The 264,491-nt window shown below is 46.7% G+C and overlaps 1 protein-coding gene across 1 annotated transcript; it reads right to left on the bottom strand.

Annotated features, from left to right (window-relative positions):
• Positions 1–60,760: 60,760 nt before the first annotated feature.
• On the bottom strand, positions 60,761–236,453 carry LOC141073709 (tyrosinase-like). Its single transcript, XM_073561070.1, has 4 exons — positions 235,655–236,453; positions 143,745–143,958; positions 77,619–77,757; positions 60,761–61,396 (listed from the first exon to the last, which is right to left on the bottom strand). The coding sequence occupies exons 1-4, from the start codon at positions 236,438–236,440 to the stop codon at positions 61,189–61,191; spliced, it is 1,347 nt and encodes a 448-aa protein (XP_073417171.1). The 5' UTR covers positions 236,441–236,453; the 3' UTR covers positions 60,761–61,188.
• Between the last annotated feature and the right edge of the window lie 28,038 nt (positions 236,454–264,491).

The following is a 264,491-nucleotide window of genomic DNA, read 5'->3' as shown; positions in this document are numbered from 1 at the left end:
CTAAGTGTGGTCGCACTAGTGACTTATATAGAGGTAAAATTATGTTCTCCTCATGAGCATCTATGCCTCTTTTAATGCATCCCATTATTTTATTTGCCTTTGCAGCAGCTGCCTGACACTGGCCACTAAATGTGAGTTTGTCATCCACCCATACACCCAGGTCTTTTTCAGTGACTGTTTTGCCCAGTGTTTTACAATTTAGCACATAATTATACATCTTGTTCATTCTACCCAAGTGCATGACCTTACATTTATCCCCATTAAAGCTCATTTGCCATTTATCAGCCCAAGCTTCTAGTTTACATAAATCCTCCTGTAATATAAAATTGTCCTCCTCTGTAATGATTACCCTGCAGAGCTTAGTGTCATCTGCAAATATTGAAATTCCACTCTCTATGCCCCCTACAAGGTCATTAATAAATATGTTAAAAAGAAGCAGGCCCAAAACTGACCCCTGTGGTACCCCACTGCTAACCGTGACCCAGTCTGAGTGTGCTCCATTAATAACCACCCTTTGTTTCCTATCCCTGAGCCAGCTCTTAACCCACCTACACATATTTTCCCCTATCCCCATTGTTCTCATTTTATGTATCAACCTTTTGTGTGGCACCGTATCAAATGCTTTTGAAAAGTCCATGTACACCACGTCCACTGCATTCCCTTGGTCCAGTCCGGAACTTTCCTCTTCATAAAAGCTTATCAGATTAGTCTGACAGGAACGGTCCCTTGTAAACCCATGTTGATATTGGGTCATAAGGTTCTTCTTCTCCAGATACTCCAGTAGAGTATCTCTTAGAAAACCCTCCAGGATTTTACCCACAGTTGAGGTTAAACTTACTGGCCTATAATTTCCAAGTTCAGTTTTTGTCCCCTTTTTGAGTATTGGCACCACATTTGCTATACGCCAGTCCTGTGGTACAGACCCTGTTATTATGGAATCTTTAAAGATTAAAAATAATGGTCTATCTATGACTGTGCTTAATTCCTGCAGTACTCGGGGGTGTATCCCATCCGGGCCCGGGGATTTGTCAATTTTAGTGATTTTTAGACGCCGCCGTACTTCCTGCAGGGTTAAGCAGGTGACATTTAATGGAAAATTTTCATCCCTGATCATGTTATCTGTCATGGGATTTTATTGTGTAAATACTGTTGAAAAAAGTCATTTAGCATATTGGCTTTTTCCTCATCCTCATCCACCATTTCACCCAGACTATTTTTCAGGGGGCCAACACTATCATTTTTTAGCTTCTTACTATTTATGTAGTTAAAGAATATTTTGGGATTATTTTTACTTTCTCTGGCAATGAGTCTCTCTGTCTCAATCTTTGCTGTTTTGATTTGCTTTTTACAGAATTTATTTAATCTTCTGTATTTAGTTAATGCCTCATCACTCCCTACTTGCTTTAATTCTCTAAATGCTTTATTTTTATCTCTTATTGCGCCCCTTACAGCTCTATTTAGCCATAGTGGTCTCCTCCTATTTCTAGCATGTTTATTCCCATACGGTATATATTGTGCACAGCTCCTATTCAGGAGGATAATAAACGTCTCCCATTTTCTTTGTGTATTTTTAAGTCTCAGGATATCTTCCCAGTTAATTGCACCAAGATCATCTCTCATCCGTTGGAAATTTGCCTTCCTGAAGTTTCGTGTCCTTGCAACCCCTCTACTACACATCTTATTAAAGGATACATGAAAACTTATTAATTTGTGATCACTATTACCCAAGTGACCCTCAACCCTTAAATTTGAAATGCGGTCTGGCCTGTTGGCGTAGTCGGCAGGATGCAATCCAATAGTCGCAAGAAAAGATTAAACTGATGTGACAAGAGGCCTGCACCGTTGATGTTACTGATCCAGCGGAGACCGGAGGTGACATCAGCCCTTGAGGAACCCAGACCGGAATTCAGGGATGAGCCGGATCCTGATGCAGTAGAGGCGGTGCTCACTGCAGAAGGATACAGCGATCACGAGTCAGTGTGGCTAATGTGACCGGAGCGGTGAGTGCACCCCAGCCCCTGTACTTGGAAAGATGGTCGTTGCCACGGGCCTTGGTTGCAGAGGCTGATGTTCAGCCCCTTAACACAGAAGTAAGGTCCATGCCACAACTCTGTGTCGACGATATCAGGAGAAACCGCCAGGTGGGCACTTACAGGCAGTTTCAGCAGCCCTGACAGTGAGAGCCTGGAACTTCAGACGGCCTGTGACAGCTGTACTCACAGTGTCCAGAAGCTGAGCAAGATGACAGCAATACAGCAGGGCTGGAGTGAGCAGAACGCCAGGTGGTGAGTGTACTGACAGGACCTGCAGCATGTGACCACAGGGGGCGGGGCTTAGCATCCTGCTGCAGTAGATGAGTGCAGGATGCTACAGGGACCCTGGAGCAGAGGAGAGGGGAAGGGGGCCACCAGACACCAGGTAAAGACGGGGCACCAGAAGGAGATGAAATCCAAGACAAACCAAGGTCAGTAAACGAGAGAGGCAATGCGGTACACAAGGGGCAGGCTAATCAGGAGTAGTCAGGGACGTAGCAGGAATCAGAAAACCAGAGAAGCAGATACACAGTACAGAATCAAAAGGCAAAATCACAACGGGGGACAGAACCGGGTCAGAACCATACAAGCAAGCTAGAACACTCATCCAAGGGCAAAAGTATAACTGACAGGGATTGGAGCTTCCCAGGGCTGTAAGAAGCTCTCCTTGAACCAAAGAGAGGCCACAATAAATAACTCCAGGTGTGCAGGTCAGAGCCTGCACTGGGATCAAGACATTAACCCCTGGTGTGCAGGTCAAAACCTGCACTGGGATCATGACACACGAGGCCCAGTCTCCCCCTGCCACTGTGATGTCCTTGGGTACCTCCTGTTTCCACCAACTGGGAGAGGGCCACTTTCCTTCACTTAGCCAGGCTGCCTGGATTGAGGGTGTCATCAGGCGTAAAAAGCAACAGGTGCGGGAGGTCTGGGCGGAGTTGCGCCAACGAGGGGAAGGTGCTATGGCAGACCGCCACAGCAGTGAGCAGCTAGTTTACACCGACGTGGGCCGCGGGTACGGTTTTATCCGTGAAACGGAGACCAATGCCAAGGTGCACGTCAATGCTGCCTTGGTCAAATTTGGTCGGCACTTGCGTGAGGGATACGGGGTCACCTTCTTCAGGGAGGATGGCCCTCGTGGCTACTACGCTGTGGCCGTCAAAATACAAAATGAGGAGGACTTGGAGCTGTGTGCAGGCTTGAAATGGGCTCATTCGGATCCTAGTGCCATGGATACTGCCCAGCCATGCCCTACATCTAGTTTTCCCTGGCAAACTGCGACATCTGCGGCAGCAGAGTTGTTGACCCGGGCACGGTGCCCAAGACATGATGAACCGGCACGGGATGAGTGCCAATGAATTATTACTGCGGAATGGGACTGTTCCGCGTCCCTATTAATGTGCTCCTTGCACCAACTGAAATAGAGACTGTTCCGTGTCCTTAGGGGCAGAGGAGCCCCGATGCGCCCCCATAGCCGGGTGCGGTATGGCCGGACGGCCTCAAGTGAATGTTGATGGATGTTTTGTTTGCTTTTTTTTGTTGCGCCTGTTGCGCCCTTTCTGCTGGAAAGCAGAACCATGCCCTGGGACTGTTTCCCAGATCACATGCGGCTGCGGAAACAGACAGTTTTTAGGACATGCAGCGCACATGACACAAAGGGCAATGCCACCCTCAAAGGAAGGGGGACGTTTTCCTTCCCTCAAGAACTGTTGATATAACTGAATATACGTTTGGTCCTAAATATGCGGGACCATGCTGCCCTTAACCCCTTCACCCCCAAGGGTGGTTTGCACGTTCATGACCGGGCCAATTTTTACAATTCTGACCACTGTACCTTTATGAGGTCATAACTCTGGAACGCTTCAATGGATCCCGGTGATTCTGACATTGTTTTCTCGTGACATACTGTACTTCATGTTAGTGGTAAAATTTCATTCAAATAACTTGCGTTTATTTGTGAAAAAAATGGAAATTTGGCAAAAATTTTGAAAATTTCGCAATTTTCCAACTTTGAATTTTTATGCCCTTAAATCACAGAGATACGGCACACAAAAAACTTGATAACTAACATTTCCCACATGTTTACTTTACATCAGCACAATTTTGGAACCAAAATTTTTTTTGTTAGGAAGTTATAAGGGTTAAAAGTTGACCAGCGATTTCTCATTTTTACAACACCATTTTATTTTTAGGACCACATCACATTTGAAGCCACTTTGAGGGGTCTATATGATAGAAAATACCCAAAAGTGACACTATTCTAAAAACTGCACCCCTTAAGATGCTCAAAACCACATTCAAGAAGTTTATTAACCCTTTAGGTGCGTCACAGGAATTTTTTTGAATATTTAAAAAAAAAATGAACATCTAACTTTTTTTCACAAAAAAAATACTTCAGGTTCAATTTTTTTTATTTTACCAAGGGTAACAGGAGAAATTGGACTGCAAAAGTTATTGTGCAATTTGTCCTGAGTACGCTGATACCTGATTTGTGGGGGGCAATGACTGTTTCGGCGCATGGCAGAGCTCAGAATGGAAGGAGCGCCGTTTGACTTTTTCAATGCAAAATTGGCTGAAATTCAGATCGGACGCCATGTCACGTTTGGAGAGTCCCTGATGTACCTAAACAGTGGAAACCCCCTACAAGTGACCCCATTTTGGAAACTAGACCCCCCAAGGAACTTATCTAGATATGTGGTGAGAACTTTGAACCCACAAGGGCTTTACAGAAGTTTATAACGTACAGCGGTACAATTAAAAAATCATATTTTTTCCACAAAAATGATCTTTTCACCCCAATTTTTATTTTCCCAAGGGTAACAGGACCCTAAAAGTTATTGTGCAATTTGTCCTGAGTATGCTGATACCCCACATGTGGGGGTAAACCACTATTTGGGCGCATGGCAGAGCTCGGAAGGGAAGCAGCGCCATTTGACGTTTGTGGCTGGAATTGAGATCGGACATCATGTCGCGATTGGAAAACCCCTGATGTACCAAAACAGTGGAAACCCCCCACAAATGACACCATTTTGGAAACTAGACCCCCTAAGGAACTTATCTAGATGTGTGGTGAGAACTTTGAACCCCCAAGGGCTTCACAGAAGTTTATAACATAAAGCCGTACAATTAAAAAATCATATTTTTCCACAAAAATGATCTTTTCACCCTCAATTCTTATTTTTCCAAGGGAAACAGCACCCTAAAAGTTATTGTGCAATTTGTCCTGAGTACGCTGATACCCCACATGTGGGGGTAAACCACTATTTGGGCGCATGGCAGAGCTCGGAAGGGAAGCAGCGCCATTTGACGTTTTTGGCTGGAATTGAGATCGGACACCATGTCGCGATTGGAAAACCCCTGATGTACCTAAACAGTGGAAACCCCCCACAAATGACACCATTTTGGAAACTAGACCCCCCAAGGAACTTATCTAGATGTGTGGTGAGCACTTTGAACCCCCCAGTGCTTCACAGAAGTTTATAACGCCCGGGCGTGAAAATAAAAAATTCGTATTTTTTCCACAAACATGATCTTTTAGTCACCATTTTTTTTATTTTCCCAAGGGTAACAGGAGAAATTGAACCCCAAAAGTTGTTGTCCAATTTGTCCTGAGTAAGCTGACACCCCATATGTGGGAGAAAACTACTGTATGGACACACGTCGGGGCTCGGAAGGGAAGTAGTGACGTTTTGGAATGCAGACATTGATGGAATGGTCTGCGGGTGTCATGTTGCCTTTGGAGAGCCCCTAATGTACCTTAACAGTGGAAACCCCCCACAAATGACCCCATTTTGAAAACTAGACCCCCTAAGGAACTTATCTAGATGTGTGGTGAGCACTTTGAACCCCCAAGGGCTTCACAGAAGTTTATAATGCCAGGGCATGAAAATAAAAAAATCGTATTTTTTCCACAAACATGATCAATTAGTCCCCAATTTTTTCATTTTCCCAAGGGTAACAGGAGAAATTGGACCGCAAAAGTTGTTGTCCAATTTGTCCTGAGTACGCTGACACCCCATATGTGGGAGAAAACTACTGTATGGACACACGTCGGGGCTCGGAAGGGAAGCAGTGCCATTTTGGAATGCAGACTTTGATGGAATGGTCTGCGGGTGTCATGTGCGTTTGGAGAGCCCCTGATGTACCTAAACTATTGAAACTCCCAACAGGTGACCCCATTTTGGACACTAGACCCCCCCACGGAACTTATCTAGATGTGCGGTGAGCACTTTGAACCCCCAAGTGCTTCACAGAAGTTTATAACGCTCGGACGTGAAAATAAAAAAATTTTTTCCACAAAAATGATATTTTTGCCCCCAATTTTTTATTTTCCTAAGGGTAACAGGAGAAATTGGACCCCAAAAATTGTTTTGCAATTTGTCCTGAGTAGGCTGATACCCTACATGTGGGGGTAAAACACTGTTTGGGCGCATGGCAGAGCTTGGAAGGGAAGGAGCACCATATGACTTTTTCAACTCAGAATGGGCTGGAATTGAGATCAGACGCAATGTTGCATTTGGAGAGCCGCTGATGTGCCCAAACAGTGGAAACCCCCAATTCTAACTCCAACCCGAACCCCAACACACCCCTAACCCTAATCTCAGCCTTAACCCTAGCCCTAGCCCTAACCCTAACCCTAGCCCTAACCCTAACCCTAGCCCTAGCCCTAACCCTAGCCCTAAAGGAAAAATGGAAATAAATAAATTTTTTTAATTTTATTATTTTTCCCTAACTAAGGGGGTGATAACGGGGGGTTTGATTTACTATTTATGGCGGTTTTTATTTTTGGCAGCTGTCGCACACTAAAAGACGCTTTTTATTGTAAAAATAGTTTTTGCATCACCACATATTGAGAGCTATAATTTTTCCGTATTTTGACCCACCGAGTCATGTGAGGTCTTATTTTTTGCGGGACGAGTTGATGTTTTTATTGGTACCATTTTCGGGCACGTGACATTTTTTGATCGCTTTTTATTCCGATTTTTGGGACGCAGAATGAACAAAAACCAGCATTTCATGAATTTCTTTTGGGGGAGTGCGTTTACACCGTTCCGCGTGCAGTAAAATTGATAAAGCGGTTTTATTCTTCGGGTCAGTACGGTTACAGCAATACCTCATTTAGGTCGTTTTTTTATGTTTTGTCTGTTTTATGCAATGAAAACTATTTTATATAAAAAATAATTATTTTTGCATCGCTTTATTCCTGGAGCTATAACTTTTTTATTGTTTTGCTGATGATCATAGAATCATAGAATCATAGAATGGTAGAGTTGGAAGGGACCTCCTGGGCCATCTGGTCCAACCCCCTGCTCAAAGCAGGATTCGCTAAATCATCCCAGTTAGATGTCTGTCCAGCCTCTGTTTGAAGACTTCCATTGAAGGAGAACTCACCACTTCTCGTGGCAGCCTGTTCCACTCATTGATCACTCTAACTGTCAAAAAGTTTTTTCTAATATCTAATCTGTGTCTCCTCCCATTCAGCTTCATCCCATTGCTTCTAGTCTTTCCTTGTGCAAATGAGAATAAAGTTGATCCTTCTACAATGTGACAGCCCTTTAGATATTTGTAGACAGCTATTAAGTCTCCTCTCAGTCTTCTCTTTTGCAAACTAAACATTCCCAAATCCTGCAACCTTTCCTCATAAGACAGGGTTTGCAGACCGGTCACCATTCTGGTCGCTCTTTTCTGAACTTGCTCCAGTTTGTTGATGTCTTTTTTAAAATGTGGTGCCCAAAATTGGACACAATATTCCAGATGAGGTCTGACCAAAGAGGAGTAGAGGGAAATAATTACTTCACGTGATCTAGACTGTATGCTTCTGTTAATACATCCTAGAATTGCATTGGCCTTTTTTGCTGCTGCATCACACTGTTGACTCATATTCAGTCTGTGATCTATTAGTATACCCAAGTCTTTTTCACATGTGCTGTCACTTAGCCCTATTCCTCCCATTCTATATATGCTTTTTTCATTTTTATTGCCCAGATGTAGTACCTTGCATTTCTCCCTGTTAAAAACCATTCTGTTAGTTGCTGCCCACTTCTCCAGTTTATTTAAATCTTTATGAATCCTCTCTCTCTCTTCTCTAGTATTAGCTATCCCTCCTAGCTTTGTGTCATCAGCAAATTTAATCAGTTTACCCTCAATTCCTTCATCTAAATCGTTGATAAAGATGTTGAACAATACAGGGCCCAGGACAGAGCCCTGTGGTACCCCACTTGAGACATTCTTCCAACTGGATGTGCAGCCATTTACGACCACTCTTTGGGTCCGATCACTAAGCCAGTTATGAATCCACCTAACAGTTGCCTTGTCCATTCCATACTTAGTCATTTTTTCAATAAGGATTGTATGAGAGACTTTGTCAAATGCTTTGCTGAAGTCAAGATATACTATATCTACAGCATTTCCTTGATCCACCCAATCAGTAATACCGTCATAGAAGGAAATTAAATTAGTCTGACATGACTTATTAGTTACAAACCCATGCTGACTCTGTTTAATCACTTCATTCTTATCCAGGTATTGACATACATGTTGTTTAATAATTTGTTCAAAGATCTTTCCTGGTATAGAAGTCAGACTCACCGGCCTATAGTTGCCTGGGTCCACCTTCTTCCCCTTTTTGAAGATAGGAACAACATTTGCTCTTCTCCAGTCTTCTGGCACTTCTCCTGTTCTCCAAGAATTTTCAAAGATTATGGAGAGGGGTTCAAAAATTTCTTCTGCTATCTCCTTCAGTACTCTGGGGTGTAATTCATCTGGACCTGGAGACTTGAATTCATTTAGGTTAGCTAAGTGTTTCCTCACTATCTTTCTGTTTATAGATATCCTGGATTCTTCTATTCCCTTAATAGGACAGTGAATAACAGTTGATGTTACATTTCCTTTCTGAGAGAAAACAGATGCAAAATAGGAATTTAAAAGTTCAGCCTTCTCAACATCCTGTCTTACCATTTCATCATTTTCATCCTGTAAAAATCCTATAGCATCTTTGACTTTTCTTTTACTTTTGACATATCCCCAAAATCCTTTATTATTGCTTTTGACATCTCTTGCAAGCCTCAATTCATTTTCAGCTTTAGCTAATCTGATTTGTGCCCTGCAGGTTCTGCAGACAGCATTATATTCTTCTTTAGATATGCCTCCCTCTTTCCATTTTATAAACATTTTTTTCTTCCTTTTTAGCATGTGCTTAAGTTCTGTGTTCATCCATCCTGGTTTCCTTAAATGCTTCCTATTCTTCCCTCTTTTCGGAATTGTTAACAACTGTGCTTTGAGAATTTCATTTTTCAAGATTTCCCATCCTTCCTGGACATTTTTGTCTTTAAGGATATCCAGCCATTGGATCCCTCCAATTCTCTTTCTGAATCCCTTAAAATCTGCCTTTCTGAAATCTAACCTTGACGTCTGAGTCTTCACAGGTCTTCCGCCTCTAGTTATCCAAAATTCTAAAATAGCATGGTCGCTACCTCCTAGGGTCCCAGCCACTTTTACCTCCTCAACCATTTCCTCCCTGTTTATAAGGATTAGATCCAAGGTAGCAGTTCCCCTTGTTTTCTCCTTTACCTTTTGGAAGATAAAGTTGTCAGCAAGAGAGGATAAGAATTTCCTTGACCTGTTAGTTTTGCCTGAGAGAGATTCCCAACAAATGTCTGGATAGTTGAAATCTCCCATGACAACTATGTCATATTTTTTGGAGAACTTGGCCATTTGATGCATAAAGAGTTCATCCATATCTTCAGCTTGCACAGGCGGCCTGTAGTAAATGCCTACAATGGTGTCCTTTCCATTGTTCTGTCCTTGTATTCTTACCCAAACAGTTTCCACAGAACTCCCATTCTCTGAAGCTTCAATCTCTGTGCAGATATACGCATTTCTAACATACAATGCGACACCCCCTCCTCGTTTATCAAGTCTGTTTCTTGCAAATAAGTTGTAACCTTCTAGTCTTGTATTCCAATCATGTGTATTGTCCCACCAAGTTTCAGTGATTCCAATGACATCATATTTCTTTTCCTGTGTTAGTAGTTCCAATTCTCCTTGTTTGTTGCCCATGCTTTGTGCATTAGTATAGAAACATTTTAGTTTGTGATTGGTTTCTCTTTCTCCAATATTTTTATTAATTAGATTCTTTCGTCTTTGTTCTTCCTTTCCACTTCTAATAGCAGAGTTCTCAATAGCATTTGTCAGGTGTATGGCTTTTTCTGGTCTTTTGCTTCCCTTCCCATGTTGTTCTAGTTTAAAGCTCTCCTTACAAGTGTAGCAAGGCGACTTCCAAATACCTGCTTTCCAGTCTTCGTAAGGTGCACCCCATCTCTAGCAAGTAGTCCATCGTATAAGTAGTTCACTCCGTGATCCAGAAATCCAAATCGTTGCTGACGGCACCATCGACGTGGTGGGTGCTGTGTGGTGGGTCGTTTTTTGCGGGAGAAGATGACGTTTTCAGCGGTACCATGGATATTTATATGCGTCTTTTTGATCGCGCGTTATTGCACTTTTTGTTTGGCGGTATGATAATAAATCATTATTTTTTGCTTCGTTTTTTATTTTTATTTTTTAAGGGGTTCACTAAAGGGGTTAACTAATGGGACAGTTTTATAGGGCGGGTCGTCACGGACGCGGCGATACCTAATATGTGTACTTTTATTGTTTTGTTTTTTTTTATTTTCAAAAAATGAATTTATTGGGGAATATTTTTTTTTTTCACTAATTTATTTGGCGATTTTTTTTTTTAATTATTTTTACACTTTTTTTTAATTTTTTTTTTACTTTATTACATAGTCCCAGGTGGGACATCACTGTCCTGTGACAGATCGCTGATCTGTCACATCACAGATCACTGTGACAGATCAGCAATCTGTCACAGGCAGTGCACAAGGCTTCCTCATGCCTGCGCTTTGCAGGCACTGAGGAAGCCAGCTTCCTCCAGGCCCCCGAAGGCCCCCGTCGCCATCTTGGATCCGGGGGCCTGGAGGAAAGGAGTCCCCCGCAGCAGCGCTGCACATTGCGCTGCCGTGGGGGGCTCAGGGAAGCACGGAGGGAGCCCCCTCCCTGCCGATGCTTCCCGTTAACTCCCGGTACACCGCGATCATGTTTGATCGCGGTGTGCAAGGGGTTAACGTGTCGGGGGCGGTCCGTGACCGCCCCTGACACATAGTGCCGGGTGTCAGCTGTGATAATCAGCTGACACCCGGCCGCGATCAGCGGCGCTCACCACGTGGGTGCCGCTGATCGCGCTAGACGTACTATCCCGTCCATGGGCATAGGGGCCCAGGTCCCATGGACGGGATAGTACGTCTGATGTCAGGAAGGGGTTAAAGGAAGGGGGAGCCCAACCCCAAATACTGTGGGCCTCATACATGGAACACTTTTGTATATATGTTTACGTCCTGAGAACAGACGGGACCAGAGTTCAATGAATGTTGTCGTGGAATGAGACTTTCCTTACCATGGATAGTTTTATTGGACTGCAGGTGACCTGGAGGACTGTGAGCTAGGCACCTCTGATAAGAAAAATGTAAGAGTTTAATAAGAACATTGCTCATGTTGAGCTAAGTTGAATTATTTTTAAGTGCCTCCCGTGTCGTGTGGAGTATTGACTGTATATTATAAAGTGGGTATGGAGTGGTCAGGAATGACCATTGTTAAATGAAGAAAGAATGTAAGGGGCACAAGGAGGTGCATGATACTGTAATGTCTGATGTTGTGCATATTCATGGTATGTAAATGCTATGTATAACTAGTGTTATAGTTGTAGGGAAAGCGTAGTACCACAGTTAGTCCACTAGATGGGGGTGGAGTGCATATTCAGCTTGTATATAGTTAAAAATAGGAGGGGCTAACTGTGGTTAAGCTGGGGAGCAACCAACATTTAGTCAGTTGGGCTAAGTAGCCCTGTCAGGGCAGGTAGCCCTGTAACGTGGAAGGATATGAGCACAGCCATTCAGGGCCTGAGGGCCACTGATGACAGCAGTGCAGAACATTGCAGTACAGAGCACTACACCTTAGATGGTAGTGAGGCAGTTGGCAGCAGTACGGCAGCACAGATCACTCATTATGTTGCAGCTTGCTACGTAGGCAGACACCCTTTTGTCTGGGGCAAAACAGACAGGGGAACTCCCAAAGATGTTAAAGCTGGATAGAGAGGATGCTGTGATGCTTAATGCGATGGGACGTCCTGGGAATGTTCTGGAAGAGGACAGTGAAAAAATAGGGAAAGAGAAGAAGGCAAACTGTGTGTTACCTGATGTGCAGGCTGTTATTGTACTGGATGGACTGAGAACACAAATAAGTAAAGTTCCTTGTTCAAAGTTGGAATTGGACCGTGTCTCTGTTTTTGCCAAAAGAGTTGAGAAAGATGCGCTGCCACCTGGAGAAGGCCCTGACGGTGAGAAGAGTATCGCTGCAGATATGCTGACAGAAAGCAGTCATGTCTATGTGAGAGGAGGCCAGGACACCATTGCCCGGAGTCCTCGGCCATGACTACGGTCCAGGCTGAACCTTACACATGCATACAACAGGGGGAGTCACACATAGCAAGTAAGGACTGGGGGAGCCTTACATAGCAGGACAGGACTGGGGGAGTCACACATAGCAGGACAGGGAAGGCACACATAGCAAGACAGGACTGGGGGAGCCACACATAGCAGGACAGGGAAGGCACACATAGCAAGACAGGACTGGGGGAGCCTTACATAGCAGGACAGAATGGGGGAGCCTTACATAGCAGGACAGGACAGGGGGAGCCACACATAACAGCACAGGACTGGGGGAGCCTTACATAGCAGGACAGGATGGAGAAGGGGCAGGATGGATATGGGGGCAGGATGGAGATGGGTCAGGATGGAGACGGGGCAGGATTGGAGATGGGGCATGATTGGAGACATGGGGGCAGGATGGAGATGGGGCAAGATAGAGACATTTGGGGCAGGATGGAGACATTTGGGGCAGGATGGAGATGGGACAGGATGAAGACATTGGGGCAGGATGAAGACATTGGAGGCAGGTTGGAGACGGGACAGGATGCAGATGGGGGCAGGATGCAGACGGGGCAGGATTGGAGACTTGGACAGGATTGGAGACATTGGGGCAGGATTGGAGACATTGGGGCAGGATTGAAGACATTGGGGGCAGGATGGTTTTGGGGCAGGATTGGAGACATTGGGGGCAAGATGGAGATGGGGCAGGATTGAAGACGGGACAGAATGGGGGCAGGATTGGAGGCAGGGCATGATTGGAGACGGGGCAGGATTGGAGACAGGGCAGGATTGGAGACGGGGGCAGGATTGGAGATGGGGCAGGATGGAGATGGGGCAGGATGGAGACGAGGCAGGATTGGAGACATTGGGGGCGGGATTGGAGACATTGGGGGCAGGATTGAAGATGGGGCAGGATGGAGACTGGGGCTAGATGGAGACAGGGCATGATTGGGGTCATTGGGGCAGGATGGAGACGGGGGCAGGATGGAGATGGGGGCAGGATAGAGAAGGGCAGGATTGGAGACATTGGGGGCAAGATGAAGACAGGGCAGGATTTGAGGCATTGGGGGCAGGATGGAGACATAGGTGGCAGGATGGAAACATTGGGGCAGGATTGGGGGCAGGGTGGAGACGGGGCAGGATTGGATACAGGGGGCAGGATTGGAGATACAGAGGGCAGGATTGGAGATACAGGGGGCAGTATGGCAGACACTGGGGGCAGGATGGCAGACACTGGGGGCAGGATGGCAGACACAAGGGGCAGGACTGGAGACATGGGGGACAGGACTGGAGACACGGGGCAGGATTGCAGGTACAGGGGGCATGATTGGAGACAAAGGGGGCAGAACTAACTAAGCTTAAAGCAAGAAAGGTGAAATCTAAACTGCCCCGGAGTAGAACCCCAAATAAATAGCCCCCAGACATATATTGTCAGTGAGACAAGATGAGGCACAAACACAGGCAGAAAATAGACTGAGCAAATGATGAAGCCCAAACTGTCTAGATAGGAAAGGAAAGACACTGTCTGCAATCACGCAAAAACCCTAAAAAAATCCAACACATCTGATCTACAAAAAACACTGAGGTCTCACGACCTCTCCCCCACTATATCAGCATTCTGGTGTGAACTGGCATCAAAGCAAAAGATACTAATATAACAGGGGACTGAACAAACTGACACAAGCTGTAACATATGGAGCGGGATCCAGCACAGTCCCAGTAGGGAGCATGCTGAACCCACACAGCAAAGCAGAAAGAGGCAAAACCAGATCAGATGCAAAGGATTAGCAAATGAACAACTTAACTGAAAAATGCAGGATCAGGCAGGAGACAGCAGACCTCAAAATGCACAGGAAGAAACAATCACCAGCAGCAACTGAGGGAAGCCTGGTCACTTATATCCTCCCAGCAGTCAGTAACCCCTGATTTCCAATCATCATCATCAGGTGGCAGACTTCTGTCAACCCGGCCAGCTCCACTACCCGCAGTAACCACCAGAGGGAGCCACGACTCAGAAGTAAGATCAAGAGAATTCACAACAGAGGTGGACTGGACCGTGGGTACCTGCATGCCTGGTCCGGAACTGAAGGGGCTGCATCCTGTTTCTGGGGGGAAGCCTGAGGAAGGCGGACCTTCCCCTGCTGCAGGAGGGAAGGAGAGGAGAGACGGAGTTTCCTGCTGACAGAAGGGGGTGGGGTGAGCCCAGGGAGAACGCTGACACAGGGGGTCTAAGGAGGAAAAGCGCGCACTGCAGCAGGAGTTGGCGCCAAGTAAGTGCAGCACGCAGAGCAGAGGAGAGCTCGCTCTGCTTCCCCCTCCAGAGAGAGACAAGCCATGCTGCTGCTGCCCGGAATAGGAGCTGTGGTGCTGGGGGAATTAGCCGTATCAGCAGAGCGGAGTGTGCAGAGCTGTGCCAGCAGAGCAGAGTGTGCGGAGCCGTGCTAGCAGAGCAGGACGTGCGAAGATAAGCCAGATGCCGTACACTAGGAGACAATGAGTACTGCGCCCGCTCTGCCCAAGAGTGACTGTATACACAAAAGAGACCTTCTGCTGTAGACTGAGACAGACCGACAGTACGCAGTGAGCGCCCTCTGTGTAAACGTGGACCCACCAGTCTGATAAACCTGAGACAGTCGTTGGTGCGTGCACGCCCGGCATGTGCAGTGACAGATCTGAGCCCCTGAGAGTAGTAGCTGGACTGGACTGACCAAGGAGTGTGGCACTGTCCCTGCGGTGACATGTTCTGAGTGTGGACTTGTGACTAAGAGTGGTGAGAACAGGACCCCCGCTCGCAGCCCAGCATCCTGTTGTTTTCCCCAGAGGCTGTTTCTTTGACAGAGACTAGAGAGACTGCATGTGCCACTGTTGTCGGTGCCACCGTTGGATTCCCGCCTGACAGAGACTGCGACGAGACAACCCGCGCCGCTGTTGCCGGTGCCACCGTTGAAACCCTGTACTTCCTTGCAACAGAAGACTACAGTCCGATAAGTTTGTACTGGATTCTGGAGTGGATGGGTAGCCAGTATAAAAACTGGCACAAGGTAGAGGCATCGGTATAACGATTGGTGAGGAATATGATCCTGGCTGCAGCATTCAGGACCGATTGGAGAGGGGAGAGTTTGGTAAGAGGGTGACCGATTAGTAGAGAGTTACAATTGTCCAGACGAGAATGAATAAGAGAAACAGTAAGAGTTTTTGCAGAGTCGAAGGTAAGAAAAGGTCGAGTTCTAGAAAAGTTTTTGAGGTGCAGATAACAAGAGTGAGCTAGTGATCGGATGTGGGGGGTGAATGAAAGCTCAGAATCAAGTATGACCCAAGACAGCGTGCATGTTGCTGAGGAGTAATGGAGGAACCACACATGGAAATGGTAATGTCGGGCATAGGTAGGTTAGTAGAGGGAGGAAACACAAGGCGTTCAGACTTTGACAGGTTCAGTTTCAGATAGAGGGAGGGCATGATGTTAGAGACAGCGGTAAGACAATCACTGGTGTTTTCTAAAAAGGCAGGCGTGATATCAGGAGAAGAAACGTATAATTGGGTGTCTTCAGCATAGAGATGATACTGGAAACCAAATCTACTGATTGTTTGACCAATAGGGGCAGTATACAAAGAGAAGAGGAGGGAGTCTATAACCGATCCTTGAGGAACTCCAACAGTAAGAGGAAGATGAGAGGAGGAGGAACCAGCAAAAGATGCAGCAAAGGAGTGTTCAGAGAGATAGGAGGAGAACCAGGTGAGAACGGTGTCCTTGAGGCCGATGGAGCGGAGCATAGTGAGGAGGAGCTGATGATCTACAATGTCGAATGCTGTGGAGAGATCCAAGAGAATTAGCATGGAGTAGTGACTAGAGTTGAGCGACTTTTGGTTTTTAAGGGTGGCGTTTCGTTTTGTGAAACCCGACTTTTCCAAAAGTCGGGTCGAGCAAGATCGTCCGATTATAGGGAAAAGTCGGGGTCGTCCCGAAACACGAAACCCAATGTAAGTCAATGGGGAATAAAAGTCGGCAGTGAGAGGAGGACAGGAAACACACCTACAGTGCCCATTTGAATGCCAAAAGCATCAATTCTTCTTACTTAAGCTTGTCAACCTTAATTAACTTCATAATACAAGTTACGCACTGAAAAATGGGGGTTATTTGGCTAAAGTTGTGGGGGGGGGAGGGCTGGCTGCAGGTTTTCATGTGCCCTGGGCGAAAGAGCGCCCCTTTAACACATACCACAACTCATCATGCTCCGATACGGCAGATAAATAGCGGTATAGTACAATGAAAAATACCTCACTTTTTACATCTCATGACGAGGCCCATCTATTTCTCCATACAGAATCATTGGTCCCATATAATGTTTGAAACAGTATATGATGAGCTCCACATAATGCTACAGTATATGTTGGTCCCCATGGATGAAGCTCCACTGTCTTATGGGCCCAAATAATGCTCCAAACATAATGGGCCCCATTTCTAATGCTCTAGTGTATAATGGGCCCTGTAAATGCTGCTCCAGTGTCTGATGTCCACCTTTGGAATGTTCCAGTGTATGGTGGGCCCCATCTATCATTCTCCAGAGTATAGTGCTCCCCAAAAATTGCTGTCCCAACATTGAAAACAATCAAATAAGTCTCCTCGCTAGGGAATCCCTGTACTTGTCTGGACAGGTGCTGTAGCTTGCTTAACAGCTCGCCAGCCGTTCTCACGCCCAGTATGGATTGCACGTGATTGCACAAAGGTTAGAAAGGGTACCGTATCCCTGGATAACATGTATGGATAGCGTACACATTCAAAATATATGTCTCAGGAGGCAGGCTCAGACGGTGTCAGGCCCAGTATGGATTGCACGTGATTGCACAAAGGTTAGAAAGGGTACCGTATCCCTGGATAACATGTATGGATAGCGTACACATTCAAAATATATGTCTCAGGAGGCAGGCTCAGACGGTGTTCAGGCACAGTATGGATTGCACGTGATTGCACAAAGGTTAGAAAGGGTACCGTATCCCTGGATAACATGTATGGATAGCGTACACATTCAAAATATATGTCTATACAGCATGAGGCAGGCTCAGACGGTGTTAGGCCCAGTATGGATTGCACGTGATTGCACAAAGGTTAGAAAGGGTACCGTATCCCCGGATAACATGTATGGATAGCGTACACATTCAAAATATATGTCTATACAGCATGAGGCAGGCTCAGACGGTGTTAGGCCCAGTATGGATTGCACGTGATTGCACAAAGGTTAGAAAGGGTACCGTATCCCCGGATAACATGTATGGATAGCGCACACATTCAAAATATATGTCTATACAGCATGAGGCAGGCTCAGACGGTGTTAGGCCCAGTATGGATTGCACGTGATTGCACAAAGGTTAGAAAGGGTACCGTATCCCTGGATAACATGTATGGATAGCGTACACATTCAAAATATATGTCTATACAGCATGAGGCAGGCTCAGACGGTGTTAGGCCCAGTATGGATTGCATGTGATTGCACAAAGGTTAGAAAGGGTACCGTATCCCCGGATAACATGTATGGATAGCGTACACATTCAAAATATATGTCTATACAGCATGAGGCAGGCTCAGACGGTGTTAGGCCCAGTATGGATTGCACGTGATTGCACAAAGGTTAGAAAGGGTACCGTATCCCTGGATAACATGTATGGATAGCGTACACATTCAAAATATATGTCTATACAGCATGAGGCAGGCTCAGACGGTGTTAGGCCCAGTATGGATTGCACGTGATTGCACAAAGGTTAGAAAGGGTACCGTATCCCTGGATAACATGTATGGATAGCGTACACATTCAAAATATATGTCTATACAGCATGAGGCAGGCTCAGACGGTGTTAGGCCCAGTATGGATTGCACGTGATTGCACAAAGGTTAGAAAGGGTACCGTATCCCCGGATAACATGTATGGATAGCGTACACATTCAAAATATATGTCTATACAGCATGAGGCAGGCTCAGACGGTGTTAGGCCCAGTATGGATTGCACGTGATTGCACAAAGGTTAGAAAGGGTACCGTATCCCTGGATAACATGTATGGATAGCGTACACATTCAAAATATATGTCTATACAGCATGAGGCAGGCTCAGACGGTGTTAGGCCCAGTATGGATTGCACGTGATTGCACAAAGGTTAGAAAGGGTACCGTATCCCCGGATAACATGTATGGATAGCGTACACATTCAAAATATATGTCTCAGGAGGCAGGCTCAGACGGTGTCAGGCACAGTATGGATTTGACGGCCCAGATTACACAGAGGAGGAGCAGGGAGAGGTAAAGATTGCAAATGCTGGGGCCCTGCCCAAGCAAGGGGGGCCCACTCGTGGGCGTCGGTACTGGCACTGGGCCCCTCATAGTACAGCGGTGTGTCTGACGGCGGGTGTGCACCACCACCGTCAGAGACACTTGATTGCACTATGAGGGACCCTGTGCCAGTGCCGGCGCCCAAGAGTCGGCCTACCCACCTGTCCAGGGCAACGGCACTCGCACGGTGTCGTGCGGTAGGTGTTGACCCCGGCCATGGGGGGGGAGGCAGCACAGTTAGGGAGTTTTAGAAAGTGGCATATGTTGATGTTGGACATTCAGCTGATGCAAAAGGCGAAATAGGTGAAGTACCAGGAAAAGGTGGACCAAAGCAAGCCATTTTTCTGTCACCCTATGTGTCATCAGGGGAAGGTGGGACAAAATCCTTCGAAACCCATGCGTGGTTCATTTTAATGAAGGTTAGATCATCCACATTTTGGGTTGACAGACGGGTCCTTTTTTCTGTCAGGATTGATCCAGCTGCACTGAAGACTCTTTCTGATAGCACACTTGCAGCTGGGCAAGCGAGCTCCTGTAAGGCATATTGGGCCAATTCAGGCCAGGTGTCCAGTTTAGCGGCCCAATAGTCAAAGGGGAATGACCTGTGTGGGAGAACATCGATATGGGAGGAAAAGTAGTTTGTAACCATAGTTGACAACTGCTGTCTCCTGTCACTTTCCATCGATGCAGTATTACCAGTTGTGTGCACCACGAACACCTCTGCCAAGCTGCCCCCGGCCCGTACGGCTCGTGTGAGAACCATCACCGCTGCTGTGTGCTGGGAATGCCTCAAGCAACCGATTTACCAGAGTTGCTTGTTTATTAGCCAATATTAGGTCAAGGTTCTCCTGTGGCATGATGTTTTGTAATTTGCCTTTATAGCGTGGATCCAGGATGCTGGCCAACCAGTAGTCGTCATCGTTCATCATTTTGGCAATGCGGGGGTCCCTTTTTAGGATCCGCAAGGCATAATCTGACATGTGGGCCAATGTTCCCGGTGTCAATGATGCACTGCGAGTGCTGGGTGGAGGAGCACTTTCTGGCAAATCCACATCCCTCCAGTCACGCACAAACCCTGTACCAGACCTTGCCACGCCAACATTTTCACTTGCCCCACGAGATGCATCCTCCTCCCCTAAGTAATCATCCTCATCATCCTCCTCCTCCTCCTCTTCTTCCTCCACCTCGTCCAGGAGAGGTCCCTGAGCAGACAATGGCTGAATGTCATCAAGGATTCCCTCCTCCTCTTCCTCCTCATCAACATTGGCTGCAGACGCCTGCTCCTTAAGGTGCGTCAAAGTTTGCATGAGCAGACGCATAAGTGGGATGCTCATGCTTAGGATGGCGTCGTCTGCGCTTACCAGCCGTGTGCATTCTTCAAAACACTGAAGGACTTTACAAAGGTCTTTCAGCTTCGACCACTGCACGCCTGTCAACTCCATGTCTGCTCTCAAAGTGCCTGGCCGTGTATCCTCCCACAAATGCATTATGGCCTGCCTCTGCTCGCACAGCCGCTCCACCATGTGCAGGGTGGAGTTCCACCTTGTTGCAATGTCGATAATGAGGCGGTGGTTGGGAAGGTGGAGCAATCGCTGCAGCTTCTGCATACGAACGGAGTGTACAGGCGACCGGCGGATGTGCGCGCACAGTCTTCGCACCTTCTGGAGCAGGGCTGTTAACTCCGGATAATTTTTGAGGAAGCACTGCACCACCAGGTTCAAGGTGTGAGCCAAGCAAGGTATGTGGCTGAGTTTTGAAAGGGCTATGGCTGCCACAAAATTACGGCCGTTATCACTAACTACCTTGCCTGCCTGCCTCAAGATGTACACTGCCCAGCCATGACTCAGTTTGTCGCTTCAAGTACTCGGCCAGCACCTCGGCGGTGTGTCTGTCGCCCAAACACATCATCTGCAACACAGCCTGCTGACGCTTTCCACTAGCTGCTCGATAGGGGGACACATCATGTGCAACAGTGGCAGCTGCAGATGGAGTGCTCGTACGACTGCGCTCTGTGGACGAGCTTTCGCTTCTGGAGGAGGAGGAGGGTCGAACACCTACAGCCAACTGTTTCCTATACCGTGGGCTAGGCAGCACTGTCACACCACCGCTGTCCCCTGTGGACCCTGCATCCACCACATTAACCCAGTGCGCAGTGATGGACACGTAACGGCCCTGGCCATGCCGACTGGACCATGCATCAGTTGTGAGGTGCACCTTTCCGCTCACTGACTGCTTGAGTGCATGGACAATGCGGTCTTTCACATGATGGTGGAGGGCTGGGATGGCTTTGCGAGAGAAGAAGTGGCGACTGGGTAGGTCATAGCGTGGTACTGCATAGGCCATGAGTTCGCGGAAAGCTGTGCTTTCCACCAACCGAAAGGGCATCATCTCAAACGAGATTAGTTTGGCAATGTGGGCGTTCAAACCCAGTGTACGCGGATGAGAGACTGAGTACTTTCTTGACCTACTCATAGTGTCTGGGAGGGTGAGCTGGACTTGAGAGCTGCATATGGTGGAAGTAGCGGTGGACAGGGCGGACTGAGAGAGGGTTGATGATGGTGATGGAGTTGGTGTTCTTTCTGATGGCCTAGAATCAGTCTTTCGTTTATATAACAGTGGTATTCCCTGACTGCTGTGGTCTTGCAACGACACCTCAACATTTGCTGCTGTGCTAACCGGTGGGCTTACAGTGGGGGAAACAATGTAGCGTTGCTGACTACCTTCGATGTGATCAGTTGCACATGTGGCACTTGAGGTTTGGTGTTGTGTCCACGCTTGCAAGTGCATGCTGGTTAAATGTCTAAGCATGCAACTGGTATTCAAATTTTTCAGATTTTTCCCTCGGCTAAAGGTCTTTGCGCACTTCTTACAGATAACCTTGGCCTGATCATGAGGATTTTGTTCAAAAAAGTGCCACACTGCACTCTTCCTACTTTGGCAGACATTTTGTGGCCTAGCACGCTGTGATCTTTTGACCCTCTGGACAAGCTGTCCAGCAACTCTTTTGATGTTTGGAACCTGTCTTTGGAGTGCTCTGGGCCTGCCAGATAACAGCTGTTGCGATGTCGATGTCTGCTGTGGATGCTCCTCATCTGAGCTATTGGAAGCAGCACCCTCTTCCCCCAATGGATGCCAATCTGGGTCAACAACTGGGTCATCCATCACCTCCTCTTCTATGTCATGTGCACCTTTCTCTGTGTCACCGTGTATGGTGGTATAGTGTGCGGGAAGGGGCACCTGAGTCTCATCAGGGTCAAAATCTGGCTCTGTACACTGCGAAGGACAATGTAGTGCTCTGAGTGAATGTACCAGTAGAATCATCCATCAGCGGCTGTGCATCAGTGCACTCCATGTCAGATTCATCTTGGCCTGGGTAATTCACCATTTCACTTGATAATCCAGGCATGGTATGTGAAAACAGCTCCATGGAGTAATCAGTAGTATGGCCTGCATCATCCTTCAATCTTGGTTGGGGTGAAGGACACAAGGAAAGGTGTGGTTCATGAACATGAGCCTCCAATGACGACTCAGTGCTTTTACTTTTTACAACTGAAGAAGAGGAGGCGATAGAGCTGGAGGCTGAGTCAGCAATGTAAGACAAAACTTTTTCCTGATGCTCTGCCTTTAAAAGCGGTTTGCCAACTCCTAGAAAACTAAGCCTTCGAGGCCTTATGTAGCCAGACGATGACGCAGGGTCAGCACCTCCTGCATTCGGTCCTATTTTGCTCTTGCCACTACCATCAGATCCACCACCAACACCATCATTACCAGCTGCCAACCCCCGCCCAATTCCACGGCCTCTTCCACCAGCCTTCCTCATTTTTGGTAGAAATGTAGACAAAATCCAACAAACTATATAGTAATGTAAAACAAGGTACAAGGTGTCTATAGGACAGGGGAGATTTAGAATTTCTGCACACACTTGTGGACAGTGGACACTTTTGGATTGTGTGAGGCCCACTGATATCTGAGCGCTATGTGTCAGGCTCGATGGCACAGCTGCCTGTGACCAAAGTGACGAGAGGATAATGGAGATTTTGAATCTCTGCGCACACTTTTGGACACTGGACACTTGTGGATTGTGTGAGGCCCACTGATATCTGAGCGCTATGTGACACGCTCGATGGCACAGCTGCCTGTGACCAAAGTGACGAGAGGATAATGGAGATTTTGAATCTCTGCGCACACTTTTGGACACTGGACACTTGTGGATTGTGTGAGGCCCACTGATATCTGAGCGCTATGTGACACGCTCGATGGCACAGCTGCCTGTGACCAAAGTGACGAGAGGATAATGGAGATTTTGAATCTCTGCGCACACTTTTGGACACTGGACACTTGTGGATTGTGTGAGGCCCACTGATATCTGAGCGCTATGTGACACGCTCGATGGCACAGCTGCCTGTGACCAAAGTGACGAGAGGATAATGGAGATTTTGAATCTCTGCGCACACTTTTGGACACTGGACACTTGTGGATTGTGTGAGGCCCACTGATATCTGAGCGCTATGTGACACGCTCGATGGCACAGCTGCCTGTGACCAAAGTGACGAGAGGATAATGGAGATTTTGAATCTCTGCGCACACTTTTGGACACTGGACACTTGTGGATTGTGTGAGGCCCACTGATATCTGAGCGCTATGTGACACGCTCGATGGCACAGCTGCCTGTGACCAAAGTGACGAGAGGATAATGGAGATTTTGAATCTCTGCGCACACTTTTGGACACTGGACACTTGTGGATTGTGTGAGGCCCACTGATATCTGAGCGCTATGTGACACGCTCGATGGCACAGCTGCCTGTGACCAAAGTGACGAGAGGATAATGGAGATTTTGAATCTCTGCGCACACTTTTGGACACTGGACACTTGTGGATTGTGTGAGGCCCACTGATATCTGAGCGCTATGTGACACGCTCGATGGCACAGCTGCCTGTGACCAAAGTGACGAGAGGATAATGGAGATTTTGAATCTCTGCGCACACTTTTGGACACTGGACACTTGTGGATTGTGTGAGGCCCACTGATATCTGAGCGCTATGTGACAGGCTCGATGGCACAGCTGTGACAAAAGTGACTAGAGGATAAGGGAGATTGGATTGCTTTTAAAAAAGCAGTTTGCGGAGCAGTGGGTAAACAGCAATGCCAGCGTGTCAGGAAGCCTTAAAAGGCAGCCCAACAACCAACACCACTGATACACCACAATATAGCCTCCCCTTGCACTGCACACACAGTGACTTGTGTGTTGTGCAGGCCAAATCGCTAGCAGCAGAAACAGTTTTTTTTTCTTCTTCCCTGCCTAACGCTCTCCCTACAGAATCAGCAGCAACCTCTCCCTATACTAAGATCGGCAGAAGTAAGATGGCGGTCGGTGTGCACGCCCTTTTATACCCCCTGTGACGCCCACCAAAGCAAGCCAATCACTTGCATGCCCTTCTGAAAGATGGTGGTGACCCGTGCCTAGGTCATCACGTTGCCCACAGTGTCCGTGGATCCTGATTGGCTGAAAAAGAGCGCAAAACAAACTTTTGAAACGCGACTTTGGCGCGTAAGTCGCCGACCTCGTGGCCGACCTCATCCTAGGGTCGGGTTTCGTTTCATGAAACCCGACTTTGCCAAAAGTCGGCGACTTTTGAATTTTTTCGACCCGTTTCGCTCAACTCTAGTAGTGACCATTAGATTTAGCTGTTAGAAGATCATTAGAGACTTTAGTGAGGGCAGTTTCATAGGAGTGTAAAGAGTGGAAGCCGGATTGTAGAGGGTCGAGAAAAGAGTTATCTGAAAGACAGCGGATAAGATGGGCGTGGACCAGGCGTTCCAGGAGTTTAGAGATGAAGGGAAGATTAGAGACAGGTCTGTTGTGAATTCTCTTGCTCGGAGTTCTGAGCCGAAGCTCCCTCTACTCCCTCTGGTGGTTGCTGAGAGTAGTGGAACTGGTCAGGTGGATGGAAGTTCCCCACCTGACGATGATAATTGGAAACCTGGGATTTCTGACTGGGAGAATATAATTGAGCTGGCTGCTTTTGGAGGTTGCTGATTTCCTCAGTGTGCATTTGGAGCTCTTTTGTCCCCTGCCTGATCTGCATGGTTTAGCTAAGTGATTATTTTGCTAATCCTTTGCATCTAATCAGGTTGTCTTTTTTTTGCTTTCTGTTTTGCTGTTAGGGTTCAGCGTGCTCCCTGCTGGGGGCAGCGCTGGGCCCTGCTTCATATGTTGCAGCTTGTTCAGTCCCCTGTTATGTTAGTATCTTTTTGCTTGCTGCCAGTTTATACCAGAGTGCTGATCTAACGGGGGTGAGATCGTGTGATCTCAGGTTTTTTTGTATATCAGTAGTGTTGGACTTTTTCAGGGTTTTGTGCGTGATTGCAGACAGTATCTTTTCTATCCTGTCCTGTCCAGACAGCTTGGCCCCCAACGTTTGCTCAGTTTGTTCTCTGCCTGTGTTTGTGTCTCATCTTGTCTCACCGACAATATATGTTTGGGGGCTGTCTATTTCTTTTGGGATCTGCTCCGGGGCAGATTAGATTTCATCTTTCTGTTTTTAGGCTTAGTTAGTCCTCCGGCTGTGATGAGGCGTCTAGGGCATCGTAGGAATGCTCCACGGCTACTGCTAGTTGTGCGGATAGGATCAGGGGTCTGCAATCCGCTTAGTTACCAACCTCTCTGGTCTTCTGGTGGCTTAGCCTGTTCCTGCCATCCTCCTCGGTGACCCATTCATAACAGAATCACCAGCCAAACCGCAGACTCTAGGGTACTCAAAAGAAGGAAAGAATTGTAAAAAAAAAAAAGCGTCACAATTTTTTAAATATATTTTTTCCTCTTTTTCTCTGGGGCCGTAGGAGGATTTTTTCTTTAATGGAGACTAAGCAATTATCCAATCGTGTTGAGCAGCTTGCTGCTGAAGTGTGGGGAATTTCTGCCTGTCTTGCTCAATCATCTGCTGTAGAAACAAAGATCCCTACTCCTGATGTGTTTTCTGGGGATCGGTCTAAATTTTTGAATTTCAAGAATAACTGTAAACTATTTCTTGCCTTGAAGCCTAATTCATCGGGGAGCTCGGTGCAGCAGGTTAAAATTGTCATCTCCCTGCTGCGCGGCAATCCCAAGGATTGGGCTTTTTCTCTGACACCAGGAGATCCTATTCTGGCTAATGTGGATGCATTTTTTCAGGCCCTGGGGTTGTTGTATGATGATCCTAATGCTATTGATCAAGCTGAGAAGACCTTATTGGCATTGAACCAGGGTCAGGATGCTGCGGAGTTATACTGCCAGAAGTTCCGAAAGTTCCTTACTAAATGGAATGACAATGCCCTAGCAGCTCTCTTTTGGAAGGGTCTAGCAGAAACCGTAAAAGATGTTATGGTGGGATTTCCTGTCCCCTGAACGTAAAAGTACGCGAGAGGTGGTGCTGCTTTTTGAACAAACTTCTGAACCCATGCAATGTGATAGGGTTTTGTCTAGGACGCAATGCCAAGAGTTTAGAAGGCGTAATAAGTTATGCTTTTTTTGTGGGGACGCCTCTCATGTTATTTCGGTCTGCCCTAAACCAGAAAAGCATTTTGCTCACGCATTTGCAGTGTGCAGTGTACAGCCTAAGTTCCTGTTGGCAGTTACATTGATCTGCTCCTTGTCTACTTTTTCTGCGAAGGCCTTTGTTGATTCAGAAGCAGCTTTGAATCTGATGGATCTTGACTTTGCCAAGCATTATGGTTTCCCCATGGTGCCCCTGAGAACTCCTATTGCCTTGAGGGGGATTGATGCTACCCCTTTGGCGGAGAATAAACCCCAGTTTTGGACCCAGGTGGTAATGCGGGTCACCCCGGACCATCAAGGGAATTGTAAATTTTTGTTGTTGCACAATTTACATGATACTATTGTACTGGGTTTTCCTTGGTTGCAAACCCATAATCCTGTTTTAGATTGGAAATCTCTGTCTGTGGTGAGTTGGGGTTGTCAGTGTGTTCTTAGGGACGCTCCTGTTTTCTCCACCTCTCCCCAGTCTCAAGACGTTCCTGACGATTTAGCTGATTTTTCTGATGTATTTAGTGAGAGTACGTCTGCGTCTTTGCCTCCTCATAGGAGTTATGACTGCGCAATTGAGTTAATGCCCGGTTGTAAATTTTCCAAGGGTCGGCTTTTCAACTTATCTGTACCTGAACATGATGCTATGCGATCTTATATCAAGGAATCATTGGAGAAGGGTTATATTAGACCATCGTCTTCGGCTTTGGATGCTGGTTTTTTCTTTTTCAAAAAAGATGGCTCATTAAGGCCTTGTATTGACTCTCGTTCCCTTAACAAAATCACTGTTAAATATCAGTACCCATTACCCCTGATTTCTGATTTATTTTCCAGAGTTAAAAGTGCTTATTGGTAGAGTTGAGCGAAACGGGTCGAAAAATTTCAAAAGTCGGGTTTCATGAAACGAAACCCGACCCTAGGATGAGGTCGGCCACGAGGTCGGCGACTTAAGCGCCAAAGTCGCGTTTCAAAAGTTTGTTTTGCGCTCTTTTTCAGCCAATCAGGATCCACGGACACTGTGGGCAACGTGATGACATAGGCAGGGGTCACCACCATCTTTCAGAAGGGCATGCAAGTGATTGGCTTGCTTTGGTGGGCGTCACAGGGGGTATAAAAGGGCGTGCACGCCGACCGCCATTTTACTCATGCTGATCTCAAATCAAACTACGGAAAACCGAACTAGTATTCAAAATTGTATTATTAAAACATATACAAAAAATATATAAATGCATACGTGTATATATATAAAAAAGGGGGGTGGAATCCCAATACCCAAATGGAGGAATACTGGAAAGCAATATGGCATCAATAAATTTACACTATAAATATAGTTGTAATAGAGTGTCCTCAATGAAATGCAAATATAGAAATTATTGGGTATGAAATAGCGCATATCATGATGAAATTTTTTTTAAAATGTATACTGTAGTTTAACCAAATGTGTACAACATAGCGTGATTAGCTTAAATGGTATAGTAACAAATAATGTGCAACAAATACCAGTACTAAATAATATGAGCATACATATTTCACTGCAGACTAGTGCCAATATGAAAAAAATAAGTACACAATTACATAATGCACATTTATATACTGTAAACTAATGGCACTCTATATGCACCAATGTGCTGCAAGCTAAATAGCCGTGCCATATTGCATACAATTGAGAGAGACACATGTTAAAAAGAAAACAATAAAGTGTACAATACCACAATGCACTTTTATATACTATAAACTAGTGCCACTCTATATGCACCAATGTGCTGCAGGCAAAATAGCCGTGCCATAATATATACAATCATGAGAAACACATGTTCAGGAAATAGCTGTAAATACCTAATGTCTGTTAGTGCCAGGTTCCCAGTACACGTCCGACCCCGACGCGCGTTTCGGCGTCTGCCTTCATCAGGGGGTGATCATGCTGATCTCAGAATAGGGAGAGCTGCTGCTGCTGCTGATTTTGTAGGGAGAGCATTAGGCAGGGAAGAAGACAACAAAAACTGCTTCTGCTGCTAGCGATTTTGCCTGTGCAACACACCAGTCACTGTGTGTGCAGTGCAAGTGGAGGCTATATTTTGCTGGATCAGCGGTGTTGGTTGTTAGGCTGCCTTCTAAGGCTTCCTGACGGCTGCATTGCTGTTTACCCACTGCTCTGCAAACTGCTTTTTTAAAAGCAATCTCAATTTTTTTTTGTCCTGTGAGGTACTGAGCGTGTATTTTTTCACACCATACAGCGGTGCACACTCCTCACACAGTACCGTGTAACGGCTGTTATCACAGCCACAGTGAAGCTATCTGTGTGTCACTCTGTAAGAATAAGTCGACGACATGTTCCGTTCTTACAGACCTGCACCTTCTAGTTTTGTCTAGCTTTCAAACAGTTAAATATATTTGCTGTTTGATCACATTCAAAACTATAGAGAGACAGCGTGTGTCAGTCTGTATACTTAAAAAACACGGAGCTTGACAATTTTACGTACACCAGACAGCCGTGTATGTGCACGCTCCTCTCTCAGTACCATGTAACGGCTGTTATCACGGCCACAGTGAAGCTATCTGTGTGTCGCTCTGTAAGGATAAGTCGAGGACATGTTTCGTTCTTACAGACCTGCACCTTCTAGTTTTGTCTAGTTTTCAAACAGTTAAATATATTTGCTGTTTGATCACATTCAAAACTATAGAGAGACAGCGTGTGTCAGTCAGTATACTTAAAAAACACGGAGCTTGACAATTTTACATACACCGGACAGCCGTGTACGTGCACGCTCCTCTCTCAGTACCGTGTAACGGCTGTTATCACGGCCACAGTGAAGCTATCTGTGTGTCGCTCTGTAAGGATAAGTCGACAACTTGTTCCGTTCTTACAGACCTACACTCTAGGGAGATTCCTATTCTGCCCAATTCTATATACATCTTGTAGTTTGTCATACACTAGCCAATTTCTGCCTGTGACATAGTGCTGTGATATTCAGTGGGCCTCACACAATCCAAAAGTGTCCAGTGTCCACAAGTGTGTGCAGAAATTCAAAATCTCCGTTATCCTCTAGTGACATTTTTCACACCTGCGACATCGAGCCTGTGACATAGCGCTGTGATATTCAGTGGGCCTCACACAATCCAAAAGTGTCCAGTGTCCACAAGTGTGTGCAGAAATTCAAAATCTCCGTTATCCTCTAGTGACATTTTTCACACCTGCGACATCGAGCCTGTGACATAGCGCTGTGATATTCAGTGGGCCTCACACAATCCCAAAGTTTCCTGTGTCCACAAGTGTGTGCAGAAATTCAAAATCTCCGTTATCCTCTAGTGACATTTTTCACACCTGCGACATCGAGCCTGTGACATAGCGCTTTGATATTCAGTGGGTCTCACACAATCCAAAAGTGTCCAGTGTCCACAAGTGTGTGCAGAAATTCAAAATCTCCGTTATCCTCTAGTGACATTTTTCACACCTGCGACATCGAGCCTGTGACATAGCGCTGTGATATTCAGTGGGCCTCACACAATCCAAAAGTGTCCAGTGTCCACAAGTGTGTGAAGAAATTCAAAATCTCCGTTATTCTCTAGTGACATTTCTCACACCTGCGACATCGAGCCTGTGACAGCGCTGTGATAATCAGTGGGCCTCACACAATCCAAAAGTGTCCAGTGTCCACAAGTGTGTGCAGAAATTCAAAATCTCCGTTATCCTCTAGTGACATTTCTCACACCTGCGACATCGAGCCTGTGACATAGCGCTGTGATATTCAGTGGGCCTCACACAATCCAAATGTGGCCAGTGTCCACAAGTGTGTTTATGAAATTCAAAATCTCCCCTGTCCTATAGACACCTTGTACCTTGTTTTACATTACTATATAGTTTGTTGGATTTTGTCTACATTTCTACCAAAAATGAGGAAGGCTGGTGGAAGAGGCCGTGGAATTGGGCGGGGGTTGGCAGCTGGTAATGATGGTGTTGGTGGTGGATCTGATGGTAGTGGCAAAAGCAAAATAGGACCGAATGCAGGAGGTGTTGAGCCTGCGTCATCGTCTGGCTCCACAAGGCCTCGAAGGCTTAGTTTTCTAGGAGTTGGCAAACCGCTTTTAAAGCCAGAGCTTCAGGAAAAAGTTTTGTCTTACATTGCTGACTCAGCCTCCAGCTCTATCGCCTCCTCTTCTGAAGTTGTAAAAAATAAAAGCACTGAGTCGTCATTGGAGGCTCATGTTCATGAACCATACCTTTCCTTGTGTCCTTCACCCCAACCAAGATTGAAGGATGACGCAGGCCATACTACTGATTACTCCATGGAGCTGTTCTCACATACCATGCCTGGATTATCAAGTGAAATGGTGAATTACCCAGGCCAAGATGAATCTGACATGGAGTGCACTGATGCACAGCCACTGATAGATGATTCTGCTGGTACATTCACTCAGAGCACTACATTGTCCTCGCAGTGTACAGAGCCAGATTCTGACCCTGATGAGACTCAGGTGCCCCTTCCCACACACTATACCACCATACACGGTGACACAGAGGAAGGTGCACATGACATTGAAGAGGAGGTGATGGACGACCCAGTTGTTGACCCAGATTGGCATCCATTGGGGGAAGAGGGTGCTGCTTCCAATAGCTCAGATGAGGAGGAGGAGCATCCACAGCAGACATCGACATCGCAACAGCTGATATCTGGCAGGCCCGGAGCACTCCAAAGACAGGTTCCAAAAATCAAAAGAGTTGCTGGACAGCTTGTCCAGAGGGTCAAAATATCACAGCGTGCTAGGCCGCAAAATGTCTGCCAAAGTAGGAAGAGTGCAGTGTGGCACTTTTTTGAACAAAATCCTCATGATCAGGCCAAGGTTATCTGCAAGAAGTGCGCAAAGACCTTTAGCCGAGGGAAAAATCTGAAAAATTTGAATACCAGTTGCATGCTTAGACATTTAACCAGCATGCACTTGCAAGCGTGGACACAACACCAAACCTCAAGTACCACATGTGCAACTGATCACAAAGAAGGTAGTCAGCAACGCTACATTGTTTCCCCCACTGTAAGCCCACCGGTTAGCAGAGCAGCAAATGTTGAGGTGTCGTTGCAAGGCCACAGCAGTCAGGGAATCCCACTGTTATATCAACGAAAGACTGAATCTAGGCCATCAGAAAGAACACCAACTCCATCACCATCATCAACCCTCTCTCAGTCCACCCTGTCCACCGCTACTTCCACCATATGCAGCTCTCAAGTCCAGCTCACCCTCCCAGACACTATGAGTAGGTCAAGAAAGTACTCAGTCTCTCATCCACGTACACTGGGTTTGAGCGCCCACATTGCCAAACTAATCTCGTTAGAGATGATGCCCTATCGGTTGGTGGAAAGCGCAGCTTTCCGCGAACTCATGGCCTACGCAGTACCACGCTATGACCTACCCAGTCGCCACTTCTTCTCTCGCAAAGCCATCCCAGCCCTCCACCATCATGTGAAAGACCGCATTGTCCATGCACTCAAGCAGTCAGTGAGTGGAAAGGTGCACCTCACAACTGATGCATGGTCCAGTCGGCATGGCCAGGGCCGTTACCTGTCCATCACTATGCACTGGGTTAATGTGGTGGATGCAGGGTCCACAGGGGACAGTGGTGGTGGGACAGTGCTGCCTAGCCCACGGTATAGGAAACAGTTGGCTGTAGGCGTTCCACCCTCCTCCTCCTCCAGAAGCGAAAGCTCGTCCACAGAGCACAGTCGTACGAGCACTCCATCTGCAGCTGCCACTGTTGCACACGAGGTGTCCCCTATCGAGCAGCTAGTGGAAAGTGTCAGCAGGCTGTGTTGCAGATGATGTGTTTGGGCGACAGACACACCGCCGAGGTGCTGGCCGAGTACTTTCAGCGACAAACTGAGTCATGGCTGGGCAGTGTACATCTTGAGGCAGGCAAGGTAGTTAGTGATAATGGCTGTAATTTTGTGGCAGCCATAGCCCTCTCAAAACTCAGCCATATACCTTGCTTGGCTCACACCTTGAACCTGGTGGTGCAGTGCTTCCTCAATAATTATCCGGAGTTAACAGCCCTGCTCCAGAAGGTGCGAAGACTGTGCGTGCACATCCGCCGGTCGCCTGTACACTCCATTCGTATGCAGAAGCTGCAGTGATTGCTCCACCTTCCCAACCACCGCCTCATTATCGACATTGCAACAAGGTGGAACTCCACCCTGCACATGGTTGAGCGGCTGTGCGAGCAGAGGCAGGCCATAATGCATTTGTGGGAGGATACACGGCCAGGCACTTTGAGAGCAGACATGGAGTTGACAGGTGTGCAGTGGTCGAAGCTGAAAGACCTCTGTAAAGTCCTTCAGTGTTTTGAGGAATGCACACGGCTGGTAAGCGCAGACGACGCCATCCTAAGCATGAGCATCCCACTTATGCGTCTGCTCATGCAAACTTTGACGCACCTTAAGGAGCAGGCGTCTGCAGCCAATGTTGACGAGGAGGAAGAGGTGGAGGGAATCCTTGATGACATTCAGCCATTGTCTGCTCAGGGACCTCTCCTGGACGAGGTGGAGGAAGAAGAGGAGGAGGATGATGATGGGGATGATTACTTAGAGGAGGAGGATGCATCTCGTGGGGCAAGTGAAAATGTTGGCGTGGCAAGGTCTGGTACAGGGTTTGTGCGTGACTGGAGGGATGTGGATTTGCCAGAAAGTGCTCCTCCACCCAGCACTCGCAGTGTATCATTGACACCGGGAACAATGACCCACATGTCAGATTATGCCTTGCAGATCCTAAAAAGGGACCCACGCATTGCCAAAATGATGAACGATGACGACTACTGGTTGGCCAGCATCCTGGATCCACGCTATAAAGGCAAATTACAAAACATCATGCCACAGGAGAACCTTGACCTAATATTGGCTAATAAACAAGTAACTCTGGTTAACCGGTTGGTTTAGGCATTCCCAGCACACAGCAGCGGTGATGGTTCTCACACGAGCCGTACGGGCCGGGGCAGCTTGGCAGAGGTGTTCGTGGTGCACACAGCAGAAGTGGCATTGGAGACAGGGGTTTCATGACAATGTTGTGGACTGGTTTTTCACGGACCGCTCACACAACTGTTAATACAGCATCGATGGAAAGTGACAGGAGACAGCAGTTGTCAACTATGGTTAACAACTACTTTTCCTCCCATATCGATGTTCTCCTGCACAGGTCATTCCCCTTTGACTATTGGGCCGCTAAACTGGACACCTGGCCTGAATTGGCACAATATGCCTTACAGGAGCTCGCTTGCCCAGCTGCAAGTGTGCTATCGGAAAGAGTCTTCAGTGCAGCTGGATCAATCCTGACAGAAAAAAGGACCCGTCTGTCAACCCAAAATGTGGATGATCTAACCTTCATTAAAATGAACCATGCATGGGTTTCCAAGGATTTTGTCCCACCTTCCCTTGATGACACATAGGTTGCCAGAAAAATGGCTTGCTTTGGTCCTCCTCCTATTCCGCGAACTTGACCTATTTCGCCTTTTGCAGCAGCTGAATGACCCACATCTACATATGCCACTTTGTAAACCTCCCTAAGTGGGCGGGCCCCCCCATGGCCGGGGTCACCACCTAGCGCACAAAACCGTGCGAGTGCCGTTGCCCTGGACAGCTGTGTAGGCCGACTCTTGGGCGCGGGCACTGGCATAGGGTCCCTCATAGTGCAAACAAGTGTCTCTGACAGTGGTGGTGCATACCCGCCGTCAGACACACCGCCGTACTATGAGGGGCCCAGTGCCAGTACCGACGCCCACGAGTGTGCCCCCCTTGCTTGGGCAGGGCCCCAGCATTTGCAATGTTTACCTCTCCCTGCTCCTCCGCTGTGTAGTCTGGGCTGTCAAATCCTTCACTGGGACTGCCACTACAAATTGATTGAACTGAAAGATGATGGTTAAGATGTAGCTATGCCCTGTCCTGCTGGCCGGGCTCTAGCTCCATATGATCAGTGGCTTTCATTTCTTATGGACGTCGACTCACAATTACATGCAGTGGTGGTTTATCATCAGCTTTCACAGTTTTCCTACTCACAAACGTGTGACATTCCGGCGCACATTTCAAAATGTGCCCTCTCATGCCAATCAAATAGAATCGCCTACGGCCTGTGGCTTCTGTCTTTTGCACTCCAAAGTTACGTGACAGATCATGATAGCCAGTGAGCACCATGTTTACATCGCTCCCTGTGATAAAAATTGGATTGAGATGAGTAACAGTGATGGAATCAACGGAAATGCGATACAGCAAGACTTTATTCACAAAAAAATGTTTTCACTGTCTCAACACACAAATTAATTGAGGGTCAGCATCACCTATGAGAATTGTGACGGAAGTTTTTCCCGTGAATAATAATTCCTAGGTTTCTGCAATCAATAGCCTTTATGTCACTAATTGTATGCATCTCATTTCCTATTGCGGAGAGGCTGGACTGTATTACTGAGACAGAAATATATATGAAGATTTAAAAATAACACCAAAAGTATATAGTTGTGTACGCCTCAAATGCATTTCCTTTTTTCCACTTTTTAGATTGCTGTGTAATCCATACTGAGAACACGGAGATTTTACATGTTTAAACTATGCTATATATACCTGCTATCCACTCATAAAGTACCCTTTCTCAACTTTGTATAATCTGGTCAAATCCATAGTGGGCCTGAGTCTGCCTCCTGATCTATAGACATAAATTTTTAATGTGTAAACTAGGCTACATATATACGTGTTATCCGGTGAAACTGTACCCTTTATCAACTTTCTACAATGTTGTTGAATCCATACTGGGCCTGAGAACGGCTGCCGAGCTGTTAAGCAAGCTACAGCACCTGTGGTTTGGACACGTAATTTTTTCAGGAAAGACGGTTAGGCCTAACTCCGGAATTGCGGTTGACCTGAACTTACTGGGAAATCATCGTTCGCGGGGAATAATCTGAATCCCAGATCCCCATCACTAATGGAGTTCAGCAGGTTATCTGCACCTGTAAGCTACAAAAGCTGGTCCTTTCAGTGTAGCGTGCATGCAGCCCTGGACATGTACGGGAATGCTAGACCTGTTATTGCTCGATCTCACGTGCCAGAGCCTCACTTATCCCTCTAGTAAGCTTGATGCGTACCGTGGGGCCATGCCGGAGTCTCGGTCGTTAACAGAATACAGCTGAGAAATTGCTAGCACAACTACAAACGGACATACCACACCACACACAGAATCGACAAAGCTTGCAATCTGTCCATCTTTTCTGTAGCTTGTATGGTAGTTGTTTCCCGGGTGCAGTCCAATTAAGCCACAGGCTCCACTCCTGGTGGTGCCCTTTTGGACATTCCTTTAAGGTTCAGCTTTGCAATCATACTGCCCCCGGAAACCAAAAACTTTGCCTTCAGGGGCGCTGTTTGGAGGTTCGTGGGAATAACGCCGCCCGATCAGCAGTCGGCATATGGGTCACCCTCCCAGGACTGTGGGGTACTCGGTACCGGGCCGGTGTCAGTGGGATGTGTCACAGCAGCGGTGACCCGGACGGTGGCCCTGGGCGCCCATGTAAATGGCGTGGTATAATGGTAAAGAGTTTATATAGATAGTTTGACGCCACCTGTGGTGTTCGGCAACATAGATGTTAGGCCGACGCTGCATGCAGATCCTCTGGGACTGATGGTGTTGTGCAGCAAAGATGGTGAAGCTCCCCACAGGTGGAGCTGGAGTCACAGGGAAGTGTAGATGTAGTGATGGGGGAAAGGCACAGGCTGTGTAGGTGCTGGTACCCAGATGTAGCGGTGCTGGAATAACTGTAGGACACGAGAGCGTACAGTTCCAAAGCTTTACTCACAGTCTGCAGGTTACACAGATGCCTGCGTCTGTGCTGTGTCCTCCGGGTCAGGACCTCTGCCAACCTCCGGGACCAGAATGGAAAGCTACCTTCCAACACTCCGCCAACATGTACCTTCCTGAATGTCTCCTTTCTAGCGCTTGTGGGGGAAGCACTCACAGGACCGTGGTTCACTGAAACGCCTCCTGTCTAACAGATGTTCCTCAGACTTTACTTGTATGGCAGACAGCTGTAGCCTTTTCCTTCTGCCTCGCACACGTCGATGCTGGGGCCTCTGAGCCTTAGTTGGGTACAGAGCATTTATAGCTGCTACTTCCCCCGGTTTCTGCTGCAGGAACGTCAGTGTCCCTACAAACTCGGAGACCGGAATCCGGACCATGCGCTCCAGCTAGGAGTGAGCCTTAACTCTGATCATCCTCCAGCTCCCCTTCTCACGTCCACACACTTCCCCTTCCCTGCACAGAGTGCCCTAACTTACCTCCTCCCGACCACAGAGAGCAGCTCCTCAGCAGTCAGGTTCAGAGGTCTCCCTGCTGGCCTGGAGTGGGAAATGTGTTGTGTGTTGGTTTCACTGCTAGAGAGATCCTTTGTTGATCCCAAGCTTGACAACACACTCCCTAGGAGGAAGGCAATGCCACAGTGGCGACCGTACTCTTGGGGACGCCACAAGTGCACTGAGGCCCAGCCACTGCTGGATGATGCTGCTGGTACATTGACCCAGACCACTACATTCCCCTCGCACTCTACACAGCCAGAATCTGACCCAGAGGAAACTCAGGTTCCCCTTCCCGCATACTATACCACCTTACACGGTGACAAAGAGGAAGGTGCAGATGAAAGTGCAGGTTCCTTGAGCAGGTGGGGGGGCATACTCATGGGCGATGGCACTGGCACAGGGCACCGCATAGTATGCAAAAGTGTCTCTGCCTAAACAGCCAAGTGCAGTGAGATGGAAGATGGGGACGACAAGGAGTTCAGAGTAGTGCAGGGATTCCCTAGCAAGGAGACTTATGTAATCGTTTTCAATGTTGGGACTGCAATTTTTGGGGAGCACTATACTCTGGTGAATGATATATGGGGCCCACCATACACTGGAGCATTTCAAAGGTGGACATCAGACACTGGAGCAGCATTTACAGGGCCCATTATGCACTAGAGCATTAGAAATGGGGCCCATTATGCACTAGAGCAGTAGAAATGGGGCCCATTATGTTTGGAGCATTATTTGGGCCCATAAGACAGTGGAGCTTCATCCATTGGGACCAACATATACTGTAGCACTATGTGGAGCTCATCATATACGGTTTGAAACATTATATGGGAATAATGATTCCGTATGGAGAAATATATGGGCCTCATTACTCTGTATAGCGCACTAAGCGCTGGCCATAATACTGTATGGAGTTATATACTGTCCGTTTTTGGAGGTATTGGAGAATTTAAAATGGATATCAGTCATGAGATGTAAAAAGTGAAGTATTTTTCATTGTACTATACTGCTATTTCTCTGCCGTATCGGAGCATCATGAGTTGTGGTATGTGTTAAAGGGGCGCTCTTTGGCCCTGGGCCCACGAAAACCTGGAGCCAGCCCTCCCCCCAACAACTGTAGCCAAATAACCCCCATTTTTCAGTGCGTAACTAGTATTATGAAGTTAATTAAGGTTGACAAGCTTCAGTAATAAGAATTTATGCTTTTGGCATTCAAATGGGCACTGTTGGTGTGTTTCCTGTCCTCCTCTCACTGCCGACTTTAATTCTCCATTGACTTACATTGGGTTTCGTGTTTCAGGACGACCCCGACTTTTCCCTATAGTCGGACGATTTTGCTCGAAACGAAACTCGACCCTAAAAAAACAAAAGTCGCTCAACACTACTTATTTGTTTACCAAACTTGACCTCAGGGGGTGTATAATCTTGTTCGCATCAAGCACGGGGATAAATGGTTGCGCTCTTATATGATGATTGTCAGTTGCTCTCTGTTATGGTGACTGCTGGTTGTGCTCTCTTATGATGACTGTCGGTTTTGCTCTGTTATGGTGACTGTTGGTTGCGCTCTCTTATGATGACTGTCAATTGCGGTCTTGTATGATGACTGTTGGTTGCGCTCTCTTATGATGACTGTCGGTTTCGATCTGTTATGATGACTGTTGGTTGCGCTCTCTTATGATGACTGTCGGTTGAGCTCTTGTATGATGACTCTGTTGGTTGCGCTCTGTTATGATGACTGTTGGTTTCGCTCTGTTATGATGACTGTTGGTTGCGCTCTTATATGATGACTCTGTTGGCTGCGCTCTCTTATGATGACTGTTGGCTGCGCTCTTATATGATGACTGTCAGTTGCGCTCTGTTATGGTGACTGCTGGTTGTGCTCTCTTATGATGACTGTCAGTTTCGCTCTGTTATGGTGACTGTTGGTTGCGCTCTCTTATGATGACTGTCGATTGTGCTCTTGTATGATGACTCTGTTGGTTGCGCTCTCTTATGATGACTGTCGGTTTCGCTCTGTTATGATGACTGTTGGTTGCGCTCTCTTATGATGACTGTCGGTTGCGCTCTTGTATGATGACTCTGTTGGTTGCGCTCTCTTATGATGACTGTCGGTTGTGCTCTGTTATGGTGACTGCTGGTTGTGCTCTCTTATGATGACTGTCGGTTTTGCTCTGTTATGGTGACTGTTGGTTGCGCTCTCTTATGATGACTGTCAATTGCGGTCTTGTATGATGACTGTTGGTTGCGCTCTCTTATGATGACTGTCGGTTTCGCTCTGTTATGATGACTGTTGGTTGCGCTCTCTTATGATGACTGTCGGTTGAGCTCTTGTATGATGACTCTGTTGGTTGCGCTCTGTTATGATGACTGTTGGTTTCGCTCTGTTATGATGACTGTTGGTTGCGCTCTTATATGATGACTCTGTTGGCTGCACTCTCTTATGATGACTGTTGGCTGCGCTCTTATATGATGACTGTCAGTTGCGCTCTGTTATGGTGACTGCTGGTTGTGCTCTCTTATGATGACTGTCAGTTTCGCTCTGTTATGGTGACTGTTGGTTGCGCTCTCTTATGATGACTGTCGATTGTGCTCTTGTATGATGACTCTGTTGGTTGCGCTCTCTTATGATGACTGTCGGTTTCGCTCTGTTATGATGACTGTTGGTTGCGCTCTTATATGATGACTCTGTTGGCTGCACTCTCTTATGATGACTGTTGGCTGCGCTCTTATATGATGACTGTCAGTTGCGCTCTGTTATGGTGACTGCTGGTTGTGCTCTCTTATGATGACTGTCAGTTTCGCTCTGTTATGGTGACTGTTGGTTGCGCTCTCTTATGATGACTGTCGATTGTGCTCTTGTATGATGACTCTGTTGGTTGCGCTCTCTTATGATGACTGTCGGTTTCGCTCTGTTATGATGACTGTTGGTTGCGCTCTCTTATGATGACTGTCGGTTGCGCTCTTGTATGATGACTCTGTTGGTTGCGCTCTCTTATGATGACTGTCGGTTTCGCTCTGTTATGATGACTGTTGGTTGCGCTCTTATATGATGACTCTGTTGGCTGCGCTCTCTTATGATGACTGTTGGCTGCGCTCTTATATGATGACTGTCAGTTGCGCTCTGTTATGGTGACTGCTGGTTGTGCTCTCTTATGATGACTGTCAGTTTCGCTCTGTTATGGTGACTGTTGTTGCGCTCTCTGATGATGACTGTCGATTGTGCTCTTGTATGATGACTCTGTTGGTTGTGCTCTCTTATGATGACTGTCGGTTTCGCTCTGTTATGATGACTGTTGGTTGCGCTCTCTTATGATGACTGTCGGTTTCGCTCTGTTATGATGACTGTTGGTTGCGCTCTCTTATGATGACTGTCGATTTCGCTCTGTTATGATGACTGTTGGTTGCGCTCTCTTATAATGACTGTCTGTTTCACTCTGTTTCTGCGCTGTTGCGCTCTCTTATGATGACTGTCGATTTTCACTCTGTTTCTGCGCTGTTATGATGACTGTTGATTGCGCTCTTGTGTGATGACTCTGTTGGTTTCGCTCTCTTATGATGACTGTTGGTTGCGCTCTTATATGATGACTGTCGGTATCGCTCTGTTATGATGACTGTCGGTTTCGCTCGGTTATGATGACTGTCGGTTGCACTCTTGCATGATGACTCTGTTGGTTGCGCTCTGCAATGATGACTGTCGGTTTCGTTCTGTTATCATGACTGTTGGTTGCGCTCTTATATGATGACTGTCAGTTGCGTTCTGTTATGCTGACTGCTGGTTGTGCTCTCTTATGATGACTGTCAGTTTTGCTCTGTTATGATGATTGTCGATTGCGCACTTGTATGATGACTCTGTTGGTTGGGCTCTCTTATGATGACTGTCGGTTTCGCTGTGTTATGATGACTGTTGGATGAGCTCTCTTATGATGACTGTCAGTTGCGCTCTTGTATGATGACTCTGTTGGTTGCGCTCTCTTATGATGACTGTCGGTTTCGCTGTGTTATGATGACTGTTGGTTGAGCTCTCTTATGATGACTGTTGGTTGCGCTCTTGTATGATGACTCTGTTGGTTGCGCTCTCTTATGATGACTGTTGGTTGCGCTCTCTTATGATGACTGTCGGTTGCACTCTTGTATGATGACTCTGTTGGTTGCACTCTCTTATGATGACTGTCGGTTTGGCTCTGTTATGATGACTGTTGGTTGCACTCTTGTATGATGACTCTGTTGGTTGCGCTCTCTTATGATGACTGTCGGTTGTGCTGTTATGGTGACTGTTGGTTGCGCTCTTGTATGATGACTCTGACGGTTTCGCTCTCTTATGATGACTGTCGGTTGTGCTCTGTTATGATGACTGTTGGTTGCGCTCTCTTATGATGACTGCAGTTTCGCTCTCTTATGATGACTGTCGGTTGCGCTGTTATGGTGACTGTTGGTTGCGCTCTTGTTTGATGACTGTCGGTTGCGCTCTGTTATGATAACTGTTGGTTGTGCTCTCTTATGATGACTGCCGGATTCACTCTCTTATGATGACTGTCAGTTGCGCTGTTATGATGACTGTTGGTTGCGCTCTTATATGATGACTGTTGTTTGCGCTCTCTTGTGATTACTGTCGGTTTCGCTCTCTTATGATGACTGTCGGTTGTGCTCTGTTATGGTGACTGTCGGTTGTGCTCTGTTATGATGACTGTTGGTTGTGCTCTCTTATGATGACTGTCGGTTGTGCTCTCTTATGATGACTGTCGGTTGCGCTGTTATGGTGACTGTTGGTTGCGCTCTTGTTTGATGACTGTCGGTTGCGCTCTGTTATGATAACTGATGGTTGCACTCTCTTATGATGAGTGCCGGATTCGCTCTCTTATGATGACTGTCGGTTGCGCTGTTATGGTGACTGTTGGTTGCGCTCTTGTTTGATGACTGTCGGTTGCGCTCTGTTATGATAACTGTTGGTTGCACTCTCTTATGATGACTGCCGGTTTTGCTCTCTTATGATGACTGTCGGTTGCGCTGTGATGGTGACTGTTGGTTGCGCTCTTGTTTGATGACTGTCGGTCGCACTCTGTTATGATAACTGTTGGCTGCACTCTCTTATAATGACTGCCGGTTTCGCTCTCTTATGATGCCTGTCGGTTGCGCTGTTATGATGACTGTTGTTAGCGTTCTTATATGATGACTGCTGGTTGTGCTCTGTTATGAGGACTGTCGGTTGTGCTCTGATATGATGACTGTTGGTTGCGCTCTCTTATGATGACTGCCGGTTTCGCTCTCTTTTGATGACTGTCGGCTGCGCTGTTATGGTGACTGTTGGTTGCGCTCTTGTATGATGACTGCCGGTTACACTCTGTTATGAGGACTGTCGGTTGTGCTCTGTAATGATGACTGTTGGTTGCGCTCTCTTATGATGACTGCCGGTTTCGCTCTCTTATGATGACTGTCGGTTGCGCTCTCTTATGATGACTGTTGTTTGCGCTCTCTTATGATGACTGCCGGTTGTGCTCTCTTATGATGACTGTTGGTTGGCGCTCTCTTATGATGACTGCCGGTTTCGCTCTCTTATGATGACTGTTGGTTGTGCTCTCTTATGATGACTGTCGGTTGCGCTGTTATGGTGACTGTTGGTTGCGCTCTTGTATGATGACTCTGCCGGTTTCGCCCTCTTATGATGACTGCCAGTTGCGCTCTGTTATGGTGACTGTCGATTGTGCTCTGTTATGGTGACTGTCGGTTGTGCTCTGTTATGATGACTGTCGGTTGCGCTGTTATGGTGACTGTTGGTTGCGCTCTTGTTTGATGACTGTCGGTTGTGCTCTGTTATGATAACTGTTGGTTGCACTCTCTTATGATGAGTGCCGGATTTGCTCTCTTATGATGACTGTTGGTTGCGCTGTTATGGTGACTGTTGGTTGCGCTCTTGTTTGATGACTGTCGGTTGCGCTCTGTTATGATAACTGTTGGTTGCACTCTCTTATGATGACTGCCGGTTTCGCTCTCTTATGATGACTGTCGGTAGCGCTGTTATGGTGACTGTTGGTTGCGCTCTTGTATGATGACTCTGCCGGTTTCGCTCTCTTATGATGACTGCCGGTTTCGATCTCTTATGATGACTGTTGGTTTCGCTCTCTTATGATGACTGCCGGTTTCGCTCTCTTATGATGACTGTTGGTTGGCGCTCTCTTATGATGACTGCCGGTTTCGCTCTCTTATGATGACTGTTGGTTGTGCTCTCTTATGATGACTGCCGGTTTCGCTATCCTATGATGACTGTCGGTTTCGCTCTCTTATGATGACTGTTGGTTGGCGCTCTCTTATGATGACTGCCGGTTTCGCTCTCTTATAACGACTGTCGGTTTCGCTCTCTTATGATGACTGTTGGTTGTGCTCTCTTATGATGACTGCCGGTTTCACTCTCTTATGATGACTGCTGGTTTCGCTCTCTTATGATGACTGCCGGTTTCGCTCTCTTATAATGACTGTCAGTTTCGCTCTCTTATGATGACTGTTGGTTGTGCTCTCTTATGATGACTGCCGGTTTCGATCTCTTATGATGACTGTTGGTTTCGCTCTCTTATGATGACTGCCGGTTTCGCTCTCTTATGATGACTGTTGGTTGGCGCTCTCTTATGATGACTGCCGGTTTCGCTCTCTTATGATGACTGTTGGTTGTGCTCTCTTATGATGACTGCCGGTTTCGCTATCCTATGATGACTGTCGGTTTCGCTCTCTTATGATGACTGTTGGTTGGCGCTCTCTTATGATGACTGCCGGTTTCGCTCTCTTATAATGACTGTCGGTTTCGCTCTCTTATGATGACTGTTGGTTGTGCTCTCTTATGATGACTGCCGGTTTCACTCTCTTATGATGACTGCCGGTTTCGCTCTCTTATGATGACTGCCGGTTTCGCTCTCTTATAATGACTGTCGGTTTCGCTCTCTTATGATGACTGTTGGTTGGCGCTCTCTTATGATGACTGCCGGTTTCGCTCTCTTATGATGACTGTTGGTTGTGCTCTCTTATGATGACTGCCGGTTTCGCTATCCTATGATGACTGTCGGTTTCGCTCTCTTATGATGACTGTTGGTTGGCGCTCTCTTATGATGACTGCCGGTTTCGCTCTCTTATAATGACTGTCGGTTTCGCTCTCTTATGATGACTGTTGGTTGTGCTCTCTTATGATGACTGCCGGTTTCACTCTCTTATGATGACTGCCGGTTTCGCTCTCTTATGATGACTGCCGGTTTCGCTCTCTTATGATTACTGTTGGTTGCGCTCTCTTATGATGACTGTCGGTTGCGCTGTTATGGTGACTGTTGGTTGCGCTCTTGTATGATGACTCTGCCGGTTTCGCTCTCTTATGATGACTGCCGGTTGCGCTCTGTTATGGTGACTGTCGGTTGTGCTCTGTTATGATGACTGTTGGTTGTGTTCTCTTATGATGACTGTCGGTTGTGCTCTGTTATGGTGACTGTCGGTTGTGCTCTGTTATGATGACTGTCGGTTGTGCTCTCTTATGATGACTGCCGGTTTCACTCTCTTATGATGACTGCCGGTTTCGCTCTCTTATGATGACTGCTGGTTTCGCTCTCTTATGATTACTGTTGGTTGCGCTCTCTTATGATGACTGTCGGTTGTGCTGTTATGGTGACTGTTTGTTGCGCTCTTGTATGATGACTCTGCCAGTTTCGCTCTGTTATGATGACTGCCGGTTGCGCTGTTATGGTGACTGTTGGTTGCGCTCTTGTATGATGATTCTGTCGGTTGTGCTCTCTTATGATGACTGCCGGTTGCGCTCTGTTATGGTGACTGTCGGTTGTGTTCTCTTATGAGGACTGTCGGTTGTGCTCTGTTATGGTGACTGTTGGTTGTGTTCTCTTATGAGGACTGTCGGTTGTGCTCTGTTATGATGACTGTCGGTTGTGCTCTCTTATGATGACTGTCGGTTGTGCTCTGTTATGGTGACTGTCGGTTGTGCTCTGTTATGGTGACTGTTGGTTGTGTTCTCTTATGAGGACTGTCGGTTGTGCTCTGTTATGATGACTGTCGGTTGTGCTCTGTTATGATGACTGTCGGTTGTGCTCTCTTATGATGACTGTCGGTTGTGCTCTCTTATGATGACTGTCGGTTGTGCTCTGTTATGATGACTGCTGGTTGTGCTCTCTTATGATGACTGCTGGTTGTGCTCTGGTATGATGACTGTCGGTTGTGCTCTGTTATGATGACTGCTGGTTGTGCTCTCTTATGATGACTGTCGGTTGTGCTCTGTTATGGTGACTGTCGGTTGTGCTCTGTTATGATGACTGTCAGTTGTGCTCTCTTATGATGACTGTCGGTTGTGCTCTGTTATGGTGACTGTCGGTTGTGCTCTCTTATGATGACTGTCGGTTGTGCTCTGTTATGGTGACTGTCGGTTGTGCTCTGTTATGATGACTGTCGGTTGTGCTCTCTTATGATGACTGTCGGTTGCGCTCTGTTATGGTGACTGTCGGTTGCGCTCTGTTATGATGACTGTTGGTTGTGCTCTCTTATGAGGACTGTCGGTTGTGCTCTCTTATGATGACTGTCGGTTGTGCTCTCTTATGATGACTGTCGGTTGTGCTCTCTTATGATGACTGTCGGTTGTGCTCTGTTATGGTGACTGTCGGTTGTGCTCTGTTATGATGACTGCTGGTTGTGCTCTCTTATGATGACTGTCGGTTGTGCTCTCTTATGATGACTGTTGGTTGCGTTCTTGTATGATGACTGTCAGTTTCGCTCTCTTAGATGACTGCCGGTTGCGCTCTGTTATGATGACTGTCGGTGGCGCTCTCTTACGCCTCTCCCCGTGAAGCTCCGCCCACTTCTCTCAATGTCGTGGCTGCGGACAGGATGGTGACAGACGGGAGACGTCACATTCTGGTGACACTGAGCAATCAGCGCTGAGCGGAATTATTTACATTTCAGAAAGTGATAAGAAAAATGGAAGAAAATCAGAAAAAAAACGATTTTTACCCAAATTTATGAAATATAGAACAGTGTAATGAACCTTCCTGTCTGACTGGTGACGTCTGCGCCATTAACCCCTACCCGTCTGACCAGTGACGTCTGCGCCATTAACCCCTTCCCATCTGACCGGTGATGTCTGCACCATTAAAACCTTGAGAAATTCCATAAAAAAACAGAAGAGTGGACAAGAATGGAGCCTATATGAGGAGCTCCAGGAATCAACTCCGATCTAGTCACTTCAGCACTGATCCGTCTAGATCGAAGCGGCTAAAATGAGGATCACAAAAAATCAACTCAGATCTAGGCGCAACGACCACTGCCCCATGGCAACCAGTCTGGTGCCAATGCCCAAGCACCGGTCACTTCCGGTGTCGCGTTTCCGGTGCGCCGATATTTATATTCCCCCGCTACTCAACATCATCATGCCAGCAGCAAGACGCGGGAGTGCCGCTCTAATCGCCAACCCAGGTTCATCAGCTGGGCCCCATGCCACCTTATTAATAATATGCCAGGACTGACATGCTTTCTGACCTTTTTCTACCAGCAGCCCACTAGACCCATTATACTCTGCTCCATGTTCTGTCATGTATTTCCGGTCAAGGATCACACTCCTTGGATATTAACATATTGCTACACTCCATTGTTAGGTTATCTGCATCAGCACAGTTTTTAGTGCTATACCTCTAACTTCCCCTCTCTTTACAGCAACTATTTGCGCTACCTCATACTGGGAACGACTTCTACCCATAGTTCTATTCCTACCCTGCAACAAACAAGTAAGCGCTCTCCTGCACAGCGTTTCCTCCTATCCTGTACCTCTGTTCTTGAGTTCATACCTGCAGGTCGGCCACATTCACCAGCTAAACCACCTCCCCTTTATCTGTAGCTTTTTTCAGCATTAGACATATATATTCTACTTTAAACCTTTCCTTACAACCCCTCTTTCTCCTCACCCTTTTCTTGTACATACTAATTTTGCTCTACATTTTATTGTTGCACATATCAACATTATTATGCTAACCATGCATCACCTGGGCTTTTTCTTTGTTTTTTAGTTCTTTTCTTCTTTGTCCCTTTGCCTATTATTGTATCCATGTTCTGTGAACATTTCACTTTTGTATTTCTCTCTCTTACAGTGACGTAATGAGTAAGACCCAGGACGTGTTGAAATGTCTGCAATAAAATACAGTCACCTTGTAATGCTATTATTTTTCTGTACCTTGCTATTTCCGTTTCACGGACTGAAATAAAATGAGCTGTTTTTGCATCACTTGAACCATAAAGTGTGCAATGAATTTTGACTACAGTGATTAGCACATGTGAGGTCTGAGGACAAGCAGTTGTGATCGGCAATTGTGAACGCTGAGAAAAAGCAGTTGTGATTGGCACATGTGAGCTCTGGGGACAAGCAGTTGTGATTGGCACATGTGAGCTCTGGGGACAAGCAGGTGTGATCGGCACATGTGAGCTCTGGGGACAAGCAGTTGTGATCGGCACATGTGAGCTCTGGGGACAAGCAGCTGTGATCGGCACATGTGAGCTCTGGGGACAAGCAGTTGTGATTGGCACATGTGAGCTCTGGGAACAAGCAGTTGTGATTGACACATGTGAGCTCTAGGGAGAAGCAGTTGTGATTGGCACATGTGAGCTCTGGAGAGAAGCAGTTGTGACTGGCACATGTGAGCTCTAGGGAGAAGCAGTTGTGATTGACACATGTGAGCTCTGGGGACAAGCAGCTGTGATCGGCATATGTGAGCTCTGGGGACAAGCAGTTGTGATCGGCACATGTGAGCTCTGGGGACAAGCAGTTGTGATCGGCACACGTGAGATCTGGAGACTAGCAGTTGTGATCGGCACACGTGAGCTCTGGGGACAAGGAGTTGTGATCGGCACATGTGAGCTCCGGGGACAAGCAGTTGTGATCAGCACTTGTGAATGCTGGGAAGAAGCAGTTGTGATTGGCACATGTGAGCTCCAGGGACAAGCAGTTGTGATCAGCACTTGTGAATGCTGAAGGAAAAGCAGTTGTGATCGGCACATGTGAGCTCTAGGGACAAGCAATTGTGATCGGCACACGTGAGCTCTGGGGACAAGCAGTTGTGATCGGCACATGTGAGCTCTGGGGACAAGGAGTTGTGATCGGCACATGTGAATGCTGGGAACAAGCAGTTTGATCTGCACTTATGAACGCTGGAGACAAGCAATTGTGATCAGCACATGTGAACGCTGAGGAAAAGCAGTTGTGATCGGCACATGTGAACGCTGAGGAAAAGCAGTTGTGATCGGCACATGTGAACGCTGAGGAAAAGCAGTTGTGATCGGCACATGTGAAGGCTGGGGACAAGCAGTTGTAATCGGCACATGTGAGCTCTGAGGAAAAGCAGTTGTGATCGGCACATGTGAGCTCTGGGGACAAGCAGTTGTGATCGGCACATGTGAGCTCTGGGGACAAGCAGTTGTGATTGACATATGTGAGCTCTAGGGACAAGCAGTTGTGATTGTAACAACCCTGCTGGCATCACTCATGGCCTCCCATCCCCCGCACACCAACTTACTTTCTGCTTCAAGCCATGCTGTGAATTCTGTCTGTTGCCAGCTCTGTGCCTCTGCTCTCCATGTTTCCAGACTGTGTGTATAGGGGGGTGGCGCCTGAACTCTCTGGTTCTTATGCAGTCAGGGTGCACCTGTCTAATCTGTCCCTGACCAATCACCTGGAGCCCTTGACTATTTAGTTTCGCCACTCCCACTGAAACATGGCCTGTGCAATGTCTAATCTCAGTTAGTATCTTGCTACTGAGGAAGCCAGGCCCTGTTCTGTGTATCTCCTTCTCTGGAGGTTTACTCCTAGTCTTGCTTTGTACCTTGTCTGCCTGCCAGGAGGCTGTATATCCTGGCCCTTGAGTCTTGTTCCCAGTGCCTTGTCTGTTCTCTGTCCGCTTGCCAGGAGGCAGAATATCCTGGTCTTTGTGTCTCTGTCTGAACTCAGTCTTACCTCTGTCTGTCAGTCTCCTTGTCTGTGGTTCCTTCTCTGCCGTGTCTTTCCTTGTGTCCTCCCTATCTGCACGGCTCCTTAGCCGCTCTGTCTGCACGGCCCCTTAGCCGCTCTGCTTTGCTCCATTCCTGCTGCCGCTGCAGAACCCCTTGCTGCAGCTTCTCTCCACAGACCTTGTGGTTCTGCTTTGCTCCACCACTGCTGCCGCTGCAGAACCTCTTGATGCAGCTTCTCTCCACAGACCTTGTGGTTCAGCTTTGCTCCACTCCTGCTGCAGAACCTCTTTCTGCAGCTTCTCTCTCCACTCCTGCCTTCACCTGCACCTCCTGTGTGAACAGGTCCAAACCTGTTCCTTCATATTCCATACCTGCACCTCCTGTGTGAACAGGTCCAAACCTGTTCCTTCATATTCCATACCTGCACCTCCTGTGTGAACAGGTCCAAACCTGTTCCTTCATATTCCATACCTGCACCTCCTGTGTGAACAGGTCCAAACCTGTTCCTTCATATTCCACTCCTTCCTGCCTATATCCATACCTGCACCTCCTGTGTGAACAGGTCCAAACCTGTTCTCTCATATACCACTCCTGCTTGCTCTGTGTCTCCAAGCCGTCACCTACCTGCCCAGTGTCTCCAAGCCGTCACCTAACTGCCCAGTGTCTCCAAGCCGTCACCTACCTGCCCAGTGTCTCCAAGCCGTCACCTACCTGCCCAGTGTCTCCAAGCCGTCACCTACCTGCCCAGTGTCTCCAAGCCGTCACCTACCTGCCCAGTGTCTCCAAGCCGTCACCTACCTGCCCAGTGTCTCCAAGCCGTCACCTACCTGCCCAGTGTCTCCAAGCCGTCACCTACCTGCCCAGTGTCTCCAAGCCGTCACCTACCTGCCCAGTGTCTCCAAGCCGTCACCTACCTGCCCAGTGTCTCCAAGCCGTCACCTACCTGCCCAGTGTCTCCAAGCCGTCACCTACCTGCCCAGTGTCTCCAAGCCGTCACCTACCTGCCCAGTGTCTCCAAGCCGTCACCTACCTGCCCAGTGTCTCCAAGCCGTCACCTACCTGCCCAGTGTCTCCAAGCCGTCACCTACCTGCCCAGTGTCTCCAAGCCGTCACCTACCTGCCCAGTGTCTCCAAGCCGTCACCTACCTGCCCAGTGTCTCCAAGCCGTCACCTACCTGCCCAGTGTCTCCAAGCCGTCACCTACCTGCCCAGTGTCTCCAAGCCGTCACCTACCTGCCCAGTGTCTCCAAGCCGTCACCTACCTGCCCAGTGTCTCCAAGCCGTCACCTACCTGCCCAGTGTCTCCAAGCCATGCCTGCTTGCCCAGTGTCTCAGGCTACCTGTTAGTGACACCGGTTCAAGTGACTTGACCCCCGACAGCTACCTGCCGCACAAGCCTGACCTCACCATCAGAGGCTCCAGTGAAGACCGAGGTAGCTGTCGTAGTCACGCCCCTTCCAGGGTAGTCTGGTTTGTGGCACAGTGGGGCCACAAACCCCCCCGGCTCACGCCAGTCAGCCAAGGCGCAAGCGTGACAGTGATCGACACATGTGAGCTCTGGGGACAAGCAGTTGTGATTGGCACATGTGAGCTCTGGGGACAAGCAGTTGTGATTGACACATGTGAGCTCTAGGGACAAGCAGTTGTGATTGGCACATGTGAATGCTGGGAACAAGCAGTTGTGTTTGGCACACGTGAGCTCTGGGAACAAGCAGTTGTGATCGGCACATGTGAGCTCTAGGGACAAGCAGTTGTGATTGGCACATGTGAATGCTGGGAACAAGCAGTTGTGTTTGGCACACGTGAGCTCTGGGGACAAGCAGTTGTGATTGGCACATGTGAGCTCTGGGGACAAGCAGTTGTGATTGGCACATGTGAGCTCTGGGGACAAGCAGTTGTGACTGACACATGTGAGCTCTGGGGACAAGCAGTTGTGACTGACACATGTGAGCTCTGGGGACAAGAAGTTGTGATCGGCACATGCGAGCTCTGGGGACAAGCAGTTGTGATCGGCACATGCGAGCTCTGGGGACAAGCAGTTGTGATTGACACATGTCAGCTCTGGGGACAAGCAGATGTGATTGACACATGTGAGCTCTGGGGACAAGCAGATGTGATTGGTAGAGTTGAGCGACTTTTGGTTTTTTAGGGTCGAGTTTCGTTTCGTGAAACCCGACTTTTCCAAAAGTCGGGTCGAGCAAGATCGTCCGATTATAGGGAAAAGTCGGGGTCGTCCCGAAACACGAAACCCAATGTAAGTCAATGGGGAATAAAAGTCGGCAGTGAGAGGAGGACAGGAAACACACCTACAGTGCCCATTTGAATGCCAAAAGCAAAAAATTCTTCTTACTTAAGCTTGTCAACCTTAATTAACTTCATAATACAAGTTACGCACTGAAAAATGGGGGTTATTTGGCTAAAGTTGTGGGGGGGTAGGGCTGGCTCCAGGTTTTCATGTGCCCTGGGCGAAAGAGCGCCCCTTTAACACATACCACAACTCATCATGCTCCGATACGGCAGAGAAATAGCGGTATAGTACAATGAAAAATACTTCACTTTTTACATCTCATGACGAGGCCCATCTATTTCTCCATACAGAATCACTGGTCCCATATAATGTTTGAAACAGTATATGATGAGCTCCACATAATGCTACAGTATATGTTGGTCCCCATGGATGAAGCTCCACTGTCTTATGGGCCCAAATAATGCTCCAAACATAATGGGCCCCATTTCTAATGCTCTAGTGTATAATGGGCCCTGTAAATGCTGCTCCAGTGTCTGATGTCCACCTTTGGAATGTTCCAGTGTATGGTGGGCCCCATCTATCATTCTCCAGAGTATAGTGCTCCCCAAAAATTGCTGTCCCAACATTGAAAACAATCAAATAAGTCTCCTCGCTAGGGAATCCCTGTACTAGTCTGGACTCCTCGTCGTCCCCATCTTCCATCTCACTGCACAGTATTTCAACCTTGCAAGTGCTGTGATCCTGAGCAAGCAGGGGGGGCCCACTCATTGGCGACGGCACTGGCACAGGGCCCCTGATAGTACGGTGGTGTGTCTGATGGCGAGTGGGCCGAACCTGCACTTTCATCTGCAGCTTCCTCTTTGTCACCGTGTAAGATGGAACTGTATATGGGAAGGGTAACCTGAGTTTCATCAGGGTCAGATTCAGGTCGTGTAGCGTGCGAGGGGAATGTAGTGGTCTGGGTCAATGTACCAGCAGATTCATCGAGCAGTGGCTGGGCATCAGTGCACTTGTGTCGCCCCCAGGAGTACGGTCGCCACAGTGGCATTACCTTCTTCCTAGGGAGTGTGATGTCATGCTTGGGAGCAACGAAGGATCTCTCTAGCAGGTTAACTGATTGGGCGGCGTTATTCCCACGAGTCATGACCCTCCAAACAGCGTTCATGAAGGCAAAGTGTTTGTTTTACGTGGGCAGTATGGTTGCAAAGCTGAACCTTAAAGGAATGTCCAGAAGGGCACCACCAGGAGTGGAGCCTACTGCGTAATTTGACTCAACACGGGCAACCTCAACCATGCCAGATACACAACAGATGCACACATTGCAAGCTTAATTCCGTTAACGAACGAGACTCCGTCATGCCCCGCGGTCCGAGTCCGGCTTACTAGAGGGACACATGAGGCTCTGGCACATGAGATTGGCCAATAACTGGTGTGTCATGCCCTTACATGTCCGTGGCTGCATGTGCGCTACACTGAAAAGGCCAGCGTTTGTCGCTTACAGGTGCAGATAACCCGCTGAACAACGTTAGTGATGGGGATCTGTGATTACAATTATTACCCGCGAACGATGATTTCCCAGTAAGTGCAGGTCAACCGCAGTTCCGGAATTAGGCCTAACCGTCATTCCTGAAAAAACTAAAAACTTACGTGTGCAAACCACAGGTGCTGTAGCTTGCTTAACAGCTCGCCAGCCGTTCTCACGCCCAGTATGGATTACACGTGATTGCACAAAGGTGAGAAAGGGTACCGTATCCCCAGATAACATGTATGGATAGCGTACACATTCAAAATATATGTCTATACATCAGGAGTCAGGCTCAGACGGTGTTAGGCCCAGTATGGATTGCACGTGATTGCACAAAGGTTAGAAAGGGTACCGTATCCCCGGATAACATGTATGGATAGCGTACACATTCAAAATATATGTCTATACATCAGGAGGCAGGCTCAGACGGTGTTAGGCCCAGTATGGATTGCACGTGATTGCACAAAGGTTAGAAAGGGTACCGTATCCCCAGATAACATGTATGGATAGCGTACACATTCAAAATATATGTCTATACATCAGGAGGCAGGCTCAGACGGTGTCAGGCACAGTATGGATTTGACGGCCCAGATTACACAGCGGAGGAGCAGGGAGAGGTAAAGATTGCAAATGCTGTGGCCCTGCCCAAGCAAGGGGGGCCCACTCGTGGGCGTCGGTACTGGCACTGGGCCCCTCATAGTACAGCGGTGTGTCTGACGGCGGGTGTGCACCACCACCGTCAGAGACACTTGATTGCACTATGAGGGACCCTGTGCCAGTGCCCGCGCCCAAGAGTCGGCCTACCCACCTGTCCAGGGCAACGGCACTCGCACGGTGTCGTGCGCTAGGTGGTGACCCCGGCCATGGGGGGGGAGGCAGCACAGTTAGGGAGTTTTAGAAAGTGGCATATGTTGATGTTGGACATTCAGCTGATGCAAAAGGCGAAATAGGTGAAGTTCCAGGAAGAGGTGGACCAAAGCAAGCCATTTTTCTGTCACCCTATGTGTCATCAGGGGAAGGTGGGACAAAATCCTTGGAAACCCATGCATGGTTCATTTTAATGAAGGTTAGATCATCCACATTTTGGGTTGACAGACGGGTCCTTTTTTCTGTCAGGATTGATCCAGCTGCACTGAAGACTCTTTCCGATAGCACACTTGCAGCTGGGCAAGCGAGCTCCTGTAAGGCATATTGTGCCAATTCAGGACAGGTGTCCAGTTTAGCGGCCCAATAGTCAAAAGGGAATGACCTGTGTGGGAGAACATCGATATGGGAGGAAAAGTAGTTTGTAACCATAGTTGACAACTGCTGTCTCCTGTCACTTTCCATCGATGCAGTATTACCAGTTGTGTGAGAGGTATTTGAAAAATCAGTCCACAACATTGTCATGAAACCCCTGTCTCCAACGCCACTTCTGCTGTGTGCACCACGAACACCTCTGCCAAGCTGCCCCCGGCCCGTACGGCTCGTGTGAGAACCATCACCGCTGCTGTGTGCTGGGAATGCCTCAAGCAACCGATTTACCAGAGTTGCTTGTTTATTAGCCAATATTAGGTCAAGGTTCTCCTGTGGCATGATGTTTTGTAATTTGCCTTTATAGCGTGGATCCAGGATGCTGGCCAACCAGTAGTCGTCATCGTTCATCATTTTGGCAATGCGGGGGTCCCTTTTTAGGATCTGCAAGGCATAATCTGACATGTGGGCCAATGTTCCCGGTGTCAATGATGCACTGCGAGTGCTGGGTGGAGGAGCACTTTCTGGCAAATCCACATCCCTCCAGTCACGCACAAACCCTGTACCAGACCTTGCCACGCCAACATTTTCACTTGCCCCACGAGATGCATCCTCCTCCCCTAAGTAATCATCCCCATCATCATCCTCCTCCTCCTCTTCTTCCTCCACCTCGTCCAGGAGAGGTCCCTGAGCAGACAATGGCTGAATGTCATCAAGGATTCCCTCCTCCTCTTCCTCCTCATCAACATTGGCTGCAGACGCCTGCTCCTTAAGGTGCGTCAAAGTTTGCATGAGCAGACGCATAAGTGGGATGCTCATGCTTAGGATGGCGTCGTCTGCGCTTACCAGCCGTGTGCATTCCTCAAAACACTGAAGGACTTTACAGAGGTCTTTCAGCTTCGACCACTGCACACCTGTCAACTCCATGTCTGCTCTCAAAGTGCCTGGCCGTGTATCCTCCCACAAATGCATTATGGCCTGCCTCTGCTCGCACAGCCGCTCCACCATGTGCAGGGTGGAGTTCCACCTTGTTGCAATGTCGATAATGAGGCGGTGGTTGGGAAGGTGGAGCAATCGCTGCAGCTTCTGCATACGAACGGAGTGTACAGGCGACCGGCGGATGTGCGCGCACAGTCTTCGGACCTTCTGGAGCAGGGCTGTTAACTCCGGATAATTTTTGAGGAAGCACTGCACCACCAGGTTCAAGGTGTGAGCCAAGCAAGGTATGTGGCTGAGTTTTGAAAGGGCTATGGCTGCCACAAAATTACGGCCGTTATCACTAACTACCTTGCCTGCCTCAAGATGTACACTGCCCAGCCATGACTCAGTTTGTCGCTTCAAGTACTCGGCCAGCACCTCGGCGGTGTGTCTGTTGCCCAAACACATCATCTGCAACACAGCCTGCTGACGCTTTCCACTAGCTGCTCGATAGGGGGACACATCGTGTGCAACAGTGGCAGCTGCAGATGGAGTGCTCGTAGGACTGCGCTCTGTGGACGAGCTTTCGCTTCTGGAGGAGGAGGAGGAGGGTGGAACGCCTACAGCCAACTGTTTCCTATACCGTGGGCTAGGCAGCACTGTCCCACCACCGCTGTCCCCTGTGGACCCTGCATCCACCACATTAACCCAGTGCGCAGTGATGGACACGTAATGGCCCTGGCCATGCCAACTGGACCATGCATCAGTTGTGAGGTGCACCTTTCCGCTCACTGACTGCTTGAGTGCATGGACAATGCGGTCTTTCACATGATGGTGGAGGGCTGGGATGGCTTTGCGAGAGAAGTGGCGACTGGGTAGGTCATAGCGTGGTACTGCATAGGCCATGAGTTCGCGGAAAGCTGTGCTTTCCACCAACCGAAAGGGCATCATCTCAAATGAGATTAGTTTGGCAATGTGGGCGTTCAAACCCAGTGTACGCGGATGAGAGACTGAGTACTTTCTTGACCTACTCATAGTGTCTGGGAGGGTGAGCTGGACTTGAGAGCTGCATATGGTGGAAGTAGCGGTGGACAGGGCGGACTGAGAGAGGGTTGATGATGGTGATGGAGTTGTTGTTCTTTCTGATGGCCTAGAATCAGTCTTTCGTTGATATAACAGTGGGATTCCCTGACTGCTGTGGCCTTGCAACGACACTTCAACATTTGCTGCTGTGCTAACCGGTGGGCTTACAGTGGGGGAAACAATGTAGCGTTGCTGACTACTTTCGTTGTGATCAGTTGCACATGTGGCACTTGAGATTTGGTGTTGTGTCCACGCTTGCAAGTGCATGCTGGTTAAATGTCTAAGCATGCAACTGGTATTCAAATTTTTCAAATTTTTCCCTCGGCTAAAGGTCTTTGCGCACTTCTTACAGATAACCTTGGCTTGATCATGAGGATTTTGTTCAAAAAAGTGCCACACTGCACTCTTCCTACTTTTCAGACATTTTGCGGCCTAGCACGCTGTGATCTTTTGACCCTCTGGACAAGCTGTCCAGCAACTATTTTGATGTTTGGAACCTGTCTTTGGAGTGCTCCGGGCCTGCCAGATAACAGCTCTTGAGATGTCGATGTCTGCTGTGGATGCTCCTCATCTGAGCTATTGGAAGCAGCACCCTCTTCCCCCAATGGATGCCAATCTGGGTCAACAACTTGGTCATCCATCACCTCCTCTTCTATGTCATGTGCACCTTCCTCTGTGTCACCGTGTATGGTGGTATAGTGTGCGGGAAGGGGCACCTGAGTCTCATCAGGGTCAGAATCTGGCTCTGTACACTGCGAGGACAATGTAGTGCTCTGAGTGAATGTACCAGCAGAATCATCCATCAGCGGCTGTGCATCAGTGCACTCCATGTCAGATTCATCTTGGCCTGGGTAATTCACCATTTCACTTGATAATCCAGGCATGGTATGTGAAAACAGCTCCATGGAGTAATCAGTACTATGGCCTGCGTCATCCTTCAATCTTGGTTGGGGTGAAGGACACAAGGAAAGGTGTGGTTCATGAACATGAGCCTCCAATGACGACTCAGTGCTTTTACTTTTTACAACTGAAGAAGAGGAGGCGATAGAGTTGGAGGCTGAGTCAGCAATGTAAGACAAAACTTTTTCCTGATGCTCTGCCTTTAAAAGCGGTTTGCCAACTCCTAGAAAACTAAGCGTTCGAGGCCTTATGTAGCCAGACGATGACGCAGGGTCAGCACCTCCTGCATTCGGTCCTATTTTTCTCTTGCCACTACCATCAGATCCACCACCAACACCATCATTACCAGCTGCCAAACCCCGCCCAATTCCACGGCCTCTTCCACCAGCCTTCCTCATTTTTGGTAGAAATGTAGACAAAATCCAACAAACTATATAGTAATGTAAAACAAGGTACAAGGTGTCTATAGGACAGGGGAGATTTTTAATTTCTGCACACACTTGTGGACACTGGACACTTTTGGATTGTGTGAGGTCCACTGAGTATCTGAGCGCTCTGTCACAGGCTCGATGGCAGAGCTGTAACCAAAGTGACTAGAGGATAAGGGAGATTTTTAATTTCTGCACACACTTGTGGACACTGGACACTTATGGATTGTGTGAGGCCCACTGAGTATCTGAGCGCTCTGTCACAGGCTCGATGGCAGAGCTGTGACCAAAGTGACTAGAGGATAAGGGAGATTTTTAATTTCTGCACACACTTGTGGACACTGGACACTTATGGATTGTGTGAGGCCCACTGAGTATCTGAGCGCTATGTCACAGGCAGAAATTGGCTAGTGTATCACAAACTACAAGGTGTATGTAGAATTGGGCAGAATTGGAATCTCCCTAGAGTGCAGGTCTGTAAGAACGGAACATGTCCTCGACTTATTCTCACAGAGTGACTCACTGATAGCTTCACTGTGGCTGTGATAACAGCCGTTACACGGTACTGTGTGAGGAGCGTACACCGCTGTATGGTGTGAAAAAATGCACGCTCAGTACCTCAGCAGGACAAAAAAAAAAAATTGTGATTGCTTTTAAAAAAGCAGTTTGCGGAGCAGTGGGTAAACAGCAATGCAGGAATGTCAGGAAGCCTTAGAAGGCAGCCCAACAACCAACACCACTGATACACCACTAAATAGCTTCCCCTTGCACTGCACAGTGACTGGTGTGTTGTACAGGCAAAATCGCTAGCAGCAGAAGCAGTTTTTTTTTCTTCTTCTCAGCAGGACAAAAAAAAAAATTGGGATAGCTTTTAAAAGAGCAGTTTGCGGAGCAGTGGGTAAACAGCAATGCAGGAATGTCAGGAAGCCTTAGAAGGCAGCCCAACAACCAACACCACTGATACACCACTATATAGCCTCCCCTTGCACTGCACAGTGACTGGTGTGTTGTACAGGCAAAATCGCTAGCAGCAGAAGCAGTTTTTGGTGTCTTCTTCCCTGCCTAACGCTCTCCCTACAAAATCATCAGCAGCAGCAGCTCTCCCTATTCTGAGATCAGCATGAGTAACATGGCGGTCGGCGTGCATGCCCTTTTATACCCCCTGTGACGCCCCCCAAAGCAAGCCAATCACTTGCATGCCCTTCTGAAAGATGGTGGTGACCCGTGCCTATGTCATCACGTTGCCCACAGTGTCCGTGGATCCTGATTGGCTGAAAAAGAGCGCAAAACAAACTTTTGAAACGCGACTTTGGCGCGTAAGTCGCCGACCTCGTGGCCGACCTCATCCTAGGGTCGGGTTTCGTTTCATGAAACCCGACTTTGCCAAAAGTCGGCGACTTTTGAAATTTTTCGACCCGTTTCGCTCAACTCTAGTGATTGGCACATGTGAGCTCTGGGGACAAGCAGTTGTGATTGGCACATGTGAGCTCTGGGGACAAGCAGTTGTGATTGGCACATGTGAGCTCTGGGGACAAGCAGTTGTGATTGGCACATGTGAGCTCTGGGGACAAGCTATTGTTATCGGTATTTGTGAATGCTGGGAATGCCATTGTGATTGGCACATGTGAATGCTGGGGACAAGCAGTTGTGATCGACACATGTGAGCTCTGGGGACAAGCAGTTGTGATTGACACAAGTGAGCTCTGGGGACAAGCAGTTGTGATGGACACATGTGAGCTCTGGGGACAAGCAATAGAGATTGGCACATGTGAATGCTGGGAAGAAGCAGTTGTGATTGGCACTTGTGAGCTCTGGGGACAAGCAGTTGTGATCGGCACATGTGAGCTCTGGGGACAAGTAGTTGTGATCGGCACATGTGAGCTCTGGGGACAAGCTATTGTTATCGGTATTTGTGAATGCTGGGAATGCCATTGTAATTGGCACATGTGAATGCTGGGGACAAGCAGTTGTGATTGACACATGTGAGCTCTGGGGACAAGCAATAGAGATTGGCACATGTGAACTCTGGGGACAAGCAGTTGTGATTGGCACATGTGAGCTCTGGGGACAAGCAGTTGTGATCGGCACATGTGAGCTCTGGGGACAAGTAGTTGTGATCGGCACATGTGAGCTCTGGGGACAAGCAGTTGTTATCGGTATTTGTGAATGCTGGGAATGCCATTGTAATTGGCACATGTGAATGCTGGGGACAAGCAGTTGTGATTGACACATGTGAGCTCTGGGGACAAGCAATAGAGATTGGCACATGTGAACTCTGGGGACAAGCAGTTGTGATTGGCACATGTGAGCTCTGGGGACAAGCAGTTGTGATCGGCACATGTGAGCTCTGGGGACAAGTAGTTGTGATCGGCACATGTGAGCTCTGGGGACAAGCTATTGTTATCGGTATTTGTGAATGCTGGGAATGCCATTGTAATTGGCACATGTGAATGCTGGGGACAAGCAGTTGTGATTGACACATGTGAGCTCTGGGGACAAGCAATAGAGATTGGCACATGTGAACTCTGGGGACAAGCAGTTGTGATTGGCACATGTGAGCTCTGGGGACAAGCAGTTGTGATCGGCACATGTGAGCTCTGGGGACAAGTAGTTGTGATCGGCACATGTGAGCTCTGGGGACAAGCAGTTGTTATCGGTATTTGTGAATGCTGGGAATGCCATTGTAATTGGCACATGTGAATGCTGGGGACAAGCAGTTGTGATTGACACATGTGAGCTCTGGGGACAAGCAATAGAGATTGGCACATGTGAACTCTGGGGACAAGCAGTTGTGATTGGCACATGTGAGCTCTGGGGACAAGCAGTTGTGATCGGCACATGTGAGCTCTGGGGACAAGTAGTTGTGATCGGCACATGTGAGCTCTGGGGACAAGCTATTGTTATCGGTATTTGTGAATGCTGGGAATGCCATTGTAATTGGCACATGTGAATGCTGGGGACAAGCAGTTGTGATTGACACATGTGAGCTCTGGGGACAAGCAGTTGTGATTGACACATGTGAGCTCTGGGGACAAGCAGTTGTGATCGACACATGTGAGCTCTGGGGACAAGCAGTTGTGATTGGCACATGTGAGCTCTGGGGACAAGCAGTTGTGATTGACACATGTGAGCTCTGGGGACAAGCAGTTGTGATCGGCACATGTGAGCTCTGGGAACAAGCAGTTGTGATCGGCACATGTGAGCTCTGGGAACAAGCAGTTGTGATTGGCACATGTGAGCTCTGGGGACAAGCAGTTGTGATTGACACATGTGAGCTCTGGGGACAAGCAGTTGTGATCGGCACATGTGAGCTCTGGGAACAAGCAGTTGTGATCGGCACATGTGAGCTCTGGGGACAAGCAGTTGTGATCGGCACTTGTGAGCTCTGGGGACAAGCAGTTGTGACCGGCACATGTGAGCTCTGGGGACAAGCAGCTGTGATTGGCACATGTGAATGATGGGAATAAGCAGTTGTGATTGGCACATGTGAGCTCTGGGGACAAGCAGTTGTGATTGACACATGTGAGCTCTGGGGACAAGCAGTTGTGATCTGCACATGTGAGCTCTGGGGACAAGCAGTTGTGATCGGCACATGTGAGCTCTGGGAACAAGCAGTTGTGATCGGCACATGTGAGCTCTGGGGACAAGCAGTTGTGATCGGCACTTGTGAGCTCTGGGGACAAGCAGTTGTGACCGGCACATGTGAGCTCTGGGGACAAGCAGCTGTGATTGGCACATGTGAATGATGGGAATAAGCAGTTGTGATCTGCCCTTTAATTAAACAATAATCCACATTGAATTTTCCCTTTTTTATTGGACACCACAAATGATACGTACATTTCTTATAGACGCAGAATACACATAGTTAACTGTGATCATTCCGGGTTACTAACTAAATGCACCAGAAAGACTGCCTTACTGTCCTCGTACCAGGATCATTAGATGTTTTATAAAACAATTTTTTTGGCTCCTTCCTATTGTGAAAAATTATGGAAAAAGGGGGTGATGCTAAGGTAAGACAATCATGAATGAGGCGTAAAAAAAAGTGTAGCAAGATTTACTAAAGCTCTCCTTAAAGTAGAGTCGCTGTGATAAATTTGCACATTCCTTGTATGGACACTATAAACTGCAATAATCTCCCTCTTGGATCTGAGCAGCACTTCATGACAGACATGAAGGTGTAAGAATGTTTCTCCAATTCCTGTAAATGAGTTCATGATTAATTCAGCATCTTATTGATAATTTTTCCTCTTCAATGGCGGCTTCCAATGGAAATCGGAATATTCATATCCAAACTCTATAGACTTGTGGACAAGATCTTTGTTCTTATAACATGGAAAATATGGAGTACAGCAATCATTTGGGCCCTGACCCAGCTCACTGTTCTCAGGGTAAGTCTCCGGGGATCCGTTATATTTGGTAATCCATGTCTCAAAGATCCTATATAGAATATGGGAAAACAATGATACACAGGTTAGTGAAAGTGTGCAGGCCACGAGACAATTCTGCAGAATACGGTCATCATCAATGTCAGGTGAGGCTATAGACCTAGTCGCTTCTAGGATAATGGACAAGATTTGAAATGGTGAGTTCTATGAAAATATGAATGATCCAAGTAGCAGGGTCAACATGAGTCCAATGCACATACAATGATCTAAAATGGGCATGCAGGGCGTCGTGCTTTCCCAAGAAGATCCGGCAGCTCCGGGTCGCCTTTCAGAAACTGTTGAACAATGAGGTTAAGCACATGGGCCAGGTATGGTACGTGTGTGAGCTCGCCTCGCCTCAGAGCCGCGACCAGGTTCTGCCCATTGTGAAACACGACCAGGCCTGGCTGTAGGTTCAGCGGTGTCAGTCACAGAGCTGCCTGCTCTTTAAGAGCTGTCCACAACTCTCCAGTATTGTGCGGTTTGTCACCTAAGCTTATTAAATTCAGCACAGCCTGTTGCCCGCATGGCTGAGGCAGTGCTGCAGTGCTTCCAGCTAGTGATGTGCGAGTATACTCGTTGCTCGGGTTTTTCCGAGCATGCTCAGGTGTCCTCCAAGTATTCTGGCGTGCTCGGAGATTTCGTTTTCGTCATCTCATCTGCATGATTTGCGACTGTTAGACAGCTTGAATACATGTGTGGAATGCCTGTTTGTTAGGGAATTCCCACATATATTCAGCCTTTCTGCAAGTCGCAAATCAAGCAGCTAAGACGATGAAAACTAAATCTCCGAGCACGCCAAAATACTCGGAGGACACCCGAGCATGCTCAGGAAAACCCAAGCAAGGAGTATACTCACTCTAAAAGGCAATATTTCTAGCGCAAGCAGTCAAGAAATGTGTGAATTTAGCAGTGTGGCCTGTGGTGCCTTGGCTGCGTATTTCCACTTGCGTTCAAAGCACTATGGTATGGACAACTGAACGTTGCGCTTGGACAAGGACATTGATGTGCTTCTTGATGGTGGTAGTTAAGTTTGTGTGCGATGACAGGTGCAGGGCAGGAGGCATCTTTGCATGTACCATGGACAGGGGATTGACTTGCACGCACAACAGTGGAAGAAGCAGTGGTGTCACCCGCAGACACTGTTCCTGGAGCCTGCTGTTCAGCCCACATAGTTGTGTGCTTTGCTGCCATGTGTCTGATCATGCTGGTGGTGGTCAGGCTGGTAGTTTTGCTACCCCTACTGATGCGGGCATGGCCGGTGGTGCAAATGGCCTATTTGGGGTTATGGGCAGAGACTTTAAAAAAAACAACCAGACTGTTACGGGGACATCATATCTCATCATATCTAACAGATCGAATATTCAGTGTCTCCCTCTCCCACACCACCTCCTCACCTCGAGCCCTGTCTTTTGGTGTTCCTCAAGGCTCAGTTCTACGACCCCTACTCTTCTCCATCTACAACTTTGGCCTGGGACAGCTCATAGAATCTCACGGTGTGTAATATCATCCCTACGCCGATGACACGCAGATCTACCTATCTCGACCTGACATTGCCTCCTTACTGACCAAAATCACACAATGTCTGTCTGCTATTTCATCTTTCAAATTATATAGCGGGGGTGTCTCAAACCAATGTCAGATATTTAGAGGTAGCAAATTGGTATATCATGAACAATAAAACATAACCTTTAATGATTCTTTAAAAACCATACATCAAATCAAAACAAACATGTGCCAAAGTGCAATTGTGCAGTGTTCTATTAAAAACAAACCGTTTTGTACTAAATAAGGTACCATATGGCCCTGGACATTAACGTATTTCTTGTCCAGGTGTTTCAAAACCTGGAATCTCCGACCATATGAGCCTTGTATATTTGTAATTGTGTGCCGACCAGGCCTTTATGTCATCAGAATTAATATTACTTAATAGACATATATCCAGCCCGTATATAAATTAGCACAGCATATGTACAGCATCGGTCAAATGCATAAGCATAAAATCACCTCATGAGCAAATTGTATCCATTTATGATACCACTATAGAAACTGAGACCGCTGTACTTATCTTTAAACGCTTCTATAAAGAACGGATGATCAGGTAAGGTCCATCTGAAAACCCAAAATCGTGACCCGATCTCCAGACTTGTCACCCAACGCGTTTCGTCGATGCCTGACTCATCAGGGGTATTGTGACACCTTCTGGCGCTAGAAGAAGGTGTCACAATACCCCTGATGAGTCAGGCATCGACGAAACGCGTTGGGTGACAAGTCTGGAGATCGGGTCACGATTTTGGGTTTTCAGATGGACCTTACCTGATCATCCGTTCTTTATAGAAGCGTTTAAAGATAAGTACAGCGGTCTCAGTTTCTATAGTGGTATCATAAATGGATACAATTTGCTCATGAGGTGATTTTATGCTTATGCATTTGACCGATGCTGTACATATGCTGTGCTAATTTATATACGGGCTGGATATATGTCTATTAAGTAATATTAATTCTGATGACATAAAGGCCTGGTCGGCACACAATTACAAATATACAAGGCTCATATGGTCGGAGATTCCAGGTTTTGAAACACCTGGACAAGAAATACGTTAATGTCCAGGGCCATATGGTACCTTATTTAGTACAAAACGGTTTGTTTTTAATAGAACACTGCACAATTGCACTTTGGCACATGTTTGTTTTGATTTGATGTATGGTTTTTAAAGAATCATTAAAGGTTATGTTTTATTGTTCATGATATACCAATTTGCTACCTCTATTTCATCTTTCAACCATCTCACTGTACCCCGCCACCAGAACTATCCATCAGTATTAATGGCTGATCACTTTCCTCAGTCCCACATGATCGGTGCCTAGGGGTGACCCTCGACTCTGCCCTCAAGCCACATATCCAAGCATGTTGTGAATTCTCTTACTTCTGAGTCGGGGCTCCCTCTGGTGGTTACTGTGGGTAGTGGAGCTGACTGGACTGACAGAGGTCTGCCACCTGACGATGATGATTGGAAATCTGGGGTTACTGATTGGGAGTATTTAAGTGAACAGGCTTCCCTCAATTGTTGCTGGTGATTAGTTCTTCCTGTGCAACTTGAGGTCTGCTGTCTCCTGCCTGATCCTGCATTTTTCAGCTAAGTTGTTCATTTGCTAACACTTTGTTTCTGATCTGGTTTTGCCTCTTTCTGCTTTGCTGTGTGGGTTCAGCGTGCTCCCTGACTTTGGGCCCCATCATTTGCTCAGTCTATTTTCTACCTGTGTTTGTCCCTCATCTGGTCTCACCGACAATATATGTTTGGTGGCTATCTATTTATTTGGGGTTCTACTCCGGGGCAGTTTTTATTTCACCTTTCTTGCTTTAGGCCTAGTTAGTTCTCCGGCTGTGTCCAGGCATCTAGGACATCGTAGGTACGCTCCACCGCTACTGTTAGTTGTGTTGTTAGGATTAGGGGTCTGCAATTCGCTAAGTGACCAACCTTTCTGGTTTCCTGGTGGCCTAACCTATTCCTGCCATCCTCCTCGGTGACCTGTTCATAATACAAGCCCTTGACTCCTGCTAACTTCAACTCAAAAACATTTCCTGGATCCTTACATTCCTTGACCAAGAAACTGCAAAAATCATTTTGCACGCCCTCATCATCTCCCGCCTCAACTATTGCAGCCTTCTTCTCTCTGGCCTCCCCTCTAGCACATCCACAAATCTGTGACATGTTCTCTCTGTACTTACCTACATACAACTCTCGATCCTCTCAACATCTTTTTCTCTACTCCCCTCTTATCTCTTGTCCCCCCAACAGCATATAAGTCTTCTCCCGTGCTTCATCCACACTCTGTAACTCTCTACCCAAACACATCAGACTACACGGAAACATTCAAAACGAACCTGAAGAACAACCACTTCCGACAAGCCTACAACCTTCAGTGATCCTCATAGTAACATAGTTTTGAAGGCTGAACGAAGTCCTTATGTCCATCTTGTTCAGCATATTTTTAGTGCAGCTGTTCTGCATTGTTGATCCTGGGGAAGGCAAAAAAAACCCACAGAGTAGAAGCCAATATTCTCCATAGGGAAAACAATTCCTTCCCCTAAGCTGGGTCAACCATCTACCTATAATATTCTGTTATTCGTAACCTTCTATACTGTTACTCACAAGAAAAGCCTCCATTCCTTTCTTACATTCATACAGTGAGTTGGCCATCACCACTTCCTCAGGAAGAGAATTCCAGAGCCTCACTGCTCTTACCGTGAAGAACCCTCTTCTATGCTGGTGCAGAAATTGTCTTTCCTCCAAACGAAGAGAATGCCCCCTTGTCCTTGTCACAGTCCTTGGTACAAACAGTTCATTGGAGAGATCTCTGTATTGCCCTCTGATATACTTGTACATATATATTAGGTCTCCCCTAAGTCTTCTCTTTTCTAGAGTAAATAGACCTAATTTTGATAACATTTCTGGGTATTGTAGTGAACCAATTCCACTTATCATTTTAGTAGCCCGCCTTTGAACCCTTTCAAGTTTAGTAATGTCTTTCTTGAGCACCGGCGTCCAAAATTGCACACAATACTCCAAGTGTGGTCTGACGAGTGATTTGTACAGAGGGATAATTATGTTTTCATCTCGTGTCCCCAGACCTCTTCTAATGCATCCCATGACCCTATTTGCTTTGGTGGCAGCTGCCTGACACTGGGCACTCCAATTGAGCTTCTTATTGACTAAGATGCCTAAGTCTTTTTCCATGTCTGATTTCCCCAGCAGTTTCCCATTTAGTAAGTAATTGTAGCATCTGTTTCTCCTTCCCATGTGCAGAACCTTACACTTCTCTGTGTTAAACCTCATTTGCCATTTTTCAGTCTACAGAACCGCACGACTAGCTCTACCCTCTCCTAGTGTATCCACACCCATCCCCTGTAGACTGTGAGCCCTCACGGAAAGGGTCCTCTCTCCTTCTGTACTTGCATGTGCCTTGTATTGCTCATGTTTAGTGTACTTGTCTATGTATGCTCCTTTTTCACATGTAAAGCGCCATGGAATAAATGGCACTATAAAAATGACTAATAATAATAAAAATAATAGTTAGTAATGATAACACTTCTCAAAAGTACCTTCTAGCATCTAAAAATTCTTCTTTTTGCTCTGTCCCTGGTTAGTATCAGTGCTTAGTACACAGTAACCAGAAAAACTCAAAGCTATCAGTCAGTCACTGGCATGCATCAGTGGCCACAGTGCTTAGTCTCTGGCTTGCATCAGTGGCCACAGTGCTCAGTCACTGGCGCGCATCAGTGGCCATAGTAGTCACGATCCATTTTTGACTAGACATCTTTGAGCCTGTTTCAGAAGAAGAAGTTTCCAAGCTCCTCGCTTCTGCTCGGCCTACAACCTGCAACAGTGACCCTATTCCTTCACAGCTCCTGCAGTCTCTCTCACCAGTGGTCACCACTCACCTGACTAAAATATTTAACCTCTCTCTTTCTTCAGGTATATTTCCCTCCTTATTTAAACATGCCATCATAACCCCTTTACTTAAAAAGCCATCCCTGGACCAGAACTGCACTGCTAACTACAGACCTGTCTCTAACCTTCCCTTCATCTCTAAACTCCTGGAACGCCTGGTCCACTCCCGTCTAATCCGCTATCTCTCGGATAACTCTCTTCTCGACCCCCTACAATCTGGTTTCCGCTCTTTACACTCTACTGAAACTGCCCTCACTAAAGTCTCTAATGATTTAATAACAGCTAAATCGAAAGGTCATTGCTCCCTGCTGATTCTCCTGGATCTCTCTGCCGCATTTGACACTGTGGATCACCAGCTCCTCCTCACTATGCTCCGCTCTATAGGCCTCAAGGACACAGCCCTCTCCTGGTTCTCCTCCTACCTCTCTGACCGCTCCTTCACTGTATCTTTTTCCGGCTCCTCTTCCTCTTCTCATCCCCTTACTATCGGGGTCCCGCAGGGCTCAGTCCTAGGCCCCCTCCTCTTCTCTTTATACGCTGCCCCTATTGGACAAACAATCAGCAGATTTGGGTTCCAGTATCATCTCTATGCTGATGACACCCAATTATACACTTCTTCCCCTGACATCACCCCTACCCTAATTCAAAATACCAAGGATTGTCTGTCTGCTGTCTCTAGCATCATGTCCTCCCTCTATCTGAAACTAAATCTCTCTAAAACTGAACTTCTTGTGTTTCTCCCCTCTACTAACCTCACTCTACCTAACATCGAAATAACCCTGGAGGGTTCAACCATAACTCCCAAGCAGCATGCCCGCTGTCTTGGGGTCATATTCGACACTGAACTTTCCTTTACTCCGTACATCCGATCACTCAGTCGCTCTTGTCACCTGCATCTTAAAAACATCTCCAGAATCCGACCTTTTCTCACCTTTGAAACTGCTAAGACTCTTACTGTCGCTCTTATTCATTCTCGCCTGGACTACTGCAACTCTCTTCTGATCGGTCTCCCTCTTACCAAACTTTCTCCTCTCCAATCCATCTTGAATGCGGCAGCCAGGGTCATATTTCTGTCCAGCCGCTTCACCGATGCCTCCATCTTGTGCCAGTCATTACACTGGCTACCTATTCGCTACAGGGTCCAGTATAAACTCATCTCTCTCACCCACAAAGCTCTCCACTGTTCTGCACCGCCTTATATCTCCTCTCTCATCTCTGTCTATCGCCCTACACGTGCCCTCCGTTCTACAAATGACCTAAGACTAACATCCCCCGTAATCCGAACCTCGCACCTCCGCCTCCAAGACTTCTCTCGTGCTGCTCCAGCTCTCTGGAATGCACTTCCCCAGGCGATCAGACTGATACCTAGCCCTGACCTATTCAAGCGCGCTTTGAAAACCCATCTCTTCAAACAAGCCTACCACATCAACTACCCAGCAAGCTAACTTTGCCCTGTTCCCTCCTTCCAAATATTATTCTGAATCTGCACCCTACTATTCATCTGTCTCCACACCCTTCATGCACATGATAACTGCTCTTGATACTTGTCTATTGCACTTAAACACACGGGCTGATGACCGGATCATGCAGCTTTATATGAAATTCCCTATTATAATTGCCAGACCTGAATTAACAAGCATTTTTCACCTACTGTGTCCCCCCATTTCCTTGTAGATTGTAAGCTTGCGAGCAGGGACCTCACTCCTAATGTCACTGTTTGAATTGTCTTAACTTGTATTGAATTTATTGTCTGTACATGTCCCCGCTTAATTGTAAAGTGCTGCGGAATATGTTGGCGCTATATAAATAAAAATTATTATTATTATTATTATTTTTGGATTTGTGGCAGCTCTGGTTCCGCTATGTTTTAAATGTAGCTGTGGCGCCCCTGAGGCTCAGTCGCCACAGAGGTACTGCACCTGCTCCTAAGGTGTGGTGCCCCACCATCCAGGTAAGTGGAAGTAATGTGCAGTCTGTGGTCAGTATTAGTAGATGTAATGTGCTGTCTGTGGTCAGTATTAGTGGATGTAATGTGCAGTCTGTGGTCAGTATTAGTGGATGTAATGTGCAGTCTGTGGTCAGTATTAGTGGATGTAATGTGCAGTCTGTGGTCTGTATTAGTGGATGTAATGTGCAGTCTGTGGTCAGTATTAGTGGATGTAATGTGCAGTCTGTGGTCAGTATTAGTGGATGTAATGTGCAGTCTGTGGTCAGTATTAGTGGATGTAATGTGCAGTCTGTGGTCAGTATTAGTGGATGTAATGTGCAGTCTGTGGTCAGTATTAGTGGATGTAATGTGTAGTCTGTGGTCAGTATTAGTGGATGTAATGTGTACTCTGTGGTCAGTATTAGTGGATGTAATGTGCAGTCTGTGGTCAGTATTAGTGGATGTAATGTGCTGTCTGTGGTCAGTATTAGTGGATGTAATGTGCTGTCTGTGGTCAGTATTAGTGGATGTAATGTGCTGTCTGTGGTCAGTATTAGTGGATGTAATGTGCAGTCTGTGGTCTGTATTAGTGGATGTAATGTGTACTCTGTGGTCAGTATTAGTGGATGTAATGTGCAGTCTGTGGTCAGTATTAGTGGATGTAATGTGCTGTCTGTGGTCAGTATTAGTGGATGTAATGTGCTGTCTGTGGTCAGTATTAGTGGATGTAATGTGCAGTCTGTGGTCAGTATTAGTGGATGTAATGTGCAGTCTGTGGTCAGTATTAGTGGATGTAATGTGCTGTCTGTGGTCAGTATTAGTGGATGTAATGTGCTGTCTGTGGTCAGTATTAGTGGATGTAATGTGCTGTCTGTGGTCAGTATTAGTGGATGTAATGTGCAGTCTGTGGTCTGTATTAGTGGATGTAATGTGCAGTCTGTGGTCAGTATTAGTGGATGTAATGTGCTGTCTGTGGTCAGTATTAGTGGATGTAATGTGCTCTCTGTGGTCAGTATTAGTGGATGTAATGTGCAGTCTGTGGTCAGTATTAGTGGATGTAATGTGCTGTCTGTGGTCAGTATTAGTGGATGTAATGTGTAGTCTGTGGTCAGTATTAGTGGATGTAATGTGCAGTCTGTGGTCAGTATTAGTGGATGTAATGTGCAGTCTGTGGTCAGTATTAGTGGATGTAATGTGCTGTCTGTGGTCAGTATTAGTGGATGTAATGTGCAGTCTGTGGTCTGTATTAGTGGATGTAATGTGCAGTCTGTGGTCAGTATTAGTGGATGTAATGTGCAGTCTGTGGTCAGTATTAGTGGATGTAATGTGCTCTCTGTGGTCAGTATTAGTGGATGTAATGTGCAGTCTGTGGTCAGTATTAGTGGATGTAATGTGCAGTCTGTGGTCAGTATTAGTGGATGTAATGTGCAGTCTGTGGTCAGTATTAGTGGATGTAATGTGCAGTCTGTGGTCTGTATTAGTGGATGTAATGTGCTGTCTGTGGTCAGTATTAGTGGATGTAATGTGCAGTCTGTGGTCAGTATTAGTGGATGTAATGTGCAGTCTGTGGTCTGTATTAGTGGATGTAATGTGCTGTCTGTGGTCAGTATTAGTGGATGTAATGTGCAGTCTGTGGTCAGTATTAGTGGATGTAATGTGCAGTCTGTGGTCAGTATTAGTGGATGTAATGTGCAGTCTGTGGTCAGTATTAGTGGATGTAATGTGTAGTCTGTGGTCAGTATTAGTGGATGTAATGTGTACTCTGTGGTCAGTATTAGTGGATGTAATGTGTACTCTGTGGTCAGTATTAGTGGATGTAATGTGCAGTCTGTGGTCAGTATTAGTGGATGTAATGTGCAGTCTGTGGTCAGTATTAGTGGATGTAATGTGCTGTCTGTGGTCAGTATTAGTGGATGTAATGTGCTGTCTGTGGTCAGTATTAGTGGATGTAATGTGCTGTCTGTGGTCAGTATTAGTGGATGTAATGTGCTGTCTGTGGTCAGTATTAGTGGATGTAATGTGCTGTCTGTGGTCAGTATTAGTGGATGTAATGTGCTGTCTGTGGTCAGTATTAGTGGATGTAATGTGCAGTCTGTGGTCAGTATTAGTGGATGTAATGTGCAGTCTGTGGTCAGTATTAGTGGATGTAATGTGGAGTCTGTGGTCAGTATTAGTGGATGTAATGTGGAGTCTGTGGTCAGTATTAGTAGATGTAATGTGCTGTCTGTGGTCAGTATTAGTGGATGTAATGTGCAGTCTGTGGTCAGTATTAGTGGATGTAATGTGCAGTCTGTGGTCTGTATTAGTGGATGTAATGTGCTGTCTGTGGTCAGTATTAGTGGATGTAATGTGGAGTCTGTGGTCAGTATTAGTAGATGTAATGTGCTGTCTGTGGTCAGTATTAGTGGATGTAATGTGCTGTCTGTGGTCAGTATTAGTGGATGTAATGTGCAGTCTGTGGTCAGTATTAGTGGATGTAATGTGCTGTCTGTGGTCAGTATTAGTGGATGTAATGTGCAGTCTGTGGTCAGTATTAGTGGATGTAATGTGCTGTCTGTGGTCAGTATTAGTGGATGTAATGTGCTGTCTGTGGTCAGTATTAGTGGATGTAATGTGCAGTCTGTGGTCAGTATTAGTGGATGTAATGTGCTGTCTGTGGTCAGTATTAGTGGATGTAATGTGTAGTCTGTGGTCAGTATTAGTGGATGTAATGTGCAGTCTGTGGTCAGTATTAGTGGATGTAATGTGCAGTCTGTGGTCAGTATTAGTGGATGTAATGTGCAGTCTGTGGTCAGTATTAGTGGATGTAATGTGCAGTCTGTGGTCAGTATTAGTGGATGTAATGTGCAGTCTGTGGTCAGTATTAGTGGATGTAATGTGCAGTCTGTGGTCAGTATTAGTGGATGTAATGTGCAGTCTGTGGTCAGTATTAGTGGATGTAATGTGCAGTCTGTGGTCAGTATTAGTGGATGTAATGTGCAGTCTGTGGTCAGTATTAGTGGATGTAATGTGCAGTCTGTGGTCAGTATTAGTGGATGTAATGTGCAGTCTGTGGTCAGTATTAGTGGATGTAATGTGCAGTCTGTGGTCAGTATTAGTGGATGTAATGTGCAGTCTGTGGTCAGTATTAGTGGATGTAATGTGCAGTCTGTGGTCAGTATTAGTGGATGTAATATGCAGTCTGTGGTCTGTATTAGTGGATGTAATGTGCAGTCTGTGGTCAGTATTAGTGGATGTAATGTGCAGTCTGTGGTCAGTATTAGTGGATGTAATATGCAGTCTGTGGTCTGTATTAGTGGATGTAATGTGTAGTCTGTGGTCAGTATTAGTGGATGTAATGTGCAGTCTGTGGTCTGTATTAGTGGATGTAATGTGCAGTCTGTGGTCAGTATTAGTGGATGTAATGTGTAGTCTGTGGTCAGTATTAGTGGATGTAATGTGTAGTCTGTGGTCAGTGTTAGTGGATGTAATGTGCTGTCTGTGGTCAGTATTAGTGGATGTAATGTGCAGTCTGTGGTCTGTATTAGTGGATGTAATGTGCAGTCTGTGGTCAGTATTAGTGGATGTAATGTGCAGTCTGTGGTCAGTATTAGTGGATGTAATGTGCAGTCTGTGGTCTGTATTAGTGGATGTAATGTGCAGTCTGTGGTCAGTATTAGTGGATGTAATGTGTAGTCTGTGGTCAGTATTAGTGGATGTAATGTGCAGTCTGTGGTCAGTATTAGTGGATGTAATGTGCTGTCTGTGGTCAGTATTAGTGGATGTAATGTGCTGTCTGTGGTCAGTGTTAGTGGATGTTATGTGCTGTCTGTGGTCAGTAATAGTGGATGTAATGTGCTGTCTGTGGTCAGTATTAGTGGATGTAATGTGCAGTCTGTGGTCAGTATTAGTGGATGTAATGTGCTGTCTGTGGTCAGTATTAGTGGATGTAATGTGCAGTCTGTGGTCAGTATTAGTGGATGTAATGTGCTGTCTGTGGTCAGTATTAGTGGATGTAATGTGCTGTCTGTGGTCAGTATTAGTGGATGTAATGTGCTGTCTGTGGTGAGTATTAGTGGATGTAATGTGCTGTCTGTGGTCAGTATTAGTGGATGTAATGTGTACTCTGTGGTCAGTATTAGTGGATGTAATGTGCTGTCTGTGGTCAGTATTAGTGGATGTAATGTGCTGTCTGTGGTCAGTATTAGTGGATGTAATGTGTACTCTGTGGTCAGTATTAGTGGATGTAATGTGCTGTCTGTGGTCAGTATTAGTGGATGTAATGTGCTGTCTGTGGTCAGTATTAGTGGATGTAATGTGCTGTCTGTGGTGAGTATTAGTGGATGTAATGTGCTGTCTGTGGTCAGTATTAGTGGATGTAATGTGCTGTCTGTGGTCAGTATTAGTGGATGTAATGTGCAGTCTGTGGTCAGTATTAGTGGATGTAATGTGCTGTCTGTGGTCAGTATTAGTGGATGTAATGTGCAGTCTGTGGTCTGTATTAGTGGATGTAATGTGCTGTCTGTGGTCTGTATTAGTGGATGTAATGTGTAGTCTGTGGTCAGTATTAGTGGATGTAATGTGTAGTCTGTGGTCAGTATTAGTGGATGTAATGTGTAGTCTGTGGTCTGTATTAGTGGATGTAATGTGCTGTCTGTGGTCAGTATTAGTGGATGTAATGTGTACTCTGTGGTCAGTATTAGTGGATGTAATGTGTAGTCTGTGGTCAGTATTAGTGGATGTAATGTGCAGTCTGTGGTCTGTATTAGTGGATGTAATGTGCTGTCTGTGGTCAGTATTAGTGGATGTAATGTGTAGTCTGTGGTCAGTATTAGTGGATGTAATGTGTACTCTGTGGTCAGTATTAGTGGATGTAATGTGCAGTCTGTGGTCAGTATTAGTGGATGTAATGTGCAGTCTGTGGTCAGTATTAGTGGATGTAATGTGCAGTCTGTGGTCAGTATTAGTGGATGTAATGTGTAGTCTGTGGTCAGTATTAGTGGATGTAATGTGTAGTCTGTGGTCAGTATTAGTGGATGTAATGTGCAGTCTGTGGTCTGTATTAGTGGATGTAATGTGCTGTCTGTGGTCAGTATTAGTGGATGTAATGTGTACTCTGTGGTCAGTATTAGTGGATGTAATGTGTAGTCTGTGGTCAGTATTAGTGGATGTAATGTGTAGTCTGTGGTCTGTATTAGTGGATGTAATGTGCTGTCTGTGGTCAGTATTAGTGGATGTAATGTGTAGTCTGTGGTCAGTATTAGTGGATGTAATGTGTACTCTGTGGTCAGTATTAGTGGATGTAATGTGCAGTCTGTGGTCAGTATTAGTGGATGTAATGTGCAGTCTGTGGTCAGTATTAGTGGATGTAATGTGCAGTCTGTGGTCAGTATTAGTGGATGTAATGTGCAGTCTGGTCAGTATTAGTGGATGTAATGTGCTGTCTGTGGTCAGTATTAGTGGATGTAATGTGCTGTCTGTGGTCAGTATTAGTGGATGTAATGTGCTGTCTGTGGTCAGTATTAGTGGATGTAATGTGCAGTCTGTGGTCAGTATTAGTGGATGTAATGTGTACTCTGTGGTCAGTATTAGTGGATGTAATGTGCTGTCTGTGGTCAGTATTAGTGGATGTAATGTGCAGTCTGTGGTCAGTATTAGTGGATGTAATGTGCAGTCTGTGGTCAGTATTAGTGGATGTAATGTGCTGTCTGTGGTCAGTATTAGTGGATGTAATGTGCAGTCTGTGGTCAGTATTAGTGGATGTAATGTGCAGTCTGTGGTCAGTATTAGTGGATGTAATGTGCAGTCTGTGGTCAGTATTAGTGGATGTAATGTGCTGTCTGTGGTCAGTATTAGTGGATGTAATGTGTTGTCTGTGGTCAGTATTAGTAGATGTAATGTGCTGTCTGTGGTCAGTATTAGTGGATGTAATGTGTAGTCTGTGGTCAGTATTAGTGGATGTAATGTGCAGTCTGTGGTCAGTATTAGTGGATGTAATGTGCAGTCTGTGGTCAGTATTAGTGGATGTAATGTGCTGTCTGTGGTCAGTATTAGTGGATGTAATGTGCTGTCTGTGGTCAGTATTAGTAGATGTAATGTGCTGTCTGTGGTCAGTATTAGTGGATGTAATGTGTAGTCTGTGGTCAGTATTAGTGGATGTAATGTGCAGTCTGTGGTCAGTATTAGTGGATGTAATGTGCAGTCTGTGGTCAGTATTAGTGGATGTAATGTGCTGTCTGTGGTCAGTATTAGTGGATGTAATGTGCTGTCTGTGGTCAGTATTAGTAGATGTAATGTGCTGTCTGTGGTCAGTATTAGTGGATGTAATGTGCAGTCTGTGGTCAGTATTAGTGGATGTAATGTGCTGTCTGTGGTCAGTATTAATGGATGTAATGTGCTGTCTGTGGTCAGTATTAGTGGATGTAATGTGCTGTCTGTGGTCAGTATTAGTGGATGTAATGTGCTGTCTGTGGTCAGTATTAGTGGATGTAATGTGCTGTCTGTGGTCAGTATTAGTGGATGTAATGTGCAGTCTGTGGTCAGTATTAGTGGATGTAATGTGCTGTCTGTGGTCAGTATTAGTGGATGTAATGTGCTGTCTGTGGTCAGTATTAGTGGATGTAATGTGCAGTCTGTGGTCAGTATTAGTGGATGTAATGTGCTGTCTGTGGTCAGTATTAGTGGATGTAATGTGCTGTCTGTGGTCAGTATTAGTGGATGTAATGTGCAGTCTGTGGTCAGTATTAGTGGATGTAATGTGCAGTCTGTGGTCAGTATTAGTGGATGTAATGTGCTGTCTGTGGTCAGTATTAGTGGATGTAATGTGCAGTCTGTGGTCAGTATTAGTGGATGTAATGTGCTGTCTGTGGTCAGTATTAGTGGATGTAATGTGCTGTCTGTGGTCAGTATTAGTGGATGTAATGTGCAGTCTGTGGTCAGTATTAGTGGATGTAATGTGCAGTCTGTGGTCAGTATTAGTGGATGTAATGTGCAGTCTGTGGTCAGTATTAGTGGATGTAATGTGCTGTCTGTGGTCAGTATTAGTGGATGTAATGTGCTGTCTGTGGTCAGTATTAGTGGATGTAATGTGCAGTCTGTGGTCAGTATTAGTGGATGTAATGTGCAGTCTGTGGTCAGTATTAGTGGATGTAATGTGCTGTCTGTGGTCAGTATTAGTGGATGTAATGTGCTGTCTGTGGTCAGTATTAGTGGATGTAATGTGCAGTCTGTGGTCAGTATTAGTGGATGTAATGTGCTGTCTGTGGTCAGTATTAGTGGATGTAATGTGCTGTCTGTGGTCTGTATTAGTGGATGTAATGTGCAGTCTGTGGTCAGTATTAGTGGATGTAATGTGCAGTCTGTGGTCAGTATTAGTGGATGTAATGTGCAGTCTGTGGTCAGTATTAGTGGATGTAATGTGCTGTCTGTGGTCAGTATTAGTGGATGTAATGTGCTGTCTGTGGTCAGTATTAGTGGATGTAATGTGCAGTCTGTGGTCAGTATTAGTGGATGTAATGTGCAGTCTGTGGTCAGTATTAGTGGATGTAATGTGCAGTCTGTGGTCAGTATTAGTGGATGTAATGTGCAGTCTGTGGTCAGTATTAGTGGATGTAATGTGCTGTCTGTGGTCAGTATTAGTGGATGTAATGTGCTGTCTGTGGTCAGAATTAGTGGATGTAATGTGTACTCTGTGGTCAGTATTAGTGGATGTAATGTGTTGTCTGTGGTCAGTATTAGTGGATGTAATGTGCAGTCTGTGGTCAGTATTAGTGGATGTAATGTGCAGTCTGTGGTCAGTATTAGTGGATGTAATGTGCAGTCTGTGGTCAGTATTAGTGGATGTAATGTGCTGTCTGTGGTCAGTATTAGTGGATGTAATGTGCTGTCTGTGGTCAGAATTAGTGGATGTAATGTGTACTCTGTGGTCAGTATTAGTGGATGTAATGTGCTGTCTGTGGTCAGAATTAGTGGATGTAATGTGTACTCTGTGGTCAGTATTAGTGGATGTAATGTGCTGTCTGTGGTCAGTATTAGTGGATGTAATGTGCTGTCTGTGGTCTGTATTAGTGGATGTAATGTGCTGTCTGTGGTCAGTATTAGTGGATGTAATGTGCAGTCTGTGGTCAGTATTAGTGGATGTAATGTGCAGTCTGTGGTCAGTATTAGTGGATGTAATGTGCTGTCTGTGGTCAGTATTAGTGGATGTAATGTGCTGTCTGTGGTCAGTATTAGTGGATGTAATGTGCAGTCTGTGGTCAGTATTAGTGGATGTAATGTGCAGTCTGTGGTCAGTATTAGTGGATGTAATGTGCAGTCTGTGGTCAGTATTAGTGGATGTAATGTGCAGTCTGTGGTCAGTATTAGTGGATGTAATGTGCTGTCTGTGGTCAGTATTAGTGGATGTAATGTGCTGTCTGTGGTCAGAATTAGTGGATGTAATGTGTACTCTGTGGTCAGTATTAGTGGATGTAATGTGTTGTCTGTGGTCAGTATTAGTGGATGTAATGTGTAGTCTGTGGTCAGTATTAGTGGATGTAATGTGCAGTCTGTGGTCTGTATTAGTGGATGTAATGTGTAGTCTGTGGTCAGTATTAGTGGATGTAATGTGCAGTCTGTGGTCTGTATTAGTGGATGTAATGTGCAGTCTGTGGTCAGTATTAGTGGATGTAATGTGCTGTCTGTGGTCAGTATTAGTGGATGTAATGTGTAGTCTGTGGTCAGTATTAGGGGATGTAATGTGCTGTCTGTGGTCTGTATTAGTGGATGTAATGTGCGTTCTTACAATTACCTGTAGTAGTTATGTTGTTTTCTCCACATTTAGATGTCTTTGAGTCTGCTTTGAATAGAATGTTCAGAGAAAGTTGTTTTTCACTCACTTGTCTATGAAGCCGTGATGTAAGATGAAGAATGGGTCATTGCTGGAAATTGGAATCTGTGACATAGTTCCCCCCATGTAGATGTGGACAAGGTTATGTATGCTCCTCTTCAGGGTGATGCCGTCGGGTGACAGATAACCTGGAAATGGATGATAACGTGATGTTGTAGCAGCTACTTCACAATTAATAAATCTTTTCCTTCTTTTCAAATATATTCTGAATTTGCATATGTTCTGCACTTATATATTTTTAATTGTAGAACTACTTTAATCGTTTGTCAGGTAACCTGAGTATCACACAATGCTGCTCAGCGTAACTAGATTTATGTGAAAATTAATGTACTTTTAGACATAAATACAAGCTGTTAGCAAGACAGAGTAAAATGGCAGCACATTTCAGTACCCTGACCTACTACAGTATGTTGCAAAGCTTTTCACCCTTCTTGGCATTTTTTGTTTTGCTACCTCACAACCTGGAATTTCAGTTTTTTTGAGGGGGGGCATTCTCATGAGTTCATGTAAAGAACATGCCTACAACTGAACATTTGGTTCTCTTTTTTCGTGAGGCAAACAACAAATAGAACAAAACAACTGAAAACTTCAGTGTTCACAACTATTCACTCCCAAAAATTCAGTATTTTGAAAGGGCCTCGTTTTGCGACAATTACAGCTGCAAGTCGCGTTGGATAAGTCTCAATGAGCTTTCCACATCTTGCCACTGGGATTATTGCGCATTTATTAAGGCAAACTGCTCCAGCTCCTTCAAGTTTGATGGTTTCCTCTGGTGAACAGCAATCTTCAAGTCTGACCACATTGTATTAAGATCTTGGCTTCACTAGGCCACTCCAGAACATTTACACTTTTCTTCTTAAACAATTCGGGTGGTGCTTTAGCAGTATGCTTTGGGTCATTGTCTTGTTGTCTTGGGGTCATATTCGACACTGAACTTTCCTTTACTCCCTACATCCGCTCACTCAGTTGCTCTTGTCACCTGCATCTTAAAAACATCTCCAGAATCCGACCTTTTCTCACCTTTGAAACTGCTAAGGCTCTTACTGTCGCTCTTATTCATTCTCGTCTGGACTACTGCAACTCTCTTCTGATCGGTCTCCCTCTTACCAAACTTTCTCCTCTCCAATCCATCTTGAACGCGGCAGCCAGGGTCATATTTCTGTCCAGCCGCTTCACCGATGCCTCCATCTTGTGCCAGTCATTACACTGGCTACCTATTCGCTACAGGGTCCAGTATAAACTCATTTCTCTCACCCACAAAGCTCTCCACTGTTCTGCACCGCCTTATATCTCCTCTCTCATCTCTGTCTATCACCCTACACGTGCCCTCCGTACTACAAATGACCTAAGACTAACATCCCCCGTAATCCGAACCTCGCACCTCCGTCTCCAAGACTTCTCTCGTGTTGCTCCAGCTCTCTGGAATGCACTTCCCCAGACGATCAGACTGATACCTAGCCCTGACCTATTCAAGCACGCTTTGAAAACCCATCTCTTCAAACAAGCCTACCACATCAACTACTCAGCAAACTAACTTTGCCCTGTTCCCTCCTTCCAAATATTATTCTGAATCTGCACCCTACTATTCATCTGTCTCCACACCCTCCATGCACACGATAACTGCACTTGATACTTGTCTATTGCACTTAAACACACGGGCTGATGACCGGATCATGCAGCTTTATATGAAAATCCCTATTTATTATAATTGCCAGACCTGAATTAACAAGCACTTCTCACCTACTGTGTCCCCCCATTTCCTTGTAGATTGTAAGCTTGCGAGCAGGGACCTCACTCCTAATGTCACTGTTTGAATTGTCTTAACTTGTATTGAATTTATTATCTGTACATATCCCCGCTTAATTGTAAAGTGCTGTGGAATATGTTGGCGCTATATAAATAAAAATTATTATTATTATTTATTATTAAGGTGATCCTCCATCCCAGTCTCAAATCAACGACAGACTGAAACATATTTTGCTCAAGAATATCTCTGTATTTTTGCACATTACATTTTCCCCTCAACTCAGACCATTTTCCTTGTCCCTGCTGCCAAAAAGCATCCCCACAACATGATACTGAAACCACCATGTTTCACTGTGGGATGGTGCTTTTGATTTGATGAGCTGTGATGGTTTGTCACCAAACAGAGCATACATTTGGGGAGTCTCCCACTTGTCTTTTGAGAAACTCAAAATGAGCTTTACAATTTTTGTGTGTATGTAAAAGCTTTTTCTCCTTCCCCCATGACAGCACCATGGAAAGTGGGGATCTGCCCTTCAAGGACAGGAAACCTGCATATAAAAAAGGATGATACCTCTCCATCACATCAGTTGGTTTCCTGTCCTTGATGTGGAACCTTCAGTTGTGGGTACAGTATGTATCTCAAGAATAGAAGACTGAAGATTGGAGTCCAGGCCTGGCCAGACTGGTACAGGCAGCGGGGATGCCTCTGCTGGTGTGGTGTCCTGAAACTGCCACCGCTGGGCCGAGAGTTTTTCAGGGTGTGCAGGGGGGGCGCAGCTGTCACGCCATGCTCCAGTGCTGGCTTACAGGTGTCCGGTCCTGCGTATGTGCAAGGAAGTGCTGGAGTCACCACCTGATGACGCGGCCAGTGGGTCACATGACCGGAAGGAACTTCCGTTGAGGAAACCGGAAGGAGACGGGAACGCGCCAAGGCTGTAGTGATGGGAAATCTAGTTCATTTTGGTGATTAATTCACCATGAACTAGTTCACTGAAAAGATTAGTTCAAAAGATTAGTTCCTTTAGTTCAGTATTTCTCTGGATTCTGCTGAGAGGAGATTGATCAGTTCTAGTTCGTTACACAGAAGCTGCGGCTCCTAGGATGAGTTATAGTTTTGTTAAAATGATCAGAAATAGTTAATCCATCTGATCATTATATAACAAACTCTTGTTAAAGGGTTACTACTCAGTCTGGAGAAAAAAATTCAAAAGTTATTTATTCAAGTCAGTAATTTCCTTTTTTGTCTTTTGTAAATCTTCCCGCCTCCCTGTCCTTCCCAGCTGCTGTGTGTCCCACAGAATGTCAGGCTGTGAGGAGCTTGGTGTCAGACGGGGAAGATGACATGGCCTCCGGCACACAGCAGCTGAGCAGGACTGGAAAGCTTATTCCTTTTTTTTTCTTTTGTAAATCTTCCCGCCTCCCAGTCCTTCCCAGCTGCTGTGTGTCCCACAGAATGTCAGGCTGCGAGGAGCTCGGTGTCAGACTGGGAAGATGACATGACCTCCGGCACACAGCAGCTGAGCAGGACTGGAAAGCTTATTACTTTTTTTTCTTTTGTAAATCTTCCCGCCTCCCAGTCCTTCCCAGCTGCTGTGTGTCCCACAGAATGTCAGGCTGCAGGGAGCTCGGTGTCAGACTGGGAAGATGACATGACCTCCGGCACACAGCAGCTGGGCAGTACTGGAAAGCTTATTACTTTGTGTCTTTTGTAAATCTTCCCGCCTCCCGGTCCTTCCCATCTGCTGTGTGTCCCACAGAATGTCAGGCTGCGAGGAGCTCGGTGTCAGACGGGGAAGATGACATGGCCTCCGGCACACAGCAGCTGAGCAGGACTGGAAAGCTTATTCCTTTTTTTTCTTTTGTAAATCTTCCCGCCTCCCAGTCCTTCCCAGCTGCTGTGTGTCCCACAGAATGTCAGGCTGCAGGGAGCTCGGTGTCAGACTGGGAAGATGACATGACCTCCGGCACACAGCAGCTGAGCAGGACTGGAAAGCTTATTCCTTTTTTTTCTTTTGTAAATCTTCCCGCCTCCCAGTCCTTCCCAGCTGCTGTGTGTCCCACAGAATGTCAGGCTGCGAGGAGCTCGGTGTCAGACTGGGAAGATGACATGACCTCCGGCACACAGCAGCTGAGCAGGACTGGAAAGCTTATTCCTTTTTTTTTCTTTTGTAAATCTTCCCGCCTCCCAGTCCTTCCCAGCTGCTGTGTGTCCCACAGAATGTCAGGCTGCAGGGAGCTCGGTGTCAGACTGGGAAGATGACATGACCTCCGGCACACAGCAGCTGGGCAGTACTGGAAAGCTTATTACTTTGTGTCTTTTGTAAATCTTCCCGCCTCCCGGTCCTTCCCATCTGCTGTGTGTCCCACAGAATGTCAGGCTGCGAGGAGCTCGGTGTCAGACGGGGAAGATGACATGGCCTCCGGCACACAGCAGCTGAGCAGGACTGGAAAGCTTATTACTTTGTGTCTTTTGTAAATCTTCCCGCCTCCCGGTCCTTCCCATCTGCTGTGTGTCCCACAGAATGTCAGGCTGCGAGGAGCTCGGTGTCAGACGGGGAAGATGACATGGCCTCCGGCACACAGCAGCTGAGCAGGACTGGAAAGCTTATTCCTTTTTTTTCTTTTGTAAATCTTCCCGCCTCCCAGTCCTTCCCAGCTGTTGTGTGTCCCACAGAATTTCAGGCTGCGAGGAGCTCGGTGTCAGACTGGGAAGATTACATGGCCTCCGGCACACAGCAGCTGAGCAGGACTGGAAAGCTTATTCCTTTTTTTTCTTTTGTAAATCTTCCCGCCTCCCAGTCCTTCCCAGCTGCTGTGTGTCCCACAGAATTTCAGGCTGCGAGGAGCTCGGTGTCAGACTGGGAAGATGACATGACCTCCGGCACAAAGCAGCTGAGCAGTACTGGAAAGCTTATTACTTTGTGTCTTTTGTAAATCTTCCCGCCTCCCGGTCCTTCCCAGCTGCTGTGTGTCCCACAGAATGTCAGGCTGCGAGGAGCTCGGTGTCAGACTGGGAAGATGACATGGCCTCCGGCACACAGCAGCTGATAAGTAATGGAAAGCGTATTACTTTTTTGTCTTTTGTAAATCTTCCCGCCTCCCGGTCCTTCCCAGCTGCTGTGTGTCCCACAGAATGTCAGGCTGCGAGGAGCTCGGTGTCAGACGGGGAAGATGACATGGCCTCCGGCACACAGCAGCTGAGCAGGACTGGAAAGCTTATTCCTTTTTTTTCTTTTGTAAATCTTCCCGCCTCCCAGTCCTTCCCAGCTGCTGTGTGTCCCACAGAATGTCAGGCTGCGAGGAGCTCGGTGTCAGACGGGGAAGATTACATGACCTCCGGCACACAGCAGCTGAGCAGGACTGGAAAGCTTATTACTTTTTTGTCTTTTGTAAATCTTCCCGCCTCCCAGTCCTTCCCAGCTGCTGTGTGTCCCACAGAATTTCAGGCTGCGAGGAGCTCGGTGTCAGACTGGGAAGATGACATGGCCTCCGGCACACAGCAGCTGAGCAGGACTGGAAAGCTTATTCCTTTTTTTTCTTTTGTAAATCTTCCCACCTCCCAGTCCTTCCCAGCTGCTGTGTGTCCCACAGAATTTCAGGCTGCGAGGAGCTCAGTGTCAGACTGGGAAGATTACATGGCCTCCGGCACACAGCAGCTGAGCAGGACTGGAAAGCTTATTCCTTTTTTTTCTTTTGTAAAACTTCCCGCCTCCCAGTCCTTCCCAGCTGCTGTGTGTCCCACAGAATGTCAAGCTGCAGGGAGCTCGGTGTCAGACTGGGAAGATGACATGGCCTCCGGCACACAGCAGCTGAGCAGGACTGGAAAGCTTATTACTTTTTTTTCTTTTGTAAATCTTCCCGCCTCCCAGTCCTTCCCAGCTGCTGTGTGTCCCACAGAATGTCAGGCTGCAGGGAGCTCGGTGTCAGACTGGGAAGATTACATGGCCTCCGGCACACAGCAGCTGAGCAGGACTGGAAAGCTTATTCCTTTTTTTTCTTTTGTAAATCTTCCCGCCTCCCAGTCCTTCCCAGCTGCTGTGTGTCCCACAGAATGTCAGGCTGTGAGGAGCTCGGTGTCAGATGGGGAAGATGACATGACCTCCGGCACACAGCAGCTGAGCAGGACTGGAAAGCTTATTCCTTTTTTGTCTTTTGTAAATCTTCCCGCCTCCCAGTCCTTCCCAGCTGCTGTGTGTCCCACAGAATGTCAGGCTGCAGGGAGCTCGGTGTCAGACTGGGAAGATTACATGGCCTCCGGCACACAGCAGCTGAGCAGTACTGGAAAGCTTATTCCTTTTTTGTCTTTTGTAAATCTTCCCGCCTCCCAGTCCTTCCCAGCTGCTGTGTGTCCCACAGAATGTCAGGCTGCGAGGAGCTCGGTGTCAGACGGGGAAGATGACATGACCTCCGGCACAAAGCAGCTGAGCAGGACTGGAAAGCTTATTCCTTTTTTGTCTTTTGTAAATCTTCCCGCCTCCCAGTCCTTCCCAGCTGCTGTGTGTCCCACAGAATGTCAGGCTGCGAGGAGCTCGGTGTCAGACGGGGAAGATGACATGACCTCCGGCACACAGCAGCTGAGCAGGACTGGAAAGCTTATTCCTTTTTTTTCTTTTGTAAATCTTCCCGCCTCCCAGTCCTTCCCATCTGCTGTGTGTCCCACAGAATGTCAGGCTGCGAGGAGCTCGGTGTCAGACGGGGAAGATTACATGACCTCCGGCACACAGCAGCTGATAAGTAATGGAAAGCTTATTCCTTTTTTTTTCTTTTGTAAATCTTCCCGCCTCCCAGTCCTTCCCAGCTGCTGTGTGTCCCACAGAATGTCAGGCTGTGAGGAGCTCGGTGTCAGACGGGGAAGATGACATGGCCTCCGGCACACAGCAGCTGATAAGTAATGGAAAGCTTATTACTTTTTTGTCTTTTGTAAATCTTCCCGCCTCCCAGTCCTTCCCAGCTGCTGTGTGTCCCACAGAATGTCAGGCTGCGAGGAGCTCGGTGTAAGACTGGGAAGATGACATGACCTCCGGCACACAGCAGCTGAGCAGGACTGGAAAGCTTATTACTTTGTGTCTTTTGTAAATCTTCCCGCCTCCCAGTCCTTCCCAGCTGCTGTGTGTCCCACAGAATGTCAGGCTGCGAGGAGCTCGGTGTCAGACTGGGAAGATGACATGACCTCCGGCACACAGCAGCTGAGCAGGACTGGAAAGCTTATTACTTTTTTGTCTTTTGTAAATCTTCCCGCCTCCCAGTCCTTCCCAGCTGCTGTGTGTCCTACAGAATGTCAGGCTGCGAGGAGCTCGGTGTCAGACTGGGAAGATGACATGACCTCCGGCACACAGCAGCTGAGCAGGACTGGAAAGCTTATTACTTTGTGTCTTTTGTAAATCTTCCCGCCTCCCAGTCCTTCCCAGCTGCTGTGTGTCCCACAGAATGTCAGGCTGTGAGGAGCTCGGTGTCAGACGGGGAAGATGACATGGCCTCCGGCACACAGCAGCTGAGCAGGACTGGAAAGCTTATTCCTTTTTTTTCTTTTGTAAATCTTCCCGCCTCCCAGTCCTTCCCAGCTGCTGTGTGTCCCACAGAATGTCAGGCTGTGAGGAGCTCGGTGTCAGACGGGGAAGATGACATGACCTCCGGCACACAGCAGCTGAGCAGGACTGGAAAGCTTATTCCTTTTTTTTCTTTTGTAAATCTTCCCGCCTCCCAGTCCTTCCCAGCTGCTGTGTGTCCCACAGAATGTCAGGCTGTGAGGAGCTCGGTGTCAGACTGGGAAGATGACATGGCCTCCGGCACACAGCAGCTGAGCAGGACTGGAAAGCTTATTCCTTTTTTTTTCTTTTGTAAATCTTCCCGCCTCCCAGTCCTTCCCAGCTGCTGTGTGTCCCACAGAATGTCAGGCTGTGAGGAGCTCGGTGTCAGACTGGGAAGATGACATGACCTCCGGCACACAGCAGCTGAGCAGGACTGGAAAGCTTATTCCTTTTTTTTTTAAATGTATAACTTTCATCATTCTCCAGTTGATTTGAAAACCTTTTCTTTCAGCCCACTGGCAGCCTTTGAACAGATATTGGTGGCCTATTGGGTGTAGGCCATTAATATGCCGATTTCACATACCCCTTTTACAGGGGTCAGCCTGGATTTAAAATGTTATGAATGTTGGTGTGGGTAAAAGAAGAAACTGAACTTGCTGCCCCCAGTCCCCCAGAGCTCCGCTAGTTGCATCCAGGACAACCTGTCTCAGAAAGACCGGCCTGCTCAGCAGAACCCTGGCCACTGACTCTAACCTTTTGGCAAGGCCCGGCTTTGATGTGTTGCCCCAGATAAAGCTAGATGTTAGGGACAGATTGAGTGCTGCAGGGACCATGGTAAGTGCAATGTATTTTTTGCTTTTAACCCCCCCCCCCCCCCCCCCACCTACATAGATTACAACCCCTGTAACTTTACTGGGTGCCTGCAAATACCTATATTGTTACCCTCTACACAATATTCCCCTGTTTAACTATATGTCTGAGTGGTGAGCGCTGAGATCCTAAGTGCTATCATCTGATCTCAGAGCGCACCAGTCTGCCCACAGGGACAGGATACACGTAGAAATTTATCTGTCGAAGACAGAGACTGTCTAGTTTTGCCCACAGCAACCAATCACAGCTCAGATTTCACTTGCAAGAGCAATATCAGAAAGCTGACCTGTGATTGGTTGCTATGGGGCAAAGAAAATCTTCCTATAAGACAGCCTGATAATTCTCCCCCCTGTGAGGAGCTGATAGGAAACGCATCCTGTGACCTGTGACCTGTGAGCTGTGACCTGTGAGCTGTGACCTGTGAGCTGTGACCTGTGACCTGTGAGCTGTGACCTGTGAGCTGTGAGCTGTGACCTGTGACCTGTGAGCTGTGACCTGTGAGCTGTGACCTGTGACCTGTGAGCTGTGACCTGTGACCTGTGAGCTGTGAGCTGTGACCTGTGAGCTGTGACCTGTGAGCTGTGACCTGTGAGCTGTGACCTGTGACCTGTGAGCTGTGACCTGTGAGCTGTGAGCTGTGACCTGTGAGCTGTGACCTGTGAGCTGTGAGCTGTGACCTGTGAGCTGTGACCTGTGAGCTGTGAGCTGTGACCTGTGAGCTGTGACCTGTGAGCTGTGAGCTGTGACCTGTGAGCTGTGACCTGTGACCTGTGAGCTGTGACCTGTGAGCTGTGACCTGTGAGCTGTGAGCTGTGACCTGTGAGCTGTGAGCTGTGACCTGTGAGCTGTGACCTGTGAGCTGTGAGCTGTGAGCTGTGAGCTGTGACCTGTGAGCTGTGAGCTGTGACCTGTGAGCTGTGACCTGTGAGCTGTGACCTGTGAGCTGTGACCTGTGACCTGTGAGCTGTGACCTGTGAGCTGTGACCTGTGAGCTGTGACCTGTGAGCTGTGACCTGTGACCTGTGAGCTGTGACCTGTGAGCTGCTATATGAACTGCTGAACTAAATGTTCTAGTGAGAATGAGTCAGCACAGCCTAGTTCAAGCTGATGCCTCTCACTGAGCCCAGCAGCGCCACCTGTGGTAGTGTAGAGTACTGACTCCTATTGATTGTGTATGAGGAGGAGCAGTGCAGCATCCACCATTGTGAGAACAGGAGCCAGTGGGAAGGATTTTAGCAAGGCTGATCTTCTAGGCTGCAGGAGGCCGATCCTCTACCGAAGGCCGATCTTATCACAAAGACAGGTGAGGGGCATGAACCACACAAAGAAATTTCAGTTTTTATTAATAATATTACTATTATATTTGCATTTGATGTGTGGTATAGTGTTTTACTACCTTCTTTTCCAGCATCAGGAGCTATAATAGTGAAGTGTCGTTCGTGAGCGATCCGATACAAAGAGCCGGCTCCCTGCTGCGAACGAAATGAGCCGGCTCTGCAGGGTGAAGGCGCCTGGAAGCAGCGAATCCTGACTGTGACTCATCTGGGGGGAGGAGCAGTCAGGAGAGGAGGAGATGTGAATTATGCACGTGAGTTAACCCTTCAGTCCCAAATATATCCTGCCAGTTCCTCCATGGCATATATAGTGTGTGACTATGTGTAAGAGGAGGGACGCAGCACATTGTCATCATCATCTGCAGTGATCTGTGCGTTACCTTTAGTCCCAAATAAAGATCCACTTTCCTGGCCCCTCCCCCATGGCGTATACATACAGTATATGGTCTGTGTAGGAGGAGAGGCTCCGCACATTGGTATTTCATCTTCTCATAGTGTTGGGCCGGGTTCACATTGCGTTTATGGCCCTGCGTTCACCGGGATCGTTACATAGCGGCACTAATGCTGTAACGGATGAGGTAACGCCCCCATTGGCCGCAATGATACTAACGCATCCAAAATCGGCCCGATGCGTTACTTCATGGCGCCCCCTGGAACGCGGTCTGCAGCATTTGTGGGGGCACCATGAAGTAACACATCATGCCGATTTTGGATGCGTTAGTATCATTGCGGCCAATGGGGGCGTTACCTCATCCGCTACATGGCGTTAGTGCCGCTATGTAACGGATCCCGCTGATCGCAGGGCCAGGAGGATTCAGGACAACAGGGAGGAGGATCAACGACGGGAATTGTTGCTGCTAACGGCTTACACTCACTTGTGAGAGACGCACGTGATTCTCGTGTGAGTCTCACTCATGAAAACCCGGCACTGCCACCAGCACTCGGACCGGAGTGTGCGGTTACATGTACTTCTATGCAGCCGCCCCCTCCGGTCCGAGTGCCGGCGGCAGTGCCGGGTTTCCATGCACAAGAATCGTCCGAGTCTCTCGCAAGTGAGTATGAGCCCTAAGGGTGGGGGAAGTAATATAAAGTGATTTTAGGTAAAACCTGTGGAGAGATCAGGTCCAGCCCCAATCATTATATACGGTAAGCTGGTGTCACACTCGCATATTTTGGCTGCACACGGATCCGTTTTCGTCTCCATTGACTTTCAGTGGTGACGGATGGGACTGTGCATCCAGGTGTCACCGTTTTCCCACAGATCCGCATGTCTGCATATTTTATCAGATGCACAAAAACGCAACTTGTTGCAGTTTTGTGTCATCTGAAAAACACGCAGGCGCAGGGAGACGCACGGATCCGCGGCTACACGTCTGGAATTAACATGGAGCTCTATGGAGCACGGATCCAGGACAACACGGATCCATGTGCTTCCGTGTGCAGGAATCCGTTTTGCGGCACTGAGCATGCTCGGAAGCGAGGGATGTGCTGTATGGGACCAGTCTGCAGACATAATATAGACTATGTCCGCCTGCTGCTCTGTCATACAGTGATCTTTCCTGCCTCACTAGAAGGGCTTGTGCCCTGTGTTACAGTGTGGTAATGATAATAAAATGTATTGGGAGCCTGTATGGGGGCTCCTGGTTAGGGGCTGCATGAGTGGGGCTGCGTTCACACTAGTGCAGGGGCGGACATAGAATGTAGTGGGCCCCTGTGCAAGAAATTTTTTACCCCCCCCCCTTCATAGGGCAACAAAGTTATTTGTTATTGTTATCTAATATTGAGTCTATGCAGGGCTGGATATAATATCTGTATAGAATATAATGTAACCCCCCATAAAATATAATGCAGTCCCCCCATATAGTATAATGCAGCCCCTCCATAGAATATATGGCAACCCCCTCATAGGATATAATGCAGCCCCTTATATAGTATAATGTAGCCCCTCCATAGAATATAATGCAGCCCCCATAGAAAATAATATAATACAGCCCCCCTATAGAATATAATGTAGCCCCCCCATATTATATAACACAGCCTCCCCTTATAGAATATAATGTAAAATGTATACGCATGGTATATAACACAGCCGCATAGTGTATAGCCCAGCAACACATGGTATACAACCCACCATGGTATATAGCCCAATATGATATAATACAGCCCAGCATGGTATATGGCCTCCCCAGAATGGTATAATACAACCCAGCATGGTATAATACAGCCCAGCATGGTATATAGCCCCCCCAGCATGGTATAATACAGCCCAGCATGGTATATAGCCCCCCAGCATGGTATAATACAGTCCAGCATGGTATATAGCCACCCAGCATGGTATAATACAGCCCAGCATGGTATATAGCCCCCCCAGCATGGTATAATACAGCCCAGCATGGTATATAGCCCCCCCAGCAAGGTATGATACAGCCCAGCATGGTATATGCCCCCCCCAGCATGGTATGATACAGCCCAGCATGGTATATAGCCCCCCCAGCATGGTATAATACAGCACAGCTTGGTATATAGCCACCCAGCATGGTATAATACAGCCCAGCATGGTATATAGCCCCCCCAGCATGGTATAATACAGCCCAGCATGGTATATAACCCCCCCAGCAAGGTATGATACAGCCCAGCATGGTATATGCCCCCCCCAGCATGGTATGATACAGCCCAGCATGGTATATAGCCCCCCCAGCATGGTATAATACAGCCCAGCATGGTATATAACCCCCCCAGCAAGGTATGATACAGCCCAGCATGGTATATGCCCCCCCCAGCATGGTATGATACAGCCCAGCATGGTATATAGCCCCCCCAGCATGGTATAATACAGCACAGCTTGGTATATAGCCCCCCAGCATGGTATAATACAGCCAACATGGTATATGGCCTCCCCAGAATGGTATAATACAACCCAGCATGGTATAATACAGCCCAGCATGGTATATAGCCCCCCCAGCATGGTATAATACAGCCCAGCATGGTATATAGCCCCCCAGCATGGTATAATACAGTCCAGCATGGTATATAGCCACCCAGCATGGTATAATACAGCCCAGCATGGTATATAGCCCCCCCAGCATGGTATAATACAGCCCAGCATGGTATATAGCCCCCCCAGCAAGGTATGATACAGCCCAGCATGGTATATGCCCCCCCCAGCATGGTATGATACAGCCCAGCATGGTATAATACAGCACAGCTTGGTATATAGCCACCCAGCATGGTATAATACAGCCCAGCATGGTATATAGCCCCCCCAGCATGGTATAATACAGCCCAGCATGGTATATAACCCCCCCAGCAAGGTATGATACAGCCCAGCATGGTATATGCCCCCCCCAGCATGGTATGATACAGCCCAGCATGGTATATAGCCCCCCCAGCATGGTATAATACAGCACAGCTTGGTATATAGCCCCCCAGCAGGGTATAATACAGCCCAGCATGGTATATAGCCCCCAGCATGGTATAATACAGCCCAGCATGGTACATAGCCCCCCCCAGCATGGTATGATACAGCCCAGCATGGTATATGCCCCCCCCAGCATGGTATGATACAGCCCAGCATGGTATATAGCCCCCCCAGCATGGTATAATACAGCACAGCTTGGTATATAGCCCCCCAGCATGGTATAATACAGCCCAGCATGGTATATAGCCCCCCCAGCATGGTATAATATAGCCCAGCATGGTATATAGCCCCCCAGAATGGTATAATACAGCCCAGCATGGTATATAGCCACCCCAGCATGGCATAATACAGCCCAGCATGGTATATAGCCCCCCAGCATGGTATAATACAGCCCAGCATGGTATATAGCCCCCCAGCATGGTATAATACAGCCCAGCATGGTATATAGCCCCCCAGCATGGTATAATACAGCCCAGCATGGTATTATACAGTCCAGCATGGTATATAGCCCCCCAGCATGGTATAATACAGCCCAGCATGGCATATAGCCCTCCCAGCATGGTATAATACAGTCCAGCATGGTATATAGCCCCCCAGCATGGTATAATACAGCCCAGCATGGTATATAGACCCCCAGCAAGGTATAATACAGTCCAGCATGGTATATAGCCCCCCAGCATGGCATAATACAGCCCAGCATGGTATATAGCCCCCCCAGCAAGGTATGATACAGCCCAGCATGGTATATGCCCCCCCCCAGCATGGTATGATACAGCCCAGCATGGTATATAGCCCCCCCAGCATGGTATAATACAGCACAGCTTGGTATATAGCCACCCAGCATGGTATAATACAGCCCAGCATGGTATATAGCCCCCCCAGCATGGTATAATACAGCCCAGCATGGTATATAACCCCCCCAGCAAGGTATGATACAGCCCAGCATGTTATATGCCCCCCCAGCATGGTATGATACAGCCCAGCATGGTATATAGCCCCCCCAGCATGGTATAATACAGCACAGCTTGGTATATAGCCCCCCAGCATGGTATAATACAGCCCAGCATGGTATATAGCCCCCCAGCATGGTATAATACAGCCCAGCATGGTACATAGCCCCCCCCAGCATGGTATGATACAGCCCAGCATGGTATATGCCCCCCCCAGCATGGTATGATACAGCCCAGCATGGTATATAGCCCCCCCAGCATGGTATAATACAGCACAGCTTGGTATATAGCCCCCCCAGCATGGTATAATACAGCCCAGCATGGTATATAGCCCCCCCAGCATGGTATAATATAGCCCAGCATGGTATATAGCCCCCCAGAATGGTATAATACAGCCCAGCATGGTATATAGCCCCCCAGCATGGCATAATACAGCCCAGCATGGTATATAGCCCCCCAGCATGGTATAATACAGCCCAGCATGGTATATAGCCCCCCAGCATGGTATAATACAGCCCAGCATGGTATATAGCCCCCCAGCATGGTATAATACAGCCCAGCATGGTATTATACAGTCCAGCATGGTATATAGCCCCCCAGCATGGTATAATACAGCCCAGCATGGCATATAGCCCTCCCAGCATGGTATAATACAGTCCAGCATGGTATATAGCCCCCCAGCATGGTATAATACAGCCCAGCATGGTATATAGACCCCCAGCAAGGTATAATACAGTCCAGCATGGTATATAGCCCCCCAGCATGGCATAATACAGCCCAGCATGGTATATAGCCCCCCAGCATGGTATAATACAGCCCAGCATGGTATATAGCCCCCCCAGCATGGTATAATACAGCACAGCTTGGTATATAGCCCCCCAGCATGATATATAGCCCCCCAGCATGGTATAATACAGTCCAGCATGGTATATAGCCCCCCAGCATGGCATAATACAGCCCAGAATGGTATATAGCCCCCCACATGGTATGATACAGCCCAGCATGGTATATAGTGTGGCGCCCCTGAGGCTTCAGTCGCCACAGAGGTACTGCACCTTCTCCTAAGGTGTAGTGCCCCACCATCCAGGTAAGGTGGGAACTCCTGACCATGCTCCACACCTGCACCCCACACACAGGATAGTTCAGCAGGGACCCATCCATGCTTTAATCTGGAAAGGTCATAGGGTGCCTTTTGTGATCCCTGGCTTCGTAACACGAGAGGTGCTGGGGAGGCGGGTGGAGTTAGATATAAAAGAGAGGGAAGAGTGAAAGTTGTTGGTTAGTTGGTTAGAGGAGAGAGAAGATGGGTGTCTGAGGGACGTGCTGCAGCAGGTCCCAGTGATCTGGGCTGCTGGCACGAGAAAGACCAGAGAAAGAGACTGATAAGATTGATAACCTAACCTTCCGTAAGAGATAGAGAGAACAGATCGGAACGAAGGAGAATAGAAGGACGGTGGGAAGCAAGTTGAGGAAGTGAAAGAACTCTTCCAGTCCAGAGAGCGCAAAGGCCGGGGTCCGGTACCCGAGGTTGATTGGATCTTTATGTCCGGCAACAGACACCGGAGGAGTAGTGAGCCACTAACGCCTTGCTCCCATCATAGACTTGGGACACAACAGCAACTGAATAGAGAACCGGGACACAGAGTGGAGTCCCCGAAGCAGGCTACAGCTGTCTGTCATACAAGTAAAGACTAGGAACACCTAGAGAGAGGCATTCCAGGGTAACTAAGTACAGGAGTGCTTCGCACCTAAAGGCGCATTGGAGGAGTCGTTCAGTAATGTACATGTTGGCGGAGTGTGGAAGGGAGAATCCTATCCTGCCTGGAGGTTGACTGGGGCCCTGACCTGGAGAACACAGTATGGAGGCAGGCAGTTGAGTGAACTGCAAACAGTGAGTAAAGCTTTGGAACTGCATACTCTGGTGTCCTCCAGTTATTCCAGCACCGCTACATCTGGATAACATCATCCATGCCATTCTGCGCCTCTCCTCATCCATTGCACCTACACTGCCCTGGGACTACAGCTCCACCTGTGGGGAGCTATACCATCTCTGCTGCACCACACCATCAGTCCCAGCGGATCTGTGTGCAGCGTTGGCTTACCATCTTACTTGCCAAACACCACGGGTGGCGTCACAAACTATTCATATAAACTTTAACACCATTAACATCACTGCCATTGATATTGGGCGCCCAGGGCCATGGACCGGGTCACCGCTGCTGTGACACATTCCCGGCTCGACACCGGCCCGGTACCGAGTACCCCGCTGCCCTTGGTGTGCAGGGGCGGCCCAATTTTGGCGTCACGAACAGGATGATGAGACCCGATGCCATCGGGTTCTGTGTGCCTTGGATTTACAACTTTTGAAAATGTGTAGAAGACCAAATTTAATAGACTGTAAAATGGACATTAGAAATGGCCGCTGGCGCGGAGAAGAAGGGCGTGAAGAGATGGGAGGTCCTAAGAAAAGACTGCGAAGAGTCTTGGGCCGTCCCTGCCTGAATTACTATGTGACCGATGCATGGCCCACCCCCCGAGGGGTTCGTATACTGATTCATCCTCAGCTGCGTCCGCCACCGCCTCACAACCGATACTGTCATTGGGTGAGCCCCGTCCAGAGGAGATACATGAGGGCTCTGGAACAGAATGGAGGACCGGGACCGCGTCTCCGCCTGGACCGGGCGCGGTGGCAGCGGCCTCCGCCGACAACCCCAACTGAGACCAGCCTGGTCCCGGCATGGATCCAACTGCGGCCTACTTCACCAGTCACCTCCGGGAGTTGCGGCTGCTGCCATCCACCACCAGGAACCGGAGCCGGAACAGCGGCCGGAAACGCCAGGTATGATCACTACCCCCGTTCTGACCCTGGTTTTGGGAGCGGAACCCACAGATAGGAATGGGCCCACTGACCTCCGCCGACGACCCCTGGCTGCAGTGCCTATGGGGGAGGATGATCAAGTTGATCTTGGCTGGCGGCCTCGGGCTGCGGCACCATCTCCTGAACTTCCTATGGATCTGGAGGGACCCATATCCCCGCAGACAGTAGAAATCTCCATGGCCCTTTCCCTGGGCCCCACCAATCCCTATCCCTCTCTATGGGAAGTGGAGTACATGCGCTTGGCAAGAAATCAGCGGGATCATGAAGAACTCGACTTCTTGGTGGCAGAACAACCAACCTCAACCAGTATGTCACCTCTACCCCAAGATGAAGATACCCAAAGTGTTACATTAGGTGATGAGAACAGTTCCAGTTCAGCTTCAAGAACCCCAGGAGGGGACCACAATTGAAATTCACATTTCCTAAATCTCGTTACCCAGGAGGGTTTGTTTGCACCAGTTGTGCCTTTTTCTATTTTTCTTCTTTTGCTATCATGTTTTTCCGGTAGCACTTTTGTTGCCTGTTTCTACAAATGGAACTGTGGAGATCATAGACGCTGATTGATCCAAAAACTTTTATTGTAAATAGTTGCACCTCTTTAGGTGCCCTTTCTTGGTTTTACATATAAAGAGACTCTTTGCGAAGATAATGTTTTTGCATGGACACTTTTGAAAGAATGATGTCTACCTCAAGGGACACTGCAAGAAAGCCCGGCTGGGAGCAGTGTTCAGCACCTTACAAGAATTTCGAATGTTTTATGATAACGTATTTGATAATGCTGTGTCTTATGAAAAGTAAATGTCTTTTATAGAATATTTGATACAGAGAATTAGAAAAGTTTTGAGATAGAATGTGAGAATTGAATAAAGACTGAAGAATTGAAAGTGACAGGTGACAGGCCAAGAGTAGATGGTCAGTGTCTTGCATCCAGTAGAAGAAAGAAAAAGAGAATGTCATGTTCGCCATGTCTGTCATGTCCGCCCTGTCTGTTTTCTCTCAAGAACTCCTGGAGCGATGTGCATGCGCATATCTTGTCTGCTATCCTGCTCATTCCCTAGAGCAGTGTGCACACTCACCTCCTGTCTGAGCTGCAGGATGCCTGCGTTTCTGCTCTGTCTTCTGTGATCTTCTCGTCATGTCTAGAATCTCTGATCAGGTGTCCCTGTCTGGATCCTGCACTGTCTGGTTCTGCAATCATCTCGTCATGTCTGGAACGCTGATCATGTGACCTTTCCTAGGATCCTGCACTGTCTGGTTTGGTAATCATCTCGTCATGTCTAGAACTCTGATCATGTGACCTGTCTAGGGGCATGCGCAGGCCACCGTTCTGTGAACCTGACAAGTCCCTGGCATGCCCCTTGGCATGCGCAGGCCACCGTTCTGTGAACCTGACCCGTCCCTGGCATGCCCCTTGGCATGCGCAGGCCACCGTCCTGTGAACCTGACCCGTCCCTGGCATGCCCCTTGGCATGCGCAAACCTCTGTCCTGTGAACCTGATCCTGGCGTGTCCGTTGACACGCACCATGTCACTAACTCTATCTTGTTACCTTGCATGGAACCCTGGCTGGCTTCTGGATGTCCGGATCCTGCCGATCACCCTCTGAGCTACAGACCCTGATGCCCTGGTTGATCGTGGACAGTCGTCCGGAGTCCGAGGTCGGTGTACCATCTGCTCGTTCCATGCCTGGACCTCGGCGTGCCATTGCACGCACCCTGTTCCACGAACTCTGTGTGTTCACGTTTGCTCCTGTTGCACCCTGAAGAGTTCCTCAAGTCTTGGACCTCGGCGTGCTCTTGCACGCACCTTGCCTTATGTTCTGTGTGTCCACGTTTTGCACCTGTTGTACCTGAAGTCTTCCTTAATGAAGTTTCTTTGAATTAACGACTCGTCTTGCCTTGTCTTGTTTTCCTGAGCCGGCCGTCTGGTCCAGCTGCCGTGGTGGCTCACCCCCTTGGTCTTGCCCCTGACACTCCCTGTATAGGGGGTGGTTCTCATTAGGTCAGCTCGCCCTAGGTGGGTGGGTGCCACGGCCCAGAGGGTCCACTCTTTCTAAGAAGAACGACTCAGCGTAAGCTGACACTCGTTACAGAGAATAATTGATAGAAAAAGGAATAAAGAAAATGTGTTGAGTATAGCACTTTGAACTAGGAATTGCACTTAAGTAACTTTTTGATACTAAGATAGGAAGTTAACCTGTTTGTAACGTTTAAGAAATGTACCTCCTACATTAGGAAGATTAGATAAGTATTGTTGATTAGCATTTAAAACATTTTTGTGTGTCCCTGTATTGTACTTTTGTTGTCTTACAGCCCACGGACGTGCTGTGTTTAACGGGGGGTATGTGGCGCCCCGGAGGCCTCAGTCGCCACAGAGGTACTGCACCTTCTCCTAAGGTGTAGTGCCCCACCATCCAGGTAAGGTGGGAACTCCTGACCATGCTCCACACCTGCACCCCACACACAGGATAGTTCAGCAGGGACCCATCCATGCTTTATGCTGGAAAGGTCATAGGGTGCCTTTTGTGGTCCCTGGCTTCGTAACACGAGAGGAGCTGGGGAGGCGGGTGGAGTTATATATAAAAGAGAGGGAAGAGCGAAAGTTGTTGGTTAGTTGGTTAGAGAAGAGTGTCAGATGGGTGTCTGAGGGACGTGCTGCAGCAGGTCCCAGTGATCTGGGCTGCTGGCACGAGAAAGACCAGAGAAAGAGACAGATAAGATTGATAACCTAACCTTCCGTAAGAGAGAGAGAGAACAGATCGGAATGAAGGAGAATAGAAGGACGGTGGGAAGCAGGTTGAGAAAGAGAGAGAACCCTTCCAGTCCAGAGAGCACAAAGGCCGGGGCCCGGTCCCCAAGGTTGATTGGATCTTTATGTCCAGCAACAGACACCGGAGGAGTAGTGAGCCACTAACGCCATGCTCCCATCATAGACTTGGGACACAACAGCAACTGAATAGAGAGCCGGGATGCAGAGTGGAGTCCCCGAAGCAGGCTACAGCTGTCTGTCATACAAGTAAAGACTAGGAACACCTAGAGAGAGGCATTCCAGGGTAACTAAGTACAGGAGTGCTTCGCACCTAAAGGCGCCTTGGAGGAGTCGTTCAGTAAGGTACATGTTGGCGGAGTGTGGAAGGGAGAATCCTATCCTGCCTGGAGGTTGGCTGGAGCCCTGACCTGGAGAACACAGTACGGAGGCAGGCAGTTGAGTGAACTGCAAACAGTGAGTAAAGTTTTGGAACCGCATACTCTGGTGTCCAGTTATTCCAGCACCGCTACATCTGGGTAACATCATCTATGCCATTCTGCGCCTCTCCTCATCCATTGCACCTACACTGCCCTGGGACTACAGCTCCACCTGTGGGGAGCTATACCATCTCTGCTGCACCACACCATCAATCCCAGCGGATCTGTATGCAGCGTTGGCTTACCATCTTACTTGCCAAACACCACGGGTGGCGTCACGAACTATTCATATAAACTTTAACACCATTAACATCACCGCTCTTGATATTGGGCGCCCAGGGCCACGGACCGGGTCACCGCTGCTGTGACACATTCCCGCCTCGACACCGGCCCGGTACCGAGTGCCCCGCTGCCCTGGGTGTGCGGAGGCGACCCATATAGCCCCCCCCAGCATGGTATGATACAGCCCAGCATGGTATATAGCCCCCCCCCAGCATGGTATAATACAGCCCAGCATGGTAAATAGCCCCCCAGCATGGTATAATACAGCCCAGCATGGTATATAGCCCCCCAGCATGTTATGATACAGCCCAGCATGGTATATAGCCCCCCAGCATGGTATAATACAGCCCAGCATGCTATATAGCCCCCCAGCATGGTATAATACAGCCCAGCATGGTATATAGCCCCCCCAGCATGGTATAATACAGCCCAGCATGGTATATAGCCCCCCAGCATGGTATAATACAGCCCAGCATGGTATATAGCCCCCCTGCATGGTATAATACAGCCCAGCATGGTATATAGCCCCCCGAGCATGGTATAATAGAACATAGCTTGGTATATAGCCCCCCCAGCATGGTATAATACAGCCCAGCATGGTGTATAGCCCCCCAGCATGGTATAATACAGCCCAGCATGGTATATAGCCCCCCAGCATGGTATAATACAGCCCAGCATGGTATATAGCCCCCCAGCATGGTATGATACAGCCCAGCATGGTATATAGCCCCCCCAGCATGGTATAATACAGCCCAGCATGCTATATAGCCCCCCCAGCATGGTATAATACAGCCCAGCATGGTATATAACCCCCCCAAGATGGTATAATACAGCCCAGCATGGTATATAGCCCCCCAGCATGGTATAATACAGCCCAGCATGGTATATAGCCCCCCCAGCATGGTATATAGCCCCCCCCAGCATGGTATAAAACAGCCCAGCATGGTATATAGCCCCCCCAGCATGGTATAATACAGCATAGCTTGGTATATAGCCCCCCAGCATGGTATAATACAGCCCAGCATGGCATATAGCCCCCCCCAGCATGGTATAATACAGCCCAGCATGGTATATAGCCCCCCCAGCATGGTATAGTACAGCACAGCTTGGTATATAGCCCTCCAGCATGGTATATAGCCCCCCCAGCATGGTATATAGCCCCCCCAGCATGGTATGATACAGCATAGCTTGGTATATAGCCCCCCAGCATGGTATAATACAGCCCAGCATGGCATATAGCCCCCCCAGCATGGTATAATACAGCCCAGCATGGTATATAGCCCCCCCAGCATGGTATAATACAGCCCAGCATGGTATATAGCCCCCCAGCATGGTATAATACAGCCCAGCATGGTATATAGCCCCCCCCAGCATGGTATAATACAGCCCAGCATGGTATATAGCCCCCCCCAGCATGGTATAATACAGCCCAGCATGGTATATAGCCCCCCCCAGCATGGTATAATACAGCCCAGCATGGTATATAGCCCCCCCAGCATGGTATAATACAGACCAGCATGGTATAACCCCCCCAGCATGGTATAATACAGCACAGCATGGTATATAGCCCCCCCAGCATGGTATATAGCCCCCCCAGCATGGTATATAGCCCCCCCAGCATGGTATGATACAGCACACTAGTGTTTTGGTACGGTGCGTTGTGATGTGTAGCAATCCTGATGCATCCTGATCCAGATTACATCCCTATACTTAACATAGGGACGCACGGACCTGCGTTTGCATCAGGATCAGGATGCATCAGGTGCACCAACACATATCACAGCACTAATTCACAAAGGACATTAACAAAAAATGCCACAATACATGGTAAGACTACACACGAGGAGGAGCCGGGGCCTGATCACAAGAGCTGACAATCTGAGGAAGCATCAATGCTGAATAACAGTCTACACTGCGTCACACAGGGGGAGAATGATGCCCTCACGATAACTGCGGAAAACGGTTTTCTATTTAAAAAAAGAGCCGTTTAAAGAGCCAAAAGAGCCGGCTTAGTTCATAATGATGGTGATGAACGAGATGAACTAGTTCACTCTGAAGATTAGTTCATTTTGAACTACTCACTCACGAACTACCCATCACTACAAGGCTGGATGAATTATAAAAGGAGCGTTTTAAGATGCTCCGTGCAGCACAGCATAGGTAGTCCACTGTAGGAGTGGAGGCACAGGATGAACCACCCCAGCAGCATTGAGCGCAGCTGCAGGAATCGAGGAGACAGAGGAAGGAGGTGCGGCAGCATGAATCCTCATTCCGGCGGAGTGGACGTTCCAGCAGCATCCCTACCCAGCAGAGCAGGAGCTCTGGCATGGTGGATAAATCTCCAGAGGTCCATCAGTGGATCCCATTCCTCCTTCTAAACCGGTACACGTGGCCACATCTGATTGGGGAGTGATCCTTGTGAAACTTCACTTTTTAATTGGGGTCCCCCTTTTTTTCTTTATTTAGGGAGGAAAATGCTTGACTAAGACCAAGCATAGGAATTGCCCAATGAATAGCGAGGATTTACCTATCACCTGGGAAAAGAGACTCTGCCAATCAAGCATAGAGCAGGTGGTATGTGAGGACACTAGATCTGATGTCGAAAGCACCTACAAATCCATTTCCTAGGGGTTCAGTATCAAGAGGCAAAAGACCAGCAGGAGATGTCCTGAATCCAGGACCAATAGTTCAGAGGAAGAGCAGAGAAACTCGGGTTCTTCGGACTCTTCCTTATCCTAAGAGGGAGAGATGGGAGGGTGCCATTGTTTCCTATTAGAAGAAATAGATGGGCTGGTCAAAGCGGTAAGGGCCATGAAGGGGGTGATGGACCCTCACCCATAAAAATCAGTACAGTATGTTATGTTTGGGGGACTGAGGCAGAAAAAGTGTAGGTCTTTTCCTCTTAATGAGAATATACAGTCTCTAATTAAGGAGGAATGGAATAGACCTGAAAGAAAAAACTCCTATGTGCTGTCCCTCATAAGGAAATATCCATTTGATCCAGCATCCACGACCTGGGATAAAGACCCAAGTTAGATGTACAGTTAGGTCCATATATATTTGGACAGAGACAATACCAATGATACCAATGATACCAGTCATATGAATGAATCATAGAATCATAGAATCGTAGAGTTGGAAGGGACCTCCTGGGCCATCTGGTCCAACCCCCTGCTCAAAGCAGGATTCGCTAAATCATCCCTGTCAGATGTCTGTCCAGCCTCTGTTTGAAGACTTCCATTGAAGGAGAACTCACCACTTCTCGTGGCAGCCTGTTCCACTCATTGATCACTCTAACTGTCAAAATATCTAATCTGTGTCTCCTCCCATTCAGTTTCATCCCATTGCTTCTAGTCTTTCCTTGTGCAAATGAGAATAAAGTTGATCCTTCTACAAGGTGACAGCCCTTTAGGTATTTGTAGACAGCTATTAAGTCTCCTCTCAGTCGTCTCTTTTGCAAACTAAACATTCCCAAATCCTGCAACCTTTCCTCATAAGACAGGGTTTGCAGACCGGTCACCATTCTGGTCGCTCTTTTCTGAACTTGCCCCAGTTTGTTGATTTCTTTTTTAAAATGTGGTGCCCAAAACTGGACACAATATTCCAGATGAGGTCTGACCAAAGAGGAGTAGAGGGAAATAATGACTTCACGTGATCTAGACTGTATGCTTCTGTTAATACATCCTAGAATTGCATTTGCCTTTTTTGCTGCTGCATCACACTGTTGACTCATATTCAGTCTGTGATCTATTAGTATACCCAAGTCTTTTTCACATGTGCTGTCACTTAGCCCTATTCCTCCCATTCTATATATGCTTTTTTCATTTTTATTGCCCAGATGTAGTACTTTGCATTTCTCCCTGTTAAAAACCATTCTGTTAGTTGCTGTCCACTTCTCCAGTTTATTTAAATCTTTTTGAATCCTCTCTCTCTCTTCTCTAGTATTAGCTATCCCTCCTAGCTTTGTGTCATCAGCAAATTTAATCAGTTTACCCTCAATTCCTTCATCTAAATCGTTGATAAAGATGTTGAACAATACAGGGCCCAGGACAGAGCCCTGTGTTACCCCACTTGAAACATTCCTCCAACTGGATGTGCAGCCATTTACGACCACTCTTTGGGTCCGATCACTAAGCCAGTTATGAATCCCAATGCAAGCAAGCAGGACTGCATATACCTATTCACAGCACCATATTGAAAATACTCATGCAATTATTATGCCAAAATGGGCTGATCCACCGTGTAACCACAAAATCAATAAATATAATGTATAAAAAGTATTGAGTCTTGCTGTGATTTTTGCATGCGCTGTTAATTGTTCAATAAAAATCAATTTCCTTTTTACTGAATTTTGGGTGTTCCCAATTTTGTAGGCATTTTTCTTTGTTCTTTTGCTCTCCCCACTGCGTCATCAGGAGGCGCGTCAATGATGAGATCCGGGGGGCGTGGCCACAGGATCCCTGGACCAGTCCGGGAGCATGACGTCTGGCACTCTGTATTGTCAGGGGCGAGCCGGGCCAAGGCCTGGGGACATGTCTTCAGTATCACCAGGAAAACATGGCGCAGGTGTTTCTATGCCAGTCGGCGTATGTTCCAGATGGAGCATGTGCATCTCGGCCGAATACTTGCAGCACCGGGATGGATAGCAGCTGCCCTCAGAAGGAAAACGAATCAGATGTCTTGAAGCTGGGTAAGACAGACTACTTAAATACGGACAGCTGACAGAACAATTAACTTAGTAAAGATGGAGAGTGCTAGCCATCCTGACATCCAGTCCTTAGAGCCATCCCCGGACCATGTAAGTAAAGTGTAGTAGGGGTCTCTTAGCTGGGCACTAGATCCAATAGCTGCAGGGCCTTCTTTATATGTTGTCTTTTAGTACAAGGGGACGCCTACGTCCACTTCAGCAGTCAAAAAGAAGGCTAACAGATGCCCCTTATGCATGCCTAGACTTCCAGAGGGAATTGAGAAAAAGCTATGTAAAGCATGCATTGCCTAATTGCTTTAGGAGGAGCAGACCTCTTTACTGGCCAATATAAAGACCATGATAAGAGAGGAAGTACAGACTACGGTCTCAGCACTAGTACCATCCCAATCTCCCGTCCTAAGAGACTCAGATGGGACATGGATCTGAGTTCAGATGAAGGAGAAGTATCTGTCTATTCTGATCCGGACTTTGGTGAAAGCGAGGGTTCCTCGGTAGTGCTCCCAGAAGAAAGGAAAAGATATCTATTTTCATCCGAGAACACAGGCATGCTCCTGCAGGCTGTCAGGAGTACCATGAAGGTTGAGGACTCCACGGAACCATTGACAATTCAGGATGAAATGTTTGAGAGCTCATAGAATATTTCCAGTTAATTATATAACGGCAATGATACTGGAAGAAGTGGGGGAAAAGCTTGTGGTCCCAAGGGATTTCAAGTACCACCTTCCCTTCGATCTGGAAGAGACCAAGGTATGGGAAACAGTACAATGAGTGTTTCGGTTGATGAGCTAGAGAGCCACATCAAGAACAGGACTCCCAGGGAGATAATCCAGAAATCAGTACGGTTGTTGAGAATGGCGACCGACTTTATGGCAGATGCCTCAGCAGAATCAGTCCGTTTTGCAGCAAGAAGCAATGTGCCATCAAACGCAGCAAGGCGGGTTCTGTGGCTAAGATCATGGACAGGGGATACCCAGTCAAAAAACAAGCTTTGTTCGATACCATTCTCTGGTCTACACCTATTTGAACCAGTTGTAAACAAGTTGCTTGAGAAAGCATCGGATAAAAAAAGGGTTTCCCTGAAGGAAAACCAAAGAGTATGCTGTCTTTTCGGAGGACTTGCTCTCACCCCAGGCAGGACTATAAAGGAAAGGGAATGTCCAGCAGATGGAGCTACCTCAAGGGTGGCAAGAATAGAGGCTACCTTTCAGGACCAAGGGCCAAGACCCGGCAGACAATGACGCCAGAGGCATCCGGGGAGACTTCTTGGAAGGTTGGCAGGAGATTACCCAGAATCCGTGGATTCTGCAAACAGTCACTCAGGGGTACAGGATAGCCCTCACCCGGTTACCTCCCAAAAGATACTGCCTAACCCATACCCAGTCTCCAGCGATCCATCAAAGACTTCTAAAAGATATACAGGAGCTTATAGAATTCCGGTTCATAATTCACGTGCCTCATTCCCAACAGTTCCATGGACGTTATTCAAGTCTGTTTTCCATAAAGAAACCAGGAGTGGAATACCGAACAATAATAAACCTGAAATCATGAAACTGGTGGGTAATCTACAAGCAGTTCAAAATGGAGTCTCTCAGATCAGTCATACCATTGATAAGAAAGGACTTGGTAATGATCTCAAAATTGCTTATTACCATGTACCTATCCATGCCTCGCATCAAAAGTACCTCAGGTTCGCGATAAAAGACCAAGGGAGGATACATTTCCAGTTCCGGTGCCTGCCATTTGGTCTCTCCTCCACTCCCCGAATCTTTGCAAAACTCATGGCAGAAGTTATGGTTTTCTTAAGAGGAAAGAATTTTCTCATCATCCTGTACTTGGATGACCTACTGCTAGTGGCAGACTCACCACAACAGATTGAAAAATCTTTAACAACAACCATGTCACTCCTGGGGAGGCTGGGGTGGTTAATAAATGTAAAGAAATCAAGTCTCAGGCCAGAAAGAAAGAAAAGGTTTCTGGGGGTACTCCTAGATTCAGAACAGGGGCATTCATTCCTTCCATTGCACAAACAACAAACAATCAGACAAGAGATACAGACGCTAAAAAAAACGAAAATACAACTCCATCAGGAAAGCCATCAGAGTTCTGGGTCAAATGACTGTGTATTCCCAGCATCCAATGGAGTCAGTTTCATTCAAGGATCCTACAATGGGTGGTCCTTTCAGCATGGGCTGGCAAGGAGGCATCATTGGACGACAGGATGTTAATATCTGGAGAGGTAAAACAGTCTCTGTCATGGTGGACCAGTATAGCAAACCTTGAGAAAGGAAGACCCTGGAGAGTATTCCAGTGCGTAAACATCACTACGGATGCAAGCCTCAGGGGTTGGAGAGCCAACCTAGAAGGACATTACCTCCAGGGAACATGGCCCATATCAGTGCGCAACAGTTCCTCAAACCAAAGGGAACTCAAAGTAGTTTGGGAAGCACTGAGGAGATGCCAAGAAGAGCTACAGAATCGTCATGTCAGGAACGTCTGGGACAACTTGACCACAGTATCCTTCCTACTACATTAGGGAGGTAGGGAGGTCCGAGGTGCTGTCACTTGCAGGAATTAGCAGAGACAATATTTTCCTGGGCAGAACTTACGGCAAAATCCATCACGGCAGTACACCTGAAAGGCTCAAAAAATCAGGTAGCAGACTTTCTCAGCAGGGAGAATGTGCAACCCTCGGAATTGTCTCTAAACGAAGAAGTCTTTGTTCAGCTGACTCGGCACTGGGGTACACCAGAAATAAACTTATTCGCCTCAAGGAAAAATACAAAGACAAAAGAACTCTTCTTGTTAAATCCAGGAGACAATCCGACTGGGATAGACGCCTTGGCACAGAGCTGGGATATGGACTTGCTTATGCTTTCCCACCACTCGCTCTAGTACCAAGAGTTCTAAGGAAGATACAGGAGAGTCGTGCATCGATAATCCTAATAGTCCCCTACTAGCCCAAAAGGAGCTGGTTCTCCCTATTAAAGCAGATGGCGTTGGAAAAGCCAATTCTCCTACCATCAAGATGGGATCTTCTGATGCAGGACTCTCTTGTTCATCAAAATCTAGAGATGTTAGCTTGGATCCTGAGAAGGAGACCCTGAGATTAAAGAATTTGTCAGAACCAGTCATCTCTACCTTGCAAAAGAGTAGAAAACCAGTTACCTCAGCTATATATCTAAAGGTCTGGAAGAAATTCTGTTCACAAAGCATCCAGTATCCATCACTCAGGGTCCAAATCAGGGCCGGCGTCAGCACCTGGGCAAGTGCCGGGGCCCTGGCGAGACGTGGGGCCCACTCACGCTGTCTGGGATACCTTCCGCCACGCCCCCCATGCACCGACCCCCACCGCAGCCAGCAATGAGTCATAGCTGGGTTGTTCTCTTCTGGCACAGGACCTGTGATGAGGTCACAGGAGGGGAGGAGTCAGGAGTCACATGATCAGAGGCCTCAGTGCCTGCAGGACTCTGCTGTACTGGTAGTCGTCATGTGGCTGGATGAGGGAAGTTTATGTGTGGGGTCAGGAGGGGTTTACAGGGGGATGTATCAGAGCCATGTGTGTACGGAGCAGAGCTATGTGTGTACGGAGCAGAGCCGTGTGTGTACGGAGCAGAGCCGTGTGTGTACGAGGTGTAAGGAGCAGAGCCATGTGTACGAGGTGTGTGGAGCAGAGCCGCGTGTGTACGAGGTGTACGGAGCTGAGCCGCGTGTGTACGAGGTGTACGGAGCTGAGCCGGATGTGTGCGAGGTGTACGGAGCTGAGCTGGATGTGTGCGAGGTGTACGGAGCTGAGCCGGATGTGTACGAGGTGTACGGAGCTGAGCCGGATGTGTACGAAGTATGCGAAGCGGAGTCGCGTGTGTACGAGGTGTACAGAGCAGAGCCACGTGTGTATGAGGTGTACAGTATGGAGTCCTGTGTGTACAAAGTGTACGGAGCTGAGCCGTGTGTTTACAAGGTGTACGGAGCAGAGCCGTATGTGTACAAGGCATACAAACCGGAACCGTGTGTGTACGAGGTGTACCAGAGCGTAGCCGTGCGTGTATGAGGTGTACAGAGGGGAGCCGTGTGTGTACGAGGTGTGCGGAGCTGAGCCGCATGTGTATGAGGTGTATCGGAGCGTAGCCATGTGTGTACAATGTGTGCATAGTGGAGCCGTGTGTGTACGAGGTGTACAGAGCAGAGCCATGTCTACGAGGTGTGTGGAGCGGAGCCGGATGTGTACGAGGTGTACGGAGCGGAGCCGGATGTGTACAAGGTGTACGGAGCGGAGCCGGATGTGTACAAGGTGTACAGAGTGGAGCCATGTGTATACGAGGTGTACGGAACGGAGCCCTGTGTGTACAAAGTGTACGGAGCTGAGCTGTGTGTTTACGGAGCGGAGCAGAACCGGGTGTGTACGGGGTGTACGGAGGGAAGCCGCATGTGTATGGAGCGGAGCCGTGTGTGTACAAGCTGTACGGAGCGGAGCCGTGTGTGTACGAGGCATAGAAACTGGAACCATGTGTGTATGAGGTGTGCGGAGCCATGCGTGTACGAGGTGTTTGGTGGGGAGCAGTCATACCTCCCAACCGTCCCGGATCCAGTGGGATAGTCCCAATTTTGAGAGAGACACTGCCCCAGCCGGGAGCTTACTTTTCCCGCAGACACAGGAGCACACGGCGGAGCCCCAATGAGCACTTTAAAGCTCGCACGTGACATTCTACCAGAAGTGACGTGCTGGAAGCTGACCGGAAATGAGGTAATTTTGGGAGGAGATTTTGACGGAACCATGGAGGCACTTCAGGGAGTGCTTCAGATCATCACCGTGTCCTCCTCCGACAGTGCGAACAGTGGGATTGCCTTGGAATTGGCTATGCCGGCCATGTGAGCAGATCATGAAAAGTCCAGCATCGGGAGGCTCAGGTGGGCACTACAATGGGAGCCGGGCTGCTATGGTATCTTTATAGAATATTTCTCTCTCTCTCTGTTTCTCTCTCTCTCTGTTCTTTCTCGCTAATCTTTTTTTCTTTCACTCGTTCTGTTCTTACTTTCTCTCTCTGTTTGTTCTTTCTTTCTCTCTCTGTTCTCTTTCTTTCCCCTCTTTCTCTGTTCTTTCTCTTTCTCTGTTCTTTCTTTCCTCTCTTTCTCTCTCTGTTCCTTCTTTCTCTCTCTGTTCTTTCTTTCTTGCTCTGTTCTTTCTTTCTTTCCTTCCCATCTTTCTTTCTCTCTTTCCACCCTCTTTTTTCTCTCTGTTGTTTTTTCTGTCCACTCTTTCTTTCTCTCTCTGTTCTTTCTTTCCCTGTTCTCTCTTTATTTCTTTCCCCTCTTTCTTTCTCTCTCCCTCACTGTTCTTTTTTCCTTTCTTTCTCTTTCTTTCTCTCTGTTCTTTTTTCTGTCCACTCTTTCTTTCTCTGTTCTTTTTCTTTCTCCCTGTTCTTTCTTTCTTTTCCCTCTCTTTGTTCTTTCTTTCCCCTCTCTCTTTCTTTCCCCTCTTTCTCTTTCTCTCTGTTCTTTCTTTCACTCTCTTTCTTTCCCCTCTTTCTTTCCTTCCCCTCTTTCTCTCTCTGTTCTTTCATTTGCTCTGTTCCTTCTTTTTTTTTCTCTCTGTTCTTTCTCTCTTTCTGTTCTTTTTTCCCCATCTTTCTTTCTCTCTGTTCTTTCTTTATTTCCCCTCTTTCCTTCTTTCTGTTCATTCTTTCTTTCCCCTTTCTTTTTTCTCTCTCTTGTTCTTTTTTCTGTCCACTCTCTTTCTCTCTGTTCTTTATTTCTTTACCCTCTTTCTTTCTCTCTCCCTCTGTTTTTTTTCCCTCTTTCTTTCTCTGTTCTTTTTTTCTATCCACTCTCTTTCTCTCTGTTCTTTCTTTCCCCCTCTCTGTTCTTTCTTTCCCCTCTTTCTTTCTATTTTTTTCTGTTCTTTCGCTCTGTTCTTTCTTTCTCTTTCTTTCCCCTCTTTCTTTCTCTCTCTCTCTCTGTTCTTTCTTTCTCTCCCTTCTTTCTCTTTGTGTTCTTTCTTTCATACGTACACTACTAATCAATAGCCTCCTTCACATGAACGTGTTTTGCCACAGAGCGTGTGTCCATGTGGATCACATGCGTGTCTGTGTGATCCACACTGAGACAAGTCTGTTTTTGGGTGGCACCACGGCATGAATCATGGTTTGTGTTAAAGGGGGGCCCACTGAGACTCTTTCGCCCGGGGCCCTCAAAAACCTGGAGCCGTCCCTGGTCCAAATATTCCTCAAGTTCTAGACTTCTTTCAGGCTGGCTTTGATAGGGGTCTGAGGCCTAGTACATTAGCCCCTTACTGACATCGGGCGTAATAATACGCTGGTGGCAGTATCCCCCTCTTTGATGTGGGCTCCGACGGTGAGCCCACCTCGAAGCCGAGACATGTCAGCTGTTTTGAATAGCTGACATATGCCCACAATAGCCATGTGCGGAATCACGATCCGCCCATGGCTATTAATTAGTTAAATACCGCTGTCAAACTCTGACAGCGGCATTTTACAAGCGCTTCCGGCCATACGGCCGGAAACACGCACACCAGTGACCTGTGTTGTGATCACGGGTCACTGGTGTGTCAACATGACAACCAGAGGTCTCCTTGAGACCTCTACTCTATGGCTGTTGATGCCGGATTGCTGTGAGCACCACCCTGTGATCGGCGCTCATAGCAAGTCTGCAATTCAGCTACATAGAGGCCCACAACATGGAGTGCCCGCCAGGACAGTGGGGATACTCGGTACCGGGCCGCTTCTTAAAGGTATGTGTCGGCAGCTGTGACCCGGTCCGTGGCCCTGGGCGTCCAATAAAAGGGGGATATTTACAAGGGATAAGATTTTATAAAGTTTGTAATAAAGTGTTCTTGACGCCACCTGTGGTTTCTGGTCAGAGGTGACCAGCGCTGCAGAGCAGATCCTCTGGGACTAGTGATAAAGCAGCAAAGTTGGTACAGCTCTCCACAGGCAGAGCTTAGTCCGAGGGCAGATGTAATATATAGAAGATGGTAATGATGAAGTATTTAGCAAAGGATGTAGCAGTGCTGAGTGGGTGTTCCGTGATGAAAGATGATAGATGAGTTGGATAGGTGACACAGGAATAATTAGAGGACACAGCTGGGTGCAGTTCCAAAGCTTTACTCACAGTTCTGGCTGCAGCACAGATGCCCGCTTGGTGCCGTATCCTCCAGGTGAGGGGTCCAGCAAACTCCCAGGTAGATCAGGATACACCTTCCCAGGACTCCCTTTAGTGTGTGCCTTTCCTGGCCGTCTTACTGTGTTGGTTTCTCAACTCTCCTACCCAACACCTCACAGTCAGTGTCCCGTGCCAGCAGCCACGGACCCTGTAGGGAAACATTCTCTCTGCATTCCCTTGCTCCCTTTTTGGCTACCTTTCCGGCGAAGATAACTGTGGCTTATGGCTGCAACACCTAAAGGTGCCTCTGCCTCTGGCTTGCCAGCTGAGTCTGACGATTATTCCACTGGACTAGGGGGCCGGTACCCCACTGCAACCTGGTCTCTCCACTACTGGATCGGGCCCCACGGGTGGCATCCGCACTACCCGTGCCCCTGAAACCCCTTCTACTCCCCTCTGGGAGCTTCTTTCTGTCTCTTTCCTTCTACAGCTCCTCCTGACAGGGAGCTGCTTCACCACACGTCTGTTACTTTCACTTTCTCCTCACATTTTGCCTAACTCTGTACTGTTCTTCCAGCTCTCCTTCTGTTACACCCCACTCACCTCCCAACACCCTTTCCTATGCAGCAGGGCTGCCAGTGAAAAAGGACGGAACCCTACTGAACCCTGCTGTGTGATATGTGCTGGGATGCAGGTGTTGGAGTCAGGGCCGGCGTCAGCACCCAGTACACCCGGGCAAGTACCCACTCACGCTGTCTGGGATTCCATACATTGCTCCCAACCGTCGCCACCCCCCCCATGCACCGACCCCATCCTCGCCCTCCACGAGGGACCCACGCAGCCCTTCACAGACAGAAGTGAGTCATCGCTGTTCTCTTGTGTGCAGCACAGGACCTGTGATGAGGTCACATGAGGGGAGGAGTCAGGGGTCACATGATCAGGGGCCTCTGTGTCTGCAGGACTCTGCTGTGCTGGTCATCATGGTGCTGGATGAGGTAAAGTTTATGTGTGAGTTCAGGAGGGGTTTACAAGGTGGATGTGAAAAATGAGGATGAATGAACTCATGGAGACACCATCACACGTTTCTCAACGCAGTGATTCTAGAGCAATGCCCCCATCCCTTATGGGAAATATGCAAAAACATGCAAAACACAAGCCGCGGAGACACCATCATGTGTTTCTCAACGCAAGCAATGACTAGCCAGGTCTTTCCCCGGGAAGGAACAACCACGGGAAGGGCAGTCTCCAATGAAATAAACCACCTATGCCTAAACATGGTATCCATTGTAGGGATTCGCTCTGGTAGGCAATAGCTGGGTGGCAGTAACGAGGCAACACACAGGCATAAAGTCCAATTTCAGAGGTTTTAATGTCACTCAGTAACTAGCAGCTTAACAAAACAGAAGGCAAAGCAAACACATTCTCCAGTTCGGAAAACCACTGATCCCAGACACACCCCTTGCACGGGATGGGCGTAACTAAGCGGCTGCCAGGTCCTGTTGTATCTGCCAGGTGCCATTCCCGGGGTTCTTTCGAGTCTTGCTGTGACAGTCCTGCAGCACGGGAATCCTATATACAAGTTCCAGGCTGAGTCCACACAAGTTCTTGTAGCTTCCAGAAGCACACTCACTGTGGCAATGACCAACCTCCATTACATAGGGCCTAACCCCTCCCACCAGTGAGGTAGACATCACATGGGCTGATCACGTGACCCTGACATCGCAGGTCCCGTCTTTAAGGTAAAACCCGGCCAAACAATCTGCAAGGAGAAACATATCTTCCATCCAGTAAAACATCCTTTACTGTACCACATACCTCCCCCCTATGTTCAACCCTAGAGGGGTGGACACATGACATACAGTGAACTCTGGACAGGGCATCTGCATTCCCCTGTAGTTTGCCTGCGCGATGTTCTACTGAAAATTTAAAGTTTTGCAGGGACAGGAACCGCCTGGTGACTCGGGCATTCCTCTCCTTAGCTTGACTCATCCACGTAAGAGGGGAATGATCTGTCACCAACCGAAATGTTCTCCCCAGCAAATAGTAGCGCAACGATTCCAGTGCCCACTTGATGGCCAGGCACTCTGTCTCCACAATACTGTACCGGGTTTCAGCTGGGGTAAGTTTCCGGCTTAGGAAGCTAACTGGATGCTCTTCCCCGTTAACTTCCTTAGACAGCACGGCACCGAGGCCTATCTCAGAGGCATCAGTCTGCACCACAAACTCTTTTTTGAAATTTGGAGTGATCAGGACTGGTGTACCACACAGTACCCCTTTTAATTTTGTAAATGCCTCCTCTAACTGATCATTCCAGTGGATCATCACAGATTTTTTCCCTTTTAAACAATCTGTTAAAGGCGCGGACAGGGTTGCAAAGTTGGGAATGAATCGCCTGTAATATCCTACCAAACCCAAAAAGGCCTCTACCTGCTTTGTTGTGAGGGGACGGGGCCAGTTCTGAATTGCCCTGACGTGGTTCACTTGGGGCTTGAGAACTCCCCTCCCAATGACATAACCCAAGTACCGGGCTTCCTCCAACCCTATGAAACACTTCTTTCGGTTGGCAGTTAGCCCTGCTTGTCGCAGGGAGTCTACCACTGCCTGTACTTTTGCTAAGTGGCTTTCCCAATCGGTGCTGAACACAATAATATCATCTAGATAGGCTGAGGCATAGCGGCGATGGGGACGGAGAACAATATCCATTAACCGCTGGAACGTTGCTGGAGCGCCATGCAACCCAAAGGGTAACACCTTATACTGGAACAGCCCCTCAGGTGTTATAAACGCCGTCTTTCTCTTCGCCGCCTCTGATAGGGGTACCTGCCAATAACCTTTTGTAAGGTCCAGAGTTGTAAAATACCGTGTTTGCCCACAGCGCTCTATCAACTCGTCAACCCGGGGCATGGGGTAGGCGTCAAATTTTGAAATATCATTGAGTTTTCTAAAATCATTACAGAATCTTAGAGACCCATCAGGCTTGGGTATTAGAACTATTAGGCTGGCCCACTCACTCTGAGTCTCTTCTATGACCCCTAACTGTAGCATCATTTTTACCTCTTCCGAGATGGCTTGTCGCTGGGCCTCAGGCACTCGATTAGGCTTTAGTCGGACCTTGGCCTTTTGCTCTGTGACAATGTCATGTTGGATTACGGAGGTGCGTCCAGGGAGCTCCGAAAAAACATCTGTATTTCGGCTGATGAACTCCCGGACCTCCTGAACCTGTTTAGGAGACAAAGTATCTGCAATTTTGACCGTGGGTTGGGCTTCTCCTGCGTCTCCCAGAGGTAACGGAGCCTTTTCCACCTGAAACGCTGGCAGCGGACTATCCCCACCAAGGTGCTCTGTATCTTTCCAGGGTTTAAGCAAATTAATATGGTAAACCTGTTCTGGCTTTCTCTGTCCTGGTTGGTGTACCTTGTAGTCTACTGGCCCCACCTTGTCCATGATCTCGTAGGGTCCCTGCCACCTTGCTAGAAATTTGCTATCTACGGTAGGCACAAGCACCAAAACCCGATCCCCAGGGCTAAAGGTTCTTACCCGAGCCTCCCGGTTATAGACCCGACTCTGTGACCGTTGTGCTGCCTCCATTTGTTCCCGGACCAAAGGTAGGACTGTCTCCATTCTCTCTTGCATTTTGGCAACATGTTCTATCACACTTTTGTGGGGAGTAGGTTGGTTCTCCCAGGCCTCTTTGGCTATATCTAGTAAGCCCCGTGGATGTCTGCTGTACAATAGTTCAAAGGGCGAGAACCCCGTAGATGCCTGACGTACCTCCCGCACTGCAAATAACAAATATGGCAATAACAGATCCCAGTCCTTCCCATCTTTGGAAACTGCCTTTTTTAACATGCTCTTCAGAGTATTATTGAATCTTTCTACCAGACATCTGTTTGGGGATGATAGACCGAGGTACGCAACTGTTTAACATTTAACAACCGGCAGAGTTCCTTCATAATTTTTTACATAAAGGGTGTTCCCTGGTCTGTTAAAATCTCTTGCGGAATTCCCACCCGTGAAAACATACCCATGAGTTTCTTTGCTATAAGTTTAGCTGATTTGTGGCACAGAGGAATGGCCTCAGGATATCGGGTAGCATAGTCTAGAACTACAAGAATGTGTTGGTGTCCCCTTGCCGACTTATTGAGAGATCCCACCAGGTCCATGGCCACTCTCTCGAAGGGTACCTCTATAATTGGCAAAGGCACCAAAGGGCTCCGAAAGTGAGGCTGGGGACTGGTTACCTGGCATACTGGACAGGAGCTACAGTACCGTTTAACTTCTTCATGAACCCCTGGCCAGTAAAATCGCTGCAGAATTTGGTCGAGGGTCTTCTTTTGGCCCAAATGCCCCCCAAGTACATGCGCATGCACTAAATCCATTACCAGCCTGCGATATGTCTGAGGTACCAGTAACTGCTCTACCATTTCCCCACGTATTTTCTCCACTCGGTACAACAAATCCTGATTCAACTCAAAGCGTGGAAACACTGTATCTGCCCCAGGTTGTTGAGGTTCCCCACTGACAAACAGTACATTTTCTCTGGCCCGGGCTAAAGTAAGGTCTCGGAGTTGCGCTGTACCAAAATTGTCACCTGATACATTCAAGTCTGACAACTCAGGTCCCGGCGGCAAGTCTTCCACCTCTCCAGCCAATCCTTCTAGGGGAGAATTCTCCCCTTCCTCCACCGAAGGAAAGGTTATTCCAACAGCCAGCACATCTTCCTCCAGGCCACCAGGTTCATGCCCCCCTTCTGGAGAATGTAACCTGGTTGCCTCTGGTACCGGCAGTTGCTCAGTGGATGGTACCACAGATGGCCACAGCACAGAAAACAACGGAAAGTCTCTTCCAATTATCACTTCATAATGTAAATTAGTCACCACCCCCACCTCGTGGCACCGCCTCCCTGCTGGCATGCTGATTACGACTAGTGTGGTGGGATAGTCTTTTAAGTCTCCATGTATACACAACACCCCAATTTTCCGACCCGTATACTCGCTGGTGTGTATCCAGCTGGCTCATACCAGGGTTACAAGACTCCCTGAGTCCAATAGGGCCACAGCCGGGGTGCCCTCCACTTCCACCCAACACAAATGTTCCATATTAGGGTCTTTCGGGGTTCCCATTGCACACATTGGTTCGGCATAGTGGGACTGGCGGTAACCAAAATTGGTGTCCTTCTGCTCAGTCAGGTGGGGGCAATCAGCTCTCATATGACCTGGTTCCTGGCACCGCCAGCAGATTGTGGGACTCCTTACTTCCCCGGATAAGTCTGGAGCGGCCTTCCTGGGCTCTGCTCGCTGAACCAGGGGACGAGGACTTAGGGAACCTTCCTGTTACCTTTCGGGGGGTCCCTCCCTGTAACTCCTTGGTAGCCCCATACCTTTCTATGAGGTCTATCATCTGCATGGCATTAGTAAGGGATGCCTGACCGACCCATGTCTGGAGGGAGTGGGGCAAAGCCCTCCAAAATCTATCAGTCACTATGCGGTCGAGTATGGCCGTGGAGGACAACATTTCAGCTGCAACCACTTTTGTAACAGGTGCAAAAGATCGTAATACTGGGACAGGGCTGGCTTGGAGGGGGTAAACTCCCACTGGTGTACCCGCTGGGCCCGCACTAACACATTTACCCCAAGGCGTGCCAGTATCTCACCCTTAACGACCGTATAGTCCGCCCTTTGCTCTGGGGGTAGGTCGAGATACGCTTTCAATGGTCCTGGGCACAGAAACGGAGCGATGACACCTGCCCAATGGTCCCGGGGGAGCTTCTCTCAGCGACTCCTTCGAACATCTCCAGATACACCTCCACATCGTCCGATTCTTCCATTTTAGGAATCGCTGTACAACCCGCTTTCCGAATATCCTGGATTCCCCGGTCAGCTCCTTTTGCTTGCGCTGTTGTGATATGCTGTATCAACAGCTGATTGGTTTCCTGCTGCTGCTGCATAGCCTGCTGTCACATGGCCTCCTGTTGCTGCTGCCGCATGGCCTCCTGTTGCTGTCACATGGCCTCTATGAGCGTTTTTTCCGTGGCCTCCATTTCTGGAAAGTTCTCCGCCTGGATCTCTGCCACTCGTTTCACCCAAGACATAGGCTGGGGTACCGATCAAAAACAAAAACAGCCTGGCCTCACTGCCTCTGCCCGCATTCAGTCCACCAATTGTAGAGATTCGCTCTGGTAGGCAATAGCTGGGCGGCAGTAACGAGGCAACACACAGGCACAAAGTCCAATTTCAGAGGTTTTAATGTCACTCAGTAACCAGCAGCTTAACAAAACAGAAGGCAAAGCAAACACATACTCCAGTTCGGAGAACCACTGGTCCCAGACTCACCCCTTGCACGGGACGGGCGTAACTAAGCGGCTGCCAGGTCCTGCGGCATCCGCCAGGTGCCATTCCCAGGGTTCTTCCGAGTCTTGCTGCAATAGTCCTGCAGCACGGGAATCCCATATACAAGTTCCAGGCTGAGTCCACACAAGTTCTTGTAGCTTCCAGAAACACACTCACTGTGGCAATGACCAACCTCCATTACATAGGGCCTAACCCCTCCCACCAGTGAGGTAGACATCACATGGGCTGATCACGTGACCCTGACATCATCGCAGGTCCCGTCTTTAAGGAAAAACCCTGCCAAACATTAATCTGCTAGGAGAAACATATCTTCCATCCAGTAAAACACCCTTTACTGTACCACACCATCTACAGACAGCTGTTTCTTTTTTTTTTTTTTTTTTAAACCATTCAGGTTAGTTATAAACAACTCAATTTAAGCTCATCAACTTAAACGTCGTTGTTTCAACTCTCATCATCATGGTTCATATTTATTTTAATATAACAAACCAAGGGTATACACAAAAGACATCCTGAACATCAATAAACATCACTAAAATTCACTGATATTTGATCAGGTGCTGCCATTTTTTAAATTTCCAGACACCCTCTGCATCAGAACCACCACCGCCTTCGCTGTCTAATTTATAAATCAAGTACAATCTAGAAAGGATCAGCCCGACACACTTATTCACAGATACATGCTTCTCTTTGAAAATTCCTAAATTCCGCACATCCAACAAACTCATCATCACACAAGTCATAATTTACCATAGGATTCTATTTTTCACACAACCACATGCACCAATTCCAAACATCGCAACACGCCAGTCAATAAAACTCACACCCGCTAACTCCTTACACAACCCACCTACACATTTCCACACACTGCACGCGTAATCACAGTCCCACATAGTATGCCAAACAGTCTCACATCCACCACATCCTTCCCTCGGGCACACATCAGTTCTGGTCAGACCTCGTCTCTTCTGAACCTGTCGCACAGGCAAAATATTGTGCAAGGACATCCATACAATATCCCTTTGTCTATTAGACATCCCGTGCGTTCCCAAACCCTTCCATGCAACTGAAACTTCATTCCCTCTCAACCCCACAATATTACATTCCACATCATTCTTACGTATTATTTTCAGCACACTCTTAGCCATTCTAAAATCATTCATCGGTACACTCAGCAAATCATGCTTCCTCACAAACTTCTCAATCACCTCATACCAGACCGGACACTGGAAAGCAACAGGCACTGTAGCATCCCTCTTTCTCCAACATAAGCCATATAACATCCAACCAGCAGAATAACTTGCCATATACGCTCCCTTATTTCCTTTATTCAGCAAAATAACAGCAGTTTTGATATACTGAAGCCCCAGAAAAATCTCCATGTTTGGAAAGGCCATGCCACCATGGTGACACGCCTTGAAAAGACTCTCTCTCTCTTAAGTTTCTCTATTTTACTACTCCAGAAAAAAGTAAAAACTAACTTTTCCACTCTTTATTTTCCTACATGATGGTGGAAAAACTGTTGCAATAAAAAGCAAAATCGGAAGAATCACCACTTTTATGACCAAAATCTTACCACTCAAGGTCAAGTCTCTCAGTCGCCAAAAATGTAACTTACGCTCTATGCGCAATCCACACTCCTCCCAGCTCTCCTTACCTTCCAAGTCCTTATTAAATAATACTCCCAGCACTTTGATAGCACCCTCCTCACACTTTACCCCCTCCATTTTAACCCTGTCATCCCCAAAACATTTAAAATTACATTTATTCCAATTCACTCTAAAGCCAGATGCACCACAGAAAAACTCCAGAAGCAACGTAACCCTACTCATAGACGCAACACTTTCACTCACAGCCACAACATCATCCATATATCCAAGAACTTTCACATGCTTCCCACCACTCCCAGGTACCAGCAAACCTCGCATCATTTTATCACGTCTCACCAAGCACAACAGAGGTTCAATCACACATACAAACAAGACAGGGGACATGGGACACCCCTGCCTCACACCAGACTTAATATTCACTTTCTCACTCAACCACCCATTAACAAGAAACTCACTTGACACACAATCATACAAAAACATTATCGCATTCACAAATTTTTGAGGAAATCCCATTCTCTCCAGAACTTTAAACACATGCGAGACCCTATCAAACGCTTTCTCAAAATCAATTGACAGAACCATACACTTCCGTTTCCTTCCCATGCAGTCTCCAATCAAATCCCTTAATAACAATAAGTTATCACTCATACTTCTCCCAGGCACAGCACACACTTGATCCTCATCCACAACACTACCAATCACCTCACGCATACGATTCGCCAACAATTTGCTATAGATTTTGTAATCTGCGTTCAGCAATGTTATAGGTCTCCAATTCTCTAAACACTTTCTCTCACCTTTCTTATGCACAAGCACAACCACCCCCTCTTTCATTGATTCACACAACTTACCACTCTCCCACATATACTTACATATCTCAGTCAAATCAGCACCCAGAAAATCCCACACCTTCACATAGAATTCTACTGGCAATCCGTCTTTACCTGGAGTCTTATTCTTTTTAGCACTCTTCATCACATTTTCTACTTCTTCCATAATTACGTCCTCATTCAAAATATCACATTCTCCACTATCCAACTTGTTCTCTAACCCATTCAGCACTTCTGAAACAAGACCAGAATCAATCCATTTTTTATCATATAACTTGCTATAGAACCTATTCACCTCCTTTATTACATTCTCACCAGACACACACAAATCGTTCCCATCCAGGATTTTATCCATATCAACCTTTCTCCCATTCATTTTCTTAAAAAAGAACCTCGTGCACTTTTCATCTTTCTCAAGATGTTCTATTTTGGTGCGATAGATGATTTCTTTCCCTTTTTCATCCATAACACTCTTTAATTCACTCTTTGTCTCAGCCAGCAGATCAGACACATCCATGCCACTTTCTCCACACTTCCTTAACCAGTCTGAGCGCGTGTTTAAATCATTAAATCTACTCCGATAAATAGCAGCTTTTTTATAGCCCCACTTTTTGAAGAATTTTTTGCAACACACCTTAACCCAGTCCTACCATTCCAGTACACACGCAAAATCCCTCTTACATACTTTCCACTTTTTATACTTTATTTTTAATTCATTCATCACATCCTCATCTTCTAACAATCTTACATTCAGCTTCCAAACCCCACCCCCATACACACGGTCATCAATCGCACTAAACACACCTCTCAAACACTCATGATCAGAAAAAGGTACAGCATTTTGTTCAAAATTCATACACAACATATTTTTGGAAAACAACATTTTATCTATCCTGGATGCAATACCACCCCTATCAGCATAATCTAAAGACATACTGATAGGGAATTTAGATTGTGAGCCCCATCGGGGACAGTGATGATAATATGTGCAAATTGTAAAGCGCTGCGGAATATGTTAGTGCTATATAAAAATAAAGATTATTATTATTATTAACACATGAGCCAGACCATACATGCTGTCCGCAATCCCACATTCCTGAAGACAAAAGATGTGAGCATTCATCTGTTTAATATAATCTAGAACGATTGCCCTCCTGAATTTGGATCTAATTTGCCTGACATTCAGGGACGTAATGCCCCAACCAGCTTGGGGAGCCATAACATGACTGTGCTATTTACATGACGACAAACATGCCACTTCCTCTTCAGCCGTTTTCGTCTTCCATCTGGAACTGCAACTCCTTGAATCTGTTTACGTCTGCGGGAATGCCTAAAAAAGCATTGGTGTCAGGAGAGAAGACATTCTGAGGGTAACTATGTTCACTCACCGGACTTAAACCAACTTCACCGGGGTCTGCCCAATCCGTTCTGGGCTTCTTACACGAATTTCCAGGCTCCTCATCCTCAGAGGACTTCGCAAGAGTGAAGTCACCTTGATCTCCACAACTGGCCAACTCCTCCTCAGTAGCAAACCAAGATACACTGGGGGTATTGCCAAGAGTACTCTCCAACTCCCCCTCCCCACAGACATCAGACTGATGAGGGAGCTCACATTCAACATCAGTAGCTTCCAAAACTGCCACCTCTGGGCTGGGAGACTCCGTTTGGGGCACGGCCTCCTCATGTGCATCCATGATTTCAGGTTCCTCAATAAGTTCCGGGTCTAAAACCTGTGGAATGTCAACAACAGCAGCAGGGGGTGCAGCTGCCCCACCTGAGACCTCAGCGTAAAGGCCCTTTTACATTTAGCGATGCACCAGCGATCCGACCAGCGATCCGACCCGGTCAGGATCGCTGGTGCATCGCTAAATGATCGCTAGTGAGCTTTCATACAGAAAGATCTCACAGCGATGCAGCAGCGACGCAGCGCACGATACTTACCTTTCACACACAGTGATCCTGCGTCCTCCCGCCCGCGTCCAGCGTCGCTCGTCGTCACAGCAGGAAGTCTCAGCAGGAAGCGCCCGACGAGAAATGGAGCCGGACATTCTCGCGCGATCAGCGATGGACAGCGGGGGAGCCGGTCGCTGGTAAGTATCACACATAGCGATATCGCTAGTAATATCGCTATAACGTCACAAAACCAGTGACGTTTTAGCGATATTGCTAGCGATATCGCTTAGTGTAAAACCCCCTTAAGACCGAGGACTGATCCTGGCCTTACAGTCCCGATACTTATGGCCCTGCTCACCACAAGCATTACACATAACAGGATTTGTGCAGTCTTTTGCCATATGGCCAGAAGCATTGCAATTCCTGCAAGTTGGCATCTCCTTGCAATTATCCTGGGTATGCCCGAAATTTTTACACCTCCTGCAATACATCGGGGCATCTGGAAAGAACAAAAAACAGTATTTTTCCCAATTGAAAAATTAAGAGGGGGGTAATGGATGCCTCCCGGGCCTTGGGGATCCATACCAAATCTCACAAAAAAATTGTACTTCTCGGTCCAGTGCCCTTCTCCATTCAGGACCCTGTGGGAGTACTGAACATAAATGCAATGTCTTTTCAAAAATAAAGCAATGTCCTCCAGGGAAACAAAAGGGTTGTGCATGAAAACTACAAGTGGGATATCTCCCTTAGAGTACAGCACAGTAAAGGTAAGACCTTCCAGCAAAGGATTTGCCACTCCATTTTTCAGGGCAGTAAACAAATTCTGGCAAGCCGCCATAGAAGATAGCACCAGTACATACCTGCCTTCTCTCCTAAACTCCTGCAGGCATATTATATCGGACTTCCGAATCTTCAGGATGTCATAAAACACCATGTTGACCAAATATCCCAGGGAAAAATGCAACTTCTTATCTTCGGCGATGTCAATCCTGAATCCATGTTTGACCTGGCTATCACCGGTTCCAGAGAATTGAAGTCGGACTCCCATCGTCCACAACTCCAAGGATCTCCTCCCCGAAACCTCCTGGCTATCTCCCAAAAGCAGAAACCGGCTTAAGCCACCGAAGTGGCGATGCCGGAAGGCCAAGAGACAGCACTCAAGGTATTCAGGAAACTCCGCACCTCATCAGTGTGGAGAAGGAAACTGGCTAGTAGGAGCAATGCCTAGTAAAAGACTGTGAAAAATGAGGATGAATGAACTCATGGAGATCAACATCCAACACTGCGGAGACACCATCACATGTTTCTCAACACAGTGATTCTAGAGCAATGCCCCCATCCCTTATGGGAAATATGTAAAAACATGCAAAACACAAGCCGCGGAGTGACAATCACATGTTTCTCAACGCAAGCAATGATTAGCCAGGTCTAATCATTACAGGGAGGATGTAGCAGAGCTGTGTGTGTGCAAGGTGTACGGAGCGGAGCCGTGCGTACGAGGTGTACAGAGCAAAGTCGTGTGTACGAAGTGTACGGAGCTGAGCCGTGTGTGTACAAACTGTACCGGAGTGTAGCCGTGTGTGTACGAGGTGTACCGGAGCGGAGCCGTGTGTATGAAGTGTACGGAGCAGAGCCGTGTGTGTATGAGGTGTACGGAGCGGAGCCGTGTGTACGGAGCGGAGTCATGTGTGTACAAGGTGTATGGAGCGGAGCCGTGTGTGTACGAGGTGTACAGAGCAGAGCCGTGTGTGTACGAGGTGTACAGAGCAAACCCGTGTGTACGAAGTGTACAGAGCGGAGCCGTGTGTGCGAGGTGTACAGAGCGGAGCCGTGTGTATGAAGTGTACGGAGCAGAGCCGTGTGTTCGAGGTGTACGGAGCAGAGCCGTGTGTACGAGGTGTACGGAGCAGAGCCGTGTGTATGAGGTGTACAGAGCAGAGCCATGTGTGTACGAGGTGTACAGAGCAAAGCCGTGTGTACAAAGTGTACGGAGTGGAGCCATGTGTACGAAGTGTACAGAGCAGAGCCGTGTGTGTACGAGGTGTACAGAGCAAAGCCCTGTGTACGAAGTGTACGGAGCGGAGTCGTGTGTGCACAAAGTGTACCGGAGTGTAGCCGTGTGTGTACGAGGTGTACCGGAGCGGAGCCGTGTGTGTACGAGGTGTACAGAGCGGAGCCGTGTGTGTACGAGGTGTACAGAGCAGAGCCGTGTGTGTACGAGGTGTACAGAGCAAAGCCCTGTGTACGAAGTGTACGGAGCGGAGTCGTGTGTGCACAAAGTGTACCAGAGTGTAGCCGTGTGTGTACGAGGTGTACCGGAGCGGAGCCGTGTGTGTACGAGGTGTACAGAGCGGAGCCGTGTTTATGAAGTGTACGGAGCAGAGCCGTGTGTGTACGAGGTATACAGAGCGGAGCCGTGTGTACGAGGTGTACGGAGCGGAGTCGTGTGTGTACGAGGTGTACGGAGCGGAGCCGTGTGTATAAGGTGTACGGAGCAGAGCCGTGTGTGTACGAGGTATACGGGCAGAGCCGTGTGTGTACGAGGTGTACAGAGCGGAGCCATGTGTGTATGAGGTGTACGGAGCTGAGCCGTTTGTACAAGGTGTACGGAGAGGAGTGGTGTGTGTACGAAGTGTACGGAGCGGAGCCATGTGTGTACGAGGTGTACAAAGCGGAGCCGTGTACACCATACGAAGTGTATGGAGCAGAGCCGTGTGTGTGCGAGGTGTACCGGAGTGTAACGGGTCTACCAAGCTGGGGTACCTCTTTCAGTACCACCCCGTGTTTTTGGAGGTCCGCTCTGCGTTGGCTGGAGTCTGAATGAATGACGCTGGCTGGAATCCCTGGGTTACATGGGCGCATATAAAAGATCATTGCTTCTCCATGTATTTCCAGTCTGACAACACTTTACTCACAGGAAACAGAATATATCACACAGATACAGAGGGCAGGCCAATAGAAAAGCGGCAGGCCAGACATACATTACAAAAGCCGCAGGTGGCCGGAGCCTGCCGATGTTTACTGTGGAAATTACAAAGGTGGGGGGAGGGCGGACAAAAGGGGAATGCTGATGCATTAGGGACATGCATCTCACATAGAACCTATTATCCATACATATAACTGCACAACATATTCTGGGTGCTAAGTGGTTCTGTAACACGGCTCCCCTTTTCAGCGACGCGATCGCCATACACAGTCTGATCCTCAACGGATCGGTTTGGGGATGACCGAAGTTTATGGGGTTGGTACAAGTTCCGTTTGTCGACTTAGTCCATCGGCGTTACCATTTTGTTTGCCGGGTCTGTGGTGGATGGTGAAGTCCAGAGGCTAAACTTCACCGCAGCAATCTGGCGTCTCCGGAGACCCAATTAAGCCAGATTAGGGGATTATGGTCCGTTAGGAGGGAAAACTGTCGTCCATGCAAATATGGTTGCAACTTCTTGAGTGCCCATACTACCGTTAGGCACTCCTTCTCGATGGCCGCATAGCTTACTTCACGGGGCAGTAGTTTACGACTCAGGTAAGCTACCGGGTGTTCTTGGCCGTCCGGCCCGACTTGGCTCAGTACTGCCCCCAATCCAAACATAGAAGCGTCTGTGTGAACCAGGAAACGTTTAGTTGGATCGGGTGCGGCCAATACACGGGTATTGGTGAGGGCGTCCTTTAGTTGGAGGAAGGCTTCCTCACACTCTGGGGTCCAGGTTACCTGGCGGGGTTGGTTCTTACAGGTCAGATCAGTGAGGGGCTTGGCTACGCTGCTGTAATTGGGAACGAATTTCCTGTAATACCCCGCTGTCCCTAGAAACGCCATGACCTGAGTTTTAGTGCGTGGGATGGGCCATTAATAATAATAATAATCTTTATTTATATAGCGCCAACATATTCCGCAGCGCTTTACAGTTGAACAGTTTCAAACACAACAGTCATAAGTAACAACGTTAACAATACAATAATTAAAGCGAAATAAGACGACCCTGCTCGTGGAGCTTACAATCTACAATGAGGTGGGGGGGATACAAAGCACAGGTTTGTATTTACAATGATGTATTTACAATGACGGTCCAGCCATCTTCAGGGGGTGGGGGTTAGATGGAGATAGTGAATGGGCTACACACACACAAACATGACTTTGATTACTGAATGTGATAGGCCGCTCTGAACAAATGTGTTTTGAGCGAGCGCCTAAAACTATGCAAATTGTGGATGGTCCTAATATTTTGGGGTAGAGCATTCCAGAGGATTGGCGCAGCACGGGAGAAGTCTTGGAGTCGGGAGTGGGAGGTACGGATTAGGGCAGAGGTTAGTCGAAAGTCATTTGCAGAGCGCAGCGGTCGGTTAGGCCGATAGACAGAAATGAGGGAGGAGATGTAAGCGGGTGCCGCACTGTGGAGAGCTTTGTGGGTGAGAACAAGTACTTTGAATTGTACCCTGTAATGAATTGGCAGCCAGTGTAACGACTGGCGAAGAGCGGACGCGTCTGAGAAACGATTAGCCAGATGGACAACCCTGGCTGCTGCATTAAGGATAGACTGGAGAGGGGAGAGTCGAGTGAGAGGGAGGCCAATTAATAGAGCATTACAGTAGTCTAGGCGGGAGTGGATCAGGGCGACAGTGAGAGTTTTTGTTGTTTCCATGGTGAGAAAAGGGCGGATTCTAGAGATGTTCTTTAGGTGTAAGCGGCATGAGCGGGCAAGAGATTGTATATGGGAGGTGAAGGAGAGATCGGAGTCGAACATAACACCCAGACAGCGCACCTGCTGTCGGGGTGTTATTATGGTGCCACCCACAGAGAGGGAAATGTCAGATTTAGGGAGGTTAGTAGATGGTGGGAGCAGAAGAAGTTCAGTTTTGGAGAGGTTGAGTTTCAGATAGAGAGCAGACATGATGTTGGAGACTGCAGACAGACAGTCAGTGGCGTTCTGTAGTACAGCGGAGGAAAGGTCAGGGGATGATGTGTACAGTTGTGTGTCATCAGCATAAAGATGGTACTGAAAGCCAAATCTGCTGATGGTCTGTCCAATTGGGGCTGTATAGAGAGAGAAGAGAAGGGGGCCAAGGACTGAGCCCTGAGGTACCCCAACAGTGAGAGGAAGAGGAGATGAAGTGGAGCCAGAAAACAGAACACTGAAGGAGCGGTCGGAAAGATAGGAGGAGAACCAGGAAAGAGCAGTGTCCTTAATGCCTAGTGACTGGAGCCTAGAGAGTAGGAGAGGATGGTCAACAGTGTCGAAAGCTGCAGAAAGGTCGAGAAGAATGAGCAGAGAATGGTCACCATTACGTTTTGCTGTCAGAAGGTCATTGGTCACTTTGATGAGTGCAGTTTCTGTCGAATGTAGGGGGCGGAAACCGGACTGTGAAGGGTCTAGGAGGGAGTGAGTGGAGAGGTAACGGGTAAGGCGTGAGTATATCAGGCGCTCCAAGAGTTTAGAGATGAAGGGGAGATTGGAGACTGGTCTGTAGTTGTTTGTGCAGGATGGGTCAAGGGTGGGTTTCTTTAGTAATGGAGTAATGATAGAGTGTTTGAAGGAGGAGGGGAAAATGCCAGAGGAGAGGGAGAGATTAAAGATTGTAGTTAGGTGAGTTGTGACGACTGGGGAGAGAGACTGGAGGAGATGTGAGGGAATGGGGTCGGTTGTGCATGTAGTTGGACGAGAAGAGGAGAGGAGCCTGGAGACTTCTTCTTCTGTGATGGGAGCAAATGTGGAGAGTGAGCCAGGGGAAATGCAGGGAGGGATGGGAGTCACTGAACTTGGTGATTGGGAGCGGATTTCCTGACGGAAACCATTTGGCTATGGTCTCAATCTTGGCTGGTTCTGGTCGCTGTTTCCCACTTCCCACCCAATGCCATAAATACTGAACCTCTGCTTTGCCCACGTGACACTTGTTTGGGTTCAGGGTGATTCCGGCCTGGTGGATCCTGTCCAACACTGTCTCTAGGTGATTTAGATGATCTTCCCATGTCGCACTGTAGATGGCAATGTCGTCCAGGTAGGCACAAGCATAGTCCTGGAGACCATCCAGAAGCCGGTCAGCCAGCCTTTGGAAGGTCGCCGGGGCATTCTTCATCCCGAATGGCCTAACTCGAAACTGGAATAAGCCGAACGGGGTGACAAATGCCGACTTGGGAATAGTGTCAGGACTACGGGGAATCTGCCTGTAGCCTTTGCATAGATCGATGGTGGTCAAATACTTTGCCCCCGCCAGTCGGTCTAACAACTCATCCACACGTGGCATGGGGTATGCATTCGTCACTGTTTTCTCATTGAGCCTACGATAGTCTACACAAAACTGTGTAGTCCCATCCTTCTTGGGCACTAAAACTATGGGGAATGCCCAGGGACTATCTGACTCTTAAATGACCCCTAAACGCAACATCTCTTGTATCTCTTGTCGCATCCCCTCTCGTACAGACTCAGGGACGCGGAAGGGGTTTTGTCGCAGGGGGGTCTGATCCTGGGTCTCAACTTTGTGTTGTGCCAGGCGAGTGTACCCCGGTCTCTCTGAAAACATCCTCTGTCGCAGCCTCAACAACGCCTCCGCCTGCTGTCTCTCCCAGGGGCCTAGGTCTTCACCCAAGTGTACCTGGTCCCATGTTTTAAACTGAGTCCTTTGCCCTAAGACATCCGGCAAGGGAAGTCCGGCTAAATCCTCTGCTTCAGGTGCACAGATGGCCACTACCTCTTCAGGGCGCTCCCGGTAGGGCTTCAGCATATTCACGTGGAACATGCGGATAACCCTGGGGTCGTCACAATCGGCGACATTATAGGTTGTGTCGGCTATTTTCCCCACTACCTGGTAGGGCCCCTGCCATGCAGCTTGAAACTTATTCTGCTTAGTGGGCTCTAACACCAGGACCTTCTGTCCTATTTCCAAAGTGCGCTCTCTGGTGTCAGCGCATACCGGGCCAAGATCACTTCTTTGATCCGCTCATAGTCCATACAGTCCTCATCAGGTACCGTGCGATAGGCATCCGCTGCCCGGCCTGTCAGCTTGCTGGCCAGAATCTAAACCTGTTCCTCTGGCTTCACTTGATGAATGGCACACTGCCGCTCAAAGTCCTGCAGAAAGCCATCAATGTCTTCCTCTGCCTCCCCCAACTGTCGGAAGGCATTATACTGGATCTTTTTGTGGCTTACTGTTGAAGGTACCTGGTCGAAGGCCAGAGCTCCCCATGCTCGCTGGCTCTCCTCTCTCCGCTCTGCCATCACCATCTTGGCCAGCTCCACTTTGGTCCGCTCTGCCATCTCCATCTTGGCTAGCTCTATCCTGGTCCGCTCGGCCATCTTTTCCTTCAGATCAGTACGCACATCAGCCATCACCTCTCGTATGATCTCTACTGCAGGGTTTAGGCCATAGAACGCCAGTCTGTTCTTTACCTCCCTCTGGAATTTGGTCTCCTCCACGTTCACATTGGGGGGCGCTGCACTGTCGTGTTCCTTGAAGGCTGCTATCAAATCTGCTTTTGCTTTGTTGCTGGCGATCAACCCTCGGGCTTCCACCAGATCTTTTAATGTAGTCCTCTTTAACTTCTGGTAGTTATTTTCCATTCATTCCTTTCCTCCTGTAGAAGGGGTATCAAATCCCGCTGTCTGCCACCAGTGTAACGAGGTCTACCAAGCTGGGGTACCTCTATCAGTACCACCCCGTGTTTTCGGAGGTCCGCTCTGCGTTGGCTGGAGTCTGAATGAATGACGCTGGCTGGAATCCCTGGGTTACATGGGCGCATATAAAAGATCACTGCTTCTCCATGTATTTCCAGTCTGACAACACTTTACTCACAGGACACAGACTATATCACACAGATACAGAGGGCAGGTCAATAGAAAAGCGGCAGGCCAGACATACATTACAAAAGCCGCAGGTGGCCGGAGCCTGCAGATGTTTAATGTGGAAATTACAGAGGTGGGGGGAGGGCGGACAAAAGGGGAATGCTGATGCATTAGGGACATGCATCTCACATAGAACCTATTATCCATACATATAACTGCACAACATATTCTGGGTGCTAAGTGGTTCTGTAACACGGAGTGTAGCTGTGTGTGTACGAGGTGTACAGAGCGAAGCCATGTGTGTATGAGGTGTGCAGAGCAGAGCCCGGAGCCATGCATGAGGTGTACAGAGCGGAGCCATGTGTGTACGAGATGTGCAGAGTGGAGCCCGTAGCCATGTGTGTACGGAGCACAGCCGTGTGTGTGCGAGGTGTACGGAGCGGAGCCGTGTGTGTACGAGGTGTACGGAGAGGAGCTGTGTGTACGAAGTGTACGGAGCGGAGCCGTGTGTGTACGAGGTGTACGGAGCAGAGCCGTGTGTGTACGGGGTGTACCGGAGTGTACCTGTGTGTGTACGAGGTGTACAGAGCAGAGCCGTGTGTGTATGAGATGTGCAGAGCGGAGCCTGGAGCCGTGTATGAGGTGTACAGAGCGGAGCCCTGTGTGTACGAGATGTGCAGAGCGGAGCCCGTAGCCATGTGTGTACGAGGTGTACGGAGCAAAGCTGCGTGTGTACGAGGTGTACGGAGCAAAGCCATGTGTGTACAAGGTGCGGAGCCATGTGTGTACGAGGTGTACAGAGCGGAGCCATGTGTGTACGAGGTGTACAGAGCTGAGCCATGTGTGTACGAGGTGTACAGAGCGGAGCCATGTGTGTATGAGGTGTGCGGAGCGGAGACGTGTGTGTACAAGGTGTACAGTGTGGAGCCCGGAGCCATGTGTGTACAAGGTGTATGGTGCGGAGCCGCGTGTGTACGAGGTGTACAGAGCAGAGCCATGTGTGTACAAGGTGTACGGTGCGGAGCCATGTGTGTACGAGGTGTACAGAGCGGAGCCATGTGTGTACAAGGTGTACAGAGTGGAGCCATGTGTGTACGAGGTGTACGGAGCGGAGCCGCGTGTGTACGAGGTGTACGGAGCGGAGCCCCGTGTGTACGAGTTGTACAGAGCGGAGCCATGTGTGTATGAGGTGTACGGAGCGGAGCCGTGTGTGTGCGAGGTGTACGGAGCGCAGTGTGTGTGTACAAGGTGTACAGAGCGGAGCCGTGTGTACGAAGTGTACGGAGAAGAGTCGTGTGTGTACGAGGTGTACCGGAGTGTACCCTTGTGTGTGCGAGGTGTACAGAGAGGAGCCATGTGTGTATGAGGTGTGCATAGCGGAGCCCGGAGCCGTATGTGTATGAGGTGTACAGAGCGGAGCCGTGTGTATACGAGATGTACAGAGTGGAGCCCGTAGCCATGTGTTTACGAGGTGTATGGAGCAGAGCTGCGTGTATACGAGGTGTACGGAGCAGAGCCATGTGTGTACAAGGTGTACGGTGTGGAGCCAAGTGTGTACGAAGTGAACAGAGTGGAGCTATGCGTGTACGAGGTGTACACAGCGGAGCCATGTGTGTACGAGGAGTACAGAGAGGAGCAATGTGTGTACTAGGTGTGCGGAGCGGAGCCGTTTGTGTACGAGGTGTACGGTGTGGAGCATGTGTGTACGAGGTGTACGGTGTGGAGCTGCGTGTGTTCAAGGTGTACGGAGCAGAGCCATGTGTGTACAAGATGTACGGTGCGGAGCTATGTGTGTACAAGGTGTACAGAGCAGAGCCATGTGTGTACGAGGTGTACAGAGCGGAGCCATGTGTGTACGAGGTGTACAGAGCATAGCCGTGTGTACGAAGTGTATGGAGCAGAGCCGTGTGTTTACGAGTTATACGGAGCGGAGCCGTGTGTGTACGAGGTGTACGGAGCGCAGCCGTGTGTGTACAAGGTGTACGGAGTGAAGCCGGGTGTACGAAGTGTACGGAGCAGAGCCGTGTGTGTATGAGGTGTACAGAGTGGAGCCGCGTGTGTATGAGGTGTGCAGAGCGGAGCCCGTAGCCATGTGTGTACGAGGTGTACGGAGCAGAGCTGCGTGTTTACAAGGTGTATGGAGCAGAGCAGTGTGTGTACAATGTGTACGGTGCGGAGCCATGTGTGTATGAGGTGTACAGAGCGGAGCCATGTGTGTACGAGGTGTGCGGAGCGGAGCCGTGTGTGTACGAGGTGCACGGTGTGGAGCCCAGAGCCATGTGTGTATGAGGTGTACGGTGTGGAGCCACGTGTGTATGAGGTGTACAGAGCAGAGACGTATGTGTACGAGATGTGCGGAGAGGAGCCGCATGTGTATGAGGTGTACTGGAGTGTAGCCGTGTGTACGAGGTGTGCAGAGCAGAGCCCGACGCCATGTGTGTACGAGGTGTACGGAGCAGAGCTGCATGTTTACGAGGTGTATGGAGCAGAGCCGTGTGTGTACAAGGTGTACGGTGCGGAGCCATGTGTGTATGAGTTGTACAGAGCGGAGCCATGTGTGTACGAGGTGTACAGAGCGGAGCCATGTGTGTACAAGGTGTACAGAGCAGAGCCATGTGTGTACGAGGTGTGCGGAGCGGAGCCGTGTGTGTGCGAGGTGTACGGTGTGGAGCCCTGAGCCATGTGTGTATGAGGTGTACGGTGCGGAGTCACGTGTGTGTGAGGTGTACGGAGCAGAGCCGTGTGTGTATGAGGTGTGTGGAGTGGAGCCACATGTGTATGAGGTGTGCGGAGCCGCATGTGTATGAGGTGTATGGAGCAAAGACGGATGTATATGAGGTGTACGGAGCGGAGCCGTGTGTGTACGAGGTGTACGGAATGGAGCCCTGTGTGTACGAAGCTGAGCCGTGTGTTTATGGAGTGGAGCAGAGCCGGGTGTGTACAGTGTGAAGCCGCGTGTGCACAAGGTGTACGGAGCGGAGCCATGTGTGTACGAGGCATACAAAGCAGAGGCGTGCGTGTACAAGGTGTATGGTGGGGAGCATTCATACCTTTCAACCGTCCCGGATCCAGCGAGTCAGTCCCGATTTTGAGAGAGAGAGACTGCCCCAGCCGGGAGCTAACTTTTCTCATGGACACAGGAGTACACGGCAGAGCCCCAAGGAGCACTTCAAACTCACAAGTGACGTTCTATCGGAAGTGACGTGCTGGAAGCTGACCAGAAATGAGGTAATTTCGGGAGGAGATTGTGACAGAACCATGGAGGCACTTCAGGGAATGCTTCAGATATATCACCGTGTCCACAGACAGCGGGATCGCCTTGGAATCGGGGATGCCGGCCATGTGAGTGGATCATGATATGTCCTGCACCAGGAGGCTCAGGTGGGCACTACAGTGGGACCCGGGCTGCTATGGTATCTTCATAGAATATTTCTTTTTCTCTCAGTTTCTTTCTCTCTCTCTGTTCTTTCTTTCTTTCTCTCTAATCTTTTTTTTCTTTCTCTCTCTCTGTTCTTTCTTTCTCTCCCTCTGTTCTTTCTTTCTCTCTCTCTTTTCTTTCTTTATTTCCCCTCTTTCTTTCTCTCTCTGTTCTTACTCTCTCTCTGTTCTTTCTTTCCTCTCTTTCTCTCTCTCGCTGTTCTTTCTTTCTCTTTCTCTCTCCGTTCTTTCTTTCTCATCTTTCTTTCTTCCCATCTTTCTTTCCCCTCATTCTTTCTTACTTTCTCTCTCTGTTCTTTCTTTCTTTCTTTCCCCTCTTTCTTTCTCCTTTCTTTTTCTCTCTACCTCTCTGTTCTTTCTTTCTTTCCCCTCCTTCTATTTCTCTCTCTCTCCCTGTTCTTGTTTTCCACTCTTTCTTTCTCTCTCTGTTCATTCTTTTTCCATTCTTTCTTTCCCCTCTTTCTATCTCTCTCCCTCTCTGTTCTTTTTTCCCCTCTTTCTTTCTTTCTTTCTCTCTCTGTTCTTTTTTCTGTCCACTCTTTCATTCTCTCTGTTCTTTTTCTTTCTTTTCCCTTTCTTTCTATGTTCTTTCTTTCCCCTTTCTTTCTCTTTCTCTCTGTTCTTTTCTTTCTTTTTCTCTCTCTAATCTTTCGTTCTTTCTCTCTCTGTTCTTTCTCTCTTTCTCTCTGTTCTTTCTTACTCTGTTCTTTCTTTCCCTCTTTCCTTCTCTCTTTCTGTTCTCTCTCTCTGTTCTTTCTTTCTCTCTCTCTCTTCTGTTCTTTCTTTAATACGTACACTACTAATCAATAGCCTCCTTCACATGGACATGTTTTGCCACAGAGCGAGTGTCCGTGTGGATCACATGCATGTCCGTGTGATCCACATGGAGACAAGTCCGCTTTTGGCCGGCACCACGAATGTCACATGGCATGAATCGTGGTATGTGCTAAAAAGGGGGGTCCACTGAGACTCTTTCACCCGGGGCTCTCAAAAACCTGGAGCCGGCCCAGGTTGGAGTCCTGTGGGGTGCTCCCTCCATACCTGAAAGTGGAATACCACTCCTCTGGGTGAGGTGCAGTACCTCTGTGGTGACTGAACCCTCAAGGGCGCCACAAATATGTAGCTAAGTGCCCTCCTGAGATCTCAACTTAGTTCTAAATGAACTACGGAAAAACTTATATGAGCCTCTAGACCAGGCCGACCTAAGGTCTGTAACATTCAAAGCAGTCTTCCTAGTCGCAATAACTTCGAGGCGTGTAGGGGAGATCCAGGCCCTTTCCATAAGAGACCCATATTTAAAGATCCAGGAGGACTGTATCATCTTAAAATTGGATCCTTATTAAAAAATGACCAAGTATGGGATTGACAAGGCTATGGTTAGGTGAATTCATAACTGGCTCTGTGATCGTACTCAAAAAGCAGTAATAAATTGTTGCACATCCAATTGGAAAAGTGTTTCAAGTGGGGTACCACAAGGTTCTGTCCTGGCTCCAGTGTTGTTCAACATTTTTATAAATGATCTAGATGAGGAACTGAAGGTAAACTAAGCTAGGAGGGATAGCTAACACTAGAGAAGACCGGGAAAGGATTCAGAAGGATCTAGACAAGCTTGAACAATGGGAAGTGACTAGAGTTGAGCGACTTTTGTTTTTTTAGGGTCGAGTTTCGTTTCGTGAAACCCGACTTTTCCAAAAGTCGGGTCGACCAAGATCGGCCGATTATAGGGAAAAGTCGGGGTCGTCCCGAAACACGAAACCCAAAGTAGGTCAATGGGGAATAAAAGTCGGCAGTGAGAGGAGGACAGGAAACACACCTACAGTGCCCATTTGAATGCCAAAAACATCAATTCTTCTTACTTAAGCTTGTCAACCTTAATTAACTTCATAATACAAGTTACGCACTGAAAAATGGGGGTTATTTGGCTAAAGTTGTGGGGGGGTAGGGCTGGCTCCAGGTTTTCATGTGCCCTGGGCGAAAGAGCGCCCCTTTAACACATACCACAACTCATCGTGCTCCAATACGGCAGAGAAATAGCGGTATAGTACAATGAAAAATACTTCACTTTTTACATCTCATGACGAGGCCCATCTATTTCTCCATACAGAATCATTGGTCCCATATAATGTTTGAAACAGTATATGATGAGCTCCACATAATGCTACAGTATATGTTGGTCACCATGGATGAAGCTCCGCTGTCTTATGGGCCCAAATAATGCTCCAAACATAATGGGCCCCATTTCTAATGCTCTAGTGTATAATGGGCCCTGTAAATGCTGCTCCAGTGTCTGATGTCCACCTTTGGAATGCTCCAGTGTATGGTGGGCCCCATCTATCATTCTCCAGAGTATAGTGCTCCCCAAAAATTGCTGTCCCAACATTGAAAACAATCAAATAAGTCTCCTCGCTAGGGAATCCCTGTACTAGTCTGGACTCCTCGTCGTCCCCATCTTCCATCTCACTGCACAGTATTTCAACCTTGCAAGTGCTGTGATCCTGAGCAAGCAGGGGGGGCCCACTCATTGGCGACGGCACTGGCACAGGGCCCCTGATAGTACGGTGGTGTGTCTGATGGCGGGTGGGCCGAACCTGCACTTTCATCTGCAGCTTCCTCTTTGTCACCGTGTAAGATGGAACTGTATATGGGAAGGGTAACCTGAGTTTCATCAGGGTCAGATTCAGGCCGTGTAGCGTGCGAGGGGAATGTAGTGGTCTGGGTCAATGTACCAGCAGATTCATCGAGCAGTGGCTGGGCATCAGTGCACTTGTGTCGCCCCCAGGAGTACGGTCGCCACAGTGGCATTACCTTCCTCCTAGGGAGTGTGATGTCATGCTTGGGAGCAACGAAGGATCTCTCTAGCAGGTTAACTGATTGGGCGGCGTTATTCCCACGAGTCATGACCCTCCAAACAGCGTTCATGAAGGCAAAGTGTTTGTTTTACGTGGGCAGTATGGTTGCAAAGCTGAACCTTAAAGGAATGTCCAGAAGGGCACCACCAGGAGTGGAGCCTACGGTTAAATTCGACTCCACCTGGGAAACCTCAACCATGCCAGCTACAGAAAAGATGCACACATTGCAAGCTTAATTCCGTTAACGAACGAGACTCCGTCATGCCCCGCGGTCCGAGTCCGGCTTACTAGAGGGACACGTGAGGCTCTGGCACATGAGATTGGCCAATAACTGGTGTGTCATGCCCTTACATGTCCGTGGCTGCATGTGCGCTACACTGAAAAGGCCAGCGTTTGTCGCTTACAGGTGCAGATAACCCACTGAACAACGTTAGTGATGGGGATCACTGATTACAATTATTACCCGCGAACGATGATTTCCCAGTAAGTGCAGGTCAACCGCAGTTCCGGAATTAGGCCTAATCGTCATTCCTGAAAAAATGAAAAACTTACGTGTGCAAACCACAGGTGCTGTAGCTTGCTTAACAGCTCGCCAGCCGTTCTCACGCCCAGTATGGATTACACGTGATTGCACAAAGGTGAGAAAGGGTAACGTATCCCCGGATAACATGTATGGATAGCGTACACATTCAAAATATATGTCTATACATCAGGAGGCAGGCTCAGACGGTGTTAGGCCCAGTATGGCTTGCACGTGATTGCACAAAGGTGATAAAGGGTACCGTATCCCCAGATAACATGTATGGATAGCGTACACATTCAAAATATATGTCTATACATCAGGAGGCAGGCTCAGACGGTGTTAGGCCCAGTATGGCTTGCACATGATTGCACAAAGGTGTGAAAGGGTACCGTATCCCCGGATAACATGTATGGATAGCGTACACATTCAAAATATATGTCTATACATCAGGAGGCAGGCTCAGACGGTGTTAGGCCCAGTATGGATTGCACGTGATTGCACAAAGGTGAGAAAGGGTACCGTATCCCCGGATAACATGTATGGATAGCGTACACATTCAAAATATATGTCTATACATCAGGAGGCAGGATCAGACGGTGTCAGTCACAGTATGGATTTGACGGCCCAGACTACACAGCGGAGGAGCAGGGAGAGGTAAAGATTGCAAATGCTGGGGCCCTGCCCAAGCAAGGGGGGCCCACTCGTGGGCGTCGGTACTGGCACTGGGCCCCTCATAATACGGCGGTGTGTCTGACGGCGGGTGTGCACCACCACCGTCAGAGACACTTGATTGCACTATGAGGGACCCTGTGCCAGTGCACACGCCCAAGAGTCGGCCTACCCACCTGTCCAGGGCAACGGCACTCACACGGTGTCGTGTGCTAGGTGGTGACCCCGGCCATGGGGGGGGAGGCAGCACAGTTAGGGAGTTTTAGAAAGTGGCATATGTTGATGTTGGACATTCAGCTGATGCAAAAGGCGAAATAGGTCAAGTCCCAGGAAGAGGTGGACCAAAGCAAGCCATTTTTCTTTCACCCTATGTGTCATCAGGGGAAGGTGGGACAAAATCCTTGGAAACCCATGCATGGTTCATTTTAATGAAGGTTAGATCATCCACATTTTGGGTTGACAGACGGGTCCTTTTTTCTGTCAGGATTGATCCAGCTGCACTGAAGACTCTTTCCGATAGCACACTTGCAGCTGGGCAAGCGAGCTCCTGTAAGGCATATTGTGCCAATTCAGGCCAGGTGTCCAGTTTAGCGGCCCAATAGTCAAAGGGGAATGACCTGTGTGGGAGAACATCGATATGGAAGGAAAAGTAGTTTGTAACCATAGTTGACAACTGCTGTCTCCTGTCACTTTCCATCGATGCAGTATTACCAGTTGTGTGAGCGGTACTTGAAAAATAAGTCCACAACATTGTCATGAAACCCCTGTCTCCAACGCCACTTCTGCTCTATGCACCATGAACACCTCTGCCAAGCTGCCCCCGGCCCGTACGGCTCGTGTGAGAACCATCACCGCTGCTGTGTGCTGGGAATGCCTCAAGCAACCGATTTACCAGAGTTGCTTGTTTATTAGCCAATATTAGGTCAAGGTTCTCCTGTGGCATGATGTTTTGTAATTTGCCTTTATAGCGTGGATCCAGGATGCTGGCCAACCGGTAGTCGTCACCGTTCATCATTTTGGCAATGCGGGGGTCCCTTTTTAGGATCTGCAAGGCATAATCTGACATGCGGGCCAATGTTCCCGGTGTCAATGATGCGCTGCGAGTGCTGGTTGGAGGAGCACTTTCTGGCAAATCCACATCCCTCCAGTCACGCACAAACCCTGTACCAGACCTTGCCACGCCAACATTTTCACTTGCCCCACGAGATTCATCCTCCTCCCCTAAGTAATCATCCCCATCATCATCCTCCTCCTCCTCTTCTTCCTCCAACTCGTCCAGGAGAGGTCCCTGAGCAGACAATGGCTGAATGTCATCAAGGATTCCCTCCTCCTCTTCCTCCTCATCAACATTGGCTGCAGACGCCTGCTCCTTAAGGTGCGTCAAAGTTTGCATGAGCAGACGCATAAGTGGGATGCTCATGCTTAGGATGGCGTCGTCTGCGCTTACCAGCCGTGTGCATTCCTCAAAACACTGAAGGATTTTACAGAGGTCTTTCAGCTTCGACCACTGCACACCTGTCAACTCCATGTCTGCTCTCAAAGTGCCTGGCCGTGTATCCTCCCACAAATGCATTATGGCCTGCCTCTGCTCGCACAGCCGCTCCACCATGTGCAGGGTGGAGTTCCACCTTGTTGCAATGTCGATAATGAGGCGGTGGTTGGGAAGGTGGAGCAATCGCTGCAGCTTCTGCATACGAACGGAGTGTACAGGCGACCGGCGGATGTGCGCGCACAGTCTTCGCACCTTCTGGAGCAGGGCTGTTAACTCCGGATAATTTTTGAGGAAGCACTGCACCACCAGGTTCAAGGTGTGAGCCAAGCAAGGAATGTGGCTGAGTTTTGAAAGGGCTATGGCTGCCACAAAATTACGGCCGTTATCACTAACTACCTTGCCTGCCTCAAGATGTACACTGCCCAGCCATGACTCAGTTTGTCGCTTCAAGTACTCGACCAGCACCTCGGCGGTGTGTCTGTCGCCCAAACACATCATCTGCAACACAGCCTGCTGACGCTTTCCACTAACTGCTCGATAGGGGGACACCTCGTGTGCAACAGTGGCAGCTGCAGATGGAGTGCTCGTACGACTGCGCTCTGTGGACGAGTTTTCGCTTCTGGAGGAGGAGGAGGAGGAGGGTCGAACGCCTACAGCCAACTGTTTCCTATACCGTGGGCTAGGCAGCACTGTCCCACCACCGCTGTCCCCTGTGGACCCTGCATCCACCACATTAACCCAGTGCGCAGTGATGGACACGTAACGGCCCTGGCCATGCCGACTGGACCATGCATCAGTTGTGAGGTGCACCTTTCCACTCACTGACTGCTTGAGTGCATGGACAATGCGGTCTTTTACATGATGGTGGAGGGCTGGGATGGCTTTGCGAGAGAAGAAGTGGCGACTGGGTAGGTCATAGCGTGGTACTGCATAGGCCATGAGTTCGCGGAAAGCTGCGCTTTCCACCAACCGATAGGGCATCATCTCAAACGAGATTAGTTTGGCAATGTGGGCGTTCAAACCCAGTGTACGCGGATGAGAGACTGAGTACTTTCTTGACCTACTCATAGTGTCTGGGAGGGTGAGCTGGACTTGAGAGCTGCATATGGAGGAAGTAGCGGTGGACAGGGCGGACTGAGAGAGGGTTGATGATGGTGATGGAGTTGGTGTTCTTTCTGATGGCCTAGATTCAGTATTTTGTTGATATAACAGTGGGATTCCCTGACTGCTGTGGCCTTGCAACGACACCTCAACATTTGCTGCTGTGCTAACCGGTGGGCTTACAGTGGGGGAAATAATGTAGCGTTGCTGACTACCTTCTTTGTGATCAGTTGCACATGTGGCACTTGAGGTTTGGTGTTGTGTCCACGCTTGCAAGTGCATGGTGGTTAAATGTCTAAGCATGTAACTGGTATTCAAATTTTTCAGATTTTTCCCTCGGCTAAAGGTCTTTGCGCACTTCTTACAGATAACCTTGGCCTGATCATGAGGATTTTGTTCAAAAAAGTGCCACACTGCACTCTTCCTACTTTGGCAGACATTTTGCGGCCTAGCACGCTGTGATCTTTTGACCCTCTGGACAAGCTGTCCAGCAACTCTTTTGATTTTTGGAACCTGTCTTTGGAGTGCTCCGAGCCTGTCAGATAACAGCTGTTGCGATGTCGATGTCTGCTGTGGATGCTCCTCATCTGAGCTATTGGAAGCAGCACCCTCTTCCCCCAATGGATGCCAATCTGGGTCAACAACTGGGTCATCCATCACCTCCTCTTCAATGTCATGTGCACCTTCCTCTGTGTCACCGTGTATGGTGGTATAGTGTGCGGGAAGGGGCACCTGAGTCTCATCAGGGTCAGAATCTGGCTCTGTACACTGCGAAGACAATGTAGTGCTCTGAGTGAATGTACCAGCAGAATCATCTATCAGCGGCTGTGCATCAGTGCACTCCATGTCAGATTCATCTTGGCCTGGGTAATTCACCATTTCACTTGATAATCCAGGCATGGTATGTGAAAACAGCTCCATGGAGTAATCAGTAGTATGGCCTGCGTCATCCTTCATTCTTGGTTGGGGTGAAGGACACAAGGAAAGGTGTGGTTCATGAACATGAGCCTCCAATGACGACTCAGTGCTTTTACTTTTTACAACTTCAGAAGAGGAGGCGATAGAGCTGGAGGCTGAGTCAGCAATGTAAGACAAAACTTTTTCCTGATGCTCTGGCTTTAAAAGCGGTTTGCCAACTCCTAGAAAACTAAGCCTTTGAAGTCTTATGGAGCCAGACGATGACGCAGGCTCAACACCTCCTGCATTCGGTCCTATTTTGCTCTTGCCACTACCATCAGATCCACCACCAACACCATCATTACCAGCTGCCAACCCCCGCCCAATTCCATGGCCTCTTCCACCAGCCTTCCTCATTTTTTGTAGAAATGTAGACAAAATCCAACAAACTATATAGTAATGTAAAACAAGGTACAAGGTGTCTATAGGACAGGGGAGATTTTGAATTTGTGAGGCCCACTGAATATCAGAGCGCTATGTCACAGGCTCGATGGCACAGGTGTGAAAAAAGTGACTACAGGATAAGGGAGATTTTGAATTTCTGCACACACTAGTGGACACTGGACACTTTTGGATTGTGTGAGGCCCACTGAATATCAGAGCGCTATGTCACAGGCTCGATGGCACAGGTGTGAAAAAAGTGACTACAGGATAAGGGAGATTTTGAATTTCTGCACACACTAGTGGACACTGGACACTTTTGGATTGTGTGAGGCCCACTGAATATCAGAGTGCTATGTCACAGGCTCGATGGCACAGGTGTGAAAAAAGTGACTACAGGATCACAGAGATTTTGAATTTCTGCACACACTTGTGGACACTGGACACTTATGGATTGTGTGAGGCCCACTGAATATCAGAGCGCTATGTCACAGGCTCGATGGCACAGGTGTGAAAAAGTGACTACAGGATAAGGGAGATTTTGAATTTCTGCACACACTAGTGGACACTGGACACTTTTGGATTGTGTGAGGCCCACTGAATATCAGAGCGCTATGTCGCAGGCTCGATGGCACAGGTGTGAAAAAAGTGACTACAGGATCACAGAGATTTTGAATTTCTGCACACACTAGTGGACACTGGACACTTTTGGATTGTGTGAGGCCCACTGAATATCAGAGCGCTATGTCACAGGCTCGATGGCACAGGTGTGAAAAAAGTGACTACAGGATAAGGGAGATTTTGAATTTCTGCACACACTAGTGGACACTGGACACTTTTGGATTGTGTGAGGCCCACTGAATAGCAGAGCACTATGTCACAGGCAGAAATTGGCTAGTGTATCACAAACTACAAGGTGTATGTAGAATTGGGCAGAATAGGAATCTCCCTAGAGTGTAGGTCTGTAAGAACGGAACAAGTCCTCCACTTATCCTTCCACAGTGACACACAGATAGCTTCACTGTGGCCATGATAACAGCCGTTACACGGTACTGAGAGGAGCGTGCACGTACACGGCTGTCCGGTGTACGTAAAATTGTCAAGCTCCGTGTTTTTTAAGTATACGGACTGACACACGCTGTCTCTCTATAGTTTTGAATGTGATCAAACAGCAATTATATTTAACTGTTTGAAAGCTAGACAAAACTAGTAGGTGCAGGTCTGTAAGAACGGAACATGTCCTCGACTTATTCTCACAGAGTGACACACAGATAGCTTCACTGTGGCTGTGATAACAGCCGTTACACGGTACTGTGTGAGGAGCGTACACCGCTGTATGGTGTGAAAAAATGCACGCTCAGTACCTCAGCAGGACAAAAAAAAAAATTGGGATTGCTTTTAAAAAAGCAGTTTGCAGAGCAGTGGGTAAACAGCAATGCAGCTGTCAGGAAGCCTTAGAAGGCAGCCTAACAACCAACACCGCTGATCCACCACAATATAGCCTCCCCTTGCACTGCACACACAGTGACTGGTGTGTTGTACAGGCAAAATCGCTAGCAGCAGAAGCAGTTTTTTTTTCTTCTTCCCTGCCTAACGCTCTTCCTACAGAATCAGCAGCAGCAACCTCTCCCTATACTAAGATCGGCAGAAGTAAGATGGCGGTCGGCGTGCACGCCCTTTTATAACCCCTGTGACGCCCACCAAAGCAAGCCAATCACTTGCATGCCCTTCTGAAAGATGGTGGTGACCCCTGCCTATGTCATCACGTTGCCCACAGTGTCCGTGGATCCTGATTGGCTGAAAAAGAGCGCAAAACAAACTTTTGAAACGCGACTTTGGCGCGTAAGTCGCCGACCTCGTGGCCGACCTCATCCTAGGGTCGGGTTTCGTTTCATGAAACCCGACTTTGCCAAAAGTCGGCGACTTTTGAAATTTTTCGACTCGTTTCGCTCAACTCTAGAAGTGACTAATAGAATGGTAGTTAACAGGGAGAAATGCAAGATTCTACATCTGGGCAAGAAAAATGAAATATTATGTACAGAATGGGAGGAATTGAACTAAGTAACAGCGCGTGTGAGAAAGACTTGGGTATGCTAATAGATCACAGATTGCACATGAGTCATCAGTGTGATATAGAAGCAAAAAAGGCAAACATAGTTCTAAGCTATATTAAGAGAAGCATAGAGTCTAGATCATGTGAAGTAATTATCCCTCTCTACTACTCTTTGGAAGGAATACTGTGTCCAGTTCTGGGCACCACATTTTAAAAAAGGCATGAACAAACTGGAGAAAAGTTACCAGTATAGGGAGGTAGACTGCAAACTATGTCCTACAAGGAATGTGTTAGGCATCAAGTTCCCACCACTGCACAGGGGGAATCTCACGCCATGTCCTCTGCGGTCTCCCATTCTTCTTCCGCTGCAGAGGTTCCTGCTCAGCAGAGATGTCTGTCCCTGCGTCTTGCTCAGGCTAATGGTATGCATTTGGTAGCTGCTGCTGCCCCAGGTTCAGCTATAGCATTCAGCATTATTCAGCGACGAGCAGATGCCTCTGGAACTAAGTCCCGCTTTTCTCCATCTGAGCATGCCTGTGAAATGACCGCTCATTGGTGGTTGGAGGTCACATGCTCAGGTCCTCAAGCAGCTCAGATTGGGCCATCAGCAAGGTCCTGGAAGGCTGCAGTTATAAAATGATCACATGGCCACATTGCCATGCGCTAGTATAGACCACGTGGATTGAGTATTGTATGCACGTATGAATGTCTCTGGTAAATGACTCCTTATGAAACCCGTATCCTTGGTACGCATCTGTTGTTCAGCCTTGCCAGTTAGTGCCTAAGCTGATAGTGCAGGTAAGAGGCAGAGTCAGGGACTAGCATCCGTGCCAAGTAGTGGCTTTGCCTGTACGCCACTGTGCACTTGGTCTGCACTCCATGGTAGCCAGCGTCTATTAGTGGTGTTCGCAGGTATGACGCCACGCACTTAGTGGGTCTAGAGGGACTCTAATCCTGTGTCTTTGGGGCAGAGTTCTGTGACTTTACACTAGCGCTCACTTTGCCGAGCTCTGTGAGCTTTAACAGGCTACGGCATTTATATTACGCAGTAGTGCGGTCCTGTGAAGCAACAGAGTCCGCCTCTGTACACATCGGGTGACATTAACCCGCGTGTGTTCTTCTATTATACCGCCATACAGCAAATGCCGTTATAGGGGAGCAGGTAACATCTCTGCATGGTGGACCCTGGCTTGCGAATGCACCTTATTACTACCTTCTTATTATTTGGTGCATTCCGCCAGCCCTAACAGAATGTTTAAAGGGTCTGGCAATGTTTATCTTGCCAAAAACAGAAGACTGAGAGGAGACTTAATAGCTGTCTACAAATATGTGAAGAGATGTCACGGTGTAGAAGGATCATCTTTATTCTCATTTGCACATGGAAACATGAGAAGCAATGGGATGAAACTGAATGGGAGGAGACACAGATTAGATTTTAGAAAAAACTTTTTGACAGAGTGATCAATGAGTGGAACAGGTGGCTACAAGAGGTGGTGAGTTCTCTTTCAATAGAAGTCTTAAAACAGATGCTGGACACACATATGTCTGAGATGGTCTAGTGAATCTGCATTGAGTATGAGGGTTGGGCCAGATGACCCATGAGGTCCCTTTCAACTCTCCCATTCTATGATTCTGGGAAAATGAAAGACTCTCATAGTCCCAGCCTGAGACACCACAAAATGAGAGACTGTCATAGTCTCAGCATGACACACAACAAAATGAGAGACAGTCATAGTTCTGGCACTAGATGCCACAAAATGAGAATTTCATGGTCCCAGCATGAGACGCCACAAAATGAGAGTCTCTCCTAGTCCCAGCACGAGGCACGACAAAATGAGACTGTCATAGTCCTGGCATGAAACACAGCAAAATGTGAGCCTCTCATAGTCCCATCACGAGACACCACAAAAAGAGAGAATCTCATAGTTCTAGCATGAGACACCACAAAATGAGAGATTCTCATAGTCCTGGCACATGACAAAACAAAATGACAGACTGTTATTGCCACCATATTAGATGCCACAAAATGGAAGACTCTCATAGTCACCACATGAGACATCGCAAAATGAGAGACTGTCTTAGCCAAAGCAAGAGAAACTACAAAAGATGTAAATCTTGTACGGATGACATAACCTCTCCTTACATTAAACTTTCATTCTCCCTTTCCAAGTTAACACAGTACAAACCTTCTAGAGCATTCCGGAAGCTTCGCCGTGATGTCTCATTATATGGGGGTGTATCAAAATTTTTCAGTTTAAGTGCATTTTCGACATCCTCCAATGTGGGCAAGTTTGGAGCATAAGGTGTAGTGCCAGGTCTTCGGTGTAGCCTTTCCATTTTGTATTCAGCATCAGCCAAAGGACAATATTCATCCTGGAAATTGAAGCCGCTGCAAATGGCCTGTAAAGAGAAGAAAGTGTGACAGGGAAATGTCCAATACTTTTATAAAATATGATGAGACGTTATCCTGCCTTCATTATCATTCCCCGGAGATGACTTCTCTCTAATATGATATGATGTTATCCTGCCCTCATAATCATTCCTTAGAGTTGACTTCTCTCTAATATGATATGACGTTATCCTGTCCTCATTACCATGTCTTGGAGCTCACTTGTCTCTAATATGGTATGATATTATCCTGCTCTTATTATCCTCTCCTGGAGCTGACATCTCTCTAATAAATATGACGTTATCCTGCCCTCATTATCATCCCTTGGAGCTGACATCTCTCTAATGTGATGTGATGCTATCCTGCTCTTATTATCCTCTCCTGGAGTTGACATCTCTCTAATATGATATGACGTTATCCTGCCCTCATTATCATCCCTTGGAGCTGACATCTCTCTAATATGATGTGATGCTATCCTGCTCTTATTATCCTCTCCTGGAGCTGACATCTCTCTAATATGACGTGATGTTATCCTCCCCTATTATCATCCCTTAGAGCTGACTTCTCTCTAATATGATGTGATGTTATCCTCCCCTATTATCATCTCTTGGAGCTGACTTCTCTCCAATATGATATGACATTATCCTGCTCTTATTATCCTCTCCTGGAGCTGACATCTCTCTTATATGATATGACATTATCCTTCCCTCATTATCATCCCTTGGAGCTGACTTCTCTCTAATATGATGTGATGTTATCCTGCCCTCATTACCATCACTTGGAGCTGACTTCTCTCTAATATGATGTGACGTTATCCTACCCTCATTATCATCCCTTGGAGCTGACATCTCTTTAATATGAAATGATGTTATCCTGCCCTCATTATCATCTATTGGAGCGGACTTCTCTCTAATATGATGTGATGTTATCCTGCCCTCATTATCATCTCTTGGAGCTCACTTCTCTCTAATATGAAATGACGTTATCCTGCCTTCATAATCATTCCTTAGAGATGACTTCACTCTAATATGATATGACGTTATCCTGCCCTCATTATCATCTCTTGGAGCTGACTTCTCTCTAATATTGATATGACGTTATCCTGCCCTCATTATTATCCCTTGGAGCTGACTTCTCCCTAATATGATGTGATGTTATCCTGCCCTCATTATCATCTCTTGGAGCTCACTTCTCTCTAATATGAAATGACATTATCCTGCCTTCATAATCATTCCTTAGAGTTGACTTCTCTCTAATATGATATGACGTTATCCTGCCCTCATTATCATCTCTTGGAGCTGACTTCTCTCTAATATTGATATGACATTATCCTGCTCTTATTATCCTCTCCTGGAGCTGACATCTCTCTTATATGATATAACATTATCCTGCCCTCATTATTATCTCTTGGAACTGACTTCTCTGTTATGATGGGGTCACCGAGGAGGAAAGCAAGGCCAAGCTAAGCCACAGAAAACCAGAGAGGTTGGTAACTAAGCGGAGTGCAGACCCCTGATCCTATCCACACAACTAGCAGTAGCCGTGGAGCGTACCTACGATGATCCTAGATGCCTCGACACAGCCGGAGAACTAACTAAGCCTAAAGCAAGAAAGGGGAAATCTAAACAGCCCCAGAGCAGACCCCAAAGGAATAGATAGCCCGCAAACATATTTTGTCGGTGAGACAAGATGAAAACACAAACGCAGGTAGGAAAATAGACTGAGCAAACGATGGGGCCCACACTAAATAGACAGGACAGGAAAGGAAAGACTCTGTCTGCAATCATGCAAAAAACCCTGCAATAAATGCCCAACACGTCTGATAGAAAAATACTGAAGTCACTAGACTTTGCCCACTATATCAGCACTCTGTTATATTCTGAAAGCAGAGCAAAAAGAGGTCAATCTAATAAGGGACAAAAACAAACTGGCACAAACAGTAACATAAGGATGGAAATTCAGCACAGCCCCAGCCGGGGCTGGCTGACCACACAAAACTGAAATAGACAAAACCAAATCAAATGTGAACAATAGCAAAAGAACACTTAGCTTGAGCATGCAGGGACTGAGCTGGAAACTAAGACCTCAGGAGGCAGGAAAAAATCACCAGCAGCGATAGAGGGAGTCAGATGCCTTAAATCCAGTCAGAAACTTCAGATCTCCAGTCATCCTCCTTATTATCAGGTGGTAGGCCTCTGTTAATTAGATCAGCTCCATTACCTCCAGTAACCACAAGAGGGAGCCCGGGAAGAGAACTCGCGACCCCTCTATCAATATAACCAGCTCCACTAACTTCACTAGTAACCAGAGGTAGGCCAGAAAGCGAATTCACAACACTTCTCTATAATATGATATGACTTTATCCTGCTCTTATTATCCTCTTCCGGAGCTGACATCTCTCTAATATGATATGACATTATCCTGCCCTCATAATCATTTCTTGGAGCTGAGTTCTCTCTAATATGATATAACATTATCCTGCCCTCATAATCATTTCTTGGAGCTGACTTCTCTCTAATATGATATAATGTTATCCTGCCCTCATTATCATCCCTTGGAGCTGACTTCTCCCTAATATGATGTGATAATATGATAGGGCGGCACGGTGGCTCAGTGGGTCCTGGGTTCGAATCCCACCAAGGACACATCTGCAAGGAGTTTGTATATTCTCCGTGTTTGCGTGGGTTTCCTCCGGGTACTCCGGTTTCCTCCCACATTCTAAAGACATACTAATAGGGTTTAGAATTTAGATTGTGAGATAGGGATGATAATGTGCGCAAACTGTAAAGCACTGTGGAATATGTTAGCGCTATATAAAGATTATTATTAGAGTTGAGCGAAACGGGTCGAAAAAATTCAAAAGTCGCCGACTTTTGGCAAAGTCGGGTTTCATGAAACGAAACCCGACCCTAGGATGAGGTCGGCCACGAGGTCGTCGACTTACGCGCCAAAGTCGCGTTTCAAAAGTTTGTTTTGCGCTCTTTTTCAGCCAATCAGGATCCACGGACACTGTGGGCAACGTGATGACATAGGCACGGGTCACCACCATCTTTCAGAAGGGCATGCAAGTGATTGGCTTGCTTTGGAGGGCGTCACAGGGGTTATAAAAGGGCGTGCACGCCGACCGCCATCTTACTTCTGCCGATCTTAGTATAGGGAGAGGTTGCTGCTGATTCTGTAGGGAGAGCGTTAGGCAGGGAAGAAGACAAAAAAACTGCTTCTGCTGCTAGCGATTTGGCCTGCACAACACACAAGTCACTGTGTGTGCAGTGCAAGGGGAGGCTATATTGTGGTGTATCAGTGGTGTTGGTTGTTGGGCTGCCTTCTAAGGCTTCCTGACACGCTGGAATTGCTGTTTACCCACTGCTCCGCAAACTGCTTTTTTAAAAGCAATCCAATCTCCCTTATCCTCTCGTCACTTTGGTCACAGGCAGCTGTGCCATCGAGCGTGTCACATAGCGCTCAGATATCAGTGGGCCGCACACAATCCACAAGTGTCCAGTGTCCAAAAGTGTACGCAGAGATTCAAAATCTCCATTATCCTCTCGTCACTTTGGTCACAGGCAGCTGTGCCATCGAGCGTGTCACATAGTGCTCAGATATCAGTGGGCCTCACACAATCCACAAGTGTCCACTGTCCACAAGTGTACACAGAGATTCAAAATCTCCATTATCCTCTCGTCACTTTGGTCACAGGCAGCTGTGCCATCGAGCGTGTCACATAGCGCTCAGATATCAGTGGGCCGCACACAATCCACAAGTGTCCACTGTCCACAAGTGTGTGCAGAAATTCTAAAACTCCCCTGTCCTATAGACACCTTGTACCTTGTTTTACATTACTATATAGTTTGTTGGATTTTGTCTACATTTCTACCAAAAATGAGGAAGGCTGGTGGAAGAGGCCGTGGAATTGGGCGGGGGTTGGCAGCTGGTAATGATGGTGTTGGTGGTGGATCTGATGGTAGTGGCAAGAGCAAAATAGGACCAAATGCAGGAGGTACTGACCCTGCGTCATCGTCTGGCTACATAAGGCCTCGAACGCTTAGTTTTCTAGGAGTTGGCAAACCGCTTTTAAAGGCAGAGCATCAGGAAAAAGTTTTGTCTTACATTGCTGACTCAGCCTCCAGCTCTATCGCCTCCTCTTCTTCAGTTGTAAAAAGTAAAAGCACTGAGTCGTCATTGGAGGCTCATGTTCATGAACCACACCTTTCCTTGTGTCCTTCACCCCAACCAAGATTGAAGGATGACGCAGGCCATACTACTGATTACTCCATGGAGCTGTTTTCACATACCATGCCTGGATTATCAAGTCAAATGGTGAAATACCCAGGCCAAGATGAATCTGACATGGAGTGCACTGATGCACAGCCGCTGATGGATGATTCTGCTGGTACATTCACTCAGAGCACTACATTGTCCTCGCAGTGTACAGAGCCAGATTTTGACCCTGATGAGACTCCGGTGCCCCTTCCCGCACACTATACCACCATACACGGTGACACAGAGAAAGGTGCACATGACATAGAAGAGGAGGTGATGGATGACCCAGTTGTTGACCCAGATTGGCATCCATTGGGGGAAGAGGGTGCTGCTTCCAATAGCTCAGATGAGGAGCATCCACAGCAGACATCGACATCGCAACAGCTGTTATCTGGCAGGCCCGGAGCACTCCAAAGACAGGTTCCAAACATCAAAAGAGTTGCTGGACAGCTTGTCCAGAGGGTCAAAAGATCACAGCGTGCTAGGCCGCAAAATGTCTGCCAAAGTAGGAAGAGTGCAGTGTGGCACTTTTTTGAACAAAATCCTCATGATCAGGCCAAGGTTATCTGTAAGAAGTGTGCAAAGACCTTTAGCCGAGGGAAAAATCTGAAAAATTTGAATACCAGTTGCATGCTTAGACATTTAACCAGCATGCACTTGCAAGCGTGGACACAACACCAAACCTCAAGTGCCACATGTGCAACTGATCACAACGAAGGTAGTCAGCAACGCTACATTGTTTCCCCCACTGTAAGCACACCGGTTAGCACAGCAGCAAATGTTGAGGTGTCGTTGCAAGGCCACAGCAGTCAGGGAATCCCACTGTTATATCAACGAAAGACTGATTCTAGGCCATCAGAAAGAACACCAACTCCATCACCATCATCAACCCTCTCTCAGTCCGCCCAGTCCACCGCTACTTCCACCATATGCAGCTCTCAAGTCCAGCTCACCCTCCCAGACACTATGAGTAGGTCAAGAAAGTACTCAGTCTCTCATCCGCGTACACTGGGTTTGAACGCCCACATTGCCAAACTAATCTCGTTTGAGATGATGCCCTTTCGGTTGGTGGAAAGCACAGCTTTCCGCGAACTCATGGCCTATGCAGTACCACGCTATGACCTACCCAGTCGCCACTTCTTCTCTCGCAAAGCCATCCCAGCCCTCCACCATCATGTGAAAGACCGCATTGTCCATGCACTCAAGCAGTCAGTGAGCGGAAAGGTGCACCTCACAACTGATGCATGGTCCAGTCGGCATGGCCAGGGCCGTTACGTGTCCATCACTGCGCACTGGGTTAATGTGGTGGATGCAGGGTCCACAGGGGACAGCGGTGGTGGGACAGTGCTGCCTAGCCCACGGTCTAGGAAACAGTTGGCTGTAGGCGTTCGACCCTCCTCCTCCTCCTCCTCCTCCAGAAGCGACAGCTCGTCCACAGAGCGCAGTCGTACGAGCACTCCATCTGCAGCTGCCACTGTTGCACACGATGTGTCCCCCTATCGAGCAGCTAGTGGAAAGCGTCAGCAGGCTGTGTTGCAGATGATGTGTTTGGGCGACAGACACACCGCCGAGGTGCTGGCCGAGTACTTGAAGCGACAAACTGAGTCATGGTTGGGCAGTGTACATCTTGAGGCAGGCAAGGTAGTTAGTGATAACGGCCGTAATTTTGTGGCAGCCATAGCCCTTTCAAAACTCAGCCACATACCTTGCTTGGCTCACACCTTGAACCTGGTGGTGCAGTGCTTCCTCAAAAATTATCCGGAGTTAACAGCCCTGCTCCAGAAGGTGCGAAGACTGTGCGCGCACATCCGCCGGTCGCCTGTACACTCCGTTCGTATGCAGAAGCTGCAGCGATTGCTCCACCTTCCCAACCACCGCCTCATTATCGACATTGCAACAAGGTGGAACTCCACCCTGCACATGGTGGAGCGGCTGTGCGAGCAGAGGCAGGCCATAATGCATTTGTGGGAGGATACACGGCCAGGCACTTTGAGAGCAGACATGGAGTTGACAGGCGTGCAGTGGTCGAAGCTGAAAGACCTTTGTAAAGTCCTTCAGTGTTTTGAGGAATGCACACGGCTGGTAAGCGCAGACGACGCCATCCTAAGCATGAGCATCCCACTTATGCGTCTGCTCATGCAAACTTTGACGCACCTTAAGGAGCAGGCGTCTGCAGCCAATGTTGATGAGGAGGAAGAGGAGGAGGGAATCCTTGATGACATTCAGCCATTGTCTGCTCAGGGACCTCTCCTGGACGAGGTGGAGGAAGAAGAGGAGGAGGAGGAGGAGGAGGATGATGGGGATGATTACTTAGGGGAGGAGGATGCATCTCGTGGGGCAAGTGAAAATGTTGGTGTGGTAAGGTCTGGTACAGGGTTTGTGCGTGACTGGAGGGATGTGGATTTGCCAGAAAGTGCTCCTCCACCCAGCACTCGCAGTGCATCATTGACACCGGGAACATTGGCCCACATGTCAGATTATGCCTTGCGGATCCTAAAAAGGGACCCCCGCATTGCCAAAATGATGAACGATGACGACTACTGGTTGGCCAGCATCCTGGATCCACGCTATAAAGGCAAATTACAAAACATCATGCCACAGGAGAACCTTGACCTAATATTGGCTAATAAACAAGCAACTCTGGTAAATCGGTTGCTTGAGGCATTCCCAGCACACAGCAGCGGTGATGGTTCTCACACGAGCCGTACGGGCCGGGGGCAGCTTGGCAGAGGTGTTCGTGGTGCACACAGCAGAAGTGGCGTTGGAGACAGGGGTTTCATGACAATGTTGTGGACTGATTTTTCAAATACCGCTCACACAACTGGTAATACTGCATCGATGGAAAGTGACAGGAGACAGCAGTTGTCAACTATGGTTACAAACTACTTTTCCTCCCATATCGATGTTCTCCCACACAGGTCATTCCCCTTTGACTATTGGGCCGCTAAACTGGACACCTGGCCTGAATTGGCCCAATATGCCTTACAGGAGCTCGCTTGCCCAGCTGCAAGTGTGCTATCGGAAAGAGTCTTCAATGCAGCTGGATCAATCCTGACAGAAAAAAGGACCCGTCTGTCAACCCAAAATGTGGATGATCTAACCTTCATTAAAATGAACCACGCATGGGTTTCCAAGGATTTTGTACCACCTTCCCCTGATGACACATAGGGTGACAGAAAAATGGCTTGCTTTGGTCCACCTCTTCCTGGTACTTCACCTATTTCGCCTTTTGCATCAGTTGAATGTCCAACATCAACATATGCCACTTTCTAAAACTCCCTAACTGTGCTGCCTCCCCCCCCATGGCCGGGGTCACCACCTAGCGCACGACACCGTGCGAGTGCCGTTGCCCTGGACAGGTGGGTAGGCCGACTCTTGGGCGCGGGCACTGGCACAGGGTCCCTCATAGTGCAATCAAGTGTCTCTGACGGTGGTGGTGCACACCCGCCGTCAGACACACCGCTGTACTATGAGGGGCCCAGTGCCAGTACCGACGCCCACGAGTGTGCCCCCCTTGCTTGGCCAGGGCCCCAGCATTTGCAATCTTTACCTCTCCCTGCTCCTCCGCTGTGTAATCTGGGCCGTCAAATCCATACTGTGCCTGACACCGTCTGAGCCTGCCTCCTGATGTATAGACATATATTTTGAATGTGTACGCTATCCATACATGTTATCCGGGGATACGGTACCCCTTCTAACCTTTGTGCAATGACGTGCAATCCATACTGGGCCTAACACCGTCTGAGCCTGCCTCATGCTGTATAGACATATATTTTGAATGTGTACGCTATCCATACATGTTATCCAGGGATACGGTACCCTTTCTAACCTTTGTGCAATGACGTGCAATCCATACTGGGCCTAACACCGTCTGAGCCTGCCTCATGCTGTATAGACATATATTTTGAATGTGTACGCTATCCATACATGTTATCCAGGGATACGGTACCCTTTCTAACCTTTGTGCAATGATGTGCAATCCATACTGGGCCTAACACCGTCTGAGCCTGCCTCATGCTGTATAGACATATATTTTGAATGTGTACGCTATCCATACATGTTATCCGGGGATACGGTACCCCTTCTAACCTTTGTGCAATGACGTGCAATCCATACTGGGCCTAACACCGTCTGAGCCTGCCTCATGCTGTATAGACATATATTTTGAATGTGTTCGCTATCCATACATGTTATCCGGGGATACGGTACCCCTTCTAACCTTTGTGCAATGACGTGCAATCCATACTGGGCCTAACACCGTCTGAGCCTGCCTCATGCTGTATAGACATATATTTTGAATGTGTACGCTATCCATACATGTTATCCGGGGATACGGTACCCTTTCTAACCTTTGTGCAATGACGTGCAATCCATACTGGGCCTAACACCGTCTGAGCCTGCCTCATGCTGTATAGACATATATTTTGAATGTGTACGCTATCCATACATGTTATCCGGGGATACGGTACCCCTTCTAACCTTTGTGCAATGACGTGCAATCCATACTGGGCCTAACACCGTCTGAGCCTGCCTCATGCTGTATAGACATAGATTTTGAATGTGTACGCTATCCATACATGTTATCCAGGGATACGGTACCCTTTCTAACCTTTGTGCAATGACGTGCAATCCATACTGGGCCTAACACCGTCTGAGCCTGCCTCATGCTGTATAGACATAGATTTTGAATGTGTACGCTATCCATACATGTTATCCAGGGATACGGTACCCTTTCTAACCTTTGTGCAATGACGTGCAATCCATACTGGGCCTAACACCGTCTGAGCCTGCCTCATGCTGTATAGACATAGATTTTGAATGTGTACGCTATCCATACATGTTATCCAGGGATACGGTACCCTTTCTAACCTTTGTGCAATGACGTGCAATCCATACTGGGCCTAACACCGTCTGAGCCTGCCTCATGCTGTATAGACATAGATTTTGAATGTGTACGCTATCCATACATGTTATCCAGGGATACGGTACCCTTTCTAACCTTTGTGCAATGACGTGCAATCCATACTGGGCCTAACACCGTCTGAGCCTGCCTCATGCTGTATAGACATATATTTTGAATGTGTACGCTATCCATACATGTTATCCGGGGATACGGTACCCCTTCTAACCTTTGTGCAATGACGTGCAATCCATACTGGGCCTAACACCGTCTGAGCCTGCCTCATGCTGTATAGACATATATTTTGAATGTGTACGCTATCCATACATGTTATCCGGGGATACGGTACCCCTTCTAACCTTTGTGCAATGACGTGCAATCCATACTGGGCCTAACACCGTCTGAGCCTGCCTCATGCTGTATAGACATATATTTTGAGTGTGTACGCTATCCATACATGTTATCTGGGGATACGGTACCCTTTCTAACCTTTGTGCAATGACGTGCAATCCATACTGGGCCTAACACCGTCTCAGCCTGCCTCATGCTGTATAGACATATATTTTGAATGTGTACGCTATCCATACATGTTATCCGGGGATACGGTACCCCTTCTAACCTTTGTGCAATGACGTGCAATCCATATTGGGCCTAACACCGTCTGAGCCTGCCTCATGCTGTATAGACATATATTTTGAATGTGTACGCTATCCATACATGTTATCCAGGGATACGGTACCCTTTCTAACCTTTGTGCAATGACGTGCAATCCATACTGGGCCTAACACCGTCTGAGCCTGCCTCCTGATGTATAGACATATATTTTGAATGTGTACGCTATCCATACATGTTATCCGGGGATACGGTACCCCTTCTAACCTTTGTGCAATGACGTGCAATCCATACTGGGCCTAACACCGTCTGAGCCTGCCTCATGCTGTATAGACATATATTTTGAATGTGTACGCTATCCATACATGTTATCCGGGGATACGGTACCCCTTCTAACCTTTGTGCAATGACGTGCAATCCATACTGGGCCTAACACGGTCTGAGCCTGCCTCATGCTGTATAGACATATATTTTGAATGTGTACGCTATCCATACATGTTATCCAGGGATACGGTACCCTTTCTAACCTTTGTGCAATGACGTGCAATCCATACTGGGCCTAACACCGTCTGAGCCTGCCTCATGCTGTATAGACATAGATTTTGAATGTGTACGCTATCCATACATGTTATCCAGGGATACGGTACCCTTTCTAACCTTTGTGCAATGACGTGCAATCCATAATGGGCCTAACACCGTCTGAGCCTGCCTCATGCTGTATAGACATATATTTTGAATGTGTACGCTATCCATACATGTTATCCGGGGATACGGTACCCCTTCTAACCTTTGTGCAATGGCGTGCAATCCATACTGGGCCTAACACCGTCTGAGCCTGCCTCATGCTGTATAGACATAGATTTTGAATGTGTACGCTATCCATACATGTTATCCAGGGATACGGTACCCTTTCTAACCTTTGTGCAATGACGTGCAATCCATACTGGGCCTAACACCGTCTGAGCCTGCCTCATGCTGTATAGACATATATTTTGAATGTGTACGCTATCCATACATGTTATCCGGGGATACGGTACCCCTTCTAACCTTTGTGCAATGACGTGCAATCCATACTGGGCCTAACACCATCTGAGCCTGCCTCATGCTGTATAGACATATATTTTGAATGTGTACGCTATCCATACATGTTATCCAGGGATACGGTACCCTTCCTAACCTTTGTGCAATGACGTGCAATCCATACTGGGCCTAACACCGTCTGAGCCTGCCTCATGCTGTATAGACATATATTTTGAATGTGTACGCTATCCATACATGTTATCCAGGGATACGGTACCCTTTCTAACCTTTGTGCAATCACGTGCAATCCATACTGGGCGTGAGAACGGCTGGCGAGCTGTTAAGCAAGCTACAGCACCTGTCCAGACAAGTACAGGAATTCCCTAGCGAGGAGACTTATTTGATTGTTTTCAATGTTGGGACAGCAATTTTTGGGGAGCACTATACTCTGGAGAATGATAGATGGGGCCCACCATACACTGGAACATTCCAAAGGTGGACATCAGACACTGGAGCAGCATTTACAGGGCCCATTATACACTAGAGCATTAGAATTGGGGCCCATTATGTTTGGAGCATTATTTGGGCCCATAAGACAGTGGAGCTTCATCCATGGGGACCAACATATACTGTAGCATTATGTGGAGCTCATCATATACTGTTTCAAACATTATATGGGAGCAATGATTCTGTATGGAGAAATAGATGGGCCTCGTCATGAGATGTAAAAAGTGAAGTATTTTTCATTGTACTATACCGCTATTTCTCTGCCGTATCGGAGCATGATGAGTTGTGGTATGTGTTAAAGGGGCGCTCTTTCGCCCAGGGCACATGAAAACCTGCAGCCAGCCCTCCACCCCACAAATTTAGCCAAATAACCCCCATTTTTCAGTGCGTAACTTGTATTATGAAGTTAATTAAGGTTGACAAGCTTAAGTAAGAAGAATTGATGCTTTTGGCATTCAAATGGGCACTGTAGGTGTGTTTCCTGTCCTCCTCTCACTGCCGACTTTTATTCCCCATTGACTTACATTGGGTTTCGTGTTTCGGGACGACCCCGACTTTTCCCTATAATCGGACGATCTTGCTCGACCCGACTTTTGGAAAAGTCGGGTTTCACGAAACGAAACTCGACCCTAAAAAAGCAAAAGTCGCTCAACTCTAATTATTATTAATATTATTGTTATCCTGCCCTCATTGTCATCTCTTGGAGCTGACTTCTCTCTAATATGATGTGAAAATATCCTGCTCTTATTATCCTCTCCCGAAGTTGACTTCTCTCTATTTTATAACTGTACATTTTTATTAAAGTTTTCAAGTTTTAAAGTTTTCAAGTTTTAACAAAAGGATATGATTCCCAACATGCAATTAAAATCGAAAGACCTCTTATAAAAAAGAGAGAAAAGAAGAAAGGTTCCAAAAACCAAGCAATGTGAGATAGAACATGGAGAAAAACTCCCTCTGGTATTGAGAATACCTATTTGTAAAATGAAGCAGTGACTGCCATTTTCCCATGCTAATCTAGGTACCCATAAACCTGTAACAAACTTTAGCCAGAACCATACAGCAATATACAGAAAAAAGGCATAAGAACTATTCTTGGATAATGTATAATTGTTACCTCACATAGACTAACATAAAGACAGGACTCACACATTTAAGGAAAGGGAAGGATGCAAGTGATCTATGAAAGCTTAAAACTTCTCCCTGATGTGATGCGACATTATCCTGCCCTTATTATTATCCCCTGGAGTTGACTTCTCTCTAATGTGATGTGACTTTAGCCTGCTCTCATTATCCTTCCCTAGTGTTGAGCGATACCATCCGATATGCAGAAATATCGGATTGGATCGGCCCGATACAAAAAGAGTATCGAGTATCGCCGATTCCGATCCCGGAAGTCCCATTCAAGTCAATGGCACAGAATTATCGGAATTAAAAAAAACCCTTTCTTTCCCTGTACATCCTGTTCAGGAGGGGGGAAGAGTGTGGGCGGTGCGTGGGCGTACACTGTGCGTGTCTGTGTGTGCGGCCGGGGCCTGTGCGGGCCTATCGGGGGTCTGTACAGGCCTGCCGGGGGCCTGTGCCGGCTGCCGGTGGTCTGTGCGGGCCTGCCGGCAGCCTGTGCCGGCTGCCGGTGGTCTGTGCGGGCCTGCCGGGGGCCTATGCTGACTACCGGTGGTCTGTACGGGCCTCTTGGGGGCCTGTGCTGGCTGCCAGTGGTCTGTACGGGCCTCTCGGGGGCCTGTGCTGGCTGCCAGTGGTCTGTGCGGGCCTGCCGGGGGTCTTGTGTGTGTGTGCAGGCATCGTCCGATGGGACTACAAGTCCCATCGGGCGATGCCTGCTACAATGACAGTGATTGACACATTAGCCAATGATGGGACAGTAGTAGTCCCATCAACCGGCTAATGTGTTGAATGTAAAAAAAAAAAACCATACTACATACATACTACATTCATACAACATACTTACATACTACATACATGCTACATATATACTACATTCATACAACATACATACATACTACATACATACTACATACATGCTACATATATACTACATTCATACATACATACATACTACACACATGCTACATATATACTACACTCATACAACATACATACATACTACATACATACTACATACATGCTACATATATACTACATTCATACATACATACATACTACATACATGCTACATATATACTACATTCATACAACATACATACTATATACATACTTCATATATACTACATTCATACAACATACATACATACTACATACATGCTACATATATACTACATTCATACAACATACATACATACTACATACATGCTACATATATACTACACTCATACAACATACATACATACTACATACATACTACATACATGCTACATATATACTACATTCATACATACATACATACTACATACATGCTACATATATACTACATTCATACATACATACATACTATATACATACTTCATATATACTACATTCATACAACATACATACATACTACATACATGCTACATATATACTACATTCATACAACATACATACATACTACATACATGCTACATATATACTACATTCATACAACATACATACTACATACTACTTAAATGCTACATATATACTACATTCATACAACATACATACATACTACATACTACATACATGCTACATACACTCACTGGCCACTTTATTAGGTACACCATGCTAGTAAGGGGTTGGACCCCCTTTTGCCTTCAGAACTGCCTCAATTCTTCGTGGCAGAGATTCAACAAGGTGCTGGAAGCATTCCTCAGAGATTTTGGACCATATTGACATGATGGCATCACACAGTTGGCGCAGATTTGTCGGCTGCACATCCCTGATGCGAATCTCCCGTTCCACCACATCCCAAAGATGCTCTATTGGATTGAGATCTGGTGACTGAGGAGGCCATTTGAGTACAGTAAACTCATTGTCATGTTCAAGAAACCAATCTGAGATGATTCGAGCTTTATGACATGGCGCATTATCCTGCTGAAAGTAGCCATCAGATGTTGGGTACATTGTGGTCATAAAGGGATGGACATGGTCAGCAACAATACTCAGGTAGGCTGTGGCGTTGCAACGATGCTCAATTGGTACCAAGGGGCCCAAAGAGTGCCCAGAAAAAATTCCCCACACCATGACACCACCACCACCAGCCTGAACCGTTGATACAAGGCAGGATGGATCCATGCTTTCATGTTGTTTACGCCAAATTCTGACCCTACCATCCGAATGTCGCAGCAGAAATCGAGACTCATCAGACCAGGCAACGTTTTTCCAATCTTCTACTGTCCAATTTCGATGAGCTTGTGCAAATTGTAGCCTCAGTTTCCTGTTCTTAGCTGAGAGGAGTGGTACCCAGTGTGGTCTTCTGCTGCTGTAGCCCATCTGCCTCAAAGTTCGACGCACTGTGCGTTCAGAGATGCTCTTCTGCCTACCTTGGTTGTAACGGGTGGCAATTTGAGTCACTGTTGCCTTTCTATCAGCTCGAACCAGTCTGCCCATTCTCCTCTGACCTCTGGCATCAACATGGCATTTCCGGCCACAGAACTGCCGCTCACTGGATTTTTTTTCTTTTTCGGACCATTCTCTGTAAACCCTAGAGATGGTTGTGCGTGAAAATCCCAGTAGATCAGCAGTTTCTGAAATTCTCAGACCAGCCCTTCTGGCACCAACAATCATGCCACGTTCAAAGGCACTCAAATCACCTTTCTTCCCCATACTGATGCTCGGTTTGAACTGCAGGAGATTGTCTTGACCATGTCTACATGCCTAAATGCACTGAGTTGCCGCCATGTGATTGGCTGATTAGAAATTAAGTCTTAACACACAGTTGGACAGGTGTACCTAATAAAGTGGCCAGTGAGTGTATATACTACATTCATACAGCATACATACATACTACATACATGCTACATGTATACTACATTCATACAACATACATACTACATACATACTTCATATATACTACATTCATACAACATACATACATACTACATACATACTACATATATACTACATTCATGCAGCATACATACATACTACATACATACTACATATATACTACATTCATACAACATACATACTACATACATACTACATATATACTACATTCATACAACATACATACATACTACATACATGCTACATATATACTACATTCATACAACATACATACATACTACATACATGCCAAATATATACTACATTCATACAACATACATACTACATACATACTTCATATATACTACATTCATACAACATACATACATACTACATACATACTACATATACTGTATACTACATTCATGCAGCATACATACATACTACATATATACTACATTCATACAACATACATACTACATACATGCTACATATATACTACATTCATATAACATACATACATACTACATACATGCTACATATATACTACATTCATACAGCATACATATGTTGTATGAATGTTGTATATATGTAGTATGTATGCTGTATGAATGTAGTATATATGTAGTATATATGTAGTATGTATGTAGTATGTATGTGTGTTGTATGAATGTAGTATATATGTAGTATGCATATATGTTGTATGAATGTAGTATATATGTAGCATGTATGTAGTATGTATGTATGTTGTATGAATGTTCTATATATGTAGTATGTATGTAGTATATATGTAGTATGTATGTAGTATGTATGTGTGTTGTATGAATGTAGTATATATGTAGTATGCATATATGTTGTATGAATGTAGTATATATGTAGCATGTATGTAGTATGTATGTATGTTGTATGAATGTTCTATATATGTAGTATGTATGTAGTATATATGTAGTATGTATGTAGTATGTATGTGTGTTGTATGAATGTAGTTTATATGTAGTATGTATGTAGTATGTATGTATGTTGTATGAATGTTCTATATATGTAGTATGTATGTATGCTGTATGAATGTAGTATATATGTAGTATATGTGTAGCATGTATTTAGTATGTATGTATGTTGTATGAATGTAGAATTCAATTCAATTCAAAGAAGCTTTATTGGCAGGACTAAATACACATTAGTTTTGCCAAAGCAAGTGTACAGAAGGGAATAGGGATAGGGACTGTAGGGATGTTGGGTAGGGGCTGTAGGAAAGGTGGATGGGGCTATAGAAGTCCATGGCATAGGGAAGGTGGATGGGGGCATTGGGGCAGATCCAGGATGAGGCTATAGAAGTCCATGGCATAGGGAAGGTAAATGGGGGGTTGGTGCATATCCAGGGTGGGGGCCATAGAAGTCCATGGCATAGGGAAGGTGGATGGGGGGTTGGGGCAGATCCAGGGTGGGGGCCATAGAAGTCCATGGCATATCATAGTTCTCTTTCTCGCAGTCTATGACATTCGCTCACATATTGCGCTGCTATCTCCACTGTTCTCTCTTCTTCCCCCAGCAGGATATATGTTTTCTCTTCCTCCTTCATGGTGGTGAAATCCGGGAAGAGATGTGAGAGTCTCCTGAAGTGAGTGTCCCTCACTGCTGAGTACTTGGAGCAGTGTAGCAGGAATTGGGTCTCATCCTCCAGGGCCTCCTGGTCACAGTGTTGGCACAGTCTTTCCTCCCTGGGCTTGTAGCTCTGCATGTGTCGGCCAGATTCGATGGCCAGACTGTGGGCACTGAGTCTATATGTAGTATGTATGTATGTTGTATGAATGTAGTATATATGTAGCATGTATGTTGTATGAATGTAGTATGTATGTAGTATGTTTTTGGTTTTTTTACATTCAACACATTAGCCGGTTGATGGGACTACTACTGTCCCATCATTGGCTAATGTGTCAATCACTGTCAGTGTAGCAGGCATCGCCCGTTGGGACTTGTAGTCCCATTGGACAATGCCTGCACACACACAAGACCCCCTGCAGGCCCGCACAGACCACCGGCAGCCGGCACAGGCCCCCGGCAGCCGGCACATACCACCGGCAGCCGGCACAGGCCCCCGACAGGCCTGTACAGACCCCCGAGAGGCCCGTACAGAACACCGGCAGCCGGCACAGGCCCCCAAGAGGCCCGTACAGACCACCGGCAGCTGGCACAGGCCCCCGACAGGCCTGTCCAGACCCCCGAGAGGCCCGTACAGACCCTCGACAGTCGGCACAGACCCCTCGCAGTCAGCACAGACCGCGCATCATGATGACATCATTTCAGCAGCCAATCACAGCCACAACAGTGGCTCATAGCATTATGGGAACTTCTGATTCCGGTATCCGAGATAGAAAAAAATATCGGTACTCGGTATCGGAATTCTGATACAGCGAATATCGGCAGATACCCGATATTTACAGTATCGGAATGCTCAACACTATCCTTCCCCAGAGCTGACTTCTGTCTAATATGTGACCATATTCTGCTCTCATTATCCTTTCCTGGAGCTGAATTCTCTCTAATATGATGTGACGTTATCCTGCTGTCACGGGTGTGTCAGATGCTACAAACAGTCACACTGCATCTGTCTGGAGAAGGTCTCTAATCTCAGACACATTCTTAATCCCTCTGACCTTTGGACCCAGTAGCAACCTCTCTCAAGCTCTATTTTACACATGTGAACCTAGGTGTTACTAGACTCCCAGTCTACTTCAGGGAATCGCTGGTGATATTCACATTTTCCCTTTGTGAAGGCTTGGAGCAAGAGCAGTCGGCTTACTTCCTCTCTGGTGCTGTTGGAGGTCATTTGGTGTTACCTCTCTGAGTCTGCTCAAGGAAAGTTGCTTCCACCAGTTTGTCTCCTTTCTTGTCTTTAGTGTACAGTGGGCACTGACCAGTGCTCATCCCGCCCTTCCCTATACAGGGCTTAGATTTCTGCTTGGCAGTTGGTGTGGAGCCAATATGGGGATGATAGGGGAGACGGGTAGCTATTATATCTACCTAGGGGTCTCCACTCCTCCTTTCCCTAGTGTTTGGGCTGCCTTCCCCTCTTCCCTTCGTATTGCACTTAGTCTTTCTACACTGTGCATGTCATTATTACCAGCCGTGCACATTTACGAAAAAAAAATTACACGTGGATTTAATTGTGCATGTTTTTTTCCTCCCCTTGGGCGTTTTTTTTCCTTTTGGTTATGGATCCAGCTTCAGAGCTGGCAGAGCAGCTACGCTGTCTGTTTCTGGAGGTGAATGACTTCCGCTGTAAGGTTTGGCAGCAGCAACAGCGGCTGCAGGTTGCTGATATTGGGGTCTTTGCAGGTAGGCCAGTGCAACCTGAACCCAAGGTTGCTGTTGTGTCCCACGAATGGGAACAACCTGTAATGTATATTTCTCTGTGTTTAGTTCTTCCTCCAATCAGCAAATTTTCCTGTTGTTGCTAGGTAGAATTAGACTGTGTGAAAATTGTCCCTATGTCCTTCCTGTAGTTGAGCTCTATATTAGGTTGCTCCTCCCTTCTTCTTCAGTTTAGCCAGCAGCAGCCATTACTCAAGACGCATGTGTACTGCCCTGTACAGATTACTCCTTTTTTACCTTTTTTTCATTGTAAACTAATACAAGATTTTGGAAGAAAACAGCATCGTTTCTCCTGATCTTTCTACAGTTGCATTGCCAGTGGAGTTAATACTACTGAGGACGCCTGGTGGTGTGAGTACAAGTTATACAATTATCTAAGCAGCTGATAGTTAGAACACTTGGGACTCGCAGTCATCGGGAAGAGTCAGAATAGTAAAAAGGGGGTAGCTGTGACCAGAAACAGTATACAGTTAATCCAAGAAGAGGATTGTTTAATATAAGGCTAATGTAAAGCCACAACAGCAACTTACATGGGACTGCAGATATTCTGTGCTTTTCACCTCAGAAAATTGCACAGAGAAAGATTTAACCTGTTAGTAAGAACAGTTCACAGCCTGTAATCAAGATCATCTATAAGCTATTGAGAAGCTGCAGTTTACATAGACTTATATCATTCTGTGTTCTCCAGCCAAGCTTGTTGCAACTTTGTATTGGTCTCTTTGACAACCAGGAGCAGAACAGCCCCCACCCTTCACTGCAGAGACTGTAGCTTTTTGCAGCTCATATTACCCAGATCTCATCTGCCTGTGAGTTACAATGGCTGAAGGAAAGTCTGCAGTATCTGTATATGAGGACTCAGCCACTAACAGCCACAGGCGCTCTGCTAAGCCGTCAATGAAAGCTATAGAGAACCTTGAAATCATTAAACATGAACTTTCTTGTAATATATCCATCTTATGGCAAAGACTGCAGAGTCACATTAACAGCATCTCCCAGTATGCCTCTCATGAGTTACCACCAGAGGGAGCCATTGAACATACCAGGCTTATAAAGACACTTGTAAAAAATACATCTCCACACTGCTGAAATTAAATACAGAAGATTCAATAAAGGAATGTCAGGACTTCCAACAGCTCAAAGCCGAACGAGATAGCACCGTGCGTGACATCGTGAACAAGACAGAAGCAAAAATCCCACAAATGTCAGAAGTGACATCGCACAGATCCAAGTCTGCTAGGAGCTCAAAGCACTCAATCAAGTCAAACTCATCAAGGTACTCAACCCTCAGTGAGCAGCTCATAAAAGCGTGTGCCAAGGCAGAATCTACGAAAGTGCAAGCCATTTTCGCCCAAAAGAAAGCAGAGATGGAAACGGAATCTGCCACAAGAAAGCAGAGATGGAAGCTAAATCTGCATGCAAGAAAGCAGAGATGGAAGTCGAATCTGCATGCGAGAAGGCAGAAATAAAAGTGCTGCAGAAGGAATACAAACATGCAGCAGCCGTGCCAAAGCTAAAGGTCTTCAAGCAGGCTCTAGGTGGGAGCCAAGGAGGCAGCCTCAATTTGTACGAACTCGACACGGAAGACCCACTTAAGCGCACAAGACATTACTTGCTGAGCCAAACGAACAAACCCCTGAACATCAACAACCTTCCCGTCAGCACCAACCTCTCTCTAGAGCATCAGGACGATGATCCGCCTGCAGCTTTCAAGGTCAGTCCAATGGACCACAAACATTCAAACCCGAACCTCCTTCATGTGTCAATACGCGGCCTGTTGTGAGTTCATTTTCTGGTCCACCAGTTGTGAGTTCTCCTGCCAGGCTCCCTCTAGTGAGGCTGATTTAATCAGTAGAGATCTGCCACCTGATAATGAGGATGACGATTGGACCTCAGGAATCTCAGACTGGATTTAAGACAGCCGACGCCCTATTCTGGTGCTGGTGATTCCTTCTGGCTTGTCAGGTCTTGGTTTTCAACTCTGTTCCAGTCATCTAAAGCTAAGTTTTTCTGTTAATGTTCACACTTGATTTTGTTGGTCTATTCAGTTTTTTGTGTGGTCAGCCAGCCCCGGCTGGGGCTGTGCTGAATTTCCACTCTTATTTACCTGTATTTGCCAATTTGCTTTTTGTCCCTTATTAGATTGGTCTCTTTTTGCTCTGTCTCAGAATATTTCAGAGTGCTGATATAGTGGGAGAAGTCTAGTGACTTCAGGGTTAATTTTGCTATCAGAAGTGTTGGACATTATTTTTGTAGGTTTTTTTGCAGATTGCAGACAGTGTCTTTCCTTTCCTATCTTTTCTAGTTAGTTTGGGCCCCATTGTTTGCTCCTATTTTCCTGCCTGTGTTTGTGCTTTCATCTTGTTTCAACGTCAATACATGTGTGGGGGCTGTCTTTCATTTGGGGTCTGCTCTGGGGCAGTTAGTTTTCCCCTTTTCTTGCTTCAGGCTTATGTAGTTCTCCGGCTGTGACAAATCGTCTAGGATCATCGTAGGTACGCTCCACGGCTGCTGCTAGTTGTGTGGTTAGGATTAGGGATCTGCAATCTGCATAGTTACCAACCTCTCTGGCTTGTTTTGTTTTTTTTCTCCTTGGTGACCCATTCATAACAGCGGCCTGACCCTACACCTCAGCAAATGCCATACGCCAACGTCTACATGCAACCTATCATGCCGTCAAGGCACTAAGCTCCTGATAACTATGTGGTACCAGTCCCGCATACAACAGAGATCATATGCCACAAACCGGTTGCTGGTCTAAACGCCTACGCCACTCCGTATCTTCCCATGTTTTTGAACCAAGAAGCTAATACCCACGCTAACAGCATCACTCAGCCAGCAAATGTTTCTCCAGTCAGAAAGAACAGACATGGCCGATTTTGCGAGGCTCATGATACGCCAAGAACTCACCAACACTGGTATCACAAGGTTCGACGACCAGCCTGAGAATTACAGAGGTTGGAAAAGTACCTTTAAAGCCGCAGTTAGTGACCTAGGCATCTTTGCTGCTGAAGAGCTGGATCTGCTAATCAGGTGGCTCGGACCTCAATCCACGGAGCGGGTCTAGAGGCTCAGATCCATCCACATCAGTAATTCAGCAGCTGGTCTCATGGCTGCATGGGAAAGACTGAAATGTAGCTTCGGTAGTCCTGATGCCATAGAGAATGCACTGTTTAAGCGTCTACAGGATTTCCCCAAAATATCTGGCTTTCTAAGCTGCCATACAATATACAAGAGTAGTGGGCCACTATTGGGTCTAAGTACAAAAGAGCCAATCGAGTCTCTTTTCCTCCATTTGCCTTCTTCTGTGACTTCATCAAGGAAATTGCAGAGTGCAAAACTGACCCCAGCTTCTGCTATCAAGAACCTAGCGGCTTTGCATCAATCCCTAAGTACAAGAGTTTGTGCTCTCATGACAGCCCCCGCAGTGGTCCGGTGTCTGCAAAAAAGATGGAAGTTCTGCCTACACCAACATCAGCGCCAGACAAAGGCAGTGAAGGTGCGAAGGTTGAAAATCCGAACCGCCAGTGTCCAATTCACAAACTGCCACATCCCCTGAAGAAGTGCATCAGCTTCAGGAAGAAACCCCTTCAAGAACAAAAGGAGCTCTTGAAGAAGTTTGGAGTATGCTTCAGGTGCTGCGCCTCTACTGAACATCTTGAGAAGGACTGTGTCATCACCATCAAGTGTCTAGAGTGTGACAGCGAAGACCATGTACAAGCGCTCCATCCATCACAGCCTGACTCTGCGTCTACACCTTCTCCCACCACAAGCTATGGCGGGGAGAGTTCAGACCAAGCGACAAGCCAAGTTGCGGTATCTTCCTCACGCACCGAAGTCTGTGGAGAAGGTCTTCAAGACAAGTCCTGCGTGAAGATTTGCCTAGCAAGGGTGTATCCCAATGGTCATCCAGAGAAGGCAGTCAATGTGTACGTTAGTCTGGACGACCAGAGCAACAAATCACTGGCCATGTCAGAACTCTTCGACTTGTTCGACTTAAAAGGATACATCTATCTTTACACTTTGGGCACCTGCAGCGGCGTTATAAAAACCTCTGGAAAAAGGGCCGGTGGCTTCATAATAGCATCTCTTGAGAAGGACACCATGGAGATACCACTACCCATGCTTGTTGAGTGTAACCAAATTCCATTCAACAGGGAAGAAATCCCAACGCCAGAAGTCGCTCTTCAGCATCCTCACCTCAGAATGATAGCCAAAGAGATGCCACCCCTGGATGACAAGGCAGACATCCTAATTCTCCTCTTCAGTGCTCAAAGTGAGAGCCCCTCTCTCAACAGCCTACCTCTTACCGATGGTGCTAGTGTTTGCCCCACGCAATGCAGCCGCGGCATACTGCCGGATGTCGAACAAGACACGTTCACTTCCCAAGTATCACCCTGTGATGAACTTCCAATGAAACGAGGAGCCTCGCCTGTTCAAAACAGCATCCACAGTCCTCTTGGGTTCAAAACACCCATCGCAGTTCAAGGCAGGGAATCACTGAGACAGCTCGCTACTCAGGGCATCAACAGAAACACTATGTTTCCATCTCAGAGACAGCAAAGGTGGGAGATGGGGAAGAAGTCCCTAAAGGCCTTACAGCAACTCCAAGTCCTGCACCGTAGTTCTTTAAAGATTCTTTCAACAGTCATGAAGAGACAAGTCTACGTTTCTTACGACGCATCTATGAAGACTACAGCTGCAGGAACCTCTCCAAGTGCTTCAGTTTGCTGGCTCCTTCGAACAGGAGTCACATGAACGTAACTTTGTCACTGGACTCTGCCACTGCGGGGAGCATACCTTCGCATGCTACTGCTGTGTAGGACACAGGATTATCAGCATCCAACAGAACTTTAACTTCCCCTTACAGACTGGAACTTCTACTGTTGGGTTGGTGGAAGATGTCATGAACTCTTTTTCTGCTCCACCAGTTGAGAGTTCCCCTTAAGTTCTCCATCTGGTGGTGACAGAAGGTAGTGCAGTTGGTTTAAGTGGTAGTGATCTGCCACCTGATGAGGAAGATAACGTTTGGATCTCTGGAGTATCAGACTGGATATAAGACAGCCGACGCCCTATCCGGGTGCTGGTGATTCAGTCTGCTTCTCAGGTCCTGGACTTCAGCTCTCTTCCAGTCTTCTCAAGTTAAGTTTGTTTTTTGCTAATGTTCACACTTGCTCTTGTTGGTCAATTCAGTTTTTTGTGTAATCAGGTTGCCCCTGCTGAGGCTATGCTGAAATTCCACTCCTATTAATCAATATTTGCCAATCTGCTTTTTGTCCCTTATTAGATTGGCCTCTTTTTTGCTCTGTCTCAGAAAATTTCAGAGTGCTGATATAGGTTTAGAAGTCTAGTGACTTCAGAGTTAATTTTGTTATCAGAAGTGTTGGACAATATTTTTGTAGGTTTTTTTTGGCAGATTGCAGACAGTCTTTCCTTTTCTGTCCTTTTTAGTTAGCCGGCCACCATCGTTTGCTCAGCCTATTTTCCTGCCTTTGTTTGTATTTTCATCTTGTTTCACAGTCAATACATTTAGGGGGCTGTCTTTCCTTTGGGGTCTGCTCTGGGGCAGTTAGTTTTCCTCTTTTCCTGCTTTATGCTTATGTAGTTCTCCGGTTGTGACGAGGCATCTAGGACCAAAGTAGGAATGCTCCACGACTGCTGCTGGTTGTGCGGGTAAGTTCAGGGATCTGCAATCTGCATAGTTACCAACTTCTCTGGTTTTCTGAGACTTAGCTTGTTGTCTTTTTTTCCTCCTCGGTTCCCATTCATAACAGAATCACCAGCCATACCGCAGATTCTAGGGTACTCAAAAGCAGGAAAGAATTGTTAGAGAAAGAAAAAAAAAGGTGTCAGAATTTTTTTTTTTTATTATGTATTTTTTCCTCTTTTTCTCTGGGGCCGTAGGAGGATTTTTTTCCTAATGGAGATTAAGCAACTGTCTGATCGTGTGGAGCAGCTTGCTGCTGAAATACAGGGAATTTCCACCTACCTTATTCAGTCACATGCTGCTGAACCCAAGATTCCTACTCCTGATGTGTTTTCTGGGGATCGGTCTAAATTTCTGAATTTTAAGAATAATTGTAAATTATTTCTTGCTTTGAAGCCTAACTCATTGGGGAGCTCTGTGCAGCAGGTTAAAATTGTCATCTCCTTGCTGCGCTGCGATCCCCAAGATTGGGCTTTTTCTCTGACATCTGAAAATCCTATTCTGACTAATGTGGATGCATTTTTTCAGGCCTTGGGGTTGTTGTATGATGAACCTAATGCCGTTGATCAAGCTGAGAGAACCCTGTTGGCATTAAACCAGGGTCAGGATCCTGCAGAGTTGTGCTGTCAAAAATTCCAAAAGTGGGCGGTCCTTACTTAGAAGGATACAACTTATTTGCAAGAAACAGACTTGATAAACGAGGAGGGGGTGTTGCATTGTATGTTAGAAACGCGTATTTCTGCACAGAGATTGAAGCTTCAGAGACTGGGAGTTCTGTGGAAACTGTTTGGGTAAGAATACAAGGACAGAACAATGGAAAGGACACCATTGTAGGCATTTACTACAGGCCGCCTGTGCAAGCTGAAGATATGGATGAACTCTTTATGCATCAAATGGCCAAGTTCTCCAAAAAATATGACATAGTTGTCATGGGAGATTTCAACTATCCAGACATTTGTTGGGAATCTCTCTCAGGCAAAACTAACAGGTCAAGGAAATTCTTATCCTCTCTTGCTGACAACTTTATCTTCCAAAAGGTAGGGGAGAAAACAAGGGGAACTGCTACCTTGGATCTAATCCTTATAAACAGGGAGGAAATGGTTGAGGAGGTCAAAGTGGCTGGAACCCTAGGAGGTAGCGACCATGCTATTTTAGAATTTTGGATAACTAGAGGGGGAAGACCTGTGAAGACTCAGACGTCAAGGTTAGATTTCAGAAAGGCAGATTTTAAGGGATTCAGAAAGATAATTGGAGGGATCCAATGGCTGGATATCCTTAAAGACAAAAATGTCCAGGAAGGATGGGAAATCTTGAAAAATGAAATTCTCAAAGCACAGTTGTTAACAATTCCGAAAAGAGGGAAGAATAGGAAGCATTTAAGGAAACCAGGATGGGTGAACACAGAACTTAAGCACATGCTAAAAAGGAAGAAAAAAATGTTTATAAAATGGAAAGAGGGAGGCATATCTAAAGAAGAATATAATGCTGTCTGCAGAATCTGCAGGGCACAAATCAGATTATCTAAAGCTGAAAATGAATTGAGGCTTGCAAGAGATGTCAAAAGCAATAATAAAGGATTTTGGGGATATGTCAAAAGTAAAAGAAAAGTCAAAGATGCTATAGGATTTTTACAGGATGAAAATGATGAAATGGTAAGACAGGATGTTGAGAAGGCTGAACTTTTAAATTCCTATTTTGCATCTGTTTTCTCTCAGAAAGGAAATGTAACACCAACTGTTATTCACTGTCCTATTAAGGGAATAGAAGAATCCAGGATATCTATAAACAGAGAGATAGTGAGGAAACACTTAGCTAACCTAAATGAATTCAAGTCTCCAGGTCCAGATGAATTACACCCCAGAGTACTGAAGGAGATAGCAGAAGAAATTTCTGAACCACTCTCCATAATCTTTGAAAATTCTTGGAGAACAGGAGAAGTGCCAGAAGACTGGAGAAGAGCAAATGTTGTTCCTATCTTCAAAAAGGGGAAGAAGGTGGACCCAGGCAACTATAGGCCGGTGAGTCTGACTTCTATACCAGGAAAGATCTTTGAACAAATTATTAAACAACATGTAAGTCAATACCTGGATAAGAATGAAGTGATCAAACAGAGTCAGCATGGGTTTGTAACTAATAAGTCATGTCAGACTAACTTAATTTCCTTCTATGACGGTATCACTGATTGGGTGGATCAAGGAAATGCTGTAGATATAGTATATCTTGACTTCAGCAAAGCATTTGACAAAGTCTCTCATACAATCCTTATTGAAAAAATGACTAAGTATGGAATGGACAAGGCAACTGTTAGGTGGATTCATAGCTGGCTCAGTGATCGGACCCAAAGAGTGGTCGTAAATGGCTGCACATCCAGTTGGAAGAATGTCTCAAGTGGGGTACCACAGGGCTCTGTCCTGGGCCCTGTATTGTTCAACATCTTTATCAACGATTTAGATGAAGGAATTGAGGGTAAACTGATTAAATTTGCTGATGACACAAAGCTAGGAGGGATAGCTAATACTAGAGAAGAGAGAGAGAGGATTCAAAAAGATTTAAATAAACTGGAGAAGTGGGCAGTAACTAACAGAATGGTTTTTAACAGGGAGAAATGCAAAGTACTACATCTGGGCAATAAAAATGAAAAAAGCATATATAGAATGGGAGGAATAGGGCTAAGTGACAGCACATGTGAAAAAGACTTGGGTATACTAATAGATCACAGACTGAATATGAGTCAACAGTGTGATGCAGCAGCAAAAAAGGCAAATGCAGTTCTAGGATGTATTAACAGAAGCATACAGTCTAGATCACGTGAAGTCATTATTTTCCTCTACTCCTCTTTGGTCAGACCTCATCTGGAATATTGTGTCCAGTTTTGGGCACCACATTTTAAAAAAGACATCAACAAACTGGAGCAAGTTCAGAAAAGAGCGACCAGAATGGTGACCGGTCTGCAAACCCTGTCTTATGAGGAAAGGTTGCAGGATTTGGGAATGTTTAGTTTGCAAAAGAGAAGACTGAGAGGAGACTTAATTGCTGTCTACATATATCTAAAGGGCTGTCACATTGTAGAAGGATCAACTTTATTCTCATTTGCACAAGGAAAGACTAGAAGCAATGGGATGAAACTGAATGGGAGGAGACACAGATTAGATATTAGAAAAAACTTTTTGACAGTTAGAGTGATCAATGAGTGGAACAGGCTGCCACGAGAAGTGGTGAGTTCTCCTTCAATGGAAGTCTTCAAACAGAGGCTGGACAGACATCTGACTGGGATGATTTAGCGAATCCTGCTTTGAGCAGGGGGTTGGACCAGATGGCCCAGGAGGTCCCTTCCAACTCTACGATTCTATGATTCTACTACATGGAATGATAGTGCATTGGCAGCTCTCTTTCGGAAAGGTTTGTCAGAGACCGTAAAAGATGTTATGGTGGGATTTCCTGTTCCCTCTGGTCTGGATGGCTCTATGTCATTAGCCATTCAAGTTGATCAGAGCTTACATGAACATAAAACTACACGGGAGGCGCTGCCACCTTTTGAACAAATGTCTGAACCTATGCAATGTGATGGGGTTTTGTCTAGGGCGCAACGTCTGGAGTTTAGAAGACGTAATAAGCTGTGTTTTTTCTGTGGAGACGCCTCTCATACTATTTCTGTCTGCCCTAAACGAGAGAAATGTTTTGCACACACATTTGCTGTGGGCAGTATACAACCTAAGTTCCTTTTAGCAATTACTCTGATCTGCTCCTTGTCCACATTTTCCACTAAGGCTTTTGTGCATTCAGGAGCAGCTCTGAATCAGATGGATTTGGACTTTGCTAAACGTTGTGGTTTGTCCATGACGCCTCTGCAGATGCCCATTCCTTTGAGGGGTATTGATGCCACTCCTTTGGTGGAGAATAAACCTCAGTTTTGGACCCAGGTGACAATGCGAGTTGGCCCAGACCACCAAGAAAATTGTACATTTTTGGTGCTGCATAATTTGCATGATACTATTGTTCTGGGGTTCCCCTGGTTGCAAACTCATAACCCAGTTTTGGATTGGAAATCTGTGTCTGTGGTGAGTTGGGGTTGTCAGTGTGTTCTTAGGGACGCTCCTGTTTTCTCCACCTCTCCTCAGTCTCATGATATTCCTGATTATCTGGCTGATTTCTCTGATGTTTTTAGCGAGAGTAAGTCTGCGTCTTTGCCTCCTCATAGGAGTTATGACTGTGCAATTGAGTTGATGCCTGGGTGTAAATTTCCCAAGGGTCGGCTTTTCAACTTATCTGTACCCGAACATGATGCTATGCGATCCTATATTATGGAGTCGTTGGAGAAGGGTCATATTAGACCATCCTCGTCACTGTTAGGCGCTGGGGTTTTTTTTGTGGCCAAGAAAGATGGTTCATTAAGACCTTGTATTGATTATCGTTCCCTTAACAAGATGACGGTTAAATATCAGTACCCGTTACCTCTGATGTCTGATTTATTCTCCAGAGTTAAGAGTGCCTGCTGGTTTACTAAGCTTGACCTCGGGAGGGCGTATAATCTTATTCGCATCAAGCACGGGGATGCATGGAAGACAGCGTTTAATACTCCGGAGGGACATTTTGAGTACCTGGTGATGCCTTTTGGGCTCTCTAATGCCCCTTCTGTCATCCAATCCTTTATAAATGATATTTTCCGAGACTTTGTGGATAAGTTTTTGATCATCTATCTGGATGATATTTTGATCTTTTCTAGTGATTGGAATTCCCATGTGGAACATGTCTGGACTGTGTTCCGGATTTTGAGGGAGAATTCCCTGTTTGTTAAGGGATCGAAGTGCCTCTTTGGTGTACAGAGGATTTCATTTTTGGGATTTATCTTTTCTCCATCGACTATTGAAATGGACCTGGCCAAGGTACAGGCCATTTATGACTGGGTTCAGCCTACTTCTTTGAAGGCTCTCCAGAAGTTTTTGGGTTTTTCTAATTTCTATCGTAAATTTATAGGTAATTTTTCTAGTATTGTCAAACCACTGACTGATCTGACCAAGACGGGAGCTGATGTGCTGAATTGGTCTAAGGCTGTCTCAGCATTTCAGGAGCTTAAGTGGAGATTTACTTCAGCTCCAGTTTTATGGCCACCTGATGTCTCACTTCCATTTCAAGTGGAGGTGGACGCTTCTGAGATTGGTGCAGGAGCTGTGTTGTCCCAAAAAGACCCTGTGAATTCTAAGATGAATCCCTGTGCCTTCTTTTCTCAAAAGTTTTCCCCATCTGAACACAACTATGACATGGGGAATTGGGAATTGTTGGCCATGAAATGGGCATTTGAGGAGTGGAGACATTGGTTGGAGGGAGCTAGACATCAATTTGTGGTCCTCACCGATCACAAGAATCTGATTTATCTGGAGTCGGCCAAATGCTTGAATCTTAGACAGGCTAGATGGGCCTTGTTTTTCACGTGTTTTAATTTTGTGGTCTCTTTTCTTCCGGGCCATAACAATGTTAAGGCAGACGCCCTTTCTAGGAGTTTCTTTGCTGATTCTCTTAATGTGACCGAGCCTACTAGTATCCTAGGTGAGGGGGTAGTTCTTTCTGCCATTTCGCCCGATTTGAGACGCGCCCTGGAGGAATTTCAGGAGGATAAACCTGAGCGTTGCCCTATGGGAAGATTGTATGTTCCTGACCAGTGGAGAAAGATAGTGATGTCTGAAGTCCATTGCTCCGCATTGGCTGGTCATCCGGGTATTTTTGGTACCAGAGATTTGGTGAGTCAGTCGTTTTGGTGGCCTGCCTTATCTCATGATGTCAGGAATTTTGTACAGTCCTGTGGGACCTGTTCTCGGTCTAAACCCTGTTCTCGTTCTAGTGGGTTGCTGATGCCCCTGCCGGTGCCCAAGAGGCCATGGACCCATATCTCAATGGATTTTATTTCTGATCTTCCTGTCTCTCAGAGAATGACTATTATCTGGGTGATTTGTGATAGATTTTCAAAGATTATCCATCTTGTACAACTCCCAAAGTTGCCATCTTCCGCTGAGTTGGTGCCCTTGTTTTTACAACAGGTGGTTTGGTTACACAGGATTCCTGAGAACATTGTGTCTGATAGAGGGGTCCAGTTTGTTTCCAGATTCTGGAAAGCCTTTTGTTCCAATCTGGGAATTCAGTTATCCTTCTCCTCCACGTTTCATCCTCAGACCAATGGGCAGACTGAGAGAACAAACCAGACCCTGGAGTCTTATTTAAGATGTTTTATATCTGCTGATCAAGATGATTGGGTCTCATTTTTGCCCTTGGCCGAATTTACGCTGAACAATAGAGCTAGTTCTGCCACTCTGAGGTCACCCTTTTTCTGTAATTTTGGGTTTCATCCTCAATTCTCTTCAGGGCAAGTGGAATCTTCATCCTGCCCATGTGTGGACACTGTGGTTGTGAGAATGCAGCAAATATGGGACCAGTGGTGGATATGTTGTCACTCTCTCAGGAAAAGGCCCAGCGTTTTTCCAACTGGCGTAGGACCATTGGTCCCCGGTTTAAAGTGGGTGATATGGTTTGGATGTCGTCTAAGAATATTCCTATGAAGGTTGCATCGCCAAAATTTAAGCCAAGATTTATGGGACCTTATAAGATTTTGGAGATTCTTAATCCTGTTTCTTTTTGATTGGCTCTTCCAGTTACGTTCAAAATCCATAACGTATTTCACAAGTCACTGTTGAAGAGGTTTGTTGAGCCAGTAGTTCCTCTGGCGGCACCTCCTGATCCTGTATTGGTTAAAGGCAATGTGGAATATAAGGTAGAGAAAATATTGGATTCTCGTTTGGTTAGACGGAGACTCCAGTATTTGGTCAAATGGAAGGGTTATGGCCAGGAGGATAATTCTTGGGTCTCTGCCTCTTATATTCATGCCAATAAATTGGTTCGTGCTTTTCACCGGGCCCATCCTGATCAGCCTGGTGGCATGGATGAGGGTTCGGTGACCCCTCCTCAAGGGGGGGGTACTGTCATGAACTCATTTTCTGCTCCACCAGTTGATAGTTCCCCTTCCGTTCTCCCTCTGGTGGTGACAGGAGGTAGTGCAGTTGGTTTAAGTGGTAGTGATCTGCCACCTGATGAGGAAGATAACGATTGGATCTCTGGAGTATCAGACTGGATATAAGACAGCCAACGCCCTATCCGGGTGCTGGTGATTCAGTCTGCTTCTCAGGTCCTGGACTTCAGCTCTCTTCCAGTCTTCTCAAGTTAAGTTTGTTTTTTGCTAATGTTCACACTTGCGCTTGTTGGTCAGTTCAGTTTTTTGTGTTATCAGCCTGCCCCTGCTGGGGCTATGCTGAATTTCCGCTCCTATTAATCAGTATTTGCCAATCTGCTTTTTGTCCCTTATTAGATTGGCCTCTTTTTTGCTCTGTCTCAGAATATTTCAGAGTGCTGATATAGGTTTAGAAGTCTAATGACTTCAGGGTTAATTTTGCTACCAGAAGTGTTGGACAATATTTTTGTAGGTTTTTTTGGCAGATTGCAGACAGTGTCTTTCCTTTTGTGTCCTTTTTAGTTAGCCGGGCGCCATCGTTTGCTCAGCCTATTTTCCTGCCTTTGTTTGTATTTTCATCATGTTTCACCGTCAATACATGTGGGGGCTGTCTTTCCTTTGGGGTCTGCTCTGGGGCAGTTAGTTTTCCTCTTTTCCTGCTTTAGGCTTATGTAGTTCTTCGGTTGTGACGAGGCGTCTAGGACCATCGTCGGAACGCTCCACGACTGCTGCTAGTTGTGCGGGTAAGATCAGGGATCTGCAATCTGCATAGTTACCAACTTCTCTGGTTTTCTGAGACTTAGCTTGTTGTCTTTTTTTCCTCCTCGGTTCCCATTCAAAACAGGAAGAGTTGGCATGTTGCGGCTTCCCCAATCCGAAGATGAGTTTCTATTGGACTCATTTTTCATTTTTATTCAAGCTCTACGTTTTGCTACAAGTATGGACTTGATTTCTGCATTATGTTGCATTGCTTTTCTTCTCTCCTCTCATTACAGGTTTCACGAAATCGAGGGACAGAGTCATCTCCTTATCTCGCAAGGACTTATGAAATCTGATGATTTCAGACAGGGAGTGTTGTGTCCCACGAATGGGAACAACCTGTAATGTATATTTCTCTGTATTTAGTTCTTCCTCCAATCAGCAAATTTTCCTGTTGTTGCTAGGTAGAATTAGACTGTGTGAAAATTGTCCCTATGTCCCTCTTGTAGTTGAGCTCTGTATTAGGTTGCTCCTCCCTTCTTCTTCAGTTTAGCCTACAGCAGCCATTACTCAAGACGCATGTGTACTCCCCTGTACAAATTACCCCTTTTTACCTACTGTTCATTGTAAACTAATACAAGATTTTGGAAGAAAACTGCATCGTTTCTCCTGATCTTTCTACAGTTGCATTGCCAGTTTAGTTAAGACTACTGAGGACGCCTGGTTTTGTGAGTACAAGTTATACAATTATCTAAGAAGCTGATAGTTAGAACACTTGGGACTCGCAGTCATCAGGAAGAGTCAGAATAGTTGCTCTCCTGGACAGGTTTTCTGGAGGTTGAGACACATTTTTTGTGTTCAAGGATGCTTGCAAACTGTATTTTAAACTTCATCCTCACTCCTCCGGAAATGAGGAGCAACGAGTTGGTATTGAGATCTCTCTGTTGCAAGGAGATCTTCAATCCCGGGCTTTCTCTTTGCTGCAGGATTCGGTTTGTCTCCAGTCTGTGGAGGGATTTTGGGGGGCTCTAGCCTTTATCTATCATGACCCTAACCTAGTCTCTATGGCTGATTCCAGGTTATGTCGCCTTCAGCAGGGGAATCGGTCAGTGGAGACGTATAGCTCCAAATTCCGCAAATGTGCAACTGATTCTAAGTGGAATGACCCAGGTCTCAGAAGCCAATTTCTTCAGGTCCTTACTGAAATGTTGAAGGATGCTTTGGAAGTGTATGAAACTCCTGAGTCCCTTGGAGGCTGCTATGTCATTGGCTATACATGTTGATAGATGCCTTCGGGGTAGATGCATAAGACCACCTTCTCCGGAGCCTCTTTCTCGTGGTGTTGCCCCTTTTCCAGGAGAGCGGTCTGGGGGGTTTCTCTGCAGAATGTCATTTTTTTGTGGAAAAAAAGGACATTTGATTGGGACATCTCCCTTGATGACTAAGCAAAAGGAGACTCATTTAACCCTTGGTATTCTGGAGTGGAATATTCAAGATGTGCATCTATCATCAACCTGCAGTTCCCAGTTTGTTCTGTCAGTAGGGGTGGTGCTGGAGAGCAAAACCGAGGAGATTTCGGTGTTTGACAGTGAGGCTGGAGTCAGCATGATTGATGCTGAGTTTGCTAGAACTCATGCACTGGCTTGCTGTACTTTAGTTAAGCCTATTCGCATCTTTGCCATCAACTCGGCACCACTTGCACAGAAAGCTCTGACTCAGATGTACATAATGTATGACTGTGGGTGGGGTCAGTTCATTGTGAGATAATTTCTTGCTATGTCCTGGATTGTCTTCCCACCTCAATTGTATTGAGTCTTCCCTGGTTGGTGAAACACAATATGTTGGTGGATTGGAAGCCAGGGAGGTCATTGAGTGGGGAGATTACTGCCTTGAGAACTGTTTATATATTTCCCTTTCTACAGTCTCTACAGTAGCCTTACCTACTTTTTTGGCTGGTTTTGAGGATGTTTTTTTCTGAGGGGGTGTCACGATTTGCTTCCTCACGTACATAGGACTGTCCTTGTTAACCTGTAACCTGACCCCAGAGCTAAAGTTCCAAAGTCCAGACTGTATAATTTTTTGGGCCCTGACAGACAAGCCATGGAGGATTTCATTGCAAAGTCTGGATAAGGAACATAAATCACGCTCATCTTTGCCTGTGGCAGCATGTTTCTTCTTTGTGAAGAAAAAAGATGGAGGTCTACGTCCCAGTTTAGATTTCCGGAAATTAAATCAGATTACCATCTGTTCAGCCAGGTTGTGGGGAAGAAGGTGTTCTCCAAGTTGGATTTAAGGGGGGCCTACAACCTGGTCTGAATCAGAGAAGCTGATGAATGGAAAACAGCATTCAATACCCCTGAAGATCATTTCGAGAATCATGCACCAGCGGTTTTCCAACATTTCATTAATGATATTTTCTATCATTTGGTGGGCATGTTTGTGTTGGTTTATCTGGACCATATTTTGGTTTACTCACAGGATTTTGAGACACATCAGGTACATGTTACACAGGTGTTGCAAATATTAAGGGATAGCAAACTATATGCCAGACTAGAAAAAATGTTTTCGCCGTCCAGGAGGTTCAGTTTTTGGGGTACCTGTTGTTATCTTTGTGCTTTCAGATGGATCCAGAGAAGGTCCATGCTGGGACCGTCCTGAGAACCTTAAGGTTCTACGTTTTCTGGGCTTTACTAATTTTCACTGGAAATTCATCCAAAATTATTCTGTTGTGAAACCCTTACTGACATGGCAAGGAAGGGGTCAAATTTTTTCAGCTTTTTTCCTCCTAAAAGGGCTGTTTTGCCATGGCCTCTATACTAAGTAAACCCAATGTTTCTCAACCCTTTGTTGTGGAGGTTGATAAGTCAGAGGTGGGGTTTGGAGCTGTGTTGTCTCAGGGTCCGTCCCCAGGTAAATGGCGTCCATGCGCTTCCATTTCCAAAAAATTGTCTTCGGCTGAGAGAAATTATATTGTGGGCACTAGGGAACTTTTGGCAAATAATTGTCATTTGAAGAATGGTGACATTGGTTGGAGGCTGTCCATCCTATTACTGTTATTACTGACCAAAAGAACCTCTCATATCTTCAATTGGATAAATGTCTCAACCCTAGGCAAGCTAGATTATACCTGTTTTTTACGAGGTTCAATTTTGCTGTCACTTTCCATCCAAGTAAAAATATCAAATCTGATGCCTTGTCCCAGAGCTTCCCTGGTGGTGGTGACCATGAGAACCCTGCCCTGATTTTGCAGAAGGGGGTAGTCATTTCCACATTGTACCCTGAGCTGGAGGGTGAGTTGTTGGAGGCCCAGGGGGATGCCCCGGCCTCCTGCCCTTCAGGAAGGTTATTTGTACCATCTAATCTGTGCAGCAAAGTAATTAAGGAACATCACAACTTTGTGCTTGCTGGTCATCCAGGTGGACGAGCAAGCACAAAGTCAACTATGGACCTCATTTCTCATTATTTTTAGTGGCTGGGTTTGCATCGGGATGTGCAGGTGTAAGAAGATGAGCCAAAACAGAGTTATCGGTTTCCGGTGCCATTTAAGCCCGGAACTAACGGGACTGTCACCACTGATGCCGGGGGAGGTTTCTTCTGGGAGGGAAGGACCTTCACGCTGTACAGCAGGGGGCATGTGGAATATAAGGAGGAATGAGCGTGGGAACAGGTCAGACTTGGCGAGAAAGCGACAGGAGAAGGTTGACTCCCTCTCCGCTGCTCTAGCTGACAACTCCACACCACTCATCCCTCAGCGTGCTGACTATAAGATAGACTTTGACACTATTAAGTTATTGTCTGACCCTGTTCTTTTGGACAGCCCTGTCCTGTCTGTGGTAACAGATAAGCTGCCTAGAGACTACTCCAAAGAACTGCCCACTGCCGCGGTCTCTGAGCGTTCCCATGGCTCTTGTTCGGCGCCATTTCTGAGGAATCCTCATAAAGGACTGTTTCCACGTACCAACCCACTCAAGCCAAGCAAGACCGGATCCTTCAGTACCATCAGGAGGCAGTGTTTCTTTTTCCTCCGTAGCAGAGCCAGAGACTTTGTCCACGATTTTCCAGCTTTTTCCCTTCAATGACTGCAAGCGATAAGTTACCTTGTTTTTGTATATACTATTCTCGAGCATTGCGTTTGTGTGCCATTCCCGTCGCTGCCGTACTAATCTTGCCTCCCTGTGTGGAGTATTACTTGTTAATTGCCTGTTCAGTAAATCCTGTTAACACCCTTCTCTGCCTCCTGCTCTTCACTGCATCCAACGAACCCCCTCTTCTTTACACTTGAACACATAGCTGCTTGAAGTGCGTTCTAAGGTATCACATAACCGTCCGTCTGGTACTCTTCTTCCGCTACCTGTTCCTAGCAGGCCATGGACGCATTTGTCCATGAATTTTATTACTGACCTACCGGTATCTGCAAGGAAGAGTGTAGTTTTATTGGTTGTAGATAGGTTCAGTAAGATGGTTCATTTTGTCGCATTACCGGCACTTCTGAATGCCAAGACTCTTGCTCAGGTGTTTATAAATGAGATTGTGAAGCTTCACAGGGTTCCCTCTGATGTGGTGTCAGATCAGGAGACCCAATTTGTTTCCAAGTTCTGGAGGGCGTTTTGTTCTCGACTTGGGTTGCAGATCTGCCTTCCATCCCCAGTCGAATGGACAGATCGAGCACATTAATATGAATTTGGATACTTACCTCAGGTGTTTTGTCTCTGACAGTCAGGAGCATTGATTGGGCATCCTACTTACTGCCGGCAGAATTTACTATTAATAATCATCATTAGGGGTCTACTGGCAAGTCATCATTCTTTGGTGTGTATGGTTACCATCCACAGTTTGGTACTTTTAGCGGGGGATGGCTTTGGGTTGGGAGTTCCTGAAGAGGAACGCCTTGCTTCTTCACTCTCTTTGGTGTGACAGAGGGTTCTGAGTAATTTGAACATCATGGGAGACAGGTACAAACTGTTAGGGTTCTGCAGCCCCGGACTAGAGTAGGAGGGGGAAAACTGACCCTGCACTGCGACTGATGCCCTGCGATGGAGTGGGCGACCCATTCCTAGACCCACCAAAGATCTTTGCAGATGCTGTCTTTCTTTAGTGGGGTTGGAACACAGGATTCCAGGGCTGCAAGGCTGCTAATATTTTTGCATTGATTGGAAGGATCACTGCAATGCAAACTGTGTGTCTTACTGCTGTCGTGGGGAAAACCAATGTCAAGATTGTCTTCCAGCATGTTTTGATACTGCAGCATGGGCGCGTCCCTTTGCAGGGGGTGAAGCAACAGGCAAGCTTTACTTTTGTATTGTGGATAGAACACACTGGCAACCCAGTTGTCAGGACTATTTGGAATCATAACTATACAGGAAGCAAGCATGTTGTAGACATCGCTGCAGGAAGGCGCTCATGCATCGGCGCCCATGGGTCGGTCTCTTTCATAAGGTCCAACTCCACAGTGTGTTGGTGGCGGGATAACTCTCAAACTTGCTTCCTCCATCCTCTCCTGACCACCATGGACAACATAGAGGAAATCATTATAGTCTTCATCTCCTAACTGTTGCGCATCCATCACCTCTTCCTTCCTGTTCTTTTCATGGTTCTTCTCCACTTGTCCCTCCCTTGGCAACCGCCTGTGAGACGCCAGATCTGAACTTATAGATACTGTTAACCCTAAAGGAATCCTCGTCTGCTTGCTCCTCTTCCCTCGGGACCACTTCTACCTCCTCACTCAGAAGCATACAGCCTAGATCACGTGAAGTCATTATTGCCGTCTACTCCTCTTTGGTCAGACCTCATCTGGAATACTGTGTTCAGTTTTGGGCGCCACACTTTAAAAAAGACTTCAACAAACTGGAGCAAGTTCAGAAAAGAGCGACCAGAATGGTGACCGGTCTGCAAACCCTGTCTTATGAGGAAAGGTTGCATGATTTGGGAATGTTTAGCTTGCAAAAGAGAAGACTGAGAGGAGACTTAATAGGGCAAATATCTCAAGGGCTGTCACATTGTAGAAGGATCATCTTTATTCTCATTTGCATAAGGAAAGACTAGAAGCAATGGGATACTAACACTGACCTACAAAGCCATACACAACCTTTCCCCTCCCTGTATCTCTGAACTAACCTCCCAATATCTTCCCTCACGTAATCTTCGATCCTCCCAAGACTTCCTACTCTCCTCCACACTTATTCCTTCCTCACACAACCGCCTCCAAGATTTCTCCCGAATATACCCTATCCTCTGGAATACCATGCCTCAACACGTTATCCACCACCCTCGGATCCGTCAGACGGAACCTGAAAACCCATCTTTTCAGGAAAGCTTACAGCCTGCAATAACCATTCTGCCACCTCACCACCACCCGAGCTGCTGCACCCCTGACCTTCTGTCTCTTCCTCACTATCCCGTAGAATGCAAGTCCGCAAAGACATGGTCCTCGCCCATCTGTACCAGTCCGTCATTGTAAATTTGTTTCCTGTTAACGATATCTATAACTTTGTATGTAACAATATCTATAACTTTGTATGTAACCCCCCCTTCCCATGTACAGCACCATGGAATTAATGGCGCTATATAAATAAATAATATTAATGGGATGAATCTGAATGGGAGGAGACACAGATTTGTTAGCAGAAAAAACTTTTTGACAGTTAGAGTGATCAATGAGTGGAACAGGCTGCCACGAGAAGTGGTGAGTTCTCCTTCAATGGAAGTCTTCAAACAGAGGCTGGACAGACATCATCAGATGTCTGGGATGATTTAGCGAATCCTGCTTTGAGCAGGGGGTTGGACCAGATGGCCCAGGAGGTCCCTTCCAAATCTAAGATTCTATGATTCTATTTAAAATGTGCTCAAGCATGTAGATGACAGTAATACTGTATTAGTGTCAGCGCTAACCATCTTATTAGCCTGTAAGAAAATGTGCAGAACGGTGCAGAAGTCCTTCATCTTTGTCCATTACACAAGTGTGAGTTGTACTATATCCATACTACCTTGTGCCAGGCTATGAAAAATGCCATACTGCACCTGGTCTTGGCACTGCTTCCAGAGTCGCCGCAACATGTGAAGAGTTTAATTTCACGGTGTGGTCATATCGCATAACAAATGACTAACTGGTAGTCCAAAAGATCTCTATACCAACTGAAGTGGAATGGTGGAAGTGCGCACACAGCAGTGGTTTCTGCAGCAGCACATCCAGGCTGCGAGAGTGGTGGAGGAATTCCTGTAACATCAGGTTGAGGATGTGAACCATGCAAGGCATGTGTGTAAGGTTGGCCCGGCGTAGGGCTGCCACTAGGTTTCCACCATTATCGCACACGGCCTGGCCTTCCCTGGCTCCAGGTTGAATGTAGACAGCCTTTGCTCAAACTCGGAATAGATAGCTGTCCAGTGTCCACAACTGTAGATATGTATGACTGTGATCTCCAAGGTATATTAATGTAAACACTGCCTGATTGCGATGAGCCCTGGCTGCACAGTACGGAGGTGGGGGGTTCTCTCTGCAATGTTGGAATGTGTTTTTCATTAAGGCACAGGTAGAGACCCTAGAGGAGGTGGAGGAGGCAGAAGCACTGCAGGAACTATTGCATACCTCTTGTTCCGCAAGTCCTGGGGATTCCAAGACTTGGTGTCTGGTGACACCTTGGTGTCTACTGCTTTAATTCTCCATCCCCTGGTGTGTGTACTAGTTGTACTAGTGTACTAGTACCCAAGCTGTTTAGTAGTTTAGTTTCAAACCCCTGTTGTTTATTAGTTTAGTTATCCATTAGTGATGAGCAAATTTGTTTTGAAATTGATCGCCAAACATAAATTGGACATGAATAAGGCACATTCAGATTCGTGATTGGAAACACAAGAAAAATGTTATAAAATTGTAAAAAATCTAACATTAGGTAAAAAGTGCAGCAAAATATTTGTGTTGCCACAAAAGTATTTTCAGCACTTTAGTAATGATAATGGTGGTGTATCATGAGCATTTAGCACTTGTTTGATGAGGTGAGGGGGTTTGCAGAGCTTAGTGTTCTTGTAAACAGTCATTTTAGATTTTAGCTAGTTACCTAGGCGGTTGTGTCTTACTCAGTTTAGCTAGGTAATGTCATGAAATTGTCATGGAATATAATTACCCTACAACTTTTGTTTCCACTTCAGTTCTTGTTAGGAACTTGCAGCTCTTTCTGGCACCCCCCTTACTCTTAGGTCAGTCAGGGAACTGCACCTAGGATAAGTAGTCACTGGAAAGGCTGCCTTGTCGCGTACTGTCTATCGGGCACTCGGCAGTGAGGGCGGTATCTTTATCACCAGTCTCAGGCCAGGGATACACACATAAACCTCCGATCCGTCACTGCCAGGGTTCCCCAATACCACCAGGATGCTATGCTGCCACCAGTTCCTCGTTTGATACTAAAGCCCATATCGGGTCAGTAACCAACCCACAGGTAGCGTGATTTGGCGTGGAGTACATATCGGTTCGATCATAGAGCAAGGAGAATGAAAATAGTAAATTTATAAGTTTTCTCAAAAAAATATAGGCAGTGTTTACAAAAATACAAAAGATATTACAAAAGGAGACAAAATACAGTATGTACAGACAGGTACAAATAAAAGGGATTAAAATAAGAAACTTACTACATCTCAATCACAGGTAATGTCAATAAAGGGGAGGAGAGCTTTCCCAACGGAAAATCTGTCATCAGCACAGCATGTGGTTTAGCTCTGACACCTCTCAATGGGGTGACCCCATGTGCATCATATCGATTGATGCTGAAAAAGCCTTCAACAGGGTGCACTGGGAATTTATATTTCAGTCGTTAGAGGGAATTGGCTTAAAGGAAAACATGCTCCACAGAATTTCAGCTTTGTATACCTCCCCTAGTGCACAAGTTAAAGTCAATGGCTCGCTATCAAACCCATTCCCAATTCGGAATGGTACAAGGCAGGGTTGTTCACTTTCACTACTCCTATACATACTAACAATGGAGTATTTGGCAACTGCAATCCCGAGCAACCCCTCAATAAAGGGTATAAAACTCCAGTCACAAGAGCACAAACTGGCACTTTTTGCAGATGACATCCTCTTATGCATCACCTCTCCTGTAACAAGCTTACCAAACATTATCTCAGAACAACATAAATTTGGTCTTTCAAGTAATTTTAAAATAAATTCCCACAAATCAGAGATTTTAAACATATCGTTACAACCATCTATGGTACATCACTTAACCACCTCATTCCCCTTCAAATGGCGCATCGATTCAATCACTTATCTTGGAGTTAAAATAACAGTTAAAGCATCCCAGTTATATGAAGCGAATTTCAAGATATTCTTACTCAAAGCTGAACTAGACCTAGAAAAATGCCATAAATTACAGTTATCATGGTTGGATAGGGTAAATGCAATTAAAATGGATTTGGTTCCACATCTTCTATATTATCAATACCATCCAAACTACAAACAATTTAATGACACCCAATTGTGTCATTTTACATAGTAATGGAGTATAAAAAGTGGACACTCCACTAAGACTATAGACCTACAAGAGACATAGAGTACAAAGTCCAGAATTGTAGAAACATATAAACAAGCTTTATTACACAAGTAATAGCAATGACTCGCATGATAAAAAGGAAATGGCGGGCAGTGTCAAAAGATATCTATTGCACAAATCCACCAAAACACAGGGCACGAGATGTAGAACAACTTTCCGTAACCACTCCAACCTTATACACATTCGCCCAGCCCCAGCTTCCCCAGTCCCACTAACAGGAGTTCTGTGGAACGCTCGCTCTGTCTGCAACAAACTTTCTTTCATCCATGATCTTTTTGTTTTAAACATCTTTTTATTGGTTTAACAAAGAGAAATAACATTTCATGTGACTGATATGATCAAGCATTATTAGTTTCTTACATTTCCAGTTTGATCTTACTGATCGTATATTCACATCTCATATATTACTGCTTGATACTTGTTGCTATGCAGTAAACCAGGTAGTATCCGTCTAAGTTTTATTGATTAAACTCATGAGTCACAGACAAAATCTTTGACGTAGATCCCTGGAAAAGATGTACACATCAGTTGTAACAAAATAAAAACTTTTAACTGAGTAGAAAGAATAAAAGTTAGATAGAGACGTAGAGTGGATAGAAGGGGGAGTAATTAAGGGTGGGATGGAGTAGGAATTCCAGTCAGGGGGTGATGTCCATTCGGCAGGGGGTTTTGCCCTATTGTCTGAATGGTCAACCAATGTTGCTCCAAGTTTAGTTGGTCTTAGAGCAATTTGATACATTTTACTAAGGGTTTAGTAGTTTTAAGTATTCATCTGTTTCTCTAAAGAGTGTCCACAGCGCCCAGGTCAATCTGAATTTACCTATCTTAAAGGTCATGCTGGCTATTATTTCTTCAATGTAATATAATTGGTTCACCTTGTGCAACCATTCTGCCAGGGTAGGACAGTCCTGTGATAATGTAAGGGGAAAAGCATTTTGGCTGCTGCTAACAAATACATAAGACATTTTTTATGTTTGTATTGTGCAAGATCGCTTGACCAGTTTAGAAAAATCAATTTCAAGGATGGGGGGTTTGGAAGCTGACAAAGTCTTGTTGCAATTTTAAGCACTTTCCTCCAGAATAGTTGAATAGTTTTGCACTGCCACCACATGTGTAAATAAGATCCCCTCTCCCCGAAACATCTCCAACAATTAGAGGGTGCATCAGGCTGCCACTTCTTTCTAGTGTCAGGGGTGGTGTACCACCTAGTAAGGACTTTGTAAGAATTTTCTTGGACCCTCACACAGCCAGAAGGACCATGCAAGTTTTTATATATCTTTTCAACCTCCCAATCTTGCAATACAACCTCAAGGTCCCTTTCCCATTTCATTATAAATGCTCGTTTAACCGAGGTTGAGTGGGCCAGGAGCATCTGGTAAAGCTTACCCAACACGCCCCTTGGTTTATTTCTCTGAGTCAGCAACTTTTCAAAAGCGGTCAACTCTCTGTGTGGAAGTCCAGATTGTAAATACGATCTGATCGAGTTTTTGAGCCTGTTGTAATGAAGAAAGTTAATATGATAGTGTGGAAATCTCATTTGTAAATATTGCAGAGGGAGGATTGTTATGAATGAGTCACCATAGGAGGCAAAAACAGAAATACTAGCTAAGTCCAGAAAACCAGAGAAGTTGGCAGCTATCAGATTACAGACCCCTGAACCTAACAACAACAACTAGCAGTAGCCGTGGGGGGTTCCTACGGTGCCCTAGACCCCTCGATCACAGCCGGAGAACTACATAGCCTAAAGACAGAAAGGGAAATCTAAACTGCCCCAGAGCAGACCCCAAAGCAATAGGCAGCCCCCAACATATAATGACGGTGAAGCAAGATGAAAAAACACTCACACAGATAGAAAGATAGGCTGAGCAAATGATGGGGCCCAAGCTAACTAAATAGGACAGAATAGAAAAGCTGCTGTCTGCAATCCGCCAAAACCCTCTCAAAAACAAGAGCCAACAGACTGATAGGGAAAAAAGCCCTGAAGACGCTAGGCTTCAAAAATACTATATCAGTACTCAGGTATTTTCTGAAGACAGAGCAAAAAGGAAATCAGCTCACCCAGCAGGGGAGGGCAGAAATCCAGAAACACAAGGCAAAACAAAACCAAAACACAAATGCAAAAAACAGAGCAGAAAACTTAGCTTTTGAGGAGCAGGAATCAGACTGATCTCCTAGAATCCCTCAGAGAAATCACCCGCAAGGCAGAAGGGCGTCGGCTGCCTTATATCCAGTCAGCAATTCCAGTCACCCAGTCATCATCATTCTGCTCAGCTGTTTGGTAATCAGCCTCACTACCTTCCTTCACCAGAAGAGGGAGTTCATCAGACCTCAATGATGAAGGGGAAAATGAACTCACAACAGTACCTCCCCCTTGAGGAGGGGTCACCGAACCCTCATTCACGCCACCAGGGCGATCAGGGTGAGCACCAATCTTTTGGCATGAATATCAGAGGCAGAGACCCAGGAATTATCCTCCTGACCATAACCCTTCCACTTAACCAAATACTGGAGTCTCCGTCTAGCCAGACGGGAATCCAGTATCTTCTCTACCTCATATTCCATGTTACCTTCAACCAATACAGGGTCCGGAGGTGCCACCCCAGGAACAACTGGTTCAACAAACCTCTTCAACAAGGACTTATGAAACACATTATGGATTTTAAATGTGACAGGAAGAGCCAAACGAAAAGAGACCAGATTAATAATCTCCAAAATCTTGTAAGGTCCAATAAATCTAGGCTTAAACTTAGGAGAAGCCACCTTCATAGCGATATTTTTTGATGATAACCAAACCATATCACCAACCTTAAACTGGGGACCAATGGTCCTATGTCGGTTGGAAAACCGCTGGGCCTTTTCCTGGGAGAGAGATAACTTATCCACCACTTGGTCCCAGATCTGGTGCATTCTCTCCACCACAGTGTCAACACCTGGGCAGGCAGAAGGCTCCACCTGCCCTGAAGAAAATCGAGGATGGAACCCAAAGTTACAAAAAAAAGGTGACATCAAAGTGGCAGAACTAGCTCTATTATTTAAAGCAAAATCGGCCAAGGGCAAAAATGAAACCCAATCATCCTGATCAGCGGAAATAAAACATCTCAAATACGACTCCAAGGTCTGGTTTGTTCTCTCCGTCTGCCCATTGGTCTGAGGATGAAAAGCAGAGGAGAAGGACAACTGAATTCCCAGCTTGGAACAGAAAGTCCTCCAAAATCTAGACACAAACTGAACTCCTCTGTCAGATACAATGTTCTCAGGAATCCCGTGCAAGCGAACCACCTGTTGCAAAAACAGGGGCACCAACTCAGAGGAAGATGGCAACTTAGGGAGTGGTACAAGATGAACCATCTTAGAGAACCTATCACAAATCACCCAAATAACAGTCATTCTCTGAGAGACAGGCATATCAGAGATGAAATCCATTGAAATATGGGTCCATGGCCTCCTGGGGACCGGCAAAGGCATCAACAACCCACTAGAGCGAGAACAAGGTTTAGACCGGGAGCAATTCCCACAGGACTGCACAAAATTCCTGACATCACGAGACAAGGCGGGCCACCAAAAAGACCGACTCACCAGATCTCTAGTACGAAAAATACCTGGATGACCAGTCAATGCAGAGCAATGAACTTCAGACATCACTCTCTTCTTCCACTGGTCAGGAACATACAACTTTCCACTGGGACAACGCTCAGGTTTGTCCTCCTGGAACTCTTCCAGAGCACGTCTCAAATCGGACGAGATGGCAGAAAGAACTACCCCTTCGCCTAAGATGGTAGCAGGCTTGGTCACCACAGGAGAATCAGCAAAGAAGCTCCTAGAGAGGGCGTCTGCCTTGACATTCTTAGTGCCAGGAAGAAAAGAGACCACAAAATCAAAACATGTAAAAAACAAGGCCCACCTAGCCTGTCTAGGGTTCAAGCATTTGGCCGACTCCAGGTAAATTAAATTCTTGTGGTCAGTGAGGACCACGACTTGATGTTTAGCTCTCTCCAACCAATGTCTCCACTCCTCAAATGCCCATTTCATGGCTAACAGTTCCCGATTCCCCACATCATAGTTACGTTCAGATGGAGAGAACTTTCTGGAAAAGAAAGCACAGGGATTTATTTTAGATTTTACAGGATCCTTTTGGGACAAAACAGCTCCTGCACCAATCTCAGAAGCATCCACCTCTACCTGGAACGGGAGTGAGACATCAGGTTGCCGCAAAACTGGGGCAGAAGTGAATCTTCGCTTCAGCTCCTGAAAGGAAGAAACAGCCTCCGGAGACCAATTCAACACATTAGCACCCTTCTTAGTCAGATCAGTCAATGGCTTGGCAATACTAGAAAATTTTGCTATAAATTTCCAATAAAAATTAGCAAAAAAACACAAAAACTTCTGGAGGGCCTTCAAAGAAGTGGGCTGAACCCAATCATAAATGGCCTGTACCTTGGCCGGGTCCATTTCAATAGTTGACAGAGACAAAATAAATCCCAAAAATGAAATCCTCTGTACCCCAAAAAGGCATTTCGATCCTTTGACATACAGGGAATTCTCCCTCAAGATCCGGAACACAGTCCGAACATGTTCCACATGAGAATCCCAATCCTTGGAGAAGATCAAAATATCATCCAGATAGATAATCAAAAATTTATCCACAAAGTCTCGGAAAATGTCGGTCATGAAGCACTGGAAGACAGAAGGGGCATTTGTGAGCCCAAAAGGCATCACCAGGTACTCAAAATGTCCCTCCGGAGTATTAAACGCCGTCTTCCATTCATCCCCATGCTTAATGCGGATAAGATTATACGCCCCCCCTGAGGTCAAGCTTGGTAAACCAGCAAGCACCTTTAACTCTGGAGAATAGATCCGAAATCAGGGGTAACGGATACTGATATTTAATAGTAGTTTTGTTGAGGGCACGATAATCAATACAAGGCCTTAATGAACCATCCTTTTTGGCCACAAAAAAAAACGGCACCTAAGGGTGAAGAGGATGGTCTAATATGACCCTTCTCCAACGCCTCCTTAATATAGGATCGCATAGCCTCGTACTCGGGTACAGATAAATTGAAGAGCCGACCCTTGGGAAATTTACACCCCGGATTCAGTTCAATTGCACAGTCATAACTCCTATGAGGAGGCAAAGACGCAGACTCATTCTCACTAAATACATCATAAAAGTCCGCCAAATAGTCAGGAACATCATGCGACTGAGGAGAGGTGGAAAAAACCGGAGCCTCACTAAAGGCACACCGACAACCCCAACTCACCACAGACACAGATTTCCAATCCAAAACTGGATTATGAATTTGCAACCAGGGAAACCCCAGAACAATGGTATCATGCAAATTATGCAACACCAAAAATCTGCAATTTTCTTGATGGTCTGGGGCGACCCGCATTACCACCTGGGTCCAAAACTGAGGTTTATTTTTCGCCAAAGGAGTAGCATCAATCCCCCTCAAAGGGATAGGCGTCCGCAGAAGTGTCATTGGAAATCCACAACGTTTAGCAAAATCCATGTCCATTAGGTTCAGGGCTGCTCCCGAATCCACAAAAGCCTTGGCGGAAAATGTGGACAGGGAGCAGATCAGAGTAATTGCCAGAAGAAACTTAGGTTGAACACCACCCACAGAAAACGTGTGTGCAAAACGTTTCTCTCGTTTATGACAGACAGAAATAATATGCGAGGCATCTCCACAAAAAAAACACAGCTTATTACGCCTTCTGAACTCCTGACGTTGCTCCCTGGACAAAACTCTATCACATTGCATAGGTTCAGACACTTGTTCAACAGGTGGCAACACCTCTCGTGCAGTCCTGCGTTCACGTAAACGCCGATCAACCTGAATGGCTAATGACATAGAATCGTCAAGACCAGAGGGAACAGGAAATCCCACCATAGTATCTTTTACGGCTTCTGACAAACCCTTCCGAAAGAGAGCTGCCAAGGCATTATCATTCCAGGTAGTAAGTACTGCCCACTTTCGGAATTTTTGACAGTACAATTCTGCAGAATCTCGACCCTGGCTCAATGCCAACAGGGTCTTTTCAGCCTGATCAATAGCATTAGGTTTGTCATACAACAACCCCAAGGCTTGAAAAAATGCGTTCATATTAGTCAGAATAGGATCATCTGGTTTCAAAGAAAACGCCCAATCCTGGGGATCGCCACACAGCAAAGAGATGACAATTTTAACCTGCTGCGCGGAGCTCCCTGACGAGTTAGGCTTCAAGGCAAAAAATAATTTACAATTATTTTTGAAATTCAAAAATTTAGACCGATCCCCAAAAAACACATCAGGAGTAGGGATCTTTGGTTCAGCAGCATGTGAATGAGCAAGGTAGGCGGAAATTCCCCGCACTTCCGCAGCGAGCTGCTCCATACAATCAGACAATTGCTTTATCTCCATTGAGAGAAAAAAAAAATTCCCCCTACGGCCTCAGATATAGAGGAAAAAATATACACACTTTTTTTTTTTTTTACAATTCTTTCCTGCTATTGAGTACCCTAGGATCTGCTCTATGGCGGGTGATTCTGTTATGAATGAGTCACCGTAGGAGACAAAAACAGAAATACTAGCTAAGTCCAGAAAACCAGAGAAGTTGGCAGCTATCGGATTGCAGACCCCTGAACCTAACAACAACAACTAGCAGTAGCCGTGGGGGGTTCCTACGGTGCCCTAGACCCCTCGATCACAGCCGGAGGACTACATAGCCTAAAGACAGAAAGGGAAATCTAAACTGCCCCAGAGCAGACCCCAAAGCAATAGGCAGCCCCCAACATATAATGACGGTGAAGCAAGATAAAAAAACACTCACACAGATAGAAAGATAGGCTGAGCAAATAATGGGGCCCAAGCTAACTAAATAGGACAGAATAGAAAAGCTGCTGTCTGCAATCCGCCAAAACCCTCTCAAAAACAAGAGCCAAGAGACTGATAGGGAAAAAAGTCCTGAAGACGCTAGGCTTCAAAAAGACTATATCAGTACTCAGGTATTTTCTGAAGACAGAGCAAAAAGGAAATCAGCTCACCCAGCAGGGGAAGGCAGAAATCGAGAAAAACAAGGCAAAAGAAAACCAAAACACAAATGCAAAAAACAGAGCAGAAAACTTAGCTTTTGAGGAGCAGGAATCAGACTGGTCTCCTAGAATCCCTCAGAGAAATCACGCGCAAGGCAGAAGGGCGTCGGCTGCCTTATATCCAGTCAGCAATTCCAGTCACCCAGTCATCATCATTCTGCTCAGCTGTTTGGTAATCAGCCTCACTACCTTCCTTCACCAGAAGAGGGAGTTCATCAGACCTTAATGGTGAAGGGGAAAATGAACTTACAACAGAGGATCACACCATCCTCCATGAAAGCATCTAGACTTTCGTTTATTTTAAGTAGAGAGTCTGTGTCCTTATGAAAATGGCAATCTAAATAGAGGCCAGTTAGGTCCCCCACTTTTATCAGGGGTGATGGAAGTGGCATTAGTGAGGATGAGAATCTGGCCCAGGTCCTGATTAAATTTTTTGTTATTGCATTTGGGGAGAGAACCTTCTTTATAAAACCCGTTGGCGAGTGAAGGATAGTAGAGATTGGTACTGACAGTGACTTGCTAGCAATCCCTGTCCAAAGTTTGTGATTACTCTCTCTCGTCCAATCGATTAATAGCGACAAAGTTGCCGCTGCGTGGTATTTTTGTTGGTCCGGTAATCCTATACCCCTTTATGTTTAGGTAGGGAAAGAGTATTATAGCTTATTCTAGGTCTTAAGCCCCCTCATATATACTTCCCAAAAAGAGATTGGACCTTCTGAATAAACGTGTCAGGGACTTTAATTGGTAGCATTCTGGATATATAACTATACTTGGGTAAAATAAATCCTTTGATGAGATTATTTCTTCCTATCCAGGAAATATAGGGTGCTCTCCACGACTTAATGGCTTCAAGAGTATCATCGAGAAGGGGTACAAAGTCGAGTGAGAAAAGAGAGTTCCAGTGAGGACTCAGTTTAATACTTAAATACTTAATATATTTAGAGTTCCATTTTATTGGGAATTTAGCTTTCAAGTTTTAGATTGTTGTATGTTGAATATTTATCCCCATCGCCTCAGACTTCTCTAGATTAATCTTAAAATTCGATAACTCTCCAAATGCCTCAAACCTCTCCAACACCGCTGGAATTTCTTTTTCAGGGTCTGATAGGAGCAAGAGAAGGTCGTCTGCGAACGCTGCTACTACATGTGAGGAGTCCGAGATCTCGATACCCCCTATTGCTGGATGCTGTCTAATACTCTGAATTAATGTCTCAATGGTTAGGACTAGAGTTGAGCGAAACGGGTCGAAAAAATTCAAAAGTCGCCGACTTTTGGCAAAGTCGGGTTTCATGAAACGAAACCCGACCCTAGGATGAGGTCGGCCACGAGGTCGGCGACTTACGCGCCAAAGTCGCGTTTCAAAAGTTTGTTTTGCGCTCTTTTTCAGCCAATCAGGATCCACGGACACTGTGGGCAACGTGATGACCTAGGCACGGGTCACCACCATCTTTCAGAAGGGCATGCAAGTGATTGGCTTGCTTTGGTGGGCGTCACAGGGGGTATAAAAGGGCGTGCACGCCAACCGCCATCTTACTTCTGCCGATCTTAGAATAGGGAGAGGTTGCTGCTGATTCTGTAGGGAGAGCGTTAGGCAGGGAAGAAGACAAAAAAACTGCTTCTGCTGCTAGCGATTTGGCCTGCACAACACACAAGTCACTGTGTGTGCAGTGCAAGGGGAGGCTATATTGTGGTGTATCAGTGGTGTTGGTTGTTGGGCTGCCTTTTAAGGCTTCCTGACACGCTGGCATTGCTGTTTACCCACTGCTCCGCAAACTGCTTTTTTAAAAGCAATCCAATCTCCCTTATCCTCTAGTCACTTTTGTCACAGCTGTGCCATCGAGCCTGTCACATAGCGCTCAGATATCAGTGGGCCTCACACAATCCACAAGTGTCCAGTGTCCAAAAGTGTGCGCAGAGATTCAAAATCTCCATTATCCTCTCGTCACTTTGGTCACAGGCAGCTGTGCCATCGAGCGTGTCACATAGCGCTCAGATATCAGTGGGCCTCACACAATCCACAAGTGTCCAGTGTCCAAAAGTGTGCGCAGAGATTCAAAATCTCCATTATCCTCTCGTCACTTTGGTCACAGGCAGCTGTGCCATCGAGCGTGTCACATAGCGCTCAGATATCAGTGGGCCTCACACAATCCACAAGTGTCCAGTGTCCAAAAGTGTGCGCAGAGATTCAAAATCTCCATTATCCTCTCGTCACTTTGGTCACAGGCAGCTGTGCCATCGAGCGTGTCACATAGCGCTCAGATATCAGTGGGCCTCACACAATCCACAAGTGTCCAGTGTCCAAAAGTGTGCGCAGAGATTCAAAATCTCCATTATCCTCTCGTCACTTTGGTCACAGGCAGCTGTGCCATCGAGCGTGTCACATAGCGCTCAGATATCAGTGGGCCTCACACAATCCACAAGTGTCCAGTGTCCAAAAGTGTGCGCAGAGATTCAAAATCTCCATTATCCTCTCGTCACTTTGGTCACAGGCAGCTGTGCCATCGAGCGTGTCACATAGCGCTCAGATATCAGTGGGCCTCACACAATCCACAAGTGTCCAGTGTCCAAAAGTGTGCGCAGAGATTCAAAATCTCCATTATCCTCTCGTCACTTTGGTCACAGCAGTGCCATCGAGCGTGTCACATAGCGCTCAGATATCAGTGGGCCTCACACAATCCACAAGTGTCCAGTGTCCAAAAGTGTGCGCAGAGATTCAAAATCTCCATTATCCTCTCGTCACTTTTGTCACAGGCAGCTGTGCCATCGAGCGTGTCACATAGCGCTCAGATATCAGTGGGCCTCACACAATCCACAAGTGTCCAGTGTCCAAAAGTGTGCGCAGAGATTCAAAATCTCCATTATCCTCTCGTCACTTTGGTCACAGGCAGCTGTGCCATCGAGCGTGTCACATAGCGCTCAGATATCAGTGGGCCTCACACAATCCACAAGTGTCCAGTGTCCAAAAGTGTGCGCAGAGATTCAAAATCTCCATTATCCTCTCGTCACTTTGGTCACAGCTGTGCCATCGAGCCTGTCACATAGCGCTCAGATATCAGTGGGCCTCACACAATCCACAAGTGTCCAGTGTCCAAAAGTGTGCGCAGAGATTCAAAATCTCCATTATCCTCTCGTCACTTTTGTCACAGGCAGCTGTGCCATCGAGCCTGTCACATAGCGCGCAGATATCAGTGGGCCTCACACAATCCACAAGTGTCCAGTGTCCAAAAGTGTGCGCAGAGATTCAAAATCTCCATTATCCTCTCGTCACTTTGGTCACAGCTGTGCCATCGAGCCTGTCACATAGCGCTCAGATATCAGTGGGCCTCACACAATCCACAAGTGTCCAGTGTCCAAAAGTGTGCGCAGAGATTCAAAATCTCCATTATCCTCTCGTCACTTTGGTCACAGGCAGCTGTGCCATCAAGCGTGTCACATAGCGCTCAGATATCAGTGGGCCTCACACAATCCACAAGTGTCCAGTGTCCAAAAGTGTGCGCAGAGATTCAAAATCTCCATTATCCTCTCGTCACTTTGGTCACAGGCAGCTGTGCCATCGAGCGTGTCACATAGCGCTCAGATATCAGTGGGCCTCACACAATCCACAAGTGTCCAGTGTCCAAAAGTGTGCGCAGAGATTCAAAATCTCCATTATCCTCTCGTCACTTTGGTCACAGGCAGCTGTGCCATCGAGCCTGTCACATAGCGCTCAGATATCAGTGGGCCTCACACAATCCACAAGTGTCCAGTGTCCAAAAGTGTGCGCAGAGATTCAAAATCTCCATTATCCTCTCGTCACTTTGGTCACAGGCAGCTGTGCCATCGAGCCTGTCACATAGCGCTCAGATATCAGTGGGCCTCACACAATCCAAAAGTGTCCACTGTCCACAAGTGTGTGCAGAAATTCTAAATCTCCCCTGTCCTATAGACACCTTGTACCTTGTTTTACATTACTATATAGTTTGTTGGATTTTGTCTACATTTCTACCAAAAATGAGGAAGGCTGGTGGAAGAGGCCATGGAATTGGGCGGGGGTTGGCAGCTGGTAATGATGGTGTTGGTGGTGGATCTGATGGTAGTGGCAAGAGCAAAATAGGACCGAATGCAGGAGGTGCTGACCCTGCGTCATCGTCTGGCTACATAAGGCCTCAAACGCTTAGTTTTCTAGGAGTTGGCAAACCGCTTTTAAAGGCAGAGCATCAGGAAAAAGTTTTGCCTTACATTGCTGACTCAGCCTCCAGCTCTATCGCCTCCTCTTCTTCAGTTGTAAAAAGTAAAAGCACTGAGTCGTCATTGGAGGCTCATGTTCATGAACCACACCTTTCCTTGTGTCCTTCACCCCAACCAAGATTGAAGGATGACGCAGGCCATACTACTGATTACTCCATGGAGCTGTTTTCACATACCATGCCTGGATTATCAAGTGAAATGGTGAATTACCCAGGCCAAGATGAATCTGACATGGAGTGCACTGATGCACAGCCGCTGATAGATGATTCTGCTGGTACATTCACTCAGAGCACTACATTGTCCTCGCAGTGTACAGAGCCAGATTTTGACCCTGATGAGACTCAGGTGCCCCTTCCCCCACACTATACCACCATACACGGTGACACAGAGAAAGGTGCACATGACATAGAAGAGGAGGTGATGGATGACCCAGTTGTTGACCCAGATTGGCATCCATTGGGGGAAGAGGGTGCTGCTTCCAATAGCTCAGATGAGGAGCATCCACAGCAGATATCGACATCGCAACAGCTGTTATCTGGCAGGCCCAGAGCACTCCAAAGACAGGTTCCAAACATCAAAAGAGTTGCTGGACAGCTTGTCCAGAGGGTCAAAAGATCACAGCGTGCTAGGCCGCAAAATGTCTGCCAAAGTAGGAAGAGTGCAGTGTGGCACTTTTTTGAACAAAATCCTCATGATCAGGCCAAGGTTATCTGTAAGAAGTGCGCAAAGACCTTTAGCCGAGGGAAAAATCTGAAAAATTTGAATACCAGTTGCATGCTTAGACATTTAACCAGCATGCACTTGCAAGCGTGGACACAACACCAAACCTCAAGTGCCCCATGTGCAACTGATCACAACGAAGGTAGTCAGCAATGCTACATTGTTTCCCCCACTGTAAGCCCACCGGTTAGCACAGCAGCAAATGTTGAGGTGTCGTTGCAAGACCACAGCAGTCAGGGAATCCCACTGTTATATCAACGAAAGACTGATTCTAGGCCATCAGAAAGAACACCAACTCCATCACCATCATCAACCCTCTCTCAGTCCGCCCTGTCCACCGCTACTTCCACCATATGCAGCTCTCAAGTCCAGCTCACCCTCCCAGACACTATGAGTAGGTCAAGAAAGTACTCAGTCTCTCATCCGCGTACACTGGGTTTGAACGCCCACATTGCCAAACTAATCTCATTTGAGATGATGCCCTTTCGGTTGGTGGAAAGCACAGCTTTCCGCGAACTCATGGCCTATGCAGTGCCACGCTATGATCTACCCAGTCGCCACTTCTTCTCTCGCAAAGCCATCCCAGCCCTCCACCATCATGTGAAAGACCGCATTGTCCATGCACTCAAGCAGTCAGTGAGCGGAAAGGTGCACCTCACAACTGATGCATTGTCCAGTCGGCATGGCCAGGGCCGTTACGTGTCCATCACTGCGCACTGGGTTAATGTGGTGGATGCAGGGTCCACAGGGGACAGCGGTGGTGGGACAGTGCTGCCTAGCCCACGGTATAGGAAACAGTTGGCTGTAGGCGTTCGACCCTCCTCCTCCTCCTCCTCCTCCAGAAGCGAAAGCTCGTCCACAGAGCGCAGTCGTACGAGCACTCCATCTGCAGCTGCCACTGTTGCACACGATGTGTCCCCCTATCGAGCAGCTAGTGGAAAGCGTCAGCAGGCTGTGTTGCAGATGATGTGTTTGGGCGACAGACACACCGCCGAGGTGCTGGCCGAGAACTTGAAGCGACAAACTGAGTCATGTCTGGGCAGTGTACATCTTGAGGCAGGCAAGGTAGTTAGTGATAACGGCCGTAATTTTGTGGCAGCCATAGCCCTTTCAAAACTCAGCCACATATCTTGCTTGGCTCACACCTTGAACCTGGTGGTGCAGTGCTTCCTCAAAAATTATCCGGAGTTAACAGCCCTGCTCCAGAAGGTGCGAAGACTGTGCGCGCACATCCGCCGGTCGCCTGTACACTCCGTTCGTATGCAGAAGCTGCAGCGATTGCTCCACCTTCCCAACCACCGCCTCATTATTGACATTGCAACAAGGTGGAACTCCACCCTGCACATGGTGGAGCGGCTGTGCGAGCAGAGGCAGGCCATAATGCATTTGTGGGAGGATACACGGCCAGGCACTTTGAGAGCAGACATGGAGTTGACAAGCATGCAGTGGTCGAAGCTGAAAGACCTTTGTAAAGTCCTTCAGTGTTTTGAGGAATGCACACGGCTGGTAAGCGCAGACGACGCCATCCTAAGCATGAGCATCCCACTTATGCGTCTGCTCATGCAAACTTTGACGCACCTTAAGGAGCAGGCGTCTGCAGCCAATGTTGATGAGGAGGAAGAGGAGGAGGGAATCCTTGATGACATTCAGCCATTGTCTGCTCAGGGACCTCTCCTGGACGAGGTGGAGGAAGAAGAGGAGGAGGAGGAGGATGATGGGGATGATTACTTAGGGGAGGAAGATGCATCTCGTGGGGCAAGTGAAAATGTTGGCGTGGCAAGGTCTGGTACAGGGTTTGTGCGTGACTGGAGGGATGTGGATTTGCCAGAAAGTGCTCCTCCACCCAGCACTCGCAGTGCATCATTGACACCGGGAACATTGGCCCACATGTCAGATTATGCCTTGCGGATCCTAAAAAGGGACCCCCGCATTGCCAAAATGATGAACGATGACGACTACTGGTTGGCCAGCATCCTGGATCCACGCTATAAAGGCAAATTACAAAACATCATGCCACAGGAGAACCTTGACCTAATATTGGCTAATAAACAAGCAACTCTGGTAAATCGGTTGCTTGAGGCATTCCCAGCACACAGCAGCGGTGATGGTTCTCACACGAGCCGTACGGGCCGGGGGCAGCTTGGCAGAGGTGTTCGTGGTGCACACAGCAGAAGTGGCGTTGGAGACAGGGGTTTCATGACAATGTTGTGGACTGATTTTTCAAATACCGCTCACACAACTGGTAATACTGCATCGATGGAAAGTGACAGGAGACAGCAGTTGTCAACTATGGTTACAAACTACTTTTCCTCCCATATCGATGTTCTCCCACACAGGTCATTCCCCTTTGACTATTGGGCCGCTAAACTGGACACCTGGCCTGAATTGGCCCAATATGCCTTACAGGAGCTCGCTTGCCCAGCTCCAAGTGTACTATCGGAAAGAGTCTTCAGTGCAGCTGGATCAATCCTGACAGAAAAAAGGACCCGTCTGTCAACCCAAAATGTGGATGATCTAACCTTCATTAAAATGAACCACGCATGGGTTTCCAAGGATTTTGTCCCACCTACCCCTGATGACACATAGGGTGACAGAAAAATGGCTTGCTTTGGTCCACCTCTTCCTGGTACTTCACCTATTTCGCCTTTTGCATCAGCTGAATGTCCAACATCAACATATGCCACTTTCTAAAACTCCCTAACTGTGCTGCCTCCCCCCCCATGGCCGGGGTCACCACCTACCGCACGACACCGTGCGAGTGCCGTTGCCCTGGACAGGTGGGTAGGCCGACTCTTGGGCGCGGGCACTGGCACAGGGTCCCTCATAGTGCAATCAAGTGTCTGACGGTGGTGGTGCACACCCGCCGTCAGACACACCGCTGTACTATGAGGGGCCCAGTGCCAGTACCGACGTCCACGAGTGGGCCCCCCTTGCTTGGGCAGGGCCCCAGCATTTGCAATCTTTACCTCTCCCTGCTCCTCCGCTATGTAATCTGGGCCGTCAAATCCATACTGTGCCTAACACCGTCTGAGCCTGCCTCCTGAGACATATATTTTGAATGTGTACGCTATCCATACATGTTATCCGGGGATACGGTACCCTTTCTAACCTTTGTGCAATCACGTGCAATCCATACTGGGCCTGACACCGTCTGAGCCTGCCTCCTGAGACATATATTTTGAATGTGTACGCTATCCATACATGTTATCCAGGGATACGGTACCCTTTCTAACCTTTGTGCAATCACGTGCAATCCATACTGGGCCTGACACCGTCTGAACCTGCCTCCTGAGACATATATTTTGAATGTGTACGCTATCCATACATGTTATCCAGGGATACGGTACCCTTTCTAACCTTTGTGCAATCACGTGCAATCCATACTGTGCCTGACACCGTCTGAGCCTGCCTCCTGAGACATATATTTTGAATGTGTACGCTATCCATACATGTTATCCAGGGATACGGTACCCTTTCTAACCTTTGTGCAATCACGTGCAATCCATACTGGGCCTGACACCGTCTGAGCCTGCCTCCTGAGACATATATTTTGAATGTGTACGCTATCCATACATGTTATCCAGGGATACGGTACCCTTTCTAACCTTTGTGCAATCACGTGCAATCCATACTGGGCGTGAGAACGGCTGGCGAGCTGTTAAGCAAGCTACAGCACCTGTCCAGACAAGTACAGGGATTCCCTAGCGAGGAGACTTATTTGATTGTTTTCAATGTTGGGACAGCAATTTTTGGGGAGCACTATACTCTGGAGAATGATAGATGAGGCCCACCATACACTGGAACATTCCAAAGGTGGACATCATACACTGGAGCAGCATTTACAGGGCCCATTATACACTAGAGCATTAGAAATGGGGCCCATTATGTTTGGAGCATTATTTGGGCCCATAAGACAGTGGAGCTTCATCCATGGGGACCAACATATACTGTAGCATTATGTGGAGCTCATCATATACTGTTTCAAACATTATATGGGACCACTGATTCTGTATGGAGAAATAGATGGGCCTCGTCATGAGATGTAAAAAGTGAGGTATTTTTCATTGTATTATACCGCTATTTATCTGCCGTATCGGAGCATGATGAGTTGTGGTATGTGTTAAAGGGACGCTCTTTCGCCCAGGGCACATGAAAACCTGCAGCCAGCCCTCCCCCCCCCACAACTTTAGCCAAATAACCCCCATTTTTCAGTGCGTAACTTGTATTATGAAGTTAATTAAGGTTGACAAGCTTAAGTAAGAAGAATTGATGCTTTTGGCATTCAAATGGGCACTGTAGGTGTGTTTCCTGTCCTCCTCTCACTGCCGACTTTTATTCCCCATTGACTTACATTGGGTTTCGTGTTTCGGGACGACCCCGACTTTTCCCTATAATCGGACGATCTTGCTCGACCCGACTTTTGGAAAAGTCGGGTTTCACGAAACGAAACGCGACCCTAAAAAACCAAAAGTCGCTCGACTCTAGTTAGGACAAATAAAGCTGGTGAAAGGGGGCAACCTTGACGTGTGCCGTTTTTGATCTCAAATGGTGGAGAAAAATCCCCGTTTACCCTTAGTTTCGCAGACTGTGACTTATACATTTGAAAAATGGTGTCTATAACTGTGGGAGGAAAACCAAACCTCGCTAGAGTCTCACGTATGAATGTCCAGTCCACCCTGTCAAACGCTTTTTCTGCGTCGGTGCCCATTAAGACTAGGGGTTTGTAGTGGCTGTGCACATGCTGCATCAGGTACAGTACTCTAAGGCAGTTGTCTCTTCCCTCCCTACCCCTGACAAAACCTACTTGCTCAGGTGAGATGAGTGTGTAGAGGATCAGGCCTATCCTTGTGGCTAACATCTTTGCGAATATTTTTAGGTCATTATTTAATAGTGAGATCGGCCTGTAATTACTGCATAGTTTGGGGTCTCTACCTTCTATGTGTATTAAGGATATGTGTGCTTCCAGTGTCTGTCCTACAAAGGCCGCACCCCCCAGTACACCATTGCACAGCTTCAATAAAAACGGACTCAACGTGTCCTGAAAAGTCTTATAATAGGATGCCGGGAGGCCATCTGGACCAGGGCTCTTGCCCATAGGACAGTCCGACAGGGTAGACTTGAGTTCCCCTATTGTGAAAGGGGTGTTTCAGATAAGGTAGGGTGGTTTATAGATTGTAGGAATTCCTTTATATTCATTAGCCTTTTTTCTAACTGTTCTACATTTTCTCCCGGACGCAAATCATACAAGGTGGAATAGTACTCCCTGAAAGCTGAAGCTATCCCATCTGGGTTTGTAATTTTGGCTCCATCCGACCCCTTTACCGTATATATAAGAGACCTAGCCTTACGCTTTGTAATCATGGTTGTCATAAATTTTGACATTTTGTCTCCATGAGCAATTACCCTGTGTTTCCATCTAGTATAAATTTTTATTGAGTCTTTGTTTAGTAAGTCTCTAAGAGATTGTCTCTTCTGTGAGAGGAGAGCTAAGGCATCAGGGTCTAGTGTCATTCCATGATCTCGTTCTAGTGTTTGGATCGCTTTATAAAGAGTGTCGGTTTTTTCTTTTCTGCTTTTATTCTTATGCGAGGCCATAGAAATCAATTCACCTCTTATTACGGCCTTGTGAGCCTCCTAGATAGTAGAAAATTGAATATTTTCACTCAAGTTGATCTAAAAGTACTCTTTAATTTTCTTTTTTATTTTATTTCTAGAGGGTTCATCTGCAATTAAAGTTTCGTTTAACCTCCAAAGGATATTATTTGGTCTATGGCCTATCATAAGTTTGTTTATTAAGATGGACTGGTCGGAGTGAACGCTCGGAATTACTTGTGAGTCTTTCAGATGTAAGGACATCTGGAATGGGATAAATAGATAGTCAATTCTACTATAAGATGATTGTGTTTGTGAGAAATGTGAGAAGTCTCGTACAGTGGGGTGGAGAAATCTCCAAGTGTCAATCAGTTAGTTCAGATGTAGGGTTGTTCGGATGCGTGTTAGTGCATTCTTAGGAACACTAGATTTCCCAGTAGAGGAGTCTATTGGTGGTTCAAGAGGAACATTCAGGTCACCTCCCAGGATCAAGGTGCCCTCTACAAATTGACTTGTCTCTCTCATAATTCTGGAAAACCAGGTGTCTTGTTTTGTGTTGGGGCATATGCACACCTGTTGTGAGTTCATTTTCTCCTTCACTACTGAGGCCCGAGGAACTCCCTCTTCTGGTGAAGAAAGGTAGTGAGCCTGATTGTCAAACACCTGGGGCTGATGATGATGATTGGCTGAGTGGAGTTAATGACTGGATATAAGGCTGCCGACGCCCTTCTGGCCTGCGGGTGATTTCTCTGTGGACTTCTAGGAAACCAGTCTGATTCCTGCTCATCTAAAGCTAAGATTTCTGCTTTGCCTTTTTGCATTAGTGTTTTGTTTTCCTTGCTTTTCTGGATTTTGCCATTCCCTGCTGGGGTGAGCTGAATCTCCTTTTGCCTGTTGCTCTGTCTTCAGAATATTCCTGAGTACTGACAAGTTTTTTGAAGCCTAGCGTCTTCAGGGCCTTTTTTACTGTCAGTTTGTTGGCTCTTATTTTCATAGGGTTTTTCACGGATTGCAGACAGCAGCCTTCCTGTCCTTTCCTATCTAAGCTAGCGTGGGCCCCATCTTTGCTCAGTCTATCTTTCTGTCTGTGTTTTGTTCTTTCTTCTTGCTTCACCGTCATTATATGTGGGGGGCTGCCTTTTACTTTGGGGTCTGCTCTGGGGCAGTTTAGATTTCCCTTTCTGTCTTTAGGCTATGTAGTCCTCCGGCTGTGATCGAGGGACCTAGGGCATCGTAGGAGCCCCCACGGCTACTGCTAGTTGTGTTGATAGGTTCAGGGGTCTGCAATCCGATAGCTGCCAACTTCTCTGGTTTTCTGGACTTAGCTAGTATTTCTGTTTTTGCCTCCTACGGTGACTCAATCATAACACACACCCTATCATGACCAATTTGTGTGCCAACTTCCCCTTTATGAAAATATATCTACCATCTCTGTCATGAACCATGTCGATATACTGAAATGGTGTATTTTTTGCAAGAGCGATTGCCACTCCCCTCCCCTTCCTGGAAGAGGAAAACGAGTGGAACCATGTATTATAGTAGTGTTTCTCAAAACTCGGGGTTTTTTCCTGTATAAAGTGGGTCTCCTGCAGGAGTGCAATGTCAGTCCCCAATTTCTTAATATGTGCCAATACCTGAGCTCTTTTAATTGGCGCGTTCAGACCTCTTACGTTGTATGATGCTATTGTCGTTTCTTGCATACATACGATCAGCCATGTCGGGTCAGTGGGTGCTGGGGCTCAGGACAAGATGAAAGGTGATTCGCCGATGGACATAGGAAATGTTGGGGTGGGGAAGAGAGAAAGGTAAAAGACAAAAAAATTAGCATATATTCAACAAAAAGGGCTTGTTGCCCTAAACTAACAATGTTCTTTGTAAAAAGCAAAATTACAAATACCACTGTAATACCCATCAGGGAGTGTAAACTAGAAAACATGACAATTTTTCAATTTGTTCCATATGTTAACTAGGCAGTCACTGTGGATCAGCTTAAAGGATCCATACAGAGATGTTAGGAGACAAGGGTCTCTAATTCAAACGCTGGAGGAATGCTGCATCCCTGCTTGTCTTTTTCTGCTTCTTTGTTCTTTAGAGTTGCTCGCTCTTCTCCAGGGTTCTTGCAATGGTAGATCCAGAAGACTGAAATTAGTGCGAGCGAGACGAAGATCAGGCAGCGAGTCGAGTTGAATACCCAGCTCTGCACATACTTTGGCAATGTCGGAAGATGACTTAACTGTAAATCTCTTGCCATCTGCTGTGATGAATAGACCGAATGGGAAAAGCCATCTGAAAGGGAACTGTCTCTGCTTGAGGGCGTCCGTAAAGGGTTTCAATAAGAATCTCTTAGACAAGGTTGATGGTGCCAGATCCTGGAAAACATGAATTGTAGAGCCTTTATATTCCAATGAGCTTAGTGCCCTTGTCTTTTTGAGAATTTTCTCTTTCATGCGGAAGTCCAGAATTCTGTAAATTATATCTCTAGGGAATTCTGATTGTTTGGGATTGGGTTTTAGTGCCCTATGTGCTCTCTCAAGAATTAACATCTTTCCTTCTTCTGTGTCCAGCATAGGCAGAAAGAGTTCATAAAGAATGGCTGGTACATCCTCCCGGTCGGTCGCCTCCGGCACTCCCCGGACTCTGAGATTGTTTCTTCTGTTCCTGTTTTCAATATCTTCCATTGCAGTATAGAGGGAATTAATATGATCTTCCTGTTGCTGAAGGCCCATTTTTAGATCCCCAGCGAAGGCGGACAGCTTCGACTGCGCCTCCTCCAGCTCCTCCACTCTGCTGAATGTCCTTTTTTATTGTAGATAAATCTTTTGCAAGGGGGGCCAAGGCTGAGGACAAAATACTTTTAATGAAGCTTCTAGAAATAGGTTTATCTGAGTCCGCAAAGTCAGAAGGATCCTCCTGCGATTCCTCCAAATCTGGGTCATCACCTGGGTCCTTATACTGCGATGGCCCTTGTTTGGGTCCACTTTGTTTTGTGATAAATTTTTCCATCTTTTTAGTTGTTTGTGACCCACTATTAGCGTTTGTGTCAGCTGATCTACCAATCTTGACCATGGTCCGTTTTTGCTGAAAAAAAAACTTGTGATGTAGTAAGTTTCGCCACTAAAAACCGTGGGCATGTATCCGGACTGTTAAATACAATATCTCTCAGCAGAAGTGGGACGAGAGATCAGAGATTTCTCAGCTGGCACTTTCTAAATGCACCACTAGATGGGGATCACTCCCCTTTTCCTCACAAGCCTTTCAGTGGCCTAGCCACTAGTGTACTTTATAGCATGGATAAGAAAGAAAGAAAAAAAAATAATACTAAAATAATTGCCTAACAGCAGCTTGGCGGTTCATTCAGCAGTGAACATTATTTTATGAGAGAGAAAGTAGCTCCCCTATGACTCATGGGAGTCCCAGGTCTCCCCATCTCCATGGGACTTTCTTTTATGTACCTCCCCGGTGGGCATAATGTCAGTTCTTTAAATCATGACAGGAACAGAAAGACTGAGCGGTTGTTCAGAGAAATAGTGCTCAACAAAGCAGAGATAGGTGTCGTGCATAGCGTTGCCTCTAATAAATGTTGAAAATGAATGCTCTTATTTGGAGCTTCCAGCTATGATCGCTGCTGCATATATCTTCCTCCAGGGGAGGGGGAGAGCAACTGTTGCTGGGGTGAGTGGGCTTTATATAGCGCCGTGAAAATACAAGTCAATCTGGCATCAGGGCCTAATGGTGGGTCTATTAGTGGGTCCCAGCGCCACCTGTTTCTTCCCACTTTACTCGGGCAGATTGTCGCCCCTCTGTTTCACCCGTCACCCACCTAGTGGATGTTGGTCAATCCTCTGTGTTTCTGCTCCTCTGTAAAGGCTGCGCGCAGGCAGAGCTCAGTTCAGTAATAGGAGCAGGGAAGCTTACTCACCCACAGTAGGGGAGGAGGAGGGATCTTCTTGTCTATAGCTGTGAAAGCAGCCTGGCAGCCATATTGGGATCTTGCAGCAGTGTGATCTTATTATCTTCTGTGATGAATATCTTTGGATGTAATGGTCCAGGGGTCCGACTTAGGTCTCAAAATGTTCCAGAGGAGATAGGGAATAATCCTATGGTGAATTGGAACCACAAAGTCTGCTTTTGAGTTGCTTTTCATGGAAATCCTGTGGGAGCTCCAGACTCCTGCTTCTTCACATGGCAAGAGCTAGGCCACGCCCCCCTTCCTCCATGATCTTTTTATTACTAACAAACTTTCCTTCCTCGCCATCACCGAAACCTGGCTCACCTCCTCTTACACAGCCTCTCCTGCTGCACTCTCATATGGTGGATTCCACCTTTCTCACCCCCCCGCCCCAGCTGCAAGCATGGTGGAGGAGTTGGTTTTCTCCTGTCAGATAACTGCTCCTTCACCCCAAACCCACTGCCGCCCTCTGTTACCCTCCCTTCCTTCAAGGTGCACTCTGTGCGCATCTACTCCCCCTCGAATCTCCAACTAGCTGTCATATACCGCCCTCCAGGGTCAGCCACCACCTTCTTTGACCACTTCACCACCTGGCTACTTCATTTCCTTTCCACTGATATCCCCACTATCATCTTGGGCGACTTCAACATCCCCATTGACACTTCCCTCTCAGCTGCAACTAAACTTCTATCTCTCACTTCCTCCTTCCGCCTCATTCAATGGTCTTCTGCAGCCACTCACAAAGATGGCCACACACTAGACCTCATCTTCACTCGCCTCTGCTCCCTATCTAGCGTCTCTAACTCACCTCTTCCTCTCTCTGACCTCAACCTACTTACATTCTCTTCACTCTCCTCAGGTCCACAATCCCCACCTCAAAAACTCGCACACCCTCGCAGAAATCTTTAACACCTCGATCTACACTCACTGTCTGAATCCATCCTCCCTCTTACAGACATAAGTTCCCAACACGATGCGGATGCCGCTGCCACTCTATATAACACCACAATAGCTGTAGCTTTGGAATCAGTTGCCCCTCTCAAACATACCAAAGCTCGCAAAATCAACAGACAGCCCTGGCACACCAGCCTGACCAAAGAACTGAGGCGGGCTTCCAGGGCTGCTGAGCGGAGATGGAAAAAATCCCACTCCAATGAGGACTTCATCACATTCAAACAGTCCCTCACTACTTTCAAGACCACACTCGCTGCAGCAAAACAAACCTTCTCATCTCTCATATCCTCCGTCTCACAACCATAAACAGTTATTCAACACCTTCAATTCTCTCCTCCGCCCCCCAGTACCTCCTCCCTCTCCACTCATCTCTGCTGAAGACTTTGCCTCATTTTTCAAGGAGAAGATTGATAACTTCAGAGACAGTTTTGGTCAACAACCCCCAGTGCCCTTCCTCCTACCTGCCCTGCCCTCCTCCCCCAAAACCAACTTCTCCACCATTACAGAAGATCGACTCTCCACTCTACTCTCAAGATCACATCTCACTACTTGTGCACTTGACCCGATCCCATCCCACTTCATCCCAAACCTCACCACAGTCTTCATCCCAACCCTAACCCATCTCTTCAACCTATCGCTAACAACTGGTGTTTTCCCCTCAAGCTTTAAACATGCCTCAATCACACCTATCCTCAAAAAGCCCTCTCTTGACCCATCCTCTGTATCTAGCTATCGTCCTATATCACTTCTCCCCTATGCCTCAAAACTACAGGAACAACACGTCCATCTTGAACTATCCTCCCACCTCTCTTCTTGATCCCTCCTTGACCACTTGCAATCCAGCTTCCAGCCACACCACTCCACTGAAACTGCCCTAACTAAGGTCACCAATGACCTACTAGCCGCCAAGGCCAAGCGTCGGAGTCCCGCAAGGTTCAGTCCTAGGACCCCTCCTCTTCTCTGTTTACACCTTCGGCCTCAGACAGCTCATAGAATCTCATGGCTTTCAGTATCATCTCTATGCTGATGACACACAGATCTACATCTCTGGACCAGATATCACCTCCCTACTAAACAGAATTCCTCAATGTCTGTCTGCTATTTCATCCTTAGCACTCAAATGGCAAAGTGGATTAGATCCTTTGTTTTATTTGCATCCAAATTGTATGTTATGTTAAACGTTTTCAATCCCACAACGGATCTTCATCAGAACTTCTCTGAATTGAATATGATATAAGGAGAGGTAATGCGCTGGTGTAGCGATCTATGTCACTTATTTTGTATGGCGCTGCTTCCTCTAGCCTTAAGAATCCTGCGGTGTGACCGCTGAAGTGGAGGACGCCAGGGAAACCGCGGTGTACCCGTTGAAGTGAAGGACGCGTGGGCTGGAGACCCTACTTGTGCACCTACTACCATTCATTTGAAGAGTGCCTTGTTGCTTCTATTATGCTATTTCATCCTTCTCCACTAGATTTCTAAAACTTAATATGGACAAAACAGAATTAATCATCTTTTGTCCATATCACATGACCCCCCCAACGGACCTATCCATTAAACTAAAAGGCTGTCCACTCTCTCCAGTCCCAAAAGCTCGCTGCCTCGGGGTTATCCTTGACACTGATCTCTCTTTTAAACCACATATCCAAGCCCTTTCCACTTCCTGCCGACTTCAACTCAAAAATATTTCACGGATCTGTACATTCCTCAACCAAGAATCTGCAAAAACCCTAGTCCATGCCCTCATCATCTCCTGCCTTGACTACTGCAACCTCCTGCTCTGTGGCCTCCCCTCTAACACTCTCGCACCCCTCCAATCTATTCTTAACTGTGCTGCCCGACTAATCCACCTGTCCCCCCGCTATTCCCCGGCCTCTCCCCTCTGTCAATCCCTGCACTGGCTCCCCATTACCCAAAGACTCCAGTTCAAAACTGTAACCATGACATACACAGCCATCTACAACCTGAGTCCTCCATACATCTGTGACCTCGTCTCCCGGTACTTACCTGCACGAAACCTCCGATCCTCACAAGATCTCCTTCTGTACTCCCCTCTTATCTCCTCTTCCCACAATCGCATACAAGATTTCTCCCGGGCATCCCCTCTACTCTGGAACTCTCTACCACAACATATCAGACTCTCGTCTACCATGGAAACCTTCAAAAAGAACTTGAAGACCTACATCTTCCGACAAGCTTTCAACTTGCAGTAACCACCGATCCACCAAACCGCTGCACGACCAGCTCTACCCCTCGCCTACTGTATCCTCACCCATCCCGTTGTAGATTGTGAGCCCTCGCAGGCAGGGTCCTCTCTCTTCCTGTACCAGTCATGACTTGTATTGTTTAAGATTACTGTACTTGTATGTATAATATAATACATTTTATTTTTATAGCGCCGACATATTCCGCAGCACTTTACATTTCAGAGGGGATTTGTACAGACAATAGACATTACAGCATAACAATAATCACATACAGTAGATTATAACAAATACCAAGAGGAAAGAGGGCCCTGCTCGCAAGCTTACAGTCTATGAGGAAAGAGGTAGACACGAAAGGTGGGGGGTAACAGTTGCCCTGATTGTATGGACCAGCCATAATGTTAAGTGTGTAACAGTACAGACACAGAGGGCTAATGGATGCATAAAGCATGTGGGAACATGATGCGGGAAATCTGGTTATGGTAAAACTTTTGGCTGTGCCACACAGGGATAGATTAGGTTAATGTGTTGAGGCGATAGGCCAGTCTGAATAAATGCGTTTTCAGGGCACACTTAAAATTTTGGGGATTGGGGACTAATCGTATTGACCTGGGAAGTACATTCCAAAGAATTGGTGAGGCACGTGTAAAGTCTTGGAGACGGGATTGGGAGGTTCTGACTACTGAGGATGCTAACCTCAGGTCATCAGCAGAACGGAGGGCGCGGGTAGGGTGGTATACTGAAACAAGGGAGGAGATGTAGGGTGGTGCTGAGCCATGGAGGGCTTTGTGGGTGAGGGTAATAAGTTTATACTGAATTCTGGAGTGGATGGGTAGCCAGTGTAATGACTGGCACAAGGTAGAGGCATCGGTGTAACGATTGGTGAGGAATATGATCCTGGCTGCAGCATTCAAGACAGATTGGAGAGGGGAGAGTTTGGTAAGAGGGAGACCGATTAGAAGAGAGTTACAATAGTCCAGACGAGAATGAATAAGAGAAACAGTAAGAGTTTTTGCAGAGTCAAAAGTAAGAAAAGGTCGAATTCTAGAAATGTTTTTGAGGTGTAGATGACAAGAGCGAGCCACTGATCGAATGTGGGGGGCAAAGGAAAGCTCGGAATCAAGTATGACCCCAAGACAGCGGGCCTGTTGCTGGGGAGTAATAGTGGAACCACACACAGAAATAGCAATGTCGGGTATAGGTACATTAGTAGAGGGAGGAAACACCAGGAGTTCAGTCTTTGACAGGTTCAGTTTCAGATATAGTGAGGACATGATGTTAGACACAGCGTTTAGACAATCGCCAGTGTTTTCTAGAAAGGCTGGCGTGATGTCAGGAGAAGAAGCGTATAATTGGGTGTCATCAGCATAGAGATGGTACTGGAAACCAAATCTACTGATTGTTTGACCAATAGGGGCAGTGTACAAGGAGAAGAGGAGGGGGCCTAGAACCGATCCTTGGGGGACCCCAACAGTAAGGGGAAGGTGAGAGGAGGAGGAACCAGAAAAAGATACAGTAAAGGAGCGGTCGGAGAGATAGGAGGAGAACCAGGAGAGAACAATGTCCTTGAGGCCAATGGAACGGAGCATAGTGAGGAGGAGCTGATGATCCACAGTGTCGAATGCTGCAGAGAGATCCAAGAGAATTAGCATGGAGTAATGACCATTTGATTTAGCTGATAGCAGATCATTAGAGACTTTAGTGAGGGCAGTTTCAGTGGAGTGTAAAGAGCGGAAACCGGATTGGAGAGGGTCGAGAGCAGAGTTTTCTGAGAGATAGCTGATAAGACGGGAGTGGAACAGACATTCCAGGAGTTTAGAGATGTAGGGAAGATTAGAGACAGGTCTATAGTTAGCGGCACAGTTTTGGTCGAGGGATGGTTTTTTAAGTAGTGGATGTATGATGGCATGCTTAAATGAGGAGGGAAAAATACCAGAAGAGAGAGAGAGGTTAAATATTTTAGTTAGGTGAGGACAGGGACTGGAGGAGATGTGACGGAAATGGGTCACTGGTGCAAGTAGTTGGGCGAGAAGATGCAAGGAGTCTGCTTACTTCTTATTCTGTGACTGGTTCAAAATCAGAGAGTGAGCTAGATGCAGTGGGGGAGGGAGGACAGTGCATGGTATGAGGTGATTGGGAGATAATTTCCTGTCAAATCTGGTCAATTTTTTCTTTGAAGTAATTGGCCAGATCGTCAGCTCGGAGCTCCGTGGTTGGGGCCTGTACTCTTGGATTGAGTAGAGAATGAAAAGTGTCAAAGAGACGTTTCGGGTTATTGGATAGTGAGGTGATGAGGGTGGTGAAATAGGTTTGTTTGGAGAGGTGAAGGGCAGTGTTGTATGTTCGAAGCATGAACTTATAATGAATGAAATCTTCGTGTAGATTGGATTTTCTCCACAGACGTTCGGCGCACCTGGAGCACTGCTGCAGGAAACGTGTTTGCACCATGTGCCAGGGCTGTCGCCGTCTGTGTTGTGGTGTTCTATGTATAGGGGGTGCAAATTCATCCAGGGCACTTTGAAGTGTTTCATTGTAATGCTTCAATGCAGAATCAGGACATGAGAGGGAGGAGATAGGGGCCAATGAAGACTGCAAGTTCTTCGCAAGTTTCTGGGTGTTAATGGCCTGTATGTTTCTATAAGTATGGACAGTGGGGGTGACCTGAGCGGCCTGGCAGTTCTTGATAGAGAATGAAAGAAGATTGTGGTCAGAGAGCGGGAGAGGGGAGTTTGTGAAATCATCCACTGCACAAAGCCGAGAGAAGACCAAGTCGAGGGCGTTTCCGTCTTCATGCGTTGGAGAATTAGTAAGCTGCAAAAGGCCAAACGAGGAGGTTAGAGATAAAAGGTGAGTAGCAGATGGGGAGAGGGGAAGAGCAATGGGGATGTTGAAATCTCCCATGATGAGGGTAGGGATGTCACAGGAGAGAAAATGTGGAAGCCAAGTGGCAAAATGATCCAGGAACTGATGGGAGGGGCCGGGAGGACGATTCACCACCGCCACTCGCATGGAGAAGGGGGTGTAGAGTCTGACGGCATGGACCTCAAAAGAAGGGAAGACTAGTGAAGGTACTTGAGGGATAACCTGAAAGGTACATTTTGGTGATAGGAGCAGACCAACACCTCCACCTGCTCTACTGTCTGATCTTGGGGTATGAGAGAAGTGTAGCCACCCATATGAAAGAGCAGCAGCAGCGGTAGTGTCTGACTGCTGGATCCAGGTTTCAGTAAAAGCCAGGAGGTTAAGAGAATTAGAAAGGAAGAAGTCATGGATGAAGGAGAGTTTGTTACACACTGAGCGAGAATTCCAAAGTGCACAATTAAGAGAGACAGATGGCATGCAGGGAATATTAATAAGATTAGAGGGGTTTCTAAGTGTAGCAGTTGGGGGGTTTGACTTTCTATAACATGGGGGACCAGGGTATGTATTATGTATACCCCTCCTCACATGTAAAGCGCCATGGAATAAATGGCGCTATAATAAGAAATAATAATAATAATAATATATGGTGTACAACTAACAGCAAGTGCTTACAATAATGTGATATAGGCCGGAGTCACACATGACATATAAAAATACGGTCCATTTTACACAGACCAGAATCGCACAAATGTTTCATGAACAGCGATTCGTATGTCATCCGACTGTAATGCGAGAATGCGATTTTGTCACATCTAAGCATCCATGTGACATCCATATGGCATCCATATGATGAGATTTTCTCGCTGGCTTGCAAAATGGACATATAATGGAGCCCAATGGCAGGTTAAAAAACAACCAAAAGAAAAGATATATTCTGAACTTTTTCCCACGCTCCTGAGTTCACCTCAGGTCATCCGGGGACTCCGCGCAGCGTCAGTGACATAAGCGGTAGTCACTGAGGCTGTGCAGACTCCTTGCCTGACCAGCGGTGATCTGACAACGTGGGAAAAAGTTCAGAAACTTTCCCATGCTAATCAGTTCATCTCCGGTCAGCCGGGGCGCCTGCGCAGACATGATTTCATTCATTCTGCAGTGGTTTACAGCTGGGCAGGTAGCATTAGCACTGGTCCCGGTTGTAAACTAGTTAACCCCTTGTGATGGATTGCAGTGGGGGACCTGACTGTACTGCGGACAGGTATGGATATTGTTGGTTTTTTATTTTACTTTTTTTTTTACAAGAGAACAAGGGATTCAGTTGGATTGGCAGCATAGCAAATTTCGTCAAAACCTTTGTGTAATTATTTCATTAAAATAATTTTTAATTAATGTGTGTGTGTCTTTTTTAACCTTTTACTACTGTAGGATAAATAATGGTTAGGTGCCTTATTGACACCTCTCTATTATTAACCCGGCTTAATGTCACCTTTCAATAGCAAGGTGACATTAACCCCTTATTAACCCATGAGCCACCGCTAAAGGCAATGGGAATAGAGAGGCTAAGTGCCGGAATTGGCGCATCTTATAGATGCGCCTTTTCTGGGGTGGCTGGGGGCAGATATTTTTAGCCAGGGGGGGGCAATAACCATGGTCCCTTCCTAGGCTATTAATATCTGTCCTCAGTCACTGGCTTTCCTTCTCTGGCAGAGAAAATTGCGCTGGAGTCCACACAATTTTTTCCACGATTATAGCCTTAAATTTAACCCCTAGAGTTCCAAATTTTTCCTAACACAAACTAATAAATTTATTAAACACTGATATATATATAAATTGTTTTGATATGACATGGTTTATTATATGTAAACCATGTGTCATATCATGTCGGGTTCTGTAATGATTTTACAGAAGCCGGCAATTGATTTAGCGGCTAAGTAGAACTCTATGAAATATAAATATATATATATATATGTGTGTGTCTCAATGACATGTGTATATACATACAGTGTATATATATATATATACAGTACAGACCAAAAGTTTGGACACACCTCATTCAAAGAGTTTTCTTTATTTTCATGACTATGAAAATTGTAGATTCACTCTGAAGGCATCAAAGCTATGAACTAACATACATGGAATTATCTAATTAACAAAAAAGTGTGAAACAACTGAAAATATGTCTTATATTCTAGGTTCTTCAAAGTAGCCACCTTTTGCTTTGATTACTGCTTTGCACACTCTTGATGAGCTTCAAGAGGTAGTCACCGGAAATGGTCTTCCAACAGTCTTGAAGGAGTTCCCAGAGATGCTTAGCACTTGTTGGTCCTTTTGCCTTCACTCTGCGATCCAGCTCACCCCAAACCATCTCGATTGGGTTCAGGTCTGGTGACTGTGGAGGCCAGGTCATCTGGCGTAGCACCCCATCACTCTCCTTCTTGGTCGAATAGCCCTTACACAGCCTGGAGGTGTGTTTGGAGTCATTGTGTTAGGCGTCGGATTTCTGTCGCTGCACAGCGAGAATCCCGAGCCTTACTTCCGGCGGTCTCCCATTCCTCTCCAGCCGCAGAGGAGCTTGCTCAGCAAACTCGTCGGTCCCGGCGCTCTGCCCAGACCAGCTCTGTGGGTTTGCTTGCTACTGCCACCTGTGGCACAGCTATGGCAATGCATGCTGCTCAGCAGCGAGATTCTCCAGGGACTAAGTCCTCATGTCGGGCCACTGAGCATGCCCGTGGTGTGATCTCCCATTGGATATCGAAGGTCACATGCTCAGGTCCTGCTCGTGTTCGGATTGGCCCATCCGAGAAGCCAGAAATGTCCCGGACGCTCGCGGCTTTAAAAGGTTCGCATGGCCGCTCGGCCTTGCGCTAGGATAGCCATTGTTTTCTGACTATAAGGAGTGAGTGATGGATGCATGTATGAATGTCTCTGGTTGCTGACTCATTATGAAACCCCTACCCTTGGTACGCATGTGTTGTGCAGCCTAGCCTGCTAGCGCCCAGGCTTAGGCGTAGGTAGGACAGAGTTGAGTCAGATATTAGTCACTCTCAGTGACTCGGCACGCCTCAGAGCAAGTGCTCCGCACTCCTTAGCCAGCGTCTATAGCGGCATTCGTGGCAGCGACGCCGCGCGCTCAGTCGCCTTGAAGGACTCTAACCCCTGCCTTGGGGTGGAGTTCTGTGGCTGTTTGCTGTGCGCTCTGTGGCCGGGCTCTGTGAGCTAAACAGGCTCCAGCATTCACTTTCAAGCGGCTGTGCGGTTCTGTGAAGTAACAGAATCCGCTCCTGTTCACACTGGGTGACGTAACCCACGTGTGACTGTTTTCACGCTGTTCTTCCCTTCTGCCATTACCTAGCAGCAGTGTACCACCTCTGCACGGTGGACCCCAGGCTGCGAACGCACTCTCTACTATTCTATAATCTGGTGCATTCCGCCAGCCCTAACACATTGTCCTGTTGAAAAATAAATGATGGTCCAACTAAGCGCAAACCGGATGGAATAGCATGCCGCTGCAAGATGCTGTGGTAGCCATGCTGGTTCAGTATGTCTTCAATTTTGAATAAATCCCCAACAGTGTCACCAGCAAAGCACCCCCACACCATCACACCTCCTCCTCCATGCTTCACAGGGGGAACCAGGCATGTAGAGTCCATCCGTTCACCTTTTCTGCGTCGCACAAAGACACGGTGGTTGGAACCAAAGATCTCAAATTTGGACTCATCCAACCAAAGCACAGATTTCCACTGGTCTAATGTCCATTCTTTGTGTTCTTTAGCCCAAACAAGTCTCTTCTGCTTGTTGCCTGTCCTTAGCAGTGGTTTCCTAGCAGCTATTATACCATGAAGGCCTGCTGCACAGTCTCCTCTTAACAGTTGTTGTAGAGATGTGTCTGCTGCTAGAACTCTGTGTGGCATTGACCTGGTCTCTAATCTGAGCTGCTGCTAACCTGCGATTTCTGAGGCTGGTGACTCGGATGAACTTATCCTCCGCAGCAGAGGTGACTCTTGGTCTTCCTTTCCTGGGGCGGTCCTCATGTGAGCCAGTTTCTTTGTAGCGCTTGATGGTTTTTGCCACTGCACTTGGGGACACTTTCAAAGTTTTCCCAATTTTTCAGACTGACTGACCTTCATTTCTTAAAGTAATGATGGCCACTCGTTTTTCTTTACTTAGCTGCTTTTTCTTGCCATGATACAAATTCTAACAGTCTATTCAGTAGGACTATCACCTGTGTATCCATCAGACTTCTGCACAACACAACTGATGGTCCCAACCCCATTTTTAAGGCAAGAAATCCCACTTATTAAACCTGATAGGGCACACCTGTGAAGTGAAAACCATTTCCAGTGACTACCTCTTGAAGCTCATCAAGAGAATGCCAAGAGTGTGCAAAGCAGTAATCAAAGCAAAAGGTGGATACTTTGAAGAACCTAGAATATAAGACATATTTTCAGTTGTTTCACACTTTTTTGTTAATTAGATAATTCCACATGTGTTAATTCATAGTTTGATGCCTTCAGAGTGAATCTAAAATTTTCATAGTCATGAAAATAAAGAAAACTCTTTGAATGAGAAGGTGTGTCCAAACTTTTGGTCTGTACTGTATATATATGTATTCTATGTGTGTATATCTATACTTTCTATTCTTTATTAAACATGTCAGTGTGATTTTATTGTATAGCGCACTGAATTACCGGCTTTTGTAAAGGACACCGGTGTGTATTTTTCGCAAGTCACACGCATGGTCCGTGTGTAATCCGTTTTATTCTCGCACCTATAGACTTGCATTGGCGAGTCTCGGCCATAATACAGTGCAGCACGCTGCGATTTCCTCAACACGTATAATACGGGCGAGAGAAAAATCAGATGATAGGAGCTGTCCCATAGGATTAACACTGGGACGAGTACTATTGCGATTTTTTTCTCTCATAGCACTCGTCCGTATTTCTTGCTAGTGTTACTCTGGCCATACAGTGATATCTGGATTTATAAAAGATAATTCAAGCTGCCAAAGATCAAAATGACCAATAAACAGAGGGATGTATACACAATAAGTATATGTGTTATATCATATAATAGGGTACATAGTCCCAAAAATGTGTTTATAAGGTGAAAAATATTACACCCTATGTTAAATAAAAAATAATAAAAATAATAATAGTAATAATAGTAATAATAAAAAATATTACACCCTATGTTAAATGTAGCTTAGTCCTGGCAAGCATACATAGATGGGACCATACATACCAGGAAAGGAGGGTGAGGGGACCATGCATACCAGGATTGGGGGGTGAGAGGACCATGCATTCTAGGATTGGGGGGTGAGAGGACCATGCATTCTAGGATTGGAGGATGAGGGGACCATGCTTACCAGGATTGGGGGGTAAGGGGTACCATGCATATCAGAATTGGGGGGATAGAGAGGACCATGCATATCAGGATTGGGGGGTGAGGGGACCATGCATACCAGGATAGGGGGGAGGGGTACCATGCATATCAGGATTGGGGGGTGAGAGGACCATGCATATCAGGATTGGGGGGTGAGGGGACCATGCATACCAGGATAGGGGGGAGGGGTACAATGCATATCAGGATTGAGGGGTGAGAGGACCACACATATCAGGATTGGGGGGTGCATTATTGCATTATTATTAAAACTTCATAAATAAACTACATACATTTTCTAGAATACCCGATGCGTTAGAATCGGGCCACCATCTAGTTATACATGATTATCTAAATCAAACTGGAATAAAGTCTCTCCAGGAGATTTTTTGGGTGAAGAGTCACCTATGGGTACTTGGTTCTTCCATGAACAATTAAAATATTTATTAATACAATAACCAGACAAACAGATAAATAGCCCATTAACTCCCCTCAAAGCACTTTGCATCAGGGTTAGTTTCACATTAACATTTGGAGGTGCAGCGGACGCTCACCGTGAAGCTCCGCCCCCTGCCTCACCTCCTCCGGTCAGCTCCGCCTATGAGCGCATGCCACCTGCGTACCCTATCGTTAGCATTGGGTACGCAGGCCGTGTGCTGGTATGCCTTTGCCACCTCATGCGTCCTTTTGACGGTGCGGCGGCCGCACCAAAATACAACACGTTGCGTTTGGCGCAGGTCGCCGCACCATCAAAAGGATACATGTGGCGGCAAAAGCATACCTGCGCACGGCCTGCGTACCCAATGCTAAAGATAGGGTACGCAGGCCACATGCAGCGGCATGCTCCCATAGGCAGAGCTGACCGGAGGAAGCGCGGCAGGGGGCAGAGCTTCACGGCGAGCGTCCACTGCACCTCCAAACGCTGTCAAACCAGCCTTACTAAGAACCCTCTGGTCCACACTTTCTCTTTTGTACAAACTCCTCCAAAAGGGGCAAACTCCCCTACAAGACTTTCCAGTATTTTTCTCAAAGTGGGAGGGTGACCTGAGGAAGCCTCTATCACCCGAGGATAGATCAAAGATCCTTTTATTTAAGTTTCAGTTGTTGCTGTGTTCGGTGTCACAGGAGAGGAGCTACAAGATTGTCAAGGTGGTACAGATGTCTCTCCATTGTCCATTCCATGTTCCCCATGATTCCGGACACCTGTTGGAGATGCTTAAAAAAAAAGCACATATGTCCATATTTGATGGGCTTGCCCACCCATAAAGAAATTATGGTTGGCAATTTTTGGGCTTTGAAACAGATTATCCGTCTCCCAGATCCAACCTACAGTGGAGGTAGATTTATTATCCTTAAGTGATATATCGATATCCAAGTTCAAAAAGGGTCTTCTCAGACATTTCCTCACCGCCACCAGGAATTTGATTCCTCGGCTTTGGAAACAAGAGAAATCGCCTTCACGTTCTGAATTTGTTGCAGAACTTAACGACATTTATAGAATGGAACAAATGATAGGGCAAGTTACTGGAGACTCTAATAAGGTTTTAGCACTTGGGCTCCTTGGATTGCTTTTAGCGAAACGCCAGAACTGGATTCAAGGCTGTCTGCATCTTAATCCATACCTACGGATAATTTATGTACCTTCACAACATGGATAGGACATTTCTAGTTTTCCTCCTTCTGTTGGTTGGGAGGCCTGGGTCTACTCTGTGGAGAGATCTACAGTAAGTACAATATTGCCTGTCCATCCTAACTTTTTCCCCTCTTTTTTCTTTTATCCTCCTTCCTTCTTTCACTCCTTTCTACCTTTCTTTCTCTCCTATCTGAAATTCTGAAATTCTAATTTTCACATTTTTTTATTCATAAAAAAGAATAGCTTAAACTGCTGTTGATATGTCATACATTTTCTATATTTGAACTTATGACATTAATAACCTATATTAATAAGTTGGAGTTGTGGTAATTTCCTATACCGAATATAAATTTACTTTGAATGGTATGTCATCAACAATTATATGTACGCGACCAAATTATATTCTTGTTATATTCTGGTTATTCTCTTGTTTATCAAGACTGTATACTTGTATTAATCACAATTCAATAAACTTGATTTACACAAAAAAATCGTTGCTGAAAAATCATTTTTGGGGAAAAAATTTGATTTTTTTTTTATTTTCATGGCTCTACGTTCTAAACTTCTGTGAAGCACCTGGGGGTTCAAAGTTTTCACCACATAGCTAGATAGGTTTCTTGAAGGGTCTAGTTTTCAAAATGGGGTCACTTGTGGGGGGTGTTTCCAATGGTTAGGCACATCAGGTGCTCTTCAAACACAACATGGCGCCCGCTCTCAATTCCAGCCAATATTGCGTTCAAAAAGTCAAAAGGTGCTCCATCCCTTCACAGCCTTACCGTGCGCCCAAACAGTGGTTTTCCCCCACATATGGGATATCGGCGTACTCAGGAGAAATTGCACAACAACTATAGTGGTCCATTTTCTCCTTTTACACTTGTGCAAATAAAAAAATTGTTGCTGAAAGATAATTTTTGTGACTAAAAAGTTAAATGTTCATTTTTTCCTTACATGTTTCTTTAGCAGCTGTGAAGCACCTGAAGGGTTAATAAACTTCTTGAATGTGGGTTTGAGCTCCTTGAGGGGTGCAGTTTTTAGAATGCTGTAACTTTGGGGTATTTTCTGTCATATTGACCTCTCAAAGTGACTTCAAATGTGATGTGGTCCCTAAAAAATGGTTTTGTAAAATTTGTTCTAAAAATGAGAAATTGCTGGTCAACTTTTAACCCTTATAACTTCCTAACAAAAAAAATTTTGGTTCCAAAATTGTGCTGATGTAAGGACTTGTGGAAAATATTATTTATTAAGTATCGTATTTTGTGCGGTATGACTCTGATTTAAGGGCATAAAACCTAAAAGTTTGAAAATTGCAACATTTTCAAAATTTTTGCCAAATTTCTGTTTTTTTCACACAAACGCAAGTCATATCGAAGAAATTTTACCGTTATCATAAAGTACAATATGTTATGAGAAAGCATTCTCAGAATCACCGGGATTCGTTGAAGCGTTCCGAGAGTTATGACCTCATAGATTGACAGTGGTCAGAATTGTAAAAATCAAAGGGGTTATAGGGAAGTTGAAAAATTGCAAAGTTTTTAACATTTTTGTAAAGTCTCTGATATTTTTATAAATTAACAAAGAAAATATCAGCGAATTTACCATTATCATAAAGTACAATGTGTCACGAAAAAACAATCTCAAAATCAATGGGTTCTGTTGAAGAGTTCTGGAGTTATTACAACATAAAGTGACACTGGTAAGTTTTAAAAAATGTTGGCCTGGTCACTAAGGGGTTAAATTAATATTTTATTTTTAAAATAAATTTGTATACCGTATTTAAAAGTTATATTTTGAATATTGACCCCTTTCTGTCATGTGACGTACTATCCCGTCCATGTGCCCTGGGACTTAATTCTCAGGGATGGAATAGTACGTCACAGCGATCAGCGGGTTAAAGGGAAGCATCGGCAGGGAGGGGTGTTATGATTGAGTCACCGTAGGAGGCAAAAACAGAAATACAAGCTAAGTCCAGAAAACCAGAGAAGTTGGCAACTATCAGATTGCAGACCCCTGAACCTATCAACACAACTAGCAGTAGCCGTGGGGGGTTCCTACGATGCCCTAGACCCCTCGATCACGGCCGGAGAATTAACTAGGCCTAAAGAAAGAAAGGGGAAATCTAAACTGCCCCAGAGCAGACCCCAAAGCAATAGGCAGCCCCCAACATTTAATGATGGTGAAGCAAGATGAAAACACTAACACAGACAGAAAGATAGACTGAGCAAAGACGGGGCCCCAAAACAACCTAGATAGGAAAGGACAGGAAGGCTGCTGTCTGCAATCTGCCAAAACCCTATCAAAGACATAAGCCAACAAGCTGATATGAAAAAGGCCCTGAAGCAGCTAGGCTTCAAAAACTAAATCAGCACTCAGGTATTTTCAGAAGACAGAGCTAAAGGAATTCAGCACACCCCAGCAGGGAATGGCAGAAATCCAGAAAAACAAAGCAAAACAAAGTCAAGCACCAATGCAAAAGGCCGAGCAGCAAACTTAGCTTTAGAGGAGCAGGAATTCAGACTGGTCTCCAAGGATCCCACAGAGAAATCACCCGCAGGGCAGAAGGGCATCGGCAGCCTTATATCCAGTCAGTAACTCCACTCAGCCAGTCATCATCATCAGCCTAAGGTGTTTGATAATCAGGCTCACTACCTTTCTTTACCAGAAGAGGGAGTTCCTCGGGCCTCAGTAATGAAGGGGAAAATGAACTCACAACAGTACCTCCCCCTTGAGGAGGGGTCACCGAACCCTCAACTACGCCACCAGGGCGATCAGGGTGAGCCCGATGAAAGGCACGCACCAATCTTTTGGCATGAATATCAGAGGCAGAGAATTATCCTCCTGACCATAACCCTTCCACTTAACCAAATACTGGAGTCTCCGTCTAGCCAGACGGGAATCCAGTACTTTCTCTACCTCATATTCCATGTTACCTTCAACCAATACAGGGTCTGGAGGTGCCACCCCCGGAACAACAGGTTCAACAAACCTCATCAACAAAGATTTATGGAACACATTATGGATTTTAAATGTGACAGGAAGAGCCAAACGAAAAGAGACCGGATTAATAATCTCCACAATCTTGTATGGTCCAATAAATCTAGGCTTAAACTTAGGAGAAGCCACCTTCATAGCAATATTTTTTGATGATAACCACACCATATCACCAACCTTAAACTGGGGACCTATGGTCCTATGTCGGTTGGAAAACCGCTGGGCCTTTTCCTGGGAGAGAGATAACTTATCCACCACTTGGTCCCAGATCTGGTGCATTCTCTCCACCACAGTGTCAACACCTGGGCAGGCAGAGGGCTCCACCTGCCCTGAAGAAAATCGAGGATGAAACCCAAAGTTACAAAAAAAAGGTGACATCAAAGTGGCAGAACTAGCTCTATTATTTAAAGCAAATTCAGCCAAGGGCAAAAATGAAACCCAATCATCCTGATCAGCAGAAATAAAACATCTCAAATATGACTCCAAGGTCTGGTTTGTTCTCTCTGTCTGCCCATTGGTCTGAGGGTGAAAAGCAGAGGAGAAGGACAACTGAATTCCCAGCCTGGAACAGAAAGTTCTCCAAAATCTAGACACAAACTGGACTCCTCTGTCAGATACAATGTTCTCAGGAATCCCGTGCAAACGAACCACCTATTGTAAAAACAGGGTCACCAACTCAGAGGAAGGCGGCAACTTAGGGAGTGGTACAAGATGAACCATCTTAGAGAACCTATCACAAATCACCCAAATAACAGTCATCCTTTGAGAGACAGGCATATCAGAGATGAAATCCATTGAAATATGGGTCCATGGCCTCTTGGGGACAGGCAAAGGCATCAACAACCCACTAGAGCGAGAACACGATTTAGACCGAGAGCACGTCCCACAGGACTGCACAAAATTCCTGACATCGCGAGACAAGGAGGGCCACCAAAAAAACCGACTCACCAGATCTCTAGTACCAAAAATACCTGGATGACCAGCCAAAGTAGAGCAATGAACTTCAGACATCAATCTCTTCTTCCACTGATCAGGAACATACAACTTTCCACTGGGACAACGCTCAGGTTTGTCCTCCTGGAACTCTTCCAGAGCACGTCTCAAATCGGGCGAGATGGCAGAAAGAACTACCCCTTCGCCTAAGATGGTAGCAGGCTTGGTCACCACAGGAGAATCAGCAAAGAAGCTCCTAGAGAGGGCGTCTGCCTTGACATTCTTCGTTCCAGGAAGAAAAGAAACCACAAAATCAAAACGTGTAAAAAACAAGGCCCACCTAGCCTGTCTAGGGTTCAAGCGCTTAGCCGACTCTAGGTAAATCAAATTCTTGTGGTCAGTGAGGACCACGACTTGATGCTTAGCTCCCTCCAACCAATGTCTCCACTCCTCAAATGCCCATTTCATGGCCAACAGTTCCCTATTCCCCACATCATAGTTACGTTCAGATGGAGAGAACTTTCGGGAAAAGAAAGCACAGGGATTCATTTTAGATGTTACAGGATCCTTTTGGGACAAAACAGCTCCTGCACCAATCTCAGAAGCATCCACCTCTACCTGGAATGGAAGTGAGACATCAGGTTGCCGCAAAACCGGGGCGGAGGTGAATCTTCGCTTCAGCTCCTGAAAGGAAGAAACAGCCTCCGGAGACCAATTTAACACATCAGCACCCTTCTTAGTCAAATCAGTCAATGGCTTGGCAATACTAGAAAATTTTGCTATAAATTTCCGATAAAAATTAACAAAACCCAAAAACTTCTGGAGGGCCTTCAAAGAAGTGGGCTGAACCCAATCGTAAATGGCCTGTACCTTGGCTGGGTCCATTTCAATAGTTGATGGGGACAAAATAAATCACAAAAAAGAAATCCTTTGTACTCCAAAAAGGCATTTAGATCCTTTGACATACAGGGAATTCTCCCTCAAGATCCGGAACACAGTCCGAATATGTTCCACATGAGAATCCCAATCCTTGGAGAAGATCAAAATATCATCCAGATAGATAATCAAAAATGTATCGACAAAATCTCGGAAAATATTGTTCATGAAGCACTGGAAGACAGAAGGGGCATTAGGGAGCCCAAAAGGCATCACCAGGTACTCAAAATGTCCCTCCGGAGTATTAAACGCCGTCTTCCATTCATTCCCATGCTTAATGCGAATAAGATTATACGCCCCCCTGAGGTCAAGCTTGGTAAACCAGCAAGCACCTTTAACTCTGGAGAATAGATCAGAAATCAGGGGTAACGGATACTGATATTTAACAGTAATTTTGTTGAGGGCACGATAATCAATACAAGGTCTTAATGATCCATCCTTTTTGGCTACAAAAAAAAAACTGGCACCTAAGGGTGACGAGGATGGTCTAATATGACCCTTCTCCAACGCCTCCTTAATATAGGATCGCATAGCCTCGTGCTCGGGTACAGATAAATTAAAGAGCTGACCCTTGGGAAATTTACACCCCGGGCTCAGTTCAATTGCACAGTCATAACTCCTATGAGGAGGCAGAGACGCAGACTCATTCTCTCTAAATACATCATAAAAGTCCGCCAAATAATCAGGAACATCATATGACTGAGGAGAGGTGGAAAACACCGGAGCCTCACTAAAGGCACACCGACAACCCCAACTCACCACAGACACAGATTTCCAATCCAAAACTGGATTATGAATTTGTAACCAGGGAAACCCCAGAACAATAGTATCATGCAGATTATGCAACACCAAAAATCTGCAATTTTCTTGATGGTCTGGGACGACCCTCATTACCACCTGGGTCCAAAACTGAGGTTTATTTTTAGCCAAAGGAGTAGCATCAATCCCCCCTCAAAGGGATAGGTGTCTGCAGAGGTGTCATCGGAAATCCACAACGTTTAGCAAAATCCAAGTCCATTAGGTTTAGGGCTGCTCCCGAATCCACAAAAGCCTTGGCGGAAAATGTGGACAGGGAGCAGATCAGAGTAATAGCCAGAAGAAACTTAGGTTGAACACCCCCAACAGAAAACGTGTGTGCAAAGCGTTTCTCTCGTTTAGGACAAACAGAAATAATATGCGAGGCATCTCCACAGAAAAAACACAACTTATTACGCCTTCTGAACTCCTGACGCTGCTCTCTGGAAAAAACTCTATCACATTGCATAGGTTCAGACATTTGTTCAACAGGTGGCAACACCTCTCGTGCAGCTTTGCGTTCGCGCAAACGCCGATCAACCTGAATGGCTAATGACATAGAATCGTCAAGACCAGAGGGAACAGGAAATCCCACCATAGTATCTTTTACGGCTTCTGACAACCCCTTCCGAAAGAGAGCAGCCAAGGCATTATCATTCCAGGTAGTAAGTACTGCCCACTTTCGGAATTTTTGACAGTACAATTCTGCAGAATCACGACCCTGGTTCAATGCCAGCAGGGTCTTTTCAGCCTGATCAATGGCATTAGGTTCGTCATACAACAACCCCAAGGCCTGAAAAAATGCATTCACATTAGTCAGAATAGGATCATCTGGTTTCAAAGAAAACGCCCAATCCTGGGGATCGCCACGCAGCAAGGAGATGACAATTTTAACCTGCTGCGCGGAGCTCCCTGACGAGTTAGGCTTCAAGGCAAAAAATAATTTACAATTATTTTTGAAATTCAAAAATTTAGACCGATCCCCAAAAAATACATCAGGTGTAGGAATCTTTGGTTCAGCAGCATGTGAATGAGCAAGGTAGGCGGAAATTCCCCGCACTTCCGCAGCGAGCTGCTCCACACGATCAGACAATTGCTTTATCTCCATTGAGAAAAAAAAATTCCCCCTACGGCCTCAGAGATATAGAGGAAAAAATATACACACTTTTTTTTTTCTTTTTTTTTTTTACAATTCTTTCCTGCTATTGAGTACCCTAGGATCTGCGGTATGGCGGGTGATTCTGTTATGATTGAGTCACCGTAGGAGGCAAAAACTGAAATACAAGCTAAGTCCAGAAAACCAGAGAAGTTGGCAACTATCAGATTGCAGACCCCTGAACCTATCAACACAACTAGCAGTAGCCGTGGGGGGTTCCTACGTTGCCCTAGACCCCTCGATCATGGCTGGAGAATTAACTAGGCTTAAAGAAAGAAAGGGGAAATCTAAACTGCCCCAGAGCAGACCCCAAAGCAATAGGCAGCCCCCAACATATAATGACGGTGAAGCAAGATGAAAACACTAACACAGACAGAAAGATAGACTGAGCAAAGACGGGGCCCCAAAACTACCTAGATAGGAAAGGACAGGAAGGCTGCTGTCTGCAATCTGCCAAAACCCTATCAAAGACATAAGCCAACAAGCTGATATGAAAAAGGCCCTGAAGCAGCTAGGCTTCAAAAACTAAATCAGCACTCAGGTATTTTCAGAAGCCAGAGCTAAAGGAATTCAGCACACCCCAGCAGGGAATGGCAGAAATCCAGAAAAACAAAGCAAAACAAAGTCAAGCACCAATGCAAAAGGCCGAGCAGCAAACTTAGCTTTAGAGGAGCAGGAATTCAGACTGGTCTCCAAGGATCCAAGAGAGAAATCACCCGCAGGGCAGAAGGGCGTCGGCAGCCTTATATCCAGTCAGTAACTCCACTCAGCCTGTCATCATCATCAGCCTCAGGTGTTTGATAATCAGGCTCACTACCTTTCTTTACCAGAAGAGGGAGTTCCTCTGGCCTCAGTAATGAAGGGGAAAATGAACTCACAACAGTGGGGGCTCCCTCCGTGCTTCCCTGAGCCCCCCACAGCAGCGCAATGTGCAGCACTGCTGCGGGGGGCTCCATCCCTGCAGGTCCCCAAATCCAAGATGGTGACGGGGACCTTCGGGGGCCTGCAAAGCGTAGGCAAGAAGGAAGCCTTGTGCAGTGCCTGTGACAGATCGCTGATCTGTCACAGTGATCTGTGATGTGACAGATCAGCGATCTGTCACATGACAGCTATGTCCCCCCTGGGACAATGTAATAAAGTTAAAAAAAAGTGTAAAAATAATTTTTTAAAAATCGCTAAATAAATTTAAAAAAAAAATATTCCCTAATAAATTCATTTTTTGGAAATAAAAAAAAAACAATAAAAGTACACATATTTGGTATCGCTGCGTCCGTAACGACCCGCCCTATAAAACTGTCCCATTAGTTAACCCCTTTAGCGAACCCCTTAAAAAATAAAAATAAAAAACGAACCAAAAAATAATGATTTATTATCATATCGCCGAACAAAAAGTGCAATAACGCGCAATCAAAAAGATGCATATAAATATCCATTGTACCACTGAAAACGTCATCTTGTCCCGCAAAAAACGAGCCACCATACAGCATCATCAGCAAAAAAATAAAAAAGTTATAGCTCACAGAATAAAGTGATGCAAAAATAATTATTTTTTACATAAAATTGTTTTCATTGCATAAAATCATAGAATCATAGAATCATAGAATCGTAGAGTTGGAAGGGACCTCCTGGGCCATCTGGTCCAACCCCCTGCTCAAAGCAGGATTCGCTAAATCATCCCAGTTAGATGTCTGTCCAGCCTCTGTTTGAAGACTTCCATTGAAGGAGAACTCACCACTTCTCGTGGCAGCCTGTTCCACTCATTGATCACTCTAACTGTCAAAAAGTTTTTTCTAATATCTAATCTGTGTCTCCTCCCATTCAGCTTCATCCCATTGCTTCTAGTCTTTCCTTGTGCAAATGAGAATAAAGTTGATCCTTCTACAATGTGACAGCCCTTTAGATATTTGTAGACAGCTATTAAGTCTCCTCTCAGTCTTCTCTTTTGCAAACTAAACATTCCCAAATCCTGCAACCTTTCCTCATAAGACAGGGTTTGCAGACCGGTCACCATTCTGGTCGCTCTTTTCTGAACTTGCTCCAGTTTGTTGATGTCTTTTTTAAAATGTGGTGCCCAAAATTGGACACAATATTCCAGATGAGGTCTGACCAAAGAGGAGTAGAGGGAAATAATTACTTCACGTGATCTAGACTGTATGCTTCTGTTAATACATCCTAGAATTGCATTTGCCTTTTTTGCTGCTGCATCACACTGTTGACTCATATTCAGTCTGTGATCTATTAGTATACCCAAGTCTTTTTCACATGTGCTGTCACTTAGCCCTATTCCTCCCATTCTATATATGCTTTTTTCATTTTTATTGCCCAGATGTAGTACTTTGCATTTCTCCCTGTTAAAAACCATTCTGTTAGTTGCTGCCCACTTCTCCAGTTTATTTAAATCTTTTTGAATCCTCTCTCTCTCTTCTCTAGTATTAGCTATCCCTCCTAGCTTTGTGTCATCAGCAAATTTAATCAGTTTACCCTCAATTCCTTCATCTAAATCGTTGATAAAGATGTTGAACAATACAGGGCCCAGGACAGAGCCCTGTGGTACCCCACTTGAGACATTCTTCCAACTGGATGTGCAGCCATTTACGACCACTCTTTGGGTCCGATCACTAAGCCAGTTATGAATCCACCTAACAGTTGCCTTGTCCATTCCATACTTAGTCATTTTTTCAATAAGGATTGTATGAGAGACTTTGTCAAATGCTTTGCTGAAGTCAAGATATACTATATCTACAGCATTTCCTTGATCCACCCAATCAGTAATACCATCATAGAAGGAAATTAAATTAGTCTGACATGACTTATTAGTTACAAACCCATGCTGACTCTGTTTAATCACTTCATTCTTATCCAGGTATTGACATACATGTTGTTTAATAATTTGTTCAAAGATCTTTCCTGGTATAGAAGTCAGACTCACCGGCCTATAGTTGCCTGGGTCCACCTTCTTCCCCTTTTTGAAGATAGGAACAACATTTGCTCTTCTCCAGTCTTCTGGCACTTCTCCTGTTCTCCAAGAATTTTCAAAGATTATGGAGAGGGGTTCAAAAATTTCTTCTGCTATCTCCTTCAGTACTCTGGGGTGTAATTCATCTGGACCTGGAGACTTGAATACATTTAGGTTAGCTAAGTGTTTCCTCACTATCTTTCTGTTTATAGATATCCTGGATTCTTCTATTCCCTTAATAGGACAGTGAATAACAGTTGATGTTACATTTCCTTTCTGAGAGAAAACAGATGCAAAATAGGAATTTAAAAGTTCAGCCTTCTCAACATCCTGTCTTACCATTTCATCATTTTCATCCTGTAAAAATCCTATAGCATCTTTGACTTTTCTTTTACTTTTGACATATCCCCAAAATCCTTTATTATTGCTTTTGACATCTCTTGCAAGCCTCAATTCATTTTCAGCTTTAGATAATCTGATTTGTGCCTTGCAGGTTCTGCAGACAGCATTATATTCTTCTTTAGATATGCCTCCTTCTTTCCATTTTATAAACATTTTTTGCTTCCTTTTTAGCATGTGCTTAAGTTCTGTGTTCATCCATCCTGGTTTCCTTAAATGCTTCCTATTCTTCCCTCTTTTCGGAATTGTTAACAACTGTGCTTTGAGAATTTCATTTTTCAAGATTTCCCATCCTTCCTGGACATTTTTGTCTTTAAGGATATCCAGCCATTGGATCCCTCCAATTCTCTTTCTGAATCCCTTAAAATCTGCCTTTCTGAAATCTAACCTTGACGTCTGAGTCTTCACAGGTCTTCCGCCTCTAGTTATCCAAAATTCTAAAATAGCATGGTCGCTACCTCCTAGGGTCCCAGCCACTTTTACCTCCTCAACCATTTCCTCCCTGTTTATAAGGATTAGATCCAAGGTAGCAGTTCCCCTTGTTTTCTCCTTTACCTTTTGGAAGATAAAGTTGTCAGCAAGAGAGGATAAGAATTTCCTTGACCTGTTAGTTTTGCCTGAGAGAGATTCCCAACAAATGTCTGGATAGTTGAAATCTCCCATGACAACTATGTCATATTTTTTGGAGAACTTGGCCATCTGATGCATAAAGAGTTCATCCATATCTTCAGCTTGCACAGGCGGCCTGTAGTAAATGCCTACAATGGTGTCCTTTCCATTGTTCTGTCCTTGTATTCTTACCCAAACAGTTTCCACAGAACTCCCAGTCTCTGAAGCTTCAATCTCTGTGCAGATATACGCATTTCTAACATACAATGCGACACCCCCTCCTCGTTTATCAAGTCTGTTTCTTGCAAATAAGTTGTATCCTTCTAGTCTTGTATTCCAATCATGTGTATTGTCCCACCAAGTTTCAGTGATTCCAATGACATCATATTTCTTTTCCTGTGTTAGTAGCTCCAATTCCAAAGCGCCAAAACATAAAAAAAGACATAAATGAGGTATCGCTGTAACCGTACTGACCCGAGGAATAAAAGTGCTTTATCAATTTTACCGCAGGCGGAACGGTGTAAATGCACCCCCCAAAAGAAATTCATGAAACGCTGGTTTTTGTTCATTCTGCGTCCCAAAAATCGGAATAAAAAGCGATCAAAAGATGTCACGTGCCCGAAAGTGGTGCCAATAAAAACGTCAACTCGTCCCGCAAAAATAAGACCTCACATGACTCGGTGGGTCAAAATACGGAAAAATTATAGCTCTCAATGTGTGGTGATGCAAAAACTATTTTTACAATAAAAAGCGTCTTTTAGCGTGTGACAGCCGCCAAACATAAAAACCGGCATAAATAGTAAATCAAACCCCCCGTTATCACCCCCTTAGTTAGGGAAAAATAATAAAATAAAAAAAATGTATTTATTTCCATTTTCCCATTAGGGTTAGGGCTAGGGTTAGGGATAGGGCTAGGGCTAGAGTTAGGGCTGAGATTAGGGTTTGGGGTGTGTTGGAGTTAGGGTTGGAGTTATAATTGGGGGGTTTCCACTGTTTGGGCACATCAGGTGCTCTCCAAATGCAACATGGCATCTGATCTCAATTCCAGCCAATAACTTCCTAACAAAAAAAAATTTGGTTCCAAAATTGTGCTGATATAAAGTAAACATGTGGGAAATGTTACTTATTAAGTTTTTTGTGTGCCGTAGCTCTGTGATTTAAGGGCATGAAAATTCAAAGTTGGAAAATTGCGAAATTTTCAAAATTTTTGCCAAATTTCTTTTTTCACAAATAAACACAAGTTATTTGAATGAAATTTTACCACTAACATGAAGTACAATATGTCATGAGAAAACAGTGTCAGAATCACCGGGATCCATTGAAGTGTTTCAGAGTTATTACCTCACCCCACAAACTTTCACACCCTCGCAGGAATCTTAAACACCTTGACCTACACTCATTCTCTGAATCCCTCCTCCCTCTTACAGATATAAGTTCCTTACACAATGCGGATGACGCTGCCGCTCTATATAACACCACAATAGCTGTAGCTTTGGAATCCGCTGCCCCACTTACACATACCAAAACTCACAAAATCAACAGACAGCCCTGGCACACCAGCCTGACCAAAGAGCTGAGGCGAGCTTCCAGGGCTGCTGAGCGCAGATGGAAAAGATCCCACTCCAACGAGCACTTCATCGCATTCAAACAGTCCCTCACTACTTTCAAGACCACACTCGCCACAGCTAAACAAACCTACTTCTCATCTCTCATATCCTCCCTGTCTCGCAACCCTAAACAGTTATTCAACACCTTCAATTCTCTCCTCCGCCCCCCAGCACCTCCTCCCTCCCCACTCATCTCAGCTGAAGACTTTGCCTCATTTTTCAAGCAGAAAATTGATAACATCAGGGACAGTTTTGGTCAACAACCCCCAGAGCCCTTCCTCCCGACTTCCCAGCCCTCCACCTTCAAAACCAACTTCTCCACCATTACAGAAGATCGACTCTCCACTCTACTCTCAAGATCACATCTCACCACCTGTGCACTCGACCCGATCCCATCCCACTTCATCCCAAACCTCACCACAGTCTTCATCCCAACCCTAACCCATCTCTTCAACCTATCACTAACAACTGGTGTTTTCCCCTCAAGCTTTAAACATGCCTCCATCACACCTATCCTCAAAAAGCCCTCTCTTGACCCATCCTCTGTATCTAGCTATCGCCCTATATCACTTCTCCCATACGCCTCCAAGCTACTGGAACAACACGTCTACCTTGAACTGTCCTCCCATCTCTCTTCTTGCTCCCTCTTCGACCGCTTACAATCTGGCTTCCGGTCACACCACTCCACTGAAACAGCCCTTACTAAGGTCACCAATGACCTCTTAACTGCCAAGAGCAAGCGACACTACTCTGTCCTCCTCCTCCTGGACCTGTCGGCTGCCTTTGACACAGTGGACCATTCCCTATTATTACAGACCCTCTCATCCCTCGGCATCACAGACTTGGCCCTCTCCTGGATCTCATCATACCTAACAGACCGGACATTCAGCGTCTCCCACTCACACACCACCTCCTCACCTCGCCCCCTATCTGTCGGAGTCCCACAAGGTTCAGTCCTTGGGCCCCTGCTGTTCTCTATTTACACCTTTGGCCTGGGACAGCTCATAGAATCTCATGGCTTTCAGTATCATCTTTATGCTGATGACACACAGATCTACATCTCTGGACCAGATATCACCTCCCTACTAACCAGAATCCCTCAATGTCTGTCCACTATTTCATCCTTCTTCTCCACTAGATATCTGAAACTCAACATGGACAAAACAGAATTCATCATCTTTCCCCCATCTCACGCGACCCCCCCTACGAACCTATCAATTACAGTAAATGACTGCCCACTCTCCCCAGTCCCACAAGCTCGCTGCCTCGGAGTAATCCTTGACGCTGATCTCTCCTTCAAACCACATATCCAAACCCTTTCCACTTCATGCCGACTTCAACTCAAAAATATTTCACGCATCCGTTCATTCCTCACCCAAGAATCTGCAAAAACCCTAGTCCATGCCCTCATCATCTCTCGCCTTGACTACTGCAACATCATGCTCTGTGGCCTCCCCTCAAACACTCTCGCACCCCTCCAATCTATTCTAAACTCTGCTGCCCGACTAATCCACCTGTCCCCCCGCTATTCCCCAGCTTCTCCCCTCTGTCAATCCCTTCACTGGCTCCCAATTGCCCAGAGACTCCATTACAAAACCCTAACCATGACATACAAAGCCATCCACAACTTGTCTCCTCCATACATCTGTGACCTCGTCTCCCGGTACTTTCCTGCACGCAACCTCCGATCCTCACAAGATCTCCTTCTCTACTCCCCTCTTATCTCCTCTTCCCACAATCGCATACAAGATTTCTCTCGCGCATCACCCCTACTCTGGAACTCTCTACCACATCATATCAGACTCTCACCTACCATCGAAACCTTCAAAAAGAGCCTGAAGACCCACCTCTTCCGACAAGCCTATAACCTGCAGTAACCACCGATCGACCAAACCGCTGCACGACCAGCTCTACCCTCGCCTACTGTATTACCACCCATCCCTTGAAGATTGTGAGCCCTCGCGGGCAGGGTCCTCTCTCCTCCTGTACCAGTTATGACTTGTATTGTTTAAGATTATTGTACTTGTTTTTATGTATACCCCTGCTCACATGTAAAGCGCCATGGAATAAATGGCGCTATAACAATAAATAATAATAATAATAAAGGGACAGTGGTCAGAATTGTAAAAATTGGCCCGGTCATGAACGTGCAAACCACCCTTGGGGGTTAAGGGGTTAAAGAAGGGTAAAGAGTTCAACCTTGTGTGTTAGGAAATAGACTGTTGGATACCACCAATTACCATCCTGTTACCCACGGCCCTTTTTTGTGTTGGGGTCACGTTCCCATTTCTAAAGCTGTGTGGCTCTAAAGAGCTTTCAATATGTTTGGAGCATTTTCAATTGGTGCGGTAACAATTAACGCAAATAATTATTTTTGGACAAATTAAATTAATTGGACCTAAAACAAGTTTCTGAAAATTCCCTAATTTATAGTTCTAATTTTATTTACTCTTCTGGTGTAAAGATCTTTGAAAACTTGCATAATTTTGGCGCAACTGGAGAGTGTGTTAATATTTTGTGACATGGCATTCTCACCACATTTTCTGTCAAAGTAGGCGGGCGCATAACAACCGTCACTTGTCTAGGTCATGATGAACAGTGGCATCCGATACGAATGGAGTAAGGGTAGTGGCGCGGTGCTTATAGAGGCACCCGCTACTTCTCTGATGGCCCTGATTCCAGAACACATGTCTGACTCCAGCACAACCCCGTGAACAACTCCAGTCTTGATGAATCAGGTCCCCTGTCTGGGGTTCAGACCAAGGCACCTCAGAAATATTGATGAACTGTAACATATAACGGAAGGAGTGATCCATAATTATTTTCTGTCACTTTGTATAAATGAAGGTGAATTCTGCTAAAGGGAGACATGCTGCTGATTAAATTCAGATGTTTACGTGCCATCATTTTCTGCCTAAACTGCGGATGATAAAAGACATGACCAACTATATGATATTAGTTTAGATAAATTGGGTTTGTCTCTACATGTACCCACATTTTATTAGTAATCAGTGCAGAAAGACTGCTTTTCTGTACAACTATGTCCTGACTGTTGCTTTAATCCCATAGGTCACATATTCATTCTTGAGTTCTCTTAATCTTTCTCCCTGTTTCTTACTTTAACCCAGTCATTAAGATATAGCCAAACCAACACAAATTCAATAATGTGGGTCTTTTTAAGCTATAGCCTATTTAATTATATGAATTGTAAAGATACCTTCCAGAATGAAAAGTGGGAGTAGGGATTGAGGACCCCCTGGTCATCATTAGTTCCCATCAATTCATCAGTACAGATGGAGCAGTTCTTCTCGCTTCTCCAATCGTAATAGGGAATTGCAAAATCTTCATCTCCAGTCATGATCTGCATCTGTCTCTCCAAGAACAGGAGACCTAAGCGATGCCATCCAGGAAATGTGGGCCCCTGGTGGGCAAAGTTCTTTTCAGGGATAAATGTGCTATTAATCATGATGGGCTTCATGGCGTAATAATGCATCCATGCAAAGACATCATATAGAGAAGCATCTACAAAGCGGTAAGTCTCACGATGATGCCGGTCTCCTGTGCTCAGGACAACAAAATCTTGACTTTTTGTAGTCTTGGCCAAGGCTAAGTAACTGAATAATCTTTTCTGCTCCAGAACTGTCAGTTCCCGGATTTCTCGCCTTAAGACTATTTTCTTCCTGTCACATTTCTCGCCATGAAAGCCAAATTTGCAGTCACCACAATCAAAGCTGCTATAGTTTCCAAAGCACTCGCAAGTATAATCATAATAATGTCGTGGCCAGTCTAGACGGTCATCGTTGTACTGGGGAATCTTCTCTCCTGATGAAGCTATCCAGTCTTTACATCTCCCACGACCAGACAGGGAACCACATGGGCTTTTATCTTTCCAAAGTGGACAGCAACTCTTGGTGCGAAAAGAAGCTTCAGTAGTGCAGACTCTAGGGAACTGGCCTTCCACAAAGCCAAGACTAAAAGTGAGGATGACTATGAAGCCAAACATGTCTTCCAAAAGTGATGAGCGCCTGAAAAGAGAAAAATATTAAATAATCACAAGATTATTTATTTTATTATTATTTTAATCCTAGTTTAATTAATTAAATATATTGGGAGAAAAGAGATTAACATTCATCTGGTTTCACCACACTACCAATGTTTATCTTCTTTTTTTATTTTATCAATAGCCTTTTTTCATATGAGACATATATATATGGCTCCCAATATGAAGAGCTGTACTGTGGATGGCATTCCATGCAATACTTGATTTCTTACATTTACAGCTCCACACAATTTTGATAAAACCATTTTTGATGACATCTAGCGAATAGTGTTGAGCATTCCGATACCGCAAGTATCGGGTATCGGCCGATACTTGCTGTATCGGAATTCCGATACCGACTTCCGATATTTTTTCAATATCGGAATTCGGCATCGGAATCGGAAGTTCAAAGTTGATTGACAGACTGACGTCATCATGATGCGCGGTGTGTGCGCATCATGATGCGCCGTCATTTCGGGCCTTCCGGGGGTCTCTGCCGGCCTGCCGGGGGGCTGTGCCGGCCTGCCGGGGGGCTGTGTGGACTGCCCGGGGTCTGTACCGGCCTGCCGGGGGGCTGTGCCGGCCTGCCGGTGGTCTGTGCACCCTGTGGGGGTCTGTACCAGCCTGCCGGGGGGGCTGTGCCGGCCTGCCAGGGGGCTGTGCACCCTGTGGGGGTCTGTACCGGCCTGCCGGGGGGCTGTGCCGGCCTGCCGGGGGGCTGTGCACCCTGTGGGGGTCTGTACCGGCCTGCCGGGGGGCTGTGCCGGCCTGCCGGGGGGCTGTGCTGATGTCCGGGGGTCTGTGCAGGCATCGTCCGATGGGACTACAAGTCCCATCTGGCGATGCCTGCTACCATGACAGTGATTGACACATTAGCCAATGATGGGACAGTAGTAGTCCCATCATCCGGCTAATGTGTTAAATGTTAAAAAAAAAAAAAAAATAAAAAAAAAAACTACATACATGCTACATGCTACATACATACTACATATATACTACATGCATGCAACATACATACTACATATATACTACATGCATGGAATTTCCCACGCAGCAATGGCATAAAGTGAGACTAGGGACTTTTTTTTTTTTTAAGTGGTGGAGGAATACAGTGCGGAAGGATACCTACCTTCCGTCATTGGATTCCTGCAGCCCGTAGAGAACGGCAGCAACAGCTGATGCTGCAGTTCTCTACCCAAGATCGTCGTGGGACACACTCGTGGACTGCTTCGGATCGTGGGTGAGTATTTTTGTGGTTTGTTATGTTAATATTTATTCCGTAGACGACAATGGCTTCGGGGAACAATGTGACAAGTATTGGTAAGTATGTTACTCTATGTTATATGTACTGTATGTCTATGTATGTATTGTATGAATGTATTGTATGTAGTATGTATGTAGTATATATGTGGTATGTATGTAGCATGTAGTATGTATGTAGTATGTATGTAGCATGCATGTAGCATGCAGTATGTATGTAGCATGCAGTTAGTATATATGTAGTATGTATGTGGTATGTATGTAGCATGTAGTATGTATGTAGCATGCATGTAGTATATATGTAGTATGTATGTAGCATGTAGTATGTAGCATGCATGTAGTATGTATGTAGCATGCATGTAGTATGTATGTAGTATGTATGTAGCATGTAGTATGTATGTAGCATGCATGTAGTATGTATGTAGCATGCATGTAGTATGTATATGGTATGTATGTAGCATGTAGTATGTATGTAGCATGCATGTAGTATATATGTGTTATGTATGTGGTATGTATGTAGCATGCATGTAGTATGTATGTAGTATGTATGTAGTATATATGTAGTATGTATGTAGCATGTAGTATGTATGTAGCATGCATGTAGTATATATGTAGTATGTATGTTGCATGTAGTATTTATGTAGTATGAATGTAGCATGCATGTAGTATATATGTGTTATGTATGTGGTATGTATGTAGCATGCATGTAGCATGCATGTAGTATGTATGTAGTATGTATGTAGTATATATGTAGTATGTATGTAGCATGTAGTATGTATGTAGCATGCATGTAGTATATATGTAGTATGTATGTTGCATGTAGTATTTATGTAGTATGTATGTAGCATGCATGTAGTATGTATGTAGTATGCATGTAGTATGTATGTAGTATATATGTGGTATGTATGTAGTATGTAGTATGAATGTAGTATGTATGTAGTATATATGTGGTATGTATGTAGTATACATGTAGTATGTATGTTGCATGTAGTATTTATGTAGTATGAATGTAGCATGTATGTAGTATGTAGTATGAATGTAGCATGTATGTAGTATGCATGTTGTATGTATGTAGCATGTAATTTTTTTTTTTTTTTTTTACATTTAACACATTAGCCGGATGATGGGACTACTACTGTCCCATCATTGGCTAATGTGTCAATCACTGTCATGGTAGCAGGCATCGCCAGATGGGACTTGTAGTCCCATCGGACGATGCCTGCACAGACCCCCGGAGCCTGCACAGCCCCCCGGCAGGCCGGCACAGCCCCCCGGCAGGCCGGCACAGCCCCCCGGAGCCTGCACAGCCCCCCGGCAGGCCGGCACAGCCCCCCGGCAGGCCGGCACAGCCCCCCGGAGCCTGCACAGACCACCGGCAGGCCGGCACAGACCACCGGAGCCTGCACAGACCCCCTGGCAGGCCGGCACAGCCCCCAGAAAGGCCCGTACAGACCCCAGAGAGGCTGTACAAGGGCAGGAAAGGGTTTTTCTTATTCCGATACCGGAAGTCCCATAGACTTGAATGGGACTTCCGGTATCGGAATCGGCGATACCGATACTTTTTTTAAAGATCGGCCGATACCATCCGATACGATACTTTGAAGTATCGGACGGTATCGCTCAACTCTACTAGCGAATGTCCAACAGAGAACCCCAATACACAACCTAAAATAATTCTATCTCTAGATATACAGAGATGAACACACGTCAACATTCCAGATATGCAGTGGAGAAAAGAGCTACCAATTGTGCAAGTTCTCCCACTTATAAAGATGAGAGCGGCCTGTAATTGACATCATAGGTAGACCACAACTATGAGAGTCAAAATGAGAAAACAAATCCAGAAAATCACCTTGTCTGATTTGGGAAGATTTATTTTGCAAATTATGGTGGAAAATAAGTATTTGGTCACTAACAAAAGTTCATCTCAATATTTTGTTATATATCCTTTGTTGGCAGTGACAGAGGTCAAACATTTTCTGTAAGTCTTCACAAGGTTGGCACACACTGTTAGTGGTATGTTGGCCCATTCCTCCATGCAGATCTCCTCTAGAGCAGTGATGTTTTGGGCCTGTCGCTGGGCAACACGGACTTTCAAATCCCTCCAAAAGTTTTCTATGGGGTTGAGATCTGGAGACAGGCTAGCCCACTCCAGGACCTTCATATGCTTCTTACGAAGCCACTTCTTCGTTGCCCTTGCAGTGTGCTTGGGATCATTATCATGCTGAAAGACCCATCCACATTTCATCTTCAATGCCCTTGCTGATGGAAGGAGGTTTGCACTCAAAATCTCATATACATAGCCCCATTCATTCTCTCATGTACACGGATCAGTCGTTCTGGTCCCTTTGCAGAGAAACAGCCTCAAAGCATGATGTTGCCACCCCCATGCTTCACAGTAGGTATGGTGTTTTTCGGATGCAACTCAGTATTCTGTCTCCTCCAAACACAACGAGTTTTGTTTATACCAGTTATACTTTGGTTTCATCAGACCATATGACATTCTCCCAACACTCTTCTGAATAATCCAAATGCTCTCTAGCTGTTAGGCGTCGGATTCCTGCAGCGGCTCAGCAGGAATCCAGAGCCTCACATTCTACGGTCTCTCATTACCTATCGACCGCAGAGGAGATTGCTCAGCAGTGTCAGCGTCCCAGACGCTCTGCCCAGAATTGCTCTGTGGGTCTGGCTGTTGCTGCCACCTTTGGGTCAGCAATAGCAATGCAGGCTGCTTTGCAGCAAAATGCTCCAGAGGCTAAGTCCTCTCGTCGTGCTTCTGGGCATGTTCACGAGATGATCTCCCATTAGAGATCGGAAGTCACATGCTTAGGTCCTTCTCCTGATCTCATTGGTCCATCTGGAAGGTCCTGGAAGCGCACGGCTATAAAAGGTCCGCATGACCGCTCGGCCATGCGCTAGTATAGTCTCTAGTTGCTACTGTGTGAATGATGATGGATGCATGTACTTGCGAATGACTCATTAAGATCCCCTTCCTCTAATATTACAAGTGTGTATAGGGACTTAGCTTAAGAGTCACAAGCCACAGCAGCATCCTCCACAGTTCTAGCGTCCGACAGTGCACCTGCTACCGGGCATTGTTGATTAGCGGCAGTGTCTGTCGCCACGCTGCAGTCTGCAGCTCCTCTCGGTGTCCGCAGTTGTGACGCCGCACGCACGGTAGGTCTAGATGGACTCTGACCCTCTGCCTATGGTTCAGCTCCTGTGACCACATACCGTGCGTGCACTTCTCTGAGACCTGTGAGTCCAACAAGCTCTGTATTTATGTTATGCCTTTGGCGTCTTTGTGAAGCCAACAGAGTACGCCCAGTGCACACTAATATGGCGTGCAATAATACCGCCATATTTAGTGTTCGCCATTATTTAGCAGCAGTGTTAACACCTTCTTCACGGTGGACCCCGAGCGGCGAACGCACTTTTTTATTTATTTATTTAGTGCGTTCCGCCATTCCTAACATTATACTAGCGCCAGGGTCTGGCTAATAATGGCAAACCAGCAGCAGCTACTGCAGTACATTAGGCAGCTAGAGGGCAGGTTTGCGACTCTCGACAGTTCCGCCTCAGCTGCGAAGGTTACGGAGGTTGCTGCGCAGGCAGTCGCAGAGGCTGTCTCACGTGTGTCCACGTCCACGCCTGCGCCGACAGTATCCTGCCTCCCATTGCCCGATAAATTTTCTGGTGATAGCGCCTCCTGCAGGGGTTTCGTGAGCCAGTGCTCTATTCAGCTTGAGTTACTGGCCATGCGATTCCCTACAGAGTGGGCTAAGGTGGGGTTTATCATCTCCCTCCTGTCAGGCAGGGAGTTGGAATGGTATATTTTATGTTTTGTCGCTTTTATACAATAAAAGCTATTTTATATAAAAAATAATTATTTTTGCATCGCTTTATTCTGAGAGCTATAACATTTTTATTTTTCTGATAATGGAGCTTGTTGTGAGTTCATTTTCCCCTTCGCTACTGAGGCCCGAGGAACTCCCTCTTCTGGTGAAGAAAGGTAGTGAGCCTGATTGTCAAACACCTGGGGCTGATTATGATGACTGGCTGAGTGGAGTTAATGACTGGATATAAGGCTGTCGACGCCCTTCTGGCTTGCGGGTGATTTCTCTGTGGACTTCTAGTTAACCAGTCTGATTCCTGCTCATCTAAAGCTAAGATTTCTGCTTTGCCTTTTTGCATTAGTGTTTTGTTTTCCTTGCTTTTCTGGATTCTGCCATTCCCTGCTGGGGTGAGCTGAATCTCCTTTTGCCTGTTGCTCTGTCTTCAGAATATTCCTGAGTACTGACATAGCTTTTTTGAAGCCTAGCGTCTTCAGGGCCTTTTTTACTGTCAGTTTGTTGGCTCTTATTTTCATAGGGTTTTTCACGGATTGCAGACAGCAGCCTTCCTGTCCTTTCCTATCTAAGCTAGCGTGGGCCCCCTCTTTGCTCAGTCTATCTTTCTGTCTGTGTTTTGTTCTTTCTTCTTGCTTCACCGTCATTATATGTGGGGGGCTGCCTTTTGCTTTGGGGTCTGCTCTGGGGCAGTTTAGATTTCCCTTTCTGTCTTTGGGCTATGTAGTCCTCCGGCTGTGATCGAGGGGCCTAGGGCATCGTAGGAGCCCCCCACGGCTACTGCTAGTTGTGTTGATAGGTTCAGGGGTCTGCAATCTGATAGCTGCCAACTTCTCTGGTTTTCTGGACTTAGCTAGCATTTCTATTTTTGCCTCCTACGGTGACTCAATCATAACAGGAGCTGTATTGGGGCTTGTTTTTTGTGGGACAAGATGACGTTTTCAGCGGTACCACTTTTATTTATATCCGTCTTTTTGATCGTGTGTTATTCCACTTTTTGTTTGGTGGTATGATGATAAAGCATTGGTTTTTTTGCCTTTTTTATGGTGTTCACTAAAGGGGTTAACTAGTAGGACAGTTTTATAGGTCGGGTCGCTATGGATATGGCAATACCAAATATGTGTACTTTTTTTTTTTTCATTCATATTCCTCAGCATTTTACATTTCAGAGGGGACTTGTACAGACAATAGACATTACAGCATAACAATAATCACAGAGATTATAACAGATACCGAGAGGAATGAGGGCCCTGCTCGCAAGCTTACAGTCTATGAGGAAAATGATAGCATTTTCTGTTCTAGTGTTTTTGGAAAAGAAGAGTAAAATGCAATCTCTTTGAAGAACTAAAGGTCCTTCTCACTATATTATAGTATCATCAAAAAGTGAATTTATTTCAGTTCTTCAATACAAAAAGTGAATGAATCTCCTATAGTCTATAGAGTCATTACACACAGAGTGATCTATTTTACGAGTTTATTTTTGTTAATGTTGATGATTATGGCTTACGGCCAATGAGAACCCAAAAGTCATTATAATTAACAAAAACACCTGTAAAGGCTTCCTAAGTGTTTATAAAGGTCCCTTAGTCTGTTTCAGTAGCTCCACAATCATGGAGAAGACTGCTGACCTGACAGATGTCCAGAAGGCAGTCACTGACCCTCTCCACAAGGAGGGGAAGCAGCAAAAGGTCATTGCACAAGAAGTGGGATGTTCACAAGCCTGTATCCAAACATATTAATGAAAAGTTGAGTGGAAGGAAAAAGTGTGGTAGAAAAAGGTGCACAAGCAACCGGGATAACCTCAGCCTTGAAAGAATTAAGAAAAGGCCATTGAAAAATTTGGGAGAGATTCACAAGGAGTGGACTGCCGCTGGAGTCATTTCTTCAAGTGCCACCACACACAGACGTGTCCAGGACATGCTCTACAAGTGTCACATTCCTTGTGTCAGCCACTCATGACCAATAGACAACGCCAGAAGCATCTTACCAAGAAGAAAAAGAACTGGACTGTTGTCTGTGGTTCAAGGTGTTGATTTCAGATGAAAGTACATTTTGCATTTCATTTGGAAATCGCGGCACCAGAGTCTGGAAGAAGAGTGGCGAGGCCACAATCCAAGCTGCTTTGGGTCTGTTGTGAGGTTTCCATAATTAGTGATGGTTTGGGGAGCCATGTCATCTGCTGGTGTAGGTCCACTGTCTTTTATCAAGACCAAAGTCAGCGTGGCCGTCTACCAGGACATTTTACTGCACTTCATGCTGCCCTCTGCTGACAAGCTTATTGGAGATGGAAATGTCATTCTCCAGCAGGACTTGGCCCCTGTCCACACTGCCAAAAGTACCAACACCTGGTGTACACACAACAGTATCACTGGGCTTGAATGGCAGCAAACTCGTCTGAGCTTAACCCTATAGAGAATCTATGGAGTATTGTCAAGAGGATGATGAGAGACACCAGACCCCACAATGCAGACAAGCTGAAGGCTGCTATCAAAGCAACCTGGGCTTCCATAACCCCTCAGCAGTGCCACAGGCTGATCGCCTCCATGCCATGCCGCATTGATGCAGTAACTGATGCAAAAGGAGCCCCGACCAAGTATTGAGTGCATATACTGAACATACATTTCAGTAGGACAACATTTCAGATTTTACAGTCACTTTTCAAGCTGGTGTTATAAAATATTCTAATTTACTGAGATAATGACTTTTGGATTTTCATTGGCTGCAAGCCATAATCATCAACATTAACAGAAATAAAAGCTTGAAATAGATCACTCTGTGTGTAATGACTCTATCTAATATAGGAGTTTCACTTTTCATATTGAAGAACTGAAATAAATTCACTTTTTGATGATATTCTAATTTTGGAAGATGCACCTGTACATCCAAGATAGGGTTAACCATGCTCAGGGCCGCCATCAGGGCATTACTGCCCTGACTGGTGTATGGGGCCCAGTGGGCAGAGGGGGCCCGCATCGGACCCCGTCTCATCTGCTCACCGGGCCATACCGGCAGGCTAAACAGGGCCCTTAGCAGTGCTGTGGCAGTTCAACGCTATTGACGTAGTTAACAGCCACCAGCCAATCGGAGGCTAGCAGCTGACATCAGCCGCAACGTGCATGTCACCTGCGTCTGATGTCATTGTCAGTCGCCGGTGAGTGAGCGCTTCAGCTGCGTGTAAGGAGCTTCGCTGCAGCCGCGCGGCCCGGTAAGAAGAACTTGGGTTTTTTTTGTTTTTTTTATTGAAAGCGGCAATCCGGGGGGCCCGGGGCAGACTGTGAGACACGGGGGCAAAATGCGAGACATGGGGGCAGAATTGACATGGGGTAGAATGTGAGACACGGGGGAAGAATGCGAGACAAGGGGGCAGAAAGGACATGGGGGCAGAATGCAAGACATGGGGGCAGAATGGACATGGGGCAGAATGGACATGGGGCAGAATGCGAGATATGAAGGTAGAATGCGAGACATGGGGCAGAATGGACATGGGGCAGAATGGACATGGGGCAGAATGCAAGACATAAAGGTAGAATGCGAAACATGGGGGCAGAATGCAAGACATGGGGGCAGAATGCGAGACATGGGGGCAGAATATGAGACACGCAGAATACGAGACACCGGGGAAGAATGAACATGGGGCAGAATGCAAGACATTGGGGCAGAATGAGACAGACAAAGGAGGGGGCAGAATGGACACGGGGAAGAATGTGCCAGTGAGACACAGGAGGGGGCATAATGTGAGGCACGGGGGCAGTATCAGAGACATGGGGCAGAATATGACAGTGAGGCACAGGAGGGGGCAGAATGGACACGGGACAGACTGTGACAGTGAGACAAAGGTTGGGGCAGAATGGACACGGGGAAGAATGTGACAGTAAGACACAGGAGGGGGCAGAATGGACACGGGGCAGAATGTGACAGTGAGACACAGGAGGGAGCAGAATATGAGGCACGGGGGCAGAATGTGACAGTAAGATACAGGAGGGTGCAGAATGTGACAGTGAGACACAGGAGAGGGCAGAATGTGAGACACAGGAGGGGACAGGATGCGAGACATGTGGCAGGATGGGAGACACATGGTGCAGGATCATGGGGCAGGATGCGGAGATCATATGGGGCAGAGTGGATACTCATGAGGGCAGGATGAGAGAAAATATGGCTGGTGCCAGGAATGAGACACACGGGGTCCAGGATGGGGGATATTATTACCACAGGGGCTAATTAAGGGATATTATTACTGCAGTGATTTATTTTATTTTTTTGAGGATACTGTTTTAAATGGGGTAGGTCCTATTACTGTGTAGAGTGACACAATGTCGCCTTTTTTTCTTCATCTGGTGTATTGTAGAAGTTGGGAAAAAATTAAGTAATGAGTTCTGCAAGTGGAGTTTTAGATAACTGTGTTATTTCCTGCAGAGACGAGCCCTGGCTGGAAGACGTGATGGCGGTCTGTGCTGGATGAAAGATGAAAAGCGAAGCTGAAGGACTTCACCTAGAGACGTCACTGGCGAGTCAGTGTGTTACCTGTACATTGACACTATACACTATGTACAGAGTGCCTTTGAACAATGTCACCAGTGATCACTGTATTACCTGTGCACTGACACTATACTGTTGTGAATTCTCTTGCTCGGATTTCTGAGTCGAAGCTCCCTCTGCTCCCTCTGGTGGTTGCTGAGAGTAGTGGAGCTGGCCAGGTGGATGGAGATTCCCCACCTGATGACGATAATTGGAAACCTGGGATTACTGGCTGGGAACATATAATTGAGCTGGCTGCTCTTGGAGGTTGCTGGTGATTTCCTCAGTGTGCATTTGGAGCTCTTTTGTCCCCTGCATGATCTGCATGGTTCAGCTAAGTGATTCTTTTGCTAATCCTTTGCATCTAATCCGGTTGTGTCTTTTTTTGCTTTCTGTTTTGCTGCTAGGGTTCAGCGTGCTCCCTGCTGGGGGCAGCGCTGGGCCCTGCTTCATATGTTGCAGCTTGTTCAGTCTCCTGTTATGTTAGTATCTTTTTGCTTGCTGCCAGTTTATACCAGAGTGCTGATCTAGTGGGGGTGAGATTGTGTGATCTCAGGTTTTTTGTATATCAGTAGTGTTGGACTTTTTTAGGGTTTTGTGCATGATTGCAGACAGTATCTTTTCTAATCTAATCTGGTTGGGCCCCACCATTTGCTCAGTCTGTTCTCTGCCTGTGTTTGTGATCTCATCTTGTCTCACCGACAATATATGTTTGGGCGCTGTCTATTCCTTTGGGGATCTGCTCTGGGGCAGTTTAGATTTCATCTTTCCGTCTTTAGACTTAGTTAGTCCTCCGGCTGTGACGAGGCATCTAGGGCATCGTAGGAACGCTCCACGGTTACTGCTAGTTGTGCGGATAGGATCAGGGGTCTGCAATCCGCTTAGTTACCAATCTCTCTGGTCTTCTGGTGGCTTAGCCTGTTCCTGCCATCCTCCTCGGTGACCCATTCATAACACTATACACTATATACAGAGTTCCTGTGTACAATGTCACCAGTGATCACTGTATTACCTGTACACTGGCACTATATACAGAGGTCCTGTACATAATGTCACCAATGATCACTGTATTACCTGTACACTGACACTATATACAGAGCTCCTGTGTATAATGTCACTGGTGATCACTGTATTACCTGTACACAGACTACATACTAAGTACAGATCTCCTCTGTATAATGGCACTTATGGTGGTAGTATTATTTTTTTTATTAATGATCAGTATTGTAGCATTCAGTCACCATGTGGTGGTAATATGTGGTCTGGGCATGGTGCGGTGGTATTTGTTCCTTGTATGTGGTAGTATAGGTCACTATGTGGTGGTAATATGTGGTCTGGACATGTTGTGGTGGTATTTGTCCCTTTGGATGTGATATTATTGGTCATTTTAAAAATTGAAAAATAAATAAAAAATATACCTAAATTGTATTGGATATTTTAACAAATGTTTAATAGGTTAGAGTAGAGTAGGGCCCAGCCAAAAGAGTCTACCTTGTCTTGGTGGCAGATTTAAAAAAATCTTTTGTCCAAAACAAGAGCTGCTGGCTATGTGTGTGATCTGGAGATGGGAACTGTTAATGTGTGATTGGTGAAAAGTTGAGTTTTTCCAAGAGAAATCGGTGGGACTGTGGACAGTTCGAGGGCGGGGCTGGGGTAAAATCTCATGGGGGCCCCGAAAATTTTGCCATTATGGGGCCCCGAAATTCCTAGCGGCAGCCCTGAACATGCTCATCCAGATGAATAAGTATAAGTCTTGACCATCAACATATAGCACAAGGATGTCCTTCTGGACATCTGGTACAACCCCCTGCTCAAAGTAGGATTCACTGAATCACCCCAGACAGATGTCTGTCCAGCCTCTGTTTGAAGACCTCCAATGACGGAGAGCTCACCACCTCTCATGGCAGTGTAAGGAGATGTGGGCTATACCCCTTTAAATATTCTTATGCTGCTATTTATACTGATCTGTACAGAATTGATATATACTTCATTGTGATGTGGTTTCATATATTTATTGCTGTTTTATGCTTTGTGTAAGATAGGGCCAGTGCAGTTAGGGAAAAGGGTCACTAGATGGGGCACTGAGTACACTGCATAGTATGGTTTAGTTGTAGGACACTTAGAGGTTAATACTAGGAGAGGTAGCTGGGGATTAAGTGAGTGAGACTTCCAGGATATAGTCAGTCAGGGGTAGCCCCCTGTGTGCTGCTCAGGTGGCATCAGGCCTGGGCTGCTTACCTACCATTAAACGTTCTGAAGTAGAAGCCCAGCCATCCAAGGAAAGGAGTGGGAGTATAAAGGAAGAAGAGTTAAGAGCACAGTATACACAGCAACGTAGTGAAGAGTGAGGAATTTACAGAAGAATCTTGGGTACAGAAGAAGTTAGAGTGGGCCACCATGAAAGTGCTCAGGCTGGATAACGATTGAAGGGGTGGAGACCCACTAGATAGTATATCTGAGTTTGGGACAAAGTCGGTTTAAGGGAGATATGTTATGAATGAGTCACCGAGGAGGAAAAACAAAAGCAAGCTAAGCCACAGAAAACCAGAGAGGTTGGTAACTAAGCGGATTGCAGACCCCTGATCCTATCCACACAACTAGCAGTAGCCGTGGAGCATACCTACGATGATCCTAGACACCTCATCACAGCCGGAGAACTAAATAAGCCTAAAGCAAGAAAAGGGGAAATCTAAACTGCCCCAGAGCAGACCCCAAAGCAATAGACAGCCCCCAAACATGTATTGTCGGTGAAACAAGATGAAAACACAAACACAGATAGAAAAATAGACTGAGCAAATGATGGGACCACACTAACTAGAAAGGGCAGGAAAGGAAAGATGCTGTCTGCAATCACGCACAAAACCCTGCCAAAAAATGTCCAACACTTTCTGATAACAAAAACCCTGAAGTCACTAGACTTCAATTCCCTATATCAGCACTCTGGTATATTCTGAAGACAGCGCAAAAAGAGACCAATCTGATCAGTGACAAAAAGCAAACTAGCATAAACAGAGACATAAGAATGGAAATTCAGCGCAGCCCCAGCAGGGGCTGGCTGACCTCAAAAACTGAGTAAACCAGACCAAATCTCATGTGAAAAAATAGCAGAGCACACTTAGCTTGAGAAGGCAGGAACAGAACTGGAAACCAGAACCTCAGGGCAGGAAAAAATCACCAGCACAAAATTAGGGAGTCAGCTGTGTTAAATCCAGTCAGAGACTCCTGATGTCCACTCACAGTCCTCCTCCTCAGGTGGCAGGTCTCTGCCATTTAGATCAGCTTCATTACCTACTGTCACCACTAGAGGGAGCCCAGATGGAGAACTCACAACTCCTCTGTCAACACAGCCAGCTCCACCACCCTCACCAGAAGACAGAGGTAAACCAGAAAATGAGTTCACAACAGTACCCCCCCTTGAGGAGGGGTCACCGAACCCTCATCCACGCCACCAGGCAGATCAGGATGGGCCCGGTGAAAGGCACAAACCAATCTATCGGCATGAATGTCAGAGGCAGAGACCCAAGAATTGTCCTCCTGGCCATAACCCTTCCACTTGGCCAAATACTGGAGTCTCCGTCTAGCCAGACGAGAATCCAGTATTTTCTCTACCTCATATTCCACATTACCTTCAACCAACACAGGGTCAGGAGGTGCCACCATAGGAAGCACTGGCTCAACAAACCTCTTCAACAGAGACTTATGAAACACGTTATGGATCTTAAACGTAACTGGAAGAGCCAATCGAAAAGAAACCGGGTGAAGAATCTCCAAAATCCTATAAGGTCCAATAAATCTTGGCTTGAACTTTGGAGATGCAGCCTTCATAGAGATATTTTTTGACGACAACCAAACCATATCACCCACTTTAAACCGGGGACCAATGGTCCTATGCCGGTTGGAAAACCGCTGGGCCTTTTCTTGAGAGAGGGACAACTTATCCACCACTTGGTCCCAAATCTGCTGCATTCTACCACAGTGTCAACACCTGGGCAGGCTGAAGATTCCACTTGCCCTGAAGAAAATCGAGGATGATACCCAAAGTTACAGAAAAAGGGCGACATCAATGTGGCAGAACTAGCTCTATTATTTAGGGTGAATTCGACCAAGGGCAAAAATGAGACCCAATCATCCTGATCAGCAGATATAAAACATCTCAAATAGGACTTCAAAGTCTGGTTTGTTCTCTCAGTCTGCCCATTGGTCTGTGGGTGAAACGCAGAGGAGAAGGATAACTGAATTCCCAGCTTGGAACAAAAAGCTTTCCAAAATCTGGAGACAAACTGGACTCCTCTGTCCGACACAATGTTCTCAGGAATCCCATGCAACCGAACCACCTGTTGTAAAAACAAGGGCACCAACTCTGAGGAAGATGGCAGCTTTGGGAGTGGTACAAGATGGACCATCTTAGAAAATCTATCACAAATCACCCAGATAACAGTCATTCTCTGAGAGACAGGAAGATCAGAAATAAAATCCATTGAGATATGGGTCCATGGCCTCTTGGGCACCAGCAAGGGCATCAACAACGCACTAGAACGAGAACAGGGTTTAGACTGGGAACAAGTCCCACAAGACTGCACAAAATTCCTGACATCACGAGATAAGGCGGGCCACCAAAAAGACCGACTCACCAAATCTCTGGTACCAAAAATACCTTGATGACAAGCCAACGTGGAGCAATGAACTTCAGACATCACTCTCTTCCTCCACTGGTCAGGAACATACAATTTTCCCATAGGACAACGCTCAGGTTTGTCCTCCTGAAATTCTTCCTGGGCACGTCTGGCGAGATGGCAGAAAGAATTACCCCCTCACCTAGGATGGCAGTAGATATGGTCACAATAGGAGAATCAGCAAAGAAACTCCTAGAAAAGGGCGTCTGCCTTAACATTCTTAGTGCCCGGAAGAAAGGAGACCACAAAATCAAAACGCGTGAAAAACAAGGCCCACCTAGCCTGTCTAGGATTCAAGCGTTTGGCCGACTCCAGGTAAATCAAATTCTTGTGGTCAGTGAGGACCACAACTTGATGTCTAGCTCCCTCCAACCAATGTCTCCACTCCTCGAATGGCCACTTCATGGCCAACAATTCCCGATTGCCCACATCATAGTTACGTTCAGATGGGGAGAACTTTCGGGAAAAGAAGGCACAGGGATTCATTTTAAAAGTCACCGGTAGAGTTGAGCGAAATGGGTCGAACAATTTCAAAAGTCGCCGACTTTTGGCAAAGTCGGGTTTCATGAAACGAAACCCGATCCTAGGATGAGGTCGGCCACGAGGTCGGCGACTTACGCGCCAAAGTCGCGTTTCAAAAGTTTTTTTAGCTCTCTTTTTCAGCCAATCAGGATCCACGGACACTGTGGGCAATGTGATGACATAGGCAGGGGTCGCCACCATCTTTCAGAAGGGCATGCAAGTGATTGGCTTGCTTTGGTGGGTGTCACAGGGGTTATAAAAGGGTGTGCACGCCGACCGCCATCTTACTTCTGCCGATCTTAGCATAGGGAGAGGTTGCTGATTCTGTAGGGAGAGCGTTAGGCAGGGAAGAAGGCAAAAAAAACTGCTTCTGCTGCTAGCGATTTTGCCTGTGCAACACACCAGTCACTGTGTGTGCAGTGCAAGGGGAGGCTATATTGTGGTGGATCAGCGGTGTTGGTTGTTAGGCTGCCTTCTAAGGCTTCCTGACAGCTGCATTGCTGTTTCCTCACTGCTCTGCAAACTGCTTTTTTAAAAGCAATCCCAATTTTTTTTTTGTCCTGCTAAGGTACTGAGCGTGTATTTATTCACACCATACAGCGGTGTACTCTCCTCACACAGTACCGTGTAACGGCTGTTATCACAGCCACAGTGAAGCTATCTGTGTGTCACTGTGGAAGGATAAGTGGAGGACTTGTTCCGTTCTTACAGACCTACACTCTAGGGAGATTCCTATTCTGCCCAATTCTACAATTCACTTTTTTCACACCTGTGCCATCGAGCCTGTGACATAGCGCTGTGATATTCAGTGGGCCTCACACAATCCAAGTGTCCAGTGTCCACAAGTGTCTGCAGAAATTTAAAATCTCCCTTATCCTGTAGTCACTTTTTTCACACCTGTGCCATCGAACCTGTGACATAGCGCTGTGATATTCAGTGGGCCTCACACAATCCAAGTGTCCAGTGTCCACAAGTGTTTGCAGAAATTCAAAATCTCCCAGAAATTCAAAATCTCCCTTATCCTGTAGTCACTTTTTTCACACCTGTGCCATCGAGCCTGTGACATAACACTGTGATATTCAGTGGGCCTCACACAATCCAAGTGTCCAGTGTCCACAAGTGTCTGCAGAAATTCAAAATCTCCCAGAAATTCAAATTCTCCCTTATCCTGTAGTCACTTTTTTCACACCTGTGCCATCGAGCCTGTGACATAGCACTGTGATATTCAGTGGGCCTCACACAATCCAAGTGTCCAGTGTCCACAAGTGTCTGCAGAAATTCAAAATTTCCCTTATCCTGTAGTCACTTTTTTCACACCTGTGCCATCGAGCCTGTGACATAGCACTGTGATATTCAGTGGGCCTCACACAATCCAAGTGTCCAGTGTCCACAAGTGTCTGCAGAAATTCAAAATCTCACAGAAATTCAAAATCTCCCAGAAATTCAAAATCTCCCTTATCCTGTAGTCACTTTTTTCACACCTGTGCCATCGAGCCTGTGACATAGCACTGTGATATTCAGTGGGCCTCACACAATCCAAGTGTCCAGTGTCCACAAGTGTCTGCAGAAATTCAAAATCTCCCTTATCCTGTAGTCACTTTTTTCACACCTGTGCCATCGAGCCTGTGACATAGCACTGTGATATTCAGTGGGCCTCACACAATCCAAGTGTCCAGTGTCCACAAGTGTCTGCAGAAATTCAAAATCTCCCTTATCCTGTAGTCACTTTTTTCACACCTGTGCCATCGAGCCTGTGACATAGCACTGTGATATTCAGTGGGCCTCACACAATCCAAGTGTCCAGTGTCCACAAGTGTCTGCAGAAATTCAAATTCTCCCAGAAATTCAAAATCTCCCTTATCCTGTAGTCACTTTTTTCACACCTGTGCCATCGAGCCTGTGACATAGCACTGTGATATTCAGTGGGCCTCACACAATCCAAGTGTCCAGTGTCCACAAGTGTCTGCAGAAATTCAAAATCTCCCTTATCCTGTAGTCACTTTTTTCACACCTGTGCCATCGAGCCTGTGACATAGCACTGTGATATTCAGTGGGCCTCACACAATCCAAGTGTCCAGTGTCCACAAGTGTCTGCAGAAATTCAAAATCTCCCAGAAATTCAAAATCTCCCTTATCCTGCAGTCACTTTTTTCACACCTGTGCCATCGAGCCTGTGACATAGCACTGTGATATTCAGTGGGCCTCACACAATCCAAGTGTCCAGTGTCCACAAGTGTCTGCAGAAATTCAAAATCTTCCTTATCCTGTAGTCACTTTTTTCACACCTGTGCCATCGAGCCTGTGACATAGCACTGTGATATTCAGTGGGCCTCACACAATCCAAGTGTCCAGTGTCCACAAGTGTCTGCAGAAATTCAAAATCTTCCTTATCCTGTAGTCACTTTTTTCACACCTGTGCCATCGAGCCTGTGACATAGCACTGTGATATTCAGTGGGCCTCACACAATCCAAGTGTCCAGTGTCCACAAGTGTCTGCAGAAATTCAAAATCTCCCAGAAATTCAAAATCTCCCAGAAATTCAAAATCTCCCTTATCCTGTAGTCACTTTTTTCACACCTGTGCCATCGAGCCTGTGACATAGCACTGTGATATTCAGTGGGCCTCACACAATCCAAGTGTCCAGTGTCCACAAGTGTCTGCAGAAATTCAAAATCTCCCTTACCCTGTAGTCACTTTTTTCACACCTGTGCCATCGAGCCTGTGACATAGCACTGTGATATTCAGTGGGCCTCACACAATCCAAGTGTCCAGTGTCCACAAGTGTCTGCAGAAATTCAAAATCTCCCTTACCCTGTAGTCACTTTTTTCACACCTGTGCCATCGAGCCTGTGACATAGCACTGTGATATTCAGTGGGCCTCACACAATCCAAGTGTCCAGTGTCCACAAGTGTCTGCAGAAATTCAAAATCTCCCAGAAATTCAAAATCTCACTTATCCTGTAGTCACTTTTTTCACACCTGTGCCATCGAGCCTGTGACATAGCACTGTGATATTCAGTGGGCCTCACACAATCCAAGTGTCCAGTGTCCACAAGTGTCTGCAGAAATTCAAAATCTCCCTTATCCTGTAGTCACTTTTTTCACACCTGTGCCATCGAGCCTGTGACATAGCACTGTGATATTCAGTGGGCCTCACACAATCCAAGTGTCCAGTGTCCACAAGTGTCTGCAGAAATTCAAAATCTCCCAGAAATTCAAAATCTCCCTTATCCTGTAGTCACTTTTTTCACACCTGTGCCATCGAGCCTGTGACATAGCACTGTGATATTCAGTGGGCCTCACACAATCCAAGTGTCCAGTGTCCACAAGTGTCTGCAGAAATTCAAAATCTCCCTTATCCTGTAGTCACTTTTTTCACACCTGTGCCATCGAGCCTGTGACATAGCACTGTGATATTCAGTGGGCCTCACACAATCCAAGTGTCCAGTGTCCACAAGTGTCTGCAGAAATTCAAAATCTCCCTTATCCTGTTGTCACTTTTTTCACACCTGTGCCATCGAGCCTGTGACATAGCACTGTGATATTCAGTGGGCCTCACACAATCCAAGTGTCCAGTGTCCACAAGTGTCTGCAGAAATTCAAAATCTCCCTTATCCTGTAGTCACTTTTTTCACACCTGTGCCATCGAGCCTGTGACATAGCACTGTGATATTCAGTGGGCCTCACACAATCCAAGTGTCCAGTGTCCACAAGTGTCTGCAGAAATTCAAAATCTCCCTTATCCTGTTGTCACTTTTTTCACACCTGTGCCATCGAGCCTGTGACATAGCACTGTGATATTCAGTGGGCCTCACACAATCCAAGTGTCCAGTGTCCACAAGTGTCTGCAGAAATTCAAAATCTCCCAGAAATTCAAAATCTCCCTTATCCTGTAGTCACTTTTTTCACACCTGTGCCATCGAGCCTATGACATAGCGCTGTGATATTCAGTGGGCCTCACACAATCCAAGTGTCCAGTGTCCACAAGTATCTGCAGAAAATCTAAATCTCCCCTGTCCTATAGACACCTTGTACCTTGTTTTACATTACTATATAGTTTGTAGGATTTTGTCTACATTTCTACCAAAAATGAGGAAGGCTGGTGGAAGAGTCCGTGGAATTGGGCGGGGGTTGGCAGCTGGTAATGATGGTGTTGGTGGTGGATCTGATGGTCGTGGCAAAAGCAAAATAGGACCGAATGCAGGAGGTGTTGAGCCTGCGTCATCGTCTGGCTCCATAAGGCTTCGAAGGCTTAGTTTTCTAGGAGTTGGCAAACCGCTTTTAACGCCAGAGCATCAGGAAAAAGTTTTGTCTTACATTGCTGACTCAGCCTCCAGCTCTATCGCCTCCTCTTCTGAAGTTGTAAAAAGTAAAAGCACTGAGTCGTCATTGGAGGCTCATGTTCATGAACCACACCTTTCCTTGTGTCCTTCACCACAACCAAGATTGAAGGATGACGCAGGCCATACTACTGATTACTCCATGGAGCTGTTTTCACATACCATGCCTGGATTATCAAGTGAAATGGTGAATTACCCAGGCCAAGATGAATCTGACATGGAGTGCACTGATGCACAGCCGCTGATGGATGATTCTGCTGGTACATTCACTCAGAGCACTACATTGTCCTCGCAGTGTACAGAGCCAGATTCTGACCCTGATGAGACTCAGGTGCCCCTTCCCGCACACTATACCACCATACACGGTGACACAGAGGAAGGTGCACATGACATTAAAGAGGAGGTGATGGATGACCCAGTTGTTGACCCAGATTGGCATCCATTGGGGGAAGAGGGTGCTGCTTCCAATAGCTCAGATGAGGAGCATCCACAGCAGACATCAACATCGCAACAGCTGTTATCTGGCAGGCCCGGAGCACTCCAAAGACAGGTTCCAAAAATCAAAAGAGTTGCTGGACAGCTTGTCCAGAGGGTCAAAACATCACAGCGTGCTAGGCCGCAAAATGTCTGCCAAAGTAGGAAGAGTGCAGTGTGGCACTTTTTTGAACAAAATCCTCATGATCAGGCCAAGGTTATCTGTAAGAAGTGCGCAAAGACTTTTAGCCAAGGGAAAAATCTGAAAAATTTGAATACCAGTTGCATGCTTAGACATTTAACCAGCATGCACTTGCAAGCGTGGACACAACACCAAACCTCAAGTGCCACATGTGCAACTGATCACAAAGAAGGTAGTCAGCAATGCTACATTGTTTCCCCCACTGTAAGCCCACCGGTTAGCACAGCAGCAAATGTTGAGGTGTCGTTACAAGGCCACAGCAGTCAGGGAATCCCACTGTTATATCAACGAAAAACTGAATCTAGGCCATCAGAAAGAACACCAACTCCATCACCATCATCAACCCTCTCTCAGTCCGCCCTGTCCACCGCTACTTCCACCATATGCAGCTCTCAAGTCCAGCTCACCCTCCCAGACACTATGAGTAGGTCAAGAAAGTACTCAGTCTCTCATCCGCATACACTGGGTTTGAACGCCCACATTGCCAAACTAATCTCGTTTGAGATGATGACCTATCGGTTGGTGGAAAGCGCAGCTTTCCGCGAACTCATGGCCTATGCAGTACCACGCTATGACCTACCCAGTCGCCACTTCTTCTCTCGCAAAGCCATCCCAGCCCTCCACCATCATGTGAAAGACCGCATTGTCCATGCACTCAAGCAGTCAGTGAGTGGAAAGGTGCACCTCACAACTGATGCATGGTTCAGTCGGCATGGCCAGGGCCGTTACGTGTCCATCACTGCGCACTGGGTTAATGTGGTGGATGCAGGGTCCACAGGGGACAGCGGTGGTGGGACAGTGCTGCCTAGCCCACGGTATAGGAAACAGTTGGCTGTAGGCGTTCGACCCTCCTCCTCCTCCTCCTCCTCCAGAAGCGAAAGCTCGTCCACAGAGCGCAGTCGTATGAGCACTCCATCTGCAGCTGTCACTGTTGCACACGAGGTGTCCCCCTATCGAGCAGCTAGTGGAAAGCATCAGCAGGCTGTGTTGCAGATGATGTGTTTGGGCGACAGACACACCGCCGAGGTGCTGGCCGAGTACTTGAAGCGACAAACTGAGTCATGGCTGGGCAGTGTACATCTTGAGGCAGGCAAGGTAGTTAGTGATAACGGCCGTAATTTTGTGGCAGCCATAGCCCTTTCAAAACTCAGCCACATACCTTGCTTGGCTCACACCTTGAACCTGGTGGTGCAGTGCTTCCTCAAAAATTATCCAGAGTTAACAGCCCTGCTCCATAAGGTGCGAAGACTGTGCGCGCACATCCGCCGGTCGCCTGTACACTCCGTTTGTATGCAGAAGCTGCAGCGATTGCTCCACCTTCCCAACCACCCCCTCATTATCGACATTGCAACAAGGTGGAACTCCACCCTGCACATGGTGGAGCGGCTGTGCGAGCAGAGGCAGGCCATAATGCATTTGTGGGAGGATACACGGCCAGGCACTTTGAGAGCAGACATGGAGTTGACAGGTGTGCAGTGGTCGAAGCTGAAAGACCTCTGTAAAGTCCTTCAGTGTTTTGAGGAATGCACACGGCTGGTAAGCGCAGACGACGCCATTCTAAGCATGAGCATCCCACTTATGCGTCTGCTCATGCAAACTTTGACGCACCTTAAGGAGCAGGCGTCTGCAGCCAATGTTGACGAGGAGGAAGAGGTGGAGGGAATCGTTGATGACATTCAGCCATTGTCTGCTCAGGGACCTCTCCTGGATGAGTTGGAGGAAGAAGAGGAGGAGGAGGATGATGATGGGGATGATTACTTAGGGGAGGTGGATGCATCTCGTGGGGCAAGTGAAAATGTTGGCGTGGCAAGGTCTGGTACAGGGTTTGTGCGTGACTGGAGGGATGTGGATTTGCCAGAAAGTGCTCCTCCACCCAGCACTCGCAGTGCATCATTGACACCGGGAACATTGGCCCACATGTCAGATTATGCCTTGCGGATCCTAAAAAGGGACCCCCGCATTGCCAAAATGATGAACGATGACGACTACTGGTTGGCCAGCATCCTGGATCCACGCTATAAAGGCAAATTACAAAACATCATGCCACAGGAGAACCTTGACCTAATATTGGCTAATAAACAAGCAACTCTGGTAAATCGGTTGCTTGAGGCATTCCCAGCACACAGCAGCGGTGATGGTTCTCACACGAGCCGTACGGGCCGGGGGCCGCTTGGCAGAGGTGTTAATGGTGCACACAGCAGAAGTGGCATTGGAGACAAGGGTTTCATGACAATGTTGTGGACTGATTTTTCAAGTACCGCTCACACAACTGGTAATACTGCATCGATGGAAAGTGACAGGAGACAGCAGTTGTCAACTATGGTTACAAACTACTTTTCCTCCCATATCGATGTTCTCCCACACAGGTCATTCCCCTTTGACTATTGGGCTGCTAAACTGGACACCTGGCCTGAATTGGCACAATATGCCTTACAGGAGCTCGCTTGCCCAGCTGCAAGTGTGCTATCGGAAAGAGTCTTCAGAGCAGCTGGATCAATCCTGACAGAAAAAAGGACCCGTCTGTCAACCCAAAATGTGGATGATCTAACCTTCATTAAAATGAACCATGCATGGGTTTCCAAGGATTTTGTCCCACCTTCCCCTGATGACACATAGGGTGACAGAAAAATGGCTTGCTTTGGTCCACCTCTTCCTGGGACTTGACCTATTTCGCCTTTTGCATGAGCTGAATGTCCAACATCAACATATGCCACTTTCTAAAACTCCCTAACTGTGCTGCCTCCCCCCCCATGGCCGGGGTCACCACCTAGCGCACGACGCCGTGCGAGTGCCGTTGCCCTGGACAGGTCGGTAGGCCGACTCTTGGGCGTGGGCACTGGCACAGGGTCCCTCATAGTGCAATCAAGTGTCTCTGACGGTGGTGGTGCACACCCGCCGTCAGACACACCGCCGTACTATGAGGGGCCCAGTGCCAGTACCGACGCCCATGAGTGGGCCCCCCTTGCTTGGGCAGGGCCCCAGCATTTGCAATCTTTACCTCTCCCTGCTCCTCCGCTGTGTAGTCTGGGCCGTCAAGTCCATACTGTGCCTGACACCGTCTGAGCCTGCCTCCTGATGTATAGACATATCTTTTGAATGTGTACGCTATCCATACATGTTATCCGGGGATACGGTACCCTTTCTCACCTTTGTGCAATCACGTGCAAGCCATACTGGGCCTAACACCGTCTGAGCCTGCCTCCTGATGTATAGACATATCTTTTGAATGTGTACGCTATCCATACATGTTATCCGGGGATACGGTACCCTTTCTCACCTTTGTGCAATCACGTGCAAGCCATACTGGGCCTTACACCGTCTGAGCCTGCCTCCTGATGTATAGACATATCTTTTGAATGTGTACGCTATCCATACATGTTATCCGGGGATACGGTACCCTTTCTCACCTTTGTGCAATCACTTGCAAGCCATACTGGGCCTTACACCGTCTGAGCCTGCCTCCTGATGTATAGACATATCTTTTGAATGTGTACGCTATCCATACATGTTATCTGGGGATACGGTACCCTTTCTCACCTTTGTGCAATCACGTGCAAGCCATACTGGGCCTAACACCGTCTGAGCCTGCCTCCTGATGTATAGACATATCTTTTGAATGTGTACGCTATCCATACATGTTATCCGGGGATACGGTACCCTTTCTCACCTTTGTGCAATCACGTGCAAGCCATACTGGGCCTAACACCGTCTGAGCCTGCCTCCTGATGTATAGACATATCTTTTGAAAGTGTACGCTATCCATACATGTTATCCAGGGATACGGTACCCTTTCTCACCTTTGTGCAATCACTTGCAAGCCATACTGGGCCTAGCACCATCTGAGCCTGCCTCCTGATGTATAGACATATCTTTTGAATGTGTACGCTATCCATACATGTTATCCGGGGATACGGTACCCTTTCTCACCTTTGTGCAATCACGTGCAAGCCATACTGGGCCTAACACCGTCTGAGCCTGCCTCCTGATGTATAGACATATCTTTTGAAAGTGTACGCTATCCATACATGTTATCTGGGGATACGGTACCCTTTCTCACCTTTGTGCAATCACGTGCAAGCCATACTGGGCCTTACACCGTCTGAGCCTGCCTCCTGATGTATAGACATATCTTTTGAATGTGTACGCTATCCATACATGTTATCCGGGGATACGGTACCCTTTCTCACCTTTGTGCAATCACTTGCAAGCCATACTGGGCCTTACACCGTCTGAGCCTGCCTCCTGATGTATAGACATATCTTTTGAATGTGTACGCTATCCATACATGTTATCCGGGGATACGGTACCCTTTCTCACCTTTGTGCAATCACTTGCAAGCCATACTGGGCCTAGCACCATCTGAGCCTGCCTCCTGATGTATAGACATATCTTTTGAATGTGTACGCTATCCATACATGTTATCCGGGGATACGGTACCCTTTCTCACCTTTGTGCAATCACGTGCAAGCCATACTGGGCCTAACACCGTCTGAGCCTGCCTCCTGATGTATAGACATATCTTTTGAATGTGTACGCTATCCATACATGTTATCCAGGGATACGGTACCCTTTCTCACCTTTGTGCAATCACGTGCAAGCCATACTGGGCCTAACACCGTCTGAGCCTGCCTCCTGATGTATAGACATATCTTTTGAATGTGTACGCTATCCATACATGTTATCCGGGGATACGGTACCCTTTCTCACCTTTGTGCAATCACGTGTAATCCATACTGGGCGTGAGAACGGCTGGCGAGCTGTTAAGCAAGCTACAGCACCTGTGGTTTGCACACGTAAGTTTTTCATTTTTTCAGGAATGACGGTTAGGCCTAATTCCGGAACTGCGGTTGACCTGCACTTACTGGGAAATCATCGTTCGCGATTAATAATTGTCATCAGTGATCCCCATCACTAACGTTGTTCAGCGGGTTATCTGCACCTGTAAGCGACAAACGCTGGCCTTTTCAGTGTAGCGCACATGCAGCCACGGACATGTAAGGGCATGACACACCAGTTATTGGCCAATCTCATGTGCCAGAGCCTCACGTGTCCCTCTAGTAAGCCGGACTCGGACCGCGGGGCATGATGGAGTCTCGTTCGTTAACGGAATTAAGCTTGCAATGTGTGCATCTGTTCTGTAGCTGGCATGGTTGAGGTTGCCCGTGTTGAGTCAAATTACGCCGTAGGCTCCACTCCTGGTGGTGCCCTTCTGGACATTCCTTTAAGGTTCAGCTTTGCAACCATACTGCCCACGCAAAACAAACACTTTGCCTTCATGAACGCTGTTTGGAGGGTCATAACTCGTGGGAATAACGCCGCCCAATCAGTTAACCTGCTAGAGAGATCCTTCGTTGCTCCCAAGCATGACATCACACTCCCTAGGAGGAAGGTAATGCCACTGTGGCGACCGTACTCCTGGGGGCGACACAAGTGCACTGATGCCCAGCCACTGCTCGATGAATCTGCTGGTACATTGACCCAGACCACTACATTCCCCTCGCACGCTACCCGGCCTGAATCTGACCCTGATGAAACTCAGGTTACCCTTCCCATATACAGTTCCATCTTACACGGTGACAAAGAGGAAGCTGCAGATGAAAGTGCAGGTTCGGCCCACCCGCCATCAGACACACCACCGTACTATCAGGGGCCCTGTGCCAGTGCCGTCGCCAACGAGTGGGCCCCCCCTGCTTGCTCAGGATCACAGCACTTGCAAGGTTGAAATACTGTGCAGTGAGATGGAAGATGGGGACGACGAGGAGTCCAGACTAGTACAGGGATTCCCTAGCGAGGAGACTTATTTCATTGTTTTCAATGTTGGGACAGCAATTTTTGGGGAGCACTATACTCTGGAGAATGATAGATGGGGCCCACCATACACTGGAACATTCCAAAGGTGGACATCAGACACTGGAGCAGCATTTACAGGGCCCATTATACACTAGAGCATTAGAAATGGGGCCCATTATGTTTGGAGCATTATTTGGGCCCATAAGACAGTGGAGCTTCATCCATGGGGACCAACATATACTGTAGCATTATGTGGAGCTCATCATATACTGTTTCAAACATTATATGGGACCAATGATTCTGTATGGAGAAATAGATGGGCCTCGTCATGAGATGTAAAAAGTGAAGTATTTTTCATTGTACTATACCGCTATTTCTCTGCCGTATCGGAGCATGATGAGTTGTGGTATTATGTGTTAAAGGGGCGCTCTTTCGCCCAGGGCACATGAAAACCTGGAGCCAGCCCTACCCCCCCACAATTTTAGCCAAATAACCCCCATTTTTCAGTGCGTAACTTGTATTATGAAGTTAATTAAATGCCAAAACAGCCTCTGGAGACCAATTCAGCACATCAGCACCCTTCTTGGTCAGATCAGTCAGTGGTTTGGCAATACCAGAAAAATTAGCTATAAATTTACGATAAAAATTAGCAAAACCCAAAAACTTCTGGAGAGCCTTCAAAGAAGTGGGCTGAACCCAATCATAAATGTCCTGTACCTTGGCTGGGTCCATTTCAATAGTTGACGGAGACAAAATAAATCCCAAAAATGAAATCCTCTGTACACCAAAAAGGCATTTTGATCCCTTAACATACAAGGAATTCTCCCTCAAAATCCGGAACACAGTCCGAACATGTTCCACATGAGAATCCTAATCACTGGAAAAGATCAGAATATCATCCAAATAGATGATCAAAAACTTATCCACAAAGTCCCGGAAAATATCATTCATGAAGGATTGGAAGACAGAAGGGGCATTAGTGTGCCCAAAAGGCATCAACAGGTACTCAAAATGTCCCTCCGGAGTATTAAACGCCGTCTTCCATTCATCCCCATGCTTGATGCGAATGAGATTATACGCCCCCCTGAGGTCAAGCTTAGTAAACGAGCAGGCACCTTTAACTCTGGAGAATAAATCAGAGATCAGGGGTAACGGATACTGAAATTTAACCGTAATCTTGTTAAGGGAACGATAATCAATACAAGGTCTTAATGAATCATCTTTATTAGCCACGAAAAAAAACCCCAGCACCTAAGGGTGAAGAGGATGGTCTAATATGACCCTTCTCCAACGACTCCTTAATATAAGATCGCATAGCCTCGTGTTCAGGTACAGATAAGTTGAAAAGCCGACCCTTGGGAAATTTACACCCAGGCCTCAACTCAATTGCACAGTCATAACTCCTATGAGGAGGCAGGGTCGCAGACTTACTCTCACTAAATACATCAAAAAAATCAGCCAAATAGTCAGGAACATCATGAGACTGAGGAGAGGTGGAGAAAACAGGAGTGTCACCAAGAGCACATCGACAGCCCCAACTCACCACAGACACAGATTTCCAATCCAAAACTGGATTATGGATTTGCAACCAGGGAAAACCCAAAACAATAGTATCATGCAAATTATGCAGTACCGAAAATCTACAATTTTCTTGGTGGTCTGGGGCGACCCGCATTATCACCTGGGTCCAAAACTGTGGTTTATTCTCCGCCAAAGGAGTAGCATCAATACCCCTCAAAGGAATAGGTGTCCGCAGAGGTATCATGGGAAAACCACAACGTTTAGCAAAATCCAAATCCATCAGATTCAAAGCCGCTCCTGAGTCCACAAAAGCCTTGGCGGAAAATGTGGATAAGGAGCAGATCAGAGTAATTGCCAAAAGAAACTTGTACGCCACCCACAGCAAATGTGTGTGCAAAACGTTTCTCTCGTTTAGGGCAGACAGAAATAATATGAGAGGCATCTCCACAGAAAAAACACAGCTTATTACGCCTTCGATACTCCTGACATTGCACCCTAGACAAAACTCTATCACATTGCATAAGTTCAGACATTTGTTGAAAAGGTGGCAGCGCCTCCCGTGTAGTTTTACGTTCACGTAAACGCCGATCAACTTGAATGGCTAGTGACATAGAATCGTCAAGACCAGAGGGAACAGGAAATCCCACCATAATATCATTTACGGTTTCTGATAAACCCTTGCGAAAGAGAGCTGCCAAGGCACCATCATTCCATGTAGTAAGGACCGCCCACTTTCGGAATTTTTGACAGTATAACTCTGCAGAATCCTGACCCTGGTTCAATGCCAATAGGGCTTTCTCAGCTTGACCAATAGCATTAAGTTCATCATACAACAACCACAAGGCTTGAAAAAATGCATCCACATTAGTC

Source organism: Dendrobates tinctorius, unplaced genomic scaffold, assembly GCF_039654945.1.
Source record: "Dendrobates tinctorius isolate UK_male_01 unplaced genomic scaffold, ASM3965494v1 ptg000313l, whole genome shotgun sequence".
Lineage (NCBI taxonomy): Eukaryota > Metazoa > Chordata > Amphibia > Anura > Dendrobatidae > Dendrobates > Dendrobates tinctorius.
The sequence above is the reverse complement of the archived record's forward strand: the minus strand, read 5'-3'. Positions and strand labels throughout refer to the sequence as shown.

Excerpts from the sequence above, each read along its gene's own strand:
- LOC141073709 (XM_073561070.1), bottom strand. The coding sequence starts at position 236,440 with ATGTTTGGCTTCATAGTCATCCTCACTTTTAGTCTTGGCTTTGTGGAA. Across the intron at positions 143,959-235,654 it reads CCCACTTTTCATTCTGGAAG|GCCATTTGCAGCGGCTTCAA; the intron begins GTATCTTTACAA and ends TTCTCTTTACAG. Across the intron at positions 77,758-143,744 it reads CTTCCGGAATGCTCTAGAAG|GTTATCTGTCACCCGACGGC; the intron begins GTTTGTACTGTG and ends ATCCATTTCCAG.